Below are 225,668 nucleotides of genomic sequence, written 5' to 3' on the forward strand. Positions count from 1 at the left end.
CTTATGATGAATATAAAGATGGCTATGCTCTATATTGTTTTGACCTCACCCCTGATAAATCAGGATCTGAGGGTCATATAAGCGTGAACCAGCTGGGAAACATTGCTATTGAACTAAAGTTCTCAAAGGCGATACAAGAAACGGTAAATGTTATTTGTTTGTTGGAATATAATAATACTTTAGAAATTGATCATTCACGAACTGTATTCACCGATTATTAATGAATACCGTTACTTTATGGAGATTAGCAGCGAGCGATCCGAAAATAAAAAGAAATTTTGGGGGAGTGTTTGCATCAGACGATCTCCCGTTTCGAGTTGGTAATAAGCAATCATTTATAATTAATTTAGATGAAAGAAATAAGCGAGGAAGCCATTGGGTATCAGTATTTTTTACGAAAGATAAAAATTCTTGCATTTATTACGACAGTTATGGATTAAAACCGAGGAAAGCAAATATCATCAGATTTATAAAACGAAATTCAAAAAAATATTGTTGGAATAATATTATTCACCAAAGTTTGTTTTCCTTAAACTGCGGTTATTTTTGCTTATATTTTTTATATAAAATTAATAGAAATCTATGTTTATCAGAATTACATGTAACGGATAAATTTTATAACGATGAATTTGTTAAAAAGTTTGTTAAAAATAATTTTCATTTGTCAAAACCGATTGTAACAACTAATAATCAATGTTGTAATTCAATAAAAAAATCTATTTAAAATATAAAATTGTGTTTTTATTTACAAAATTTACATTCATGTTTTTCTTCAATGCAGGAAGGGTTTTCAGAATACATCCGATAATTCTATGTAAAAGTAAAAATATATTTAATATTTTCAAAATGAGGTAATATTTAAAACAAAATAATATATTTTTACCTGTTTTCATATAATGCTTATATGAAAAGACATTACACAAGCCGCAATGGTGTTGGAAATCCCAATGATAGGGACACAGTATTTTAATTTCGGAAGATTTTGGAACTCCGAATTTTTCCACATCTAGCGATTTAATGGCGGTATTACAGATATCATTTGCTCTACGAATTAAAAGTTTTTCTATTTCCCCCCCTTTAAAAAAAATAAATCCATATTTTTGAAATAAATTTTTAAAAGTAAAAACAATATCATCATGATGAATCCATTCATCATTTTCAGGCTTATACGATAAATATAATTTATGTAATCTATTACAGAATCTAACAGTTTTTTTATCGGATAAAGTTAATTTATCCCACCGTATTTCAGGGTGGAAAAAATTAATAACTCCAAAATCCTCCGAATTAAAACCTGTATACCCCATCTGTCGTATTAAATATCCGTTGTATGGGTGTAAACATGCTTCATTTTTAAATCTGAATCCCTGGCAATCTAGTATAACCCCGGGCTTATCTAAAATAGTAAAATTAATTTTATATATAGATTATTATAGCTAGGACTACTACTAAACATATTTTTTTAAAAAAAAAACTTACTATCCATTTTTGCTTGAGTCCACTCATTGATACTCATGTTTCTCCAGTGGTTGCTACCGTGATTTTTCTCTAAAAGCTAGTGAATGTCTGTCGAGTATTTATAGAAAAAAGATTACTTCCGTGTTTCTTACCCAGGGGTAGGGGATTTCTCCCTCACCCATCAACTTGACAACCCTGATAAAAACTTCCGCATTCAGGTTGACCTGTGAGAATAGCTAGAGGATTTTCTCATCCAGCTTAATATACTGGTGATTTATGATTTTAGCTTTAGTTTATATGACATCATCAATACAAAAATTGAATTCTTAAATTTTAATATAGACATCTACCAAACTGACTCATACAAAATATGGTTTTTATCCGAAACAACTTTAAAGCATATGATAGGAAGTTGATTAACTCAGCTATGATGTTATATAATTCCTCCATTAATATTTTTTATGATGATTCCACAGGAGAGTGTAATAAAAATTTTAAAATAAATTTTTGATTGAGAACACAGTTTATTTAACAGAAAAATTCTACATTCAATTTTTAATGAATACAAATTACAAAAAAGTTTTTGTATGTAAAGATCATGTTAAAATGATTCCACAGGAGAGTGTAATAAAAATTTTAAAATAAATTTTTGATTGAGAACACAGTTTATTTAACAGAAAAATTCTACATTCAATTTTTAATGAATACAAATTACAAAAAAGTTTTTGTATGTAAAGATCATGTTAAAATGATTCCACAGGAGAGTGTAATAAAAATTTTAAAATAAATTTTTGATTGAGAACACAGTTTATTTAACAGAAAAATTCTACATTCAATTTTTAATGAATACAAATTACAGGATGAATTATTACAAAACATGACACATTTTTCTAAATATAAAATATTGTACTCCACATTACCAGGTATAAAATGCATTAAAACAGATCTAATCACCAGTTATAAAATTACTACTAAAATCAAATTAAATAAAAATTCTAAAATGTATTTAAAAATAAAGTATCTGTCTGTGCCGAGTAAAATTCTGATTAAGCAGTATCGTATTACACCATGTGATTACATCTTTTTTAAAAGTGGTAATTTAAATATAGAATACCACGAGTTACAATTCATACCATTAAAAAATAATTTGTAAAATCATGTGTAATAAACATAAAACTAAAACACGCGAATAGATTGTTAGACTACACTCGGTAAGTAAAATGAATACTGGTATCACTAAGCAAAGCTACATTAAATAATAGAGTTTAAATGAGATGATGAATGATGCCATTGACACTTTTGTTCTCATGAAGATACTATGCTGAAATGATTTAATTCCTTGATGTGTTTTTTATGAGGGGGTTCTAGTTCCTCTGTCTTTTTGTAGAAGGAGCTTCATCCTCAGAAGAACTAGACCCCTCATTGTCCGATGATGATGATGATGATGATGATGATGATGATGATGATGATGATGATGATGACGACGACGACGAGGATGATGATGATGATGACGACGAGGATGATGATGACGAGGATGTCGATGGTGGTGATTCTAGAGGAGAGTGTGGGCCCTCCCCGATATTATATAAAGATACAGAGTCCACCTCTTCCAGCTGAGGTGCGATGGCTCTAATTATCCCTCTTTCACTCCTACCCGTTAGAGCCACCCACCTCTGCTGGGCTAAATATCTATCGTGGACCCTGTATGGGATGTAAGCACCCTGCGGCATCACAGCCATGATTAGAGTGGTGCTTTTATTCTTATCATAATTCTTCACTCCTCTAATCATGGCTCTATATGCCGCAGCTGCACTCTCCTCACTCACCTCGACACAACTTTCCTCGTTATTTTCCATGCTATATTTAAAAATATTATATTATACTCTTCAGAAGGTTTTTGTTTTCATCATGTTAGCAGTTAGTATAACAATAGGGGGATTATTAAAAAAGTTCGTAAATTTAGGATAGATAGTTTGTTTTAAGCTTGATGACTGCAACTCTTGAAGGTTAATAACCTAACCAGGAAAACACACAAACACTCCCAATGACCTAGGGTCGATGACACTTCCTCATAGCTATTAAGAAGCGTTACCTTCGAAGACAGATATGTCCTAATTTAGTTTCAACCGTTACCTTCAAAGACGGATGTGCCCTAATTTACTTGCATGCGTCACCTCAAACACGAGTGTAGGCCACTAACAGGGGATAAAAAGGGAGCAATTTTTCCTAAAAACTTCACTCATCGATTCTTCACCTAGTGATTCTTCTACTCGTTATTTCTTCTAGTGCTAAAGAAAAAATGTCGTCGGACGGAGGTACGTAATTCTATTTTAGTAATAATATCACTCATCTTAATTTAAATTATATATTTTTATAAACTAATTCTAGAATTTGACTTTGATTTCGAAAAGAAGACAAGTAAGAAGAGAACTTCAAAAACAAAAACTGGGGAGACTACCGAAAAAAAACAGAGATTTGATTTGGATTTAACTGAGGAGAAAAGTAAGCAACCAAAAATTCCTGACTTTAAAGTTAAAATTAGCGATTCGGAGAGAATTGAGATACAGGAGTTTAAGGCAAATTTTTATGTGTGTCTAAGCAAATCCAGAGGGTCATACCCTCCCAACAAATATAATATCAAGGTGACTGACTTCAAGAAGTATAAACAAGCATTTAACGCCATACAAGAACATTTGGATGAGTACAGTAAAATTTAAAGTTCTAGTTTTAATACTATGTTTTAAGTGTATAACGGTTTTTAGTATATAAAATTTATTAAGAACAACAGTGTTCAATTAATACTAAGTATATAATATTATATTTTAAGTGTATAAAATTTATTCTATGGTAATATGGCTTTCACATTTGCATTAAGAACAACAGTGTTCAATTAATACTATGTTAAGTATATAATATTATATTTTAAGTGTATAAAATTTATTCTATGGTAATATGGCTTTTACATTTGCATTAAGAAAAACAGCGTTCAAAGGTTATGTGAGAAGTTATAGAGCATTTATCTCTAATTATAGCGATCCGAGTATTTTACTTGAAAATATTAGAGGTACTATTTATAGTATTTTAACTAATAATGATTTAATTTCGAGAATGAAATTTTTATTAAATTTAAAGATAAGATTTATAAAATATTTGGAGGATGAGATTATTACTCAAGACATATTTTTCTCCAGTCGGGTAGAACATATTTTATCTCAATATATGATCAATGAAAGGTTAACAAATGCTTTCGACACAATTTTAAACTTCATTGATCAGTTTATTAAAAATGGGTCTGGGTGGATTATTAAAGAAATTATATTTGTGGATATTCATTTAGGAATTTATAAGGCTGAGAATGGGGGGTGTGCAGGGGTCATCCTACCCAAACGTCTATCAAATAAGCATTGTTTGTTGAATATTAAATGTAGTGATAATTACTGTTTTTTATACTGTATAATTGCTAGTTTGTATCCAAATACTAATAACAAAAATTCAATTTATTCGTATAGGAAATTTTTGAAATATTTAAATACAAATACTCTAAAATTTCCAGTAAATATTAAAAATATCCCTTCATTCGAAAAAAATAATTGTTTGAAAATTCAAGTATTCGGATACGAAAAAGAAATAATTTACCCTATTTATATAAGTAAATATCAATTTGAAAAAGAAATTAATTTGTTATTATATAAATCCCATTATTTTCTAATTAGAAACTTTAACAGACTATTGTCTGAAAAATCAGGGATTAGAAAATTCTGTCCCCGCTGTCTAATAGGCTTCCAGAGAAGCCATACCTTAAACGAGCACATAAAATTATGCTCTAATTATAAATATCAAAAAGTTTCTACTCCGACTGGAGAAAAGGCGATTGCTAAATTTAGTAATTATGAAAAGCAATTATATCATCCTGTAGTGATTTTTGCAGATTTTGAATCAATTCTAGAGGAAGTTCACGTAGATGCTGTAAATCTAAATTCTAGTTTTACTAAAACTATTCAGATTCATAAACCTATATGTTATTCTATTGTTATTATTGAAAATGATGATACTTTATTATATTGTAATTTTTATTGTGGTAAAGATCCTATTAAGCATTTTTTATTTGATATTCAGAATCAATTAAATATTTTATTAGATAAAATAAATACTTATGTAGAAATGAATATAGATACTATTCCCGATAATTATGAACATCAGTGTCATATATGTGAGGAGGGGTTTAATAATGATGATATCAGAGTAAGAGACCACGATCACCTGACAGGGAAATTTCGGGGAATGTCCCATAATCACTGCAATTTGAATTATAGATTCAAAAAATTTATTCCCATTATACTACATAATTTTACAGGTTATGACTCTCATCTGATTTTCAAAAATATCCCCCCAAAACTATTTTCGAGAATTCAGATTATTCCTGTAAATTCAGAAAAATTTACAACGTTTACTCTAGATCATTTTAAATTCATTGATAGTTATCAATTTTTAAATTCCTCGCTAGATAGATTAACAGAAAATTTAAAAAATGCAAATTATAATTTTCCTATTTTTAATCAATTTTTCTATAACAACAAAAATAAAAATTTGTTAAAAAGAAAAGGAATTTTTCCCTATTCTTATTTTAAAAACGAGGATATTTTATACGAGAGATGTTTACCCCCAAAAAAATATTTTTATAATGAATTATCTGGAGAAAATATTAGTGATGATGATTACCAGCATGCAAAATTAGTTTGGGAAAAATTTCATTGTAAAAATTTTAAGGATTATTTAAAATTATATCAATATGTTGACACTTTATTATTAGCTGATATATTCCAAAATTTTAGAAAATTAAGTTTAAAGTATTATAATTTAGATCCAGTATATTTCATAACAGCTCCAGACCTAACTTGGAATTGCGGGTTAAAAATGACAAAAATCGAGCTAGAATTATTTCGAGATATTAATATGTATCTTTTTATTGAGGGGGGGATGAGAGGGGGGCTATGTCTCTGCGGAAAACGATTTGCTAAAGCTAATAACCCTCTAATTCCAAAAACCTATGATAAAAATCAACCACATAACTATATCATTTCGATAGATGCTAATAATCTCTATGGATTTGTAATGAGTTCTTATTTACCTGTAAATAATTTCAGATGGTTATCTGAGGATGAGATAAATGCTTTAGACATTCGTAATATCCCCGATAGAAATGATATAGGCTATATTTTAGAAGTTGATTTAAAATATCCCCCAAATATTCACCAGCGTCATAATGACTTACCACTAGCTCCAGAACACCTCATCATTCCTTATGATTTATTATCAAATTATCAAAAATCAATATTAACTAAATTAAATTTAAAATATAATAATAATAATAAGAAATTAATTCCAACTCTTTTTGATAAACAAAATTATGTAATTCATTATAGAAATTTAAAATTTTATTTAGAAGAGGGGTTAATATTAACTAAAATTCATCGAGTGCTCGGATTTAACCAAGAGCCCTGGCTTAAAAAATATGTACTTTTTAATAACAAAAAACGCCAGGAATCAACAAATGATTTCGATAAATCTTTTTTTAAATTAATGAATAACAGCTTTTTTGGGAAGACCTGTCAAAATGTAAGGAAACGCTTAAATTTAAAAACAGCTACAACTGAAAATCAATGTCGGAAATATTTATCCCAGATATCTCTCGAAAATTTCCAAATTATTAATGATAATCTCACAATTTTTAAAATGAAAAAAATTAACTTATGTTTGGATAAACCAATTTATGTAGGGTTTTGTGTATTAGAATTAAGTAAATTGCATATGTATCAAACATTTTATAAAATATTTAAAAATAAATATGGTGAAAATGTAAATTTATTATATACCGATACCGATTCACTAACGCTTCAAATCCATACAGATGACATATATGAGGACTTTAAATCATTTCCAGATATTTTCGATTTTAGCAACTATCCAACTACACACAAACTATTTGATGTAAGGAACAAAAATAAACTAGGATATTTTAAAGATGAGACATCATCTAAACCTATAATAGAATTTTGTTCATTAAAACCAAAAATGTATTCATATATTTTTGATAATCAAAATAAAAAAACAGCTAAAGGAATTAAAAAATCCGTTGTTAAAACCTTTCACCATGAAAAATATAAAGAAGTTTTATTTAATAGTCGACTATTGAGAAATCAGCAGTTTGGAATTAAAAGTAAAAATCATGTTGTGACAACATATCTTCAGAATAAAATATCACTCTCACCATTTTATGATAAAAAATTTATTTCTGATAATGGTATAGATGTGACATCGTTTGGGCATTATAATTTTTATATTTAAATTCTTCCAGATTTTCTGATATCATCATACCCTCAATACGGTTATATATTATTATACAAGAGGAAACGAAATTCAAAAACTTGTTTAATACATGGTGTTTCGAGTAAAACATATCTTTGTTTAAAACAAGCTGTGAATAAGGCCGGATTATTTAAATTACCGGAGAATAAGAAATACTATTGTAAATTTTTTATACTAACTAACCAGATAACAATACTGTTATGTAATAAGAATTTTATAAAATGCGGTTGTGTTAATTGTAGTAATCAACTGTAATAATCATTACTGTACTTTTTTAAAAATGTTGTAACCAATAATATGTTTATGTAAAAAAAAAAATAAAAACTTTATCCTAATATCGAATTTTTTTTATAGACTACACATACATTACTTCACTGGAATGGAAAAAATTCTCGAGTTTACCCATGGATGAAAATAACATCAGACGTTTTAAAAACTTTGTTAACTGGGAAATTATAAGCCAAAAAACTGATTTAAGTCGAGACTTCATTTCTGAATTTGCAGATAGTTTAAACTGGGAATTAATATGGAAAAATTATATATTCACTACTACATTCATCAAAAAACATATTAAACATGCAAACTGGAATTTAATTTCTGAACATCAAGTATTAGATGAAGAATTCATAGATAATTTTTCAGAATATCTTAATTGGGATAAAATAGCAAAATTTCAGCTTCTCTCTGATAATTTTGTTAAGAAATATATTGATAAATTAAATATGAGAATAGTTTTAAAATATCAACGATTAAAAACAGATACACTGAGGGAATTAAAAGATTATCTCCACTGGGATTTAGTTTCTCGCTATCAAATACTGAACGAAGATTTCATTCATGATTTCAAATATCATCTTTTCTGGTGTTACATTATAAAATATCAGAAACTAGATCATAAATATATTACCGAAAATTCTCATAGTTTGTTAGTCTATATACTTCAAGATATTAGTAACATCGTTGATGACATAATGGATCGGTTAAATAAATTCGACGAAGAAGAAGAAGAAGAAGAAAATTAAAAATCTGTAATATTATATTAGATTTTTTAAAAATAAAAATTATTAAATCTTAAAAAGAGTCAATTGTATTATCTAGAAATATATTCTGATATTTCTAACATCATTAGTAAAAACTTACATCTTAAAAAAGAGCACAGGATTTTACTTCTGTTCTTCTTACAAAAACAAAGGCATATGAAGGCATTGGTAAAGAAGTGCTTCAGGTAGAGAGGCTACTTCAAGGATGTTAGAAAGGTGAATTTGTAATTACTCTAAGGACATTGCAAAGAATTTTCATCATCTATTTTAAAGCCGGGGTAGATATAAATCTCTCATTTAAAAAAAAAACAGAGGCTACTACAAAAACGTCTAAGGTCATTAGGGATGTGGGAAAGAATTTTCAAAATCAGGGTATAAGACAATTTTTATAAATAGAACCTACTTCACAGATGGTGGGGAGGGATTTTTGTAATTATCTTGAAGTAGGAATTCTAACAAATTAAACTTTATTGATGAAGGGAGATGGGTGAGGTAGGAATTCTAACAAATTAAACTTTATTGATGGAGGGAGATGGGTGAGGTAGGAATTCTAACAAATTAAACTTTATTGATGGAAGGAGATGATTATTAGATGGGTGAGGTAGGAGGGGAATTATTTTTTGATGCTGATAAGGAACAATTTTTGACTTCACTTCAGAGTTCGCAGAAGCAGTATTCTTTCCTAGCAATTGCCTCGTGGACTAAGTTTTTATAACAATTAACGGATGTTCACATGTTTATTAGGATGCTGTTGCTTCTTCAATGAAACAAGTAATGCGGAGCGATATATTTTGCAGCGTACATTATATGAAACACAAAGACATTCATCAAAAAGTCATTATTATATTTACAGATTATCTACAGATAACTGTAAAATATTCTCAATGTGTTAATAAAGAACTTAACCTAAACCGGATTCATTTGATTTTATTTAGGGTGGTTCAGGAAAAAGATCAACTTATCCGTTATAGTAATATGTCAGTCTATCATAACAGAAAAGTAAGGAGCAAAGCATCATATTTATCGTGAATAGTAGGCCTATAAATTAAGCATCATCTCTCATTCCTTACCGATACTTTATGACCCTATTAGAGATTTATCCTTCTGTAATTGGTGTAACTGTGGACGGTTGTATAGTTTTATGTCCTGGTGTCTCGCGTTAATTAATCATTATATAATTGTATGAAAAAATCAATTCAGTTGCACTTATTCTTTTATATCGTTTATTAGAATAGTTTTTTAGGTTTTTTTTAATGACTGTAATTTTAATCTACATTTAATCCTTTTATAGATGTTCGATAAATATGCGAGTCCTTATGTAAATAACGACACAATAAATTGTCTCCCAATGCTTCAAAGACCTAAAAGTAGAGGAGAAATTCGACTGAAATCGGCAGATCCTTACGAACATCCAATCATCGATCCAAAATATTTTTCTCATCCAGATGACCTGAAAGTTTTAGTTGAGGGTATAAGAATGTTTCTTAGATAACTGATAAAATTATTACAAGTAATTCATTATCGTGTTAAATGTTTTAGGAATAAAGATATGTCTGGAAATAGCATCTACTTCCACCATGAAAGAAATAGGAACTAAACCAATAGAAACTACTGTTCCCGGTTGCGAAAAATATGAGAAATTCTCAGATGATTATTTAACATGCGTTGCTCAGACATTTACTCATACAGTTTATCATCCAATTGGCACTTGCAAGATGGGAAGTGTTTCTGATGAAAGTTCTGTTGTTGATCCTAATCTCAAGTAACTTTATAAATTTATTAGTACTGTAATTATTATTTAATAAACCAATTTAATTTTGATGTGTAAACTTAATATATTTCATACAGAGTAAAAGGTGTTAAAGGATTACGTGTGGTCGATGCTTCTGTTATTCCTTCCATGATATCCGGACATACTAATGCCGCTGCAATTATGATTGGAGAAAAAGCTTCAGATATGATTCTTAATGACTTAAAAGCATCCAGATCAAAGGAAGAACTGTAACAGATAAAAATTTTTTATCATAAAAAACTTTAAATTTAAATCTATGAAAAATATTGCAATGCCATTTTAAAATGTTAAAATGAAATTCTGGATATTTTATTTGTTTGAATAAATTAAACGTTTAATTTAAAATCCATTTTAAATTTAAATAATTTTTAGGGCACTTTTTTTTAAAACTCTTTTCGCCTTGTGGGCACTAAGAGGGCCTCTTTTAGCAAGCCTATTATGGGTTCGGCCAGACCCACAATGGTGCGGCCGGGTGTTTTAAGGTATCTTATGTTAAACTTTCTTCATACAGATATTTTTTATAACTTTCTTTCTGTACGTCAAGAAACCGTAAAAATGTCAGTCGGGCCGAAATGCATCTATTAATGCACGTAACCAACCAAATTAAATATAATTAAATCCTACATTTTGAATCATTGAATTACGGGTAGCGTTCCTATACGCTCGAAAACACAGAATTATGGAATTTTCAAGAATTTTTATATTCTCAATATAAATATATGAATCATCTATTATAATTATACAATTTGGTAAGATTTTAAAAATATAAAAAGAACTTGAAAAAAGTAAAAATATAAAAACGAAATGTACAAAATTATTTAAAAAATCCGCCAGATGGCTCAACGTCGTCGATGGCGGTTCGATTGAAAAAGCTATTATGAAATTTACATATAATATTTCGTATTTTCTGTAATTTGATTAATTAATCGTACGTACGTAATTAAAATTATATTATTTAAACAAAATCGTAATTATTTTAATCGAACGAATCTATTTTTATTTATAATTGTAACGTTTATGACATATAAGAGAATGCCCACTCATTTTAAATGGAAAGTAAATGGCAAGAAAAAGTTACACAAATCAACGAAGACATTGAGGCAGCCTCCGTGGGATGTGAGTTGTGTATTTTAAACATTCATTTTTATCATTTTATCAGGTTTAAATTATATTTTCAATTTGTTTCTTTAAAGTAAAATTGTAATTTATATAAAATTTTCATTTGGAACTATTTTGATATTTGAAATTTTGATGTTGGACCTTGTCAGAACTGTAGAGGCAGTAGAGCGGGTGCGGGTGAGCCGTGGCCCGCCTGGTGTGAGATGGTAATAAAAATATCGAAGTCTCGTCTTAAATGCCGCAAAAATTCTATTGTTTTCTATGGCTTGGGTATGGGTGTGAACAGTTTTCTCCAATGTATTTAGAAGTAATACAAGAAATTGGCTAATGGATTGGCGTTGGAACTAATTTAAAACTAGCATTGACCAAATATTCCGTTCGCAACAGTTCCAGAAGTCAAATTAAGTACTCTCGTTTTCTGTTTTCTCTTCTGTGCGACCTGCATCCATTCGAAATATTTAAATGTGGCCGTTACGTCAAAAAGGGTTTCCCGTCCCTGCCGTAGACTATTCCCAGGGAGTAAAAAAGTCAAAGAAACCTATGGTCTGTTTGGATATGAATATTCTTGCTGTTTTATTTTGTTATGCGTGTTTTGTCTGATATCGTTAATTCCCGAAATAACGATGCCACTTAATAGCATTTAACAAATTTCATTTGTATCGAAATTATTTTTTGATTGATTGTGAATTATTCGAAATAAATTTGCTTTTTGTGGAAGCTGCGTTATTTTTATACGAGAAAGATTTGCTAAGTCATTTGTTTATACATAAGTATGCTTAGGTACTTATAAATTTATAAGTGCCTAAAAGTGACTTCTACTGAATGTTTTTTTGGCCTATCTTAAGTTTATATCTATTTATTTGTGCTGATTATAACGTTTGAAAAATAAAATATCCATTACTAATGAAATAAAAAGTCATAATGTGGTCTTGTTTTTATGTACTTGTGGATTATCCATTAAGAATATATTAAACTGAAAAGTATAAAATTATACATTGAAAAATATGAATAATATTTTTTTATTCACATTTTTCAATCTAAATTTATTAAAATAAAAGTGGCAAGTAATGTTTTAAATATAATAACTTTCCTGTTATGAATTATCACTTTTTAAATTTGTGATGATATGTCAGAAATTTATTTTTAAAATGTTTTGTTCTTACTTTTACTCTTATTATATACTTCATTATATATTTAAGAATTTTATTTTACTGTAACAACTTTAAGTGTAAATATTATTTTTTAATTTATATTTTTTATGTATAATTTAGTACATTTTGTTCAATTTTTAATATGTTTATAATGAATGTCCCATTTTTCAAACATTTGTGTTTATAGCTTATAATGGTTTTAGAAAGACTAAAAGCATTTCTTGAACAAAAATATACTTTGATTTCCAATAAAGACAATTTTATTTCTAATGCTTTACAACAGGGATGGGCAACCTGCGGCCTGCATTAATACTTTTTGTAGCCCATGTTGCATAAAATATGAATAAATATATGTTTTCCAGCTTAAGGAAGTATGCAGCAAAAATTCAAACATTATTTTCTATAACTTATGTACGTGAATAGTTTTTCTGCAATGAATTTAGTAAAAATTAAAACAAGAAACTAGCTAACAGACACATTGAAACTAATTTAAAGCTAGCAGTGAGTAATATTTAACCAAATATTTCCGATATATTACATTTACATCAGTTCCAGAAGCTAAATTAAGTATACCTATGCTAATTTATAATTATACGTGAATAAATAACTGTGATTTACTGGCATTTTTTTTCTATTTTCTGTTGTACGCGGCCCGCGTCAGTTGAAAAGTTTGGAATGTGACGCTTACATAGAAAAAGGTTGTCCATCCCTGCTTTACAATATGTGGGTGAATATCCTGAATTTGGTTTATAATAATTTTTAATTTTGCATTTACAAACTAAACTAATTTATTAAGCTTTTAAATTACCAAATACTGACAGTTAAAATGACTAGAAACTAAAACTAGATTTAATAAATGTTCAACCGAGTCAACTTATGTACTTTTCCAGCAGTGAAGTAAATGATTTTAGTTGACTTGGTTGAATGTAGATATAAGTTCTAGCTTTTAGAAAGCTGCCATTTATAGATTTAACAAACTATTCAATTAAATAATTATGATGCATATAAATTGATATTAGAAATTAAGTTGTTTATTTTATTATTTTTATTTTTTATTAAAATAATAGATTAGAATAGACTTGAATTATAAAAATAATAATATAAAGAAGAATGAAAATAGTTATTTAATTAACTTTTATGCTTTTAATTCATGTTAATTATGCATTGACCAAACTATATTATGGTCTTTATGCAGAGTTGTGTTCCAGCAGATATTTCATAAAATAAAATTCTATGTAAATTTATGCTCCATCCAAGTAGTACTAAATGATTGCTTAGCATTATAGTAACTATGTACAGTTAACATAAAAACATTTTACTTGTTTTTACTGTAATGAAAGATCTTTTAGTTTGATGCTTCTGAACAAACAGAGCAAAATTTTATTATATTGTATTGAGTACACTACTTGAAAAAAATAGTTTTACTAGAGTATTCACAAGAGAGTAGCATTCAGTACTACTTTATGTTCAGAACAAAGACAGCTGGAGAAGCATGGTTTGCTGACATTCTGAACATAGATTTACTGGCACTAGAAGTGAATTAACCTAATCATTTACCATCCAAAATATGAATCCATGTACAGTATATCAATCCTACATAAAACAAGACATTACTGTATATTACTCACTACTATGAAGCCCGATAGTTCAATTAATGTTAACTCACTCAAAATTAAAATTTTAAAAAGCAGGCAAATTTATAAAACAAAAATTAATGAAATTACTAAAAAATCAAATTTTAATTTATTTTAATTTTTTCATCTTATGTGCAAAACAACACTAAAACAATTTCTATAGTTATATTGCAAAAGAAAAAAAATTACAATTAATTTAAAAAATTAAGGGTTCAAAAAATGCACACAAAATTAAATAAATAATAATTATTGAAAATAATTATAAAAATTAAAACTAAATTAATACTAAATAAATTAAGCCTAAAAATTAATTAAAACCAAAAATAATAATATAATTAAAACCCAGAAACCAAATTTAAAATAAAATCAATACTAATTAAAATGAGCTCAATTGAAAATTAAAACATTTTTAAATTTTTAACTTTGTCATACATTAATTCAAATCTTTTTGACCTCTCCAAACTTTCAATTTCTTCACATTCTCTGTCAAGCCCATATTAATAAATGTATTGAAAATGTATTATTTTCTTTTAATTCAAAAATGGACAGAACTTTCCAGTAGACCTAATATAATTTCAGAAACTGAAATTTTATGGTAACATCATTAATATAAGTGATTTTTTTGATTGATGAATTATATACATATGCTTATTACTTTCTGTTTCAGAACAGTATAACGGATTTGACAAATTATCAGTTAACTGCAGATGAAATTGTGAGTGAATTTTTTTCTAATTCTAAAATAATAATGAATAAAATGGATTAGCTTATTTATATACACTTGATCTCAAATTGTTACAGAAACGACGTCACATCATTCATAAGTCAAAAAATGCAGAAATTGCAAAATTAGAACTTATTGAAAAATATCATCCAAGTTTCAAAAGTAAGTAGGTAATTGGAGTAATTTATATTTAAAGATGCCAAGTAATATGGACTTTCTAAATATTTTCTCTGATGTATCATGATCTATCTGATCTTATAATACAGGTATACCTTGACTTACGTCCTTCTCGAGTTACGTCGTTCCCGATTTTACGTCGTTTGTCAAAAAAGTATATGGAAAAATAAAAATCAAGTTTAAGTCATTTTATTCGACCTTAAATCTGTCTGCCACAAACATTGAAGTCGTAATATCACTAGAAAAGCGTTAAAAGCACATAAAATCACATTAAAATATGTATATTTACAGTAAATGTTAATATAATCATCATAAATCCTAGAGAACGAAACATGAAAACATCTGTATTTCTGTGTTGTCGTCTTATTTAGCGGTCTTTAAGTGCTCATTATCGGCGTTTAGTTACGACGTAAGTCGTACCGACACAAGTAAATTCAACTTACGTTGTTTTTTGACTTACGTCGCCTCTCCTGGAACCAATTACCGACGTAAGTCGAGGTATACCTGTAATAATATATAGACTATGTTTTCACAAATTTTAACTTTTTTTATAAGTATAACTTAAAATAATTTCAGAAAACTTGTCAATAGAGAAATAAAAAACTGATTTGCATAAATAAGTGCAAATGTGGTATAGACTGGTATAAATAAAATGTTAAGATGAGAGAGAGAAATATGATATAGCCTATATCATATATATATATGATGCAGTCTGTAAAAAGGTACTTTAACTTGGAAAAATCAGTTTTCATTTTTTGGGTGCATATTATTCCGTAGATTAAGAGGACTATTTAAGAAACTGTCTGTAGCTCAAAATGTTGCCAAACATTAGTAGAAACATTTGGTGTTGAAGCATAAAACTGACTATTTCAACTGCATTTAGATCATGTTTTCTTGCTCTACAGAAAAATTTATTTCTTCAACTGAAGTAATCTTCTTTTCATGGACTGCATCACACACACGCACATAAATATATGGCCTTTCTCAGGAACTATGACTGAGTTCCTGAGGAACGCTTCGATATAGGCTGAAAACATTTGAACTGATTTGTTGTTACCCTGTTCGATTGGATGTAAGATTACTGAAATGTTAATAAGTATGGATATAAATGAAATATATAAAGTTTTTTAACATTTAAATCATTTAATATATTTTTGTATTAAATATACTCTGTTGAAAAATTGGAATTTGTACTGGTGTGTATTTATAAAATTCTCAAAACTTATGAAGTATACTTTTTTAAATTTACAAAATATAATCATCTTTTAAAAATGAATGCTTGATTTGTAATTTATTTCTGCAGTTTAATTATGTATATAGAGACAAAATGATTTTTATGATTGGGGCTGCAATTTGAAAAAATTGTAGACTTATAAATTCCCGCTGACATCCATCCATTTGTCTGTCTGTCTTTTCTTATACTCAAGAACAGAGTTAGATAGATAAAAGACGAGACTAGATATGGAAACCTTAGGGGCAGGAGGTCCTGATTAACTATATACAAATTTATGATGCAAAATGGAAGTCATGTTATTTCACAATTCAAAACTTTCCCCTGAAAGGTGTTAGGTAGATTGGCATGACTCTATTGTTAAAGAAAAAGTATGATGTATGGAGGCAAGACACTACTAATTTCAGGTGGAAAGCATATATTTTAAATTAAATAAGTTAAAAATATGATTAAAAATTGCAGCCTGGCATCGTACAATATCACAATAAATAATTGCTCATTTCCTTTTGCTTTTTAGTTTAGATTTTGATTTATTTTAACAGTGTGATGATGATGGTGTAAATTTGTCTTATTTTAAATGAAAAATCACCTAATTTAGCAATATTTTATATTTTTGTTAATTGAAATAGATTATTTTACTATTTTACTTATATCAGTAATGATTTATAAATTTTGAATAATTATGTAACAAAATTATTGCATTATTAATTATATTTTAGGTAACAAAACAAAATTATTAGAATTTTGCTTTGTTACCTAAAATATAGTTAATTAAAAATAGGCATTGATTTTAAGAACTTGTCATATTTTAAATATTATACTATATTTAAATGTAATGATACATAACTGTTGTAAAAAAAATTTTTGAATTTTGATTTTGTTTATTACATATATTGGTTTTTAAATATTTTCAAGTGCAACCATTTATGAAAATTTAATTTTATTGTAGTTGCTAGTTTACTGCTATTGCTTAACATAATCATACTTGTACAGTTCAATTCAGTTTGATTACGTATTTAAAAATATAAGGTCAAAATTGGATGAATATATGTATTTGGGTATTTAATTCAACATATAAAAATCTAGAAGTGTGTATATGTATATATATATATCTTCTAAAATATTGAAGATAAAATCATCTCTCTCAATAATGTAAAATATAGATAAGTGAGCCAAATTATTATATTTGTAAGTTAAGAAAATGTCATTTGGAATAAAAATATTTTACAATTATTTACAAATTCCTTTTTTATTGTTTATTCTTAAATGTCTGCCTCAGATGATTAACAATAATACAGTAGTTATATTGTATTTACAAGTTTCTAAATTTAAAATACAATATACTTCCAATTACCTGGGCCAATCATCAGTAATGGAGACATGAAGAACAAGGAAACATGGATAATCTGCAAGTCTGTTTTAATGAAAGCTAATCAATTTTTTTTCATTTAGTTTTTAATTTCATATTAAATTTAACATAACAGTTTATATATTATGAATAAAATATACAGTATTTTGAGAATGATAATTAATTAATAAGCTTTAGATGTGATCAGAGTTGAATAAAACTTTTGATGTAAATAGAAAATTCAGAAAGATTTACTGAACCTAGTGCTTTGCAGTTCACTATCAGTTTCTTCTGTTATGAACTGAGAATGATAGGTTGTCTGCTAGAGAGCATCATAAAAAATCATTAATTTTGTGATGTTAATGATATATTGATAAGAGAAAGGATTCAAAAATATTTTCTTTAAACAATTTTACAACTTATTTAATGAAAAAAAAAATATAGTATATAGTATACACATAAGTAAAACCATATTGCTCAATAATCAACTGCACTTACTGTATTTATTAGACCATTTAATTTAGGCCTTGACATTCTGGAAGTAGTTCTGATGCTGAATATACCATTTTAAATAGGAAGAGTTAGCAATGCAGATTTTTTATTTTAATGCTAATATTTGTATTCCTAACAAATTTTTATTGAGACATAAGCATCAGGGATAATCTGCAAATGGAAACTCAAGAATATACTAATAATTTAAGTTTTACTCAAGGTTTTTTATAAACAGTATTAATATTTATTGAATTTGTACAGGTTTAAATTTTTAAAAATATTAATTTTTTAAAGCAGATACACCTGATTCTTCAATAAATAATATTGAAAATGAACATAATTCACATCAAGTAATTCAGGTATAGTTGATTTTTGTATTGTGATTGCAAAATAAGTTTTTTATTTTAAATATCAGTTTCATGTAGGATTATATTTCTGTTCCTTTCATTACAATTCCTCCTGTACAGCCAACAAAAGATAGGTAACTAATAATTTAAGCTTTATAAACTATAATATTTATAATATAAAAATATTTTTCAGTTGTAAATATTTTTTTAGTATAGATAATACTGCAATTAATGAAGATTGTAAGAACAGAACAAATTATCATTGGATAAATGAAAGTAAATAAATAAATTATATTGTAAACAATAATAATTAGACATTTTTCAATATATCTGCATATAATAATTAATTTTAATAATTTGGAATTTCCATTTATTATTACATGTATCTTCAGATTTTGAAAATGTAAATGTTAATACAAGTTTTCAAGCAAATTACTTTCATCAAGAATTGCAATTTGATCCTTATGATATACAAGAGGTGGTTATTTTTTTTATTATGTAATTATAATTTGCAAAAATATGATTAAAATTATAATTAATGTTTTTATAATGAAAATGTTTGTATTGCAGATACTATTGAATTTGCAAAGAAAATTGAATATTGAAGATAGTGACAAAAGTACAGAAACTGATGAAACTGAAACTTGTGTTTCAAGTGTTACATCATTATTTATTAAAACATTAGATAAATTAGGTCAAAAATATGTAAAGGTTAGCTCATTTATCAGTTAATATTAATTTATTATCAATATTCATTATATTCATTACTCATATTACAGGTTCAAGAAGAACTGAAAAAAGAAAAAAAAGCAAGGCACCATTTAGAAAAAGAAGTAAAAGGATTAAAGTTAATTGTAAATGAAGTAATGCAAGTAAGTTATTTGTTAATTATTAAAATTTCTTTGTAACTAGAACTGATTAAAAGTATATGAATGTATCTGATAAATTTAAACTGTATACTAATTTGTTGACTGTTCTTTTATTTGTTCAAATACACTAATTTAATAATAAATAATTAACCATGAAAATCTATTATTAAAATAGGTCAGAGTACATAAAATTTATTATTAAATTCTTTTGGAATGCAGTTTTGAACTACATGATTCAAAACAGACTTCTATATCTTTCAAATTTAAGTTTCATTCGTAAATTTTACAGAAAATGACTTTTTTAAAATACATGATTTTTCTATACATGTAACATTCTTGTTAAATATTGGTACAAGAACTTTTAATTCAAAAAGTAGATTTAATTAATCACATATTTTTGTTCTATAAGTTTGATAATTTTGTATTTATTTATTTCTAATACAGTGGTACCTTGTACTTTGAATTTAATTCATTCCAAGAGTCTGTTCAAAGTCTAAATCAATTTTTTCCCATTAGAAGTAATGGAAAGTGAATTAATCCATTCCCAAACCCTAAACAATAACCATTTCAATAAACTTAAAACAGCAAATTTGCATGATTTAAGGTGAAAATAACAAATTAAATGCCCTAATAATGAGTTAAAAAAACAAAGCAATAAATAAAAAATGTAAATACTGTACAATAAAATGAAAATTGCATTTACTGACTCACATCATTAACTTTAGCATCTTAAGCATGATTGCCAATCTGGCCCATGTTTATTGCTTTTGTGTTTTGCAATAACTTCCTTTTTTACTTCAATCGTTGATATTACAACATTCTTCTTGGACTTCGTTACCTATACCCACTTCTGGAATGCCATAGTTAATAAGTAAAGGTTTATAAATTAAGTTGAACAAAAAGTTTTTGCATATTTTTAACAGCCATTATTTCTTAACATACAAGTAGATGAGGATTTATTTATAACAGTTGTGAAATATAACATATTATTGCTAAAGTGAGATTGTAATTTTTGTTTAGAAGCTTATTTTAAACTTTTTACTTCACATATTGTTTGAATAAAATCATATCTGACATATTATGCTTTATGAGTTTGGGAAAGGATATAATGTACAAACAGTAAAAGAAAATTGTAATGTGTATGGGGAAGATGCTCCTAAAATTCAAACATGTCAATTGTAGTTTAAAAAGTTCTGTTTGAGAATTTTTGAAATAAAGAATACAAAATGTACAGAGTGTCCAAAAGCTGTCTATGAATAAAAATTGTGGTAAGAAATTATTAAAAATTGACAAATAGCACACAATATATCTAACTGAAAACACCATAAATAAAGTGAAAAAGTACTGAAAACATATGACTGTAATGCAAGAGTGAGAGACAACTCTGGTGCACAACAGACTGCATTCACACTTTAAGCATGTTTTTTCACTGCCTATGTGGCTTGAACTTTGAAGCATCATTTGAATGTCGATGTAAATTTTTCTTGAATGCATACTTATTAACATTTTAGGTAACATTAGCATTCAAACTCTGAAGTGTTGGAACTTAGAGTTGTTCAAGTTGTTATAAGGTACCACTGTATTTGATTATTTATATTAAATTGTACAACCGAATGTTTAAAGTTAGCTTTTTCTTCATTTTTTACAATGTCTCATTTCCATCATTCGTGCCATTACCATTATTACCATAATAAAAATGCCAATGTCTATTATTTAGTGTCTTTTCAATTTTCTAAATAATCTGAAAGCTTAATTACCATATTTTCTGGCTTATAAGACAACTTTTTAACCCAGTAAAATCTTCTCAAAAGTTGGGGGTCGTCTTATATGCCGGGTGTCATCTTACAGTGTGAGTATATCCCAAACTCTATATTTTAACTGTAAAAGTCGGGAGTTGTCTTATACGCCAGAAAATACAGTAACTGTCATTTAAAACCTTATGGGAGAATTTTGTCTTTTATTATAAAAGAAATATTTATTTATTTTTCATTATTAGCAAAGTTATTTAATTGATGATTGAAATATATACAAAATGCATCAGTTTTTCTATTACTACTAAAAAGATAATAAATACATTTTATCTATGGTTTTTCTTTAAAATAGCAAGATATAAAAATTATACTTGATTTGAACTTAATTATAATTCTACATAGAAAAAGGTCTGCTTATGAAAAAGCATTTGAAAATAGAGTTTGTTTTTTAGATGAATTTTTAAATTAGCAATTACATAATTTATTGAAATTATTATAGAAAAATATATTTTGATCATAATATATACTGAATTATTTAACATTGATATCAAATAAGGCCGCGACTCCACTAGCCGTAAAAGGGCCGTAAAACCCCTCACCGTAAAAGCTTTTAATCACGTGACCATGATATTTTACGCCTGAGCAGGTCGTAAAACCAACGTAAAAGCGAGTTGAGCAGTGTTCAACTCGCTTTTACGTTGGTTTTACAACCTGCTCAGGCGTAAAATATCATGGTCACGTGATTAAAAGCTTTTACGGTGAGGGGTTTTACGGCCCTTTTACGGCTAGTGGAGTCGCGGCCTAAGTTAATATAATTTTATTTTTTACAAATAGATTTAATAAATGCATTGTAACTTTATTCCTTAAAACTGAGATTTAAGAGAAAAAAAATTATCCCAAATTATTGTATGAACTGAAGATATTAAGAATATGATAACAAAAATGCTCTTCATATTAAATTTGTAAATGAAAATATTTTGTAAGCAAATTGATCGTTCCATTTAGTAGGAATGTATAGTAAAACTGGACAGACAGGTAGAATGTAATTCTATAAATACTTCTTATGAATTTCTCTGCTTCTACATTAATTTTGGGATTTAGGAGATTCACTTTCACTTTATGTAATTGATTTATTATTAATGTCTCTCTTCCATTATGGAAGATTCCATTCTGTAGAGTTATATGTATGTTTCTCTGTGTTTCACTGTATTGAAATATTATTCATTTATCTAAACATTCACATTCTGTAAAGTATATTACTGTACTGTATTTTGTAGACAAACAAAATATCTTTATTTGTGTTAAATTTAAAAACAGTGTTTCTATTATCTTCAAAAACTGAAGATGTTAAGAAAAACAAAGTTATAATAATAAAATTGAAAGGTAAAGTTAGGCTATAGTAATAAATTAAGTTGTTCCTGAATACTTGGTACAACTATAATTTGCCTTGTGTTGAGTAGTTAGTCGCTAACTACTTCATACAAGGCAAATTGGCAGCATTATATTAATTTATTCTCATTGTTTTCAATGAATTACATTCATTGTTTATTCTTGAAAATTTGTTCTTGGAAAGTCATTCAATTCCCAATTCATAAGTGTTGGAATTAATCAGGAGAGGAATTGAATAAAGATTAATAGTAGCAAAGACCTTGTTTTCATATGTCTTCTTGTCATACAAAGTTTGTTTTTCTGAAATACTTCAAAATAATTCTTGGAATATGGTTTGTCATGCTATGCAGTGACCATTATACCTATACACTTATTTGTCCACAAGTGAAATCTTAATTTTACTCTTTATTCAGTAGTAAGTTACATTCTTTATACGCAAAAAAATCTTTGTTTCTGCTTGGACAGATTTTAGGCTTATACTAAAATTTAACACAGAAAATACTGAATTCTGAAAAGTTTTTCCATTTAGGCAGGCTTCTGTTTTAGACAGGTTTTATTGTATATTAATTTGATAAAATTTTATAAAAACATATCAAATTTATTACCATATATGTTGGCTTATAAATTGCCCTCAAGATTTTCAGCTCGTAATTCTGTTTGAGTTAACTTATAACTCCCAAACTTGAAATAGTCTACAGCAACCTAGAACTGAAGTTTGGATATAAGGTGCATCCCATAAATATAAAAGCACTGATAGCTTTCCATATAAAATCATTCAGACTGAAAACTTTGCAAAAATAATTTATTCTTGGTTTACTTGAACTTTCACAAATGCACATATAAAAAAAATGGTAATTATTTATTGTGACACAAAAAGTAAACAACAATTTTAACAAATTACAGTCAATTTGACTGTCCCAAAAATATAAAGGCATATACCAAAAATTAACTAAAACAATTGCTAAATAATTGCTAATAAATTGCATTGCTAATAAATTACATTGGCTTGCTAATAAATTACATTTAACAATAACCTAATATTCAATGAAGTCTTTTTTAGCTAAAATAACTTTGTAAATGTAGTCTGGCATTGATTGTATGAGTTTTTTGGAGAACAGATGTGCTTATTTCTTCCCAGTGACAAATTATGGCTTTTTTAGGTTCCTCCACACTATATTGCTGTCCCCTTGCATATCCAGCTCTAGTCAGATTCCCCAAAGTTTCTCCATTGAATTAAGATCAGAGGATAGAGCTATAAATAATGCAGAAATTGGATAACAAGAATAGTAAAGAAATGAAATAAACCAAAAACACCAGCAAAAATGTTCCTGAATAGCTAAATTTATCAAAAACATTTGTTTATCATCATCAGGTTAAATATGTTCAAAAAAAAGAAGAATGCGGGTGAATTGAATGCTGTAATTTAAAGGAAGAGTTGTCATCTGATTGGTTGTTGTTGATGTCATTTGATATTGATATTACATGTAATATTTATTTCTGAACTTCAGAAAGACATATCCATGTTAGAGGGAGGTTTTACCATCTTTAAAATTTATGGTCTTATTTTTCTTATGCACCCTGTATATCTCTAGCTTTTCCAAGTGTATGAGAGAGTTGCATTCTAGTTTTGTAGTAGTCAGGCTCTGTCTGTGTGCTTGGATTTGATGTTCCATGGCCAATGCAGTCATGTAATGTCCTTTTTTTAATTGAAGTTACCTGTTTTGTTAAACATTTGTGTGGACATGTGGTGCCATTTTATTCCATTTGCTGTCCAAGGATGGTGTGAGTAAATGCAGGTCCTTGACATGATCTGATATAATTCCTCAGCAGGGAGTATACCAGAAAGATTCTTTCTGAAGGCTATGTCAATATTACGATGGACAAGTAAGAAATAATAATAATATTTTGGACATGTAAGAAATAGGGTTTGCATGAACCAATTATTAAATTGGTGATTCTAACCAATTATAGTCATTTCTAGTAATTTCTGCTGGGTTAATGTTGATCTCTGCTATCTTAATATCAACTTGTCTTAATTTTTGAAACACTTAGAAAACAATTTTAGATAATTAACTTGTTTTAAGAAATTAAAAATATATATTTAAAAAATAATAATAAAGCTAAAAATAAATAGGATATGCAAATTATTCCATGAGAATGATTTTATATGGAAATCTATTAGTATCTTTATATTTATGGGATGCACCTTACTATAGGATAGCAAATGTGTGTAGTAAGGCTTCACTATTTTTATTGAGACCTATAATATCGTTTAATACATGAAATGTATATAACTATGATATATTATTATATGATATTTAGCTTATACAAAACAGATGTTATAACAGGGTGTTCGAAAAAGAACTGGTAGATTGTGAAAAGTATTATATATTTAAGGAAAACTGATCAACAGATATAGCTTTCAGCAATTGTCAGTTAAACGTCTGCATTACAAAAACAGGTTGCTACTAATTCTGCAGATAAAATTTTTGAATGAAGTTTTTCCTAACTGATGGATGGGAGAGATTGATAAATTCAGTTTCCAGCCCACTCCTGGCATAACTCTTTTGGACTTTTGCTTGTGGAGTTATATAAAAAACTTGGTTTAGCAAAGACTTGTTAACATTTAAAAGTCTCGTATAAATACAATAGCACTGTCACTCAAGATGTTACATAAAACTGGAGAGAAATTGAATAGCACCTCAATATTTTGAGAGTAAAGTATGGTGTAAATATTGAGATTTCTTAAAGATGAGAAATATTTTTGGGTTTGCTTGCTAATTAGGACAAATCAAATAGCTAGCTATTTTCTTAAAATAAATATGAATTTTTGTAATCCGTCAGCTATTTTTCTGAATGCTTGTTCTATGTACAAGATAACTGCTAAAAATTTTTAGTATGCAATATTAGTAAGAACTTTATTGTTCTTCAGATCTATGATAAACACATTGGATCCAAAATGAACATCTCCAACAAATGTTAATAGCTTATATAGTCCAGAACTACAGTAGTATAGTTATGTACAGTACATACATGATTGCTTATATTCATCATTTGTATTTATGTTTTACTAAGTCATACTATAACGATATACTGTACAGTTAGTGTATTAGCTCTTGTAAATAGTGTGTTGTGTAAGTTATACAAAATTTTTATTATATTAATCTTTATGTTAAATAAGTTTACCAAACATGAGTTTCAACTTAAAATATTTATGATCTATTACAGTAAGTGGTGCACAGCAATTGCTAGGAGTGCTATTTCATTTTACCATTCTTTGGTAAAAGGTTTGAATTTTATACCTGCCATATAAATTGACCCTTAGCTTTGAAGAGCTTTTTTAGGTTTAAAAATTGACTTATATGCTGGAATATACAGTAATTTTTTAATAGTTATTAGATAACAGTGATAATGTATGAGTAGTTGGTTAACTTTTAATTTTTATTTTATTTAGAATGTTACTTCACTACATGAAAAAGTGAATAACTCAAACACAGTCAATTGTTCTCAGATATCATTCTGTAATCAACAATGCCAGACAGATTTAACAAGTGATATACCAACCAGAGATGATCTGATAAATGCTAATAATAAGATTCCATTCAATAATGAAGACAAGTGTTTCACTGCAAGTGCAATGATTAACAATAATGTTACTGAATTATCTAATATGACTTCAGTTAATTGCAATTGTAGTTCTATCACTCAAGGATGTGTGTTACCTCATCAGTGGACAAAAGCCATAATGCTGAAACCACCTATTCAACTTGATTTAAATATATACAAATCATAAATTGTAAAATTAGGAAATTTCATGTTGATGTCTGATAAAATCAAACTCATCCATTTACAAACTATTATATTACATAATTTTTCTTTTTATGCAAACATTCTCAAGAAGTTTTTTTTATATCTTTTTAAGCATTAATAAACTCCTAATTAAATATATGTTGAACTTATTCATTTATTATTGCTTTTAAGAATGATAAATTATCATTATTGTTTTGTGTTTTCTATCTATATGTAAATACTTAAGAAATATTTTTATTATAATATCAGGCAAAATAAATAACACAAGAACTTAGTTTTATTGCCAAATTTAATGTTGTTTGAAATTTGCTTCAATAAATTCTCATGTAGTTTTTGTTTGTATATAAAAACAATATATATTGATACAGAATATTTTTTATTCATTTAAAATAAATAAAACAAGATTATACAATACTTTTTTAATAATATATATATATATATATATATAAATTTTGAAATATGACAAATATATTTGGAACAGAACATTTATTTAAAAAAAATTTAAAAATTATATTTAATCTATTGAATTATCTGTTATTTTTATTTTATAAAATTTAATATAAGGTAAATTATAAACTATTTTATAATAATAATTTACATTTAAGAAATTCTTAAGATACTAGAATTATCACAATTTCATCTATTCATAAAAATAACCAATACTTTGCTAACAGACTTCTTGAATCTGAATAAACTTTCACTAATAGTATAAGATTGAAAATTGTTATGATACCTTAGGATATAAGTTTTAAGAGACATTAATTTAAAATTTAATATTTCAGTTAAGTTATTTTATATATGTATATAATGTATTTATTTTTAATGTAATTTTAAATGATTACATTGCAGTGGATTTCAAAAAGCAAACTTTTTGAAAATTATGTTTAAACATAAAAAAATATAGAAAAATATATATATATATTGTATATATATATAAAATTAAATATTTTCAATTAAAATATTATTATTTGTATTTAAAATGCTACAGAATAATTATTTATTATTTCATTTAGAATTACATATATTTATATATATATATAGTTTCAACTAACTAGTTTGCTTATAGAAGCAGATTGGCAAGGGAGTTTGGAAAACATCTCATACCTGGAAAGTCCCTTTTTTCTTGTTTTATTATTATTATTCTCTTTTTTTTTTTTGGTCAACTATATTACTGAACATAAATTTACTATTATTTTAGTGTACCTCAATATTTAAAAGTGTAATATGACCTATAGGAATTTTTCTTGTGATGTGTAGGAATTTTTCCAAGAATTTTGATTATAGTATACTAATATATAGTTGAGAGTATTATTGATATATCTGGGATAGAAATCTTTAATTTGGCATACATTGTAATTTTATCTCAATATTTTGTTTGTACACATTCATATATGGTATAAAATAAATATGGAATAAACATAATGTAACAGAAAAGAAGACATATTCCTAAAACCTTCTAAAAAATTCTTAATGTGTGACACAAATGCTGATATCAACACTTAACCTTATATACTTTGTATTTAAGTAATGAAATTTCACACTTATGAAATAGTTTAGCAAGCAGTTTGTATTTTTTTTTTCACATGTAGTCTTTAATCAATTTTTATTAAAAAAATGTTGATAAAAATATACTTTTTTCTATTATTATTATTTGTAGTCATTGACAATATCGAAAAAATAATTAGTTATTATTAGTATTGTGTTCAAACAATATTCTACAATATTAAACAATCTAATAATACAGTGTATGAACAGAGAAATGACTACGGAATTGATATTTACATCATGTTTCAGTATGATGTAAATAGGTACAGTACAAACAGGTGACACTATGAAATATAAATTCAGTTAACTTGAATTAAGGTTAAGTCATTATTTCATAAATTGTAATTTTTATCTTTATAAAAATTCTTTTCTAATTTAGTTATTGGAAATTCTTAAAACACAGTAACCATGCTAAACTATTTCATAGATGCATATTCTTATATTTTAACACTCTAGTTTGTTGTAAATCTAAAGAATTAAGAGTATTTTGTCTTATAAATACTATAAATTAATAATATTCATAAGACAAAATTTTAATGACTGAAAATAAAAAATTATATATTTTTTTGTCATTTTTCTTGTTTCATAAAAATCTTTGATAAATCAGCTTTTTAACTCATTGTTTAAAATTTTTCAGTTTTTTTTTAGAAAGTTATTTGTCACATAGCTGTAAAAATCAAATGTATGTTTTATAGAAAATAATTGTTTATTCTGGTGATGTTGCTTTCAGAAATTTAATCATAACATTTTACTCAATGTTTAAGTAGCAATGGAAATTGAAATGTATGATTAACAATATGACAGAGTGAATTATTTAAATTTATTAGTATTAGTATATTTTTAAAATCATTTTGTAGTTTATATTTAACATAATAATATTATTATCAACAGTTTTTAAGAATGCTTTATATATCACAATTTTGAGGTATACATTAAAATAAGTTACTTTCAACATTTATATCTTTTTCATATTAAAGTATTTTATCTCATCATTTAATAAAAATGTTTAGTCTATTAGGTATAAATTGTTCTGAAATGAAAGATAATTTATTTCAGAAATTGCACTGAATATGAATTATCTTTTACTTCAAGAATTGTATACAATTAACCATAGAAAAAAGATATTTATTATATAAAATTTCTTTTGAATCAGGTATAATGAGAAGCAACATAACTGTAATAAAATACTAGAAATGATACAAATTCACAAATTTAAAAATACATATTTCTTTGTAGTAAAAACAATATTTTATATATAATTTGACAAGATTTGATTTACTCCTAAAAATTAGTGTGAATACTTTACAAACATTTGCTTTAAAGATTATCAATTTCCTGAATGAATTTTTACATTGGTCTGGTTTTCTGATATAAATTTATTTTTATGAAAACAGCCAAGAAGTTAGTTTATATACATATATATAATCAGCTTTATCATAATACTGAATTTCATTTAGTCAAAATTAACCAAAATACAAGGTGGTCCAAAAGTCTCCATACAGTGACACAAACCAAGCCCACCAGTGGCCGAATAAATAAACCATTGCCATTGAACACTGGTAGTTGGTCAATGGTTTGTGCCTGACCAATGGGCTGGCCACCATGCAGTGTTCTGGGTTTTCTTCATGTGTCTAACATCTAAACAGAATTCAGTTTCCACATAGGAAGTCCTGCTAGAAGTTACCCCATTGGCATATCACCCATGTGCTCCATTGCCTTACTCTGTCAATCCACTGACACAAATCTTTATTCACAAAACTTTAAAATGTTATCATTAAGTTACATTTTACCTTTGTATGCATGGAAACTTTTGGGACACCCTGTACATATAAATTAAGATACAGGAATATTTTCCATAGATAAAATATTATGGAATTTATTTTCATGGATAAACTGTAGCTATTTATAATTATTTTATCAGTCTATATACACTGGTAGATATAATTCTGCTTATACAAAAGTGCATAGCTTATAGCAAATTGAGTAATTAGAATAGAGCCTGAAGTTAGTTGTTATAATATACAGAACATACAGTTCTAAGACTGGAACAATTTTGTTGTTTTGAGAAAAACTTAAAAAGGATATTTTTTCTTCTTAATTATATTAAAAAAGCTTATTCAAACTGTTAAAATTATAAAAGTCTTTATTCTGTTTTCAATATTTAAATCATGTTTAAATTCCTTTTAAAATTAAAATTAAGCTGTAGTTAGTCACTTATTCTAAAATCTCTTGAAATAAATAATATTGGATTATAAAAAGTTTAAAAATACATATTTTAATAAATTGAGTTTTGCAAGTTTTGTAACATCTGATTTGAATGTTCATTTGTAGCAAAGTTAACAGCATAGATAGTTTATTATAATAACCATCTTTATGTAAATAATAATCCATAGTATGTTGACATTAATCATACATATATAAAACAAAAAAAATACAGTAGAATCTCATTTTAACAGATTGTCAAACAACAGATTTTTTTCCCAGGTCCCACCAAATCAATGTAAATTTACCTCCTTTTAGTACATCTGTGACTTGGAATAACAGATTTTTTTCTAGCTCCATCCATTGTAAACTTCGTGTTTTTTCAACATTTAGTTAATGTTTGGATGTTTCTGGTAATTTGTATAGTTTGATGATGCACTTGTTACATCTTGGCTATATACAATTGAAGAATTGTATGAAGAGAGAGTCAGCAGGCTGATACAATTGAGGAGGAACCACCTGGCAAACATGTGATGCTGGTCCAAGTGTAGCACCAAAATTTAGCAAGAATATTGAGTCTTTCCAAGCTGTGAAGACCTTCTTGATGAGTTCTAATGTAAACAAACAGGCTGTACACAACATTAATATCAAGCGGTTGTTGTAAGATATTTGATAAACAGAAGAGGCATATTTGATAAAACAAACCAAGATGGACTATTATCAAATTGTGAAGTCAAGTGAAGTTCTAATGAGCATACATAATTTGCCACTTTGTGTGTTTATAATATATACAGTTTCTGTTAGCTTTGTTGTACACACATACAGCATACTATATGGTCTTGTAACATACATGTTTCTATAGAATAAAGAATCAAGATCTTGAAACCAAATAATTTCAGGTACTGTAGGGAGTTAAAAATACAGAAATTTTTTTGAATAATGGAATTCCTGAGTGTGTGGGAAATCTGTTGTTTGTGATATAACAGATTTTTGGAACAACAGATGATTTTTGGTGAACCAAGCGATTTGTTAAAATGAGATTCTATTGTATGTTTCTTTTTAAATTACTGTTGACTTCAAACATTAAATTCCAACAGCATAGATGATAGCATAAATTTAGTTATATTTTTTCAAAAGAAAATATGTGACAATAAGACAATTTAAAGACTTTTAGCCAAATAAAACAGATTAATTATTTTGTAAACTTATCTATAACTGTGATGTATGGAGGTTAACACATAAAATCTTTAGTCCTACTGTTTCCATTTATATTAATTTTATGAAACGTTTTGCAAAACTGTATTTTTATATATATATAAATTATTTTGAAACATGTTTATGAGCAGCAGCGTAGTTATAATTATATATTTTTGTATTGATATTTAAAAGACTATAATTTATATAATTTGAAATAACATATATATTAGATCCTCTTTGAATTGTTTAGAAAAAAGTTCTTTTTTGAAGAACCTTTTTCATTCAAAACAGTTAAATTGTTCAAATCTTAAATTCCATTTAGAATCATGATTTCAATTCATTATCATCTAATGACAACACTTACATCAAATGTACTGTACATATTGCAACAGAGAATGATCTAATTAAGAAGCCAGTCAGTCAATTAATTGAAAATATTTTTAATTTTAATACCTATGACATTTTTACTGTGGTTCAAATAATTTCTCTGCATTATTTGAAGTGAAATTGCATAGTAAATAAGAAATGATAAAAATGGATATTTATTGTAATTTAAATACTAAATAGTTTAAAATTTTAATATAAAAAATGAAAAATTGCCAAAGTATTGTACATTTTTATTTTGCAATATATATTTTTTATAATAGTGTATTTATTGATATGTTGGTATAATTATATAATTATTATATATAATTATTGATATCTAGTTTCCCTTATCTTGATATATTTTTTTACTGCACAAATTATGTCTGAAAGAAAGTTAGATGGAAAATAAGTGAAAAAATGTGAACATTTATAAAATATTTTTACTAGCTTTTATTGCAGATATGCAATTTATATACTCTACTACTAGAGTTTGACCTCATTCATTTGGAGACAGAATGACAGTCTCTCTTGAAATAAAGTCTGTTCTTTTTCTATATCAATTTTCTAAATTTATGTTAAAGAAAAAATAATGAAGGGGAATGAAAGGAAGACGTAAGTAAGCATGCGATTTAACTTCTTTGGTTCTCTTTGTACTGAGTAGATGCTATTAGCGAGTACTTAATTACATTAAACAAGATAAATTGATTTGTATCAAAGTAAAGTTTAAATAGATATTCATACCATATACTAAATTTTTGTACTAATAATTTTTAATCATGAAAAATGAGATAAACTATAATGAACTGTATTTAACATTTAGTGCAATTTCTTGTTCTATTTGATAATACACATTATACCATATAATGTATTAGTTATATAATGCATTAAATTATAATGCAATGTGTTATATTCTACAGGCCAGATTTTTACTGTTCTTTTTGTTTTGTACATAATTATTTTAAAGGCTTTATAATATAGTTAAATTTATTTTGAACAAAGGTAAATAATGCATTTGAAGCTAAAATCTTCAAAAACATTATAGTTTTCTATAATGCAGACACTTTTTTTTATTTTTGAGAATTATGATAAAAAAAATTAGTTTCATTCAAAAAAATTATCTTTCTGAAAATTATTATTATGGATGTGGTCTAAAAATATGAAAAAATTAACTTATTGGGCTTATTTTAGAATTAAGTAAACTCTGTTTTCTCTGTCAAATGCTGGTCATTATATGCAGAGACATGAGTTTATCAAGCTAACATTTAATAATTTATTAACACTTATTTACATAATACTGAATAATAACCTCTTATATTTTTAACATAATCCATTATTAAATGTAAAATGAACTGTCTTTAGTGTTAAAGATCACAACTGACTTAAAAGACTAAAAGACTCTCTCTTGTGTAAAAAAATGTGAGTTAATTGTTATCTTTAACAATAAAAACAGTTTAATTTACATTTAACGATGTAGATCTCTGCCAGGAATACTTATCTTTAATAGAGGAAAGTAATTATTTTAATATAAATTTATTGTTTGGCAATATTTACATAAATTTTAGTGCAAATCACAATGATACATTTTGTTCTATGAAGTCATTTTTCTCACATAACACAATATGATGATTTTCTTTTGAAATAAAAATGGTTTCTCTGGGATTTAGAAGTTCAATACTAATATATTTTATATTTTATAATAAGAAAAAAATATATTTGAGAAAATAAAATCCCAAAAATTGAAAAACAATGACGTAATAATAGCTGAATTTTTTTAAAATTATATTTTACAATTTTAAACTCAACTTTAAATTTTTTCACATATTTCCTGAGGTTCAGCTTTCTTCTGCTAAGACTTAATACTGTTAATCATTCATAATCATATCAAATTTACATATATTTACATATTCAATGCTATAAAATTTTTAACTAGTAAAATATGATTTAATAAAATATCTCAACTTACTAAATTGTATGGTTATTTGTAAAGTCATAAATTTGAAACTGTAACTGTTATCTTAAGGACTTGTTGTTTCAAAATTAAATAAATTTTACATAACTCTATAAAAACACAGATTTAACCTTCTAACATAAACAACAATGGATTGTTTGTTTTTTTTTTTTTTTTTAATTTTTATTGTGAAATCATTTTAATTTTTAATAATATCTAAATCAAATTGATACATCTAGTTGTAAGAATTTCAAATCTTCAAAAATAAAAATGTTATAAATAACAGATTAATAGTGATTAAATAATGTCAACAGCCATTATTTATTCAATTCATGAAAGATAGATGAAATGCATATCTACAATAAGCCTATAAAATTATTATATAAATGTTCTGTTACTGAATGTTTTTGTTTTTTTATTAATACCTTAAAATGTATTCATAATTTTCAGCTAAAAATTATTTTCGTTGTATTATCTTATAGACAATTAATCAAAAACAAATTTGTAGTTATTTTAATACAAAACATACATATTATTTAAAGTCTAAATAAATAATTATATACATACATTATCCATCTGAAATCATTTCTATCCCAAGAATCTTAAAAGCCAATCTGCTCTAATGCAAATACTTTTTCTAAATTTTAGATGTCAATATCTAGAATAACAATAGCTTTACTCTTCTAATACTAATGTAATAGCCAAAAAAATTAGAATTAATCATAATAAATCATATATAGTATTATATCATTATAAACAAAAAAAAATGAGATGCACTCACAAAAATTATTTAATAAATTCAATCTATTATAGGTATAATCACTGATAAATCAAGTCTAGTTTCTTTAGGTGATTATAGACTTATCACGGAATCAAGCCAACTATTGACTTTAAATTAATTTATAATGATGTGGAATATGAAATCTATAACTTATTTATTCTCTTTTATAGTTTATTTTTATAAATATACATATATAGCTGAATTTATATTCTTTTATGTTAATTGTGCATAAGTGTTGAGTTTATAAAATTATTTTTTTTATATAGGAAGATACAACTTAATCCTATTAATGTCACAAGTTGAATATGTTAAAGGCATTTATATACTATCAGCCCTGTCCATTTAAGTAAAATTTATAATTGCATATACTTCTTATCAAGTTAATCACAGATCAGCTAAAGACAAAGAGAAATTTTATCCCACACATTAATTCAATAATTCCTAACCATTTTTGTATAAATGTATTTTGACATATATTCCTCTTGTGTGTGGATTGCTCATAATTACCACGTTGAGCCATTTCTAGAAATGGCTCAATTTGGAAGTGTTGCTCTTCAGTGCAATTTACACACACTGAAGAGAGAATATGTCAAAATGTATTTATATAAAAATTGGACATGAATTATTGAATTAAAGTGTGGAATAAAATTTCTGTGTCTGGCTGGTCTGTGATTAACTTGATAAATAGCATATGTAGTTTTAGAGTCAGATTAATAAGTAAAATTAATTTACACTTAAACATATAATTAATAAGTTCTATTTAATTATGTTTGATTTAAAAAATAATGCATTTTAGTATGAAATAATAAATAAAAGACTATTTAAATTTCATAAAAATTCAAAAAAAAAGGTTTTTTTTTTTTGTTAAAATACCTGAAGAACTCCAACCAATGGAACTGATGCATGATATTCAAAATCTTCAATTCTTATGCAACATGATCCTACTAAAGTGTCTTACTCTTACAATTTTAAAACCAAATATTGGAAGCAGTTTGCAATTTATAATGCTGTATTCACTTAGTTTATTACTTAGACTTGCTTGCAACCGTTTGTTTCATTTACTTAATGTATATATAAATTTTGAAAAAGACAACAGTTTGTTTCATTTACTTAATGTATATATAAATTTTGAAAAAGACACAAAAAAAAAAAAAAGAAAAGAAAATACATTTTGTTTTAAACTTAAATAAAAGGATAATGAAATGCATGTGAAATCAGTGTTAAAATCAATTGTTGGTTTTGTATATTGAAATATTTACAATGTCATTTATATTGCAAATTGATAAAAACATGCAGATTCTGAATCCATTTCAATATCCATTACTTAAAAAGAGTTTTGAGTTTTTTTATTTCAACTTTTAATTGTAATAATAATTGATATATCCAAATTTGTCATTGTAACGTTTTGAACTTAAAAAATATGGCTGTTTAAATTATTTATGTTTTTAACAGTGATCCAATATTTAAATGATGGATCATGAATCAGGTTGAAACATTTCAAATTAAAGTACAAAAGTGAGCAGTAAATTCCATCAGGATTCATACTAGTAAGATGCAGCACCTGCTTTATTAATTTTTTGTGTTTTGTAAGATTATAAAACAGACCCTAATGTTATCTTGCGGATATTTATGTAGAAGTGTACTGTGCATTAAATTCATTAAACTCTTATTATTACTGATTCCTGATGTACAAAACGTCCAATTTCTTGCTTTAGTCACTTTTTAAAAACAACATTTTTATTGACTGCAAGTAAAAACAGTAATTAAAGTGATTTTCAAAAGGAATTTATAAAAGAAAAATGTGTTTCTTCCATGATTTATTAAACTAGTATTTAAAGTTTATTTTATTAAAAATCAATGTTTATTTTTATATTATGGTATAAATCAAAATATAAAAGAAGCATAAGCAATAATAACTGGTTTATTTTCAACAGATTTATTAAAAATAAAATTTATTTATGGCATTAAAAATTTTATTTCTAAAGTAAAGGCTGAGAGTAGTGTAAATGCCAATTGATGAATTATTTGAAATTATAGTGAGTGCATTCTCATTTATTTCACAATTTTTCAAATTCATTTAAGATATAGGTCAGCTTTTACAATGATGATATATTTTATTTAAAAACATTTAAAGTAAAAATTATTGTAAATTTTAAATGTGTATACACATACATATACAGGAAATTTCCTAATTAACAAATTTGAGTGTTTGATTTCAGGGGAATTCTATATTTGAAGTAAAACAAATGATCAGTTTTTTCTTTGCAAATATAAAATTCATTTAGAAACAATTTGTTTTAGTTCTTTCAATGCTTTATTACGAATGTTTTTAACTGTTTTGTACTTCTGTAATAAACTGTTTCTAATGGCATTGCAAGCTATCATACTTGTGGCAATGTTGTCATAAATAAATAGAGACTCTCACAAATTCTTATGAAAAAGTTGCAAAAAATTCATAAAGGAAATCTATGCCTAATACTTTAGCTCATAATTTTAAACAAATATTATCTTTTAATGTCAGAAACTTTTAGATAGGGTATGAAAAGTTGGAAATAAATATTTTTAAGCAAAAAAGCTGCAACACTGACATAAAAACTGCTGCAAATTTTCTTCAACATTGTGCAATTTTTCCTCAACTGGAATAATCTGCTAACTTTCCCTGTGTCTATTTGAAACCATCTATAATTGTTGAAGATTGCAATGCTCACAATTGTCTTCATCCTCTTTTCAAATGGACATTTTCAATATAGTCTGCTACAATAAGCCAATCTTGTTGCAGCAGACTATATTGAAAATATATTCAAAATAAAGAATTTTATCAGAAGATTTAGGTATTTGTTCATTATACAGTTTAATAAACCCCACATGTTTTGTATTCAGCATTTGCCAGAGATTGTCAATTGGTCAATACAGGGAGAAGTTTGTTATTAGGGAATTTCCTGTATTGGTTACTTTGTTTAATATTGAAAAGTTTAGAACAATTGATTTATAATATATATATTAAAATGATAAAATCATACCACCTACACTAGAATATTTTTGACATTTCAAAGTTTTAAAATATGAATTGCTACTAAAATAAAATAGTAAAATTGTTTTCTCTCAAACCTTTCAAAAAATATTCTATTAATACCTAACATTAAAACAGAACTATACATACTTTCCTGTATTGTTGAAATTTTTATAATGCTACATACTATCTTAGGCTTTATACAATAAATAAATGTAGAAGATAATTTTTCAACTCTTCTTTCATCTAAGATGCATCATTTTCTCATTTGGAAAACTGGTAATTTCTGTTGTTTTTATCATATGAACTGTAATATTTATTTTGTTGAAATGATGAAAAGTTAGGCATACATTAACTCTTATAAATGTAGAATGATATATAGTGGTGACTGCACGATGATAAATCTTGTGTTGAATTTCATATTCATGATAAAATTAATTAATACATCTAAAAGATATTAATCATCTCAAAAAAGAATAAGTTTTAAATGTAAAAATTAAAGTCAAACTTAGAATAATAATCTAATGTATTTCAAATAAATAATAAATTAAAATTTCATAACTATTTTCAAATCTTTACTTTCCTTCTACACATTCAAATCCATTGGGCTACAATAAGAAGTAAAACAGCATAAGACATAAATCAGTTCTTGTGCATTTGAGCATTGGTTTTGAATTAAATATATTTATTATCATTTGTTTTCCTTATATTTTTATGAGATCATTTTGAAAATTGTAGAGAACACTGGATTATGTAATCTCCAGTTCATCATACAGCATAATAGCAGAATCATGTTCACTTCACTCCTTCAAAATGTAAATCATGAATGGAATGACAGATTATATTATTCTTCTCCCTTTTTTTCAGACTGAAACAGGTATATTTTCTTTTTTGTTATACTCGTCGATGTACCACTGTTGGTTGAGGTAGACAAATTTGACTAGTAATTTATATATAGTGTTTCTTGCTTTAATTTCTACATACATACCAACAAAAAATGCCAGGAAGAATAGGATGCCACATACAAATGTTGTAATTTCAGAATCATTTAGTTCGGTGCGATCGGGATCAATTTTCGTACCTTTGTCTCGTTTGAAGCACAATATTGTTATTGTGGCACATGCAATCATTACAATAACCGAAAGAAAGAACATAATATGCAAAGTTATGTCTCTGCGAGAACAATGGGGAAACTGCCAGTGACGTACCTGTTTAAAAGATAAATAGTATTAATACGGAATTTGAAGTTAATTTCATTATAGTCTAAACCAAGGATGGGCAACCTTTTTCTACGTAAGGGCTGCATTTCAAAACTTTTGAACTGATGCGGGCTGCACACAAGAGAAAAGGGGGGAACTGTCGGTAAATCACAATTCCTTATTCATATATAATTATAAATTATCATAGGTATACATAATATAGCTTCTGGCACTGATCTAAACATAATATATCGGAAATATTTGGTTAAATATTAGTCACTGCTAGTTTTAAATTAGTTTCAATGTGTCTGTTAGCCAGTTTCTTGTTTTAATTTTTAGTAAATTCATTGCGAAAAAATTATTACAAACATAAGTTGTAGAAAATAACATCTGAATTTTTGTTGAATACTTCCTTAAGCTGGAAAATTGATATATTTATTCATATTTTATGCCACATGGGCCGCAAAAAATATTACTGCGGGCTGCAGGTTGCCCAACCCTGGTCTAAACTTTTGTCAAAATGGTGGCAACATTACAGTTTTTTGCCCGTTTCATTCAGAAATTTAAAATTAATGTGTGTCAAAAAGTGAAATATAGTATATATTTTAATTTGAGGAATGAATTACATGTTCAATAATAAAAGGTAATAAAACATGTACCAATATTTATTTTCATTAACATTGAGTGAGCAAGAGCTTCCTTCCAAGAATTATTTGTCAGAGAATTAAGACAATTGATTTTTGTATTGTTCAAAGCTCATTTTCCTATCTATGTTCAACAGAATAAATTTACAAAATAAGTGTTAAAAGTAACAAAATATTTAGACTGAAATATGTTTTATTATTTACCAGTTGAAAGATTGTTAAATGTAAACATTTCAATGACTAAGAATAGATATTTTATTTTACATCATGTAAAATAGTTTCTCAATTAGAGTTGGTGTGTACAGTGTATATCATCTTAGTCATTTTCTTGAATAACAGAATCAATTATATGAGAAAATATTTTTTTTTTTTTTTTTTTTACATAATGTAACTTAATGAATCAATTATTATATAAATGTTATATTGTCTTTATTATATTTATTCACTAATTATAACATAATATACAGTCAAATCCAGTTACTATTGGTTTATGCAATGTCTACATTAATGGGAAATAGATTTGCACTCTTTTGGATAAAGATAGGTATTTCAATGTTAACAAGTTTGGTTAATATGTAATTCAAGTATGTTGTGGTCCTGTGACTTATATTACATTGTTTAATACAAAGCATACTGCTTCTATCTTCTCTGAAGTCACACAAGCTACAGTGACATCATCTCATATCATGATCAAGGAAACATTTTTTGACTTTAATGTTAGTCACAATTAGGGATTGCAATCCAGCAGTGTTTTCAATCCAGCTGGATTTTTGCTGGACCAACATCATTCCAGCTGGATCCAGCAAAGATGTATTTTTGGTGCAATAAAGTGTTATCTATCCAGCAATTTATGGTTTTTTTTAAAGAAATAAAACATTTTTTTAAATACTTAAGAAACTTTTATTATTTAGACTGGTCACTATAAATCAGTAAAACTTCTTACACATTTAGGTAGTAAACTTAACTTTGGTTCGGTTTAACACTTGAGATAGAGATAATTAAATGTTTAGTTAGATTATAATTGTAATGTAATCTTTAAGTTAAATAATAGCAAAGGTAATTCTACTAAGTAATTTATATTAATATATTATAATAATGTAAGGACATAATCAGTGGCTCAGTGGCTATCAGTCTTACCAGTTTTCTTATATAGGCTCTACATATCAGTCTGTAGTTATTTATAACTAATTTAATTATTTGTTGATCTAGTAATAGTCTCTTTAATCTGAAAAATTGATGGTAGACTGTCTCACAGCTTAACAGGTTCAAACTCCTTTATTGCGTTTTTACAAATGCATATCAGATCAGTATTATTTTCTCTGACCCCTAATACTGATCCGAAATGCATTTGTAAAAAGGCAATAAAGGAGTTTGAACCTGTTAAGCTGTGAGACAGTCTACTGTAAATTTTTCAGATTAAAGAGACTATTACTAGATCAACATATAATACAGCTACCATAGAAAATATAATTAATTATTTGTGTTAGCAAAGTAGTGAATAAGTAATTAGTAGTAGTCTAGTAGTTAGTTGTTATTATCACAATCATGAATCGCATACATTCATATCATCATATATCTAAGATACTGATACGAGAGAATTCTCTTGTATTAAACGATCGGCGTGCTGTTCAATCTTGGTTTACAGTTAATCTAAGATACTGATACTCATTAATTTAATTAACTATTTAACTAACTAGGTAGTCTCAGTTTCTCACTAATTTTTGCAGTAAAATTGCCTAGCCTAGCCTAACTACTTATAGAAGAAAAGTTAAAAACTCTTACTTAATAGAATTAGAGTAGAAGTTATAAAATATTAGTCTTGTCTTGAATAAAGTATTTTAAATAAAATTAAATCAATCACTTCTGTTATTTTTTTGACTTTTCTGGAAGTAGTATCTCAAGAAACAAATGGTATTGATGGTGTTGTCTCCCAACCTACTTCTTAATGAACTGCACATATATCCCACTGCAGAGAAGGCCCTTTCTGCCTCTATGTTAGTTGGTTTCAGGGTCATCAAATAATCATAAATTGTTCTGTCATGTGATTCATTGACGTCACAACTGACCGTAAATTAGAATTATGCACCAGGACTAGGTGAGGCATTACTTATTTTATTTAGCAAGAGCGGAAAGTCAACTGGCAATTAGATCAACAAAGGCAAAAGGGCAGGCGATGTGGTGTAGAGAGGGAGTGTAGCATGTGCTGCACTGAATGGCAACGTTACTCTTGCCGCCGAGCAATAGCACGCATAGCAAAGTGGCAACACAACAACATAGACTTTTGCACCATTATTTAAAAAGTTAATTGAGTATTTGCGGATCCAGCTGGATTGCTGGATGAGGGATCCAGCAATTGCAATCCCTAGTCACAATACTTATGATGATGATGATGATATTCCTTCTTCAAGCCTCTGTACTACAATGTAGCACATGTATATGTTTGGAGCAACTGGCAAGTTTAAAAATAATTAAACATTTCCAAACAAGATAAAACACAGTGAAATAACTCGGAGAAAATTTGGCTTTTGCCATTTGATGGTAATAACTGTTGATTTTTGCTACATTCACTTAATACAAGCCTCATTAATACAAAGTGCCAATTTTCAAGTACTCTCAACTTTGTTTTAACAGGGGTATGACTGTATTATATTTAGTAATCATTTGATGAATTAATAATAATCTAAAAATTACAAGGAAGAGTTAAACCATAGATTAGGTAAAATATCTATGAAACTACAGTTCTCTCTCAGCCTCAACAGGTATTAACTGTATAAGCAAAATATCTCATCTGATAGCATGTGGTCAGTTACACTAATTTTAGAAGCAAAACTTCTGCTTTTGTGGATTGTTTGGAAAGCAAAAATAGGACAAAGTGTATAAATTTTTTAATGAAATATAGTATGTTTGATTAAAATATGGCATGAAATATGTATATCACCATTGACATGCTTAATCCTGTAAGTGTGAAGAATCAAATTTTACAGGAGCAACAAATGATGATTAATATTATATATAATATTGCAAGATTTTCCCATGTGAAGGTTCATGTAAGTTGTAATCATATAATTATCTAGATTTACTAGTATCTAAATTCAAGAACAGAAAAAAGATGTAATCATTTACAAAGTTTCCTTGGCAATGAAGACTGCCCAATTATATACAAGTTTATTACATTATAGCCAATTCTATTGGTCAAATGTTTTTGTGATTTTTGTGGAATATGCATAACTGTGACACAAAACTTATTTGATCTGTAGTGGCACTGAGGTTTTCACTTATGAGCAATGATATTTAATATAAATTTTAGCTGTTATACATGGGGTATTCGTAGAAGGTTGTGCATCCATTTATTTTAGTATTGTATGTTGCATGGAAATTTTAACCTTACAGTTATAAACCAACAAATCTTTTATTTTGGTTTCAACAGTCATGTCCCCAGGAACCCTAGGAAAAAGTAAAAATTATGACTTATTAATACCGGTAATTGTAAATCATATACTCTCTCCTAATAAAAATCAAAATTCAGACAGTAAAAATATATCTAGTCACACCAGACAGAGGTTGAATTATGTCTATCAATAGTTTGCCAAAATAATTTAACTTACTGATTTTATACTTTCTCTTACTGGATAAATATATGATTTACAATAACAAATAAATGGTAAATCCTTGCTATAATTTAAGTGGTTGAATTTTTGCTGTATTTACATAAAAATAGCATTTATGCAATAAATTTTGGATAAATTTTCCTTTCTTAAAATTAAACATGAAAAATAACAATGAATTTAATATTTAACAAATTACATGGAGCAGTTTTCCATACAATTTGTTTTTATAATTGTTTTCATCTAGGCGCGCACATATTTTCATTATTATTTTTACACGTGTTTCAATTAATAAAAGATAAGGTTAATCAATTTATCCACACTATTGTATATTACATATTAAATAATGTAACTATAATTGCTATTAATCAATTACCTTGAATTTCTTATGCCAGTGATACTGATATTGACATAATTCACAACTTGGTGGTTTACGGGATCTTTTGCATGAAATTTCTAACCATCTCTATTAAAATTAATATAGATACAAATTATGAAATTGGTTATTAAATATAGTAATTTAAAGGGAAGAAAAAAATTTACTTTAATCTTTAAATTTTAAAAAATTTTCGAAGTTCATACTAAAAAAAAACAGTCTTCAAGAATATCATTACCAAATTAAAATTCTAATTAGTCACAAATATAGGAACCAATACACAAGGATGTATCAGAAATTAAGTTTACTAGATTTTCCTGCTATGAACAAAATTTGCAAGTGTAATGTCATTTTGGTGGGTGGTGTATTATATGATGATTTTTTGCACACGTGACACGAAAAAAAAGAACAAATGATGTGTTTGTTACAAACAAAATGAAATCTGCAAGTCAGCATTTACAAATATATTAGGAATATGGAAATATTCTTTTTTTTATGGGCAAAGAGAACTGCATTACTTGATATTTGTCAATAATTAGAAAAGATGGAAAGAGTTGTGATATCTTATAAAATGTGCAATAATAATGCCAAGATTTTGAATCTAGTTAAAATTGTCACCCAGCCTTCATCATCACACATTCAACAATAAATGAGCCTATACCCTGTGTTGAAGAACCATTTGGAATACTTGAAAACTGTCTCTACATGAAACAGACATGTATGGTGGATCTCATGAAACAGCTTGACTGGTGGATCTCATGTTTGACAGCAGTTAAACATGAGGTCCACTAGTGGCTAAAACAAAAAGTTCAGATTTCTATACAGAAATGGAAGACCTGTTTCTTAAATTGAATAAATGTCATGATTTCCACAAAGCATGGAATTATATTGAAAAATAAGAAGCATTTTTCAAACTATTCATGAACTGATAGATTGCTTTAACATTTTAAATTATTTTATGAGGTTATGTTGATAAAATTACTGTTTTGACTTGTTTAGTTTGAATATAAGTTGATACTTCAAGTAAATAACTAAAATGAATTTTATTTAATTTTAAATATAAATAGGTATTTTGAGTAAAAAATAAAATCTGTATTTGTACTGATTGGAAAAAATATTACAAGTATTGGTTACTATATTATAGTTTCAAGATCAACAAAATTTGTTTCTTCAATTTCCTCAAACTTGTAGTTATCTGTTTTCTTGGAGATAAAGATTTAAAAAAAAATGAAATTAAAGTTAAACCCAAATATTGTCAGGTTTTCCAGCCCATCCTCTGTGGTATCAATACAGTAATAGATACCAAGGATGGAAAAGCCCAAACTATTACAAAACTTTATATGCTCACATACTATGTATGTGACAGTGGTGTACCATCCATGGAAGCTGTGGAAGCACTGCTTCTCTTGTATTTTCTAAAATATAAATACATATTGTGCGATTATTTTCATATTTTAACGTATTTTGAATTGATTAAAATTAATATTTTATTATAATTGCATTATGTATCTCATTAGAAATTTCTATACAGAAATTTACTATTTTTCCTGTGGAAAAATTGATAAGATTGCAAATGTATATTCAAATATAAATTCATATATGCATATTCCCAATGGAAGTGCTGTATTGTTGAATACGGGACAGCTTCCACAGCAAAAATATTTGAATCATGTAAAGCAGCCAGATTATAGGCATTTGCGCATGCGCTTCTTTACAGAGCACCAACCTCATGAGGTTTAGCTCGTGGATACTACACACCAAAATATCGTAAAATGCTTCCAAGATTCTATCCAGAGCTAGCATCATCAAATATCGCCACACGCTACTGGTATGTGAGCATATAAAGTTTTAATTATTTAATTGTTATATAATTGTATTTAATTCAACAAACAAACAAATTCTAATGCCAAAAGATAGTACATTTTCTTTCTTATACCCAAACTATTAGGGTTTAACTGGAATTTCTTTCATCTTGATCTCTGGAAAAGCAGATACTTGTACATATGGATGATGATGATGATATTAATAAGTTAAAATAAATACTTTAATCATTCTTTTTGTCAATTATTGAATCTTAAAGACTGTTTTAAATAAATATATAAATGTTAATATCTTAAAGTTTGTATATAAGTAATTGTGTAATTACCATTAAGCATCCACAATGTATATATTGCATTGTTCCAGAGCAACGGCAAGGTGATATTAATGGATCATCATCCCTACCTACAGTATGACAAATTTTGCATATAGGCCCTCCATGGTCACTAAAACTACTAGCTAAACTTAATCGAGCAGTTGATGATGATCCTGGAAGAATAACTGAATGATTCATAATTTCTTGCTTGTTTTGTGGAATACTATTTCTTTGAAATTTCGAAGTTGAAAAAGCTACATCATCTGCTTCACTTGAAGATTCCACATCATACACTGCAAAGTTAACTGTGGGTGATAAACTGAAACTACGACTTTGAAATTCGGCTCCTTCTCTCAGATTATTTATTTCCCATTGAATGCTGTTTGGCCTTTCGAGTATCATAGATTCTGAAATGCTGTTTTTTGGTACAGTATTGATCGATGAGTTTGTTAGTAAATCACTGTTGTTACTTCCAATAAATGATTCATTATCAATACTGTTAATAGTTTGACTGTCTTCATTTTTATGCATGGAAGTACATCCAGAAATACTAGATCTTGAAACGCAACTTTTATGAACACATACTTCATCAGCAAGATATTTTTGATGTTCACCAAACAACCAATTTTGTACTAATGAGGAATTATGAGAACTTGTTCCTGGAAACTGAGATTTTATATTGTTATTCACTTTAATATCATTATCAATTAGAATACAATCATAAGAAGGTCGGAATAAAGGTTCTAATTCATCTTGGAATTGTAAATAAGCATTAACTGAATTTTTATCACAGTCACTATGGTATTCAGAGATTTGTGCAGTATTGTGCAAAGAAGTTGTTGGAATTTCAGATCCAGATCCAGATCTTGTGGATTTAATGGAATGATCATCATCTGATATTTGAGATAACTGATAATTATGCCATGAAGATGTAGCAGGTAACATATCAGATAATTCTTGATTTTGTAACATTGGTGATTTTTCAGAAATATGATCATCATAATCTGCAACATCAGTGTTTGATTGTTCACACCACTTTTTAAATAATTCTTCATCCTTGTTTTTATTATTTTGGCGGTTATTACATTGAATTTCAGCCTGTTCTGCATCATAACCTTTGTCGGAAGATGAAGATGATTCTGCATGAGAACCAATTGCCATATTTTCTTTATATGTAAAATTTATTCTTTCATTAGTGGCATTCATACATTGATTACATTCATTAATGGATTTTGCAGCATAATTATTAGACTGCGAAGAAGGAAGCACACCAGTATTATTTTCATTGAAGCCACTATTGTCATTTGTGGCAGGAGACTTGTTCATACCACCAGACTGATGCTTGCACATAGTCTGTAATGAAAATGATGCACATTATATTTAATATCTATACACATGTATATGAAAATATAAAGAATCATAAAAACTATATTAAAACCATAGAGAAATAAAAATAAATTTAAGATAAAAACTGCTCATTTTGAAATTAAAGAACCTTAAATATTGGCATTTTAGTGAAATAGATAGGATTTCAGCCATAGACAGAAAAAACATAGCAGCAAGAATGAATATACAGCAATAGTGTGGCAGATGATGTATGGCAGGTATAACAGAATTAAAGCCTGGTATGATTATTCTGTGGTAGAGAAAGTTAAATAGAAAAATCATATTTCTACATGATAACATCTAATTCTTTTGAATTTTTAGGATCAGGAGATAATTATAAAGCAGATGAATTGGTTTGAATTTATGGAAGTTTCATCCATAGAGTCATTAGTTGTGGAAATTCAGATTACAAGGCTGTCAAAACCTTGAAATGGAGATGTTAGGATTTTAAAATCAACTACCATTTACTTAATAGTAAACAATAAGAAAGTAAGAAAAAGATACAAGTATAATAATTTAAGTGGGATATATCCAGTATGTGGTGGTTTAGGGTGTTGTTATCCATGATTAGGGATTGCAATCCAGCAGGATTTTTGCTGGATTGAAATCATTCCAGCTGGATCCAGCGCAGATCCAGCGTGGATGTATTTTTGGTGCAATAAAGGGTTATCTGTCTATCCATCTAACCAGAAAGTTATGGATTTTTAAAGAAATAAAACATTTTTTTAAAATACTTAAGAAACTTTTATTATTTAGACTGGTCACTATAAATCAGTAAAACTTCTTACACATTTAGGTAGTAAACTTAACTTTGGTTTGGTTTAACACTTGAGATAGAGATAATTAACTTTAAATGTTTAGTTAGATTATAATTATAATGTAATCTTTAAGTTAAATAATAGCAAAGGTAATTCTACTAATTAATTTATATTAATATATTATAATAATGTAAGGATGGATAATCAGTGGCTAAGTGGCTATTAGTCTTATCAGTTTTCTTATATAGGCTCTACATATTAGTCTGTACTTATTTATAAGTATATAAAACTATGTACTGGAAGTAGAATAAGTTTAATAAAATAATAACGTTTTCAATCGGTTTTAACGATCTTCCTCGGTTACAAAAAAATAGAACATTAAATATAGAACATAAAATGTGTTCGGAATAAATACAAAAATTAACGGAAAACGCCCAAACAGACAAAATATAGATAAATAAACAAAATAAATAGCAGGGAAAAATATATATATATAAGATATAACAACGAAACCAGCATTGTCCGTTAATAACATTAATTAATGTAAAAGGATCTCGGCACGGTAGACAATGAGTCCGCATCTCTATGGTTTATACAATCAGTTGTCGTGTGCGCCTTGCAAATTTCCAATCTCTCAACATGTTTGACTGTTTGCTTATTTGTCGTCGTTTTTATAATTGCCGCTTGATCCCATTGGACGTTAACATCCTTCTGTCTTGCGTATGATGCCAGCGCAGTATTCTCAAGGTTCTTACTGATTGTATATTTGTGCTCTTGAGCCTTTGTTTTAAACTGCGCATCGTTGCACCCACATAAACAAGCTTGGAATTGAAACGTTGGTTGTGTAAAGGCACCGAATATATACCCGTTGTCGAATTCCGATCCTCTTTCTTTTTTTATTGTTTCTTAAAAGTTTGAAAACAGTGAGATTACGTCGGTATACAATACGAAAATTATTAGACCTGGCAGTACATCTATGTATTTGTTTAAAAATGGGATGTAATTAAGCACTATTCTTTTTATATTTATTCCAAACACATTTTGTGTTCTATAGTTAATGTTGTATTCTTTTGTAACTGAGGAAGATCGTTAAAAGCGATTGAGTACGTTATTATTTTATTAAATTTTGCTGGATTGATTAAGGTATAGTTTATTTATAAGTAATTTAATTACTAGTGTTAGTAAAGTAGTGAGTAAGTAATTAGTAGCAGTCTAGTAGTTAGCAAAGCGGCAACGCGACAACGTAGACTTTTTCGCCATTATTTAGAAAGTTAACTGAGTATTTGCGGATCCGCAACGTTGGATCCAGCAGGCCGAAGAATGCGCTGGATCCAGCTGGATTGCTGGGTGAGGGATCCAGCAATTGCAATCCCTATCCACGATACAGAAAAGAAGCTGCGGAATTGAGGAGAAAACTGTGTCACACTTCTCAGTTGCTACAGAATGATATCACCCTAGTCAGGGCCGACAAAACCAAACCCTTGGTCCTTATGAAACGCGACACTTATGAACTGTGTTACTGGATTTTGTTAGATTAACCCAATGTGATAGGGTGGACGAATGAACGGAACTTTGATTGACAACCTCCAGTCCAGGGTTAAACAATTCACCCATACCAAATTAGCTGATTGCCTTGCTCTTCGTAACATCGTGGTTGACATCAGAGGGAGTCAAACCCCTAGATTCTGCCTTTGCGAAGACACAAATAGGGGCACCAACTCCGCCTGGTTGTTGACAGAGCTAGAGCATCCACACACAAGCTCGAAAAGGCCACCCACACCCTGCCCACTCTCCATCTTGAAGGGTACCCTTACATCATAACTCACTCTAGGGACATCATATTCCTTTTGAAGGACATTACCTCCCTCCAATTTATAATTATGTTTGCACTAAAAATAAATTTACATATGTTTTTAAGCAAGAACAAGTATAAAACATAATTGCATAGCATTATCTATGATGATTTTTGATCAATTTTTTTTATTTTATTGAAATTTTCAATGGGGAGTAAACAATTAAATAAAATTAAACATTATATTGTTTATATTTATTTTGTACACAATCAATTTGTGCTTAGTCTACTGTATTGCTTCATTTGCATATATATAGTATATTTGTTTTAATAGTCTAATAGAGCAGCCATCTTTTAGTTTATTGATGATAAGAGAATGCACAGGAACTTCACGCTTCAATGTCCATGGTGATAAAGCCATATTTCTGAAATTACTTTTATTTATTAATTTTCTATTTAATTCTATTAATTTTCTATTTTCTGACTATTTACAGTTAAGTCAGAAAAACTAGAGCGATTACTGTCCCTTTCTACAACAGTAACAAAAACACAACCCCTAAATTAAAATACAATAAATATAGAATGATACTTAAAATTTGAATTAAAAACCTTTCCAATAATAAATAAAATATATAATAGAAGCACCAAAGCATGTTTTTTTTACAATATGTTTTATAATGCAAGTTGGATTAAAAATAGAATAAAATCTGCAAAACCATAACCATATAAAATGTGTTCCAGCAGGAAACGATGGTTATTATTATTGCATGCGAAATCATATGGGAGACATTTGCATTGCTTAAAACAAAATAAATAAAAAATATTGAAATAAAAAACTTTCAGTAAAAAAGTACTCTGAATTCCTGTATAAAACAATGACCTCTGGGATACATTGAGCCTAAAGCTATGTCCACATCTATGTAACGTCTTGTTACGTCACTATGAAGCACAGCCTGTACCATTTTGACTTATGTTGTTTTGTGCTATAACTTTGCATAGCATTTGAATGAACTATTTTGTCTAGTGAACATAGAGTTGTCTGCCACTGCTTAAAGTATGTTCACACTTGTGGTACCCAAGGCGGATGTCATCCTTTCATGGATCGTCAAAATACCAACAAACAATGGATCAGTGGCAAACTCTTTTGCAAACCTTCACATAACGTAAGATGTCATGCTGCAGTCTTTTTCCATGTCCAAATGTTTATCAAGTGGTAAAAGCATGTTTAAAATTTGTTACATAGATATGGACATACCTTAAAATTGAGTTTAGCCAGGGAAGAGGGATTTCTAGTGTGTCAAGCAAGTCTTACTAAAAATTTCTCCGTTTATAGAAGACCATTAAAAATTTATAATATAATCTGATCTCTGATGCTCTTTCATTCATTTGCTTTATGATCTGTATGTAAAGCCTAAATAATAAAATTTTGTTTTTCCAAGCGTAATTAAATATGCTCTATTTTTCTTCTCTTCTATCCTTATCAGATGTTAGCATGATTGTTAGTAAATATTTTACATATAATTTGATGTCCTGTTTGCTCATTGAGCTACAAACGAAAACATGTTTGCCAGTTAATTATGAAAGTGGTGTGGACTAAGTCAAAAATAAGAAAGAACGGAATTTATTTCTTATGGCTTTGATCTAAACTGTAATATCGGTGGAAGTCATTTTTGGAAAAATTTAAATTTATTAAATGAACAAACTATCACTGCTGTAAGACTTCATTTTTAGTTTGTATTTTGAAAGTAGCTGTTAAAAGCTTGTGTGTAGCCCAAGATAATAAATAGCTGTCAAAGATTTTGTTTTCTGCTAGTAAAAACATTAATTTTATAGGGGCAGAAACTACTATGAGCTCCTAAATTTTCTCCAGGCCTGGAGAAATATCTCCAGCTCCTCTCTCTCAACAGCCCTGGATATGTCACCAGTTTTGCTGGAAATTTTAAGTTCTGTAAAGAAAATATTGGGTGCCTCTAAGCTTCTCTTGGAGTTTTATCAGGGCTTAAATCTAAAACTCTCTTGTCAAGAAATTCTACGTTATTTTTAAATGGCAAGTAGCTAAGTACACGTTATGTCATTGGTTAATGATTCAAGTAAATTTTTAAAATAATAGCATAAAAATAATTTTATCGTTGAGCTGCAATTTTAAAAAACTGTAGACCTATAAATTTCCTCAGTTGTCCACCTGTCTGTCTTTCCTTACTCTTGAGAACGAAGTTAGATAGATGAAAGATGAGGCCAGATATGGAAACCTTAGTGGCAGGAGGCCCCAATGAACTTTATATAAACTTCTGATGCAAACTGAAAGTCATTATTTCAACTCAAAAATTTTCCCCTGAAAGGTGTTAGATAAATGACTGGCATGACTGTATTGTTAAAGGAAAAGTACAGGAACAAGCGACTACTAATCTGAGATGGAGAGCACATATTTTAGATTAAATTAATTAAAAATGCAGCCTGGCACTGTGACGATGTCACAATAAATAATTGGTCATTCTATAGTAGTAATCTATATATATATAATCGAGATGAGTTGATAATAATAATAATAATAATCAGCGCAGAGCCCAAACGGTTAGGAGTTGAAAGTTGAAATTTGGTTCACAGTTAGGGTATGTCACGAGAATGCACACTAAACAGGGATTTTTTGAAATTCCTCCCCACGGGGGAAAGGGACAGGATTAAGGCTTAACACTTCCATCAACAATGGAAGTGTTAAGTAACAATGGAATTGTTAGAGAAAGTGACGTGCAAGACACAGATGCAGTTTTTTCATTTTTGCAGGAAATTGAACATATTTTTAGACCCATCAAAAAATTCTCTAATTAGTCTGGAAACAGGGCGACCCAATTCTTGCATTCTGTGAAAATAACGTTGACTAAGGTTGACTATAACATAATAATCTTAATCTTTGCTATCGTTACTTTTGCTTGAGCAATGCCGGGCCTACCTGCTAGTTTTAAAATATTTTTAAAACTTTACGTAGACATATTAAACAAGGCTTTCAAGCAGAGGGTCTTGATCATGGCTCCGGCTCCGGCTCCAGTTCGAACTTCAGCCAAACATTTTAATTTATAAGAGCAATTGTTCGAGATAGTACATTGCAAATAAATTAATAAAATGGTTTGATAATCTGTTTCTATTAATTTATATAAATGTTATATAATCAATAGAAGTAATCTTTTGATCACAAGTGTTAAATTAAGTACCATTAAGTACCTGGTGAATGACCTTTAGTGGGATTTGAGTAAAGTTAATTCTTTAAGATCTTTCTAAAACTCCATCCATCCATCCATCTAGTGCATTGATGATCTCTTCTTCCAATCTATCATTTCTACTGAATTAGTAGCATACAAAATATGCTCAAAATAGGAAAGTTTTAGTCTGATGATTTTTGATTTAAGAGAATATTCAGGTTTTATTTCTGATATGAATGAATGGTTAGTTCTTTTGGATGTCCACGGGACTCTCAACAGTTTGAGTTGTATAATGAAAGTGAGAATAAATAATTCCTTTCTTGCTATAGGTGTTATTTGAATGTGTTAATCACCTCTAAAGTCAGAACAGATTAATGCTTTTCTTTGTGTTTTTTAAAAAAATTTTTGAATCTTCTCTAACACCAAAGCACACTATGAAGCATGGAAGTCTGTGGTTGCTGTGCAGAGATGGTGGTATGGGGTCAGGGACAGCCCTAGAAAAAGAGGGACCCAGTGCAAAGTTGTACAGGACTTATTATTATTAAAATTATTATTATTATATTTATACAAAAATATGTAATATATATATTTTTGTAATTTAAATGTTTCTGGTTTTAAGTAGAAAAACCAATAGAGCTGAATAATAATTGACATTCTATTCTTGAATGTTATGTATAATAGCTGTTGATGACCTAGAAGTTACAGTGACCAGCATCTTCAATATAGGACAGACTTAAAAACTAAAAATAGTGTAACATCTTCACCTAAAAGTTTTCTTTTTACTTAAGGCACCCCCTTACAGCAGTGGTTCCCACCAGTGTGGTGGGGTCGGTAAACAAAAAGTCTGACTCCGACCTTAGTTTTTTATTAAATGTCACACTTCGATTCCTTTTATAAGAAAGACGCCGCTGAGTACTTGAATATTTTTGTCTAAAATTTCTCTATAAAAAGTCATACTAAAATTGATGGTGAGAATAAAAAAAAATGGATATAATGAATTTATCTTGGAAAAACTTTCGAGTACATAAAGAAACACATTACATCTTAAAAGTGGAATTCTTTTGTCTATTATTAGTTAATTATGGAAAGTTGATTTAAATTTAATTATTTCCAAGAAAATAAAAATTAAATACAATAAAATTCAAAAATTAATGATTTGATAAATGATATAATAAATTGGCCCATAAAATAGTTCCTTCTGCTCAACGTCTACAACGGGAATAGTTAATTTCCTACTGACTGTTGACTAAACTGAAGTATACAGTAGAATTTTAAAATATGAAATTTGGAAAAAAAAATCAAATCATCTTGAATCGACGGGTGCAATCATGCCCAAGAACTTAAACCTATGAAAAATAAGCTAAAACAATACTTTTGCAGTTTTCTCTTCCTAGTTTAGTTTGTTGCAGTTAGATTCTTATCTTGGTTTAACTTTTCCCATTGTTTTTCTATTGACTGTTTTAAGACCAAAGTGATGTTGAAACTATAATAAATAGTCATAAACAACTCAAAACCAATAGAAGGGCAGTGAAAAAATTAATTAGTAAAAATTGGTCAAAAAACAATTGATATCAAAAGTAAAACATGTGAGATGTAAAAAAATATTGTGGCAAGAAAAACTTATGGCACCCGAAATGAAAGTCAAATTTTTTCTTGGGAGTTTCTCTTTGGTAATGATAAGAAGCGATACCATAAGCATTTACTTTCCAGGTGTGATACCACGACTAACTACAAGTGTTCAGTGATTTTATCACTTGGCCAGTGGTGAGTCTTCAGTTAATCAAAAGCTATCTTCTGAAAGTCTGAAAGTATACAGCATGTTGTGTGAGATACACATAACATATTGCTATGATGATCTATAATAAATGCTATAAAGTTGTTGTGGTCAATTGTTTTGTGTACAGTACACTTGCAATTAATAGTAATTTGAAGCATGGAACTGGAAACCAAATAGAATATTCAATTCCTATCAGTACTGTAATTTCATCACATATTACTCTCCCTGATATTAGAAATCACAATAACGAATCACTTCTGTGATTGCAACTTTCTTGGGACTCATACAACTTTAATTTTGTAAATTATATCTGTTGAGATTTTATAAAAAGTAATTTTTATATTATTAATTATTATAAAAAGACAAAAAGTTTATTTTTTGGATTAGAAGTAAGTTTTTAAAGAAATTGTAAATGCTAATAATGAGTAAAATTTTCATTAAGTTTGGCTCCACTCGAGATATGACACAACCCTATCTACAGGATTTTCTCAACCTTTAACCACCAAAACACCAAAATTTAATTGCATCAATGTCATATATTGTGGAAAACTGCGGTGATCCGTGGTGTTAAAAATCGCAGAAAATAGGTGATTCGGATTACCACAAGGAGATAGAAACAAGACAGTCACTTAAAACTAATTTTTATGTACAAAATCATATATACAAAGATACGCATTATTCAACACACTTTAGGTTGCACCGCACGTGGTGTTTCACAGAGTTCTTTAGCGGAGAGTAAATTAACACAAATAATAAAAAAAAAATTCCAATAAACGAAAAATGTACGCTCGGTAATGTTGCAAGGCAGGCACTTAACTCACGTATATAAGTTCTATCCCGTGGGTTTCGCTATTCCTTTCACCGATGGAGGCGGATTACGAGATCACAAATCTCCACCACAGCGAACAAAGAAAAATTCACTAGTTACTTCTACGGCTCTCAAAGGACGACACACCCCTCTCAGCTCTAAGTCCGGAACCAGAATACCGTGTGCCGGTCCCGCACCCCATATATAACAACCCCACCACCAACAGTGCTGCCATGCAAAAACCGCCCAAAAGTAAACCAAAATAAAAAATTTTTTTTTTTTTTTTTTTTACAATTATCTATTACAAATAGAACAGCAGTATACATTAAAGGAGATGATAATCTACAATAATAACATCAACAGAAAACAATTTATTTTTATAACAAATATATATATACACCGACAATATATAAGAACGACACAATATACAGAAACAATCCTGCCAAATTTCAAAATTTTTAGTTCATTCAGGACAGATATAATACAGAACATATGCTGACACACACAAAATCTTTAAGGGTTTTTTATTTTTTTATGTTTAGTGTCAAAATGTCAAGAAATGAAAAACAGAGAGAAAAAAATTCTGTATTATCTAAGATTATATTGATTCCCTTTCAAATAAATTTATTACTACTATTTTTTTGGTAACAAATCAGACTAAGAAATTACAGCAGTAAACAAGCAATACAAAAGCAGGATAGATCTGATCAGCTTACAATTAAAAACAAAGTGGAAATGAATATCATTTTAAATTAGTGATTAATAATTTTCCTGAAAATAATGGTGATGAAAAATCAGATCAGTACATATTTTCTAAGCAAGGCTGTGCATGTGTGGGATTTGAGTTTAATCTCAAATTCAGGAAGAATTAAAAAATTAAATAATAAAAAAACAATTTGTTAACAGAAAAAGAGTTAGAACATTTATGAAAATATAAGAATGAATGAAATGAAAAGTTTCACAAAGGTTTTAGATGTTACTGAAGTGAATACATTGAAGGTTATATAGAACATAGAATGTAGTGGAAATTTCTACAAGTTTCATGAAGGTATGTAAATGGTGCTTTTGCAAGAAGTGAGTTACTTTTGGTTATAAACCAATAGTGTTAGAAAATAACTAGCTTCAAGATTATAACTGCTTTATTAGTTACTTTCTCTAGTTATTTTTGTTTAAAAATGGCCAAGTTTTTAAACAAAAAATGATTAAGTTTTAGAGAATTTCAATGTAATTGTTTCCTTTTTCAATATTTACAAAGGATTGTAAATGTTTATTACTTTTTTATTACCACTACTATGCATATCCCTGTTTCCTAGTATCCCATTCATTTTTTTATTCCCATTCTATTTCTCTCTTCAGAATCAGTTGCCTGACCCACTAATCTGACATCATAGTGTCAAGTTATATTGTGTTTAAAATATGTGTGTATTAGCACATTGTTACTGGTTAGTACTTAAGTATAAGTAAAATAAAGTGAAATGAAGTTCATAATGAAGCCTATCATTTCACAGGAGCTCTGGACACAATATTCTCTGTTAAGGCAATTTCATTGATTGCATGACTTTTTTTTGGATCTGGACAAATTCCCTTTCTACTGATGATATGTCCAAGTAGCAGACTTCATTCTCTATATAATTACTTTTATCTTGGTATAGCTTCAGACTGACTTACATAATATGTTAATTACTTTATCAATAAGCATAATGTATTCGTTAAATGATGAAGAGAAAAATACCATGTTATTCTGGAAACAAATCATTTGATCCCAATGAATTGACCTAAGAGATGGGATATGACATACTGGAAGGTTCATCCAATGACCATTTTCTTTTCCCTTGGAATATTTGACACATTTGGAATTTTCTTCATGGAATAGAAAAGGTGAATGGAAAGATCAAGAAGAATTTGAAAGTAGCCTGATTTCAAATCAAGAACTGAAATATATTGACTTTCATGAAACTTGCTCAGGATTTCATTTACACATGCTAAGGGAAATTCCTGAGAAACAGTTGTCTTTCATTTGTTCACCTTAAATCCAGGGTCTTTCTTAATTTGCCAGAACTTTTCTCAACAATGTGAATGGGGAGTTCTATTCAAATGAGCTCTCTTCAATGAAACCTACTTCAAAAGAGATAAGAATTAGCAAGCCTTCCCAAGCCTTTTAAATAGCATTCAGGAATATGGTATTTGTGCATGTTGATAGCATGCTGGGGCCTATTATAGGTTTATGCATATATCAGAGAATACTTGTAAGTTCTCAATGCTAAGGACAAAACAATTGGGATATTTCTCCAAAATACTATATAATCTAGTTCTCATGTTCACTCAAGTTATATAATCCAGTTAAATTAAGAGAAGGAGCTAGCTAATTGGGCAATCAAAAGAGGTCACAATATGGTTTTAGCCTTCACAGAAAAGGTTAATATTTGTTTGATTTTGTTCAATGTAACAGGTATTTTAGCAAGGGTGTCCATCTCCAGGATGTCTTCATACTCAAGATTGCATAGGAACTTTATGCATGTCAGTAAAGTAGGGCATGACTTGCCACAATAGTTAACATTAGTCCACAGAACTTGATTACATTCATTAATGGCTTCTCTTATACCATGAACATGGAAGGTAACATAGTTAACAAGGGCTCTCCAACTACCTCATTGAGGAGAATCTTAATTGCTTGCAGCTTGAAGAAGGAGTTTTCTGTTCAATATCAATTAAAATTTTAATTGGATTGCCATCAAGAAGCATGCAACAAGGGAAAGACCCCTTTTTGAGATTACCATCTTGAAAGTCAATTTCAATGTTATAGCAGGAGTGCAAGCCTGACAGATCTTTCTCTCTTCTCAGTTTCAATCACATTTCCCACATTTGGGACAATTCTTAGCTATGTGATCTAGGCTCTGACAGATAAAGCATTCTCTCTGCCTATTTTTATTTAACTCAAAGTGACTGTTCAAGAGTTTATTCACTTCCTGCTCTAATTTAACTATTCTCCTGTCATTTGAAACTGAATAGCTGAGTCACCCCATTAGTTGATTCAGACAATTCAGGGCATTCCTGAACAGTAACATGAACCCCTTTTTGATCTCTTAGAGCATTACACTTCTATTCATTCATCTCCTCATTCTCAGTCATTTCAATAATTTGGTCAAGAGTTTTAGTCCTTGCCAAAAAACATGACTTCTGATCTTAATGCTTAAACTTTTCATGATTACATCATCACAGAATGGGTAAATTCTGATTTTTCTCATGGTTCTAGATAAGAGAGTCTTAGTATGAATGATGTAATCATTAACAGATTTACCACCCCTGCTTGATGTTTAATAATTGGTTTAACAGACTTTTATCTTTAAGTTCTCTTTTATCAAAATATCTAACTTGCAAATTATATTTTCTAAGGATGATGGGTATTGCTCCAATAAGCAAAAGAAGATAGACAGAAGTTCACTTTTCAAATTGATCTGAAGAACTATGATATTAGTGTGGTTGTGGCCGAAGTTTTCATCTCTAAAACGGGAATGTCAAAGGTTGAGTGCCACTATCTTGTAAGCAGCGTTTGACATTCATGTTTTAGAGATGAAAACTTTGGCCACAACCTCACTATTTACACTGTTGTCCCAACTAGCAAGATGTGAAACATTTTCTACCATTTGAAAAACTGCCAGATATTAATGGAATTAGAGAAAATGGGAATCATTTCCAAAAATCCAGTTATAGTCAGAGGAGGGTTATCCATATTTTCTTTGCCAAGAGCTACTTTTTAAAATGTTCAGAAATGATTTTTAAAAATTGTGATCTTTGTCAGTCATCTTTTTTTTGCCATTTTACATTGGATTTTTCTATCTATTCTACCTATTAAAAATAATATGGAAAAAAGCACCAAAGAAAAGCCAATTAACAAGTGCATCTTAACTAAGAGTTAGTAAGATAGTAGGAAAATGAAAGAAAACAAATAAAGGATAGCAGTATTGAAAGACTGATAACACACCAGTCCTTATTTTATGTTCAGCACTTTGATTATTGTACGATGGCTGAAATCCAACAAAATGAGTTTTATAGTCCTGGTTATTTCAAAAATCAGTTTAAAATATAAGTTAAAATCTACTCACAGTATACAGTTCCACAATACTAAAACTAAAGTCTGAGATCCATAACACAGCTTCTCACAGAGAGAGACTTTTACAAAGGAAATTTCTCACAAAAGATACTATCTTCCTCATTACTGGTCCCTTCCAGACTGATTTTCCTTTTGCTCCTTTTTTTCCTTTTCTAAGTGCAAAAATCCTTTACCATCCAGTTTTTGGATTAGAAAAAAAAAAACTTTTTTTGTAATCCAAAAACAATATCTAAGTGATAGTCAGTCCACACCTACAGACATGAAAAAAGCCCACAGGGATAAGAATCATGCAAACAACAGTTAAGAGAAAGAGCAAAATTCTAAACTAAATTACAAAGAAACACAAAAATCAATATTGCTGGTAACATACAAACGAATTGTTAATAAACTCATCTATATTTCTTGACATAATTTTAATAACAGATGACCTGTACTCATCAGTTGCAACTTCCCCTGTCCTATTTTGGCATAAAAAATTACAGTAACTGTACTTACGCTACTTCTACATTGAAGTCTATGAATTTATTTTATTGCTATTATGTTTCATAGAATATATTGAGAAATTTCATAAGAGATTTAATATTTGTTTACTGGTTCATACTGACAATGATATATGAATATTGAGGTTGAGCCCGAAGTTTTAAACGCAAAAACGTGTACGTCGGATGTTCAGTGCCGCTGTCCCGTAAGCCTAGAAGTTTGACAATGACATTTGGAATGTCAAGCATGATTCCATTGACTTTCCAAACACCATTGTCAAACTTCTAGGCTTACAGGAAAGCAGCGCCGAATGTCTGAGGTACACGTTTTCGCATTTAAAACTTCGGCCTCAACCTCACTAATAAGTTTTTAGATAAAACTCATAATAGATTCAGAAGTATTATGCATTAGATAGAACATGTTTTCCATTATCTCAGAATTATCTATGTGCAGTTTTTGTTTTTCTAATATGTTTATATAATAGATCAAATATAACATTCGACAACAAAAACAACTGGATATAAGTAAATTGGATTTTTTGGTTTTTTGGTATTAATTTAAATATAACATTTAATTGAATGATAATATCTCAAATAAGAAAACTAACAAACTTAACAAATATAGTGTGAAAAAATTAATGAACTATATCGGGTGGGCAAGCAAGAGTTCAGTGGGAGCCAAAATGTAGGTTTTACAAAATGCATGGGAGCCGCAGTTCTGTACTGTGTGGCGGATAGTATGGTAAGGCGTGCAATTTTATTATATAATATAAATATAATATAAAACAAATATTGAATTTTTTTAATAAACATATTTTCACAAAATTACAAAAATAAAATTGTAAAAATAATAATAAAAAGCAGAAATTAACACTTTCAGCAAGAGCCGCATGTAACTCAAAAAGAGCCGCATTTGCCCATGTCTGAACTATATGAAAAAGACGAAGTTAGCAGATATGTGACTGTCCATAAATCACATCTGCATTTTTCTTGAAATTTTTAATGTCCCCCTCTTGTCCCAGTTCGTCCAAGTTTCCATAACCCTCTCCCCTCTGGGCATTCAACAAAACTCTCTCCCCCACTTAAAACCTTTATCACTTTATGAAAAATAGATACACCATAAGTAGAAATGAAACAAACAAGAAATTTTGAAATAAATATAATAAAATGCATAAACTATATAAATGGACAGCAAATGAAGCTCAACCCTCTTTGTCTGAGTTATCATAACCCCTCCTCCTCTTCCAGTGTGATGCCACTTATGGACAGTTCCTAAATGTTCATTTATATTATTTTGAAATTAGCATTTATAAAAAAGACGAAGTTAGCAATTCTATTTTCAAAATAGAATTGTATTGTCATATTTTAATGGCATATCTATTTTGAAAATAGAATCGTGCTGATCATCTATCTAACATCATTCTCAAGATTAAGGAAAGATGGTCGGACAAACGAGAGGGGGAATTTATAGGTCTACAATTTTTTCAAATTGAGGTCCAATAAAAATTATGATCCATGATTTTATTTTCAAAATACATTGTGGTCAAAGTGACAATGTCCAAGGTCACAACACAAGCACAGGTAATTTTTATTTTTATTCTTTTTCATTTTGTATTCAATCAATAATGTTGCTTTGGAGCTCCTCGAAACAACATTACTGCCTTAGTGCATTGACTCAATTCTTAATTCGTGTTCTGACAGAAAATGTACTATGCTTAGTAAAATTCTAATTCGATAGTATATATTAACGATAAAACCAAAATAGTCAATTTAGTTGATGGTTAAATAAGATCTCTATTTTTATAAAATTAGCTTGGAAAGTGTCAGAAAAATGACTTGCTTCAAGAAATAGTAAAAATCATTTATTTGAATTGTTACATTAACATTTGGAGAACATTTTTTTAAAACATTTAATCCATTTATTGCTTTCAGTGCATGAAAAAACAGAGCTTCTCTTGATCCATTCTTGTATAGCAGCTTGAACTTCACATCCAAATGAAAAGCATTTGCCTGTCAATACCACTTTTAAAGTTGGGGAAGTTAGAAGCTTAATGGTGCCAGATTTGGACTGTAAGAAGGTGCAGGATAATCTGTATCTAAAGGTTCTTAAGCATATTTGTTCTTTCCCGACTGCAATGTGATCTTGTGTTATAATTCTTTTCAGTCTTTACTCTGCAAATGTCTTGGATACTTGTAAGGTTTCACAATACTTCACCAAATTGATTGTTTTTCCTTTTGCAGGTATTCCATGTAAACAACTCTCTTCCATCCAAAAACCTTATTATAATGACTTTTTGAACACAGGGAACAGTTCTGAATTTTGTAAATGACAGAGCATGAGATTGATAATACTGTATCAACTGTTTCTTTTCTGTCATAGTAATGAGACTAGACACTTGTTGCTACTAAATGGTGATAGTCATGGTAGATATGTTTTTATCCCCATACTTTATAAAATACAAAAACCTTACTTATTAATCAATCTTCACATAACATTAACATTTAATTAATCTGAATTTTAAATTATACACAAAACATTTACATATATATGATAAAAAAATGACAATAAAAATTTTTCAACCAAATAAAATTGATCAACTATCAGTATTATACTTTCAACAGATGCCAGCATAGTTAGTAAATTTTTAACCTTCCATTATCCTCATTCTGTTACTCATGATTTAAAATCATAAGACTAAATTATATAATTGCAGGTATCCATTTAAATATCTTATTGTAATAATATATACTTCCATACCTTTATATCATTCTGGAACATCCTAAAATGCATAACAATTTATCTGGTGAGAGTCTGATACTATACTTATGTTACAATTTCTATATTTAATCAGTGATACAGACAGATTTTTACAATAAGAAAATTTAACATTATTTTAATTTGTTTTATTAACTGACTGTAATATTAGGAACAACTTGATATAAGCTAACAATAGCAGAGTTTGAAGATTTTAACAAAACTTTGAAAGTATTGTCATATTTTAATGGCATATCTATTTTGAAAAATCATATGGCTAAATATAAAATTATTGCAATACATATGCAGTATGTCTAAAACATAATTATACTTGTAATATCTCTAAAAAGTATAAAAGATTTAAAAGTTATATATATACAGTAAGTAAAAAGAATTTTTATTTTTTTTAATATAAATTATTTGAATTAATGGTTTTGTAAATAAATACAAATTTTTAGCAATTTCATTTAATATGTTTTACATTAAATTGTCTATAAAACATTTCTGCAAATATATACTATTGTTTTAAATTACTTTTGTTTTTATATACCATGTAAAACTCATTACATATAACATTATCATCAATCGGTAGGATACCAAGAAAGCACTTGTTAACTTTTGTTACATAATGTTATAAATCTTCATTTAATAAAAAAGTGTTTAAGATGAGGATTAAGTTCTTCTTTGTAAATAACTAATTGTATTTACTTAAAAATTATTTAAATATATTTTTTAGATTAGCAAAAGTTCTGTTTAATATGAACGTTTCAAATTAAAAATGTTAATTTATTTTATTGAAAATTTAATTACATAGTTAATCAAAATAAAATTTAATTATGTATAGATAGGAGTAAAGTTGGTAAAGTATTGAAAAATTTGATTTTTATTGATTTTTATTAAAACATCTAAGTTCTGATTAGCTGGTAAATTACTATATATATATATGTATATATTATAAATATGAAATACGCAAAAAAATTTTTGTTTAAAAGCTAAATTTTATTATTTTTTTTAAATAAAATTATAAAAGTTATCTTTTATAAGAAAGTATAATTTTTATATGTATTATTTTCAGTAATAAAACATTTGTAGCAAAAATGAGAAACCTGTAAATCTTTATCGAAAATGAATATTGTTGTATGGCTACAATCTGAATGACAGATCAAATTTAGAGACTTGAGTTTTATTAAAAACTGTAGAGATTCTGAGTAAGATAACAATTTAATTAAAGTATAAGAAGAATTTATTGTAGAAATTGATTTTTAAGAAAAAAAAAACAGAATATAGAAGTAAGTAGATTGCCAAGTACTAAAAAATTAAGTATTTTTCTATTCTTCTATAGGAGTTAAATTTTCTATTAATAATTTATATCAAATATAATGATTAATACCTAGAAAATTTTTATTAGGAAAATATCTATTTTTTAAATGCTTTTTATAAATAGAAAAATTTTAGTTTTGTTATAGAAAAAAAAAATTAAGTGATTTATTTTCATTCTTTTTAGTTATTTTAATCCAAACAAAAATCAGAATAATACTTGTATACTTTTCTGAGCATACGAATGGAATCAATAAGAGACATCGAGTTAATAAATAACAAATTTACCATTTAAAAAAAATTCAATATAACTTTTGATGATATTTTTTTATATATATACAGTATATATACATTTTTATATAAGAAACCGAAAGGAATTTATTTAAAATATTTTAACTTTTGTAATTCAAAAAATACTTTTAACTAATTAAAAATATTGTTAAAACAATACATTTAATAATTGTGAAGCTTATAGACAGTTTTTAAAATAAATAATCTAGTTAGAAATTTACAAATTTCTTCTGATTTTTATTATAAGATTATCAATAATATACTCATAATTAATTTGTAATCCTCATCTAATTAAATTAGCACTTAATTAATAATTTATTAATATATATTTTTTATATTGTTAAGTACAGTACATACAATGCAAAATAATATATAACCAAGTATTGTGTGTGTATATATATATAATATTATTATTATTATTATTATTACTAGAATAATAAAAAGCAACTCACCCCATTTTTGGTTAAATATAGGAACCATGATATAACGTTATTATCCTATCTAATTCGTTCGTAAAATAAACATAAATATATACTTAAATATAACTAAAAAAAGAAGAGAAAAAGCGCCCAAAGACACTTCTCTCAGCTGTTAAATCTCCACTAATGTGGACGAAGGGACCTGACAACAAGCTGAATTTGACGTAAACGATGTTTCAACCAATCAGGGCTCAGTATCTGTGCCTATCGACAGAGCGCGTAAGTGTTGGGAATATTCCCTCTCCGTAGGGAAATTTTATTAAATCGTTTAAGGAAAAAGGGAAAAATATTTGATTTCTCAATTAAAAATTTATTATTCGTGCATTTCGTTTTATTTTCCATTGTTAAGAAGTTCTTTAGTAGTAATATAACCTTAAGTTTTTTTTGTAGAAATAAAATATTTTTTACGCATATTTTTACTATTTTTAATTATACTCATTGATTTAATATTGTTTGAAGCAGTTGCGTGTCATAAAGATAAGGTATCGCGATGAATTAAATGTTAAAATTAGTATAAATGAAAAAAATGAGATGCAGAAAATTATATACGTAGAGTTAATTATTGATAGAAAAGTAGTTTTTTAATATGCGAAATACGTTGGGCAAAAAATATATAATGGAAACATTCTGATACGCATTAATTAAATAATAATAAATGTATTTATTCTAAATGAAGTGTTTTAAAAAATTATATATATAATAAACTTTTTAGAATGTATAGATCACACTTATGAAAATTATTATTAAAGTACGTAGCTTACTTAAAGGGAAAATTTTATCTGAAAAAGAAGTAATGAAATTTCAGTAGATTATTTTCCTTTTAAATGCTACATGACATTTGATTTAATAAACGAAATTTTCTTGAATAAAAGGAAGGCTATTTTGTATCATATTACGTCTTTGCATGCTTTAACTATCAAATTAAATTCTCAGTATATTGATTTTTATTATTTTAGATTAACAATTTTTTATTTATATATTTAAAAATTGACAAAAAGAAACGTGTAAAATGATAATTGATTCCATATAAACAGAATTCTTTATAATAATAATAATAATAATACTTTTTTTAGATAATAATGCAGACCTATATTCCTAAGACGAATTAAAATGTATGTTATAAAAATTAATTTTATTAGATTTAATAAGAAGATTACCTGCAATCAACTTGTCTACTGTCCCTAATTATGATGAATTAGTGAATAAATAGTGATCATTCTCTAGTTTATTATTTTATATTTTTAATTTTTCCCTTTTCAGAACAATAACAATGAAAGATTTTTTTTTAAGTTTAAAGAAATACAAAATAATGGACTTTGTAGATCGAGATATTATCGAAACCAGAAAATAATTTATGTTAAAAAGATACAGTTCTGTTCGTTTTAGCATCGAGTCCCCAGTAGAAGTGAGGCCCTGCATACAGAATTGCCTAAAGTGAGCCCCTTAGATAAGTGGTGCCAGAGGCAAAGTTTTTGTGTTTTCCAATTAAAAACAGAAAATCTCTCTTGATTTTAGTGTAAGTTTGATAACGGCATTTGTTAGTAACATAAAATATCGGATCATTTATGGAAAAGGCATTAAATAGAATGTTTATTACATATAAAGATCAATAAATGTTATTCAATTCAATTTATGGTAAATAGAATATTTAAAATGAATCGATTTTTGTCGTAAAGTATAGAGTCTCTCTTACAATTTGTATAAAATTAATATATTTTAATAAACTAGCATCTATTGCGCTTCATTTTTGGAGGAAAATCCGCTGTCATTTATCATATTAAATTTTTGGCAACAAACAAGTGACGTCACAATTCTTGATCCTCTCCATCCCACGCACCGTCCTTGTCTTGGATTCTCTAGATGGTGTCGAACTTTTATACATTTTTATAATATTTTTTTCTCTCAAACAATTGGGAATGTAAAGTGTCGCAACTGACAATATAACTTACAGTAACGTTTATTTTGGAAATGTGTTTACGCATGAAGAAGTAATCTTAAAATAGATAATCAATTTAGATCATCTTTTTATAATTAATTAAACACGATAAATAGTTTTATAGCGATATTTTAAAACTAAAAGAATGAAGTTATATGTTAATTAAAGAAATTAAATAGGTCAAATATTCTTCAATATAAGCAATTATTATTGATCTAAACATGAAGCAGGAGTAATCTATAAATAGATAAATTTATCAAAAACTTCTTCGTAGACTTGAAAAAGAAAAATATGAAGATAATAAAATTTGAAAATATTTAAAAGTTATTTGATTGAGTGTGGAAAATGATGATAAATATTTAAATAACTTGGATTTAATTTTGAAGTCGAATAATTAAATAAATCTATACAAACTGTTGATAAAATATGAGCATAAATATAATCATATTATGCATATTTGCTTCATTTAGAAGAGGATAAAACAACAGGTAAATTTTCCATGTGGAAGGGTCTACGCACTAGAGTCATTGACTTCTGCATAATGGAAGTACTAATTAACTAAAGCTACTAATGAAACCTGGTGCTACAGCATATTTTTCTAATCAGTTCGTTGATCTAAATAAATTGATTTCCTGATCATAAACATTTTAAAAGAGACTAGTGAACGATATTAATATTTTTATAAATAATTTATATCAATTTTCCCCGTAGGGCTAACTTACAGTTTATCTTGTTTTTTCAAAGCAATAATAGCTGATAACTTTGTAAATGTTTATAATAATAATCTAATAATATAGTTAATAATAGTTAACATCTCTGTAATGATTTTTTTAAAAATCTTAATAATTTGTCATCCAACTAAATACTAGTATTTGTAAATTGATTTTTATGATTATCCATAATATACTGTTAGATCTTTGTAAACTATTGCTAGTAAATGTGGCTACTCTCTATTGCTCTTTGAAAAATTTATAGAAATTTCTTTACTACTTTGCAGTAATTATCTGTTTTATATTCAGCTTATTTTTGTTATTTTAAGTCAACATCTTTTATCTACTTGTCATTTATTCATCACGCTTAATGTGTCATTGATTCTCAAACTGAATATTTTATCATTTAGATTTTTGTTTGCCATTGGACTCAAATAAGTAACTATTTATCCATCACATAAATGTTCTTGACACAAATTTCAAGCTGAACGTACTGACCTTGTTAAATTTATTGTAAACCATTGACCATCAGTTTCATTCAGTTACAAATGTTAATAATGATGCAAATCTACCGTTTTCTATTATACATTTTCATTTATATCCCATTATAAGGAAAATAAGTAGCATATAAAATTTGAATTAAAAATAATTTTCTAAATACAATTATAAATATTCAAATTAATTTAAAAAATTCTTAGTAATTAAGAAAATAAGTGTTTCTAATCTAATTAAATTCTAACTTTTACAATGCAAATTTTGAATTTTAATTGAGCAAATAACTTATGTAGTTAAAATTGTTATTTAAAAATTAATTAATTCGATTTTTGTTTCATAAATACAAAAAGATATTAAGATATTAAATACAAACAACTTTCTAAATTTAATATTAGCTAAATTATAAAACTTACGCTATTTAAATCATAATCCCTTAATTCCTACCTCTATGGTTGATAATCTCCTTAGAAAAGGGCTCATAAAATTAATTATTTGTATATAATATAGGTCTACTCATGAGATAACTCTGTAAATATTTTTCATCACTTGATATTGATCTTAACGTATATTTTCTATATATCCAAAACTGACGTCATTAAGTTATCTTTCTTACGTCAAAAAATACTTTAATGGCTACTGGATTAAAGAATAATTAATAAAAATGTGACATGGATAATGGTTTTTGGTTAGGATACTTAAAAAATATTGTTAAAAGTCGGTAAATGATAATGGTTTTACGTAGGTATAGTGCGTAGGTATAATGAAGATAGGCTTTTTAAGGCTTATGAGTCTTATGAAACCTTATTTATGTAGAACAGTTGAGAAAGTGAGAAATGCTTAACCTACATTTGCTTCATAAATAGATGTGCAATGACATTTTCATTTAACGAAGGTTTAAGCCTACAGAATATATACAAAAAGATAATGTCTTAATTGTTTTTTCTGTAATCAAAAACGACTATCCGTTTATTTGAATATTGAAATATTTGACTGGCTTTATCGAGCGAAAAAAATGTTTTAATTCTTAATTTATCTAATCTGAAAATTATTATAAAGTTCAAAGAGAGGAAAAAAACTATCGAGATTGACCCTTAAAGTGAGGATAGAATTGAAAATTTCATATTATATATATATAATCTTCGGTATTATACGAGTCTTAAATTAAAATAGTAAAATAACTATTAATATTTTATATTTAAATAAATTATAATGATTAATCTTAAAATAAAAAGTTTTGTTCGTTGCACGACCTTTATAACATTTTTCTTATAAGTCAATCTTGCTCCTTGACCGCCCTTCGTGGTGGCAAAATAATCAACACACTTCAAGAGTAATCATGCCTTGGCCTATCCTTGGCCATAATACACGTACATTTTTTTAACTATAAATGTAAAAAAAAATCTATTAAAAAATTTTTAATTAAAATAACAGTTTAAAAATTAAACTTTTTTTCATTATTTTATTTCCAGGAATCTACTGATTTAATAAACTTAAAATATATTGATCGTGAATTTTTTTCCTATCTTTATAGAATAAATTACTGTTGTAAATTTAAAAACTAACTTTATAAAGTTAAGCAAATTTAAAGTTTATGATACATTTTTAATTAAAATATATATAAATATAAATATATACAAATTTTTCGTCATTCACTCGTCCTGTCGTATATCAGATATTAAAATCAATATTTACCATTATAGTAAGTGTTATTTTACATAAAGAATGCATAAATAACTCATAAATTATGCTTGCGATTCGTACGAAATGTCATTTTTTTAAATTAAGAAAAATAATATATCAAATTACTATATACTTATCGATGTATATAGTTAATAAGCTGGCAAAATTTTATGACATCATCGAAGTCATAAAATATAATCTTATTAATTTAAGATATAGATTATACATGCTCATTTCATTAATTCGTATTTATAATATATATATATATATATATATAAGGATTTGTTTACAGCATTTGCTGTAAGGCAAAATTGTGCGTCATGGACCCATTGTATTATTTATGAAGGTTATAAAGAATTCAACTTTTTACGCAAAAAGATTAAGAAATATTTTATGTAAACATAACTTCGTGATGAGAGGGGAAAAAAAACAACAAAAAAGGCGTTGGTGAAGTCGTTATTGACTACGCTCATTGACATCAGAAAAGGTCAGGAGGTTAAGTTTCAATATTTCTGGGTCAAGTTTTTCTTTAATACGACCTTCAGTTGGACAATTGGAAAAGTTATTATTTAAATGTAGGACTAGGTGAAAATTTCAAGATTAAATTAATATTAATAAGTTTATACAAAATTTTTGAAATTAATAGTTACTTTTGTTCCTTCATTTGGTTATTAAAGAAAATAAAGGAATCTAAGATATTAAAGTTTATCGGACGATAAATAATTGAAAAGAAAAAGCTGATTTTTCATATTTTAAATGATAATGAACTCGTTAATTATAATAACAAAATGCTTCAGTAATAAAGATGATTCGCCTTCCAAAAAACTTGAAAATTAGTTATTTAGAAAGCGTGCTACCTAAACTTTTTAAATATGTAGAACAATACAATGACATTGCTCCTGTTGATCTACTTATAATAAAAATTGGCGAGCCGTGCGAAGGCTGATCGTCTATTAATGTTCATATAAAGAAAGTCATTGATTACTTAATTGAAAGCCGAACAATAACATTTATGTAGAATATAAGTTCTTGTGTCATTTATTTCCTTGAGAATTTTTCGAAATTCTTCTTATCCGAATTTTTACTTATTACAAGCAATCGCGATCAACTTGACATACGAGATATTAAATATAAAGTACCATTTAATGAATTTACGTGTTGTAGTTATTGTATATTTAGCTATGTCATTGTTATAAATTTTATATGTCTTTAAAAAGTTATATTCTGTGAATTAATTAGCAAAAAATTCGAAATTTTATAAAAATATCATAGAGTTTCAACTGTTCTCTGTATCACCCTTATTGAATTGTTAAGTTTTTTATTTCAAGAATTTCAAGAAAGTGAATGGCTTGTCACTTACACGGACAAAATGAATACAAAATTTACTTTTTAAATCATTAACAGTAACTTAATTAATTAATGACGTGGATATTCTATAAATAATGAATTTGCATCACAATGTTCTCAATATTTTAGTAGTGGCTTGCCCCTGTACATCATACTTTTCCTATTAGCAAGAAAGTCATCTTTAACTCAATTCACGAGAAAATTTTTGAATTAAAATAACATAATTTTCGGTGCAAATCGGAAGTTTTTATACAGTTAATCAAGGCTTTCTACCTCTAAGCTTTACATATTTCGTCTCGTCTTTCATCTATCTAACACCGTTCTCGAGATTAAGGAATGACAGACAGACAAATGACAATAGGTCTACAATAATGTTGCGACGAATAGTAACCAAATATTCGTTGCATAACTAGTCTACAATTTTTTCAGATTGTAGCGTAATTAAAAATTTGATACAAATAAAATAAATAATGTAATGTGTATAAGTGCATGAATATTATGAAAGAATAGAAACTTCTAAATGGAGTTTTTTTCAATTTATAAATTAAATAATTTTTATCTTTTCTAAAAATCAAAATTAAGTTTCATTATGAAATTCAGAATCGAACTTATTTCATATTATTTTTAAATAACTGATGAAAATATTTGTTTCTTCATTTCTACGGCATAAAAAAGGTTTCAGTTTGAAATTTTATACTATGAAATTTTATATTGATTCCATTTCTAAGAAAGAGAAGGACTAAATAGACATAATACAAAGTGTAAAGACTATTGCTCTTATTTAAAATAATGAAAAATTAACAATGTTAAATCAATTCTATAAAAAATTCTTTTTGCAGGTATCTTTATAATGATAATCCTATTATCAAACGTCAATAATTTTATACTGTAGACTTGATGCCTATTATTATCTTATAATTGATATTATTACTTACATTATTGAAAAAAATATAGTTTTTTACAAGATACCTAGAGTTGAAAGAATAAAGAAATAGGAGGCATATTACAAATATTAAAATTAGTTCAAAGATAGAATTCCATTCATGGAATTTATTGATCAAATAGAGTATTAAAAGTCATTCCTTTAACGAAAGAAATTTCGCAAGAAACGAATTGTTTAGATAATTGAATACATTGACAACGTATAAAATAATGAATGCATTGAAGTTTACTAAGTGGAAAATGATATTCTCAAATAGAAGACGAATTTATATCTAGTTTTTCTAACTACTAATGAACTGTAATTAATGTATGATTCGTGATTTAATTTCACCATTTAAAGTATATGAATTCACATAGCCATCAAATAGAAAATTTTCTCTGACAACTGTTGAACTGTTGTCAAGGTGTCACGTTTCTCCAATGAACAAAAGACTATTTATTGTTTTTTTTTATTGAAAAAATTAATGTGTATTTAAATCTGTATCGCGTATCACCAAATTAACAACCTTGAAGCATAATAGAAACATTATTTTAATTATTATTAAATTTATGATTAAGAAAATGCATAGAAATTTTCTAATCAATGTTTTTGTTATTTTAAACGATAGTTTTAATATCGCATTCTTTGTGTTTATTTACAGTCAAACCTGTTTTTGTGCGGTCTTTTTCTGTGCGATTTTTATTTGTGCGACTTGTTTTGTGCGATTTTTTTTGTGCGGTATATGAAAATTTCAATCAAATTGGAACATAATTGACTCCTGTAAAATTTTTTAAAAACTCTATTGGTTGTTTTCTATGACAGCAGCAGGTTTTTTCATTTTTTATTCAATAAAATTTTTTTCTCATACGTTTATTTCGGTCCCCTCTTATTTTAATAGCATAAAAACCATAAATATTATGTTATATTTGAACAGATGAGGTAAGTTAGCTCCCCTCCAGCTTTAGACTGCAGGTGTGAAATATCACGCCTTGTTAAATGAAATAACACTTCCTGCAGCTATATTTATCAAATAAAATCATTATTTAACGATTATTTTTAACTTTTTAATGTTAGATTCGTATTTAAGTGGAAATAATTAATTATTATAAAAATTAAAATTCTTAGAGGATTTTTTCCCCATTAGGTGTTGCAGAAAAAGGCCCAAGGAGTTAAAAAAGCAATTCCTAGTTATTTCGTACGGTTTCGAGTTATTTTCTACGTGAGACTTTTTTATGCGGTCCCTATTCACCGCATAAAAAATATTTTTATAATTGTGTTGCGAAAACTATTTTTATTAGCCACTCGTGAAGTTTCGCGCGATTTTTTTTATGCATTTTCTTTTATGCGGTCCCTATCCCCCGCATAAAAACAGGTTTGACTGTATTTATAATTGCTTATAATTATTAATTATTATTTATAATATAATATGTAAATAAAATATACAAGAAATTGATAATGCTTTTCTATAAATATGTAAACAAATTTACATACGACAAAGTTTTAAACTGTGATGATTTGTTTTTAATTAATTCACGGTGTGCAGCCTAGTATAGCTTGGATATGTGTATTATTGTTTTAATTTGTTTTTAATTTATTTTATATTGAATGATTGCATTTAGAATATTATAGTCTTTAAATTTTAACACATTCATATTTAATTAAAGATTAGTGCTAAATGAGATATTTTCCAATTCATTGTTATAAACACTATACACTACTGAATATGCTAAATATAATAAACGTAAAAATAAATAAATACAGTTTTAGCATTTATCCAAAATTAAAATAATAAGAAAAGTCGGGGTTTAAATAATGAGCGATAATTCTTTTTTATTCAAAACTCTATACAGTATTTCATTATTCGTATATTTATATACGAATAATGAAATACGCAATTAATTGATTCCAAGAAAGCGCCACTTGAAGCGAAATCGCATCCAGTGATTTAAATTATATAAAAATTCAATAATATATAACTGAAGGACCAATAACGTAATATTAAAAACACTCATTTTCAATTAGCTTTATACCTACACGCTTTTTTTTATTTGATTTTTTCCATTCTATTTGTTCAGTCTTTTTGATTTCAGTATAATTTTCGACAATCTTTCGAAATACGTATAAAGAAAAATTTGAAGAATCTGGCAATTTGTCAAAGATTTTAGGATGAAACTTTTCTTCTGTAACTTCATATATCACTCTGTGATCGTTATTCTTTTATAGTTTTTAATGTCTTCGTCGGAAGAGTTTTACCAGTGTGGGGATCAACCATTTTTCTTGAGTTAATGCAAATATATCTTAAACTTTACTTTTTTTTTAAATTTATATGTCATTTGTTATATACAGAGTATTTACTTTCACTTTACATAATCTTTTGTTTGTCTATATTTTTAGTATATCTGTTACTGGAAGTTGGTTTTATATTTTTGTTGACTAGTTTGATATAATAAATAATAGTTTTAATTAATTAGTTATTCTGCTTTGACGTATTTGATTAAGTGGATCGAAATTTTATTATACAATGATTCGTTCCCTCTTCAGCCAGTTTTTGGTTTTTTGTAGATGACGCCAAAAACCTTCCTCCTGTGTTTTGTTGTTTTTGTCGGAACAGATTTCTAATGTGGCTCTCCATCTGTATACGTCGGGGACCCCGAATACAATCTTGGATAGTGTCATGCCGCATGACACTATCCACAATGATTCCCGACGTATACAGATGGAGAGCCACATTAGAAATCTGTTCCGACAAAAACAACAAAACACAGGAGGAAGGTTTTTGGCGTCATCTACAAAAAACCAAATTTTATTATATTTAACATTACTTATGACTGTTTCATTAATTCAGAAAATGCTTTCATTAATTAGATCTCATTTCTTGAATAAGATCTGTAACAATAGCAATAAGTTATACTGGAAAGTTTTATATACGACTTCAGCCATTGGACGTAATTTTTATAATATTTATTATTTATGATTTATATTTTTCATTGGGCTGCAATTTGAAAAAAAAAAAAAAAAAAATGTAGAACTATAAATTCCCACTCGTCTGTCAATTGTCTGTCCGCCTGTCATTCCTTAATCTCGATAACGAAGTTACATAGATGAAAGACGAGATCAGCTATGGAAACCATAAGGGCAGAAGTCCCTGATAAACTGTATACGAACTACCGGTTAAACAATAAGTCATGTCATTTTAATTCAAGAATTTCCCCCTGAAAGGAGTTAGATGACTGGCACTCCACTACTAAAGGAAATAATGATGTACAGGGGCAAGCCACTACAGTACTAATATGAGGCGGAGAGCATATGTTTTAAGTTAAAAATACGATTAAAAATTTCAGTCGGCATTGTGACGATATTTGCTCGTTATATATACCGGTACGTTAATACGGGGGTAACTTTGAAAGTTTTGCAATACAAGAAAACCATCCAAGATCATATAAAGTGTTTGTTTATTTTTTTTAATAATAAACTTCATATGACACATTGTGCTTAAACAAATTTCACTAATCTCTTAATCTAAGTGAGACAGGCTCTGTTACTAATAGTAACAATGGAATTTTCTAGAAAAGCACGTCATGCAATCATTTACTATGATCTTTGTGTTGGACTAAATGACAAAGACTTCTATGAACGATTGAAATTGGCTGGAGAAGAATATGATCGCAGAAGACCAAAGATGTACAGTACCTATGAAACGATACAGGAGAGACTACAGATTGGACCCTCTGCAGTTGCAGACATTCTCCGTAAAGAGTTACGGTTTTAAAACGTAGTGTCTCGATAGATTCCTCATAAGTTGACATTCAAAAGTCAAAGCGTATCGGGATCTCTAAAAAAATTCTGGAAATTTTGAACTAAGATAGACACCAGATTATTTCCAAGATTGTCACAGGTGATGAGACACATACCATTTTGTGATTGTTCCACGCGTCAATAAAGCCGGGTATGGATCCATAAAGATGATCTAATTCCATCAACTGTGAAAAGGCAGAGAGCAATAAAACAGTCATTTTTTCTGTTCTTTCCGTTGCATTAATCTGGTGAAAGCGATTAATCTTGAAGAACAGAAGACAGCAGCAACTAATTGGTTCACTACAGTTTGTTTTCCTGAAATTCCAGTATAATTTTGCATCATGATAATGCTTTATCACACACCGTCAAGCATACCGTTGATTTCCTTCAATTGAACATCAACCATATTTATCAGATTTGGCAATGTATGACTTATGGCTATTTTTTTAATCTTATAAAACATTTGAACGGTCGCAAATTTAACACATGGGATGAAATCCAAGCTTCTGTGACAGAGTAATATGAAATAATTCCAGAAAATGAGTGGCGTCATGCTTTTGATCTTTGGAAGGAGTGACTACATAAGTGCATTTTAACCAGATGAGAATACTTTGGATATAAATAAAAATTAATTAAATAAAAATTTTTCAGGCCTTATTGTTTTCTTGTATTGCAAAACTTTCAGAGTCCAAACTGTATATACATGATTGTGTTTAGAATGCGGTCTTGTAGTTTTGTGCATAAAGTATATCATAGTACAAGATTCGACTTGAAGATACTGTAATGTAATTTGTCTATTTTTACAAAATATCCTTAAGTACAGTTTGGAGAAAATATATTATTTGCCTTTGAATACAGGTATACCTCGCCTTACATCGGTAATTGGTTCCAGGAGAGGCGACGTAAGTCGAATTTACTTGTGTAGTTACGACGTAAGTAGAAACTACGGTGGAAAATGCCAATAATGAGCACTTAAAGACCGCTAAATAAGACGACAACACAGAAATACAGATGTTTTCTTGTTTCGTTCTCTAGGATTTATGATGATTATATTAACATTTACTGTAAATGTACATATTTTAATATGATTTTATGTGCTTTTAACTCTTTTCTAGTGATATTACGACTTAAATATTTGTGGCGGACGGATGTAAAGTCGAATAAAATGATTTTTATTTTTCCATATACTTTTTTGACAAACGACGTATAATCGATAACGACGTAACTCGAGGTATACCTGTATACGTTTATAGTAACTGATTGCTTGATATAATATACGAATAAAATTGAACGTTTTTATATATAACGTATATGGTCTACCAGAACCTAGCTGAATCTTGATATTTTTTATAAGAAACTGAACCAAAAAAAATTCTATGCATCATTCGTCAAAACAACTATTAATGTGTCACTGAAATAATTAACATCTGACTACTGCATTAAAGTTATCAAAAATAAAACATTTTCGAAAAAGTGTACATTAGGCCATATTTGGAACTCGTGTATTTTATGGCCTACTTATAAAATATCGTAATTAACACAAATTATAATTAAAATAAACATTTATTTCTTAAGAATCAAACCAAAACCGTCATCATTCCTAAAATACATTCAATTTTCACTTTAAAAAATAATAATAACCAATTCTGGTTAGAAACAACAGAAATTTAAAATTTAGACCATCTGTCACGTTGTTTTGTAATTTGCTCTTCCATCATCTAAATAAAATTGTGTTTTCATGCAATAAATAAATTACAATCAATCTGATTGATGTGGATACCTTACTTGGATCCCAATATAGCCTTCTAGCCCGTAATAAGAAACCGTAAGAAATTCTCATTAGAAACAATCTTATTAAAACTTCCACAATATAAAATGCAAATTAGAAAAAAAAAACTGTACTGATATATACAACAATAGTTACTCTGTTCACCCAGCATAGAATCAAACGATTAGCACGATAGCTTGATTTATTTTTTATTAGTAAAATGTTCTTAATTGTTCTTTTTATCTAAGAACACTCTATAATTATTCAAAACCTGTGTTATTGTTAGCCTGTGCTGACACCATAAAAATTAATAGCATTTAAATAAAATCTTAAATTACTTTTTAATGATTTATAACAACATAATTTAATTTCAGTTTTATTATTATGTAATGAAAATAAATGTAAAAGTTGTAATTTGGAGTATTCATTTATCAAGTACGTTTCTCAAATTTGATACGAAATATAGCATTAGAAATGTTAATATTTTATTTTGTAAGTAGAACTTAATTTTTTAGTGTTCAAATATTGATTTCATTAAATTTAAAAACTTACTGTTTTTGGTGAAGAAGGTATAATGCGATGGAATGACTTTTTTCTAGATTGTTTGATCAAATGTACTGGATAAACCACAATACATGGTGGGGCATTACATTTCAAACATTTCTTCAAGGATAAATTTATACTATTGACTCTGAAAGCTTTGCAATACAGGAAAACTAAGGCCTGAAACAAAATAGTTTTATTTATGTTTAAAGTACTCTCATCTGGTTAAAATGCACTTATGTAGTCACTCCTTCCAAAGATCAAAAGCATGACGCCACTCATTTTCTGGAATTATTTCAGATTACTCTGTCACAGAAGCTTGGATTTCATCCCATGTGTTAAATTTGCGACAGTTCAAATGTTTTATAAGATTAAAAAATAGCCAGAAGTCATACATTACCAAATCTGATAAATATGGTTGATGTTCAATTGAAGAAAATCAACGGTATGCTTGACGGTGTGTGATAAAGCATTATCATGATGCAAAATTATACTGGAATTTCAGTGACTCCAGAATTTTAGGAAAACAAACTGTAGTGAACCAATTAGTTGCTGCTGTCTTCTGTTCTTCAAGATTAATCGCTTTCACCAGATTAATGCAACGGAAAGAACAGAAAAAATGACTGTTTTATTGCTCTCTGCCTTTTCACAGTTGATGGAATTAGATCATCTTTATGGATCCATACCCGGCTTTATTGACGCGTGGAACAATCACAAAATGGTATGTGTCTCATCACCTGTGACAATCTTGGAAATAATCTGGTGTCTATCTTAGTTCAAAATTTCCAGAATTTTTTAGAGATCCCGATACGCTTTGACTTTTGAATGTCAACTTATGAGGAATCTATCGAGACACTACGTTTTAAAACCGTAACTCTTTACGGAGAATGTCTGCAACTGCAGAGGGTCCAATCTGTAGTCTCTCCTGTATCGTTTCATAGGTACTGTACATCTTTGGTCTTCTGCGATAATATTCTTTTGGACAGCAGTTACATTTTCAGGAGTCACTACTGTTCGTGATCGCCCTTCACGTGGTTCATCGTTGAAGGAAGTACGACCCTTTTGAAATTCTTTTGTACCACCTGAACACAGTAGTAAAGGATAAGGCATCATCTCCAGCCAATTTCAATCGTTCATAACAGTCTTTGTCATTCAGTCCATGCAATCATTTACTGTGATCTTTGTGTTGACAAAGATCATAGTAAATGATTGCATGAAGTGCTTCTCTTGAAAGTTCCATTGTTACTATTAGAAACAGAGCCTGTCTCACTTAGATTAAGAGAGATTAGTGAAATTTGTTTAAGCACAATGTGTCAGATGAAGTTTATTATTTAAAAAATAAATAAACATTTTATATCATCATGGATGGTTTTCTTGTATTGCAAAACTTTCAGAGTAACCCTCGTAAATTTGCAGTGAAACAAAACACTATTCTCTGTAGGCTTTCAGTTTTCATATTTCTTGGTAGCTAGTAGCTACCTGTTCTATAAGAACTTCCTTTTTGCTAAATCAAAAATTATGTTATAACGATATAATATATATATAAGTCTTAAAAATAAAGTTTTCATTTGTAGCATATAATATCATATGTGTAATTGTAAAATAATAGATTTTTCAAATTGCACACCTACAGATTCCCACTTATGTCCATCTTCCTTCCTTAATTAATCACGAGATCGAGTTACATGAATTGACGTCATTTTGCTGCACGCTGATGCTATACACAAAAACTTAAATCCAGCTTAAGCCTATCAAATCAGTTAGTAGTAACTCCTGTGTATAATAAAGCCGAATGGTTCTATCTTATCAAACTTGTTAATTGGCAAAAGAGGTTCTAATATAGCCTATATGCTGATAACCTTATGAAAAATCCAATCTCTGTATTATATATTATTTTTTATTCACAAATTTTAGTATCTTTATTTGTTTATTACATGCACTGTGGAAATTTAAATTATTTATTCCTCATATAAAATTACTAGAAAGTATCGCCCTCTGGTGTTTGAAAAAATTAAATTCACAATACAAAGTTTGTATATACTGTATATAGTATTGATATTAAAAAAAAAATATATATATATATATATATTCTATTTATTGTTTAAATTTATAAAAATTAATTTTTTTTAAATTATAAATCTAGAAAATGTAATAATAATATTTTTAATTTGAAAATTAAATGTTAATTTTCTTTATCAAAGTTATAAATAATTACTAATTTTAAAGAAAGTGAACATTCTAATTTATTTGATTTGCATTTTTAATACAACATGAAAAAATCGACTTTCTTATAAATTATTGGATGCGTTTTTTTGAGAACAGGACTTACAACACATTTTACTAAAGTAATGTCGATTGCAAAATTGTAATTTTACTACCAGTTGACAATATCCTACTTTATTGGCATCTGTACATTCTGAAATATTAACAATTGATAAGATAAATAAATAAAAACATTTTAAAGAAATAAAATATAATACCATATCTATCAATACCTTCTTTCTTACAAGGGATGTAACATGCTCTTAAAATGGACGGTTTTGTATTTTCTAAACATAGATCGCTGGGTTCTCCCTTTAATGAACGGCATTCCACCATTCGCATTTGGAAACCATGTCCGCAAGTCACATTGCACTAGACAAATAACAAGGTTATACGATATTGTTATTTTAAAATAAATAACTATGTATTTTTCTTACCTTTCCCCAAGAACTTTTGAACCATCGGTTGGATATACATAAAGATTTCGGGCATTCTGAAATTATGGAAGGTTTCTCTCCTGGGCATTCACTTGGATTAAGTTCTCTTGTCATGTTACTATTCATACATAATACTGTGCGATTTCGCTTACTCATTCCACAAGGTCGACACTGTATGAAAGTGACAATAAAATCATAATCAGGCAAAACTAAAAAAAATATTAGACAAATTATATTTTATTTTTTGAAATTTGAATATGTTGTTAATTTAATATTGTAGACTAAATACATATATGATTCTTTATACAATATTTAAATCTCTTACCTTAGACCACCTGCCAGTGTACCATACATTTGGGCATGGAGATTCATTGCAAGTAGTAAGGTTTTCAGGCCTACTTTCTAAACATAGAGTTTCATTTACAGTTTGTTCTTTCAAAGCTTCTATTTCTCGTGTGCATAAAACGTTTCGTATTTTATAACCACCACCACAACTTTTTGAACATTCACTCCAAGGTTCAATTTTCCATCTTCAGTTTCACATCAATTAAAAATAAGTTATGAGTTATTTAAATATTCAAAATTAAATAAAATATAAATAAACTCGTAACATACTTTGGTGGACATGGATCTCTATTGCAGTATCTACTTCTATCAGACGGTTTATATCCATGACATAATTTTTCTGGAGCTTGTAATTTACTATTTTCTTGAACACACGCAATTTTAGCAATTGATATACCTATTAATCGAAATAAGTGTATAAGTTAAATTTTTTATCAGCTATTAAGAAAAATAAACTTAATAATTGAATTGATTTGTTTTCGTAATAAGATAATGTAAAAAATGGAACCTTTTGCACAAGTTTTAGAACATTCGGACCATGGTAAATGTATCCATCTATAAATGATTTTCCCTCGAGGAGGATCTACTGGAGTATTAAATATATATCTAATTCCTTTATTTGGTTCTTGGAGAAGCAACTGGAATTCAGAAAGAATATATTACATTATCAAAAGAAAAATTATATTTACAGTATATTTAATGCTCGTTTATTATATAATAAAATTCTTACAGTAACAATAACATCTTCTGAAGTCGGCCCTAAAGCATGAATATATTCCAAATGATATTTTGGTCTCATGTAATGGAATTTTGTCCCTGCTACATTAAATATTTTTGGCCAATGTATTACGCTTTTGCCATTGATGAGAATTTTACCCTCTGAGCTTTTAAGTGCTGTAAATAGATATAAATGTATATTTGTCCAACTGTAATTTATTAAAAAGATTAAAAATTATACCTAAAAAATTGGCTGAAGGATGCTTTTCTGATACAAAAATCCAAACAGAATTTTTTGGTATTTTTACAACTTCTTCATATTCTAGTATCATTTAAAAGTATTATTTACAATTACAATTTTGAAATCTTCAAGTTGTTTGAACTGTGATGCTTACCACCAATTTTTTCATCTAACAAGTCTGTAAATTCTCCTCGATTTGTTTTACACGTACTACCATCGCCTTCGCAAACTCTGCATTTGTCTTCGGATGCATTCGAACCCAAAATACGATCACAACCTACATGCTATTAATAAAATGCATTTTATATATATTATTTAGTGAATTATAAATAAAAATAAATTACCTTGCATTGTCCTTCGATACACACATTCATGCTATGTGAACATTTCGTTCCATCTATGACCTTCGTTGCTCTTTCGACATAAAAATCATAACCTGTGGCTTGGCAATAAAGAGAGCACGATTTTGCCTGAGCTGAAATAAATAATATAAATAAGAAAATATTCTTATTTATTTTATATATGCACTTAATAAAGTCATAAAGACTCAATAGAATTGTAAATACCTCCCGGATAAGGTGTCCATTCATAAAATTTCCCTCTGAAAGGAATATTGTTGAATTTAGAACATTGAACATGGCGAAAATCATGTGAATCGATTGGGCAATCCTAAAAAAAGAAAGAAAGAAATATCTAAAAATATTAATATATTTACTAATAATTATATTATAATTAGCAGTATAGCTTTATTTTAAATAATTACCAATAAAGAAGAAAGAACAATACCAATATATTGCACGAACGATATCTCATTCTTTCTCCAGTACAAAATTTTCCACCATACATTGGACTACACAGACAACAAATAATCGATATTTTATATAATAACAATATTTGATGGAATAAAAGGGGTTATAAATTACAAAGTTACCTTGGGTTATCACAGTATCTTCTTGAAGATTCGATTCCTCCTCCACAAGTTCTAGAGCAAGTACTCCATTCCGTCCACGGCGACCAATTGCCATCAACACTTTCCAGTTTTGTATTATTGGGCATGCATTCTCCATCGTAACAAAACTGAAAATGTATAATATATATTATTATATTATAACTTTATTTGATATACAATAATTTTTATTTTTTTGCTATTAGAACTATTTAGAATCCTATTTCTGTTAACTTTTAATTTATAATATCCAACTTACTCCATCAATTGAATCACCCATAATACATTCGGTTCCATCAAGCACAGGTATTTTATTCGTAATGCATTCTCCGTTTAGTTTTGTGCACCACAAATAACGGCATATTGTCTATAAAATAAATTGATAAAACTTACTATTAAAACCTTTATTTTGTAATTTATTTAAAAATATCTCTTACTTTAGGATAATTATAACAAGGTGTCGAATCTGGTCCATATTGGGATTTACACTGTTCTTCTGCACTGTATTGGAATCCAGGCAATGCTTCGTTATAATTATATTCGTGGATAGGCGGTCTGTTCAGCAAACAATCAGCTTGACCTGAACTTCACGACGTAAGAAAAACTAAATAATTGTCAACAAAATTGATAAAACTTAAGAAAGATAATATACTTTTATTCTGAAATTGTATAATTCTTACTTTAAAAATTCTGTCATGTATTGTCTGCTACAGTTAGACCATGTGATGGGATGACCCAATTGAGAAAGTTTAGAAGTCATAATGTTGCCTTTCCCAATATTTTCAAAACTACAATCGTTACCATATCCATCGTGTTGCATTCCAAAACTGCTGGAAGACCGAATGGGTGAGTTATTCATTAAAAATGAATTTAAATATAATTTATTCGATTACTTATGGCCTATTTCATGAGCGACAATTAGTCCACTAGCTAGTCCAATATCTTGAGTAATACTACAACTACGACTTGGTTCACACATTCCTAAAATTTGAGCTAAACCTGTAAATATATTTTTAACAGTATACTAATTAATAATGATTATTTGAATTTTTAAAATAAATACTTATTTACCTAATGTATCGCATGGTTCGTCTCGATCGAAACAAATGTCAAATCTAATTGAAAAAAATTAAGTAAAATAAAATTGTAAATGTTACTTATGATATTTGTAGAGTGGAATTTAAATTCGTTTTACCTTGTTATAAGAACTGCAGTATCGTGCTTCGTTGTATTGGTCTTTACCTTTCTTTGCCATTTACAAAATAAACTGAGAGTCTTTTCTGCGTGATGACTTACGTTCAAAAAAGACTACATAAAAATATATGAATAAATTAAAAATATACGAAAATAGCATATAGAAGTATACTAAATGTATTGTACTATACTTTCGAATGTTTTTATTCCTTAGATAAATTAATTATGTAATGGTAAAAACGATAAAGTAAATAATTTTTCCTTTTAATTTTGATTACCTGTTGTTCCGAAAGCAATATCAGTTTGGTAACAACAATATTAACTGCATTTCCTAGAGATGAATCACGATACAGTTTAGAAACCTGACCTCCAGAGAGACAAAACAATTAGATGAAAATTTCTTAAGTAATCTTTTACTTTATATATTTACTTATAATTTATCAAATAAATAATATTTTATTTACTTACAATATTCATAATGCATAAAACGTACGATTCAACGTCTTTTCCATGATAATCCACCATTTTCTCATCAACAACAACAAGAGTTTCGACAAATCTCTCTATGCTAGTGGATCGCCGTATTCTTTTCAGGTTTTTTCTTCTTTTTGCTAAAATTGAATCTAAAAATATCATAATTAGGAATCGTATCTTTATAATTAAGAACAGCAATAAAAAGAATTTACACGTACGTTTAATTCCACACTTTGTGAAGTTATATTGACGTTTAAATGAACTTTTCCTATAAATAATATGCGGGTAACCTTCTTCCTGAATATTGTTCGTATGATTCCACCATGGTTCAATCAGATATTCTTGATTATTAATCATAAATATCCCTTGCTAAAATGTATAATTTTAAAATAAGTTTTAAAATATAGAAAGTATTTGTATATATTACTTTTAAAAAACAAGAAAGAAAAATTCGACTGAAGTTCCTAGCATCATCAAGCTGCACCGCCACTTATATATGCTTTAACATTTCATGCGATACGAGAGAAAATGAGAAGGGGTTAATGACTATTCACAGCATCACAATTATAAAATAAAAATGAGAGTCAAATATAGAATCATGTCCTTGGCCATCTGGAAGAAGATTACATGTCAAATTGAGGTCATTAATCTTGGACGTGATTACAATGCAGCTTAGTATTATCTCTCTCTTATTAAAGTTTTCAGTTATATAGTAAATTATTTTTGTTATTATTCGGAAGATACTTACCAGTCCATCACAAATGCTGAGAGCTACGAAAGATTCTTCATCATCATTTACTTCTCCGTGATAATGACAGTCTTTCGAATCTGCATCTTCTATTATTCGCCTTCCATTATTATTCCATACTTCTTTTACATAATTGCCAGTAATCAATTTACGATTTTTAGTTAAATTTAAAAAATAAGTTTTGTCTTCTAGCTTTAGTTTATAATAAATATATATAGCATCTGATAATTTTTCAGACTGTCTCAGATCATAACCGAGAAAATCTCGATTTTCATCGATTGCAATGGGAATAACTACACGATGACTTCTTAACGAAGATAAAAGATCGTCTGAAAGATAAGTATGTAGTCTTATTGACATTGAATTATACAAAGTGAATGCAAAATATTAATAGAATGAAACGAATTTTACTATATAATACTTTATTTAGGTTAAGAGATAATTTACATCATATGTCATAGGACAATGATCCAACTCCCACGCCTCATTAACCAGACAGCGCGACTACTACTTCGCCTGCAATGGATATCACGTGTATTCTTAAAATTGGAGTTGACTGACCAGTTCTTACGTGAAAAGATGTATTTTATTATTAAATGAACGTGTTAAGTTTGTATCTATTTTGAATGCAGCTTGAGTTACCATTGACAAGTAAATTAACATAAGTAAATACGATATAAAATGAATTGATTATTGCAGTTAAAATCATTTCATAATTTTACATTTGCATAGGAAAAGTAAAACAGAATTTTCATTTCAAATAGAACTTTGTCAATGTATGTAAATAATAACTTTTATAACGTCAAATTTTTTTTAACTTTTTAAAAATAATTGATGTTGACTTCTGTATAATCTATAGCCTATTACTATTTTTATTAAGAATTCGAATTAAGTTTTTCTTCCCTTAATTTAAGTATAAAATTACTTTTACTAAAATACGAGAAAGTTCTTTTGTTATTACTCTAATGTCAATGTTACTTACATTATATAATAAATACTTTCTTTGCTTCTAAACAATCATTTAAACGTAAAAAATAAATAAAATAAAATGCCAAGGTTAGCAATGTTTTTAGTACTTTTTTTAGACGATTGTAAAACTAATTAAGTCTTAACAAGACTACAAAAAAGGCAATTTATATCAATGATAGAAATTTTTGAAATATAAAGTAATTACAGTAATGATAATAATATATTTTATATAAAACTCTTATTGATATTTATATTTAAAAAAAAATTAATTGAACTTACCCATTTTCTGATCTAGGTTAATTTCTATATCGAGCGCTATAGCAGCGGTTACGATAAGCGATCCGAAGAAGCAAGTTTTATTAAGCTGAATCATGATTAAAAATTTTTCAACCAGCTTATCCAGAAGTGTATAATTATATCTGCAAAACATAAAACATTAAATCGTATCGAAGGAAACTTCGCCTCGAATTCAATCAAGTGGTAAAACATCTGGATACTTCTCCGGACAGACGTAAAAAAAAGGAAGACGACCTGCTAGAAAAATAAGGTGATAATCACAGATTGAATGACTTTTCTCGTATTTAGCTTACTCTTTTAACAACGAACACGCTTAATTGTTATAAAATACAAAGACAATTAAGGAGGAAAAATCATTATCCTTTGTACCGAGAATATTGGTTTATTAGTGAGGAATTATATACTAATATTTCATGAATTGTATCATTTTAGAAAATGTCTTATCTAAATCAATTATTACCTTATGTTGTATAAAACAAACTGAATTATAACACTGTATCACTTTAGCTTTTATTTTTTCTTCTCCCTACTGTGATAATATACCCAGACAGCAATAAAATTAAGAAAAATATGTTCCGAGTCTGAGAAGTACTTGAGTCAACGACCCAGATGAGTAGTAAGCTTTCAGTCTTATCTCCTATTTTATAAATAGAGTAAAAATAACAAAATCATTGCCATATAATTTACTACGCACATAAATTTTGAAATAAGTAAGTCAAATAACGATAACCATTTTTTGAATGATTTTTAATGGAAATTACTTACCGTCTGTGAATTATAAATGCAATCATCTGAGGTTTTTAGACAGGAGAGAGAGAGAGAGAGAGATGAAAATCTATCATAGCAGTATAGAGTTGATATAGTCAGACTTAGCCAATAGCAAAAAGGGGGATAGACTTTCTTGAACTTGACTAATATTCAAGTTCAAAAAGTTGCATGATGTAATTTTGTATTTTTATAACCGCTATATAATTATTTCATATTTCAGTCACATCTCTTCTCAATGAATTTTAAGTTTGAATAACGCGGGATAATATTCAGACTTGTCTAACATCAGTAGACTCTTTTATTTTTATCACGTTCCTGATATATAACACGATTCTTTATGTAAGACTTATTACTGTGTAGAGGTAATAATGTTAAGCACCGATAGCTTAGATAAATTTTTCTAGCATTTATCAGAATGAAGTAAAAAGGATCGTTATTAATTTTTATTTAAAGAGGAAAAAAATATAATAAAAATTACTTTTTAATTATAAACTCTTACAATTCCTATCCTGTAATTTCAAGTATAACCTTCATTCTCTAAATATCGATCTTTAATTTTTACACATTTTATAGATCATGTTTTTAAAAAGATGGTGTTCACAAATTTAATAAAATTTTTATAGTTGTAGGTTTAGAAGCCGAGTTTTGATGTTAGGAACATAACATCTATCACATATTTATAGGAATATGTATAGATTCTCGTGGTTTCTTTCATGAATAGACTAGAGGATTCACTCAGTATGAACTTCTTAAATACTGTAAACATTTATATATGAAAAATTACGCTATGTATAATTCTTTATTGTTATTCAGCATTTGTAAAATGAGTCGACGTGGCTTAAAATGAAACGACTAGAATTAAGTGCAAAGTAATATTGGTTCGCTGAAATACGTCTCCATCCTTGAGTGTCGTTATTAACGTAAAAGTTTATTTGCAATAAAGTTTACGTATAAGAAAATATATACATCGACCTCACCATAACGAAATAACGTGGGAAACAGATCCAGATTTTTTTTTTTAAATCTGAAATAAAACTGTGAACATAGAGTTAAAACTTCTCTTGGACAGATATGGTGGAGTTTTCCTTTCGATCTTAGTATATCGCCCATACTTTTTGCTAGAAAAATAGCTTGTCTCTTTAACTTCAGCGAACTCTCTTTTTTACATACTAACATTTCCAATCATGCTAATTTATAATCGGCAAAATAATTTAAATATGCTATCTGACTAAAGGGCTAGAGTATGAAGCTTTCTATTTAAATTTTCCATAAATAATCACCATAGTCCAAATCGGTTTTAAATCCGGATCTAAAACGTTGTAGAGTAATCCACTATCCATTAAATTAAAATAGACAATACTTCATAATACGGATCATTGTTTTCAATGGTAAATTTTCTTATTGAAGATTTGTTGTAATTATCTCTTAATAGAATTCTAAAACACTAAATATACTATTTTCAGTATTTCTCTACAACCTGTTGAGAATATTTTACGTCAATAATAATAAATTATTCTAGATTATTAATTAATTATTCCAGATAAATTGTGACATTAATTTGCACAAATGAATCCATGACAGTTGAAACTCGATGAACGTATCTCTGTTGCAGAGTCGCCATTTTTGTTTACGAGGCATCCTGGAGACAGAAGATAAAAAGATATTTACATGTAGATAGTATATGAAACTCGAACATTTACTCTATCGATTGATGTACTGTACATCGCATACTTCTCGGGTAATAATTAACATAATTACAGTAATTTAAAATGGTAGCATTCTTTTTGGAAGATCTTATATGATTATTATACGCTGTAGTCTTATGTCGGGAGACTGACTGGCTGTGATGGATTACGGCGTGTTCTTAATTTACATTCTTTACCTTTTATTCAGATAAGCAGAGTTTATGGCTTACAAACAGAAAACCTTTTCACCAGATGATTCTCTATAAGATTCTGATGGGAGGAAGATGAAAACACCCTAACAAAACTGTTTTCAAAATAAATGAGCAATTATTGAAATTAATTTAAAGGATGGTTTACCTGCGTTAATTAAAATAAATTGTAATTTGAACTGCTTTATAAGTTGGATGAAAATCTTAGAGCGTATCCAGGTGCTGGTGTATAGTATAGATGATGCTTTGGTTGATTTCAATATATGCGTGTTGAGAAGCTGGATAAAGTATTTTTATATTGTAAATAGATCGGAGTATATTGATATCTGTTCACAAGTTTTAAATAGAATAACTCTGATACAGTTCTTGAACATGGATTCTTTAAATATAAGTATTATATTAAGAGATATGAATTTGATTTTCAAAGAAAGTATTGTAATAAATTTTATTTTATGTTGTTGTGCGATAATGTGGAGAATATGGCTCAGAATAATTTGAGGAAAATGAGAAGGTTGTAATATAGACAAGAACGCCATAAAGCATCGAACAACTCAGGCATTGTCTAAGAGTAGCAGGTTCAGAAAGGCAGTAAAAATTGAAAATATATGTTATAAATATGGCGTATTCTGTTTTTAATACATACTAACTTCAATTTCAAGGAAAGGTTATACTTATCGGACATCGGATAACAAATAAATATGTATTTATATTTCTTCTCTTTTAAAAAATTTAAAAGCAGAGCTACATGTAGAAAATGGACCTATGTTCTTGTTTATAACTAGTGTGAGGATTTATTTGCATTTAAAACCTTAAAACACTCATAAAAATATGCTCCTAAAATAGATAAATATGGAAAACAATATGCATACTTTTTATTTCGATTCTTTTAAATAAAATCGTTTACATAATTTAATTAACGACGTTTTAAACAACATTGTTTAGGCTGCAGTGATTATGTAAACATTCAACATTCTAAAACAATGTGCTCTACTGAAACCAGCGAGAAACCAAAAGTTGCTCCATATGTTCAGGAGTAATGTTATGTCCTTTTCCATCCAGAATGAATTTGCGCTGACTCGCGAGAGATAAAATCTCTCCACGTCGCAACATGTTGCAGGTGCATACTTGAAGTTGGCGCCATTACATTATTTGAGTCACTCTCTACTACAAGAGGAGCAATTCGTTTCCTGATACAACGTTATATCTCAAGTACAATATCAAATCCTGGATTCCGCTTCCCAACGCGTTAACTCAGATCTGGGAATAGTGGCACTCTTGGTATCACGTCTTGATATTACTGAATCCTCAAAGGTGCTACTACAGATGGTTCCTCAGTCTTCGAAATTAAATTGCTTGCCTTGAACATCGTATATCTTCCGAAACTCGGTGGAAACCAAGAACCAAACATGTGATGTGCATCAGCTTAGGATAAAACGTATAAAAGTTGTGGGTGGCCTTCCCCATATACGGAGCTGAATCAGTTAGTAGTAGTAACTTTGTATCATTTCCACCTTCCGGCCGCACGATTTATAAGGAATCATTCACAAACTTGGTCATCGTTTCATTGATTAGTTAATCCGACGGCTTACAGGACAGAAGGTAAAGAGTGGCTGCCTCATTGAAATCCAATTTTCCTACGATCAAACTGACAATAACTCGGCTATTAGAATCTTCGTCCACTGCTATCCAAATGGGCAAGTTGCCATATTAAATCGAATTTTATCTATACCTGATGAGTATGCAATTGGCTGATATGTTGAAAAAAAAGTGTAAATGCTAATAACGTGTAAAATCTACATCAATTAAGTTCGATCCCGCTTTAGATATGACAAGTAACCGCTATCCATCTCTCCATCCTCCCAATCTTTAACCACTAAAATTTAATACCTTCAATCTCCCTAATACACAAACCTCCTTGAAAAATTTCAGGAATTTATGTCAAAACACACAGGAGTTATTAAGCTTCAAAGTGATTGAACAAAATCGTGCCATCCACATACACTAATACAGAAATAAAAGTTTTTTAAGTAGTTTGCATTGAAAGATGATTGGCTGATTGGCGATTTTCAACCCATGGAATTTATTTTATGTCTAGCTGATTGGTTTGGTTGAAATTTAAAAAGAAGTCGTGCGAGGAATTCTTTTGATATAGAGATTTTGATGCTGGGAAGTTATTTAAATTCAGATTTTCGGTTTTGTTAAAGAATTATTGTGCTTATAGTTAGAAATGACTATCCGTTATTCTAAAAGATTTGATGATAAATGTTCTTTTTTACGGCGAATCTTTGGTTGAAGATACTTTTCATGTCGTTGATTCCTGTGAAAAGTGTGCTTCTATAGGAAAGAAGCTTAGCTTAGAAAATAGTTATTGTCAACTATCAATTACCAAATACATCGATAATTGAGTAGCGTTTTCACTTCGTTTATGACATTTCTATCATCGTTTCTCGTTTCGTGTTTCTGGTTTCGGTTCTTATCTTCATTGGCAATGTGCATGTCATGTGATCGAAAAGCGCTATACCCTACGCCTCGGCGTGTAGCGCTAGTTTTTGTTGTGTCTTTACTATTTATAATAATCTAATGTATCCATTCAAATAGTAGAATTTACTTTGTACATCGAAGTAAATGCTACTTAAGTCAGCTTACTTAAAAATTTTATTTGTTAGTATATGATATATAGGAAAATAATTGTTTAAGGATTAGAAAAATCAATCATCGTCTGGGAAAGTTTTAAGAATGCAGTTTTAGATTGAGTACGTATCATTATTATTATTATTATTATGATTAAGCTTTTAATTTTAATTCCGTATGAGTATAATGCAAATTTACAAACTATCAGAAAAACTGAGAAGCTGAATGCAGGCCTATTGGTTATATTTCCGGAACATATGCTTAGATCGCAAGACAAAAATATATATTGTAATTAAGTATTAAAACATTAAGTTGTAGTTTTGTACTTTGTTTTAGTTTTGGTGAATCCGAGAAATGGTGTTGACCAATGATTCTCCATTTGCACTTGTTTTCTTTTGATTGTGCAATAAAGTTGTATTGTATTGCATAACAAGTTAAATTTATTGCAGAATACCTCTAGAACACCTTGACGACTGGACCTTTCTTTTGAATTTATATTTCACTATAAGCTAAAATTACTATTGTTTTTTTCTATTTAGTTTAAGAAAGTTTACATAAGAATTTTCTAATAATATTTATGGTCTTGAACAAAGTAATAGAAACTAATATAGTTTTAATGCAATATTCCATGGATATAAAACATAGAAATTGAATACATCACTTATTTAACGAAATCATGTAGTATTTTCTATATTAAATTGTAATTTTATAGATTACAATTTTTTGTAGTAACCTAATTATAGTAAAAAGATTTTAAATACGTGTTTATTTATAATAAAACCACTTAAAAATCAATTGCTTAAGAACTATCATACATAAATATAATAACAGAATTTCGAAATATCATTATAGTAGTCGATAAAAACACTTATTTCTTTATCTTCCATCTCAAGTTTTTCTTGATTTATAAAAACATCCAAAAAATGAAAGAAAAACAGGAATAACAAACAAAGCATGGCTTCCTGTTAATATTGCTATCAAAAATAAAATTTTAAATCCGGATGTAGTTACATAGTAAGAGTGAAACAAAAATAAAACCACACCTAAGACAGTAGTGATTGTACCCTGAAATATAGGCAATCCAACATCATTCAGGGATTTTTTCACCCTGTCTTGTACACTCAAATTTTTTGCCACGGTGAATGAGTATGATATATGAGTTGGATAATTGATGGAAAAACCAACTGATGTTACTAAAGTTACTAAACTTACAATGTCCAGTTTCACGTTCCACATTCCCATGTAAGAGATTGTTTCTAAGATTGTACACAAGACAACTAGTGCTACACAGAAGATTGAAACGATGTCAGGAATGAAAAGAAAAAATATGACAAAAATCAAAGCAGAAGTAATAATTGCAATATTAAAAGTAATTTTCTTAATTAGAAAACCTTGTTCGAATATATGAAAATGTAGACCATAAATAGTGATAGGGAGTTCGGAGTTACTAACAATATCATAAGCGTCTCTCACTAAATTCGTTTCTAATTCTGATGTTGTTACATTTTTTATAATCAAAAGAAAACGACTCGATGTAATTTCCGTATAGTTTTCATTAAAATTAATATCTTGAGTAAATTGTTTTGCTTGAGGAAATCGTAAGAAAACGTCTTTTAAACCATTAATGAAATCTTGTTTTTCCGAAGTGTTATAACCATTCAATAAAATTTTACCAATTTTTTTATTCGAAAAGAAACTGTAATATTTTAACCAGGATATTCTAAGTCTCGAATCAGCAATGTTCGGAAGATTTTCGAATTTTCTTAACGTTTCGTCAATAGATTTTTGAACATTTTTTTCGTGATAATTAATTGGCTTGTCTATAACAATATGCACGGGATAGAGGAAATCGAAATAATTATATATAGAATAAAGAAATCCCACTGTTTGTGAATCTTTTCTAAACGCGTCGGAACCACTATTTCCGAACTTGAGGAACCGAAAGCCCCAAATACCAATTGAAAAATTCAGAAAAAATAATAAAACAACAAATATTTTAGTTCGATTATAAAGAAGAATATTTCCGATAGATTCTTCCAATCTTCTTCTTTTCCGAATAACTTCCGTCTTTCTGTTCTCTGTAATGTATCAAATTGAATTTTAATAAAATGTTTACTAAACTGTTGATAAAACACATAGTAACAACGCAAAATAGTAAACACAGTTACAATAATTTAAAAACTAAAATAAACAGTAAGAAATAAACAATAAAGTAACAAAATTCAAAGGATATTTGTCTTAGTTCATTTGGTAGAAGTGCATCTAGGTAGCTCCTATGGAGGCACTTACGGAATCTCGACAACACGGTGCTTTGAAAGATAATCTAGGTGCTGCTGTCTTTAGTTTACAAGATTTCTAACGTCATTTCAGTTCTAGATTAATTTCCTACCATTTTATAACTTTGTTAAGAGTAATTTAATTATTCAGGTTCAAAAAGTTATATATTGTTGCGTGAATCAATTTTTTTTTTTTTTTTCGAAGTTTATAATCGATACTTTGTCGTTTATTTGGCATCTAATTTGCATAGAATGTATACAGTAGTACATTGAACGTCACCTGTTTGACTGTGGGAGTGAGTAGTCGAACAGCTGTTGCTGGACAAATTTCATACGACACACTGTGATTGGTTCATCGTCTAATTTTACCGGAACGAAAATTGGATGGACCTGGAAAGGTTGTCGAAATCGACGAGATTGTTGTGAGCAAAAGGAAAAAACTAGGAGAACGGCTTGACCTGTTTGTTCAGCATACGAATAAATTTTATCCAGGAGAGGGACGTGTTTTAGTTTGGAAAGAGCCAGATATTGTATCTTCAGCCTTGGAAGTAATGACCAATAAATCCGAAAACCGCAAGATGAAGAATGTAGCCATGTGTGTTAAGAATGCGGAAAAAGTTTTTATCATGGAAAACGATGAAGTTACGAAAGAAACATCCGAATCATGTTTTTATCGAATAAATCGGAGAAAAGAAATTAGAAATATGTCAACGGTGAGTGAAAGATTTGTTTTTTCTTTAAATGCCGGTGTAGTAAGTAGCTGCGCTGGTCGCCATAGGGACTACCTAAGTGCAATTTTATCGGTAATTTAAATTACGACCGGATTGCTGAGCGGTTAGTGTTGCAACTTGGGAGACTGGGAATGGAATCCGGACGGGTCGAAAAATCCCAGGAATTTTTCGGGAGAATGGTCCGTCCGCCCCATTCCTTACACTTTGCAGCCTCATTGTGGGCCTGGGCGAACCCATAATGGGCTTGTTATAAAATGACACACTTACTGCTCAGGAGCGAAAAAAATTTTAAAAATTACATTCAATTAAGTCTTTTTAAACTTTTAATTACTAGTTATATGAAACAGAAAATATAGAAGCATGTCCAACTTTTCTTTTATATTAAATATACTAACCATTAACATAGCGAAAAAATAAGCAATGAAGACGAAGTTTTTCTCTGTAACCACTCAAAGCCATGCAACTTCCAAAGAATGTAATCTGGTAAATGTAAGCGAAAGATGTTATAACAGCGGCATGGATACAAAACATACGAATGATGGGAAAGTGTGAAAATATTCCAATGCAGAAAGAAATAACGCTGGTAAGAGATGTAATGGTTATGGATACGGCAGCTTCTGAATAAGCTTTGCCCATTCTCTTTTCTACAGAATCTTCCGGATTTGTTCTTCTCCAAGCTGAGATTAGAAGAAATACATCGTCGATTTCCATTCCTAAAACCAGAGTTAGTTAATTAAAAAATTATGCTTTAATGACTATAAAAAAGACTATCATTTATTTATAAACACTAAATATTTTGGAAAGTTCAGCATTCATAAATAATCTTCAGTGGACATGTCCTGTTTAAGAAAATTTTCATGAAATTTACACACAAATCGACCTACTACTACGCTGCTGATTAACATAACTTAAGAAAGTGGGAAATTAATATCTAATCCTTGTCTCTTGCATTATATATACATATATATAAAAATAATAAAATTGAAGGTGTTGGCATTTATTCCTCATACTAATACTGACGGGACTTTAAATCTCGCTCTAAAGTTTATATGAAAATTTCATATTTACTGTAACAGAAAGAGAGCTTAATTCATTGATTCCACATATATTTAACTTCTATAAATTAAGGAATTATACAATACAAAATATAAGCTATCGTTTAACGTTATATTTATTTACGTAATCTTTACTGTAAGCAGATTTTTAGACAATAAATAACACACAACTTTATGAAAAAGTAAAATAATACTCACCAAGAATACAGTATGCTAAAAGTAAGACAAAATCTGCATAGGGAGCACCACAATGAAATGTCAAGCCGAATCCACTTATAATCGCTAAACTCGCAGAAACACAAGCTGAAATTCCAAGCCATGGTTTGCTTTCGACCCAATCATCAGTCATACAAGTCAGCGAGGCGAAAAATGATACTATTAAAAATACAATCGGAAGATATGGACACAAATTACTAGTAAATTCTTCGATAGTACTCGAAAGTTCTTTAGAATTTGTATAAGATATATTTATATATTTAAATTTTGTTGAACTTAAAATGATATTTAAGGATTTTTTCCATTCGAAGATAATTTGTTTCTTGTTATCGTCATTTTCATCTAAAGGATAAAATAGCCTAGCTGCTCTAGCATCTTTGACATAGTTTTCGTTATCTACAGTTACAAGTCCTAAAAATGCAGCGGTTATGATGGTTTGAAAATTTAAGGGATTTAGATAAAATGGATAATTCAATTTATATTTTCCCTTACGAATTTGGTGAAGGTTTGGAATCAAATTGACGAAATCATTTTCGAAACATTTTCCGAAATTCTGAGCGCAAAGATGAGAGTAGTTCCTTTTATATCCACCAAAATCAATGCTAAAATTTCTTATTAAGTTATTCAAAACAGAAATTTCCTCCAACACTTTCTCATCTATTATACTTTTCATGTGTTTTTCGGTAACGATAATTAAATTTTCCATTTTTGTAATTCTAAAAGCATCGACATAATCAGAAGTATTTTCAGGAAAAGTACTTTCTACGAATTTTTTGTATTGTAATGCCTTGCCGTTTGTTGCTGTAAACAGATAATCCGTATTCCTATTCGCTCTCACTCTCAACACTCCAGTTGCCAATAAAGCACTGATGATGATAGGTGCCAGAAGAAATACGAGTGGGTAACTAGCGATTAATTCTCCTAGACTCGTAAAGTAGCGAGAGAAATATTTTTGCACTATTCTCATGTTTTTCTTTCAGTGTTCTAAAAATATAAAAATTAATAAATTAATATTTAATAAGAAGTAATATTAAAAGATTTTTAAACTAATTAAAGATAATACAACAGCTAAAAAGTTCTAACTCTTTAACTGTTGTATTATCTTTAGAAATGTTGTACTGTTGTATTATCTAAAATTAATTAGAATTAAATAGTTAAAATTAATTTTTTTAATCAAAAACGCTAGGCTTGAGATATATTAACACCGAAAACACTGTCTTTTTAACGTTATCCGTGTTTAATGACGGAAAAAAAAAAATGTTTTCGCAAAATGGAGGGTCTAAAGGGCCAGGCAGAGTTCCTGCTACAACCGGCAAGGCGATGATTTTCCTTGTTTTTCTCAGGACAGTTGGTGTTGAGTCCTTCCATCTTGCGTGGCAAGTTCGAAATTATTCTTTGAGGCAAAAACCCATAAGCCAGGATTTCCTTTGCGCCCCTCGTACCCATCCCATATACTTCTTAGAGCGAGAGTTAGCAAACTTTCTTAGATTCTTAATGCAGCGATCAGAGCTGGTATGGCTTTTGCTTCTATTGCAGAGGATACTAATCAACAGAATACTTAGATCTTTAGCACGAAATGGGTTCCGATTTTACAAAATAGTTTCCTTATATCCTTCTGTGCCCTACTTTAAGACGATAATGCTATCCAATATACTATTAATAAACAAATTTCTATGTAACGGGTGTGAGGCCTTTTTACTTGTAACGGAGCACAATTATTTTCGCTTTAATAAAAAAATTTATTTCCAAAAACAAGGAGTGCCAATGAGCTCGCCTCTTTCAGCAGTCCTGGCTGAGCTAATTATTAGAAACATTGAGTTTACAGTATTTACTGCACCCCTCGTAACAAATTATCCACTATTTTATATGTTAACGATATTTTGTTAGCATGAGATAAGATTGCTGATGAGCTGGCACATTTTATCCAAGATATATGCTTCTATAAACTTCACGATTCCAAAATACAGTTTCTAGATCTTGAAATAAATAGGTTGCTTTATTATGGTGTACATCACAAATTAGATCTATATCCTCTTGTCACGCCTGCCACGTCGTTCCAACTCTCTAAGTATGTAAATAACTCTATCGCAGCGCTTATTCGTAGAGCATACAAATGCTCTACGAATTGAATTGAATTCAATTGAAAATGAGTCTGAAAGAAACTGTTCAAATTAAAATTATTAAATAATTTATTTATAAATTAAAAAATCAAATTTAAGTTTAGTCATAAGAAATGTATTAATCCTTACCCGCAAAACAGTCCTTTGAAAATTTCCTAAGTTACAATTCAAGATGAAAGTTATAGACGACAAATTAAAATGAAACGAGGTTTCTGATATAGTTCTTAAGTAGGTTAGCTTATCTAAAAACTTCTTACACAAGTTAAATGTTTATACTTTGAGACATTCATCTTGTACATTGGAACATCTTTATGTTTATTAGATACGAAAGTGTTTTAAAAAGTTTCCGATATTTAAATAACAATTTACATAACATTTAAAAATGCATAATTATCTAAATACAAGAAAATAAGTAAATGAAAAATACATTAGTACGAATGACCAAACTAAATGAAGAAAATAGACCTATTTTATATTTATTTTTTCGATTTATTTTAATTAAGTATTTTTATTGATAAAAGTAATATTTAGACACGTGCTGACTATTAGTTTATAATATTAAAATTGCTTTGCTGCTACTTTCAATTCACACGTTCAGAAATGAAATTCGCCATTTTCGATTTCACTTATCTTTACACTAACAAATTTATAAATAGCTTTGATAACGAATTTTATTGGGATAAGCCAATCAACGTATTCGGTAAACGAATTAGAAAAACAATCAAGTGGCGAAAATGGTGTAAGATTTACAATTAAAAAATATCGAGCAACGAGTCGCTTAATCTTTCCGGCAACATTTAGTGGCGCCATCTGTTATGATATTTTATTGTAAAACTTTTTATATTTTTAATTATTTTAAAATATCAAAAACTTAACTTTTAGGGTAGGGATAGGTTTTATAAAAAATGCTAATAACGAGTAAAATCATCGTTTAAGTCCGACCCTACTGGAGATATGACACAAGACCCTCTTTATCTACCCACTCCTCGACCTTTAATCACCATAATTTAATTCCATTAACCCACGTAATACGGAAACCTCCTTGCAAAATTTCAGACATTTTTGACAAAATGCACAGGATTTATTAAGCTTGAAAAGGGTAAAAAAAAAAAAACATGTCTCCCCACAAATACTAACACCCCATACAGAAAAAAATTAAAAATCGCAATTTTTTGCATTTTTTGACGTTTGAAGGTTTCGAGTCTAAGTTTTAACTGTTAACAAGCATAGCGTAGGGCCTACTTTTATTTTTTTTTATTTTATTTATTTTTTTTTTTTTTGTTAATAAAGTCAACAGCTTGTAATCATGCTGGTTGTATAAAATCATAAATTAATGTATAGGTCATAAAGTTTATTAACCGCTATTATGTACAATTATAACATTTTAGTTACGAGATAAATAACAAGGTTATTAGATAAGTAAATAGGTCGGGTATAATAAGTTGTTGAAATTAACTTCCATATCGTTACATTTGTGTTATATAAATCTACGTTAGGCTTTATTACATTTTGTAATCATCATATCGTCTAGACTTATTAAACCATGAATAAATTTACATAATACATTGTTAATATTGTTATCAATATTAAAAATAGAAGAAATTAAATTAAATTTTAGTCTAAAACGTTATAAATTATATAATAAAATCAGTTTTTATGGTATTTAACTGTCATAAATATTTGATAAGAAGTTACTATAAATTAGAACCTTAAAGATCCTATAATCACGGCATTTACGCGGTTATGACAGTGTTTTCATTCTCTTTTTTCCTCTTAAAACATTCAAAACGTCAGTCTGTCTGTCTGTCTTTTCTTAATCTCGAGAACGGAGTTAGATAGATGAAAAACAAAAACAGATATGAAAACAATAGAGGCAGGAGATCCCGATTAACTAGATATTAATATCTAATGCAAACCAAAAGTCACATTATTTTAATTCAAGACCTCTCCTAGAAGCAGTTAATAGATGATCGGCAAGACACCGTTGCTAGCAGAAAAGTAAGATGTACAGGGGAAGGACATTACTGATTTGAGATCAAGAACATATTTTACATTAAATTAATTTAAAATACGATTAAAAATTGCATCCCGGCATTGTGACAATGACATAATAAATAATTGCTTGTTACTGGCACCAGACAAAAATATCTTGTTCACTTTAATGTATAGCAGAACACAACTGATTAACCTTTGCGTGTTAGTTAAAGAATTTCATATATATATAATATAATTTGCTGTATGTTAGATTTCAATGTAAAACGTCTTTGTAATCCAAAAAAAAATTATAGTAGACGGTCTCACGGCAATTCTCGGTTAGAAAATTATGATTTTATTCTCAAATTGAACTACAAATGCGTTTCGGGTTGGTACAATATATTCCAACCCCTCTTCAGTGCTGTTTTGAAAAATAATAAAAAACAAAAACAAAAACAAAAACATTAGAACACAACAAATATACCATCAGAATTATTACAACAATCACTTTTCAAGTATATAAATTAAAAAAGGAGGAGAGAACACCTCTTCCTTATCCCCGACCTACATCTAAAAAATGTAGATTGTAAAGACGGTATTAATAAATATTGGAAAATATAAATTATTTGAAAATAATATCTTTAAAAACAATCAATTAAACTTACATTACACAAGAACCAATTTTTCTAAAACACCACAAGTATATCTTTGAGCATATACAATATGCTCAAAGAGCTGTATAAGAGTTTAATATAACAAGATTACATTAATGCTAAAAAATAAAAATTGACAATCGTTTGTAGAGATGAATAAAGATGTATTAAAACTTACATTACTTTCGTACTGTTAAAATACATCTACAAATAAAGGTATACAGTAATTATGATCTACATTTCCCAAAAAAACAAGCAAACACCATCCTGTGTTGCCTTTGACTGATAGAGGAGTTTATTGCTATCCGCTTGTGCTCCGGAAGAACAGGAGGATGATCGCGCAGCGACCGAAGAGTCGGCCTTATAGAAGACTGCCAGTCCGGGAAGACAGAAGAGAGGTCACGGACGCGATCAAAGCCGGCCTTATAGGAGACGGCCACCGCGAGATGGAGAGATAGAAATGCCTTCCGGGAGGACTTGGGGAAGCTGTCCCCTATTCAGGCGTCATTGGCAAGGAGGAAAATCCGGAAAAAACTCCCGCTGCCAGCTCGTCCGAGTGATGCTCGAACCCCCGATCGAACTCCGGTGTTTAGGGTCTGGTCACCGCCATTATGAGCGGACCATCCTGTGTTTTAACCAATCACAATGTTTAACTCGATGTGGCGCCCTCTACTAATTTATACCAATGGTAGTCAATTTGCATACCTTCAGAACTGTTTATTAGATTATTTTTTGTTGTTTTCTTATTTCTAAATGTTCCTTAAATTTTCTTTTATAAATGTGTTTTTCATAATGCAAAATTTTTATATTATTGCGATTGATTTTACAGTTATTTTTTGTATGGTTATACCATGGGGAATTATTGTATTTTAATCGAATAGCCGCTTCATATTCTTTTACCCTAACCTCCAATACACGTCCTGTTTCACCTATATACATATATGTTTTCTAGGAGAAGAACATACGCCAAACACTATGAAGTTAAAAAAAAAAATCTATAAGATACATTCTACCTAGACATGCATTATGGAAAATAGAACGTAAGATAATAAAATCTGTTATCAGATTTAAACACAAGAAATGGAATAATTTTAAATATCAAGTAAGAAAATTATTACATAGCTTTAACTATAAAGAAAGCCCATATAAAGATATAGTAAAGATTATTAATACAGAAAAGAAATGAAACTGCATAAGTTATTTTCCTACCAACACCTAAAGAGAAGAGTAGGTAGATTAATAATCTAATCGTAAATAACTCTAAGATTTCAATACCGAGTCATGTATCAATAAAATATTTCCTAGCGTTGGGTTTAGAATATAATTTACCTATAGTAGATATTACAATTGATATGATAGCTAATATGGATAAAAATATTAAATTTATTTTATTTATTAATTTAGCATTCTGGTACAAAAGACCCTGATGCGGGGATAGAATTAAAAAAAAAAAAAAATCGGGTAGTCTCCCAAACAGTCCAAGCAACCACAGGTTAAATAGTAGGCGACCACGCCTCCAGACGTAATTTGCATAAAATAACCACAACTTTCGCTTTAAGCCTAAAAACAATAAAACAAAACAAAAAAATTAAGATCAAATATACCACAAACATTATGAAATTAACAATTTAACCTTCTTTATAAAAATAAATACCTTGGAAAATAAATCCGAATCACAAATAATTTTTTTAAACTGATTAAATGAAAAACAGGGGACCCACAAAGTCTCCCCCAAAGTCTCCTCACGTAATTTTGACAAAAAGGTACAGACAGCGATAATATGAAACGCATCCAATGGTGAGTCAGCCGCACCACACCTGCAAATGTCCCTTCTGTAATTACATAAAATACTTAATGAATTACATCTTACTTGCATTAATATGGCCATAACATTAGAAGAAAAATTACTATTATAAATAGAACAATCAAAAAAAAAAAATTATTCAAACTCTTATACCACTCACAGTAAGAACTTAATAATATACCATGATTCAACTTCAAAATGTATTTATCAAAATTATTTAACTTTAATAAATAAACACTGTTAACATCTTGTAACAAATTATCAAAATCGATTCCGTTTCTTGAACAATTAGCCAACCAATGCTTCGACCAAGGCAACTCAACTTGTTTCACGACATAACGCAAACAAATCTTACTAAGGCGTTCATCATTTAAACTCAACGTTATAAAAATCCAATTAACACATTCGTTCACGATCATGCAAGATAAAGGAATCAATGAACACTCCATAGACACTAGATAACTAGGAGTACACCTTGGAAGACTGTACATTCTCTTAACAAAAATAATTAATACCGAATCCGAGGTGTGGGGGTTTCAGGCGGAGAGCATCTCTCCGCCTGAAACCCCCACACCTCGGAAACATAAAGAAGAGATGAGCCCACTACGGCATCAAATAACCTTAACCGATCCTTCAAATTGCACAACTTAGCAGACTGACACATATGAATAACTTTGCCCATTTTTATCTCGGCATTAATTTTACAAGACTTCACATGAGTATTAAAATAACCAAGTATTAAAAAAGATAAGATCTGTTTGGCCCCATCTTTGACCAATAAGATTTCACATAATATTTATAGATATATTAATAAGAGTACTAACAATAATATAGATTTCCTAAAAAAGGCTGGCGTAATGTATAAATTAGAATGTAATTGTCAGAACCCATATATGTATATAGGTGAAACAGGACGTGTATTGGAGGTTAGGGTAAAAGAACATGAAGCGGCTATTCGATTAAAATATCCCCATGGTATAACCGTACAAAATATAACTGTAAAATCAATCGCAATAATATAAAAATTTTGCATTATGAAAAACACATTTATAAAAGAAAATTTAAGGAACATTTAGAAATAAGAAAACAACAACAAAAAAAATTAATAATTTAATAAACAGTTCTGAAGGTATGCAAATTGCTACCATTGGTATAAATTAGTAGAGGGCGCCACATCGAGTTAAATATTGTGATTGGTTAAAATACGGAATGGAGTTTGCTTATTTTTTGGGAAATGTAGATCATAATTGCTGTATACCTTTATTTGTAGATGTATTTTAACAGTACGAAAGTAATGTAAGTTTTAATACATCTTTATTCATCTCTACAAACGATTGTCAATTTTTATTTTTTAGCATTAATGTAATCTTGTTATATTAAACTCTTATACAGCTCTTTGAGCATATTGTATATGCTCAAAGATATACTCGTGGTGTTTTAGAAAAATTGGTTCTTGTGTAATGTAAGTTTAATTGATTGTTTTTAAAGATATTATTTTCAAATAATTTATATTTTCCAATATTTATTAATACCGTTTTTACAATCTACATTTTTTAGATGTAGGTCGGGGATAAGGAAGAGGTGTTCTCTCCTCCTTTTTTAATTTATATACTTGAAAATAGTAAGTGATTGTTGTAATAATTCTGATGGTATATTTGTTGTCGTGTTCTAATGCTTTTGTTTTTTATTATTTTTCAAAACAGCACTGAGGAGGGGTTGGAATGTATTGTACTAAGCCGAAATGCATTTGTAGTTTAATTTGAGAATAAAATCATAATTTTCTAACCGAGAATTGCTGTGAGACCGTTTACCATAATCTTTTGGATTACAAAGACGTTTTACATTGAAATTTCATATATATTTAAAAATTCTCTATGCATTAAGTAAAGTTTATTATTAACGAATACACTGCATTTTGTTATAAAACAATGTAAACAATCACGAATGTTTTGGAACTCTGAAAATCATGAACCATCAAGGTATAAATAGAATACTGGTGTTTCATTTTATATCTATGCTGCTTTTCATTTCAATTTTTAATGTTTGCATTCAATTGGCATTTTACCTATCCAGTAGAATCCATAATACCAGTTGACGTCTCGGTCAAAATTCCGCGTAGTTCTGGATTTCATATGTTACTCTCTGGGCATCTAAGGATTTCATCTTTTGATAAATCTTTATCTTGAGACAAAAGGGAAGGGAAACATTTCATGAAACGGACATTTATTTATTGTGACAATGCCAAACTGCAATTCTTAATCATATTTTTAGTTTATTTAATTTAAAATATATGCTCTCCACTTCAAATTAGTAGTGGCTTGTCCCTATACATCATACTTTTCCTTTAACAATAATAGAGTTGTACCGGTCATCTATTAACTTCTTTCAGGGAAAAATTTTTGAATTGAAATAACATGACTTCCGGCTTGCATCGGAAGTTTTTATATAGTTAATCGGGACCTCCTGACTCTACGGTTTTCATACCTGGTTTCGACTTTCACCTGTGTCCTCGAGATGAAGGAAAAATAGACGGACGGATGGACGATAATGGCAGTATATAGGTCTACATTTTTTTTTTTTTTTCAAATTGAAGCCCAATAATAAATATACAGTAAATCATAGCCTATAAATAAGTAATTTGCCTAAATTAGAGATTGATTCTGAATATTTCGTAATGTTTAAAGTTTAAGTATCGTTATATTTAATTTTTCATAATAATTGTTTTCTCCTCTCTTGATTATCGCAATTATTTTCTTTCTAATCATATTTTTTCTTATATTTACTATCATCTCATGACTATTCATTTATATATTATTATGCAAAAATAATTTTATTAATACGATGACTAATTTTATTGTATTAACTATAACAGCAACTCTTAACACTTAAGAATTATATGTATTTATGTTGTAAAAATCTTTCATTTGAGGCATAGAATATCAGAAAGAAAATTAGAATATGAAATCACAAAACGATTGTAGAAATAGGTTGTTGTAAATGAAGACCAATATCTTTTTAAGGAAACTGAAACTCATAGCAAATTACTAAATTAAATTCTATTAACAAATATGAACTTTTCCTGTATTCGTAATCTAAAATTTTACGTATTTCAGAACAAAAGATTTCTTTACGAAATTCTAACGTTGTAAATTTAATTTGTAAAAATGAAGTAATTCTAGCAGCCAACAAAAATAACCTTCTGAACAATAGTTCCATTTTCCGATACCAGATAGTTAAAGCTACCTTGGAACACAAGATTTGTCTGCAATTGAACTATAATGACGACATAGTAACACAAATGTTAAAGTGAGGATTCGTCAAACGATATTTTTTAATTATCATAAGATTCTATTAATAATAATATTAATAGAATCTCATGATTACAGGTAACATTTTTTACATTGATTTTACAGGGAGGTGCAAAAGTAGGTTTACAGCTGTTATTATGGTAAAAAAACGTACAGAGAGAAAATAGGACGAAAAACATTTTTTTTTGCATACAAATTAAATCACAAATAAGGAATACGAACTAAAAATATAATAAAAACAAACACCAAACATTGTATTTCTCAGATTCTCAACTGTGTACCTACTTTTGCACCCTCTGTATATTTAAATTTTCAATTAATTATATTGTTTTGATTGATTAACCAAAATAAGTAAATAGGTGATCACTATAACAATAGAAAACAATATTAAAAAATTTGAAATTTTCTTGATAGCTTCTTCGAAAGTGATAATGTTAAATTCGATACTTTAGAAAAGGCGATAGAATTGTTTAAGTTATCTCAAAGCTACGAAATCGTAAAATTAAAAAGAAAGTGTAGAAAATATTTACTTAAGAAACTCAGTATCCGTAATGTTTGCGGATTACACGATTTGGCTTATGAAGCTAACGATCAAATAATTCAATATAATTGCTGGAAGATGTTCGACCGAGCGGCCGAATCCATTTTCATCACAGAAGATTTTATGAATTGCTCCGTCGCTACTGTTTTTCGATTGGTTTCTCGTCCAATTTCAACAATAAGAAGTGAATTATATTTGTTTCTTGGCATTTACGAATGGGCTTGTCGCAGAAATGAACGGTCTGAGTTTAGACAAAATATCCGCTTTTACATGTCACCGTTTCTTCCTCGTATACGATTTCTGTCGATGGACCGATCCGATTTAGAACAGGTAGTTTTTCTACTAAATGTTCTTAATCAAGAAGAAATTCAAAGTATTCGCGATTATAAAGAAAAACGATGGAATGGCTCGATGAAAAACTTCCCAAAAATGATAAGTAAAAATTCAATGTCTAGAATACCTGCAACGTATTATAGTTTATTCGAATACAAGAATCGAAAGTTAACAAGGAAACGTTCTAGAAAATTAAACGATAAAAACTATTTCAAAAGTGAATTTATCGTAAAAGAGGATTGCTTCTTAATTAGCATCCAAATTCCTATTGATTATAGTGGAGATAAAAAATTAAATGTTGTCGTTAACTTCACCACGCACGATATATCCAGTGAATACGCAGAATGTGATAATTCGGGAAATATATTTCTAAGAAGACCAAAATTTATTTGTAGATGTAATCAAAGTCATGAGGTCGAAGTTCAGATTCCTTCAGAGGAACGACTCAATCATCCCGATATAAAAGTTCGATCCAATTCTGATTTATATCTGGCAAACATTCAAAAGAAATATCGTTTCTTGTCAAGAAAATTTTACAGAATTAAAATAAATAAAAACGGCATATTTATGGAAGTGACATTTTGGTTTTAAAGTTAATTTTAAGAGAGGGGACTTGTGCTTCATACAGCTACGAAATAAATTTCGTCCTTAAATTTTCTTGAACATTATATGTATTTATTTACTTAAGTTCAAACGTAATTTCTCGAGTCCAAAATAAAACGTCAAATTTGCCTCGTGATTTTGCAACATTCCTTGTACTACACGAACCATGCTCTGCCAGACTATCCATTTCAGCGATAAACAACACGTCGCTCAAGTCGGAGATTTGGTACTCAATGATCATCGTTTAACAGTTACGAGCATTATTGAACATGTTCCAGTATTATTTGGATTCTGTCGAGCAAGATGCTGAATGCAGCCATTGGAGATGAATTGCCTTTGGCAAGTCATCTCCAATGGCTCTATTCAACACACTCAACTGTTCCAACTGACCGTAGCGGTAGCGGGTGTGTTACATACCAATTCTATATCTGTGAATGATGACTGACTCCAAAACGTTAATATTATTCACTGTTGTTGTTTTCGTCACGGTTAGTACCTTAAATATTCTAATAGTAACCGTAACGTAAAAACAATCAAAATGTTTAAAAGTACTGTTGCTACAGAGTGCATTTAACAAAAAAATATTTAACTGTTCCCTAATTCTATGAACACTTTGCGATATTTTAGGAGACGTTTTGTTACTCGCCTAGGCACATTGAAAGATAGAACGTTTTGACGCTCTGCCTAAGCATATTGGGACAAAACGTCGCTGTTCATTTCAAAGATGGACTTCGTAGAGGTAGCAGTGATCTGTGCCTTAGAAAGCTAAAAAAGTACGAGCAATCATTTATCGCGATATCGTGAAAATGCCAAGCTGAAATTTTTTATCATATTTTTTAAATTTATTTAATTTAAAATATATGCTTTCCACTTCAAATTAGTAGTGTTTTGCTCCTATACAGTACATTATACTTTCCCTGTTAGCAATAGAGTCGTGCCAGTTATGTATCTAACTCCATTCAAAGGAAAAGACTTGAATTGAAATAACGTGACCTGCAGTACAAATCATACGCTCAAATACAGTTCATCTGGTCCTATTTCTCTTACGATTTCCATGTTTGTTTCGAATTTTATTTATCCAACTCCATTCTCGAGATTTAAGGAGTGACAGCAGACAGACGACAGTGGGAATTTATCGGTGTACAATTTTTTCAAATTATAGTCTAATAAGTATCCACTAGTAACCGAGTGGATAAAACCACCGAACACCGGTAGTCGGTCATGGTTCACACATGGTCAGCGAACTGGCCATGTGGGGTTTTCTTCGTGTTTGTAACACAAATTGGAGCCAGCATTACATAAAAGTCTTTTCGGGATACATATTGGCAGATTGCTCACGTGTCGCGTTTCCATAACCAAATAAACCAAACTAATACTAACGAGTGATTATTTGTTGTGACATCGTCACAATGCCAAGCTGCAACTTTTCGTCACAATGTTCTATTTTTTCAGCGATGGTCTTGCCCCTGTACAGCATACTTGACTTGTTAGCAATAGAGTGGTATCAGTCGTATATCTTTTTTTTAAAAAAACTTTTTTCGCCCTATGGGCACTAAGAGGGCCTCTTTTTAGCAAGCCCATTATGAGTTCGGCCAGGCCCACAATGGGGCGGCTCGGTAGTGAGGGACGGCCCGATATAACCAGACATACCACCCCCTGAAATTCCTGGGGATATTTTGACCCGTTCAGATTCGAACCCGGGTCTCCAGAGCGGTAAGGCTGTCGCCACCTTGACTGCTCGGCCATCTAGCCGTCGTCGGTCATATATCTAACTCCGTTTGGGGAAAAATTTTAAATTGAAGTAACGTTACTTTGGTTCCAAACTGAAAGATCGTAGGGCCTCTCTGTGGCACAGGGCCAACTTCCTTGTGTCTTGAGGGGAGAGAGGTGCTTAAATTAGTTAAAAAAAACAAATTTTCTTTTATTATATCACCTGTAGTAGCTTTCCCTGTACACATATTACACGTGTTTCGGGCTTGCATGCCCCTCATCAGCAGTATCACTACAAAACACCAAAAATAATAATAAAATAAGACGTTGTATATAATAATTTCTCGACAATAAAATACTATTTTTTTTTTTAAACTTACAATAAATACGTATTCCAACATTGAGTACAACAACAGGATGACATTTCTCGTTTTAAATTTGCATAACATTTCACTGTATAATTAAAAATAAATAAGTAAAATAAATAAAGATGGAAATTATTAAAAGCATACAATATCTTATAATACTTTATTTAAAAAACTCATATCAACGTTTTGTTCTCAACCATTCAACAACAGTAAGGTAAGGCAAGTCTATGAACCATTTTTACACTACGCTTTTTTGTAAACGTCAACTATTCGATAGTAGAAAAACCAGTAAAGATTTAATTTTAAGACAGGCTAATTTAATAGAAACAAACATACAATTTGAGGTTGAAGAAGAAATTAATAATTGTATAAATTTTTTAGATGTAACCATTATTAGAACTGATAATAACTTAGAATATAAAAAATATGCAAAACCTATGCAAATACCAAAAGTACTTAATTATAAATCCAGGGTTCCAAAAGCTATGAAATTTAATATTTTAAAATGTACATAAATAAAATTAAAAATAGAACGAGTCAATTACAAAATCAAGAAATAGAAATAGAACAAGTGATAAAAATGTTTTTAAATTATTAACACGATTTTGTGTTCAACACTTCTAAAAGTGTTTTTCTTAATAGTTATCCTTAAAAAATATTAGAAAAACGGTTAAATTGGATTAATAATAATGTTAATAAATATAGAAAGTTTGAAAAAGATAAGAAGTGTGTAAATTTAATATATATACCTAAAATATTTGAAAGAGTTAAAAATATATTAGAAGGAAAAGTGAATCTAATACCCGAAAAAATTATTTATTTAAAAGACATTTATATCATTGAACTTGATTTAATGGAAGAAAAAGAAATAGTTTATTCATTTAATTGTAATTGTCATCCGGCCAAAACTTATATAGGAGAAACAAAAAGGAAATTAAGAACAAGAATAAGAGAGTACATACGCGCAATAAAAGGTAATTATGCAAATTCTGCAGTCGCAGAACACTGTAATAGTTATGGGTGCCAAATAGATATAAATACAATAAAAATTAAGAAGAAAGAGTCTAATAATTACAAAAGGCAATTTTATGAACATATAAACATTAAGAAAGAAAGAAATAGAATAAATAATAATTTAGGACGAATAATCCACCAATCCTGGACCACCATACTTGATGACGTTTACAAAAAAGCGTAGTGTGAAAATGGTTCATAGACTCGCCTTACCTTACTGTTGTTGAATGGTTGAGAACAAAACGATGTGAGTTTAAAAAAAAAAAATTATTATAAGATATTGTATGCTTTTAATAATTTCCATCTTTATTTATTTTACTTATTTATTTTTAATTATACAGTGAAATGTTATGCAAATCTAAAACGAGAAATGTCATCCTGTTGTTGTACTCAATGTTGGAATACGTATTTATTGTAAGTTTAAAAAAAAAAAAAAATAGTATTTTATTGTCGGGAAATTATTATATACAACGTCTTATTTTATTATTATTTTTAGTGTTTTGTAGTAATACTGCTGATGAGGGGCATGCAAGCCCGAAACACGTGTAATATGTGTACAAGGAAAATTACTACAGGTGATATAATAAAAGAAAATTTGTATTTTCTGAACTAATTTCTCATTTTTGTGTCAAATCTAAACACCAGTGTAAAGTCCTATTAATGAGTAATGTCCATGTAGACAATTAAAAATAACCAAAGAAGTTGCTCCCCAAGACGGCGATGTTTGTTTTATTAAGTTACAGCTATGCAACACTTGGGCGATCTGCCTAGGGGATGCCTTCCGGGACGCCTTTTTAAGGGTAACCGACCCCTATTCAAGAGTTATAGATGTGGAGAAAACCCGGAAAAGTCCATGTTGCCAATCCATCTGTCCTGGCGAGGCGTGAACTCACGACCGAACTCTCAGTGTTCAGGGAACAGAACTGCTTGGCTCCAAGACGGCGAAGTCGAGACATCCTGTACAGACCCAGGACGAAATGATCGCTTCGGCGAGTATAGCGAGACACCCTTCCTCTGCTGAAAGGCAAGAAGGGCAGTTCTAAGCATTAGTACTGCTGCGGTGCAGTACTAATGCTTAGAACTGAGCAAGGAGATAGAGGGCATCTTGGAGACACTGGCAGCTCTGCTATGCAGGACCAATAATCGCTGTCAAAAGACGGTAGGTTCTGCCATCCAGCACCTTTTCAACAAGATGCCCTCACTTGTGTTGAGGCAAGAGTGAGAACTAAGCGCTTTTTGAACAGTAGTCAGAGCCCTTAGAGAGAGGAAGGTGGCCTATGCAAAGGTTGCAAGTGGGCCCCTAAGCAGAAGCGGGAGCCTTCCCTACCTCTGACGGAGAATGTTCTCTCCTCTTGCACCCCAAGGATGGGAAGGAGAGTAACGGCACGGTCCGTGATCGCCTAAAGAAAAATATCAACTCTGCCAAGTGAAAGGTAGGAGTGAAGAACATCCACTGGGTTAGGAGGAACGGAGTCTTTATTGAGGTCGTTTTTCAAAGGGACATCCTTTCTGTCAACTCCAAAAAGGAGTTGACAGAAAGGACGGTGCTGAATGAGGTGATTGTCTGCCGACTGCCAAAAAAGCGTCGTCCAAGGGTCATAATTTACGATGTCCAAGCAGACATCAGTAAAGACAACCTACCTGGCCCGCAGCAGAAGCGTAATGTTCACGAGACTAAAAGGATTTGACAGAAACATTGTAAAAAGGTCTTTAGACTTATAACTTGGCTACACGCTGGGTAAGCCTTTTGGGGAAGAGACCCCGCAGCCTAAGTTAAGCATCACTCAGTTTTTGGTTGAGTGCATGTAAAACAGCTTAAAGCTATACAAAACTGTATATCAGCGTTAGAGAGTTGGACTCGAGAGCGAGGAAGGCTGGTCTCCATTGGGTTGTACTGCCAGATAACTGCCTGATTTTAATCGTTCAGACACCTCTGCAGCCACTGAGGTGTCTGACTGCCTATGATTAAGATAGTCTTTCTGTACTCTGTAGTGCCATTTGGCGGAGCAGAGTCAAAATATTTGGAGTTGTGATATGAGGCAGAGGTTATCGTGTAGCTCAAACAATAAGGATAAAAGTCCTCCTGGGAGCTATGTCCTCGGCAGATCGCCAATGGGTCAGGTTGTCATAAACGAATAAACAAATATTTCCGTCGCAGAATGACGTCAAATTCGGTATATCGACATCATCTGCGTATTTTTCGCCGTGCTTCCGCACAATTAGAATCCGACGTTTATGAATTGAGTCGAGCCTTTTACTGCTACGTCAATGGAAAAAATTAAGTATTGGCCAATGAGAAAGCGTCATTTGCATTAATCTAATTCAACCCAAAATTAAATTTACACGATTTTCAATGCAGGTAGATAGGACCAATAAGTCAATTTATTTTTTGAAAGAAACATTTCTGATACAGAGATATAAATTTGAAAAAAACAAATGCATGATGACACATGGTCACGTCGTTCAGTGCATGCCAAACTAATTAAAACCAGCCTTTAACCATTATAAATTAAAATAAATTCTATACTTCTTTGTAAAATTAAATTTACAAATTTTAAAAGTTCTCGAGTTTTTTAAGTTATTTTTCGCGAGACTGGCGACAAGAAAAATTATTTTTTCCTGTATATAGCTGATTGCTCAAGTTATTCTGTAATTATCAGATTTCTTCAAGGACAAGCTATTGATAAATTTCAAAAATACTGTGTTTATTTTAATTAAATATCCAACAAGTTATTGATAAGTTATTCAAAAATGCTGTTATTCTAATTGAATATTCAAATTTCAGGTTTAGATACATTACGTAATAAATAATTGAAACTATATCATTATCAATTATTTGCAAATATTTTATTAAAATACTAATATTAAAAATAATTTTAATTCATTTCGTACTTTGTAGCCTACCAGCGGTCAAGTGGATAAAATCACTGAACTTTTATCCAGTCGGCCATTAATCATTGTTCAGCGACTGAATACGGACATTGTGGGACCACAGATGAGAGCCCTAGATGTTACCACTCATGGGCGAAAAAGACAAGTCTATTATGACAATAGGGTCTTTACATCAGAAAATGATAAACTATAACTCACAACGTTTGACAACACACACTGGTTTGCATTCGTTCCACTTTTCGTTCCATCTATTTTCAGCGTGGAAATAGACAGTTCCTGGAAATCTGCCAACTGGAGCTACGGGATCTATGGTCTTTTTTAAAACTCTTTCCGCCCTGTGGGCACTAAGAGGGGCATCTTTTAACAAGACCAATATGGGTTCGGTCAGGCCGGGTGGTGAGGGATGGGCCCGACATATTCGAACTGACCACCCCCCGAATTTGCAGATTTTTCGACCCGTCCGGATTCGATCCGGGTCCCCAGAACGGTAGGCTGCCACATTGACTGATTGCTCCGGCCGTCCGCGATCTATGGTCAGAGAATAGTTGATTGCCAGTTTGCCCTTTGAAAGGGGCTGGCCACGTGGAGTTTACTGGGTTTTCTTCACTTTTGAAACATCTTTAAATAGGAACAAGTTTCCCACAGAAAGCCCTCGTAGGAGGGGTCCCCTCGGCAAATCTCCCACGTGTCGCGTTGCCGTATACAAACAAACATTTCGTACTTCACAAAAATATAAGTTACAAAAACATAATTTCAATAAGATGGTTCTTTAATCAATTATTATAATGAATATTCATATTTTTATGTGGATAATCTAAAGTGTTCTGTATTAAATTTATTTTAATTTTCTAGCCCAGCGGTCACCAACCGGTGGTCCGCGAGAAAATTTTGATGATACGTGGAGAAATTTGGACATTGATCAATTCAAGGTTACGCGAAGAATTACGAAAGAAATGCAAAATACTTAGTCGCTTTTTCTCAGTCATTGGGGGTTTTTTATTTGAATCTAAAACCAAACACGAAATGACTGTTATCAACAAATAATAATTACAATAAATCAATAAATATAAATATCAACAATAAATAATGTGAGTGCAATTGTCCTTCGTGGAAGAGCCAAGAATCCATAAAGTTATTTCAAACAGGCAGCAAGCTTCAAACTAATTTGTTATAATTAAAGAAGTGAATTTCGTGTTAATAAAGTAAAATAAAGTAATTATACTACTATAACTTCTTGCCCATATTATTACTACAATTTTTTGTGTTAATACACAAAAGTGGCTTATCACACTGACTCACTTGACAAGAGTTTATTATTTAATCATATACACCTATATACATACACACTATTACCAATCTAATATGCATTTCGGACTTTACAATGGCTCCTCTTCAGTTGGACATTGTTGATAATTTAAACATTAACTGTATAACAATCTATTACAATTAGAACAGATATATAACAAAGACAGTTGAGAATCAAAAACAAAATTGTAAAAACACAATGTTTTTTAAAACTGGAGCGATTCCTTAGCTTGATGTAATCATAGTTCCAACATTTCCCTTCTACATTTTCCTTTATCACAATACCGAATTAAATCTAATTTAATTTATATATATCCTTATATTATAAAATTATCTTACTTACGTTGATGTATCATCCACAAATTTTAACTTCTATTAATCACATTTGTTCCTTTTAACTTAACTCTTCAGTTCCGGGCGTGAAGCTATCACACTTAAACCAGTACCATCATTTTCATACCTACGTTACATAAAATGTTATATTAAAACCCCAGTAGTCCATAGACCACGTATTATGTGCATTTTAGATTAGTAAGTGTGCATTGTATGTAGGTATATATGATTAAATAATAAACTACTCTTATCAAGTGAGTCAGTGTGATAAGCCCTAAAAGTTTAATTGTGTATTAACACAAAAAAAAAAAAAAAAAAAAATGTAAAATAAAGTAAAATGGAACTTTTATGATCATTATTCTATCGTTTAAAAAATTTACAATAGTCGTCCACGAGATTCAAAATTGTGAATTTAGTGGTCCGTGAGATAAGAAAGGTTGGCAACCGCTGTTCTAGACAACATGAAGCCTGCGCTCTTATCAAATCGGTTTCGTTTACATCGATTGTAAATATTTTTATGCAATTGACCTATTAACTTCATTCTTGATAATTTTGTATATATTAGTCGTTCTAACAGCATTAAGTTTTTTTATACTGGACTACTCGGGAACTACGACGATGATTTTCCATTGTGTTCAAACTGTTCTTTCTCGTAAATTTTCGCAACTGGGACAGTTTATTGCAGGACATCCTCTTATTTTCTTGTTAATTCCAATCTTAATAACAGCCATATTAGCTACAGGAGTTTTAAGGATTAAGGAGATTAGAGATGTCGATTATCTATTTACTGCTACTAACGAGAGAGCCATTACGGACAAAAAAAGTATAGAGAAACTCTTCACTCTGAATACTTCAGAATTCACTGATCCAGCCAGAATGCTAAAACCGGATAATTTAATTGTTATTACTCCAAAAAGAAGCAAATATATCTTTGAGGCAGATATGATAAAGGAGATTGAAATGTTGGATAAAATGGTAAAAAACATCACGGTAAGTTTCCGTGGTAAAATATTGAGATATTCGGATTTATGTGCCATAAGTAACAAAAAATGTTTCGAAAATACTCCTATTCGATTATTGCCATATTTCGATAAAATTATTAACGGAAAATACAAATTAAAATATCCTGCTTACATACATCCAATAACTTATTCCTATGAGGAATACGTATTCTGTTTTGGAGGAACACTTTTGGATCACAAAGGATATATTAAAAATGTAGAAGCTGTGAGACTTGTTTACGTTCTGAATACTGATAGAGATGAGATGACTGAGGCTCGTCACAAATGGCAAGAAAAGTTTAACAAATTATTAAAATCTTCGAAATTTCAAAACATAACTATTAACTTTATAACTTCACAAAACATATATAATGATTTAAAAGATTTAACAGATCAACTCATCCCTAAAACACCACTAGCATTGTCAATAGTGGTGTTGTTCGCTATTATCACTTGTATGACCAACGATTGGATTCGTAGCAAACCCTGGCTTGGACCTTCCGCCTGTGTTTCTGCAATTTTAGCCGTTGTGAGTGGATTCGGATTGGCATTTTATATTGGAATTCCTTATGTGGATATGACTTATTTATTGGCATTTATCGTAATGGGTAAGTAATTCATACAGGTTTATAAAATAATATGATTATTGAATAGATAGCTGCCCTGAATGCTGATTACCTGGTAATGGTGTGTGCTCACTTTATTCATACTGGCTGATACAAAGTTCGGCTCAAAGTAGTTATGTAGACTGCGCACATACATAGGAACTACTGTATACATGATTAAGAAAACTTTTTCTATTTTTTGCATACTACAATACAAATTCTAATTATTGAATTTTGATTTTCAAACTTTTAAATTAATTATTTAGTACTTAACCTATGCCCTTTTTATTCCTTAGCCTTTGCAACTTTATCAATAATATCAAAACAATTAAATATAATGTTTATCATAGAACATTCGATTAAGAGTTTCGGGACACTGTCGATCGTAGTTTTTAATTAACTTTAATTTGGAAAAGACTTTTTCTAATAGTTACATATTAGGAAAGATAACAATGCTTTTGTGGCTGCCAGCGCCAGAGATCCCGAACACTGCCTGGCAACATTTGCCAACGAGATGTTGGCTGGCAACTTGTAAAAAAAGAAGCGCGAAAGTTCGCGGGTTTTTGCCTGGATGTTGGCCGAGGATGTCGGTGACAGTTCTCACCTTTTTAATAAAGTTTTTTTGTTACTGTTCGTGTTTGTCTGCTTAGTTCTAAAGATCAGTAGGATCGAATGACAAAGTGGTGACCCGAACGTGATGCGATTAACGAACTACCTGGACTTTCGACTGAATTGGATAGTGAACAACTCTGTGTCTATGAAGGAACATTTTTAACAGGACATGCAGGTATGATCAGTTTCTGAATCGTAAATTCAATAAGACGACTAAGAGTGCGTGACTCGGGCTAAGCCTAATCAAAGACTATCCCGCTTTCCTTGTACCCGCATAGTTAGGCGCCCGAAATGGCGGAACAGAACGAGTTGGAAATCGGACGTGTACAGGCAAAAATGCCTATCTTCACTAAAACCAACATCAAATTATTTTTTGTGCAGCTAGACGCAGCTTTTGCCATTAATCGGATTACAAGTGAGAACACTAAGTACAACTATTTAATCAATTCCCTGGACGCGGAGATTCTATCTAACGTCAGTGACTTAGTATTTGACCGTCCAGCCGAGGCTCCGTTTACTAAACTCAAAGATCGACTCCTCGAAATTTTTCAGAACTCCGCTGCTAAAGAGGCTAAAATTCTGCTTGAAGATCTGGCGTTAGGGGATCAGAAACCCAGCGTTTTACTCCGTAAAATGAGGGAGCTTTCAGCGGGCAAGATTACCGAAGAATTTCTTAGAAACTTGTGGCTCCAACGTCTCCCCAAAAATATTCAGACAGTTCTGGCTGTTAGCGGTGATGAACTAGACAAGCTAGCCATCCTTGCTGACAAGGTTGCTGAACTTACAGAACCAACCCAACTGGCCAGCATCAACTTAGAAGCCGACAATCCCGTAATCAAAAATCTCGAAATGCAGATTTTAGAACTCACAACGAAGGTTGCAGAACTTAATGTATCGCGTACTGCTCGTCCCCGTTATCGTAGTAGAGAGAGAAACCGACATGACCCGAATTCGAGGTATCGCATTAGTTCACGCCCTCGAGGAAGAAGCCTCAATCGTCAGGGATATTGTTACTACCATGATAAGTTTGGATCAGCTGCTAGGAAATGTCGTTCGCCGTGTTCCTTCGACCGAACTGCTGATCAGGGAAACGAGCGCAGCCAGCCGCAGTAACGGCCTGTGGGTCCAGCCTGGCTCCTAAATATAGCCGTCTGTTTGTGTATGACAACAAAACTGGCCTAAATTTCTTAATTGATTCTGGAGCAGATTTATCGATCATTCCCAATCGCACTAAGAATCAGCCTACAAAGGTTGAATTGTATGCTGCCAACGACTCTAAAATCTCGACGTATGGAACAAAGGTGCTAGAACTTGACCTCAACTTAAGACGTTCTTTCAGATGGGAATTTACCATAGCTGATGTGCAGAAGCCTATAATCGGTGCAGACTTTTTGGCCAACTTTGGACTCATTCTCGACATCAGAAACAGATTACTGGTCGACCCCCTGACTTCCCTTACTACACGAGGAAGATATTATACAGGACCACCTACTTCGGTCAAAACTATAATCAGCAATTCCCCAATGCAGGATATCCTCAAGGACTTTCCACATCTCACTCGTCCTCGACCGTTTTCAGATAAAGTCAGGCACAACACAATGCATTATATCGAAACACACGGTCCACCCGTATTTGCCAAACCCCGTAGATTGCATCCGGCTCAGCTGCAAGTAGCAAAGCAAGAATTCCAGCACATGATGGAGTTAGGTATATGCAGACCATCAAAGTCCAACTGGGCTTCTCCCCTCCATATGGTGCCGAAGGGCTGTAACGATTGGAGACCTACTGGAGACTATCGTGCCCTGAATAGGATAACTGTTCCCGATCACTATCCAGTGCCACACATCCACGATTTTGGTCAAAGTCTACACGGAGCCCGAATATTTTCCAAGATCGATTTGGTTAGAGCCTTCCATCATATACCAGTTAACCCAGATGATGTGCCAAAGACAGCCATTACAACGCCATTTGGGCTATTTGAATTCGTTTTCCTTCCTTTTGGTCTCTGCAACGCAGCCCAATCATTCCAACGATTCATGCACGAAGTTCTGAAAGGCTTAAACTTTTGTTTTTCATACCTAGATGACATCCTCATTGCTAGCACTTCGTGGGAGGAACATAAGATGCACATGCGGCAAGTGTTTCAACGCCTTGACAAGTACGGTCTGCAAATCAATGCATCCAAGTGTACTTTTGCTGCTCCACATGTATCATTCTTAGGATACATGGTGTCTCCCCACGGCGTTATGCCACTTCCAGAACGTGTATCTGCCATAACTCAACAGAAGCGACCACAGACCCTCAAACAACTGAGAAGGTTCTTAGGCATCTTGAACTTCTATCGTAGGTTCCTACCCCATGCGGCCCATCACCAAGCTCCTTTACACGACCTACTTAAAGGAGCAAAGAAAAACGACCAGCGCGAGATTAAATGGACTGACAATTCGATTCAGGCATTTGAGTCATGTAAGTCACAATTAGCAGATGCCACCTTACTACATCATCCTTCACCAAGTGCTACCCTTGCACTTCACGTCGATGCATCCGATTCTGCTGTGGGCGCTGCCCTTCATCAAGTTACAGCACAAGGTCTCCAGCCACTAGCGTTCTTTTCCCGCAAACTGAGTAACTCTCAGCGTCAGTATTCTGCATACGACCGAGAACTTCTGGCTGTGTATTTGGCTGTGAAACATTTCCGGTTTATGCTGGAAGCACGACAGTTCACCATTTACACAGACCATAAACCATTAACGTTTGCCTTCCAGCAACGACACGATAAGTGTACACCCCGTCAGTTGAGACATCTTGATTTTATAGGACAATTCTCAACAGACATCAGACACATAAAAGGGATCGATAACGTTCCAGCTGATGCTCTTTCCCGTATTGAATCAATTAGTAGCCCATCTATAGATTATAGCAAAATTGCAAAAGACCAACAGCAAGATCCTGAGCTCCAGTCTCTCCTGACTTCAAGTGACTCATCACTTGTACTTAAGAAGTTTAAACTTCCTGATAGTGATGTCGAAATTTACTGTGATGTATCGACAGGTCGCATTCGTCCATACATTCCGCCTAGTTATCGTCGCACTGCTTTCAACACTGTCCATAACCTGTCCCATCCAGGTGTAAGGAGCTCAACAAGATTGGTAAAAGCAAAATTTGTTTGGCCATCCATCAGTAAAGACTGCCAGACATGGTCTCGCACCTGCATTTCTTGTCAACGATCGAAGATCCAGAGACATGTCGCTAGCCCTTTGGGAACCTTTCCTATTCCAGACGCTAGATTTTTAAATATTCATATTGACATTGTTGGTCCATTGCCACCTTCCAACGGCTCAACATATTGCCTCACAATCATCGATAGATTTTCTCGTTGGCCTGAAGCAATCTCGTTGCCAGATATAGCAGCTGAAACAGTAGCTTCAGCCCTGTACTCAGGCTGGATATCTCGCTTTGAAGTGCCTGCCCAAATAACATCTGACCAAGGACGGCAATTCGAATCTAGCTTATTTAAATCCCTCACTCAACTTTTTGGTACCCAAAGAGTTAGGACAACAGCATACCATCCAATTGCAAATGGCATTTTGAACGCTTTCATCGTTCACTTAAAACTGCCATTAAGTGTCACTCTACTGAAAGATGGACGGAAGTGCTACCTACAGTCTTGTTAGGATTGCGAACTGCGCTCCGTGAAGACACCAATACTACCGCGGCTGAGATGCTCTATGGCACCAGCCTCCGACTGCCTGGAGAGTTTTTCGTCCCAGGTTCTCAGGACGTCAATCCATGTTCCCACGTATTTCTTTGCAATGATGCTGTACGGAAGCCCTTGCAGCCTCCATACGATGGACCCTACGTAGTCGTGTCACGTGGTAGCAAGACATTCACTCTATGCATAAAAGGAAAAGAAACTGTAGTTTCTATTGATCGACTGAAACCGGCTTTTATTCTCGCAGCGAGTGAGTCGGACCAGTTACTCCCTAACGTCTCTAATGCCAAGACCAGCGCCAACTAGACGTACCACAGACAATCCAGCCCCAACGCGACAAACTACCACACGCTCTGGCCGACATGTAACCTTTCCCGCTCGTTTCGTGTCGCAGACACTGGTGGGGGAGTAGCTGTGGCCGCCAGCGCCAGAGATCCCGAACACTGCCTGGCAACACTTGCCAACGAGATGTTGGCTGGCAACTTGTAAAAAAAAGAGGCGCGAAAGTTCGCGGGATTTTTGCCTGGATGTTGGCCGAGGATGTCGGTGACAGTTCTCACCTTTTTAATAAAGTTTTTTTGTTACTGTTCGTGTTTGTCTGCTTAGTTCTAAAGATCATTTGGATCGAATGACAAACTCTTAATGTTGTTATAAAAATTGCTTTTTGTAATTATTATATTATTTTTATAAATTGCTTGTTATATATTTCATGGTAAATTATAATTAATAAATTTACAGTCTTTTAAATCAGTTCATCGTCCAACTCACAAACATCTTACTATATCTTTAGGCACAGAAATAGACGATGCATTTCTACAAATAGCAGCTTGGAGAAGGACAAATCCAATGGATTGCGTTGAAAAAAGGCTTGGGGACGCCTATTCCGAAACAGGTGTTTCTATCACAATAACGTCTCTGACAAGCATTATCTCTTTCTGCATTGGAATGACTTCACCTTTTCCAGTAATTCGTATATTTTGCGCATACGCTGCAATAACGATCTGTTTTGCTTACCTCTATCAGATTACTTTCTTCGGTAGTTGTATGGCATTGAGTGGATTTACTGAGAAGAATGGAATGAATTCTCTAATATTTTGTCACGTCCAAGGTAAAATGAAATTAAAATTCAATAAAATTAATAATTTTAAAATGAAATAAAGAAATTAATTTTTTTTGTACTTTCTCTATAGATAAAGAAAACAGAAAATTGCCAAATACAAATATCCACGAAGACTTCATATTAGCAAAATTTCGTGAAGTTATTGGATCTCTACTTACTAACAGAATATATAAATTCGTGATATTATCAATATTTATAATTAACGTTTCTATCGCTGTTTGGGCACTAAAATATATAAAAATAGGAAACGAACTTTCTGATGCATTTTCTGATAATTCACAAACTGGAAAGTTTACAAATCTACTATACAAACATTTCCACGCTTACCTCTACCCAGTAAATGTTATAATTGATACACCACTCGATTACAATAACTTTGAAACTCGAAAAGCCGTTAATGACACTTTAAACATATTAGAAAGGCATGAAAATGTAGCCAAGTATGACCATAGAATATCCTGGTTGAAATATTATAGTAAATTATATGATACTTCATTTGGGAAATTTGCATTTAGAGGTTTTGATATGACTAAGAAACAAGATTTCATAGATGCACTAACAACTGTATTTCTCAGATTACCTCAGGCCACACTTTTCAAAACAGATATTGTTTTCAATGAAAATCATACTGAAATCATAAGTTCAAGATTTATTTCGGGTTTAGTAAATATTTCATCTGGAGAACAGGAGGCCAACGTTATCCAAAGTATTTATAAGATCGTTGATGAACTGCCTATTCCTATCAAAATTTATGGTATGAACTTCCATTTAATAGAACAAGCCTTTCTTATTAAGAAAGTTATGTTTCAAGTGGGATTAATTACATCGGCTTTGATCTTTGTTATCTTCTTCATATTTATACCAGATATTTTTAGTGTAATCTGTGTTGCAATTGTTATTTTTTTTACTATTTTAGAAACCATTTCTTACATGAGTTTATGGGGTGCAAAAATAGATTTAATTTCGTTACTGACTTTCATACTAACTGTAGGGTTTTCTATAAATTATCCAACGCATATATCTTATTCGTTTATAGTTAGGAAAGATTTAAATTCGGACGAAAGAATTAAAAAATGTCTATACGAGGTTGGTTTACCGATATTCCAAGGCGTATTTACTACCATTTTAAGTATTGCAGTATTTGCATTTCGACCTTTCTATTTAACTGTAACTACTTTTAAAATTTTATTTCTTTTAACTATTCTGACAGGATTTCATTCGATGTTGTAATTCCTATTCTTCTTGGTTTGCTCGAAAATTGCAGAAATATTCTCAATATAAAAAAGAAAATACAATTGAAAGATACATAAAGCTTTCTATACATACATTTTTATAGCCTATTATTATTATTATTATTATTTTTGAATCTTATTCTATTCAGAAATAGAAATCTATTGTGATCATTATTATAGATTATAAATATTTCTAAATACCCTATTGTAAAATTATTGCGTAACTTAATTTTTTGTGTATTATATGAAAAGAAGACATCATTTATGAAAACCAGTAGCATGTACTATTATTAATAATTAAAAGCTTTGAATTAATAATTTAAGTTAATAAAATTTTCTGATTCAGAATAAAGTTAATCAATGTAAGAGTATATAAAGATTGTTACATAGATCTTACTCATATTTGTACGTAATAGGTTTAAATTATAATTAAATATATTATTATAATAAATCCGTAATTTAAAATAATGAAATATATTGATAAAACGACTCGAAGCGATCTCGGCGCCATTAACTTCTGAATCGGTCGTCTTATTGATTGGTCGGGCCGTCGACTTTCTTTAACATAGGAAGTTGACCTTCTGTCTTTCTTTAATCTGTGACCGGCTGTTGCCGAGTAGCTTGTTCGGCAACCGAGTTATCGTACGACAACCGGGGCAAATGTGAGTTTAAAATTTTGTTCGTGAACCGAATTATTCGAATAGCGAGTCGTTTGAAACCCGAAGTTTGACTGTACATTCAAGAAAAACATTAACACTTTAAAAAAAGGGGATACTATAGATTACCACCTATGGAATTTCGGGACTTTGAGTATATATCTGAACTGAGGGGACTGAGACAACGATACCATACTTTTGGACCGGAGACGAAAAATAAGAAAGTTATCATACTTTTTTCCGGCGATCGCGCGATGATCGGGAGTCGCGTCGCTCTCTCTCCGCTAAACCTATCGCGTGTTTAACAGTCAGTCCGTCAAGTCAGCCATATATACCATGAACAGAGGCAGATCCACGAGCACACCGATCGTCTGCAGTTGGAGTTAAGTCCTTTTCTCACACCCTCGCGCTCCTCGACCTCGGGGCATAGGGCTCCTCAGTCATCGACACGCTCGCTATCGCTCGCGGTCGGCTAGTACTACGCTCCGCTTTCGCGGCTTGTCCAACAAACCTATCCCTCCGGGAGACGACCGTAGTCCGACGTCATGGTTTGCAGACTTTACCGCAAGATGGCGGTACTAGCAACTACGGTACCATCTGCATGATAGCATTAAAAAAAGTATGATGACTCTTATTTTTTTGTCTCCGGTCCAAAAGTAGAGTACCGTTGAACTCGTCTCGGTCTCCTGAGTTCAAATATATACTCAAAGTCCCGAAATTCTGTAGGTGGTAATCTATAGTACAGCCATTAAGAATAATAATACTGTAGATAAAGAATTCCTACATCCCACAGTACAGAAAGTAGACTACAAAAACAAATTAAAATATATAAAAACAAATATTAAATTTATCATCGAAAATAGCATAAGAAAGAATTAAAATCACATTTATAAAATCATTTAAAACAGAAAAACAAAAACCAAATTGGAGAAGGGTATTGATATATCCATAAATGCACATATTAGTTTAATAAAGAAAAAATCTCAGTTAACTTTTAAATTAAATAACTGTAGGAAAATTAATATTATTTTTTCTACACTTATTATTTAAGGATTAACATGTCTAGATTACAGTAATAAGTATTAAAACTTTATCACGAAAAAGGATATTTTAAAAATTTACTACTACAGATACTTTCAAGTTTTACTTAGAAATAGATAAATTTATTTATTATAAAGGAGACAAACAAAAACTTATTTGGAAAACACAAATATTTGTTTTATTTGGGTCTCTAATTAATAATAATAATAATAAAAGAAACGACGAAACATCATTTTAAAGTGCATTTTTATTCAAATAATGTATTTATAAATAATATGTAGCAAAGTCAAATTTATGTAGCCCAAAAAGTAGCCAATGTGCCAAATCATATTTTTTACGCCAAATTAATAAAAGGGTAGCCAAATTTGGCAACTCTGGAGAAGGATATTGATATATTCATAAATGCGCATATTAGTTTAATAAAGAAAAAATCTCAGTTCAAATCTTGATATTTATTTTTTGCCATAAGGGGGCGCACTGATTTCAACAAGTTGACGAATTGACATGTTGAGTGTCGCATGATACATCAGCAGGGAAATGTTTTCTATTTCCGATCTTATTTTGAGTGGGTAAGACATTAAATAAATAAAACTTGCGGTTAAACTATACGTAATCGTTCCACTTGCAAATATCACCGCTTTAATGTAATTTTATAATTTTAGAACATTGCTCTTGAATGCTGCTGCTGTACTGAATTTTAAATTGTAAGTGATTTTTAATTATTATTGATATAAATATATAATATTAAAATTATTTTATTATGCTAGAAAGAAAAAACGAGATGTCGTGGATTTTAGTGATCAGCTGACAGAACCCGAAATTGGTAAATAAATTTAAACTGTGCGCTATTGTACAGAAAATGGTTGTTTTTTTTCTCATGATGCATCTTATATTCCTTTCTAACTAAGCAAAGTAAGTAAATGATGGTTTATTTACTCACTTTGGTAAGCTGCAAATTCCAAATGAGGGATTTACCATAGATCCCCCCTTGTACGAGCAAAAAAAGTCGATAAAACCATACCTGTACGTGTGACTCTTCTCGAGATATTCTCCTCCGATAGTTGGTTTTTACCACAAACCGGTATACTGCCTCTGTTCTCTGTGCTCTGTGTCGGTTGAGGCAAGCTGTAGCTCGTCTCGACCGATGCTCTGCATGCAGTCGGGTGCTTTATCACTTATTCTGCCGGTCCAGTTAACCTAGTTCCTTACCTGTGTGCTGACTGATTTAAGCGATTTTACAGTATTTTCTATTGAAAATAAAAAACGATTGACTAAAGCTAGATAAACAATAGACTAAAACAGTTTCTGATACTGGGAACATTTATCTGTACATTACTCAATTTTGATGTGTGTGGGCTTTATTTTTATGTGTTATGCTTTAATGTTATTTGGTCATGTTTTGGAGATAAAGATAAAATGAAAAAAAATTAAAAACTGCAATATAGCTTTAAAATTTGTATTTTTATGTATGAAATATATGGTACGTCTATGAATTTATTCATAATAATGATGTACTGTATCAATATTATTATTAGACTTTTTTCTGACTGTTGCGGTTTTCGTAATCGAGTTGGTTTGGCAAATGTACAGTACATAAGATGGCATAGCACTACCAGAAATATAGGAATTTCACTTTTGTATTGATAGTATCTAAAATATATAAATTACATATCATATAAACTATACGGGTTTAAGATAACGAAATTACATGGCTTATTTGTATTTTTTTAAATCTCAGTTAGACCTAAATCATAATCACATTTTTGTCAGATAAATCAATATAATCGGTACTGTATTTGTTGATTTTTTTATTAATGAATTTGAACAATTATTAGTTAGTACGTTAATGTGCCATATCTAAACTTAACTCGTATATAAAAAATAAAACAACTTGATATTTGCTTGCAAAATATGGCAACGAAACTCCGAATCAGACAATGATCGTGGTTGGACAGAACTCACTTATATTTCAAATTTATGAATAAATAGTGCCCACTATTTATTAACAGACACACTAAAATACACAAAGAACTTGTATTTTGATTGCTGAAAACATAATGTTATGTTTTAAAGCTAGAAATAACTTGATATATAGAAGAATGTAATATTACGTTTCTTGTTTTTAACAAAGTCTTCGCAAAACGTAATATTAGGTTTCTAGCAGGGTGTTTTGTAAGGGAAACAAGTACTTGTTTTCCCTTACAAAACTTTACACAATCAAGTACTCCATGAACAGTCAAGTGGGCTATTTAAAGCTGGCATAGTCATGTGGGCTAAACAGTTAAATGTCTTAGCAAAGTGATATGACTCCTGATTGTGTGCAACCTGGAAGTAGGCTGTATTGCATATAGAGGTATAGTTCATTTCTTTTTTGCTCCAATGGGTATGGTCTGCAGCTTTAATAAGGTCCCAACTCTCTCATCTGTAGGTGTAATTGTACCTTTACTTTTTACAAATAGTATTTCTGTGCACATAACAGCATACTTTTATAGATGGGGTAAAATTGGCACCATATTCTGCAAAGTACTCAAAATAAAGTCACAATTTAAAAAAAAAATTTTATAGTATCGAAGCCTTTTTTATTTTTAATAATGATTAACAAAGTACGTTACAGAATAATTACTGCATCAGTATATTTACGTTTAAGTTGACTTAGCAGTGCAGGGCCAAAACAAACTGTCATGCATCAGAGCATGCTCTGATGCATGACAGTTTGTTTTAGAAAAAAAATTCTTATTCAAACAGCTTGTTCTTATTTGCATGGAGATCAGTAGTTTATACTTTTGTATGTCAAATAGTTTTTGTTATTTTCCTGTAGTACATACAAACTTTGGGAAGATTTTGACACTTACCATATCTAACTATTCTTGTAAATAATTTTCTTTTATTTTATATTAAAACATAACTTTTTCAAAAATTATTAAAACAATTTTACATCAATTTAAGTCTAATTAAATTGTTTTTATTGTTTGCTATATTTACATATTATACAACTATTTTATTTTAAAAATTGATCAGGTTTATCCATCTTAAATTATTGTAACATTTCAGACAGAAAATTTACTTTTTCAGTAAATTTTCTGTCTGAAATGCACAGCAGCAATCCATAATAATGTCGTTTTTGTTCACGAGTGTATATGTACTGTATACTTAGCATACAGCAATGGATTGACATACATTAACTATTTTGAATATAGTTGATATTTGGAATATATTAATTAGTTAATAATAATTATTATTATTACAAATTTTTTACTTTTGAAAGTTTGCTATACTGAAAAATTTATTATAATTAAGTTATAATTTATTTCATAATAATTTTAATTTTTAAAGCTGCTCACTCTGAGACTACAGGTAAGAATATATATTTTAGATATAAAAATATCATATACCTTACACAGAGAAGTAATTTAAAATTTGGACACTATATTTACAATTAAAGAAAGATTTACAGCTGAATAGACTTTTCAATATATATTTAATTTTGCCTGGTCTTTGCCCAGGCTTCTGGGGTAACTTTTGCACTTTCCAATCTGATTTTTAAAAAAATTCCAATGTTAGATTTTGATGATTTTGGTGTCAAAATGCTCATTAGAACCCTGGCATGTGCATAAATTATTTTTTGGAAAATATAATTAACTCTGAGAAAAAATATATTCAAAAAATGAAAGTGTCGACTTTTGCCTCTGATATTTAATAACAAAAAAAAAGTATTTCAACAGTTTTGGTTGCTGGTTTTGGAATATAAAGCCAGACAGTTGCTTCATATTTTTGCAGAGTTTGGTGAATTTCAGTTGAACTATGGAAAAGTTATCCAAGTTCAAAGAAAAAAGGAACCAGATTTATGTCTCTCATTCCCACTAGATGGCCCATGTTACCTAGCTCTTCAATTGCCTTTGCTGTAACTGCACGCCCAGGCCTGTATCAATTTAAAGGAAATGTCATTTCCTTTCATCAACATGTCAGCAGTTGCACTCAACTCCTTCCTCTCATCCCATTGGAAATTTTCAACTTTTCTGTAACTATTTCAAATATGTTTTTTAGTCATGTCAAGCAACTCACCGATGTTATGTTATGTTTCTGATGCAGTTCTCTTGGTCAAGACTGGACAAAATCTCAAATGTGGCTGCTTGTAATGAGTGATTCCAATTTATCGAAGACTTTTCCCACTTAAATGCAAACTGATTTTATTTAGTGATCTATTTAGTAGATTAATGTATTCACTCTTTATGAAATATCTGTTCTTTGAAATTTGTCTCTACTTTGTACTGTTTTGTTACATACCTATTGTAATATATTGTCCATTATAATACACAATATAAATTATAATCTATGTACTGTTTATAATTTTTAAGCAGCAATCTTTAAATAATTCTCTAACACACACAATGAAATTTTAATTAAAATTAGGGTGTTTTTAACTAAAATAATCTTTTGATTTCATACATTAGTTGAAATGCATTCCATCAATAGGTAATTATATATTTACAATTAAGCTATCATTTAGTGAAACATTTACTTTTCTGTCTACCATTAATTTAGTCAGAAATAATAATAGAAACTACATTGAAAAATTTCATAGCTTCCAGTGTTACAAAAAAAACAGAAAACATTTAGAATTTAATATTTTTAATTTAGCAGAAGAGCTAATCTATATTATTAACTCGTCTCGATTATATAATAATAATAATAATCAGTGCAGAGCCCAAATGGTTAGGAGTTGAAAGTTGAAATTTGGTACACAGTTAGGGTACGTCACGAGAACGCACACTAAGAAGGGATTTTTCGAAATTCCTCTTCACGGGGAGAGGGACAGGATTAAGGCTTAACATTTCTATCAACAATGGAAGTGTTAAGTAACAATGGAGAACAAGAGAAAGCGACATGCAAGATTTACGGGCACTGGAGGAAAAAAAAGGAAAAGAGTATAATGTTAGAACATATTCGATTTTCAAATTTAAACAGATTAGTTCGGTTTTTCTCGACTTTTCTTCTTTAGAACATTCGATGAAAATTGAACGATATAATCAGAACACGTCGTGAAAATTAACGAACAATATTAGAATATTCAATTTTCAAATTTGGACTTTCTTTCGAAATATTTAGTTTGTTGATGAAATTACTCTTTTTCTTCTGTGACTATAACTTAATAATCTTAATTATCGCTATCGTTACTTTTGCCCAAGCAACACCGGGCCTATCTGCTAGTTCTATTATAATTTTATCATTAAATTGTGCATAAGTTATCCAATTTTAAGTTTTAAACTGTGTTTGTCTCAAACAAGGATAAATCAATTTTTTAATTTCCTATTTATAAAGTTTTTTTCTTTTTATTTTTAGAATTTTTTGATCAAGTAATTTGTATGTCTTTCCACAATAATTATGAAATATTATTTTTAACGATAAACTTTTAATAGTAGAGTGAAAATTGAAAATATTTGATTGATAAAAATGTAATATGTAAAATGTTAATCTAATACCCTTTTAAAAAACAATAAAATGCGTTAATTAAAAAGTTCAATTCATATAATATCCATCCTCACTAATAAACATTTACATCATAATTAAGTATTCACTAGTAAAAAATAGTAGTAATTATTTAGAAATTTAATAAATATTTTTTGAATAATTCATGTACAATAGAGAGTCGTTTATCTGAAACATCGGTTATCCGAATGCTTTCCAGTCAGACTGTGTCATGCTGAATCGAACTTTTTTGATACTAGATTTACTTCTAAAGTATAATTTTTATGTTTTTATACTTTTCAATATATTTATTTTGTTCGTACAAAATAAAGAAATAATTTTTAACGATACAATAGCTTCGATTATTATTATAAAAATTTTTGTTAGGCTTAAAATCGATGAAAAATTAACACGAAGCGACACACAATGGAGAAAAATTTCAACATCAGACAGGTTAATATATTTTTTCATACATAATCGGTTATCCGAACAATCCCAGTCCCCAATTGATTTCGGATAAACAACTCTCTACTGTATTTCAAAATGTTAAAAAATAATTAAAAGCAAAAATGTTTCTTTAATTTTTCTGTAATTATGACCTAATTTTACTTTTGGGTCATAATTACATGCATTACTTAAATTTTGTGCAAAATTGTTAATTATTTTTATTCATACAACTCAGATTCTAAACTTTAAGTAGTTATAGTATGATTCTAATAAGGCTATTTATTTATACAAAATAAAATGTTGAATTATATGATTTAATAAGCTGAAATAATTACAATTAAAATTGTAAATCAAACTTTAATTAAGATATTGATTTTTATATTTTCAGGTGATAAAGTTCGAGAATTTCTTCAGTCTTTGCAATATTTTAGAGTATTTATTGCTATGTGGAATATATTTGTTATGTTTCTAATGATTGTGTAAGTTTCATTTTTAAATCTATTTTTTATTTTTTAAATTAATTCTTTCCCATAAATTTTTAAACTCCATTTCAGGTTTTTTGGTTCATAATATTTTAAGAAACTATGCTTAAAGAACAAAGAGTAATGTATATTTTGGCATTATTAATTGAAAATTCCACTTCATTTTTTGTGAATAACTTTTATACTTTATGTAATTTAAATTTTGTTGTTGAATAAAATTAGTAATTTATGAATTTCTGGTAGTAGCAAAAGTCTTTTTTTATGCCATCACACCATACGAAAACGGAATTATGACCAGAATTTATAACAATCAAAAAATAGTTTAAAAATAAACAAGAAAATCCTTCAATAATATTTTAACTTAAATGTACATAGTAATCAATTTAACAAATAGAAAAATCTTTTATTCAAAGACTAAATCTACCATTTTTTAATGAGCTGCTAGTTAAGACATACAAAACTTTCAAATTTTATTGTAACACAAAACCCAAATAATAATATCAATTTATGTGAATATATCAAATTATAAATAAGATTTATCCGGTTGAAATAACTTTCTCTTCTTACTGAGTAATTTTGCATTTCCCTTATTTGCCGTAGTATTTTTTGTAGGATTGTCATTACAAGAATTTCCATTTGATACTATTCCATTATTTAAGATTTTTGCTATGCTTTTTATATTTATGCTCTTGCTTTCACTTGATGTATTTTGTTTAAGTTCATCTGTCAAATTTGAATTGCATATTTTAGTAGAAGTTTGATTTTTCAGTTTATTAAGTTCTTCATTTAACATGGATATGGTTGTTTCATATTTCTGTTTCATCTGTTGTTGTTTCTGTCACAGATATTTTATAAATAAGCATAGATACATAATTCAAATATATTTTTGAAAATTTACTGATTATAAATTAATAAACTATTTAAATTATTTCATACTATGAAAAATTTATCAAGAATGAATCATTTTCATTTAGATATTTTAAAATAAAACAAACATGGGAATTTTACTTCTTTTCAAAACTTGAGACTTTTGTAATTATCAATAAACAAAATAAGTTATGTATTATTATTATTACTTATGTACTATTAATATTTAATTCTTTGCATAATTTTTGCACATTGGCTATATACAGTAATACCTCAGTTTTTTTTTACTTCGGTTATCGTTGGTTTTGGTTTTTGTCAATTTTTTTTCATGAAAAATTTGTCTTCGTTTTCATTGACGTTCTCTGGATTTTGTCGGCATGTCTATGTGACCTCCAGCTAATTTTGCGAAAACATAGGGCAATCCACGTGTTTTCCTGCTCAATGTGGTGTTGTTTCTTGTTGTGTGAGCATTACCTGGCTCGTCTAGCAAAATAATTCCTTTGCTTTCCTTTCCTTTAGCTCCATCATGGAACCAAAGTTTCCAGAGCCAGCAGCCCTTTGAATGCTATGTTAAATGCTATGTTAACATTCATTTATTCTTTACATTAGTCTTTTATATTCATTTTATATTAATTACTTATTGTTTTAGTATTACACACAATATTTATGCTCTATAAAATGTGTTTTGGAGTGTCTAGAATAAATTAATTGGATTTACATTGATTCATATGGAAATAATTGCCTCTGTTTTCGTCAATTGTTTTTGGACGAATTATTGATGAAAACCGAGGTATCACTGTATATGAAAATGTAATCTGAATTAATTTGCTTGCAAATGATTATATATAAATGATTATATTATTTAAAGAAATATTTGAAGGATACAGAAGTTGTACTTTTATCTGGATTGTCATAAAACTTTGATAAATAAAAATTTCTATATATATTAAATACAGTAGACCCCTGTATAAAGCAGGGGATACGTTCCATGTTGTAGGAAATCGTGTTATACGGGACAGATCAATTTATGCAAATTCAGGAGTCTGTAAATTGTAACAGTTGTCAATAAATCTGTACTGTACAACCAATATTAACAAAACGGCATTGTTGGAACTTATTTGTTGATACTTCCGATAGTGAATAAATGTTAAATAGTGAAGTGCATAATTTTATTTTAAGTTGAATAAAATTATTTTCCTCTTATATCTTTAAATGAGTATGTATTATCATTTTTTTATAAACTGCTACTTCTTTAAACTATCAGCTTCACTATTCATATATAAACAACAGGTAAGTGTATACATTTGCTTTTCTAAACAAAAAATCAGAAACTGGCAAAAAAGTTAAATTTATCTTACGCGTTATATGGGACTGTTTATCGCGCTGTATGAGTACTAGTTGCAATTTCTTCGTCGCGTTGTATGAATTCATGTTTTACGAGAGCGTGTTATACAGGAGTCTACTGTATTTTATTAGTTTAGTAAAAATTTTATAACTATCTGTATGAAAATATTTAAAGTGTGTGTGTATGTGTGTATGTATATATATATATATATATATATACACACACACACACTTTTATCTTTTTTTAAAAGAGAAAAAATTTAAAATATAATTAAAAATTCTGACTTATAGCCAGATGACCAAAGTGGTTAATCATCAACTACTGCCCTTGGAGACCTGGAATCAAATCTGAGTGGTTAAAACTTCAGGAATTTTTCATAGGTAGTCTCTTCCAGATATGTCACCTGATGGTTAGGCTTCATTCTTTACCACCCAACTGAACCAATAAGGCAGAAAGAGCCAAAAATTTAATAATTAAATGTCCTTTTCAATCACAATTACAAAACTATAATACCTTTAACTTATAGTTTGAAAGTTATTTTAATGCTTTTAAAATATTTAGATCATTTTTCCAGATAAAAATACTGGCAATTTATAAAATTTATGGTTATTAACTTATAATTATTCATAATTTTAAATTTTAGTTTTGGCTTTTGTAATATTATCATAAGCACCGATTTGAAACCCAAATGCTTAATGTATGTTTAATTATAAATATTCAGTAAGCATCCTAAGATCTGAATATTAACAATTTTTTTTATAAGTTACTCATTCTGATTCTTCATCAGAGTGATATACAGTATATTTAAATTAGAAAAAAATACTTTATTTAATAATTTTGCTTGAAATTATTTTAACAGTAAAAGCATATAATTTATTTAATTTTGTTTTAAATACACAAACAGAAGCTTAATCAATAGCTAATTATTAATTTTATCTTTATAGTTTCTCAGCCAATTTACTTAATTTTGCATACATTACATATTAGAAAAAATTTTTCTTATAGTGAATAAATATTTAAGTTTGCTAACAACAGCTACATAAATGCTTACAGAAGTTTACAGCTCCCAAAAGCAAAAATAAAATTTTAAAAATTATGCATAAAACTGGAAATATTTTTAAAATTTTCATAATTTAATAATAATTATTTCTAAGTACTATATTTAGTTAACTTACCTGTCTATAAATCTCTTGAATATTATTTGTTTCAGAATTAGTTAATTTAGTTGATCTTAATAACTGATCTTTCAGTTTTGTAATTTTGCCTTCATACTGTAAAATTATATATAATTGACTTAGAATACATACATCAATATTTCTAATTTTAATCTATTCATTGTAACTTCAGGCTTTTGGAAGATGTAAAATTGGTTTTCTGTTTACTCACTATCAATATGTTTAACATGTTAAGTTTATCATAATCTCATTACATACAATCAATTATTATTATTCTCTTAATTTTTAAAAAATTCATTTTAAATATAATTTTCTTAAGATTGTAGTTTCTTCAGTGATCTACAGGGTGTCCCAAAAAAATGTACTCACTCTTTGATAGACGATTAATAATATGTTTTTTTAATTTAGTAATAGGTTTTAAATTAATGTATTTATTTATTTGTTTATTGATTTAACTTCTTAGGACTGTGTGTTTGTTAAGACACGTCTATTTACAAAAACAAATATTTATATACAGTCAAACCTGTTTTTATGCGCTCTTTTTATGTGCGATTTTTATTTGTGCGGTATAGTTGGCGACTAGTCTCGTGCAATTCGTCATGTCTCACGTTGACTTATTTTAGCTAAATAAACTTATTATAGCATAAATGCACTTATTATAATAATATTATTGCATGAATATGCGAAAAATGAAATAATTTACTTTTTAAGTCAACAAAACACCACCTGGACAAAAATATGTAAAACAGACGATAGACCAGACGATGCAGTCAAGTGCTGACATCTGTTGTCAATAAATTCTATTTCGTACGGTTTTGAGTTATTTTCTATGTGAGACTTTTTTTATGCGGTCCCTGTTGACCGCATAAAAAAATTATTTTTTTAATTGTGTTGCGAAAACTATTATTTACAGCCATTCGTGAAGTTTCGTGAGATTTTTTTTTAATGCGGTCCCTATCCCCCGCATAAAAACAGGTTTGACTGTATTTGGCAATCATTTTGTGAGTACATATTTTTGGGACACCCTGTATTTGAAGTAGAGTAAAGCTAAAGTTACAAAAACAGTGAATATGTGTATGTTGTATTATTTTGCAGTCGTAGTTGTGGGGTTGAGTGTAGTGTGAGCAAGACAAAAGAAAATTGGAGACCATAAAACAACACGTCCATTCACTTTCAGGCCCTCACTCGAACTCTACTTTATTCTTTATTGGCATTGTTAACCTCATTCCAAAAGGGATGAGATTAACAAAGTAAATTACAGAAAAATATATATAAAATTTACAAAAATTTAAAATATGTTAAATGCCCCCTCCTGAAAAGGCAACATTATGGAGCCTCAGGGAGGTTGGGCTGGATGTTACACAATTTATCAGCTTGAACTCTTAAAGCTGGTTGGATTATAATACAGTATGATTTTATCTACATTTACAATATCAGTTAATTTATTTAATGATTGGACAGGTCTGTCTATTTCTACGTTACAAGGAGCTACTATCTTTAATATGGTGAAAGATCCATGATACTTTGGAGCAAGTTTTCCTTGGTCGAGATGGAAGAAGGTTTGTAGTAGTATTTGATCTCCTACTTTGGAGTTTGGTGTTGACTATTACAGTAGAGCGTCATTTATCCGAATCAATTGGGGACTGGGGTTGTTTGGATAACTTATTTTTCGGTTAACCGATTATGTACGAAAAAATATATTAACCTATCCTGTGTTGAAATTTTGCTCCATTGCTTTGTGTTGAATTTTCGTTGATGTTAAGCCTAACGTAAATTTTTTAAAATAATAATTGTGCTATTGTATTGTTAAAAATTATTTCTTTATTTTGTTTGTACAAAATAAAGAAGAATATTGAAAAATATTAAAACAAAAATATTATATTTTGGAAGTTAATCCAGTATCAAAAACGTTTGATTCAGCACGACACAGTCTAACTGGAATGCTTTCGGTTAACTGACATTTCGGTTGATTGGCTTTCGGATAAACGACATTATACTGTATATTTATCTCTGTTTCTTTCATGAGCTATTTCAGTTCTTTTGGTGGCAATCTTACATGCTTTGCTGAGAGCGGGATAATTCAAGTAGTCAGGTGAATCAGGGATTTCTCTGTACATCAAAAACATTGGAGAGAGTCCTGTTATAGTATGGGGTGTTTGATCATATTCTTTCACATCATCACGTAACATTTGAGTTCAGGATTGTTTTGGATTTTCTGAATATTTTATTCTTAGTCTAGAGACAAGTGTGGCATTTAGTTTCTCAACTATCCCATTGTGCTGAGGTCGCTGAGTACTTGTTAGATGTTGTTTGATTCCATTCTTTTCTAAATTTCTTCTGAATCTAGAGGAGGTAAATGAAGGTGCTCTACTCTGTTAGTAGATATTTTGGACTGCCTGTTTGTAATATTTTGCCTAGACAATCTTTGTAGGCATTTATAGAAGTAGATTTGATGGGAAACACCAAGCAAATCTAGAAAAGTTTAAACTCATTTTCATCTACTAGTACTTTATCAATTAACAGGACTTATCATACTGGATTTATGGATGCAGCAATTAGGTCCTACAGATCAGAAATAATAATGTTTATTTAAATCACCTGTAAACATACACTTTAACATTGTGTATCAGACCTGTTTGATAAAGTACTAGTGGACAAAGATAAGTTTAAATTAAGTTAAGGACACAAAGGCATATTAATTAAATCTAGAAAAGTGATTGATGGCAACATGAAGGTAGCCTTTAGTAGATCCATATCTTTTCATTCCAGAGACAGTGTCCATAGATAATATGTCAAATGGAGCTTTTGATGAAGGTAAATCACTTAACAAACCAAACTTTATGATTGTATGTTTTTGCTTTCTGACAAACATCACAATGTTTAACAAATTCTACAACATCATTGATGATATTTGGTCAATAGTAAAGTGGACTAATCAGTTTTAGAATCTGTGTTATACCTGGGTGACCATAGTGTGCATGTGCCCTGGATAGCACCTTGCACTGAAGTGATGGAGGTATGACTTTCTTTGTAAATGCCTTCTTTCTGATACATATTACATCTTCACGATCTCGGAAGAACTTGGGTGAGGTGAGTAATGAGGTATCCTGGTTGGAAAGGACTTCTTCAGTGGTAACAAAATGGCTCATGGGGGCTCTGGATAAATAATCAGCTTCTATATTGTGGCTTCCCTTCTGATGTTTAATGTCATATTGATACATGCTCAGTTTCAAAGACCATCTAAATAACCTTCCAGATGGGTTTTTTATATTTTTCAGCCACTGTAAAGCTTGATGATCAGTGTGTATGGTGAAACAGATATCATGAAGATAAAAGTGAAACTTTTCAATAGATGCTACAATTGCAAGGCATTCTTTCTCACTAATGGTGTATCTTTTTTCATATTGACGTAAGGACCTGGAGAAATAGGCAATAGGAAGTAATCCTTTAATAGGGTGCTCCTGTTTCAAGATACTCCCTATACCATCTCTGCTAGCATCTGTATAAAGATGTGTAAGAAGCAAAGAGTTATGCATGTTTAAGATGGGTCTGGAAATGAGTGCTCGTTTTAATTTCTCAAAAGATTCTTGACATTTAGTTGTCCAAGCCCAATTTTGATTTTTCTTTAGAAGTTTATTTAGAGGAGCTCTTAAATTTGCATAATTTCGAATAAATTGATGGTAATGGTTTATGGACCCTAAAAAACCCTGTAATTGTTTGACATTAGTTGGACATTTTAACTTTTGTATAGTTTCTATATTTGATAATGAGGGAGAATAACTTTCTGATTTGATGTTGAACCCAAGGCAATTAATCTCAGATCTAACAAACTGACATTTTTTAAGATTTAGGTAGAGACCGTCCCTTGAACATAATTCAAATACTTGTGTTAAATGTTTTAGGTGTTCATCCACATTCTGACTAAAAATTATCAAGTCATCAAAATAATTGATGAGAAAAGGAAATCTATATTTATTTAGGATATTTTTTAGAACTAGCTGAAAAATCTGGGGTGGAGTCTTTAGGCCAAATGGTAAAAAATTCCACTGGAAGTGACCAGAATTTGTTACAAAGGCAGTTAGTTCTTTGTCTTCAGAATGAAGAGGAACCTGCCAATAGGCTGACAGAATATCTACAGTAGAAAATATTTTCGCACCTATAAGTCTATCCAACAGCTCGTCTATTCTGGGAATAAGTTCATTGTTAATTTTAATCATCTCGTTTAACTTCCTATAATCCATACATAGTCTAGTTTTTCCCTCATCTCTTTTCTTAGCTAATGTGACTGGGGCAGCGTATGGGGACGACGATGGCTCAATTAATTCCGATTTTAGCAATAGTTCCACCTGTCTATCAATTTCTTCTCTACCATGGTAAGATGCTCTGTAAGGTTTTAGGGTTATGGGCCTTTCGTCCTTAAGTAATATTTTAAGGGAATCTATTTTTAGGGCTGGCACTGAAAACTTCTCAGCAGAAAAAACTTCCCAAAATCCTAAAATAATGCTCTTTAGCTTCTGTTTCTGTTCATCCTTCAGATTAGGGTTAACAACATCCCTAATGTTAAAAATATTTAGCAGAGATTCCTTTAAGGAAGTAAAACTATCCCTACCCCTACAAGTTCCTGCTGCATTCTGAGCCAAAGGAGGTGGGAAGACAAGGTTAGGAGCCTGAGGAGTCTCCCTCTGATCTATCTTATATAAACTATTACTATTGTTATTTATGCTATTACAAGAATGACTAATATCTCTACTATAGTGAGTATTTGTGAAACTAGAGTGATTTGAAGGTACTTCAAAAGTAATAGGATCTAATGATAGGATAGTCTGATTTTGGGAGATCTGATTAAGACTAGAATCTATGACAAGACTGAATTTTCTAATGTCTGGGTAAGGTAAAATTAAATAAGGGCTTCCAATCTTAAGAGGGATTGATACATTAGCCATGCTAGTGGTAAATCTTGCAGCTGTAGTGATAATCTTCAGATCCGATTGGTATTGAAAGAATTTGGATAATCTAATAGTCAACTTTTACATTCAAAGAACACCAGGATGAAATCAACACGTACCTGAACCTGTTACCAGTGTTGGTGAAATGATGGAAAAAATATCGTAAACATTTTCAAACCTTAATAGTCTCCTAATCTTGTCTTTTCATATCGTCTGAAGAAGAACTATTAAGATTCGAAAATGTTTAAGATATTTTTTCCATCATTTCACCAACACCAGTAACAGGTTCAGGTATGTGTATATAGTCCTTGGGATATAAGGCTGATGGAACTTCCTGTATTGATGAGTGCAGACATCGTTTTGTTCTCCATTGAAACAGTTAGTAGTAGTCAAGATAGTGAAGTTGGTTCTGACTTATTTGCTTCAGATACCATGTGGACATCTCTGTGAGTAGGAGACGAATATCTTTGGGGACAGTCTCTTCTCCAGTGCTGGGCTGGTAATCCCTGCTGATAGCAAAAATGGCAAGACAATGGCAGTCTGCTCATGTGATGTACCAAATTTTTGTACTGGGGTTGACCCCATGGTGGAATCCAAAATGGCATCATTTTCTTTGTGCACGGCTGTGACAATACCTGGTTTTTGGCAAAGTGTTGGGATCCTGTGTAATTTTCTGAATTCGATTTAGTTGCTGGATGATTTTCTTTCTGGGTCTTTGGAGGATGATCTGCTGCTTCTTGAATTTTTGTTCACTTAGTAGCCTTCTGAAGTCATTGGACAGTAGTGGCTGGCAGTGTTTCTATCATATATTTTCTAATTTCTGCATTTATGCCAGCATTGAGGCCTGTAATGGTCTGTTGCATGTTTAACTTAGCTTTTTCCGCCAAGGAAGTTTTGTCTCTATAGTAAGTTAAGACATCTTCATCTTGCTGGTGTCGTCGATTTACAAATTTGGTGAAGTAATCTTCTTCTTCCTGTGGAAAGTACTCGAGTAATTTTTGCTTAATTTTGTTCCAATCCGTTTCCTCTACTAAATTTTCACAATAATAGTTGAAAGCTTCATGTTGTAAATACTCTGGTAATGTAAAAGTGGAGCTCTTGCTCAACAATTTTTTGTCTCGCCACTTTCTTCTCAAACAGTCTTATCCACAAAGTTAAGCTTAGCTTTCCACGTGGGTTGAAAGGTATAAGATTTAGTTTAGGAGGAGAGGTAGAACTACCTGTTTCTGGAGTGGATTTTTTCCTTGATTTACTCATTGTTGGATAAGGTAATCCTGTCGACTCTTATAAATTGTCATACTATTTTGCAGTCGTAGTCATGGGGTCGAGTGTAGGGCGAGCAAGACAAAAGAAAATTGGAGACCATAAAAAAAACATGTCCGTTCACTTTCGGGTCCTCACACAAACTCTATTCTTTATTGGTGTTGTTAACCTCATGCCAAAATGGACGAGATTAACAAAGTAAATTACAGAAAAATATATATAAAGTTTACAAAAATTTAAAATGTTATGTATGTATACATATTTTACATAAAACAAAGATAAATAAAGTAGTAAAGACAATTTATTATTATTAAACAAGGAAAAGAAATGTACAAAAAATTTTGAATTAATTTTTAATAATCTTGTTTCTCTAAACATTTCTCATACTGGTTTACAGGCTTTCTAAAATATGTAAATAGAACTGCCCAAACATAGCCTATTTCATAGCACTTGTATGTTTTTTTTTAACTTTATATAAAATTTAATAAGTTTTTTCCTTTGTAAAAACATCTTGAAAATTAATTTCAAACTCATGATATATCTTAGAATTAAAGAAATACAGTAGTTAAAGTTTGAAAATTAATATACTTGACTTAAAACATTATACTCACTTTTATATTTTTTTTATTTACAAATATAAGTTATTTTAAATTGTAATGTTATATAAATTGATATGAAATATGAATTGAACATAGTTATGGTCTATAAATCTGGATTCGGTTTAAAATATAAATCAGAAATATTGATTTTACTGAATTTTTAAATAAAATTGAAGACATTTCCTAAATATTAGGTAAATTACAAATTATAATTTAGATCTAACAATTTATAATATTGACATATGTTTCTTACCTCAAGTTCTAATTTAGTAATAGTGTCTGTTTTTTCCTTAATTTGTTCAGTAAATTTTTTATTTATTGCATTTATCTCATCATCTCGTTCCTTTAATTTTTTTTCATACATTGAATGGATATTTTTTTCTGAAAATATAATTTAATTTTCAAATGTTTATTGCATTTAATATAAAATGAATTTCCTTAAATATGCAAATATGGCTTCTGAACTGTTTTATATTTAACATTTGCAGATTAATTTACAAATATTTGAATATTTATTAATTTAATTTTACATATTTTAAAATTTTGAATTTTAAATATCATAGTACAGAATAATTTCATATTAAGGTATTAATATTGAAGTATTTAATTCTGTTAATTATGTTAATAAAACAAAATTAATATTTTATTCAAAATGCTATCCATAATGAATATTATCATACTTATAAATGTCTAAATAAAATGAAGTAAATTTGTATTTCAAAATTACATATTAACTCATTTTAATATTTAACAAACTGTTAAATTTAATCTTCATAAATTTAAGAAACATTCTATTCAATTATTCAAATATATGTAAATTATTTCATTTGAAAATAACTATAATTATGAATATAAATTTAACATTCTCAACTATACTTGAATCTAAATCAAAAAAGATGAGAATGTAAATAACCTGATATTCTTATCTTTAGTTCTTTTAAGTTGATATAGATTAAAGTGTAATAAACATTGAGAAACTGAATTACATATAGTGTACAACATACAGTGTACAGTTTATGAAAATTAATATTTTCAAAATATATACAAAAATAAAGATCAAATTGTGTTGAAATTCCAGATTTAATGTGCTCTTATTCATAAGCAATTGAAATCGAAAATATTTAACTTCAAATTTGATTATACATAAATACTTTTTACTTTGATTTTTTTCCTCTAATATAATCAGGATGTACAGTAAAACTTATATAAACCAGAATTACATGGTACCAAATATTTTTTCTGTTTAGGTAGGTTTTCGTTTTATACAGGTTTTGTTTTTTGGATAGGCTTTACCATGCTTATTAATTTCATTATTATTGATAGTGAATTTACCAAAAGAAAAAAATAATACTTTTTGATGATGGGCTTGATAATAAGTATTCTTCAGTAGTTTGTATTTCTATAATATTTTTAAAATTATTTTAATTTTAAAAAATTTCAAAGAAAGAAACGTTTTCAAAATGACAAAAAATTTTTGTAATTTTTACTGTATTAATTAATGTGGACAGTTTTAACATAAGTCAACTGTAGGGAGGGTAAAAATGCTGACTCCAGAATTGTCTGTTGAGAGTTGTACAGGTACTTTGTCTATAGAACTTTTTCATCATTGTGTACATTTTTTGTTATTTCAAACTTTTTTAAATGGATTTTTCAATTTAAAGTTTGTCCAGTACATTTCCTATTTTAGTTAAAGTTTAAATTCCTTCCTCTTGATGATCAATGATCTAGCCCCATTTCCCAAAATCCACATGGAAATTTCAAAATCCTCCCCTTTGATGTCTTCATTCTTTTGCAGCAAACTGCATTTCATTTCACCTGTTAGTATTTTTATTATTAATGTTTAGAATGATAAAGATCTTTCTTGGACACCCTGTATATTTTTCATGTTTATGGGTTACGTTTTTCTATATTGGCTCCAATACCTTCAGTTTGAACTGCAGCTCTTCTATTTTTACTAATTTTCTCTTGATCTTCTGGAAAATTAATTCAGTGGTGTGTCAATCCTCCTCCCTCTCAATTTATATTTTACGACTTTATGTATAATTAATTTTATATTAAAATTGATTTTAAAAATTATAATATACTGATATCAGCATTAATGTTTCATTGACAGTTTTTTGAAACAGACTTTCTGTACAGCACAGATGATAAAAAATATTGCAAATAGCATTTTCACAAACATGTTGATTATAGATCTCCCAAGAAAATTGGCTAATTTCATTGACTAACTGTAAAAATATCAATATACTATATTATTAAATGCAGTATATAATTTTTTAAAATTGATTTATTAAGATAATTATCACATGTTTTTTTTTTTATCTTACCACACTCCTCCCCTAAGTGGTCTCTTGTGGTCTTATTTCACAATTTTCCTAATCCAGGATGTGGTTTATGGATGAAATCTTATATGAATTAACGTAACAATTTAAAATGTAAGGATATATAACTTAAAAACTGTTTTCAGTTCACAATACATAATTACTAATCATGACTTTATATTGTAATATACATTGAAGCATAGTTATGTAAACATTTTAATTTGATTTTTTAGCTTGCTTAAAAATTTATTTGGTGAATTAACATACAAACACAGTAACATCTTGACTTTAAAAAAGGATAGATCATCTGGCTGTGTTTTCATTTATAAGTCAGGAGTGAGCAACCCACAGTCCTCCAGGCTGTATGCAGCCTGCATTAATATTTTGTGCAGCCATGTTGCACAAAACATTAATAAATATATCAATTTCTCAACTTTATTAAGTATGCAGCAAAAATTCTATTGTTATTTTCTACAACTTAGTAAAAATTTAGTAAAAAGTAAAACAAGAAAATCAGATAACAGACTCACATCAAAACTAATTTAATTAAAACTAGCAGTGACTAACGTTCAACCAAATATTTCAGATCTAAATTTGACTTCTGTCAAAGTAACAGAAAATGTTTCTGTCACTTAGAAGTCAAATTAAGTACTCTTGTGTTAATTTATAATCATATATGAATTGTGATTTATCTACATTATTTTTTTCCTGTTTTCTCTTGTGTGCAGCTGATATCAGTTCAAAGTTTTAATTGTTGTCCTTACATAGAAAAAGGTTGCCCATCCCTGATCTAAGTGACTAAAATATATGCCTGCCAATTTAAACAACCTGGATTTGAAAGCAGATCAGATTCTCAGAATTTTTGTTGGTGGTCTAATCCAGACATATAGGCCTATCCTTGTAACCAGCAGTGGGACAGCTAGATGATGATAAATCTTACTCATTAGACATTGAATAAATAATGAGTAAGATACAGACTCTAAGGCTTGCAGGAAAAGTAGAAAGAGTAACAGATTATGAATATTTAAATCATTTTATGTATAATGATAGATCTTAAAAAAACACATACTATTTTCTTCATTTTCTTCTTTTATATTTTTTATATCTGAATTGAAGTTTTCTGTTAATTCTTGTATTTGTTGATTGAATATCTTTTCATTTTCAATGTGAAGCTATGAAATAAAATAAACAGCTTTATAATAAAAACTGAAAAGTAAAATTTTTTTATAAAAATGAAAATCAAGTTTTTTTAAACTAAATAATATAAAAACACAAATCTTTCATTAATATTATTGAACAAGTATAATTCTTATTTATAAATTTTATTATTAAAATTATATTAAATCTATGTAATATACTTTTTCAAGTTTTTCTTTTTCGGTATTCAGTAAAGATATTTCAGCTTTCATATTTTTATTCTCATCTAATAATAAAAAAGACATTATATGAATCATAAACTGTAACATATATATTTATGATGATTTAAATTTTTAGGTATTCTTGTTTTTTTTTTCATATTATTAACCCTTAACTAACATGTTCTTTTTTTTTAAGTAACATGGTACAGTCTCACAGATAGCTTACTTTAATTTGTATTGAGAATTGCATCATTTGTAATTAAAAGGAATTATTCAGTTTGAAAGATAAGAACTAGTAAACTTTTCTTGTTGATTACACAAGATTAAACTGAATTTTTTCAGAATTATTAATTCTTTTTCTTTTCTCATTAGGATAAGAATTATTTGTACAAAATAAATTAATTTTTTATCTTAACTGTGTCTGCATAGTCTGCACGTTTTTTCGCCACAGCTAAGACATACAGATTGAAAAACGAACAATTATTGTGACATCTTCACAATGCCAGGATGCAATTTTCAATCACATTTTTAGTTTATTTAATTTAAAATATGTAGGCAGTTTTTTCCAACCTCTGATGGCCAATAAAACAAAGACAAGTGTAAATAACAAAATGAATTTATTACCAAAAGTTAGATACAAACATGGTTACTTATTGACATAATCACTGTGAAGACTGGGGAATTTGTCATATCTGCAAATGAGCTTTGCAATCCCCTCTTTATAGAATGTTGCCGCCATTGACTCTAGATAGGCCTTAACATTGGAGGGCAGATGTTCGAGACTAATGTCCCCTCCTAGCCACGTTTTCAGTTCAGGAAAGAAGTGGAAGTCACTTGATGCTAAATCAAGGCTATATGCTGGGTGTTTAAAAAGTTCCAAGCTGGGCGGAAGTCTTCACACACCTTTAATGTGTGAAGACTTCCACTTCTTTCCTGACTGAACTGAAAACGTGGCTAGGAGAGCAGATGTTCGAGACAACATTAGTCTCGAACATCTTAGATCAACATTAGATCTTCAAAACAATGTTAAGGCCCATCTTGAGTCACTGATGGCAACATTCTATAAAGAGGAGATTGCAAAGCTCGTTTACAGATATGACAAATTCCTCAATCTTCACGGTGATTATGTCAAAAAGTAACCATGTTTGTACAGTACCTAACTTTTGGTAATAAATTCATTTTGTTATTTACACTTGTCTTTGTTTTATGGCCATCGGAGGTTGAAAAAAACTGTCCTTGTATATGTTCTCCATCTCAAATTAGTAGTGTTTTGCCTCTGTATATAATACTTTCCTTGATAGCAACAGAGTCATGCCATCATCTATATAATTCCATTCAGGGGAAAATTTTTGAATTGAAATCATGTGACTTCTAGTCTAGACTGGAAGTTCATATACAATTAATCAGGACCTCTTGTCCCTAAGTTTCCCATATCTGGTCTTGACTTTTATCTATCTAACACCGTTCTTGAGATTAATGAACAGTGGGAATTTGTAGGTCTACAATTTTTTCAAATTGCAGTCAAACTAGTAATGTTAGTTATGTGCAGCAGTCTCAGAGACCGCTCAAGAAAATAAACTGGAATAAAATGTAAACTATTACAGATTGTCACATATGCTGCTTTTAAACTGGCAGACAGTAAGTTCATTTAAAGATATAGGATGGGACAATTTTCTCTGCTAATAGGAAAGTTACAGAAAAATTAAATTCCCTAATGGTCTCTCAGACCACTCCATGTTAGTTGAGGATTAATGTTAAATGAATAACATGTAAATAACAAACCTTCTAGATGAATTAAGTTGCTAATAGTCTCGTGTAAACTATTCATTGCAGATGATATTTTGGCTATTTCTTAATAAATATATAAAAAGAAAATCGAAATTAAACATATAAATTGTGAACATATAAAAAGAAATTGAAAGAAAATATATGTAAAACAAAATTAAATTAAAATGATACACATAGTGTTTATTAATTATAAAAACCTAAACCAACATGCATGTTGGCTGATATATATATTTGTAGACAATAAATACAGTACACTTCTCTTAATAAGTTGTCTTCATTTTGTAACTGCCTAATATTGTACAGTTTTACCATTAAAGATTAAAATAACAAGACTGATTGTAGATTGGTATTTATATCTTAAAAATTCATGTTTTTTTTAATCAATCAGTCTTTCTGTATGGTTAACCTTTTAAATTGAGATCTTCTCTCATTTCTGCTGCATCCAATTTGTTCCCTAAAGCTTTTATTTCTTCTTTTAAAATAATATTTTCTTTTAATATTAGATTGGCAGCCTGAAAACAATAAACACATACTGTTAAATTATTAAATTCTATATAATTATTATTCTGCTTTTGAAATTTCTACTATAATATCATAGTTGAAGATTTAAAAAAATATTTTAGGAAGTTTTAAATTATTTTATTAATTAACAATTGAATGCAGGGGCTTATTACACCTTTTTCCATTCATTAAATTCCTCCAAAAACTTCTCTAAACTAATGGTTTTCACTATTTGATGCTTACAAGGGGTTTGTATAACTTCTTCCATAATTTTATCCCAATTTTTAATATATATGTTAAAATGGAGAACAATATTTAAAAAGTAGTCACGAAGAACAATGTCAGAAAGTGAAGCGGTAAACAATAAAATTAAATATTTCAAATTTTGATGAAGAATATTTCTATTGGTTAGTTTTTAAATATTTAAAAAATATTGACGAATCGGAGCTGCTTTTCTTTTCTCGTTCTTTTCTCGTTCGCAATTCAATGTGTGTGATTTATATTAATTCTTTAATAATTAAATTCTTTTATATTATTAAAGTATTATTTTAAAAAATAATACTTTAATAATAAATGCATCGTTATTGGCTAATTTTTAAAAATATTCACACGTCCGACCAATAATAAATAATTTTAAATCATTATCGCGAATAGTTTTCGATAATAAAATTTATCTTTATTAAATAAGATTTGTGGATTTTATTACGATACGTCAATTTTAAAAAATTAAATAATTTTTAATGTTTTGATTCTAATTACAGATAAATCAATAAACCGTTATTCGTTTCGTTTTTTTTTAAATGAAAATCCATCTGTTACGCATGCGTATAAGTATAGTCGAGCAATTTTTTTTAAACTCCGATATTATATATTACGTCATATCTAATAGATTCGTTTATTGGACGATTTCCTTCAATTAAAAATTTTCCGTGAGGTTAATTACGAATTACGGACGCCGTTATTTATTATTAGATTACTCCCAACTTCGTAACGTGATTGTTATTGGATTACTTAATTTAAAAACTGTTCGCGTCATAACTGGATCGTCCCTATCTATTCTCCACCAATCAGAGCGTTACATTTGTCCGAGTGAATACAATAGCCTCTCTGGATCTCATTCGAAGAGGAGTGTAAGTGTTGAGAGGAATTCTGAAGGTTTTAAATGGATAGAAAAACACTTCGACGGGATATTATGAAGATTCTAATACTTGCTATTGCTTTATTTGTCAATATAAACTGTGAAAAGGTTTACTTTCACGAAAAGTTTAATAATGGAGGTGAGAGAATGTTCATTTTTTTCAATGAAAAATTCTTCCCAAGTTCCAGAATAAGAAATAATTTTAATAATTAAAATTTTATTGCAATTTTAATTCCAAAATTAACACTGAAAATTATTTCTCCTATGCCTTGATTCTCCTCTAACTGAATGTGCTGTGTAAGGAAGAGACTTTTACAGGGGTTAAATGTATAATTACATTGTGTCTGTGTATAGTATACATATACAATATATAATATATTAAAAAACAATTTATAGTATTTTAACAGTAAATTTTTAATATACAGAAGCCTGGAAAGAAAGATGGGTTCAGTCTGAACATAAAGGAAATGAAATGGGTGAATTTATATTAACTCATGGAAAATTTTATGGTGATTTTGAGAAAAGTAAAGGTGTGTATGTGTGTGATTTATATTAATTCTTTAATAATTAAATTCGTGAAAAATAATCTGCGAATTCTTTTTTTTTTCTTTTTGTTAAAATAGGTTTACAGACGTCCGAGGATGCCCGATTTTACGGTCTCTCGGCTAAATTCGAACCTTTCTCGAACAAAGACGGCACGCTGGTTATACAGTTTACGGTTAAACACGAACAGAATATAGATTGTGGTGGTGGTTATTTAAAACTATTTGATTGCAGTATAGATCAGAAAGATCTTCACGGTGAAAGTCCATATCTCATCATGTTTGGTAAGAGATTATTTTTGTGAATAAAATTTGTGGAAAAATTGGTGTTTTCTAAAGCATTAAAAATTAAATTTATCAAATATTTTCTGTGTGTAAGTGCAGAATGAAATAAATAAATCTTAAATTGTCCTTTTCAATTTTTATTAATTATAGGACCCGATATTTGTGGTCCATCAACTAAGAAAGTTCATGTGATATTTAATTATAAAGGAAGGAATCTGTTGATTGAAAAAGAATATAAGATGCAAAGTAAGTATTTAAAGGATTTGATGATTTATAAATGATATCATTAAGGAATTAATAGAATTTCATCAGAAAAAATGCAGAGAAATGAGGAATTTATCACAAATAATGTAGAATATGTTTTTAAAAAATCTTTTCAAGATGTTAATTAAATAAAATGCTTCATTTAAAGATGGTGCATGAAGTTTTCAAGTTTATTCTAGTTGTTTATGAATTACATTGCATGACAGAAAGAAATATATAGTTAAATGTATCTTATATCATAAAAGTTTATAATGCCAGTTTTATAGAATGAAATTCCATACTTACGAGGATTTTATCATATTTATTATTTAATCGTTAATTTTTGCCTTAAATTTTTAGGACGATGAATATACACATTTATATACATTAATTGTGAAACCTGATAATACATATATTGTAAAAATTGATAACGATAAAGTAGCAAGTGGAGATTTAGAGAATGATTGGAACTTTTTACCTCCAAGAAGAATTAAAGATCCAAATGCAACAAAACCTAAAGACTGGGATGATCGACCAATGATTGATGATCCAGAAGATAAAAAGCCAGAGGTATGTAACTGAAAGTTAATTGTCTTTTTAAAATAAATAAATTTTAATAAATTTTTTTCATCAAGGATTGGGATAAACCAGAATATATTCTTGACCCTGAAGCAGTGAAACCAGAAGATTGGGATGATGAGATGGATGGAGAATGGGAACCTCCAATGATTAATAATCCAGATTACAAAGGTGAATGGAAGCCAAAACAGATTGATAATCCCGATTATAAAGGACCATGGATCCATCCTGAAATTGATAATCCAGATTACGTTGCTGATCCACTTCTTTACAGCTATGAAGAAATATGCATTGTTGGTTTTGATTTGTGGCAGGTAAAATTTATCTTTGTACTTTTAAAACATATAATAAGGTCAAATGTCAGGTCAAATAGAAAGTCACTGCCATAAAAAAAGCATTTGCAAAAATGCCTGTAGCTGATGATAGGGTAAGAAATTAAAAAAAAAAACACCTTTTTTCAACTGGTGATGCAGAATATAAACTTTTAAAAGAGACATAATAAAACTGTGTTCCAAAACTATAAATTTCAAAAAGTTTGCAAAAATGCCAATTAAAATCAATGAAAAAAGATCAGTGGTCCTATGAATATTAACTCAGATCCTCTGTGAAGCATACTGTCAAAATATAGCAAAAGTTGATGATGACAATGGACCATCGGAATGCACTGTCAGAAATTAGTTTGTTCAGTTCAGCTCTGGAAATTACAGCACTGAAGACAAACCATACTCTGGATGACCACAAGAGATTGATTGATGATGATCTAGTGAAATATCGAATACACAAACGTAAATTAAGTGTCACACATCCCGACTGGACACAAGTGTGATTGAATTTCCAAGTGCACATCACTGTTGAATCAGCAGAACTACACCCTTCTTTGGTTACTTTGTGATCTGCATTGAGAAGTGATTTATTATGACAATCCAACTACCTGAGTGTTGCCTATTATGCCTATGTGTTGCCCAGCAAATAGCCATCCACCAAGTCTTAGTAAGCTTTGAGCAATAAAAGGTGCTGCTGTGTGTTCTGAGATTGTCAAGTTATCATTTATCATTGCTATATGTCAGGCAAAACAACTGAGAGTGATAGTTACTATGACATGCTTGATAACCTGGTTGCAAAGGATTACTGAAACTTGCCCATCATTGGCCAACTGGAAGGAAGTATTGTTCTATCAAGATAACACTAAACCATGTACCAGTAAGAACACATTTTGTAAGTCAGCATTTTGCAGCAGCTGGGTTGGAAACTCAATCATCCACCATATTTTCAAGGTCTTGCCCTATCACATTTTAATCTGTTTCAGTGTTTGCAAAATCATCTTCATGGTCAAATACTGCCTGAACCAGAAGTTGCAAAAAGTAATATGAATGACTTGTTTACTTTCAAGTAGCAATCTTTCCTCAAGCTGAGCATTTAAAAGTGGTTGAACATTGGTCCTGAGTCATAGCTAACAATGGGGAATATTATTCTGATTAATTTTTTGTATTATCCATAAGTAAAATCACTTTGCTGAAAATTAGGGTGCAGATAATGACTTTCTAATCTCCCTGATAAATTTATTTAAGAAAATTATTCTTATATTTTTGTATGAGAAAAGAGAATTTAATTATTGACACTTTCCATAAGATAAATGCAACATTTAAGAGACATTAAATTTGATGAAAGTATATTTTCTATAGGTAAAATCTGGAACAATATTTGATAATATACTTATAACAAATGATGTTGATTATGCAAAAAAAATTGGAGAGGAAGATTGGCAAAATCTCAAGGTAATAAATTATGGTTATAAAAAAAATTTTATCAATGAAACTATGGTATTTTAATAATAGTTACTTTTATTGATATTATTATTACAGGAAGCTGAATACAAAATGAAACAATTACTTGATGAAGAAAATAGACAAGATACAATACCAAAGCCAAGTACTGAAGAAGAGGATGAGGAAGATGAGGATGATGATGATGATGAATCCAGTTCTGAGGTATTACTATGAATCTTTCAAAGAATAATAGTCTGGACTAAATGAGAAACATTATAAAACTAAAATATTAGTTTTATAATGTCTCATTTTATCGGTTTCATTTTATTAGAAACTATTAGGTTCAAATTTTCAGACAAACAATTCATATTTCTTATTTTTGGCTAACTTGTTATATTCGTGAAAAAAGTGAAAACTTTTCACGAATATCAAAATTTCATTTCAAAACTTATTGTTTAATTATTATTCAAATTTCACTAATAGAATATTAAGAAAATACATTGTTATTCAATAACAGATACAATATGCATATATCATACTAAATTCATAACAATTTACAGACTAACAAGTTAAAAATTAAAAAAAAAAGAAAACTGATTCTTCAAGTTAATAGAGTAAGAACTTAGATGGCCTTTGTTGTAAATCAATTGTGGGTCCTTTCTCAGCTAACAGGTCGGTGAGACCTGCCCACGTCAAGATGGTGGCTCGGTTTTGTTACGCGTCATGCGTTACACGAGTGAGAGTGCGGAAGAGGATGGGTCCGACGGTAGAGCGGCGGTGGCGATTCTCGAATAAAGGACATGAACAATGTATAATAACAACAACGATTTATTAAGACTAAAGCTACAGATACAATTAGGGCGAGCTACTGTCGCCTAAGTTCGAATACGCGGAGGGAGAGTTTACACGACTTTGGGAAAGTCGTACCTCTTAATCCGAGTCGCTCTTGTTACCAGCTAAAGTATCCTTGGCAAGGTATTCCTTCGTAGACGTCAGGTTCCCTCGGGACTTGGGACACACACACACTGTCTAATTGACACTACGTATCTGACCCCCTTTTCCTCTCTCGTTGCCCTTTTATCGTCTCAGTCACGTTTCTCGGCTTCGCCAATCAGCATTATTCGAATGTTGTTCCTCATGATTCATGTTTTCTCCGTGGGAACCAAACAATAAAATATTTTATTAGCAGCATTTTGGTTCCGGCGGGTTCGAATTTGCACACAATTATACAGTGATTATCGATATAACAATCTCTCAATAATAATAAGCTAATATGAATTGCATAGGGAATTATATTTCTTAATGTGAAAGTTCTGATTGAACAATATCCTCTAAAACAGTGTTAAATATATAATATATATATATATATATATATAATCTACTGGGTATATATATATATATAAAATCTACTGGGTATATATATATATATATATATATATACCCAGTAGATTTTTTAAAGTTTTTAAAAATTAAACTTTATAAATAAAATAGCAAAATAAAATTGTGGCTGATGTTATTTAACATTTAATAAATGTAACAGAGCATTCACAAAAGGATAAAACCTTTGTTGTTGCATATTTATTTTGCTATTTTATTTAAAAATTATTATTGAGATAATGGCAAAACACCAGAGAACATTTTACCATTTTTGCATGTTTGCGGAGGCGTAGCCTAAAAAGGAAGGTCGTCTCTGTAATCTTTGTAATTTCAATGGACTACTGATGGTGTGCAAAGACAAAGGTTTTATCCTTTTGTGAATGCTCTGTATTTTACATTTATTAAATGTTAAACTTTATACTTTGAGTTTTTTGCTTGCATAATTAACTTTAGCTACTGTTAAAACAATATGATTCAAGATCTCTAATCTTCCAAAGATCTATTGATTACTAAAATGTATATAAATTCAGACCATTATTCACCTAAATAGTATAATTTTGAAAAAAATCTTTAGCAATATAATAAGTAAGTTAATGTGTATTTAAAATGAAAATTTATAACACACAGGGATGAAAATAAAAGTGCAACTCACATTAACCAATTGAATACAATTGTGAATATTTAAAGTGGAACCCATGTGCATTTGAACTCATCCTATTGTTCAATTTTATTTAAGGGGCCATCCATAAATTACATAAGGTATTTTGGGGTGGGTGGGGGTCAAGGATTTCTTACGATTTCTTACTCGGGTAGGGGGTAATAGATCTCGTCTTACGTAATATTCTTATTTTTATTTTTTGATCTTGTTGAGTGGTGAAGTTTTCAATTTGGCGGTTTCTATTAAGAACGCTCGTTGTACTAACACCATCAAGTGTGACATAATAGAATAATAATGCTAGCAGACATTTTTTATCATGGGAGAAAGACCATGTAGTTGTCTCTCCTGTGTTTTTTTTATTTTTATTTGAATAAGTGCATTACTCCTATGGGTGTATAACACTAACACTAAGAATACATGAACCAAAATACATGATACAAAGTAAACATAAATTAGTATTCGGTTTTTAGTGAGAACTAAAATGTAAAACTAGAAATTATAAATAGTCTTATCTTCCATATTTTTTGAACATAATTGTAAAAAGCATCAAACAGTGGCTTCTGAACAAGCTTATCGAATGGATATGGCCACCTGAAACCAAGCGTAAAGATTTCTAATTTCAGAACAAGTCTATCTTGATCGTAAATTGGACAATAATAGATCATATGGTCGACAGTGTCTAGGTTTTCTGTAGAGCAAAAGCAAGAGGCAGTTTCTGCTGGGTTATACATGCTCAGTAAGTAGTTGAGCAGTTGTTAAACCTCTAAGTGGTGATGAGAACCTGCATTCAACACTAGGAAAATAAAGTCTTCTAAAGTTATTCTACCAGTTTTACTGCTCAACTATTGTTAATTCCACTTTTGCATAGCATTGTAATAAATATAACTTTTAAGGCTGCTTAGTGAGAGAAGGATGTGAGTGTACTCCTTTGCAGCTGATTTAGCCTCAAAGTCTGCTTTTTCATTTCCTAGTATGCCAGTATGGTCACGAACAAACATAAAAGTTATCTTATTTACAAGATTTTTAATATGGTGCTGGATATATGTGATTTTATTGCTATAGCAATTGAGATTTAATAGAGCTTTTAGGACAGACTAAGAATCACTGTAAATGTTGATAGAGTTTTGTTTGGTAGTGAAGTGGCCCATTGAACAGCTTGGTAGACAGCATCTTCTTCAGCTTGATATGTGGGGGTATCTGTATTTGTACCTTCTAACATATTTTGGGCAAAATATGTCATTTTGGAGGAAGATACAGATACTTGAGCAGACATGAAAGGGGCTTTTGGACCCATCTGTGTAGATATTAATGTCTGCATGGTTATCCATGGAGGAAGCAGATGACACCAAACATACCCTGAGAATAACCTTGTGTACAGGGTCATGATCAGAGGAAAGGGTAATTGCAATATGGTAGCATTTGAACAGCTGTAGATAGGATTAGAGACTGTTGTTGAACCTTGATGTTTGTAGTTCTGATGTGGTTCAGAACCTTTTCTACAATACATAGTGGCAAAGGAAGGAGCTCTGCTAGAATCAGAGAGGCATTAGTAGAAACAGTTCTGCAGCACTTTGAAATTCTGATGGCAAACTGTCTTTGAAGAGAGAGTAAATTTACTTGCTACTGAATTTTTACTAGTTACACGATCCCAGCTAGAGGCCGCGTAAAGTAGCATTGGTTGTATTGCCCCATTATATACAGTTTTATAAGCTTTATGATTTAGTTCCCCAGTGCACCTAGCACATTTTAACAGCATGTAGTTTATTTTCTTGGCCTTAGCCAAGATGTAACCAATATGGCAAGAGAATGTGGTTTCTATTCTCTCTTGTTTTATTTTGTAAGACGTTTCTGTTTACACATGCTAGTCGATCTGTCAAAGTATTTTGCTTCCTTTTGTGAAAATTAAAATTAATATAAAAATGAATATTATGATGTTGATTAATGGTGATTATTAACAATCTTTTTATTATTATTAAAAAATAAAGTTCTTAAAATAAATTGTTTATTCAAATTCATTAAATTTTTATATTTTTAAATTTGTTCACATAGTCTTTTATAAATAATAGTACATATTAATTAACTAATTAATAATTATATATTTTGGATCTAAGGTTTTAGGGTTTCATTAAAAAAATTTATTTTTATTAAGATCTTTCTATAAAATTATGCCTAAATATTACGTAAGATATGGAAGAGGAGGGGGATCAAAGAAAATATTATGGTTTCTTACACAGGGGTGGGTGGGTGTCTAGAATGACCGAAATTGCCCTTACGTAATTTATGGAAAGCCCCTAAACATCTTAAGGGAAACACATACACATACAGTATCCAAAATCTATTAACATTCAAATATAAATCTAATGGTAACTGCCAGCTTGTTTTGAATAAAAAAAAAGCCTGAAGATCCCAGAAGGGTTTATGAAAACATTTGTCATGCAAATGTTAATCATATTCACACCAGTTAATTGGTTAATGTGAGTCACACTTTTTATATTCATCCCTGTTTGTTATGCAGTTAAGTATTCTATAGTGATGCCAGCTAGAATTTATTGTAAAGTAGTGGTAGACCTAACTAAGGCTGGATTTTTTTATGATTTGCAAGAGAAATGGGGTGTTTCCCCATGTCAATATTTTGTATTTGCCTGCCACCAGGAAATGAACCTCTCCATAACAAAGTGAGATGGATGTGCATGAACAGAACTATCAGGGGAACTAGGAAATTGGTCTGTTCTAAATTGGCAAGGCTTATAGGCATTGAGAATTCTTTGTTCCATCAAGACCCAAGGATGTTAGCAATTGAGAATATCTTGTATGTTAATAAGTTTGGCAGACTGAGATGCAACATGAAACTACAGTGGATTCTGCACTTTCAACTACCCAGGAGATGCAGACATCAAGATTGTCCATTTGTGGTGTGGGATGACTTCCCTGACAACCTCTGGTACTTTTAAGTTCTGAGATTTGGACCAGCATTTGCTCCTCCACCTTACGTGAACAGTGCTGTAAGATCTTACATCTAGGATTTGGAGGTCCTGTTAATATTCTTTTTGCCTATCAGGAAGGCATAAGGGGCCTTTCTGATAGGCAAAAAGATTATAATAGATGGATGGCATCATTCAGAATTAAAAACATTAGGGAATCATCAGAAGTTAGAGAAAGGATAAGGAGCACGAGTAGATGGATACATCTCAACAGAGCAGATAAGGTCTTGGTTCTTATGAAAAACCAAACATGAGAGGTGCCTACATGAATAACTCAACATGACCTAATGTACAGTAGAGGTGGTGGAGGGTTGGATAGATAAGTTGCATTCTAGAGTTAAACATTTTGCCAATACAAAGCTAGCCAGAAAACTACATATAAGTGGCATTGTCATGGATGCTCCTGATGTCCCTAAATTATTCACCTTTGCCAAGACACATAAGCAAGAGCAACAACTATGTCTGGTGGTTGACAAGGCTAGAGCTCCTACAAGTAGGAGAAAGCCACACATAAGCTGCTTACTCCACACCTGGATAGATATCAATTTGCCATCTCCAGCCCAGTAGAACTATTAAAACAGCTCAAAGGGATCACCTCCCCTGTACCTGTACATTAGTGTTGGACTTTCGGTCGTTGTACACATCCATACAGCTACCTCATTTTTGTGCTCTCGGAGATTTCCTGTTTACAAGAGTACAACAGAGCAATGCACCAGCATGTACTCAAATTGGCCCACTTGTTGTGTTATAGTTCTATATTTTAATTTAAAGGGATTGTATACACACAGAGTAGAGGAGTCTCCATGGGCAGTCCAGTTTCTGGAGGCCTCTGTGAATTGGTTGTCAGACAATTGGAAAGCAGGACCTACCCTACCCCACTTCCTCCACAACATACTCCTTTAGAACCTCCGCAAACTACAGGAAGCAGGAGCTAGCGTATGCTCGGTCGCGCTCCCAAGCCCCTCCTTTTTTCCCCATGAGGCTATGAGCTATTTTTGCTAGGTAAGCTACACGGGCATGAAGCAGCCACAAACTATACAATGTTTGCTCACGTAACGTAGTCCACATGACGTGGATTCCACAGATGTGGTTTGGCTGTAGAATGATTTTATTATAACCTATACTAGTAATCTTTAGTCAGTTTTAATTCCGAACCTTGAAACAGTATGGGAAAAACATGCTTACTAGTTAAGCCTACGTTTAACAATCCGCAAACTATTTATATACAACATTTATACTATTTTCAATACTGAATGTATTAATCACGTAATTTACGTACGATAAAATTCTATTATTTCTTTTTCGACATGTGACATGTTCATGTAGTCATCCATCTTGCTAGTGTGACTGCTCTCGCTGTTGAATTCTGTAGTAACACACACCTTTTAAAGTCTATGGAGAAAATTTCAGTTTTAAAACTATAGAAAAGAATGTTTCTCCTTGTTGCAACAGTTTTTGACCTCCAATAGAGTTGATTTCTCTCGAGGTATGAGAAATATTTTCAATATGATAATATTGATAAATTGCATGAATTCAAGATCCATTTAATGCTGCAGAAGAGATCTTATTGAGTTGTCTTGCAACATTACGTTAATTCCATGCTACTGAATTGATATTCAAATATCAATAAAAGATGAATATCCTTTCTGAGTAGTAAAGCTCAGAGAATCTTAATTCCATTTGTGCGAAGCTAAGTTGGTAGCTATGATATAAACTAAGCATTGCACGAAAATCAATGTGGAGAAGGAACTGAGGGTGACTGTGTCCAGTTTGATTCCAAGATTTGATAAAATGTGCAGTGATCAATAGGCTCATCCATCCCACTAATTAAAATTAACAAAAAGATGTATTTAAGATAAACATGTAATTGAACAAATTCAATTAAATAAAAAATAAATAAATGTCCTAACTCTTTAATTAATCTGATATGTTGTTTTTGATAGAAATGGATTAATTTTTCACATGTTCAGAGCTTAATGCACAGTATCTGCAGAAGAAATTGTTTTACCCGTCAGGGTGCAAGGGAATTTATATAGCAAAACCAATCAAACAACCTTCACTTTGGCTGATTTTGGCCTATCTTGCATTTAGACTTGTCACATCTTATCTGCAAATGTAGATATTTTATGTTAATGATTTACAAATAAAAAAAAATCAATATGCAGATACTCATTATTAAATTTTGTGTATTTTATTTTCAAAATGAATTGATATATTAGTTTTGTTCTTATCATTGATTAAACTGGTTTCATTTTAATATTAATCTTACAAATTATATAACTGTTTGTATGAATTTCAATAATTTTTTCTTTTTCTCCAGGATGATAAACACGATGAACTGTAACATTACTCTTTCTAACAAGAATATAATGTAAGATTATTTTCAAATATTTTCACTTTGTGTCATCACAAGGCTTTTACATATGTATACTACTCCCTGTGGGAATTTTGTACAGTATTTTTTAACTGTGTTAATTTATACTATTATAAATTTTTTTGTTAAACTCAAAAAAAAAAACAATCCAATTGTCATCTTAAAAAATAGTAGTATACTTTTTGTTTCAATAAATAAAAACAAAAACTAAGTTTTGTAACAATTTATTTATTAATAGTGTTCAACCCTATGTATTCCTATTATTTGCAATGAGTATTAAAAAAGGACAAACAACTCAAAAAATGATTTCTTTTAGTAATCTATAAAATGTAATAAGTTCGTATATAATTGCATAAATTTATCTGTAAATAAAATTAATCTTATAATATTTCTCTAATTTAAATTTTGAAGAACATTGTCAATATAAAATGAATATTTTATATTTTTATGATAGAAACTGATAACTAATAACATATTTATTGTATTGATAATATTATTAGTAGTAAAACTTTGTTTTTACTTTAGTATAGTCTGACATTTTAAATTTTCTTTGTAAAACTTTCAATACATAGAAATGGTCTAAAATGATTTTCTATACATATTATTATAAACTGATAAATACTGGCAGTTTGCACATCATATTTTGTGACATTTTTTTCATTTTCCGATTCGGTTTCATAGAATAAAAATCACAATACTGACAACTCCAGTCAGTCGTCGTCATTTTATATTTTATACTGAATTGTCATAAATTTCAGTTTGAATTTTATATTAATTGTTGTCGTATTGCAAATTTATGGTATATATAATTGATACATTGTAAATCTTGGAATAATCCAAGACACATACAAAAATAAAATATAATGTTACACTATACATGAGTTACATTTCAGGTATCTTTTTGATCAATATAATTAATCCTGATTATGTAGATTTTATACTCTTAAATAATTAATTATATATTAATACTTCAAACTCTACTTACACTTTTAGCATATAAATTACATTATAGAAATTTCAATGAAGCTGTTCAACTACATTGCTGAATAGATATATCTGAGATTATGATCTCTGAAGTAATTTTAATTTTCTACCAAATTAATATATTAACCTTTTCTCTAATAAAATGCATTTTGTGCATAAATGTTTAAATATCACAGATCTATGCATGTTTAAGAATAAAATAAATCCTATTTCTTTCAATTATATGTCACATAAAAATGTTAAAAGTAAAACTGTAATCAGAAAGATTATTATTTCAAAGAAAAGTCAAGATCCAAATTCTTCAGTATCTGGCCCAATTTCTTTGAATTCATATGCTCCTCTACCATCCATATATAAGAAATACTGGAAATAAATATTTTTTAAGATGAGAACAAACTTTTTAAATGTTAATCACCCATTAGATCAAATTTACTTACATCGTGATACTTCCACAATGATTTTCGATGTGATACGGTAAACAGAGTAATGCCCACCTATAATAATTATTAGGTTTATTTTTAATTCAAATAATGAATTCTAATTTTTCCGATTATTTTATGCACTTACCTTTTTGCAATACTGATACATGGATCCTTCAACATCAACACTAACTGCACTCGTGCATTCGTCAAGTATTGCAAACTGGGGTTTACAATAAAATAGTCTTGCCATCTACAAGTTATAATATTTATTTCAGTTTATATACAGAGATGCTAATAACTATGACAGTTGATAAATGGCAATTTATTAAATAAATTAGATTGCATTTTGACTAAAATTAAGTAAATGTAAAATTATGGATTTGATTATCTAGAGACATTTTTAGGCAGATTTATTAAAGTTTAGGCAGTATTTCTAAAATAAAATTTAGATTTTTAATTTTTTTAAATTTTTTAAATTTTAAATTATTGAACCTGTTTATTTAAAAAATTATTTTAAAAAATATTACTAATATCTTTCAAAGAAAGCTTCAATAGAAACTTTTTTCAAATATGAAAATGTTTCATTGGAGAGCACAAAATTCTGTTTTTAGCTAACTATTCTTTTGTGAAGTTATGAAAATTTCAGTAACTAAAATTCTTCCAAGTTTTCTCTTGAAAAATAAATATTTGACTTCCTCATTTTTAGCCACAAATTCAAGAGAAGAATGTCAATTCAAATACGAATTTTGTGTGTGTAGAAAACAGTCATCTTACTGGCTTCTTAAAATTCACTGTTAAGAAGATAGTAGGAAGGCAGTATATAAGATTAACTCTAGTAGATGTATTGAAACCTTTAGTTTCTGAATAATGAGAGGTAAAATGGTAAAGAATCTTTATTTAGAAATTTTTGATTTCTAAATTTACTAGAAATTACAACTTAAATTATTTATTTAAAATATCTTTATTAATAATTTTAATTTTAATTTTAAACAATTTAAAATTATTTAGTATCATATTGTAGATTAAATCCATAATATGATACTAAACATATTTACTTTCATAATATTATAGATTAAATGAATCATTTTAATATTTTGTGTTGAACTGGTTTGTGAAAGTTGTGAATATACAAAGTTAAAAATGGAAATAATCCAGATTACTTTGTTTCTTTATGTAATAATTGTTGGATTGAAATAATATGTAAACAATAAGTAATATTTGTCTATCTACATGATTGTTATGTCAAGTCTAAAGCTTCAGAATGTGTTCAATAAATGAGCCATTTTCATTGAAAGTGTGTAAGTCCATTTTATATTATATGGAGATATTTACGGGTTTGTATTTGAATGGTTTGAAAAATATTGGTATATGTTAATATGCACATTTTGTTTTTTAAATATTAAATTGATTTAAGTTTATAATGTGATCATTTTTAAAGTATTAGTTAAAAGAAATTTATACTTCGATGACCTCAAATGGACTTACACCACTTTCAGTCAACAAAATGTGAAAATCATACATTTATGAAATATTAAATATTGGATTTCAATTGAATCAAACCAATTTTTTTTATGAAATTATTATTACATATGTCAAAAAAACAAAATAAAAAGGTTTTATTTCAATATTTCTTCAGGTAATGCCATTTAATTACAATTTTATATTAATATGTGCCATTTTTAATTTTTATCATTACAAGGAAGCTTTTGAAAATAGTCTTGATGTATTGGAGGAATATAAGGTAATAGATCCATCGTATCATTGAATTTTTCAGATGTGATGGGCTTGGCATGATGATAGAAAGGTGCTAGTATTATATTTTCAAATTTTCGTGGTCTTCCTTGTCTGGGGGGATAAATCTACTGTTTTAAACTCCACACTTTCATCAAATGAAGTTTTATACAGCATTGTATATGGTTTGTTTTTTAAAACCCTTATCCAACATATCTTCAGCCAATTTACCTCTTCACCAGTAGCATTTTTTCATCTTCTTAGAATTGCATTTCCTACTGGTTTCATTTCATGTAAAATAAACTTTCTATGTTTTTGGCATTGTTGTATGATGGTATAATAATCTGTAGGAATATACAGTAAATTTTTGCAGAAAGTGGACTTACACCACTTTCAAAGTAATTATATTTGTAATTTCATTAACTACGTAAATTTATATTGACAAAATGATGAAAATTTTGAAGGATTGTTTTTAAAAACTGTTTATAGATAACAATGAATGCAATCTGCTGTGAGCTTTTTATCATTAACTAACTTTTTGTCGAAAATGGGCTTACACCACTTTCAAAGAAAATGGCTCAAATATTTCATTATTTATGAACTTATTTAAATATCAAAATTACAATGAAAAAATTTTACTTCAAAAGATTATATTTTTTAAATTTACTTACTGCTATTCTCTGTTTTTCACCTCCACTCAAAACATCTAACCAATCCTAAAATTTAAAATTTTATTTTATAAACCTCTTCTTTAAAAAACAAAATGACCAAAAAAAATCATGGTACCTGGATAGCATCCCAACCCCCTTCACGTTCTAAGAGATAAGTGAGTTGAACCTAAATTTTTTTTAAAATATTTTTAAACAACATTAATAACAACCAAAATAAATAAAAGATTAATATTAAATGTTTACCAATTCAAGGTAATATTTCAAATCATCATCTGTGATATTTTTCTTTATCATATCATCATAACTGTCAGGATAGATTACTTGATCTCTTAGTGTTCCCAATGTCATGTATGGTTTCTAAAATCAACCACCAACATTAGTTTATAAAATATAGCATTATCATCGGAAAGCACTTACCTGTGGAATGTAAAATAGATTTAACTTCGTAGGTTTAATAAGGGTACCTCCAAATATAGGCCATAGCTAAGATAATATATTTAAAAATTTTAATGGCTATAAATTTATTTCAAAACATATTATATTTAAAACCTACCTCTCCTAGTATACGGAATAAGGAACTTTTCCCGCACCCATTTGGTCCACAAACGATAACATTCCTACCAGAGTGTACCTGTAAATTTTAATGTTAACATCCTATCTGTAACATATTTACTTATAATACTATTTCATATTCAACCTCAAAGCTTAATTCTTCAATCAAAACATCACCATTTGGTGTCATAAGAGGAACCTTAATAAACCTGCAAGTGAAATTAAATCATTTAAATTTTAATACTTTTCATATCATTTAATGAAAAGCTTGAAATAAAGATTCTTACTTAATAATATTATCTTCAGTGATAATTTTTCCATTTCCTGACATAAGCTGCATAGAATTAAGACGATCAGATGCTAAATAAATAAAATTTTTATGTTAAATACATTATTTAAGTTCTGAAAATAAATATTTTAATTACTTACTATTATTATTTTGCCAAGAATCTACCATTGTGCGTTCATATTGCCCTTTGTTCAAATCATCAAGTACTTTGATCAACTGACTAATTCTCAACGTAAATCCAGCTAATCGTGTCAATTCATTACTTGCCAATACAAGACGTCCTACAGCTTCTGCAAGTTTTACCAACATTCTTCCACTGCGATAGTAAAGCTAAAAAGTTAAAATTATATTTTGTATAAAAGGCAAAATTATTACTGAATTTTAGTTAATAAAGTTATGACATAAACTCACTTCCAGACGATTATTGTGAGCCATCTGTGAATGTCTTGTTCCTAAAAATGGACGGCTGATGATAAAAAATCCAAAAGCTGTGGCCCAGTCTATAAATCCATATTCATAAGTATTACCAATGTAATGTCATCAATAATGTAAGCAATTAATTTTAATAAATATAGTATAAAGAATATATAATTACATTCCTGTTTATTTTTTAAAAATTATTATTCCAGATCTTATTAAATTCAAAATAAAAAAGAAAACTCTTTTTGTTTTATCAAATGTTAAAATTATTTATACAGAGTGGTCCATTTTAATCAATCCACTGAAATAACTCAAAAAGTACATATCCTACCAAAAACAAATCAAAAATGTTAGTCTTCAAAGGTCACCAGATGGGACTACAACTGGTGAAAATGAGGTCAACTTTATTTTCTTAAATAGGAACCACCTCTTTTTCATTCCATATTATGATTCTACATGAAAAATAAATGAACTTTGCATCTTTCAAAAAATGATTTGAGATAACTTATCAGAAATTATGAACATTTGAAGTTTTACATGGCTGCCACATAGTACATGTGTGAATCTTGGATATCTGTGAAGTTCACTAAGAAAAGGAAGAAAAATAGTAAAAAAAATCATTATTGAAACTTATTATTTGAGAAAATTAAGATGATCATCATCTTTTTATCATAAGCTTCAATCATGGCTTTAACATCCTGTAGCACTAGTTTTATACCAATTCATTATTTGAAGAAAAAGAATCTAATTTTTCCTGTACTTTTTTATTTCTATTATTATTAATATAAATTAATCTTGAATTTAGAAAGAGGGAGAGAGAGAGAGTGTGTGTGTGTGTGTGCACATATGCACATGCATGCAAGCACACATTATAAAAAGATGTTAGTAGCAACTTGTAAAAACTACTTCAGGAATTTAATTAGTACTATTTGTATCTGAAAATTAATTTATTTGATATTAATTATATTTGTCGTTCAGTATTTTACATGTGAAAATTAACTCAGAATAACAATTATATACATTACTATATGCATTAAATATTTAAATAATTATAATAATAAAAACTAAGTAAAGCTAAAAACAACTATGATTATCATATATAGAACTTTTCTCCTATTCATAATATTTTACTGAACACAATTTTATTCACAAAAACATGTTTCAAATTAAATATTTTTATTATTATTATATTTAAAAAAAATATATAATTCATAATGATATAGCATAATTTTTACTCATTAATACAGTTGATAAAATTAGATAATAAAAAGAATAAAAATCCTGCCATCAAGTATATTTTAAAATACTTAATAATTGTTATTAATACTTACACTTGGCTGCAATATTTTCTATATAACCCATACAAAATTGAAAATAATGAGAGGTACGTAAATGGCCAACCTACACAAAACGTTTAAAATTTCTATCATCATCATCATCATCATCATCATCATCATCAATATTTTAAAAACAATTTTAATTTAAAAAATAAGTATTCATAAAACATAATTTTACCAATCTTTTCAATGCTTGCTTAATAGTTCTTTTCTCTCTCTCATTTCCATGGTAAAATGCTACTTCTTCACTAGAATATTATTAACAGAGGTTTTATTAATTGAAATTAATCAAAATATCTTCGTAAAAAATTATAATTTGAACCTATTCATTATAAGTCGAGAATTTACATAACGCAATTCTCCTTCCAATTTCTGTTCACTTGCTGTCATTCTTGCCGTTGGACCTCTCAGTCTAAAAAGAAAAAGAACTTTAATTACATTTAAATGATCTTAATTAAAGTTAAACTAGCAACTGAAATGATTATCAATTTCAAAATTGAAAACAACACCAAAACTAAAAAAAGTTTAAAAATTTTTAAACTTTTAGAATCCTGAAGTATATGAGATATCTTTCTTTTTATAACTGTTTTTTATGTTTTAATTATGACATAACAAAAAAAGTGTATTTATATTAGTTAAATTGAAATTAATTTTTATCATAAAATAAAGAGTGACTTTATTTATTAATAAATCAAATATATTTTATATATAATATACAATAATAACTGCTCAGGTGACCACCCACATTCGACCTGTAAAAATGGACAAAAACTTCTGGCACGGAATAGTTTATACATAGTCTTCATATAAATTACCTGTATTAAATGACCAATCGTGTAATGTGACTGCGAGCATCGATTTTTGGTCAGAAACAACATACAACAACTGTATAAGCAACCACTTCCATGAATATATCTGGTCTAAACTATTGTTTTAACCCATCTCAGGCACTTCTCCCACTCTTGAAATTAGCTGCAGGTGTTAACGAATTAGTCCGGCTACAAAGGAAATTCATTTCAGTTTGTTCGAAGATGTCGGAAAATGAAAGAAATATGAAGTGCTGTCGTTAGAAGATCGTATTAAAGTTATCAGAGAAAGTGATAATGGTTTATCACAACAGAGATTAGTGGCAAAATTTAACTGTGGGAAAATGCAATTTTCAAAATTTTGCAACAGAAGTCGATACTAGAGGAATGGGAAACCAATGGAAACAAGGATGGCAAATGAAAAAGAAAGCAGCCAAACGAAGAGAAAAGCAAATTGGTATGGGAGTGGTTTCAAAAGGCAAGTGCTAAACAAATTTCTTTGAGTGGACCAATCATTCAGGCAAAAATGTGAATTTGCAGAAAAATTATGCATTTTATTCTTTTGCGTCAGCAATGGATGACTGTAAAGTTTCTGGAAGCGTCATAACATTGTTTATCACACCTTGTGGTGAAAGTGGTGACATTGATCAAGTTAATGTGGAAGATTGGAAACAGTATGCTCTTTCGATGATAGATGGATATGATTTTTGCAATGTCTATAACACAGACGAAAACAGAACGTTTTTTCATGCCATTCCAGATAAAACCTTAATCAGAAAGGGAAAGAAGTGTTCAGGGGGCATGATGGCAAAAGAACGCCTGATTAATGTTTTGCTGTAGATGCATTAGGAGAGAAAGAACCAGCGTTGGTCATTTCAAAGTCACTTTGACCTAGATGCTTTAAAGGTATTGACATTACAACTTCGGAGTTGGCTTTCCAGATCATGCCCAGAACTTGGATGACAGCAGACAGTTTTCAAGAATGGTTAGAAATATTAAATGAAAAAATGAGAAACCAAAACAGGAAAATTTTACTTTTTCTGGACAATGCTGCCTGCCATCCCCTCAAAATTTCACTTTCGAATGTTGAATTGAAATTTCTTCTGCCCAATGCTACGAGCCACCTTCAACCATTAGATCAGGGCATCCAGGAGTTTAAGATACTATACAGAAAAAAAAAATTTTTAATTTTTGCTTGTTTGGATGGAAAGTGTTGAAAGTGCAACACAACTTGCTAAACAACTGAACATTTTGGATGCAGTTAAGTGGATTAAAAATGCCTGGAAGGAAGTAAATTCTGAAATGATCAGCAAATGTTTTAGAAGGTGTGGCTTTTTTCACAATGCTGCAGATGCTCCCTATGATGAAAATACTTTAGAAGCAGAACTTTAAGAACTTTATACTGCTGCACAAATTAACGACATTGTAGCAACTGACAATGTTCAATGCTTTGAAGATCTGCATGACGACTGGAAGAATCAACTTATGATTAGGGAAAAAACTAATCAATGACCATCACAAACAACAGAAGACAATCACAATGATGATAATGGAGAACCAAGTGATGTTTGTATTGAACCTTTTCCACTATCAGAGATGCTTTTTGCAATTTGAAGATTGAAAACAATGTTCATCAATCTTGAAAGACCATGATGTTTGGAAAGCATAGATTTAATTGAAAACAAGCTTGATGAAGTCATCCTAAAGCAAAAAGTTAAAACAGGTTAGACAGACTAAAACAATGGAATTTTTTAATAAGCACATGTAGATATTGTCTAGCCTGTACATGTAAATTTAGTTTATTAAATTTTCTGTTCCAAATTGCTTTAAAACTGTGTTGTATTTTACACAATTTTAAATATAGGGTACAGTAGATGCACTTACATACAAGATTACATACTGTATCCTTACTATCAATTTATTATACTGTAGACCTAAAGTATTTTCCTTAGGGGGTATAAAATATTGTACACAATACAATTAATTGGCTGATCTCATCGTTTGATAAAATTTATTTTATTTATTTTTTTGAAGCTCATATACAGTACATGTGCAATAAATAGTTTCTGTATCAACCTACCTTATTTCTGCAATATTTTAAAAAAAATAATATTCAAGTAATTTTTGCACACAAAATATTCAAAAAACAATAAATGCATTAATGCAAAAATCAGTTTTACAGGTAACATTCCTTTTCCTTTTTTGACTCCACCATTGTCATTGATCTAATGAAATCATATTATGAGAAGAAGTAATAAAACTGTTTTAGAGGTGTTGAACACGAGATTGTGTTAGTAACAATCACATGGCTTTTTCCACCTTTATTTAGTTGATACGGTATTTCTCTTACACGTTAATAATAAAACTGTTTTATTATTAATTAATAATTTTTCTTATTAAAAGTTTTTAAAAAATATTGTATTTTTAAAGTTAAAATAAGATTAAACTAACAAAAGCCAAAACCGAAGTGGTGGAGAGATACAATGCATTTCTATATCAATGACGTAATACACATAACTGAGGAACAAATGAAGAGAACCAAGTTGAATTAATTAATTAAGTCGGAAAAAAGAAAGTGTGAATTATAATCAAGAAAATGCAAAAACTGTATTAATCTTTAAAATATTGGTATTAAATCTGTCTTATAAAATCATGACGACTCTTGTTAATTGAGTTATCCAATAAGAATAAAATACCAATATAGCTCTATCATTGAAAAAAAATTCACATATTTTTGCTCATCTCAAGGTTTGTTTAGTAGAAATGACTAAAAAGTGTGCAAAATATGTGCAGAAACACAGTATTACAGCACCACTTGTTTTGGATGACCACCTGTCTAAAAGATTACTTTTTAAATGGAACCATGTGTGGTCAACCATAGACAGGTTTTACTGTATATATATGTTACAGTAAAAACCCGTTTTTAGTGAAAACATGTTTTAACTAGTTGAAATTAGTTTTTACTGGATGTCATTGTTATAACTAGAATTTACTGCTAGTCAAAAATGAATTTGAGTTAAAACTAGTTTTAACTAGACAAAACGGGTTTTAACAAAATGGCTTAGTAAAAACTGTTTCGACCAAGGTCATTCAGCTAACACGTTCCTATAGTGTATGATGAATTTCGTATCGCTTTAACCCTTTTCCCCCGACATCTTGTTTACGTTTATTTTGCGATCCCTCCTAAGGCAATATAGGTCAGTCAGGCGATATTATTTTAAAAATTCACCAAAAATCAAATTATCATTATATCTATATGAAAAAAATCACTTACATTTATTAATATCTTTAGTTTTAAAAACGATTTTTTTCAATACATTTTATTAGAAAAATTTATAAAGAAAAAAAAATAATATATATCAGAACTGACACATAAACTTGATAATTTATAACATTTTGTGAAAATTAACATTGTCTAGTTACATAGTTGTTTGTTGGCACTGAGCCAGAAAGACAGAATATTGTTTTGTACAATTCGATATAACACTTATGCATGTATGTTTATTCATTGTGAAATTATAGCACATTATATCAAACATTTGTTTGAAATCAAAATTTTATATTGCTATCAACTAATATAATGAATTATTATACTTTATTCACTTCATATAGAATGAGATTATATCTGTTGTTAATATATTTTACAAAAATCGATATTTACCAAAGTAACGATGAACCCTTCGAGTCGGTACCCTCGAAGTTTTGCTTAAAAAGCCAGGGTACCGATCGATCGGTGCCTTCAGGGATGATGGGTTAATTAATGTTAATAACACAGATGTCTGACCAATATTTTCAATAAATATCGTATTAAATAATGCAAATGTTTTAATCCAATTATCACTTTATTTATTTCCCCCAAACATATTTATGTAGCTAAAATTAGTTTTAACTAATGTTAAAAGTTAATGGTTGATTTTAGTTTTATCTAAAATCAAAACATGTACAGCAGTAAATTCTAGTTTTAACTAGACAAAACGGGTTATAACAATGACATCCAGTAAAACCTAGTTTCAACTAGTTAAAACGTGTTTTCACTAAAAACAGGTTTTTACTGTAACATATATATATCAAATTACTTTAAAAGAATAAAATTGAGATGGAAGAAAAACAAACATATTTAGATAGGAACTAAACATTATTTTCAGAATATGTCACATACATTTTTAAATAAATAAAAATAAAAATTCATTATGTCTCAGTAATTTAGATAAGAGAGCTGCAATATTTTTACAGAGCAGACCTGGCCAATCTGTGGTCTGACAGCCCATTTTTTACAACCCACCAGCAATTTTTACTCACACTATATTCACTTAAATATCCAGAAACAATACCTGTTTCACACAATTAAAATAGGTACATCATCATTGATAATTTCAATAAAATGGTTATGTCTAGACAAATGTATGAAGCTTTAGATATAAGAATTGCCACCAGAAAAAATGTCACTTGAGTGACTCACTTTGCCACATGTCATATTAGGGTTGTCAGTGCAAAGAGTTTCTGACAAGAAATGGTATCTAAAGTGGTGATTTTATCTTATATACTGAAATTACCTTGTTAAAAGAGATCCAATGAAAATTAAATACATCATCATAAGAGAAGGTACCTAAAATAAAAAACAAAAATGTCATCTTACATTATAATTCTATTTAAAAATACTTAATAAAATAGTATGTACTGATTTAGTCTTAAAGAAAAACATACTTATTATAGCAAGTGCTATAGATTGATCATTAAATAAACAATTTATAAGATAATAAAATATAAAATTTAGCTTTCACTTTTAATTTAGATTAATTTAAAAAAAAACATTTATTACTCTTAACCTTCAACATACATTCCAACTCTATATATACCTGTTGGCACATTCATAGAGCTTCCAGATGTCACTGTAGAACTCAAACTGTGAAATTTTAATTAGCTCAAACATCATATTCTTCTAAATCTCTAATCATTTAGAAACAATATTTTTTCAAGTGGAACCAAAAATAAATCAGTTGATGTCAAATCTAATAAGTAAGTTGAATATTGAAGAATCACATTTTTCTGTGCAAGGAACTACAATGGTTGCATTTGTCACGTAGCAGGAACCAGCCATGTCAGGTCAAGTGTACCAAATTCTCTCCAACAGCTAGTCCATCATTATTTTGTAAATTTTCAAGTTCACTGTTTATCTTTCCAAAACAGATTCTTTGTGCACAATTCCCTGCCAACTTTGTAGCTTCAGCAAATTTTCTCAAATCCAAACAAAATTCATAAGCTGTATGCACCATTTCAATAGTTTCAGTTGCACTTTTCTGACTTTAGAAGTAAATTCCATTGTCAATCTTTGCTGTTTTTGAATTCATGACAAAAGGTCTTGTTGTATGCTAACTTGAACCAATGTTCTGTATAAAATCACTTTGTGCAAAATGATTAAATGTCAACATAAGTAAGTTCAGACTTGATAAGTTCCAATATCTAATGGAACGAATTAATAAAAACAGTCTGTCTTAAAAATTTTCAGATAGACAATGTACAGTGTCATAAAAGGTAAAGAAAATTCAATAACTTTTTTCATTATATGATGCTATTAAACACATTTTTTATGATAATATTTATAAAAATATATTTTCATCTTCATTTTACATTTTTGTTTTTTATAATATGATATCTGATCATGATAATACAGAATTTGTTAATTTTAAAATAAATATTGTTTAAATTATATTTATCAACGTGACATTTCCTTAAATAAATATTTCAAGAATTAATGTAATACCTGTGCTCCAATTGAAGCAGTAAGGCCTTCAGCAAAAATAATTATGTCTAGGATAGGCTGCAAGTAACAGAAATAATGAATAAGTAAGAAAAATTGAAAAATAAAAGATTTAAGACTTCGTATTACTATTATATCAATTAATTAATATAATACATTACCTTACAAATATTCGAATATAAGTCTGCTAATGAACTGCAAAACTTATCCACATCCTGTGTTAATAATTGATCAGGATTTGAAATTCGATTATCCAAATTATTCATCTGATAATAAGTTATACCACTAAAAATAATATGTAATTATAAACATAATTTTTAAATAAGAATTGAAAAAAAGAGAATAGTTTTAATTTTATTTTCTTAGACATATATCATGTCTTCTCATTAAAATATTAATTAAACTATATATAAATATCTACAGGAATATATTAATTTATCAAAGGCTATTGTTAGAATAATACATAACAAAGCTTTTATATTAAATAATGCAACAAATTAAAGTAATTTTATACCTGTTTGATAAGTAGAAAAAAAAAATCAACTTTATATCAGTTAAATTAAATTAATTAATTTGAGAATTTGCTATAAAAAGTTAGAGATATCAAAATATTAATTAAATAATAAAATTTAATATTATGCTTACTGTAAATATCTATCATAAAGATGAGATGCTAAGCGTGAACGAAATTTTAATTTCATTTCGTGCAAACCAAACTGAAATTAATATGTTAAAATTTAACTTGAAAGAAGCTTCAATATAAATAAAAAGTAATCAATAAAAACATACCTTAAGTAAACTATTTATTAAAGAAACCTGAAATGAGAGAAATAGAGATTTAGTTTAAAGCATTATTTTAAAATCTTGAATTTGTAAAATTAAATTTTCTTCTCTTGTATAAGCATGAATTTTATGAAGTTCCCATAAAAAATGAATAAAATTATTATAAGTATTCAACATATCATTTAGTCATTGAGACTAGTCTAATCATAGCTCTATATATATATATATATGTTACCGGCCAAACCCAATTTCAGGCCAAACTGATTTAGAATTATTATTCAAGTATATTAATGGTTAAAATAAAATTAAAAGGCAATCAATTAGATGAACAATATTTATTCAAACATAGTCTACTTAATTATAAAACATGGGGCTAATGTTATCCTAGGTACCAAAGGTGGCGACTCGTCTCTGATTCCAGCAATCAGAAGACACGGAACAGTGGAGATGCACATTCTAACCTAACCTAATCTATTCTAATAAATTACCATAATTATTAGCAACCAAATTATTAGAATAGGTTAGGTTAGGTTAGGTTAGAACGTGCGTCCCCACTGTTCCGTCTTCTGATCACTGGAATCGGAGATAAACCGCCATCTTCGATACCTAGGGTAACATTAACCAAAAACGGTATTGATTAGAAGTGACACAACACTCGTACAAAACTGTAAAATAAAAATAAGCTAATCAGTACTTATCAATTTGTATTTTTTTATTAAGCCATGCACTTTTAAAGGTAATTAACTTTCGAAAATATTTTCAAAAATTCAAACAAAATAATAAAAATAACTTTTAGAGTCAAACTAAAATTAAAAATGAACTTATTTGTGCTTCTTAGTGTAACATATAAAATATTTTATCTTTTATTTATTTTTACAGGGTGTACTGTGGTGGCATTTTGAATTACACAAAATCATTTTTTTTTTACACTGGTACCTATTTATAGTACATAAATCAGTTCGGCCTAGGACAAACTAGTTTGGCCTGAAATTAGTTTGACGGGTAACATATACATACATACTTTTTTTTTTTACATTATATAAAACTAAACAATACTGGAAAAAATATGTCAAGTATTTAATTAAAGATATCATACTTAAACATAGTGTTACTCTTAAGTTTCTTCAGTACAAAGAGAAGTTTGAATAGTTTAGCAAAAAGACAAAGTACATAATTTATTTTCATAAAACTGATATTCTGATTCATGTTTCATATTAGGATTTTTATCCAGATCACACAAGACTTATTACTATTGAAAAATTTCAAAATCAGAGAAAATTATACTTGTCTTAATTTTTTATCTTTAATGCCAAATTTGTTAGATTCTATTAAATGTCACACATAAAATAGCACTTTTTAACCTTTTGTCATTTGCAAACACCTATTCAAATACAATTGAAGCTGTGGATCTAATAATTTTAGAACACAGAAATAAAAAAAGTCAATAAACAAGATGTCTATATAATTTTGGCAAAAATTTATAATGCAGTAAATGCTATGGCTTGTGTTTATGTTCTGAATCAATAAATGTGAATTCATTGATAAACAGTCATTATCATATTAGTAATATCACAAAACTTAAGAATACAATAATTGAACTAAAAAGAAAGGTGATCACAAGCACAGATGAATTTTACGTCCATTCCACACATGTTCAGGGTGAAAGGTGGGAACCTTTCTCTCCTCCATCCCCAGATCCAGCTATTCCTTTCCCTTTGTAATCCCCTCAGTTCTCTGAATTCTTGATGATTACAGATGTGAAGTTAATGGGAAGGGGTGCTAATGAATAGCAAATTTTAAACTCTGCTTACAATATTTATAAAATTTCTTCTATTTACAACATCTGTTTACTAACAGTTGATGATGTTGGTAAAAAGAAAAAATAAAGGTACAATGATCTTAAATCTTTGTTTTAAAGTCATTGTATTTCATTGAACATTTTATGTATTTTTAAGCTAGCATTTTCCAAACAAACAAATTCGTACTTCTGATAGTCAAATATATGAATACACAAATACATGGAAATAAATTTCTTTATGCAGAACTATGAAACCATGCAAATTTATTCCAAATAAATGCAAACAATTTCCAATTATTATGCAGTGTCAATAGAATTATGCCCTTTGCATAAGCCTCGTGGTTTATGAACGTGCATTTAAATCATATATGAGTTGATTTAATTATTTATTATTCAATTAATTTCATAAAACTAACAAAAAATCACCAAGAACTTGTGGATCATAAATCTCACAGACCAACAACTGCCGAATTATCAGGCTAGCAAATGGCTATAGTAATATTAATAATTTAAGTTAATTTGGTACTTTGTTAGTCTTTATATATAACGGGTTAGTTGTTGTTTATTTATAATCTCACAGACTAATAGCTATGTCTGTGGATAACATATCAATGCTATAAAACATCACTAAAATTAAAAGTATTTATTTTTGCTTTTTTTATAGAACAAGTATTTTTGTTTATTAGTCAATCACTCTCTTCTTCTTCTTCATCAATTTTGCTAATATTTTTGGCAGTATAAGACATTTTGTTGCTACTGAATGTCTAATGCACTAAGATTGACTAAGATATTCTATAATTTATATTCCTTAAATAATATAGTGATATTTGAGAAGTTCAAAACAACTTTAAAATCAAAAAAATTTTTATTTAAAAATTTATAAGTATAGTTATGTATTTTTCATAAATACCGAATAGTCTAATACTTAATAGTATAATGTAGATTTGAAATTTTAAAAAATTTATCAATAATCATCAACAAAAATATATATCATGAAAAAAACTGTACAAGAAAAAACATTGTTTGAAATATTAATCTTAATAATTTATTTAAAATTTCCAAAATTATTGAATACTTATAAACAATATTAAAAAATGAAAAACAAAATATTAACTTGCTAGAAACATTAAAATTAAAAATAAATAAGATTAACAGGTTTAATACAAAATAAAGAGGAAATTTCTCAAACATAAATTTTATAATCAAGAGATAAAATGTAATTATATATTTACCATAGGCATTGCAAATACATACGATTCTAAATTTTTCAAAAACATGTTGCTATTTCGAGTAATAATTGCCCTAAATTTAAAAAAAATGAATAATGTATTATTAAATTATAACAAATTTTAAATAATACAAAGGTAGCATCCAAAAGTTCTGTCTGGGTCCATAAGTCCAAAAATTGTTAGTTACAAAGCTGAAATATATTCTCCTTCAAAATAAGCCTCCTTTGCAACAACACATTTCTGCCAGTGAGTGTAGAGGTTGTGGAAGCACTTCTGGAACCCATTTTTCATGATATTCTTCAAATCAATCAGTGTTGCATTCTTCACTTCTTCTACGCTCAAAAACAGATGACCCTGAAAATGGCACATCAGCTCAGGAAATAGATCAAAGTCACAACGGGCAACATCAGGTGAGTATGGTAGTTATGGGAGGGCAACAGTATTTGTTTTGGAGAAAAAAAATCAGAAACCTATGGATGAGAGCAGTCTTGTAACAACACCTATAATTGATGAGCCCACAGTTGAGGCCTCTTCTTGTGGATAGACTCATGCAGACAATAGATGGTGCCAGCTAGAGTTCCTTGTTAACAGTGCATTCTTCAGGAATAGATTCATTATTGCCAAGCACTCCATATCATGCTCACAATAACCATATGTATCATGTTTGGATGAAACTAATTTCCTGTGTAGGGTCATAACATAAACCAAGAGTCACTGTGATTGTGATATACACTTATGTTTCGATACAGACCCAGTCTTGAAACCTTTTTGGATCCTACTTTGTATATTAAAAAAGAAGTAATTATTAATTTTAGGGTAATATCTAAACAACAACCAACCTCTCCATTACAGTGTTATTCTGAATTAACCAAATATCACACAAAGTTCTTCCAACCAAAGTTGCAGCAACTAAAACTAAATAGGCACTCTGAAATAGAAATTGCATTATTACATATAAATTATTTAATAATTTTTTAAAAATCTATTTATAATAGTTCAATTACTTATTGTTTAATGTATTAATTATAAATTTATATTAACTTCAAAATTAACAATGATTTATTACGACATGTCACAATGCTGGACTGCAGTTTTTAATCATATTTTAATTTATAATATATGCTTTCCACCTCAAATTAGTAATGTCTTTCCCCTGTACATCTCACTTTCCTGTGAGCAATAGAGTCATGCTGGTCATCTATTTAAATCCTTTCAGGAGAAAATTTTTGAATTGAAATAATGTGACTTCTGGTGCAAACCAGAAGTTTGTATTTAGTTAATTGAGGTGTTCTGTCCCTAACTTTCCATATTTGGTCTTGACTTTCATCTATCTAACTCCATTCTCAAGACTAAGGAATAACAGACGGACGACAGTGGGAATTTATAGGTCTACAATTTTTTTCAAATTGCAGTCCAATAATTTAACATAATGTAAGTTATTTTATTACATAAACTTGTTTTAAAAAATTAATTAGGAATTACTTTTTAAAAAAACTTCAAAAACAGATTCAATCTCGGATAAGTAAGAAACATTATAAAAATTCACTTAATCCTTTTTTCTTGTTCATACAAGCAGTGCCAGATTAACCTACTTGAAAGATAGCATATACAAAGGTCATTCTAAAAGTAAAGAATGTTTGTTTCTCTAGATATTTTAATTTAAGATAATGAAACAAAACTTGTTTTACAACACATATGATAACTGAACTATTTTTATACATATTCGCCGTACAAATTTAAATGTTTGTCTTAGCGTATCACCAGCTTTTCTATGCCATCTGCACACTCAGTTCCCGCCAAGTTCTTGAACCAGTCATTAACAGCCTCTTTCAGTTCATTGTCACTTCCATAGCGATTCCCAGCCAAAAAAATCCTTCAATTTTGGGAAAAGGTGGTAATCACTTGTAGCCAAGTCTGAGCTATAAAGAGGATGTTCAAAAACTTCCCAGTTAAACTGCTGAAGCAAGTTCTTCGTCAAAGCAGCAGCATGTGGACATGAATTATCCTGAAGATGCACAATGCCTCTGGACAACAATCCCTGCAGTTTGTTTTGAATGATATGGCGTAGTCAGTGAAAATTTACAAACAGATAAACCTCTGTTATCTGTCTGTAAATTTTGATAGGGCAGACTTTTTTCAAATTCAAAAAGCATGTTACACTACAAACCTCATACTTGGCAGAATCTTTAATTTTGTCACACATTTCAAAATCACACAATAAACAGTAAACGATCGTTGTGGATCGCTGTTAGCGTCAGACTGATGCAAAAAAAAAAAAAAGTCCGTGACGTGGTGGTGGGGGGTGGGGGAGAACTGTGCAGCTCGTCAGATCAAAACGTTGTAAGGAACTGAGTCCGAATGTTATTTTTATTTTATTATTATTTCTGTTTTATTATCTTTTGTTTGGGGTTTATGTTTATTTAGGACGAAGGTTCCCCACCACTCTCTTGTTAGTAATGAAAAATGAAGATAAAACAACTCACGGAGAAATAAGCGCCATAGGAAACATCTTGCGCACTTGCGCTGCCCAGCGGAAGTAACAGTCCGCAGAAAAAAAAATGGAGGGGGAAGTCCCCACAATCACTAGTAGAGAAATACTTGATAAACCGTCTTAAACATCCCAGAAAATTATGATAAATATTTTGTAAACGGTTTATAAGCTTTGTCGGAAACTTAAAGCTGCCAGAACAGAAAGTTAATGTTAGCAAATAAGTATGTAAATAAGGGGAGTAACCCAGCTCAAGTGTGACGTCACCTCACAGTATAAAACCCGTACGTTAACCGAAGAAGGAGAGGTGAGTTCCAAACCGAGGTGAATTCCAAATCGAGGCGACTTTGAGAGAGAGGTTAATTCGAAAGCAAAGTATTTTCTGATAGAAGTCCAGATTGATAGTTGGACGATCCAAGGTGTTAAAGAGGAGTTCGATTGACGATTTGACGATATCGAAAGGATTGAGGAAATAGTTTTCTTCGTATAGTGAGGTGACGAATAGACGTTTAATTAGTAAGAGATTTTGTTCATAGTTTCTAAGTATTTGATTTGTCGAATTTCAAGGGGAATTACTATTAAGTTAAGCTAAGTAGCTGAGTTTATTGTCGGGTTGACTTGTTGATTTTCGTTAATAAATTTTGTTTGGCTTATTGACATTTGTACGTAGTACGTTCTAGTTATTAATTAAATATATTTGAACTTTTGATTTGACTTGGTATTTATCGTTATTATTACTAATCTTTCGGTGCACGCTTAAAAGCCCAGGCCTGGCAAACTAATCTCGAATCCGCGTAAAGTACCCGTTAGGTTAACGGAAGTTTCACCGACCGTAATTATAGTCGGTTTCCTAAGATACTAAAAAAATAGTACTTTACAATGTTCTTTTCTTTTAGAATGACCCTCGTATTTCAGGCCTGCACTAAATGCTTACAAGCCTGTCTGGTGAAACTTATCACATCACAGTTTACTAACTCTGTTGTTTTCATGTCAATAGAGTTGCATGAAGCATGGTATGTAATCATTATGAACACTACCAACATAACATGAAATAAATTTGAATAAAATTATTTATTCATTAACTTTATTGAGCTAATTTCATGTCTACACTGATGAGATGTTACTAAAAGTGTGTGATGTGTGTATGGCATGGATGTGTAAACATATGCTACAGGACCTGTACTAGCTTAATCCAGCTCTGCATACAAGAATGATTTAATTTTCTTTACCAACGAAACAAACTTCTTCAAATCTCTGAAATTTTCTTGCATATTTTGAATTTATCACTAATTTTTCACTTTTAAGACAAAACTTTAATAATTTACAATCAAACTTTTGTCATTATTCATTGTAAACAATAATAAAAACAGCAGAAATTGAATGCTAGTATACCAAAAAAAAAATTTATTGTTGATATGATTTTTATTTAAAAAAGATTAAGTTTTAATTAAAATTATATATCAAATTATTTTCTAGTTAAGTACCTCAATACAAGTATACTGCACCTCAAGAGTCCAAATGGTGTTTGATAAGGCAAGATTTTCTTCTAAAGTGAAAATTGCAAAATTACATTAATCAAGGCAGCCATTGTTATGTCTAAGCATCAGTGCTTGTACTGGTATAGTAAGGATTATCATGCAAAATGTCCCCACACATAAGATGAAAGCCACATGCCAAACTAACTTCCATCATACTGCTATGTGGGTTAGCCATGACATATGCTATAACATATTGGCTATTCATGCATACTAATGCCATTGGATCAGCCTCTTTGAGGGCAAACTGCAATACTACCCATTTCTTTTAGTTTCTGAACAACTTGACAAATGGTCTATACGAGGGATGGCCAACTTTTGTGCACATAAGATCTACTTTTTATTGTAAAAATGTGTCGCAATCGACTTGTTGTCATAGGCATAGTCTAAGTGGGGAGGGGGAAGTGTGAAATACATACTATGTTTATACACTGTTTCAGTACGAAGTGCACTCACTGCTTGTGAGTCGAGTCATAACTGCATGCACACAGTTGCGTTCAGTTACAAATATAATACATTAAGTCAAGACATCGCTAGCGATCGACCAAAATTGGCTTGGCGATCGACTGGTCGATCGCGATCGACTTGTTGGCCACCCCTGGTCTATACCGTCAATGTGGAGCAGTAGGAAATCAAAGGCAAACTGCTGTGCAGATTCCCTAGTATTGCCTTATAGCATTATCATCTCAACTCTTCATTTGTGTAACTTCTTTTAGCATGAAACAACTTCACAATGCTTGCTGCACTCACCACACAAGAAGAAAACATAGTAGTCTGGGATGAAGTCCATATGATCATCCATCAGAGACCCAAATATCAGCAAGCATGCAAAAATTATTGAAATATACAAACACCATGTGGCAATTGTATGAATCATCATAATGCTGATGGGCTTACAAGTGTATGAAAGATGCTGTATTACTAGGAAAAATTAGCACCTAGTGTTCCCATGTGAAAGATCTTATTGTTTAGACTTTATTTAGTTATATTATATGATAATTTCTGTTTTATGGATTTGGTTTGTTCATTGTATTATACAGTAGACTCCCCCATAACACAGGTTCATATAACATGGTGAAAAAATTGCGATCGTGTTTGTATAACATGCTAAAAGAGACTTGTATAACACGGTAAAACATTGCCCACTCGTGAGGATTGGTTGAATCTGGACCAATAGTGGATATTGTTCAAACCGTTGAGTTTAAAGGAGCACTGGACTACTAGAAAACATTTATTATTCAATGGCCATAAAAATTATATTTATATTAATGATGTCTCCAAAGTTCAGCAAATTTTTTGCAGAAAAATAACTTATCAGGAAACATGCGCTGGCCATTCAATGAGCTGCTCCGTGACGAAAACAAGCTTAGGCAATGGCGTCGTCGAACGGTGCACACTTGGTAAGTAATCCTACAATTTTTTGTTTATAGCATAATTTATACAGATTATTCCCAAAAAATTATACGTGATTTGGAAATTTTGAGTCAAATTAGTCTAGAATCAATTAATTTTATGGAAGAAAACCTTTCAAACAGCTGTAGCCCCTAAACTGCACAAGTGCCGGGCTGTGATTGGCTCATGTATTTAAGTGACTCGTACAACACAGATTCATATAACACGGAACATATCTATCATGTTATAGGGGGTCTACTGTAGTCTATATTCATATTATTTGCACCATCTGTTTCTGTAAAATGACATTTCTATACTAATTTGGTAATGCTCTGAAACTTTCTCATTTATTTTAATTGATTATTTCCGTTACTAGTTTCTGTAGATTTTTTAAAGCCTAAAATTTTTGGCTTTAAAAATTTCTCATTTATGTTCTCTCTAACTTTCGTAGTTTGAGATACGAGTACTAACTTACAACTTTTGCTGCTAGGAGCCTTGCTGTCAGTTTTATCTGACAATCACTATCATATCAATATCTCACTTTCATAGTTCTAGCTACCTTCATTCAAATGTTATTTGGGTAACTTTTACTGTGCACCTTCTATATAAGTAGACAAATATTATTTTAAATTTTTAATTAAATAAAGTAGTCACTTTCTTATGAGAACCAAAACCTTTTATTTTACTGAAAAATTGTGTTTGGCCTTAATTAGGTCATCTTCAGTTTCAATTACAACTTTTACACAAACTTAAAGAAGTTCCTACATATAATATTTGAACACAATTTTCTGTAAAGTTTGTTTCTTTATTTTGAACCACTGTGATGTATTCTCTGATATAAAATCTGAATACCAATCTTCTATAATGTTCATTATCAAACCTTATAGAAGACTGTTGATAAACTATAGAAAATGGTGTTCAAATACTAAATGTAAAAACTTAAAGACGTTTGAGTAAAAATTGTAATGGAAACTGAAGATGGGTCCAATTAGGGCCAAAAACACTTTTTCAGTATAACAAAAAGGTTTTGGTTCCCATTAGAAGTGATTATTTAAGATTTTAAGTGATAATTATAATATAAAGTATTACAGTATTACATGGTTTTATGAAAGTAAAGAATTATAAGATAAATTTTATAATAAACTGTAAAATTAATATTTTATTCACATAAATCACATTTAAAATCAATTTTTTTTTTAAAAGAAAAATTATATTCATAATTTATGTAATGAAACAGTTATTTCAGCAATTAATTTTTTAAAGTAGTTTAAACATACTTCGGCTGTAAAAATTCCAGGTATGAGAATTTTCAGGATTCGAAAAAGTTGCCTGTAAGATTAAAAATCATCAATAATTATAATTTGGTCATCACCATTCAATTTAAATTATACATCATAAAACCAATGTGTTTATAATCATATATTATAAACACATTGGTTACAAAAATATACACTGTATATATCTTTGTACATACAGTGTATATATATACACTGTATATACAAAGATATATACAGTATATGTCTTTGTAATACAGTACAGTTGCATAATCTGAACTAATTGAGACCAGTGATAGTTTGTTTCTCAATACATAATCCCTGTTAGTCCAAAAGAAAAGCTTGTTATTCCTTAATTCAACACAAATAATGAAGAATATACAATAGTATAAGATATTGGTACAAAATATTTTAACATCTAAGGAAATTCAATGATACAACAGATATTTTGACAATTGTCTTGCTTCTATTATTTGTGCAGTTGTTTCTTAATTATTATGCTTTCAATTATATTTACTGTTTTATAATACAAAAAAATTTTTTTTTATTTTATTATTCAAAGAAAATTACGGAATCTGGTAATAAAGATAACAAATTGTTTCAATAAAACAGTTCATAAATTATTTAACTAATAAACATAAAAACTATAAAAAATATATGCAAAAAGCAATAAATATAAATTTAAAACAAATATGATAAAATTTAAATTTTAATGAAAAAAATATATTAAAAAATTAAGTGAATATCTTTTATACTTATTTTTGTTTGGTTTTTATATAAGTCATAAAGATATTTAAAAAACAATAAATTCCATATCATAAAATCTAATCTATATTAAAGTTAAATATACAAAACTAATAAAGTTTGGTAAATGAAACTGCTATATTATTAACTCTTATCCCTAAAATAAAAATGAACATATCCTGTTGAAAGGAAGTAATGAAAGTAATTTGTAAAGCAAAACAAGTCAAACAACTTTGCCTTTGGTCAATTTTGTCTCAAATGGATTACAACAATTTTAGAGGATCTCATGTTTAAAGAGTTAGACATCGTGGTGGTAGAGATAAATGCTTGCAGTTATTCTTGTGACTTCCTTATGTCACTGATTGTAGATTTTCCCACATGAATTATTTTGCATGCTTAGTAGCCAAATTTCCATTTATTAAGCAATCAACTATCTTAATCTTAGTTTTTGTAGTAAGGATATGGTGCGTAAACTTTAAGATCATTTTTATTGTTTAAGATACCAGGCAACTGTAGGTTTATATTTCTGGAAATCAAATAAAGTAAAAAGAAGAAATGAACAGTGATGCTTGAAAACACATGCTCATGTTTAATTTATTTGTGAATTGCACATACAAGTGTGGGTAGGACGAGGTCGTACCTCTTTTTTGTCAGCAACAGGTTGGTTAAACCTGCCCACCGTCAGAGGATGGCTGATTTACGTTCTATGATCCCAAGGGGTCGGGATTCTTTTTGTCAGGTTGAGTAGAGGAGAAGAGAGGGGTCGTCAGTAAGGTGTAGGCAATATCCGAGTAAATAACACCATTTAACAATGAAACAAAGATTTATTAGATAACAAACAGACAATTACAATATCTAACCTCGAGAATCTATCGACTTTGTTCTCTAGCCTTCTAATACACATAGATGGCCGAGAGAAAGTTCACATTAATTGTTATCATACCTCTTTGATGATTCCACAGAGGTTCAATTTCATCCCTGTTTACTTGTTCGCACAAAGTTATAAAAATCGCGACTGAGACACGAATCGCTGTTAGTGATATGATCTTCGGAGATACGGCTCTTTGGTAGACTCCCCTGAAAGTTTTTTGGATGTGGTTGAGCTGACCTTTGATGAGAGACTCCCCCGAAGGGAGGAAGAAACAGGCTTCTATAGGTTTGTCCTAAGAATGTACATCATGTGACTAACTTTTGTTGGAAATAAAGGTTATTGTAGCAGGTGTGGAAGTTAAAGGTGTCACCAGGACCCAAAATAAATTGATGAAATCGGACATTAATTGTAAACTTTTGCAATACTATAGCTTTAAAGATGTTTGGGATAAGAGAATGTTGACATTTTTGGAGGAGAGTTGTATATTTTCCCAGCAAAGTTGTTTTTTTTTCTCGAATTCTTTAAGCAATAGGAAGGGAAATAATTAGAAAAAATATTGATAAATTCTGGATCTCACACAAGGTTTAAGACAAGCCCATTATTTTAGTTAGGGAAATGACAATCTGTTTGTATTACAAGGTTTAGATTACCACAACTGTACTGCATATAGATATTAATTATTTGCAGACAATTACAATCATCTAATCAAACAATACTTTAAAAAAATTATAATTAATAAAAGTATATTATATAATTAGCTACAATAACTGAAAATTGAATTTTTGGTTTTTATAAATAAATCAATACTACAGAGAAAATTAACAAGAGTAGTCTTAAAAATATAATTTCATTGAAAAAGAATAATTTTAGAATTCAATGTAATCAAATTAGTAATACTAATCTTATGTTACTGATAGCAAAAGTACTACAGATACTACTGAAGTACTTTTATCAAGTAATACTGATTGTAAAACTGATGTAAATAATGATAGTAAAAGTCAATGAATTCCATTAATCATCATAAGACAATTATTTATTTAAGTTAGATGAAAGATTATGCAAATTTATATTATAAAAACACCATTTCACTAAAGGAGAAATTGTTAGTAAGATATATATTGCTTCAATAAAATTATTTTATATTATCAAAGAACTAAACAGTAGTGGCAATATCAGAAAGAATTTTTAAAAACCTTGTACAGAAACTACCAAGTTTCCAAAAAAAAAAAAAAACAAATACTTCCATTGGCTTTGCTCTATGGTTCATTAGAACTATTGAGTTCTCTGACTTCAATAGAAAGCTGACTAGCAAGAGTTGTTATTTTATTTTCACGTATAATATTTAAAAATTTCATTAAAATTCTAGACTTTATCAAGTAAATTAGGTAGTAGTTTATTTTGCCAAATTTAATATTATTTTTTATATTTTATAATTTGTGTGACACTTGCATCTTTTGTGTATGCGTCACACAAATTTTTTACAAAAAAAAAATTATTGTTTCTTATATAAAAGTTTATAATTATAAAATAATTATATCTATTAAATAATATGAAAGTTAAGGTTAAAAACTTTTCCTACCTAAAAAAAGCTTGATCAACCTGTGCTCTTTCTTTTTTCTTTTCTTTCTGCATAAGATATGATTTATTAAAAATATATAAAAGAACATTATCATCATTTAAATTTTATTATGATGTTGCATATATAAAAATATTATTTCTATTAAGTTATAAATAAGTATTAAATATTTAGTATCATCTAACTGATCATATTATAAAAAATATCAATATACATTAATATATACAATCTAACTAAATAAAATCTATACTTAAATTGAAAATTCTAACTGGAAATGTTCAAAACTAATTAATAAGAACTTCTTATTCTTCCAGCAAATATACTTAATATAATGACAAACATTTTTGAGTGGATTCTCAGGTCCATATTCCTTACTATAGTACTTTGCCAAATTATTAGACCCATTGACTAAAATCATACCTTTTGTACTATTTTCTTCTATTTTTTGTAATATTGTTTAAGGAATGAGTATATTTTTTGTTATTCTTATTCTCTCATACATCACAAACACTTCTAATAAATTTTTTATATGGCAACACTATAAATGTAAGAAAATCAACTTTCAAATTTCTTATTAAGGCACCATAGCTCATTGATGAAAACAAAAATTAAAAAGAAATACAGTAGAGCATCGATTATCCGACTCAATTGGGGACTGGGGTTGGTCAGATAACTGAAAAAACGGAAAACCGAAAAGTATGAAAAAAATACATTATTAGTATAGTATATTAGTATATCCCATGTAATTAGTATATCACTATTAATAACCTACTTTGTGTTGAATTTTCATCGATTGCCTAACAAAATTCTTTTTAAAACAATAATCGTCGCTATTGTATCATTAAAAATTATTTCTTTATTTTCCACAAAATAAATACAAAAATAAAGACAAAATAAAAAAATTAAGCATGGTTTAAATACTGGCCTCCCTTTCATGGTCGAGCCAGAGTTGCCAGCTAAAACACGCAAAAATTTAACAAAAATAATATTAAAGTAGCAAAGACACAGCCAAATATTGTACCGCCACATCACTAGTAGACATTCGAATTTGCCTTTTAGAACATGGTCGGTTAACCGATGTGATGGTTGATTGGGGGTTGGATAATCGATGCTCTACTGTATTTAAAAAGTATTCCTTGTCATATAGAAGCACTACTGGCTGGTAAGAGTGGTAATACAAAATTCTAATTTTAATTTTTTTAAATTAGTATTTTGTAATTTTTTTTAAATTTTATTATATTAACATTTTGGTTAATGTTACCTTAGGTAGGCAGGATGGCGGCTCGTCTCTAGTTCCAGCAAGGAAACAGTGGGACACACATTCTAACCTAACCTAACCTATTCTAATAAATTACCATAATTATTAGCAACCAAATTATTAGAATAGGTTAGGTTAGGTTACTACGTGTGTCCCACTGTTTCCCTGCTGGAATTAGAGACGAGCCGCCATATTGGCTACCTAATGTAACATTAACCAAAATTTTTACATGCAAAAAATGTCTTTTTATTTTAAAAGACAGAATTATTTAAAATATTTATGTTTATTATATTAACAATTGCATTATTATTGATTTATTACATCAAAAACTAAGAAATTATCAATTTTTTGCATGGGTCCAATTATTTGTCAAGATATGTACAGTGGAACCTCGCTTAACGAGCATAATTTGTTCCAGTGTCTTACTCATAATGTGAAACACTCGTTAAGTGAAACAATTTTTCCCATAGAAATTAATGTAAAATATGATAATGCGTTTCATGCCAAAAAATACTCAAATACTTTATGTATAATGTTTATTCAAAGAAAATTATACAATAAACATTGTTAACAAGCATGAATCATCATCTTTTCTTCTAGCACGGAATGAACCAACCTAAAATGCGAATTCAATTTGCAGAAAACAGAAAAAAAAAAAAAAAACCAGATAATTTGTCCAATACACACACCAAACGATATGCCAAATTCTTGAGCTATGTAAAGGCTATAATTAAATATTAGAAATTAATTAATTTGACTAGAGGTGGATATCTTACGGCATTGTTGACGTGTAGATTAGAATGTATCGGTATTAATGTTAATGTATATTTATAGAGGTGAGTAGTTATGTTTCCATCTTGTATTAAATTTAATAATTATAAATAATTACAGTAGAGCATCGATTATCCAACTTAATTGGGGACTGGGGTTGGTCGGATAACCAAAAAGTATGAAAAAATACATTATTAGTATAGTGTATTAGGCCTGGTTTAAATACTAGCCTCCCTTTCATGGTCGAGCCATGCTGCCAGGTAAAACATGCAAAAATTTAACAAAAATAATATTAAAGTAGCCAAAACATAACCAAATATTGTAGTGCCACATCACTAGCAGACATTTCAATTTGCCGACTGGAACGCAGTCGGTTAATTGGGGGTCGGATAATCGATGCTCTACTGTAATTCTTAATTTAGACATTTCTGAAATTTAATTTGGAACTGGTCATTAAATTTAATACGAGATGGAACTGGTCATTAAATTTAATACTGCCTACCTCTACTCAAATTAATTAATTTCTAATATGTAATTATAGCCTTTACATAGCCCAAGAATTTGGAATATCGTTTGGTGTGTTTATTATATAATGGGCTATGGTTGTTGATATTTATACGTAATATGTGTGAACACAAGTTTGGAAAAATGTGTGATCACAAGCGACACTAAGATGCTAACAGAACAAGTGCTAAATACGAACTGATGGAACATGTGCATAGCCGGGACTTCCCCTCTCCTGGCCACTTGTTATGTGAAACATCGCTCGTTAAGAAAGTTATTTTTTCACAATTTATTTTGCTCGTTATGCAAAACACCCATTGTGCGAGGTGTTTGTTAAGCAAGATTCCACTGTACCTTGACAAATAATTAGACCCATGCAAAAAGTCAGATATGGACCTGAAGTTGCGCAATGAATCTGCCCTAGAACATTTGTTATTATATTAAATATATATGAGCTGAAAGAAAAAGATTGTCCTATTAATTAGTGTTAAAATTTAAACAGAAATAAAATAAATTGCTACCTATAAAATTCTGTAGATTACATACGCTGGTATGCTATTTGAAATTTGTTGTCCTATGAAATTGTTTCTGAGAGAGAGATAGAAAGAGAATTTTACTTAAATAATTATTCAATGAGAAATTGATGTAATTATCTATATATGTGATAACACTTTTCCCAATGTTCATACAGCTTCTGGAAGCATTGTTGTAAGTGATCTTTTCAACCATCCATAAAGCTTCCTGTGATGCTACTTTTACTTCATTTAATGGCTTGAAATGATGTCAAAATGATCTCAGGTCATTTCTTACAGATGGACTCACCAAATGCCACATTTTATATACAAATACAGGTAGCCCTCTGTTTACGCTGGCTCAATTTACGCTGATTCACAAATAATGCCACTGTGCAATTTGCCATTTCACCGTATAATTCCCTGATTCTCCCTATGCTAGACTGATTTCGTTTCAGTGTTGACTTATTTACTGAACTGTGATTATGTATATTTGTTAAAACAAAGATTTTTATTAAATATATTCATTTTTTCTGTTTAATATTGTTGGGTATGTATACATTTATATTAAATTAATATTAAAATAAATAAAAATATTAAACACTAAATGTTTACGTACCCACGTATTCAAGAATAAAGGAGGGTTATTATGTCAAATAAAAGAAGTGCACCAGAGTTATCTAAACATGTTAAGAAGGCACCACAATTTTCACCCTGGAATCAAAAATGGAAGTTATTCAACAAATGGAAAATGGACAAACACGCTTTAAAGTCTGTAGATCTTTGAACTTACCCCCATCGACTGTTACTACCATTATGAAAAATGCAGATAAAATTAAACACTCTGCTCAACAGTCTACGGCAGTAAATGTAAAACATGTGAGTTACGGTAGAGGTAAAATTTTTGAAAAAATGGAAAAATTGTTATCGTTGTGGGTGGATGATGCAAATAAAAAAAAAAAATTCCTTTGACTCAAACTGCTATAACTGAAAAAGCAAAATCAACTTTTGATAATCTTAAGGAGACAGATGGAAGTGAAGAAACTTTTTTGGAAAGCAAGGGTTGGTTTATGAGATTTTAATCCTGAAGTAGCTATCGTAGTGTAAAATTATGTGGTGAAGAAGCAAGTGCAAATGTTGCAGCAATGGCTGCTTTTCCTAAGAAATTTCAGGATTATGTAGAACAAGGCAACTATTCTCCAGACCTAATCTTTAACGTTGATGAGACTGGGTTTTATTGGAAAAAGTTACCAGCACAAACTTTTATTTCTCGTGAAAAACATTCTGCTTCAGGTTTTAAAGATGTGAAAGATAGATTAACTCTTTTGTTGGGAACCAATGTTTCAGGAATTTTGAAACTTAAACCGATGTTAGTGTATCATTCACAGACACCATATGTTTTATTTAGACCTTTTAAAGTTTAATGGGTCTAGATAAAGACATGTCAGTTTATCGGAAATGGAGCAAGAAAGCTTGGGCCACATACAAGATGTTTTCACAGATTGGTACACAAGTTATTTTTGCCCTATTGTGCTTCATTTTTCTGAAGAAAATAAATTACCATCCAAGGCACTTCTTCTCTTGGACAATGCTCCACGACATCTTCAAAACCTTGATGAAATAAGAACACCTTTGGATGCCAAGGTTGTTTACATGCTTTCCAATAAATCTCTTTTGCAACCAATGGATCAGGAAGTTATTGTAACCTTCAAAGCTTATTATCTCCGTAATACATTCATGGAAATGATGAGAGTTTTAGACACTTCAAGCAAAACAGTTAAAGACTATTGGTGGACTTTCGATATTTTGAAAGGTATTAAAAACATCAAGTTGGCTTGGGATGAAGTTTCAGCAAAATGCTTAAAAAGGAGTTTGGTGTAAACTTCAGCCAGCATTGATGCACAATTTTGAAAAAGTATCACATTATGAGAATTTAATTGAAGACATTAACAGACTTGCACATGATGTGGGATTGGAAGATGTTACAGTAGATGTGACAGAACTTTTAGAAGCCCATGATCAGCCACTCTCAAATGAAGACTTAAAAGAATTATACAAAGAATTAGATCGTGAACAGTCAGAGAAGGAAGAAAATGAAGAAGAAACTCCAAGAGTTATGAAAACGGCCCATCTAAAGCATATCTTTTCAACTATAGAAGGTTTCATGGATGAACTTTGTGAGTTAGACAATGATTGGGAGCAAAGTGCAAATGTAAAAAGGAGCATCATCGCATCCATTCGACCATATTCTGAAATTCTTAATGAAAGAAAACAAAAATCTAAACAATTAAAGATGGATGCTTTTTCCAAAAAATGTAAGAAATCCGAAACTTTGAAATATCATTTGTTTTTCTTAAGAATCTTTAATAAAAACATTTCACTTTATTTTATCATAAAATACATTTTAAAAATTAAATTTATAATATATGTATTTTGTATTATATTGTATTAATAAACAAAATTATTTGCTTATTTTTCACTTATGTAGAACCTAACTGTACACCTCACTGTAAATATGGGTTCATTTCATGCCAATTCGATTTGGGCCGGCTTTTGTAGGAATGGAACTGTGGCGTAAACTGAGGGCTACCTGTACGTAGCATTTACATGAGTCATCCATGATAAAAGACCTGAGATTGTTTTGACATCGTTTCAAGCCATCAAATGAAGTAAAAGCAGAATCACAGGAGGCATTATGGATGGTTGAAAAAAATGGCTTAAGCAATGCTTGCAGAAGTTGTATAAGCTCTGGAAAAGTGTATTGTCACCCAAGTGGATTAGTTTGAAGATGGTTATGTGTTCGTGTTTTAAATTATTCAAGGCAAGAACTTTAGGCCAAGACCTCAGACTTTTGGATTCTAATATGTATTATGTTTATGGAATGCTTTATATAAAATATGCAAGGTACAGTACAGTTTATATATTTTCATATAAATATAATTTCACTTGAACCAGTGCCGTCTTTAGAATCTAAGGGATCCTGGGCCAGAAGAATGTTGGGGGCCTCCCACGAAGAAACAGAATCAATATTAGATTACAAACCTAGGGGTCTTAGAATTACTGTAAAATGACAAAGTATCATAAGCAGCATTCAGCTTTTCGATAAAACACATGAAAAAAAAATCCATACTTGTACACTATAACCATCAGATTTGAAAAAAAAATCTACTCCCAAAATTAAAATACAGTAAGTTGAAGAAAATGTAAGAATTATACATAGAAATATAAAATTTAAATTTCTAGATATTTTTGAATATGGATGAAATCTGCATTTTATGTTAATTGACTAAATATGCATCTGAGATTATGAAACTTTGGACACACACTTGCATTGTGTTATAATATAGTTGAGCTATTATATATATACTGTTCATTTAAAATCTCTGAATAGTTTTTTGTAGTTAGATGGCCATTTTGGATTATCTGTGTTTTCCAGTTTTCTGTGCACATCAATACAATAATTAGCATGAATAATTGGGAGTTTGGTGTATATATTTTTAATATAATAAATACGTACCTGATTATAAGCACAGGAAACTTCATCTACTGGTTCCTTTCTAAATTATAAACAAAATTTATATGTACTAGAACTTTTAAATTTTAAAAATACTAAATAATAATTTTATATTTCATTTTTCACAAGTTTAAATTTATTATTAATACATGATTTAAATTACTCTGAATTTATTTTAAAACTAAAAATTTTAAAATTTACAATAATATACAAAATTCTTAACAAAAATAATTTGTTTTTGTTAAGAATTTTTTGACTCGATTTTAGGAATCTCACATATCTTAACCTTTCAGCAGTGGGAGAGTCAGGTATGGTTCTACCCCTTAGTAGTGGAGAATATACCCGAAAAATTTTTAAAGTACTTTTTTCACGCAATTTTTCTCATTTCCGTTTCAGAAAAAGTATTTGTAAACAGTTATGTCTAGTAAAGAAAAGTCTTTTTTTATTGTTACATAATTCATTTTTTATGTGAATTTTTTTTTTGCGGTAGTTTTTGGCTAGATTCTGGTGATACCCCCAAAAGAATTTAACGTATATATATGTCCCTCACCACTACCACACGATCGCCCTCGACATATATATATACGTCCCTCGCTGCTGAGTGGTTAAATTTTTTTATGGATAATATATGTTACTAGTTAATTAGTTTATTGTACGATATGTAATATTATTAAATAAAATACAAAATTAATAAAATATAATTGTCAAGTTACCTATGAAAATTATTATTAAATATGCAATTCATTATTTTGATAAAGAAACACACACTGAGTAATTTTACAATTAGTTAATCAAGATTTAATCAATATAAACTGAAATAAATTGCTAAAGCATAGGTTTAAACAATTTCACATACATTGAAGTTAAAACTGAGGATTAAGTCTGTCAAAAAACAGACTTAGCCTTCAATTTTAACATCAACATTAATCATGATTTGAAAAAATTTTTAAAACTTTACATAAGTTATACCAAGACATCAAACTTACTACACGAAAAAAAAAATGATACCAAAAAACAAAAGTTGATATCAAACAAAAACTATTGACACACAACAAAATATACCATATAGTCAGCTATGATGTGACTACAAAATAGCAGCTTCCTCCTTTTTTTGAAGTATTCTAGTCAATCTTCCAATTAGATCTCAAAGATATAATACTGGTTTTGATGGCAAAATGGCTGAGGAGATTAAGATAACTGACTGCTTCTGTGGAGCCCACAGAAACAGGCAGATAACTGACAAGAGGAGGGCATGACCTGGGAAATTCACTTTGGGATGAGACTTGGTATATAGGTAGTACTCCTTTAGGATGTTCAATCCTCAAAACAAGAAAGCGCAATGGCCAGCCAATTTTAAGAAAAAGGCCTTTAAAAATTCAAGCTCAGCTTATGTACTAATAAGTTTCGCTAGGTCAGCAGCTGCTGAGCAGCTCAGTCGACATCGTTCTTGGCTACCGCCAAGTCGTTCAGGGTTCAAATCTTGGTCTCGATTAGTATTTTTTTTTTCTTTCTAAAAATTTTTTAAAATAAGTATTTTGAATATATATAAATATTAAAATTTTATTATAATAAATAATTTCATTTTAAAAAATGTTTAACACATATTACATGTCATTTTAATTATAATAATACAAAATAATTAATAATAATAGTTATAAATAATTAGTTATGAAACAACAGTTTTCATTTATTATTCTATTGTATCAAATTTTTCGAAGGTTACTACTATTATTAATTCTCACCACTTAAAAATAAAAAGTATAAAACATGTCTTTTATATTCATCCTTTACTTCCATTTTAACAAAAATAAACAACTAAAATGTTTCCAATTCCAACAGTATTATATAAATGAGATCCAATTTAACACTTCAGTGTGAAAAGTATCACATTAGACTGACATTTTCAACAGCAAAACAAGATTTTTCTCAAGGTCATAAAAATGAGCATGGACTTATGGACTAACCTGATATTTGGAGTGTCAGTTTACTTTTGGATTTTGAAGAGATAATAGTGTTCCGTAATATATCACACTATAATACAAATAGTTTCAATATTTTACAGTAAAATGTCTGTGAATGAAGATACTATCAGTTTACCAATAGTTGATGATGATATGATTATTAATTATTTTGTATTATTATAATTAAAATGACATGTAATATGTGTTAAACATTTTTTTAAATGAAATTATTTATTATAATAAAATTTTAATATTTATATATATTCAAAATACTTATTTTAAAAAATTTTTAGAAAGAAAAAAAAAATACTAATCGAGACCGAGATTTGAACCTTGAACGACTTGGCGGTAGCCAAGAACGATGTCGACTGAGCTGCTCAGCAGCTGCTGACCTAGCGAAACTTATTAGTACATAAGCTGAGCTCAAATTTTTAAAGGCCTTTTTCTTAAAATTGGCTGGCCATTGCGCTTTCTTGTTTTGAGGATTGAACATCCTGAAGGAGTACTACCTATATACAAAGTCTCATCCCAAAGTGAATTTCCCAGGTCGTGAAAAGTGAATTTCCCAGGTGCCCTCCCCTTGTGAGTCTTTGAGTTGGATCCCCAGTAATTTTTTGTGATTACCTAATATGGATATTATGCCCCACTGGGTTTCATAGAGCATTATTAGATACAATCTCCACTTGACTTGCATTTGAATGTTTTTGTGAATGTGCATGCTACAACACCAATAAATTGGCCAGAATCACAGAAAAATTGGACAACTACTAATATGCAAAAGCAGTAACATGAACAAAGTATGATTTTTGTAGATTGTCTATCTAAAAAGCAGTTGGCAACTTTGTTATATCATCTAATATGATATTAAGGGTAGCCAACAATTATTAAAGACTTGTCACCAGTTATCTACCTTCATACAAATAATATTTATTTATACAGTATATAATAAATATTATAACATTATTACTTAAAATCTTAAATAATTGCTTCTTATGGAAACCAAAACTTTTTATCTTACTGAAAAATATTTTTGGCTGTAATCAGGCCACCTTCAGTTTCCATCACAACTTTTAAACAAACTTCACAATAACGACTTCTAGTAACACTGTAGTTGGTTCTCTATCGTATACAACACTGTGAAAGGTTTTTAGTCTGTCTCTCTGTTAACAAACTTCTTTGAATTTTTTTGTATAATATTTTAACACCAATTTTCTATAAAGTTTATCATCACTTTTTTATTTTAAACTGCTAATTGCAACATATTCTTTGATATAAAATTTGAATACCAATCATCTATAAAGTTTTTTTATCAAATCATATAAAAGACTGTTCAATAACAAATTTTATTAGTACATAAAGAAAAAAGAAACAAGTTATATTCAATTAAACAGAAGTTATCGTACTAACGAAATAGACTAAATGAGAAAGTGGCATAAGAAATCAAATAATTTATATTAATATTTATTTCATTCATATATTTTTATATTACAACTATAAATAAATATATGTGCTATAAATAAATATAAACTATAAATAAAATAATAACTGAAATAAATAAAATAAACTTGAAAAGTTTTGTAATTCATTATATAATGGAAAACAGTTATTTCTGCAATTGTCATAGGAAAACTATGAAATATCACTTATTAAATATCAGACCAAATTTATAAAATACAATATTCAGCTATTTCAAATACAGTAGAGCATCGATTATCCGACCCCCGATCAACCGTCACATCGGTTAACCAACCGCGTTCTAGTCGGCAAATTCAAGTGTCCGATAGTGATTTGGCGCTACAATATTTGGCTATGTCTTGGCTACTTTAATATTATTTTTGTTAAATGTTTGCATGTTTTAGCTGGCAACATTGGCTCAACCATGAAAGGGAGGCCAGTATTTAAACCAGGCTTAATTTTTTATTTTGTCTTTATTTTTTCTTTATTTTGTGCAAAATAAAGAAATAATTTTTAACGATACAATAGCGACGATTGTTATTTTTAAAAAATTTTGTTAGGTTTAACATCAATGAAAATTCAATGCGAAGTAGGTTAATAGCGATATACTAATATACTAATTACATGGGATATACTAATATACTATACTAATAATGCATTTTTTCGTACTTTTCGGTTTTCCGTTTTTTCAGTTATCTGACCAACCCCAGTCCCCAATTGAGTCGGATAATCAATGCTCTACTGCAGCGTTTCTCAAAGTGGGCAATAACGCCCCCTTGTGGGCGATGAGTAAATCCAGGGGGGCGCTGGAGGCAGGGTACTGAACGGTGACCAAAGGCAAAAGTTGGGGTCACTGACAGCCGTTCCCTTTCCTCTGTTAAACGGATAAGAGGAAACATTGCGTTTAATGGTTTCCAGATGTTGAGAACAATGTACAGTAAAGGCACAAAGTGTGAGATTCATAGAAAAGTTTTCCTAAGAATATTTCCAATCCTTTCTCACACAAGAGAAAATGGGTTAGGGGGCATTGAGTATAACTTTATAGACAAAGGGGCGCCCGGTGAATCAAAAAAGTTTGAGAATCACTGCTCTACTGTATTAGTATTAAGTTTTTAAAATTTAATCCAAAGATATTTTTAAAATGATTATTTTGAATACAATACCAAAAAGATAATGCAATGTTAATAAATTTTCTTTAAAAAAATATTCTCATAAAAATAGTTATGATACAAATTGATTTGAATTTAGAAAAATATTTTTAAAAATTAAAAAAAAAAATCAAATAATTTTTTTATTATACTTAATATATTTTCTTTAAAATATATTTTCAGATTTATTTTTTAAAAATTATACTCTATTAACAATTAATAATTACATATGAATATTTTCTAAGATTCTTGCTCTAACAAGTAAGCATGATGTTTTAAAAAAATTGCAAGGAAATGAATTTATATTACCCATAGAAATTCATAGAAATCAAAATTTGTGTAATCAATATAATACTGATTACACAAATTTTACTTAAATAAGTTTAAATGATTACATATTAAATATATATAACATTTTTTTAAAAAGTACTTTTATTCAATGTAAACTTAATGAAATATATATAACTAGCATGTAAGCCTGGCTTTGCCTAGGCAAAAACTAAGGACAAACATATAACATTATTAGATTATTTTGTATTTCTAACCCTTCTATCATATTAGATTATAATATTTGGTTTATATAACTACAAAGGATATATTACAATACCAAAATAATGATAATTTCAATGTTATTATTTAAATATATGTATATACATATGTATTTAAAGATATGGTAATTTAAAACTTGTCTCCTAAATAGCAAAATTTGTAAAAATTTGAAATTTAGGATATTTCTCCAATTCTTGATTTAGAGTGTTTAAAATTAGTGGTTTTTCTCTACAAGAAAAGACTAGAAATAAACAAACCTTTGAGAGATATTTAAGAAATTCATATTAAAACTATACAGAGAAAATATTAGTTAACAATCTTCAGGAGTTTAAACTTAACTAGAATTAAATGTTTTTCCTCATTAAAAACATTAAAGTAAACATCCATAAACAAAATCATTATGACAAATAAACATTATGATCATCATCAAAAGAAAAAAAAAATGGCACAAAAAAAAATGTACCAGGGTGCTGCTCTGGTACTTTTTTAAGCAGGGCAAAGCCCTTGAAATTTGTGAACATCTAGGTTCCAAAACTAAACTAACTATGTTCCTAAACTAAAAAACTGAGAAAATTACTTCTTGCACAATTTTGTTGCACTGATTACAAATATATAGGTCTTTTTTGGCACATTTTAGCTAATTTGCAGATATTGCACCACAAAGTTGCACTTTGCCCATACAAAATGCTATAGACCAGTGGTTCCCAAAGTGGGCAATGAATAAATCTGGCAGAGAGAAAAGAAGCAAGTAAGCGGCAGAGGAACTGGTGACAGGATTCTGAACAGTGGCCATAGACAAAGGTTTGGATTCACTGACAACCTTTCCCATTCTTCTTTTAAAATGAGTAAGAAGAAACAATGCATTTAATGGTTTCCAAATGTGGAGAACTATATACAGTAAGGACAAAGTGTAGATTTCAAAAAAAGTTTTTCTAAGAATATTTCCAAGCCTTTCTCAACAAGGGAAAATGAGTTAGGGGTGTTGGAGTACAGTTGGGGGCATTGAGTATAACTTTATGGAACCAAGGAGGAGGTTCGAAAAAGTTTAGAAATCAATGCCTCCACAGATAGTGGCGATTTAAACTCAGGGTGCTAATTAGCACCTGGCACCTTTTAATTTATGACTATACTTCTGATTTAATCCTAATAAAGTTTAGCCTCCTAAACATATATATATTTTATTTTTTTTTGTATAGTTAAAAGACTGAAAATACAAGGTTATGTATTGATGTACACTTTAAGGCAATGCTGCTTGAAGAAATGGTAATTCTTGGATGGTGCCAATCTGCAAAGTTTTTAAGTAAGGAAACATGTATGAAGTATCACTGTACTTCCATGCATATAAGAACAAGCTCTTATATGTGAAAATTACTTGTTTTCAAAACATGTCCTGCTTCACTTATAAGAACATACTTTGAATATAAGAACATGCTCTTGTGTGCAAACTTGTTTTGGCTTATAAGAACACTGCATTGCTGTGTCAATGTAAATTAAATGCATTGGGTTGACCAAAAAGCTCATTCAATTTTTAAATAAAAATAAAAGACATATTTTTCATTTTATCCAATAACTTATTGAAAATTGTATTCACTGTTTTGTTCCACTATCATCTTCCATCTTTCAGCCAACATCATAATTTCATCTTCCCAAAACTATCTTTTTAGCAAAGAACTGTTCCAGGTGCACTTTATAGTCTTCCGGGAAATTGAAATTTTTTCCATTAAGAGAATTTTGTAAAGTGTAAAATAAATGAAAATCCAAAGATACAATGTCCAGTGAATATGGCAAATGGATAAGAACTTACCAACCAAGATGTAACATTTTGTCTGGTCATCAAAAAAAAAAAAAAAACAAAAACATGCAGTCTTGTGTTATCCTGAAGGAAGATTATAAGTTTTCTATTGATTAATTCTAGATACTTTTAGTCTAGTGCTGTTTTCAGGTGACATAACTGAAAAGTAGTTCTTATCATAATTAATCATTTGGTTTTCTGGAAGCTCATAATAAAAGACTCCCTTCCAGTCTCGCCATATACACATCACCTTCTTTGCATGAAGCCAGCCTTTGGTGTGGTTGTGTTGGTCCATTTCACTTGCCCCACAATCTCTTCTGTTCCACATTATTGTAAAGTATCCACTTTTCATCTGCCCATCACAATTTGTTTTAAAAATGGAATGTTTTTGTTACAATTAAGTAGAGAATCACATGTAGAAATACAGTCAAGAAGGTTTTTTTCACTTATTAACTTATGTGGAACAAAAAAAAAAAAAAAAAAAAAAAAAAATCAAAGCAATTTACATAACCAAGCCACTGTAAATGATTTTCAATGCCTGATTTGGATATTTTCAGTATGTTGGCAATCTTCCACTTGATATAATGTTGATTGTTCTCAATTAATGTCTCAATTTGATCACTAGCAACTTCAACTGATCTACCTGACTGTGGAGCATTGTCCAGTGAGAAATTTCCAGTACAAAACTTCACAAACCACTTTCAACACATTTGATCACTCACAACATCTTTTGTGTTTTAGTTGCATTTTTATAATTCTTGAAATAATAAAGCATATGCCAAAAATGTTGCTTGCATTCTTCCATCTTCAATACTAAAATCGCAAAACAAAAATTTACCAGTTGGAATTTTAAGAGAACTTTATCAACACTGATATGACAGTTGTCACAATACAATTTAATAAAATTGTTTTGAATGAAGTTAAGAAACAACTAAGTGTTGCTAGAGCCATCTTATGGAAAAAACCAAATGAACTTTTTGGCCAACCCAATAAATGTACTGAATAGTAACTATTCAGTGACTTCTATGTGGTAACTACTATTAAAAATTTAAAAAGCCACAATAAAAAGTTGCTTTCAATCTTATAAAAGTGTTTAGAAAATTCATGAAGTACAATACTGATTTTGCCTCATCTACAAGAGCAGGCTCATATGTACAAAAATATAGTTTGTTTTCAAAAACCATAATTAGCTAAAGCCATAAAAGCTAAAAGATAATATAAGTGCTCACAGACACCTTCTATACTGGTTTTTCCAATAAACTTACCTCCTGGAACCAGTAGGAAGATGTCTGCAAGTGTTTAAAAACATGACATGTCATTTCAGAGTGCAGTATATATATATGAACCTAAATATGATGCAACAGCCTATGTAGGTATCCAACATAATAATGCAGTAATATAGAAAAAAATGGTATTAATCTTTAGTAAACTGAAAAAATATTATCAGTCTCTGCCATTTCAATTAGTTTGTGAAACATTTATTTATAACAGAAATCTCCAACCTATTTCTAAGGAGGGTCATGTAAGTTGTTAAAAACAAATTTGAAGGACAGGCACAGAAGATATAGTCAGATGTTAAAATTAAAATTTTTTTTTTCTGAATAACAACAAATGTAAATCAATGTAAAATTTGCAACTGATTTTTTGAAAGAATGTCATCAAAACTGGGATAAATTATGTGTTACCCAATATTAAAATCTCCTTTATATATTTATTGGACAACAATGTTCAATATTTTGATATTATGTATTTCATTTTTAAAAAGGTTTGTTTGCAAGCTTAGAAGCAGAAATAAATAGTCTCTGTGCAAATATTTTAAGACTTAAAATTCTCTTCTGACAGAGATTTCCAAAAATTTAACACCTCCCTTCTGTAAACAGATTTTTACAAAAATCATTTGTAGCAAGGTCTATTAATTCTAGTTGACTTTTCAAAAATTTAAGTTCTTTGAACTAATGTATTAGTGAAAACAAGCTACATGGGCAAGATAAATATGCTTTAGATACTGTAGGTTGGAGACTCCTGTTTTAATATACATTGTTAATACCATAGGGAAGGAGTGGCAAATCTATGGCATGCGTGCCCAAACTAGCACGTAAGAAGAAATCATCTGGCACATAATGTATCGTATTATTTCGATTTATCATCTTTTTGGTTTATCACATGATCATCCTTTTTTCAATCAGATTTTTTACATTTATTCTAATTAAAACATATTCATTTAATTTATTTATATATTTTTATTCAAAGTTTAAAACTTTGGCGCACACGTCTTTAAAGCTTACTATGTATCACACAGACTCAAAAAGTTTGCCACCCCTTGCCATAGGGTTACACTTCAGCTATGCTACTATTTATTAGATTCTTCTCAAGTGGAAAGCAACCGAGAGATTTAAAAAAGAGTGTATAACCTTACAAAAACAAATGTAAAGGAAAATTTGGAGCAAAACATTTCAAAAGGTGTCTCCTAAATTTGTTTTTCTTTTTAAATTTTTATTTGCATACAGATGGTCTCTAACCAGTAGAGTACGTTTAATCTATATATATAAAATTACATGTCCTGACTGACTGATTCATCCTCACCCAGAGCAAACCGCTGAACCTAAAGAGATGAAATTTGGTACACAGAGTATGTCATGAAAACGCACACTAAGAAGAGATTTTTGGAAATTCCCCTGTGGGGGGAGAGGGAGAGGATTAAGGCTTAACCTGAAGAATGGCTCTACTGTACTATTTTAAATAAATTTTTTTTTGTTTTTGATAGTAATAACTCAATTTCCAAACGTACAATATTTACCAAATCATCCAAATCATTTGCTCGAGCAACACCAAGCTCATTTGCTAGTAGAAAATAAAGTCTTGTTTAAATTACAATATCAATTTGAACACTTAAATATCCTTTGACAGTAACATGAACAGAAAAGGATCCAGGAGACCCAGACCCACTTACCTTCATAAATAAATAATCTAAGAAAAAAATCAAATAAGTACTGGAAAAAGATTTTATATATATATATATATATATTATTTATATCCAAAAGTTTTCATCCATGGTATTAGCAATTAAATCCAGACTGGTACAGGGATTAATGTATGCTTTACACATTAAATTAAATATTGTATTGATTTGAGATGAACTAATGTGTTAACAGAATGTAATTACATTCTGTTAACACATTAGTTCATCTCAAATCAATACAATAATTTTAGTAGAACTTCAGATAATTTTGATATTTACAAAATTAATCTTAATATCTAACTCCAATATATATACTCAGCAGAGTTTATAAATTCAGTTTAAATACATTGTATATTGTGTTGTTATTCCACCTATAATTGTTATAATGTTAAAAATTTAAGAAAACCTTATTTGAAGAAATTGTCAGTATACTTTTCAAATAAATATTTAAAGTAGCCTAATTTTCATGTTTATAAACACACAAAAATCATAAATATCTTTGACCTATTTCATACACAAACAAAATTATACATATACATACATACATATATATATGTATATGTGTGTTTAAATAATAAAATTATTAATTTTATTGAAATTTCAATAAAGTTTTAATAAAAGCATAAATATTTCAATAATTTTGCAGTATTTTTTCATCTCCATAACATTTATCATTTTACTGCACTCTTAGAACCCATAACCAGTGTGATATAAAAGTATTTTACACATCCCAGTGGTCTCCAGTGCAGTTTAGTTTATCATTTTAAATGATTATATCCAAAATTTGTTCTAAAAAATCCTAAAAATAATATTAAAAGAAATAAAAAAGATTAATAAAATTTTTAAGCAAGTTAATTTCTAATTTGTATTCTCAACTCATTATTATTAAACTTATAATACTGAAAGATAAACTATTTAGGTAAAGCAGCATTCTAGAATCATAGTTTTATTGCACAACAAACTTGATTATTTAAAATCGGCGTGAAAAATTAAATTAATTACCTTCTTTTCTATTCCATACATAATAATAAAGAAAACAATTTTACAAGTGTATTATTTAGTTTCTTAATTTTTCTACAGTGAATGTCTATTTCATATTTGTAATACACATATTTTATTATTATATTGCATATTTGTAATATACATCCCATTATTATGTTTTATTATTTTTACCTAGAAATTTACCTAGGTCCAATTTTGCATCACAATTCTATAATACAGTAAATGATAATAAGGAATATAATATGAAGTTCCTTTCTAATTTATATATATATATATATATATATATATATTATAGATTATAATAATGAATCCATATTCCCAATAATATATTTATTTTTACTTATTTTACACTAAAATATTTATGTTAATTTCAGTAACATTGAACCATTTCCTTGCAGAAAACTGGATTTTAAAGGAGATAAGATGATATTTTTTATTTACCTTTTTTCCCTGAGTTTTAAACTTGCCCTTGACATCCAATATGCAAGTAATAGAGAAACACCAACCACACCCGAATTCCTCAACATCATTTTGCTTAAAACTTGCGACATTCTTAAAGAAAATGTCTTTCTTTAAACAGATAAAATCTTATCCGTTCCGAACTTTACAATACAAAACTCATTTTACAAGTGTAACATGGTACACGTGACTGGTCTAATACGTCACAAAGTATTACAAAACGTGATTGGAACACGCTGTAACTTAAAGGAAATCCCCAACAAAAAAAAATATTTTCTTATTAATTAATTTAGCATCGAATTAATTGATAAAAATACTAATTATAATTGAATATAGGCGTATATTTTTTATATAAAGTAAAAAATTGATTATACGTTAATGTGTTAATAATATAATTGAATTATAGTTTAATACGTATAAAATAAATCCATTAAAATTTAATGTAAACATAGCATTTCTTTGTTAAAATATACGTTTGTTTCCTTAAAGGATTTTCGAAGATTTTTAAAATATTTCTATTTCTATTGTCTTTATTCTTGGGTAATCATGAATTGTTCGTTGAGGAAGGTCATGCACATCCCCGACTTAAAGTTCACTCGAGCATAAAATCTGTAATGAAAATATTTGATTATATCAAACCAGGAATAATATTTGTTTTGATAAATTCTTCTAATATATCAATTAAAAATTTTGAAAATAAATTTGACATTTTAATTAAAATAATTTATTCAATTTATCCTGTAAAATAAAATGAACAAGGAAAAAGAATTATTAAGTTCATAATCATTACATTTCGTAAACGTCTTTTAATAATTAAATATTAATAAAATGCGTTTTATAATTACATTCCTTGATAATAATTTTAGTATAATTTTATAAACAATAATTAGACGGCCGGATGGCCGAGCGATCAAGGTAACAGCCTACCGCTCAGGGGGGGCCCGGGATCGAATCCGAACGGGTCGAATAATCCCCAGGAATTTTTCGGGGGGTGGTCCGTTCGGATATGTCGAGCCCCATCCTCACCACCCGGTCGCCCCATTGTGGGCCTGGCCGAACCCATAATGGGCCTTCTAAAAGAGGCCCTCTTAGTGCCCACAGGGCGGAAGGAGTTAAAAAAAACAATAATAAATTGTTTATAAATACTGTAGTAATAAGACAATCTTGTTTTGACACTTTCACAATAATCTCAATTTATTGTGAAAGTGTCGCATTATTAACTTTCGTATTATTATAGTTTTCGTTTTTTCCTGATTTACAAATAATTTAATTATTTTTATGATTTATTAGATGTCAAACAATCTATAATCAATCTTTATATACAAATATATAATTTTGTATTATAACAGTCTATTTTACGAGTTTATGGCCGCTTCCATTGCGAGCATACCAAACACACGATGGGTATGATAAAAAGGCCCTGTGCCAACGAGATAGAATAGATAGAGTGGCCAAAGCCATGATGGCACTAAAGCCCTAAAACTGAGCTGTGATGAAACAACATCCACCAGGATGCCAACGGTGTTGCTACTAAACAGAACAAGATAAAAATGCCATTGGCCATTTTGGTTCTTTTGACTGACAGGGTCGGAGGGCAGAATCAATTTTATCATTTCTGCTGACAAGAGGCATAAGACAGCTTCATCTAGAATTTCCTTTTCCTCTATTCGTAAACGAATATAACCGCAATAATACCATAGCTTATATTATAGAAAATGCTTGGTTGCTCAGATTGATCAGCCTAGTGGCCAGAAATAAATTATTGGGAAAGTTAGATTTAATAAATGAGGAACCAGCTGAAAAATTGCATAGACTTTGTATTGGGAAGACTACCTACGTGAACACCTTTAACTTTAATATTTTAATTTTCTTGGTCTTCAAGCTTGTTGTGGATGATTATTATTAATTTAATTTGTTAAATATAGGTTTACATTATCTGATAATGCAAGGGACAAAGGGTTAAGCCTATTGGTTGACTGGAAGAACTGCACTCTTCATAGCCGTAAACAAAATGCATCATTCCACTCAAAGTCTCATAGGTTTCGACTGAAATGTTGCATTTGATCACCACCCTGTTTTTGAATATCCATATTCCTCACTATCACTATGTCATGAATATGTGGAATGCATAGCAGGAAATGTTTCCTCATTAGCAAAACAAGTAAAATGTGCTGGTTACGCAAATTCTTTGTGAGAAATATAAAAAAATCTAGCCTAACAAAAAGAAATGATGTAAAGAACAGCCTTGTGACCTTTATAAGTCTTTCATGTGGCGTAATAAAGTTACTGAAAACTAAGCTTACCAGACGTCCCGCTTTGTTCGGGACTGTCCAGATTTGATGATGTGGTCCCTGCATCCCTGACAATTTGTCAATTTGTTCCGGTTATTTGGTAAACTTTTAAAAGTGTCAAATATACAAGAAGTAAAAATAGTACAGTCTCTGGTAAAAATAGCGATTTGGCAACTAAAATATCCCCTCTGTTATACTCACTGTTTCCAATCTAAATATTTTGTATCGAGATCTAAGTACAGTACTTTTAATGTTGCCTAGATGTTTTCCACCAAATTTATATCATATGGCCGTTTTATTTTTTCATTCAGGTATTTTTATTTTATTATTTGTATTTATATTTGTTTCAATTACAGTTGTCAACACTGAAGCTTACACTGACCACGTAATTGTTGCAAATGTCCTAACTTATCTGTGTTCAAATTGCTAGTCGGCATTTACGATTTTGTACTGTAAACTAATGTAATATCCAAAATGACAAAAAGAAACTGTGTGTTTACTGATGAATGATCATATTGACAAAGTAAAATATGAACTGTGCTTTCCAGAACTTCCAATAACTCATGGTAGGCGTTCGGACATTAAAAATCATTCGAAACGTGCGAAATATAAGGCAAGCCTAGTAGCAACGGAAGGAACTTTCTCAAATATATTGTCATATTTTAAAGGTACCAATTCATTTTCTGTTGTGAGTATTTTCCTAAAATTGTTCCGACAAGCAAGAGACAGCACGTTATAAGTTTGTTTTATAGTTAGAATTAAGGCTGGAAAAACCACAACGATAACTTTACTCGAAGGAACTCGTATCAACTTCGAATGTTTTTTTTTTTTTTTTTTTTTTAATGTTCGCCGCCTTAGGGGGGGATCGTTAATCTCCGCGACAGGATAGTCTAGGGTCGTTCGCGTGTGGGTGTGAGGGAGGATGACACAGACAATAAGTGTCTCACAAAGAAACCCGTTTATTTAAATATAAAACAACTCACACTATACACAGATCGTTACAAATGGTGAACGTTCGAACGTTGTTGTGCCGATGTGTTTCCTATCGTCGCTCGATAGAAGGCCCCGGGGCAGCGGCTGGTGCAGCGACTCGTCGGTTGGCGTCGGCGGACCTTTCGATGGACACCTTGGAACACCTCTTGTTTCCTTGAAACCTCTCGGAAAAGTCTCTTGTCCTTCCAATTCGGCGATTACTTCCATCTCCCTTTTTCGTATTGTTCATGTTGATTGGCTCCACGTCCTTCCTTTCTCTCTTCTCGATTGGTCCCTCGCTTGTTTCCAAGCGAAAAACGACCCCTGTTCGAGTCACGAGAAAGAACCACCTCGACAAATCTACTTGACACCCTCCGTTTACTCAGGTTGGAAAGAATTGATGGAACTTTGAAACTTGCGCTCATATTTTCCCTATTGTTGTCTAGTCTGAGATTTTTGAAATTCAATGCTTTGATATGAAGTTCCTTTTTATAATTAACTTTTCCCTTTTTCCTAATTTTAATGATCTAAATTTTGTATACGAGCGACTTGTCAAAGGTCCATCTATACTGGAGGACATTCGTCTACAATCATTACTCATTACAATTATTGCGTTTTATTTTACATTAGGCTCTTTTTGCCTTTCGACATCTTTCTCCTTTTTTTTCATGCGTCGCGGTTTCAAATGACTAACGCGTCTAATACGATCTTTGATCGGCTTTTGTCCCTTTTAATAATGGACGATTTTCTACATTCGTTTTAACAATTTTCTAATATAAATAATTAATGTTAACCCGTTTTTGGGACTTCACATTTTTATTCCAGGATGATAGGCCCGATTCTTCATAAGTTGAATGAAACGTAGTCCCTTACTCCAGCAGTCAAATTTTTCAGAAGAAAGCGTATCTCGCCGAGTTTCTTTGTGTTCTTCATTCAAGAGTTCTTAGCGTTCTTCTGTCGTCAGATCAGTTTTAGGTTCCGTTACGAGCTCTTTAATGTTCCTTATTTCTCAGATGTGTTTTTTGTTATTCCTTAAGCTGCTGGAGTCTTCTTGATTATACTGCATCTTTCTTAGATAAGATTGAACTGCGGCCTACTGTAGACCCGTACTAGCCATACTGCCTAGCAACATCAGACATCTGCCCACTCTCTACCTTTGCTATTATACTCTCACTTTTCGAAAATAAAAACCGACGCAAAACTGAACGAATGCCCACCCCCGAATACTATAAAAGAATTGTTTCTATCAGAAAAATAAAAGGCTAGAATTACAGGGGAGAGTCTCAAAGTTCGGAGGAATCCTATCCGATCAGTATATACCGGGTAGAGCGTCGACGTCGACGTCTCCCGCGTTCCGAAAATTTTCGAATTGTTGCCCAAAGAGAAGGAAAGACCAATCGATATTCATTATTTACGTCGCTTCTTTTTCTGTATGTTCTGTGAAGTTTTACTACTCAGGCACCTTATACCTCTGAGAAATTATTAATTTAATATTGCAAACGTTTTCCACCTGTTCCCCAGGTCAGGTGGAAAACGTCCAATATTAAATTAATAATTTCTCAGAGGTATAAGGTGCCTGAGTAGTAAAATTTTAAAACTCTGAGCATTTTTTCAAGTGTTTTGTGAAGTGTTCGTTATCCGAACATGTGTTCGTTGTTCGAACATAAAAATCTTTCGCGAAAGTGTGCGTTATCCGATTTGTTCGTTAACCGATCACCCACTGTATTAATAAATTAGTTTATGCTTGTATTTTGATTCTTGCGATCCTTATTTCCGGATCAGTTTACAGACCTGCTTCAGGCCTGTAAAGTGGCCGAAATTGTTTGTTATATGATTAAAGTTATTGCTGGAAAAGTACAAATGATGTTTTTTTAATTATTTTATTGTGAAATCTCGGGTTATTAAAAAGGAATTTTTTGAGTCAGCTACTTTTTAGAAAATTTTTGGCTACAAAAGTTAAAAACATCTGACCCGCTGTCGTACTCGAAACAAAAAAAAAAAAAAAAAAAAAAAAAATGGCACTTAAGCAGTTTAAGTTTGACACCCCTGATTTAACAAATTTCTCGACAATATAAATAAATAAAAGATAAACAACGAAGATAAAACATAATAAAGTAGGTGCAGTCATGCTTGGCGTAAATGGACCTGAAACAAAAATACTGTACTTGAATGAGGAAAATGTAAAAATATCATATTGTTAATTAAATATATGTTCTCGTAATAGATTTGACATTTTAAAAATTGTTTCATTATTATAATTGTAATGATTGGAAACAAATTAACCAGGTTTCACTGTATATTTTTAAAATATTTAAAACTGTTTTCCGCCATTTGGGCACTAAGAAGACTTTTTTTTTTTAGCATGCCCATTATAAATTCGGCCAGACCCACAACGGAACCAAACGGGTGGTGAGAGACGGGTCCTGATTAGTGATGTAACGAATATTCGGTTACTATCCGGTATTCGGCCTATTCGGCCTATTTTTCGCTATTCGGCCGAATACCGAATATTTAAATCACTATTCGGCCGAATACCGAATACTTAAAAACAGGAGTAAGAAATTACAATAACATAGTAAATTAATCATTTTGGTAACTTTTATTAATGCTGAACATTAAATTATAATTATTAAAGTTAATAAGAAATAGCATCTAACTCTAGTATTAAATTATTTCGTAATTAAATATTATTATAGCCTTTATCTAGCCCGATATCTTATGGAATTGATGGCGTGTAGGTTAGAATGTATCCGGCATTAATGTTATATTCGTATTCGCGTATATTTTTATATTTTTTAAGATATTTTAAAATGATTTACGAAACGTTTTATTGAAACGTATCGTATTTAATGAAAGAATTATTTATCTATTTCTAGAAGATGAGTAACTAATATATAATTTATTTTATATATAAAGCAAAGAATGAGCATTTCTCATTATATACAAAAGATAACATTTGAAAATCATGTTAAATTCTCATCATGTTCAATTTTTCATGTTAAATTTTAAAATCATGTTAAATTTTAAAAATATTGACAAAAGCAATGGCAACAAAATGTCACAAAACTTCACAAATAAAAACCCTCAATAATATATTTGAACTGTTCCACAACTAGGGAAAAACTAGACCATATGTCCCCACTAAAGTATATCTTTAGGGTACTATTCAGTATACAAATACGTAGTAAAAACAAAATTTTAGTGCTTAATTAAAAAGTTAAAAAGATCGATTGCAAATAAAATAACTTAAAAGTTATAACTTACATTTAAATACCAATAACTGTCGAACCATATCGGGCTATTTACGGCTATTACATAAATTACAAACCAGTTTGGGACTAGAGGTAGATGTTAGGCTCCATCTCATATTAACTTTAATAATTATAATTTAATTAATTAATTAAAATAATTTAGAGCTACTGGAAGAAAAAATCGTAGTGACAGCGGGCCAATAGAGAGCAGGGTGCGCGATAATGCGGTTTGCGCGCCAATTTTCGTACGTGCATTAATCAAGCCGAATAGTTTGGCCGAATATTCGACCATTCGGCCACGCTCTTGGCCGAATATTCGGTATTCAGCCAAGCTCCTAGCCGAATATTCGGTATTCGGCTGAGGCCAAATATACTATTCGTTACATCACTAGTCCTGATATATCCAGACGGACCACCTCCAAAAATTTCTGGAAGTTTTTTCGTTAAAATTTGAATACGGGTTTGTAGAGCAGTATACTGCCACCTTAACTGTTCGGTCATCCGGCCGTCTAAACCCTGTATATATATATATATATATATAAAGTAATACGCCTACATTTTATAGTGATTAAAAATCATACCTTTAAGAAAATACTGTAGGCTATACACAAACTAGCGCTGTAAAAACCGGAAATTATAATACTTTGTAGCCGGTTTTCAACAAAACCGGTTTTTAAATAAGAAACTAAACCTTTTTGAATTTGTAGAATTAATGTTTTTTAATTAGACAATAAAACGAGTTTAAAAAAATTTGTAGACATAACAGGAAAAGCTGTTTATTTAAAATATTTTTCTTTAAAAAGAGTATATCATTTGATCTTTTAAATGTTTTTTGTTAGAAATAATGACTGCATTATTTAAATGCCCTTGAAAATGTCACCAGTCTTTTTATACATTATTCCAGCCATTGTAAATTTAAGATTTAAGAATGATTATAAGGAAATTATAATTTATTAAAATGAATTAATCATTGGTTTAAATGACTTAGAAATTAGAGTTTTAAATTAGAATTAATTTAATGGTATATAAACTCAGTCTATTATGCGTTAATACGTAAGGGTCGAGTTATAAACTCCGTAACGTAACCGTATCCATATTCGTAAATGTTTGCTACACTGGATATCTATAGCAATACAGTAGAGCATCGATTATCCGATCCCCGATTAACCGACCGCGTTCTAGTCGGCAAATTCAAAGGTCCGCTAGTGATATGGCGCTACAATATTTGGTTATATCTTGGCTACTTTAATATTATTTTTGTTAAATTTTTGCTTGTTTTAGCTGGCAGCACTGGCTCGACCATGAAAGGCAGGCTAGTATTTAAACCAGGCCTAATACAACTATACTAATAATGTATTTTTTCATACTTTTCGGTTATCCGACCAACCCAGTCCCTAATTAAGTCGGATAATTGATGCTCTACTGTAGTTATAAACTACCGTAAGGCCTTTTCCGTATCCGTAAAGGAACAAACTTTTTTACGATTTACAAAGCAGTCCATCGTGAGCATGCGCAAAATCATCGGTAGTTACTGCCAGATCTAACACTATAATTATTTATTCATTTTATTATTTTTCTTTATTTTTTTTATGACTAAAGTAATTCTTATCTTAAAATTTTATATTATTCAGAAGCATCATTGTCGGGCAAAAGTTACGTTTTAACCAATTTGTGAAAGTTTCGTCGGTTGCTTCCGGCACAACTTCCGATTGTACATCGACTGTGCAATGTGCAGTTGGTCAATTCTCCGTATCACTACCGTAAAAATTTGATCGTTCCAAAGTTTTTTTACGGAATACGGTACGGACATACGGATACGATACGGAGTTTATAACCACGCTATACGGATACTCTTACAGCTACGAGATACGTTACGTATAATCGAGTATTTCACTTCGACCCTCAACGTATAGCAATTTATTACAAAATTTAAAAAAGGATTTTTACTTTTTCGGCTGTTGTATATAACAGAGGAAAAGTATGGCGATCGGTCAAAAAAGATTTTTACATTTTTAAACTTAGATCACCTTGAAACATTGAGAAATGCGAAAAAAAATATCGGGGGTAATTTCTGTATGTATGAATGTTAGTGTGTGTAGAGGGGGCACAATTATGCTCAGCCTGTTTGAAGCTTAATGACTCCTGTGCTTTTTGTCGAAAATTTCTGAAAGTTTACAGGGGTGTTTGTTTATTAGGGGAATTGATGCTATTAAATTTTGTTGGTTAAAGCTCGAGGGGTGAGGAGATAAAGGGGGTCGAAGTTAGTGACGATTTTACTCGTTATTAGTATTTACAATGTTTTTTAAAACTCTTCCCTGCCCTCAAAATTAAGCTTTTTGTTATTTTATAATAGTTAAAAATATAACAATTTTTTTAATAATAAAATGTGATAACAGATGGCGCCACCAAACGTCGCCGGGAAAGCTAAGCAACTCGTTGCTGAATTTTTTTACCTAGTTTTAATTGGGCTACCATCATTTGGGCGACAGAAACTTTAAAGTTTTTCCACGCTTAGCAAGCATATGATTTGGTTATTATTATTATTATTATTATTTTGTAAATATTAGTAAAATATATATAAATAAATATAAATATGGTTAAAGTTAGGAGGTACGAGTTATCTCCGACATAGAAAAGGAAATATTTTGGAACAACGTAGGTTAGCATCGTTAATTATTGTATGTCAGGATTGTTTAACAAAGCACATCAAAGAAAGGCAGATCTTCGAAAATAAATTCTTTTCAAGAAGTTTTATACTATTTGTTTTAATGTATAATGTATTATATTTTTAATTTTATGTAATTGTTGACTTCCTGAAAGTATTTCTAGGAAAACCATGAAAAATTAATGTAAACTATACTAGAAATGCACTATAAGAAATCATTTATCTAACTACTCATTATTCGATAAATGTAAAAGGATAAAAAAATTTTCCTGCTGTCTATTCTATTATTACAGCGAAAAGGGTTGATTTAACAAACTTCTCGGCAATATATATAAATAAATATAAGATGATTTATTAAAGTTTGATATAAATAAATAAATAAGTAAGTAAATATAAGATGAACAACGAAGATAAAACGTATATATAAATAGAATATTAAAGTAGGTGCAGCCATGCTTGGCGTAAATGGGCCTGAAACAAAAATATTGTTCAAAATATATCAAAGATTGCTGTGAGATTTGTCTACCAAGAATTTGGATTACAGAGACTAAAATCGTCATATTAATTAATAAAAATATTGTACTTGAATAAGGGAAATGTGGTAAAAATATCATATTGTTAAATATATGTTCTCGTAATAGTTTTTATGTATATTTGTTAATTTAAACTCGTTTCTTAAAAATATTATTTAAATTTCCTGGGTAGTAGATCAATAGAAAAGAATGAAGACAATAAAAGATTTTGTATTTTGTCTATTATTGATCTCTAATTTTGTAGCCCAGTTGGCAGTAGCCAGTTGACGGTGTCCCAATCCTGAACTTCCATTTAGAAAAATGAACCGTCTAATTAGAAAAAGAATTATGTAAATGGACTGTTTCGGAAGGGGCAAGTATAATAAATGCCTTGCCGCTGTTTTTTACATTTGATTTACATATTAGTCATGATAATATAATAATATTATCATGACTAATTTATTCATGACAAATATTATCATGACATTAAATTTACCGCGCGAGTACTCGCGTAAGTTACTTTTTTCCCTTTTATTAATCATTTAACGGTCAACAACGATGACTGCAAGTAATCCGTCATTAAACATTAATACTTAATTATAAATTATTTATTCAGCATAAGGATAAGATAGTATCAATGCTGTCTTCTTTCAAAACCGTGAGAACTTTCGATACTAGACACTACTGTTGACTTGCGAAAATGACATGGCTTTGGTAAAGGAAAATCTCTCTTCTTATTCTATGACAGAGAGAGATTGTATTATTATTTCTTTTAAAAAATGTTTTATCTAATTAGAGATGTTTAGAAATTGTTGTGCAAGTTTAAAACAAAAAAAGCAAGGTAATTACAGAAAAACAATGGAGCAATCACTCCAGTATGTGGAGGGAATTTTCTAGCTTCCTGTTGAAATTATTTACAAAAGATGATTTTTATCTCTATATTGTATTATAGAGAGAGATAATATCTTGATGATGCAATCTTCTTATATTAATTGTTAATGCACAGAAGTGCATTTAATTATTTTTTGTAAATTTTAAAATTTGTCGTTTTAATTTTTTAATTCTTCCTGCGACACGCTGTAGTTATTAAACCTAGTGATTAAAATATTTCTAGAATAATTAAGGGAATTCCTATTATTTTTGTTGTTAGCAAAGATAGATGGATAGGTTTATCTCCACAGACCGGTTGAGAGCTGTTATTTTAGTGTGGTTTAATTTAATGCGATGTCACAACACAATGAGTGGACAATTTGCTGGGGAAGTACTTTTCTTGTGAAATTGACTTCTATTCAGATGTTATATACGTAAAGAAAGCCAGGGAAACTCCGAGTGACCAGTCTGTTAGTGAGGCTCGACTGGCGACCAATTACCAGTGTTTAGTGGCTATCCAGTTTCGAGCCAACTGGTGGACCATTCGCTGTGAAAATGGACAAAGTCGCTTTAAAGAAATAAACTGTTGTTAATCTTTTCTCTATTTTTTGATTACATTGTTAACAAGAAAAGCAATTTCCAAACACGTTTTGTAAAACATGCTTTTTTGTACAGGATATGTTCAAAAATTGACATCGGGCAAAATTTACAAAAAGAAGATAATTACAAATACACGAAAATTATCACATTAGCATACAGTACGAACACTAAATTTTAATAAAACTGTAAGAATAAAAAGATACTAAAAACAAATTTTTATATTTAATTTTAGAAAGTTTACTTGCGTAAATATGAAATAGTAATCACTATTCCATAGTTAAATAGAATTATATAATTGTTTTTTATACTGAAGTTTAGTACTTAATAAAAATATATACGTACTAGCGGGTGGGCCCGGCGTTGCTCGGGCAAAATTAACGATAGTGAAGATTAAGATTATTACATTATAGTCAACCTTACCCATTTTCACAGAATGCAAGAATTGGGTTCCCCTGTTTCCAGACTAATTAGAGAATTTTTAGATGGGTCTAAAAATATGTTCGATTTCCCGCAAAAACGAAAAAAACTGCATCTGCGTCTTGCACTCTTAACAATTCCATTGTTACGTAACACTTCCATTGTTGATGGAAGTGTTAAGACTTATTCCTGTCTCTTTCCCCCGTGGGGAAGAATTTCGAAAAATCCCTTCTTAGTGTGCATTCTTTTTTTTTTTTTTTGTAACTCTTTTCGCCCAGTGGGCACTAAGAGGGCCTCTTATAGCAAGCCCATTATGGGTTCGGCCAGGCCCACAACGGGGTGGCCGGGTGGTGAGGGACGGGGACCGACATATCGGGACGGACCACCCCCGATAAATTCCTGGGGATTTCTCGACCCGTCCGGATTCGATCCCGGGTCCCCCAGGGCGGTAGGCTGCTAACCTTGACCGCTCGGCCATCCGGCCGCTATTGTGCATTCTCTTGACGTACCCTAACTGTGTACCAAATTTCAACTTTCAACTCCTAACCATTTGGGCTCTGCGCTGATTATTATTATTATTATTATTATCATCATCATCATCATCATCATCAACTCATCTCGATTATATATATAGATACGTACATATTTTACCTACAACTTTATATCTACACAAACAAACGCACACATATAGGCCTATGTAGTACAGTTACAGTTAGCTAGATATATAGCTATATATATATATGCATGTACTGTAGATATATTCGTGCTTTCCACTAGCTGACATCCACCAGCAAAAACTGGCGCACGTAGCACGAGTAAAATATGGTTTGACTCCGCGAAATTTTTACTGTCCCAGAGTTCACCAAAAATATCCAGGAAATCCACTTGAAATACGACCCGTGTGCTTGGGTCGCAATCTCAAAAACCACCCGTAGTTTATTAGAGAAAAGGAGGTAGTCCATGTGTAAGGTGACAGCCGAAAATGTGTTACTATAAAACCAAAACCATATTGACCATATTAAAGTTGTTCTTAGTCTATTGTTCTCTTATAGCATGGAGGTATTTCGATCTAAACCAGGGGTCACCAAACTTTTTTCACAGCGGGCAGCATAACCATTTGTTCAATATAGTATACTGAATACACAAAAAATAAAGAAAACCAATATATTTATTTATGAATACACAAACACGATCGTTAGGAGACTTATAAAAGGCTAAATGGATCTGTCCACTCTACCCCGAGCCCATATAAGCTCTCGATGGTCCTGGAGAACATGACTTCAGACAGCAATTGTCCTTGATAGAGAGCGCGAACTTCCTTAGCTCCAGAATATATTCATACCTACATAAAACTATAAGTATAAAAATTAATTGCAATTACTTGAACAGATAAAAGTTGATTAGAAAAATATGTAATCATACTTTATTAATATTTTGATGGTTAAAATGATTTAATTTTGAATGGTAAACGTTCAAAAAATACTTTCAACATTAAACGATTGCATATCTTAGTAAATTTTGAATTATTCTGTTCAGTTCATTATTCTGTTTTGAAATTTTGTAAAGTCGGGTTAATACGCATATAACTTTCTCTTCCTTTTCTGAGACTTCTTCCAACACCACCATCGGTGAATGAATTTTGCAATTAGCAACATGAAAATTGTGGCTATTACACCCAAGAATGCGTAACCATTAAATGGTATGCCGCCAATTATTGGGCATATAAATCCAGATATATGTTTTGAGATTGTATATCGACTATATTTCTGGACATCGAGGGGAAGATTGCCAAGATACTCGAAAAATGCTCGTAATCCCCATTTCGGTTTTGATTTACAGCAAATGCGGTCGTATATTCTTTGCATGATGGAACTTTCTAGAAAAGTAATTTAATTTAATTAACTAATCTGCTTGAAGTAACTTTAGAAATCACAAATCGAATCATTAACCATCCGGGAAGTAGTCTTGCATAAATTCGTTCATTAAATTACAGTCTCGCTTGCTGAAATCGTGTGTTATCAAGCAAGACATCCACGAATCATTCTCTTCGGAGCAAAATGTTTTTGAAAAGTGGTTTTCTACTTTAAGCTTAAGGCAACCCAAAAATCCGACTCTGCCTCTTTGGAAAAGTCTTGCGCACTCGGGTTGAGCTAATGGCGAGAATTTATGTGTCAGAACCTTTCTTTATCCAGAATTATTATGGAAATGTTGTACTTACTTCGGACAACGAATGAATGCAAACTGTATCCTGCTACTAGTATAAAACAGGTAACAATAAACACTCCTTTTAAAATCATCCTTGGTGAATTTGCTCCAGTTAAACTGCAAGAATCTAGATCATACAATGGGTTTTAAATGGTTTAGATTCTAACAATTAAATTGATTATTATTAACAATACTTTTATGTAATTAGTATCGGTAATGGAAATGACTTAAATGTACAGTACTTTAATGCTTGTATTGGTAATATTTTTCGCGTTTGGAGTTTTCGAGAAATTGGTCATTTGGAATTATGGGGATGGGGACATCCCCGTTATATTACTAAAGTGCATTTACACACGCACAAATCATGATTAATTTAAATTCTACATTTGGTTATGTTTATGATGTTTCGGAGGTGGGAAGGATGGTAAATTTTTTAAAATGTTGGGAGATGAGCGCCCTTACTGTATACAGGTACTGGTGAGGGTGATTAAATTTTACTTTCAATAATTTTTTATAAGGGACTGAGGATGGAGATGGACTCCCATCTCACTACAACCATTTATCATGCAGTGACGCTTATTATATTAATAAAAAGTGATTTTATATTTTTCTAAATTTGTAACTGATGAAAGGCTTATTCAAAAGGCGCCAAATTTAAGCTTGCCCGTGGTGTCATATGCTCTAGCCACATATATAGGTACAAGGAATGGCCTCTTCTTTGGAGCAAGTGCAAAGTTCGTCTTCCGTGTCCAACAGATACATGGATCGCTTCTTTCTTTCCAGTTCCGGTTCAGTTATATCGCGATACGACAAATTCGCTCGATGTCCTGGTAAATATTAATTAACGTCTGAATTAACAGTAAGTTTCTTTTATTTTCCCAGCTCTGTTGTATATAACAGAGGGAAAGTGTGTCGATCGGTCAAAAAATGGCTCTCCAGTTTTTTACATTTTTGTACTCGGGGGACCTTGATGCGTCGAGAACTGCAAACAAATTCGGATTATTTTTCTATATGTATGGATGTTAGTGTGGTGGCACAATTGTGCTCACCCTGTTTGAAGCTTAATGACTCCTGTGCTTTTTGTCGAAAATTTCTGAAATTTTGCAGGGGAGTTTGTTTATTAGGGAAATTGATGCTATTAAATTTTGGTGGTTAAAGGTAGAGGGATAGGAAGATAATGGGGGTCGTGTATATTTCCAATAGGGTCGGACTTAACGATTTTATTCGTTATTATCATTTACAATTTTTATAAATCTAGTCCCTACCCTCAAAGTAAGGCTTTTTGCCATTTTATAATAGTTAAAAATATGAAAAGTTTTTAATAATAAAATATCGCAAAAGATGGCGCAGCCAAAGATTGCCGAAAGGTTAAGCAAATTGTTGTTGGATTTTTCTATTCTATAAACACGTTTCAGAATCTCACTGTAGACAAGAATTCCGAACGAGTAGTAATGCAATATAAACATGCTCTCTCTATCTTTCTGTCACAAAAACTTTATTTCGCCTTCATGCAGATTACATTTAGGCATTTTAACTGAACAGAAAAGTTTTCTATTTACTAATTTTGAAACGTTCTTTGACTGTAATTGAAATTGTGCCGCGACTTTCATAGGAGACGAGATATGATTTGACCGCTACACGAGAAGAGGGATCGGAGTGCCTGACCACTACGATATCGATTAGACCAGTGTTCCGCAACCTTTTTCTACTCGCGGCACACCTATGACTCGACATGACTCAACACGGCACACCAAAATGTTATTCCCCTCAAAAACGTATGATAATGATTTTATTAATAGAATTTCGTAATGCCATAAACCTATTATTATTATTATGTTGGGTTTTGTGAGTTATACTCGGTTGACACCTGATGGCTGTGTAGTATGCCGGACCAGAGTCAAGGCATAAGAAATTTCAAAACAAGACAAAAATTAAATAAGTGTGTCAGCGTGTGTCTGTATTCAGAAATTGTGTAATGTCCTTCTGTAGTGTGATGTATACGTTTCTATTCAATTTTAATGTTTCCAGGCTTTTGTATAGCGTGACACCTGTAGAGGAGAGAACGACAGCAACCTATACAATAAGCAACCTATTCATCCTCTACAGATGCTTTATTTCCTGGGCGAGTTCTGTGTACTTGCTGATTTTTTTAGTGCGTGTGTTTTGTACATTGTGAGTGTTTGACACAGATATGTCTATAATGTATGTGATTTTATTGTGTTTGTCAATGAGTGTGATGTCTGGCCTGTTGTGGTAAATTGTTTTGTGATTATGGCTCTCGTACATTTTGTGCGTGTTGTTTTCCAATACTGTCTGTTGAATGTAGGCGTATTTGTAGTATGGTTCGTGGATGTGTAATAATTTGTTTCTTTGCAAGCTTTTGATGCATTTGCTACTTGATTATGTATATGTAAATAATCTGTCTGTGCCAAGAGCTTGCAACCAGAAGTGATGTGTTCTATGGTTTCTGGCATGATATGACATTTTTTGCATGTGTCGTTTGTGATTGTTGTATCTTTGAATATGTGTTTTCTGTAGTTTTTAGTATTTAAGACCTGATTCTGTATGGCAATCCCCGAGCTAACCAGTTGTTTGACGCAGTTTTTCAATAAAATCCTGGGCCAGGTCATAGGGATGTCTGCCATGGAGTACCTTTCGAACCACCCATGATTGCTTAATGGTGTCTATGCTATTTATATGTTGTGTCGTGTCCATCCATACGTTGTGAATGTAAATTTAATGGTATATTATTTGAGTCTGCTAGAGTTACTGCTTTTTGTAACTGTGATGTTTCTTGTTTTCTGTGGAAAAACTCTCGCAGTAACTGTATTTATTTGTAGTGGAGGTTAACTATATCGATCAGGCCACGTCCGCCATCTTTACGTGGAAGGGTTAATCTTTCTATGGCGGATTTAGGATGATGTTTATGCTTAGTAAGTGTTGTTCTTGCTTTTATTTGGAGTTCCTTAAGATCTATGCGAGTCCATTATATAACTCCAAAAGAATGAGTGAGTACTGGGACGACATATGTGTTTATTGTATTAACATCATCTTATTTCATCAGTGCTGCGGCAGAGAATGAAATACAAGCATAAGAAACACAGCAACTGTGATAAAAATATATAAATAAAACTTGAAATTAATAGAATATGTAAAAGTTCACGTTACACCTTTCATCTTGTGACGGCACACCGGTTGCGGAACACTGGATTAGACCACTACCGATTATCCACCTTTATTCTCGTGCAGTTATATTTAGCTAATATGTAGCAGAAACGTTCTAAATCGTTTTCTAAATCAACAGCTTTTAAATGATACATAATGTTATAGAAATTCATAATTCAAAAAATGTATGAGGAAATAACTGATTAAATTAAAAGCATTTCGGTTAAAATAAATTATTTCCGTATATGCTTAAAGACCAAAAATTATATCGTAAAAAACTCGATATATCTATTGTAGTGCTAAATTATGTTTTTTATTTTATTTAAATTATAGTTATTTTGCCATGAAATTAGATTTGAAATAGTTTTAGATAATCTTTGCATATGAAATTAACTGTTTTAAAAGTCAAAGTAATGTAGAAATTAAACGATTACATGACGGATTACTTAACAAATATTTATTTCTACAGCGACATTGGTAAGGAAATAATTTTAATGCATCTGTTATATAAAGACGATAGAAAGTGCTCAATTGAAATAAAGAAAGGTGATTTTAAAAATGAAAAAGAAAGTAAATGGGATTGAAAATATTATCACTGTTGCAAGTTCTGAAATGATAAAAGCCAGAATTTTTTGTCAAGAAAACTCAGCATCGATTAGTGTTAAACAAGCAGTATCAAGTTTCAATAGGTTATGGAAGACTCGGAAAATAACTTCACTAAATATGGAGGAATGAAATAAAGAAACAGTATTTTGTGAATGTAATTATAAACAAATCACGACAAAGCGTCGAATACATACAAAGAATTTTATTTAACAATAAGAACGAATATGATTGATAATGATTATTTACCATATTCATCTTTTAAGTCAAAGTACACTAAGGTCCAAATACAATACATCGAGATACCCTAAATAGGCTATGACGCTTTATATTTCATCACAAAGTTCTAATTTAATACGTTGTAAGCCGAATAAATAAAACAATAAACGAAAATTTAAAATCCTATACACAATCACAGTCTTCTATTATTATATTTGGTATTTCTTCCGTTGAAATTGTTCCTGAATGACTGGTTCTTACTGTTAACGAAGATAATAATGCTGGAGTACAACATAAAGAAATATTACTGTTCTGACCTTGCATATTCTTTTCTTCCAAATATTTTTGAATGATAGTTTGATAATGGAATCTTGGAAGAGTCGGATCATCTAAACAAGTACCTTTACAGAAATTAGCTGTAACGCCCGGTGGATCTACTATCCATTTAGACCAACCGAGACTGGCAAAGGAAACATAGAATTCCTGAACACAGCAATATTTCAAGCCTTCAAAACATTTTACTGCACGTTTTTTTCTACGGGAAGGTACTCGTCCTACCAATTTTAAAGACGATAAAAGGGCGCTTATCGTATTGAGTTGCTATCGGCTGTCGATTGCATGCATCGCAATGGATTTTGAAAATTAGATGATCATATTTATTCGACCATATTTTAGTCATATCAATTTTATACCAATCTGACTTTGTTGGCAAGATATGTTCAATTGGTAATTCTGTTCTTTCATATGCATTTTCATTCTTATCGAAATGCTCCACATGTAAAGTGTATGTGAGGTTATTGTACCTTTGTTGGTTACAATATATCCATAAATATGCAGAAGCTATTGGTGCCTCAGAAATAGTTCTGTGAGGTAAAGAGAAATTGAGGCCTACGGATGTTATTCTTGAAAAAACATTGTTCACTAAAACTGAAAAAAAAGATCAATATTAACATAAAACAAAATTTATATTTTTACTGCATTCACAATTTAACTCTTTCCCTCCTGTGGGAACAAAAAGGGCCTTTTTTCAATCCCATAACAGGGTGGCCAGATAGTGAGGGAGGGGACCAGACATTATTAGGGACAGGCCACTCTCGATAAATAATGAATTTTTAATAAATAAACTAATTATTTAATAACGTTTGCGATAATTAACTAAAAAACTTCCTACCATTTTTAGGAAAAAGCACATTATCTCGAGTAAGTGCATAGTAATCATCTTTGTCATGGATAATTACGACCTCTTTTTTATTTTTCCATATTGTACCGTCTACGATAATACTTGGTAAAGTTGTATCATCTACGTCGGGAGGCTGACTGATGTCGAAATGATCCAGTATTTTTTTCTTGATCGTTTCTATTCGTGCGTTCTTTATTTGTTCTAAGAGTAAAGCCTGAAAATGTTGATTATTACATTCTTTACATTCTTCGGTATGAATGATACCACTGTTTATCCAAATAAAAAATGTAATTATTATAAACGCTACTCTTACAATCATGGGTAAATTATGAATAACACTGTTGTGTTCGTTTATATATCATTATATTGTTTACAAAGAAGGAGTAAACTTACATATGACGTAGTTATCAGTTTGGCTTACAGTAGACTCTTCCACATACGGCCTTTCTATACCCGGACTGATTAAATTTTGGTGGTTAAAGGTCGTGGAGGTGAGGATGTAGAGCGGGTGGGTCACTTTATCTCGAGAGGGGACGATCTTAATGAAGATTTGACTCGTTATTAGCATTTACAATTTTTATAAAACACATTATTCTCAAAATTAAGTTTTTTGCTATTTTATAATAATTAATAATATAAAAACGTTTTTACAACACAATCTCGTAACAGATGACGCCACATACAATTTCATTTATAAGATTATAATATAATCAAGAAGGGTTGATGATAATAATAATGATAATAATAATAATAAACGCAGAGCACAAACGGTTAGAGGTTGAAAGTAGAAATTTGGTACACAATTAGGGTACGTACAGTACATTAAGAAGGGATTTTTTGAAATTACCCTTGCAGGAGAGAGGGACAGGATTAAGGCTTACCGTGAAGAACTCAGCTTCTATTATACTATTTTAGATGCATTTTTATTTATTTTTTTATTTTTAACAGCGTTTTAGTAGGATACCACATTTTTTGATTCCTATACAAGGAGATGGTAACTGCCTGTTTTCGAGCATAGTGTACGTTGAATACGGTACAGTCTCGGATCATATCAGAGTAAAGAATAGGATTGTTTCATATGTGGCTGATGGAATTTGAATGTGGCAAGAATTCGTATGTGGCAGGTATTTGTATTTCTGTATGTGGCAGGAATTTGGAGCATTTACAGCAGCATCTAACGGCAATCCTTACAAAACTGTGGAGGAGTATAAAAATGAGATGGAAGGTTTGAACACTTATGGTCCACTGTTGAATTATATGCACGTCGGAATTATTTATGTGTAAATTTGAAATTTATATAGGACATAAATTAGATAGCTGTTTTGGAAAGGAAACTTCAAAGGTGGTTAGACTAAGGTTTAATGGATATAATAGTCATACCTGAACAGGAAGTGGACGTGGGGATGAAATAACAATGTATTCCTTAACAATGGGAGCGTTAAATAATTCAATGTATAAATTTCATTTTTTAAAGTATTTGGAATGTTAACTTTAAGTTAATTAAATAATTAATTTATATAACTATAACTAAATGTATTGAAATGGCTTTAATATAAATAAACGATTAAATTCTATATAATTATTATTTAGATACTGTAATTACATGATAGCATGCTTGGAATGATGACATGAGATTTATTTTAGTTATTAACTAGTAAATTTATGTGATTTGTTACAATACATTCCATGGTAAATATAATCTTTTTTGTCATTTTATATTTATATATAAAATTACAATATTATTTGTTCTTTTTATTATTTTCTGTCATTTTATATGGGTCTATAAATATATAAAATGATAGAAATGAGAACAATAAAGAGTTGAATAAATATAGAATGACAGAATCTATATACTGTATCGTATATTGATATAAATCTGCCATTCTATCAAAGATATACTATGGAATATATTTACAATAGAACTTATTATAATAAAATACGTCCTATAAATTCAACTTATACCTTAATAATTAGGATGAAAATTTCATGGATGTAATTTACATCCTTGATACTTTATTATAAAAAACGTAATAAGATATGTTTAAGAATAAAATACATTCATTTCGTAAGAAATAATTAGGTTTATGATCCGAAAATTGCCGAGACGAAATTTCCGGTAAATTTTAAAATTTTTCTTGTCTCGGGTCTCGGGAAAAACAGCTCAAGACTCGAGAATTTTATGAAATAAATTTACAAATCTCAACAGGAAAATCATGGACGATGATTGAAATTTCATTATGAAATATCATTATGAAACATTTGATCATCAGCTTTACTTCTGTCATATATAAAACGTTTTTAAATAAAATGCCGTAACAGATGGCGCCATGTGTATTTTTAAATGTCGCCGGGAAAGTTAAGCAACTCGTTGCTGGCTTTTTTACATATTGATAAAGAGTTTTGAGTGATAAGTTTTTATGCTGCTACACTACGAATAGATCTGTCTTCCTAATTACCTTCTGAAATAGTTTCTCTCATTTCAGCATC

The 225,668-nt window shown here is 29.7% G+C and overlaps 12 protein-coding genes and 4 long non-coding RNA genes across 18 annotated transcripts in view; 9 read left to right on the forward strand and 7 right to left on the reverse strand.

Annotated features, from left to right (window-relative positions):
- The window catches only part of LOC136973020 (uncharacterized protein F54H12.2-like), a 1,305-nt gene extending 1,084 nt beyond the window's left edge, over window positions 1–221 (forward strand). Inside the window, exon 1 of the mRNA XM_067267707.1 lies at window positions 1–221. This exon is cut by the window's left edge and continues 1,084 nt beyond it. Within this exon, the coding sequence (XP_067123808.1) occupies window positions 1–221 (221 nt within the window).
- A 498-nt stretch (window positions 222–719) lies between these two features.
- LOC136973048 (uncharacterized) lies at window positions 720–1,806 on the reverse strand. The gene is made up of 2 exons (XR_010880433.1): window positions 884–1,806; window positions 720–810 (listed from the first exon to the last, which is right to left on the reverse strand). It is a non-coding gene; the product is annotated as an uncharacterized lncRNA (long non-coding RNA).
- Window positions 1,807–9,347: 7,541 nt separating this feature from the next.
- On the forward strand, window positions 9,348–10,887 carry LOC136973021 (uncharacterized GMC-type oxidoreductase Mb1310-like). Its single transcript, XM_067267708.1, has 4 exons — window positions 9,348–9,356; window positions 10,156–10,333; window positions 10,404–10,626; window positions 10,713–10,887. Exons 1-4 carry the CDS (start codon window positions 9,348–9,350, stop codon window positions 10,867–10,869), a joined length of 567 nt encoding a protein of 188 aa, XP_067123809.1. The 3' UTR covers window positions 10,870–10,887.
- A 612-nt stretch (window positions 10,888–11,499) lies between these two features.
- On the forward strand, window positions 11,500–26,832 carry LOC136973049 (uncharacterized). 2 transcript variants are annotated; one of them, XM_067267735.1, is made up of 10 exons: window positions 11,500–11,772; window positions 15,228–15,275; window positions 15,362–15,446; window positions 18,830–18,891; window positions 18,958–19,013; window positions 19,091–19,155; window positions 19,272–19,357; window positions 19,450–19,590; window positions 19,659–19,751; window positions 26,343–26,832. In XM_067267735.1, exons 1-10 carry the CDS (start codon window positions 11,674–11,676, stop codon window positions 26,679–26,681), a joined length of 1,074 nt encoding a protein of 357 aa, XP_067123836.1. In that variant the 5' UTR covers window positions 11,500–11,673; the 3' UTR covers window positions 26,682–26,832. The 2 variants fall into 2 exon arrangements, with proteins under 2 accessions (XP_067123836.1, XP_067123838.1); XM_067267737.1 differs by lacking the exon at window positions 11,500–11,772 and adding an exon at window positions 15,130–15,155.
- Window positions 26,833–38,300: 11,468 nt separating this feature from the next.
- Window positions 38,301–78,182, reverse strand: LOC136973031 (uncharacterized). Its single transcript, XM_067267716.1, has 4 exons — window positions 78,058–78,182; window positions 45,718–47,058; window positions 43,572–43,661; window positions 38,301–38,955 (listed from the first exon to the last, which is right to left on the reverse strand). Exons 2-4 carry the CDS (start codon window positions 47,053–47,055, stop codon window positions 38,611–38,613), a joined length of 1,773 nt encoding a protein of 590 aa, XP_067123817.1. The 5' UTR covers window positions 47,056–47,058; window positions 78,058–78,182; the 3' UTR covers window positions 38,301–38,610.
- A 2,154-nt stretch (window positions 78,183–80,336) lies between these two features.
- On the reverse strand, window positions 80,337–83,276 carry LOC136973023 (A disintegrin and metalloproteinase with thrombospondin motifs 6-like). Its single transcript, XM_067267709.1, has 14 exons — window positions 83,256–83,276; window positions 82,982–83,127; window positions 82,837–82,900; window positions 82,617–82,719; window positions 82,395–82,525; window positions 82,205–82,334; window positions 82,051–82,131; window positions 81,823–81,986; window positions 81,601–81,730; window positions 81,363–81,489; window positions 81,073–81,277; window positions 80,748–80,918; window positions 80,544–80,682; window positions 80,337–80,464 (listed from the first exon to the last, which is right to left on the reverse strand). The coding sequence occupies exons 1-14, from the start codon at window positions 83,274–83,276 to the stop codon at window positions 80,337–80,339; spliced, it is 1,740 nt and encodes a 579-aa protein (XP_067123810.1).
- A 166-nt stretch (window positions 83,277–83,442) lies between these two features.
- On the forward strand, window positions 83,443–86,032 carry LOC136973034 (uncharacterized). The gene is made up of 3 exons (XR_010880431.1): window positions 83,443–83,590; window positions 83,710–83,842; window positions 85,649–86,032. It is a non-coding gene; the product is annotated as an uncharacterized lncRNA (long non-coding RNA).
- A 647-nt stretch (window positions 86,033–86,679) lies between these two features.
- Window positions 86,680–89,426, forward strand: LOC136973035 (uncharacterized). Its single transcript, XR_010880432.1, has 3 exons — window positions 86,680–86,928; window positions 89,059–89,184; window positions 89,348–89,426. It is a non-coding gene; the product is annotated as an uncharacterized lncRNA (long non-coding RNA).
- Window positions 89,427–92,626: 3,200 nt separating this feature from the next.
- On the reverse strand, window positions 92,627–97,271 carry LOC136973028 (patched domain-containing protein 3-like). The gene is made up of 3 exons (XM_067267714.1): window positions 96,232–97,271; window positions 95,374–95,691; window positions 92,627–94,049 (listed from the first exon to the last, which is right to left on the reverse strand). The coding sequence occupies exons 1-3, from the start codon at window positions 97,214–97,216 to the stop codon at window positions 92,860–92,862; spliced, it is 2,493 nt and encodes an 830-aa protein (XP_067123815.1). The 5' UTR covers window positions 97,217–97,271; the 3' UTR covers window positions 92,627–92,859.
- Window positions 97,272–104,690: 7,419 nt separating this feature from the next.
- On the forward strand, window positions 104,691–107,573 carry LOC136973024 (uncharacterized). Its single transcript, XM_067267710.1, has 3 exons — window positions 104,691–104,779; window positions 105,914–106,106; window positions 106,523–107,573. Exons 1-3 carry the CDS (start codon window positions 104,767–104,769, stop codon window positions 107,571–107,573), a joined length of 1,257 nt encoding a protein of 418 aa, XP_067123811.1. The 5' UTR covers window positions 104,691–104,766.
- An 8,162-nt stretch (window positions 107,574–115,735) lies between these two features.
- Window positions 115,736–123,564, forward strand: LOC136973029 (patched domain-containing protein 3-like). Its single transcript, XM_067267715.1, has 3 exons — window positions 115,736–116,816; window positions 121,928–122,245; window positions 122,328–123,564. Exons 1-3 carry the CDS (start codon window positions 115,826–115,828, stop codon window positions 123,485–123,487), a joined length of 2,469 nt encoding a protein of 822 aa, XP_067123816.1. The 5' UTR covers window positions 115,736–115,825; the 3' UTR covers window positions 123,488–123,564.
- Window positions 123,565–125,633: 2,069 nt separating this feature from the next.
- On the forward strand, window positions 125,634–131,814 carry LOC136973033 (small integral membrane protein 7-A-like). 2 transcript variants are annotated; one of them, XM_067267718.1, is made up of 5 exons: window positions 125,634–125,755; window positions 125,849–125,890; window positions 125,954–126,009; window positions 131,488–131,578; window positions 131,654–131,814. In XM_067267718.1, the coding sequence occupies exons 1-5, from the start codon at window positions 125,724–125,726 to the stop codon at window positions 131,667–131,669; spliced, it is 237 nt and encodes a 78-aa protein (XP_067123819.1). In that variant the 5' UTR covers window positions 125,634–125,723; the 3' UTR covers window positions 131,670–131,814. The 2 variants fall into 2 exon arrangements, with proteins under 2 accessions (XP_067123819.1, XP_067123820.1); XM_067267719.1 differs by lacking the exons at window positions 131,488–131,578; window positions 131,654–131,814 and adding an exon at window positions 128,520–128,641.
- Window positions 131,815–131,828: 14 nt separating this feature from the next.
- LOC136973032 (coiled-coil domain-containing protein 152-like) lies at window positions 131,829–148,046 on the reverse strand. The gene is made up of 8 exons (XM_067267717.1): window positions 147,920–148,046; window positions 147,650–147,755; window positions 147,238–147,306; window positions 145,456–145,520; window positions 145,167–145,269; window positions 142,030–142,157; window positions 134,969–135,064; window positions 131,829–132,416 (listed from the first exon to the last, which is right to left on the reverse strand). Exons 1-8 carry the CDS (start codon window positions 148,010–148,012, stop codon window positions 132,105–132,107), a joined length of 972 nt encoding a protein of 323 aa, XP_067123818.1. The 5' UTR covers window positions 148,013–148,046; the 3' UTR covers window positions 131,829–132,104.
- A 530-nt stretch (window positions 148,047–148,576) lies between these two features.
- LOC136973042 (calreticulin-like) lies at window positions 148,577–159,898 on the forward strand. The gene is given in 10 exon segments (XM_067267729.1): window positions 148,577–149,021; window positions 149,308–149,412; window positions 149,506–149,709; window positions 149,860–149,942; window positions 149,944–149,955; window positions 150,313–150,522; window positions 150,588–150,845; window positions 152,214–152,306; window positions 152,394–152,519; window positions 159,634–159,898. Coding segments are annotated over 10 exon segments (1,230 nt in total). The 5' UTR covers window positions 148,577–148,906; the 3' UTR covers window positions 159,658–159,898.
- A 286-nt stretch (window positions 159,899–160,184) lies between these two features.
- Window positions 160,185–204,426, reverse strand: Abcd3 (ATP binding cassette subfamily D member Pmp70). The gene is made up of 26 exons (XM_067267720.1): window positions 204,214–204,426; window positions 192,910–192,949; window positions 186,351–186,397; window positions 183,160–183,211; window positions 177,307–177,395; window positions 176,471–176,540; window positions 173,447–173,473; window positions 173,303–173,373; window positions 172,819–172,942; window positions 172,661–172,717; window positions 171,453–171,505; window positions 166,416–166,505; window positions 166,272–166,341; window positions 166,088–166,157; window positions 164,748–164,836; window positions 164,477–164,666; window positions 164,335–164,407; window positions 164,193–164,256; window positions 164,049–164,126; window positions 163,913–163,978; window positions 163,739–163,852; window positions 163,611–163,661; window positions 163,496–163,540; window positions 161,239–161,343; window positions 161,109–161,165; window positions 160,185–161,034 (listed from the first exon to the last, which is right to left on the reverse strand). The coding sequence occupies exons 1-26, from the start codon at window positions 204,321–204,323 to the stop codon at window positions 160,957–160,959; spliced, it is 1,980 nt and encodes a 659-aa protein (XP_067123821.1). The 5' UTR covers window positions 204,324–204,426; the 3' UTR covers window positions 160,185–160,956.
- Window positions 204,427–217,261: 12,835 nt separating this feature from the next.
- Window positions 217,262–218,155, reverse strand: LOC136973050 (uncharacterized). Its single transcript, XR_010880434.1, has 3 exons — window positions 218,028–218,155; window positions 217,759–217,959; window positions 217,262–217,685 (listed from the first exon to the last, which is right to left on the reverse strand). It is a non-coding gene; the product is annotated as an uncharacterized lncRNA (long non-coding RNA).
- Between the last annotated feature and the right edge of the window lie 7,513 nt (window positions 218,156–225,668).

This window comes from Centruroides vittatus, unplaced genomic scaffold (assembly GCF_030686945.1).
Source record: "Centruroides vittatus isolate TY-2023 unplaced genomic scaffold, ASM3068694v2 contig_3077, whole genome shotgun sequence".
In the NCBI taxonomy this organism is placed as follows: domain Eukaryota; kingdom Metazoa; phylum Arthropoda; class Arachnida; order Scorpiones; family Buthidae; genus Centruroides; species Centruroides vittatus.

What these genes read in the sequence shown, in the direction of transcription:
- LOC136973023 (XM_067267709.1), bottom strand. Translation starts at nt 83,276, where the DNA reads ATGGGTGATTCAATTGATGGA. An exon ending in TCCTTCAGCCAATTTTTTAG is followed by an intron (nt 81,987 to 82,050) that starts GTATAATTTTTA and finishes ATCTATTTACAG; the next exon opens with CACTTAAAAGCTCAGAGGGT. An exon ending in ACACTGGCAGGTGGTCTAAG is followed by an intron (nt 80,919 to 81,072) that starts GTAAGAGATTTA and finishes ACTTTCATACAG; the next exon opens with TGTCGACCTTGTGGAATGAG.
- LOC136973024 (XM_067267710.1), top strand. An exon ending in ATAGTAACACAAATGTTAAA is followed by an intron (nt 106,107 to 106,522) that starts GTGAGGATTCGT and finishes TTTTCTTGATAG; the next exon opens with CTTCTTCGAAAGTGATAATG.
- Abcd3 (XM_067267720.1), bottom strand. Translation starts at nt 204,323, where the DNA reads ATGTCGCAAGTTTTAAGCAAAATGATGTTGAGGAATTCGGGTGTGGTT. An exon ending in TATATTCGAATATTTGTAAG is followed by an intron (nt 172,718 to 172,818) that starts GTAATGTATTAT and finishes TGTTACTTGCAG; the next exon opens with CCTATCCTAGACATAATTAT. An exon ending in TGAAATATTACCTTGAATTG is followed by an intron (nt 163,662 to 163,738) that starts GTAAACATTTAA and finishes AAAAAAATTTAG; the next exon opens with GTTCAACTCACTTATCTCTT.
- LOC136973033 (XM_067267718.1), top strand. Translation starts at nt 125,724, where the DNA reads ATGTTTTCTATTTCCGATCTTATTTTGAGTGG. An exon ending in TCCGATCTTATTTTGAGTGG is followed by an intron (nt 125,756 to 125,848) that starts GTAAGACATTAA and finishes TTATAATTTTAG; the next exon opens with AACATTGCTCTTGAATGCTG. An exon ending in GCTGACAGAACCCGAAATTG is followed by an intron (nt 126,010 to 131,487) that starts GTAAATAAATTT and finishes TTATATTTTCAG; the next exon opens with GTGATAAAGTTCGAGAATTT.
- LOC136973032 (XM_067267717.1), bottom strand. Translation starts at nt 148,012, where the DNA reads ATGGAAGAAGTTATACAAACCCCTTGTAAGCATCAAATAGTGAAAACC. An exon ending in AAAAAGAAAAACTTGAAAAA is followed by an intron (nt 145,270 to 145,455) that starts GTATATTACATA and finishes TTTATTTCATAG; the next exon opens with CTTCACATTGAAAATGAAAA. An exon ending in AGAAGAAAATGAAGAAAATA is followed by an intron (nt 142,158 to 145,166) that starts GTATGTGTTTTT and finishes TTATATTTTCAG; the next exon opens with AAAAAAATATCCATTCAATG.
- LOC136973029 (XM_067267715.1), top strand. Translation starts at nt 115,826, where the DNA reads ATGATTTTCCATTGTGTTCAAACTGTTCTTTCTCGTAAATTTTCGCAA. An exon ending in ATTGGCATTTATCGTAATGG is followed by an intron (nt 116,817 to 121,927) that starts GTAAGTAATTCA and finishes CTATATCTTTAG; the next exon opens with GCACAGAAATAGACGATGCA. An exon ending in AATATTTTGTCACGTCCAAG is followed by an intron (nt 122,246 to 122,327) that starts GTAAAATGAAAT and finishes CTTTCTCTATAG; the next exon opens with ATAAAGAAAACAGAAAATTG.
- LOC136973049 (XM_067267735.1), top strand. Translation starts at nt 11,674, where the DNA reads ATGACATATAAGAGAATGCCCACTCATTTTAAATGGAAAGTAAATGGC. An exon ending in ATTCACATCAAGTAATTCAG is followed by an intron (nt 18,892 to 18,957) that starts GTATAGTTGATT and finishes AGTTTCATGTAG; the next exon opens with GATTATATTTCTGTTCCTTT. An exon ending in TTATCATTGGATAAATGAAA is followed by an intron (nt 19,156 to 19,271) that starts GTAAATAAATAA and finishes ATGTATCTTCAG; the next exon opens with ATTTTGAAAATGTAAATGTT.
- LOC136973021 (XM_067267708.1), top strand. An exon ending in CCTGAAAGTTTTAGTTGAGG is followed by an intron (nt 10,334 to 10,403) that starts GTATAAGAATGT and finishes TAAATGTTTTAG; the next exon opens with GAATAAAGATATGTCTGGAA. An exon ending in GTTGTTGATCCTAATCTCAA is followed by an intron (nt 10,627 to 10,712) that starts GTAACTTTATAA and finishes TATTTCATACAG; the next exon opens with AGTAAAAGGTGTTAAAGGAT.
- LOC136973028 (XM_067267714.1), bottom strand. Translation starts at nt 97,216, where the DNA reads ATGAGAATAGTGCAAAAATATTTCTCTCGCTACTTTACGAGTCTAGGA. An exon ending in TTTAGCATACTGTATTCTTG is followed by an intron (nt 95,692 to 96,231) that starts GTGAGTATTATT and finishes CTCTGGTTTTAG; the next exon opens with GAATGGAAATCGACGATGTA. An exon ending in ATTTTTTCGCTATGTTAATG is followed by an intron (nt 94,050 to 95,373) that starts GTTAGTATATTT and finishes GATACATTACAG; the next exon opens with AGAACAGAAAGACGGAAGTT.
- LOC136973031 (XM_067267716.1), bottom strand. Translation starts at nt 47,055, where the DNA reads ATGTGCAAGCATCAGTCTGGTGGTATGAACAAGTCTCCTGCCACAAAT. An exon ending in TACATTGTGGATGCTTAATG is followed by an intron (nt 43,662 to 45,717) that starts GTAATTACACAA and finishes TAATTTTAATAG; the next exon opens with AGATGGTTAGAAATTTCATG. An exon ending in ACTGGCATAAGAAATTCAAG is followed by an intron (nt 38,956 to 43,571) that starts GTAATTGATTAA and finishes TCTTTTAAACAG; the next exon opens with GTACGTCACTGGCAGTTTCC.